The following is a 236,389-nucleotide window of genomic DNA, read 5'->3' on the forward strand; positions in this document are numbered from 1 at the left end:
AGGAAACATTCCACGTGGGAAAAATTATATATAAATACAAAGATGAGGTGACTTACCGAACAAAAACGCTGGCAGGTCGATAGACACACAAACAAACACAAACATACACACAAAATTCAAGCTTTCGCAACAAATTGTTGCCTCATCAGGAAAGAGGGAAGGAGAGGGGAAGACGAAAGGAAGTGGGTTTTAAAGGAGAGGGTAAGGAGTCATTCCAATCCCGGGAGCGGAAAGACTTACCTTAGGGGGAAAAAAGGACAGGTATACACTCGCACACACGCACATATCCATCCACACATACAGACACAAGCAGACATATTTAAAGACAAAGAGTTTGAAACTCTTTGTCTTTAAATATGTCTGCTTGTGTCTGTATGGGTGGATGGATATGTGCGTGTGTGCGAGTGTATACCTGTCCTTTTTTCCCCCTAAGGTAAGTCTTTCCGCTCCCGGGATTGGAATGACTCCTTACCCTCTCCTTTAAAACCCACTTCCTTTCGTCTTCCCCTCTCCTTCCCTCTTTCCTGATGAGGCAACAATTTGTTGCGAAAGCTTGAATTTTGTGTGTATGTTTGTGTTTGTTTGTGTGTCTATCGACCTGCCAGCGTTTTTGTTCGGTAAGTCACCTCATCTTTGTATTTATATATAAAAAGGAATAATAGGTTCCATTTAACTAAAGCAATAGATCCAGGATAGATCTGGCTTGTTGTTCAGGGCTCTGAGACAGAGCCATCTCCAAAAATGAAGTAAAAAATACACACATAAAAAAAAGTTTTGCATCACCTCAGTCCCAAGAGTTCTGGAACATGTACGGAAAATTGGAATAGAGATAAACATAAACATTTCCACCCTTTTTATTACTCATGAAAACCACACATTGCATGTTGTACCACCATACAGCAAGACCTTCAGAGGTGGTGATCCAGATTGCTGTACACACCAGTAGCTCTGATACCCAGTAGCACGTGCTGATGCATTGATGCATGCCTGTATTCGTCATGGCATACTATCCACAAGTTCATCAAGGCACTGTTGTTCCAGATTGTCCCACTCCCCAACAGCGATTCGGCATAGATCTCTCAGAGGGGCTGGTGGGTCATGTTGCTCATAAACAGCTCTTTTCAATCTATCCCAGGCATTTTTGATAGGGTTCATGTCTGGAAAACATGCTGGCCACACTAGTCAAGCAATGTCGTTATCCTGAAGGAAGTCATTCACAACATGTGCACGATAGGTGCATGACCTGTCTTCCATGAAGATGAATGCCTCGCCAATATGCTAGCAATAGGGTTGCACTATCAGTCGGAGGATGGCATTCGTATATCGTACAGCCATTATGGTGCTTTCCATGACCACCAGCAGCATAAGTTGCCCCCACATAATGCCACACCAAAACAGCAGGGAACGTCCACCTTCTTGCACTTGCTGGACAGTGTGTCTAAGACGTTCAGCCTGACCGGGTTGCCTCCAAACACGTCTTCAATGATTGTCTGGTTGAAGACACATGCAACACTCATTGGTGAAGAGAACATGATCCCAATCCTGAGGGGTCCATTTGACATGTTGTTGGGCCCATCTGTACTATGCTCCATGGTGTCATGGTTGCAAAGAAGAACCTTGCTTGGACGTCAGGAGTGAAGATTCACATCATGCAACCTACTGCAGACAGTTTGAGTTGTAACACGACGTCCTGTGGCTGCACAAAAAGCATTATTCAACATGGTGGCATTGCTGTCAGGGTTCCTCCAACCCATAGTCCATAGGTAGTGGTCATCCACTGCAGTAGTAGCCCTTGGGCAGCCTGAGCGAGGCATGTCATCGACATTTCCTGTCTCTCTGTATCTCCTATATGTCCAAACAACATCGCTTTGGTTCACTCCAAGATGCCTTGTTGAGAGCCCTTCCTGGCACAAAGTAATAATGCAGACATGATCGAACCAAGGTATTGGCCGTCTAGGCATGGTTGAACTACAGACAATGCAAGCTGTGTACCTCCTTCCTGGTGGAATAACTGGAACCGATTGGCTGTCTCACCCCCTCCGTCTAATAGGTGCTGCTGATGCATGGTTGTTTACACCTTTGGGTGAGTTTAGTGACATCTCAGAACAGTCAAAGGGACTGTGTCTGTGATACAGTATGCACAGTCAAAGTTTGTCTTCAGGAGTTCTGCGAACTGGGATGATGCAAAACTTTTTCTGATGTTTGTATGTTTCACTAATGCATTACAGAATTTAAATAATCAGGAAGCATTTAGAATACTTTTCACTCAGATTTAAATAATAATGGTGCATGATATAAAAACTGTTGATACTGAGTGATGGCTTTCAAATAGGTAGAAGACTTTAGGCTGTGCCTTGGAGGGCTGGTTAGCTCCATGTAACAGTGATGGAGTATAGCTCTTCATGGCTCTAGAAGGCTCAAAAAGCAGAGATTAAGGATGTTATTGTTGTTGTGGTCTTCTGTCCTGAGACTGGTTTGATGCAGCTCTCCATGCTACTCCATCCTGTGCAAGCTTCTTCATCTCCCAGTACCTACTGCAGCCTACATCCGTCTGAATCTGTTTATTGTATTCATTTCTTGGTCTCCCTCTACGATTTTTACCCCCCACGCTGCCCTCCAGTACTAAATTGGTGATCCCTTGATGCCTCAGAACATGTCCTACCAACCAATCCCTTCTTCTAGTCGAGCTGTACCACAAACTCCTCTTCTCCCCAATTCTATTCAATACTTCCTCATTAGTTATATGATCTACCCATCTAATCTTCAGCATTCTTCTGCAGCACCACATTTCGAAAGCTTCTGTTCTCTTCTTGTCCAAACTATTTATCGTCCATGTTTCACTTCCATACATGGCTACACTCCATACAAATACTTTCAGAAACGACTTCCTGACACTTAAATCAATACTCGATGTTAACAAATTTCTCTTCTTCATAAACGGTTTCCTTGCCATTGCCAGTCTACATTTTATATCCTCTCTACTCTGACCATCATCAGTTATTTTGCTCCCCAAATAGCAAAACTCCTTTACTACTTTAAGTGCCTCATTTCCTAATCTAATTCCCTCAGCACCACCCGACTTAATTCGACTACATTCCATTATCCTCGTTTTGCTTTTGTTGATGTTCATCTTATATCCTCCTTTCAAGACACTGTCCATTTGGTTCAACTGCTCTTGCAAGTCCTTTAGGGTAGCACATGATCTCTGAGGTGCATATAGTTTTACAAAGTGGGTATGTTATAAAGAAGGGGCTTCATCTTGTGTATTACATTGGAGCTCCCATCTACCAATAATCCCACTCTCTGTGAATGCACAGACTGAGATGCTTCCCCTGAAACTGGGAAAGAGACTGCACCTGGCTCATGATCTTTATCAGCCATAGACAGCACCTGAACCTGTTTGTCAGACAAACTGCAAAGGCCTTTTGATTTGTATCCCAGAATATCTTTCATTGCCTGCAACAACCTGTCACTTGATCACAAGTGAGGTGTCAATCTCAATGTGGGCTGTAACCAGAATGACCAAAGTAGTGGACCATTTGGGGGCAGGTGGGATGTGGTGGACATCCCTTATACCCCTGAGTGTTTGGAGACAGATGAGGTGTGCTTGCATCTCTTAAACCCCTATTTCTTGCCCTCACAGTGATTCGCACTGGCAACAGGCTCGTGCTCTTTCACCAAAGCAGCACCATCTGGAGCTCTTAGCAAAAGATCACCAATTCAGCTCACACCCAAAAACGGCATTCACAGTCCCTATCCATGATAAAGGTGGTGGAAACCTACACTACACAAATGTACAATAAGCAAAAGCATACATGGCAGACTAAATAAGTAACTCAGTTCTAGCTAGAAGCTCATAATATAATAAACAAACAAACGATGTACTCTCCTGGTGCTGCTGGAGTGAAGGCTGATGCCTGTCTATTCTCAGCATATGGTTCTGTTTTCCTCAGTTACTTAATTCTGATACACATTGTAAGACTGTTATTAACAATATACACACTACCAAGGCAATAAAAAATATTTGTTTATTGTTTTAGGCATGCCATAAGACCATTCCTGGCATGATAAATGTGCACATGATACCACATTCGCATGATGATGTTGGTTGGCTGAAAACAGTGGATCAGTATTATTATGGAAGTAAGTAATGTTAAAAGTATGAAATTTTATTGTAGTTGAATACTGGAAAAGAGTTTTTACATAATTGTAACTGACATCAATGAATGCTGAATTTATATAAGAATAGGTTTAAAAAGCTATTCCAAATTATATGGAAAAATAACAGTAAGGAAACAAATATAGAAAATAGTTAACCTTGCTAGGAAATAATGTAACATTCTTGTGTGCCTGCAACCAAATTAAGAGTTATTTAAATCTCTATTCATTCAAGCACAGATTTTAAATGCATTAAAATAACAGTTTGTTGAATGCTATCAAGCTAGTAAATGAACAGTAGAAACTTCCTGCTGGATTAATATTGTGTGCTAGACAGGGACTCAAACCTAGGACCTTTACCTTCGATGGGTAAGTATTCTAGCAATTAAGCTATCCAAGCACTACTCACAACCAATCATCACAGCCCCACATCAGCCAGTCCCAGTCTAGTGCACAGATTCAAATCAGTACACACTCCATTGCAGAGTGAAAACTCATTCTAGAAACAATTACTTAGCCTCCCATGTCTTTGCAATTTCATTTCTTTCACAAGGTACAGAACTTCTGTGAAATTTGGAAGAAGAAGATGAGGTACTAGTGGAAGTGACACTGTGAAAATGGACCGTGAATCATGATTGGGTAGCTCAGTCAATAGTGCACTTGCCTGAAAAAGTCAAAAGTCCTACATTGGAGTTCTGATCCTGAACAAAAATTAAGGCACACACCTTTAATCAGGTAGAAAATTTGAAAGAAACAAACACTCTGCTGTATCCTGGAAATGAATAGTTTCTTGTGACTGTGAAACAATGCAAAAAAGTTCAGTGTCAAACAAATGATTTTTTTCTCTTCACAAGAATATTTCATGTTGTCAGAAAAGCTAAAAAGTAACTGTGGTGCATTTTTTTTTTTTTTTTTTTTTTTTTTTTTTCATCAGTCTACTGACTGGTTTGATGTGGCCCGCCACGACAGTATTTTCCACATATTCCTTTCCTCTCCAATTCTGGATAGAACCTCCTCATTCCTTACCTTATCAGTCCACCTAATTTTCAACATTCGTCTACAGCACCACATCTCAAATGCTTCGATTCTCTTCTGTTTTTGGTTTTCCCACAGTCCATGTTTCACTACCGTACAATGCTGTACTCCAGACGTACATCCTCAGAAATTTCTTCCTCAAATTAAGGCCGGTATTTGATATTAGTAGACTTCTCTTGGCCAGAAATGCCTTTTTTGCCATAGCGCGTCTGCTTTTGATGTCCTCCTTGCTCCGTCTGTCATTGGTTATTTTACTGCCTAGGTAGCAGAATTCCTTAACTTTATTGACTTCGTGACCATCAATCCTGATGTTAAGTTTCTCACTGTTCTCATTTCTGCTACTTCTCATTACCTTTGTCTTTCTCCGATTTACTCTCAAACCATACTGTGTACTCATTAGACTGTTCATTCCGTTCAGCAGATCATTTAATTCTTCTTCACTTTCACTCAGGATAGCAATGTAATCAGCGAATCGTATCATTGATATCATTTCACCTTGTATTTTAATTCCACTCCTGAACCTTTCTTTTATTTCCATCATTGCTTCCTTGATGTACAGATTGAAGAGTAGGGGCGAAAGGCTACAGCCTTGTCTTACACCCTTCTTAATACGAGCACTTTGTTCTTGATCGTCCACTCTTATTACTCCCTCTTGGTTGTTGTACATATTGTATATGACCCGTCTCTCCCTATAACTTACCCCTACTTTTTTCAGAATCTCGAACAGCTTGCACCATTTTCTGTAGTCGAACGCTTTTTCCAGGTCGACAAATCCTATGAAAGTCTCTTGACTTTTCTTTATCCTTGCTTCCATTATTAGCCGTAATGTCAGAATTGCCTCTCTCATCCCTTTACTTTTCCTAAAGCCAAACTGATCGTCACCTAGCGCATTCTCAATTTTCTTTTCCATTCTTCTGTATATTATTCTTGTAAGCAGCTTCAATGCATGAGCTGTTAAGCTGATTGTGCGATAATTCTTGCACTTGTCAGCTCTTGCCATCTTAGGAATTGTGTGGATGATGCTCTTCCGAAAGTCAGATGGTATGTCGCCAGACTCATATATTCTACACACCAACGTGAATAGTTGTTTTGTTGCCACTTCCCCCAATGGTTTTAGAAATTCTGATGGAATGTTATCTATCCCTTCTGCCTTATTTGACCGTAAGTCCTCCAAAGCTCTTTTAAATTCCGATTCTGATACTGGATTCCCTATCTCTTCTAAATCAATTCCTGTTTCTTCTTCTATCACATCAGACAAATCTTCACCCTCATAGAGGCTTTCAATGTATTCTTTCCACCTATCTGCTCTCTCCTCTGCATTTAACAGTGGAATTCCCGTTGCACTCTTAATGTTACCACCATTGCTTTTAATGTCACGAAATGTTGTTTTGACTTTCCTGTGTGCTGAGTCTGTCCTTCCGACAATCATATCTTTTTCGATGTCTTCACATTTTTCCTGCAGCCATTTCGTCTTAGCTTCCCTGCACTTCCTATTTATTTCATTCCTCAGTGACTTGTATTTCTGTATTCCTGATTTTCCCGGAACAGAACATGTTTGTACTTCCTCCTTTCATCAATCAACTGAAGTATTTCTTCTGTTACCCATGGTTTCTTCGCAGCTATCTTCTTTGTACCTATGTTTTCCTTTCCAACTTCTGTGATGGCCCTTTCTAGAGATGTCCATTCCTCTTCAACTGTACTGCCTACTGCGCTATTCCTTCTTGCTGTATCTATAGCATTAGAGAACTTCAAACGTATCTCGTCATTCCTTAGTACTTCCGTATCCCACTTCTTTGCGTATTGATTCTTCCTGACTAATGTCTTGAACTCCAGCCTACTCTTCATCACTACTATATTGTGATCTGAGTCTATACTGCTCCTGGGTACGCCTTACAGTCCAGTATCTGATTTCGGAATCTCTGTCTGACCATGATGTAATCTAATTGAAATCTTCCCGTATCTCCCGGCCTATTCCAAGTATACCTCCTCCTCTTGTGATTCTTGAACAGGGTATTCGCTATTACTAGCTGAAACTTGTTACAGAACTCAATTAGTCTTTCTCCTCTTTCATTCCTCGTCCCAAGCCCATATTCTCCTGTAACCTTTTCTTCCACTCCTTCCCCTACAACTGCATTCCAGTCACCCATGACTATTAGATTTTCGTCCGCCTTTACATACTGCATTACCCTTTCAATATCCTTCAGCTTGGGACGTCGGCATGTATACCTGAACTATCGTTGTCAGTGTTGGTCTGCTGTCGATTCTGATTAGAACAACCCGGTCACTGAACTGTTCACAGTAACACACCCTCTGCCCTACCTTCCTATTCATAACGAATCCTACACCTGTTATACCATTTTCTGCTGCTGTTGATATTACCCGATACTCATCTGACCAGAAATCCTTGTCTTCCTTCCACTTCACTTCACTGACCCCTGCTATATCTAGATTGAGCCTTTGCATTTCCCTTTTCAGATTTTCTAGTTTCCCTACCACATTCAAGCTTCTGACATTCCATGCCCCGACTTGTAGAATTTTATCCTTTCGTTGATTGTTCAATCTTTCTCTCATGGTAACCTCCCCCTTGGCAGTCCCCTCCCAGAGATCCGAATGGGGGACTATTCTGGAATCTTTTGCCAATGGAGAGATCATCATGACACTTCTTCAATTACAGGCCACATGTCCTGTGGATACACGTTACGTGTCTTTAATGCAGTGGTTTCCATTGCCTTCTGCATCCTCATGTCGTTGATCATTGCTGATTCTTCCGCCTTTAGGGTCAATTTCCCACCCCTAGGACAAGAGAGTGCCCTGAACCTCTATCCGCTCCTCCGCCCTCTTTGACAAGGCCGTTGGCAGAATGAGGCTGACTTCTTATGCCGGAAGTCTTCGGCCGCCAATGCTGATTATTTATCAAAATTTAGGCAGTGGCGGGGATCGAACCCGGGACAGAAGACGTTTTAATTATGAATCAAAGACGCTACCCCTAGACCATGGGGACTTGCTTGTTTTATTAATGACCATTAATATTATATTCAGATATACAGGTAAAGGATTTTGATAATTGAATTCTATAATTTTTCAGGTAAACAGTCTGTGCAAAGAGCTGGTGTGCAGTACATTATAGATACTGTGTTAAGAGAGCTTCAAGAAAATCCAGATAGAAGGTGAGTCATAACATCACACTGAAACAAACTTGTGATAATTACAACAAAATTCATGCCTGTATTCACATACAACATTAAAATTACTTAATAAGATGGCTTCCCCCCATGAACCATGGGCCTTGCCGTTGGTGGGGAGGCTTGTGTGCCTCAACAATACAGATAGCCGTACCATAGGTGCAACCACAATGGAGGGGTATCTGTTGAGAGGCCAGACAAATGTTTGGTTCCTGAAGAGGGGCAGCAGCCTTTTCAGTAGTTGCAGGGGCAACAGTCTGGATGATTGACTGATCTGGCCCTGTAACACTAACCAAAATGGCATTGCTGTTGTGGTACTGTGAACAGCTGACAGCAAGGGGAAACTACAGCCGTAATTTTTCCCGAGGGCATGCAGCTTTACTGTATGATTAAATGATGATGGCATCCTCTTGGGTAAAATAGTCCCCCATTCGGATCTCCGGGTCGGGGACTACTCAAGAGGACGTCATTATCAGGAGAAACAAAACTGGCGTTCTACTGATCGGAGCATGGAATGTCAGATCCCTCAATCGGGCATGAAGGTTAGAAAATTTAAAGAGGGAAATGGATAGGTTAAAGTTAGATATAGTGGGAATTAGTGAAGTTTGGTGGCAGGAGGGACAAGACTTTTGGTCAGGTGAATACAGGGTTATAAATATAAAATCAAATAGGGGTAATGCAGATGTAGGTTTAATAATGAATAAAAAAATAGGAGTGCAGGTAAGCTACTACAAACAGCATAGTGAATGCATTATTGTGGCCAAGATAGACACGAAGCCCAAGCCTACTACAGTAGTACAGGTTTATGTGCCAACTAGCTCTGCAGCTGATGAAGAAATAGATGAAATGTATGATGAGATAAAAGAAATTATTCAGGTAGTGAAGGGTGACGAATATTTAATAGTCATGCGTGACTGGAATTCAACAGTAGGAAAAGGAAGAGAATGAAACGTAATAGGAGAATATGGATTAAGGCTAAGAAATGAAAGGGGAAGCCGCCTGGTAGAATTTTGCACAGAGCATAACTTAATGTTAGCTAACACTTGGATCAAGAATCATGAAAGAACGTGTATACATGGAAGAACCCTGGAGATACTAGAAGGTTTCAGATAGATTATATAATGGTAAGAAAGAGATTTAGGAACCACGTTTCAAATTGTAAGACATTTCCAGGGGCATATGTGGACTCTGACCACAATCTATTGGTTATGAACTGTAGATTTAAACTGAAGAAACTGCAAAAAGGTGGGAATTTAAGGAGATGGGACCTGGATAAACTGAAAGAACCAGAGGTTGCAAAGAGTTTCAGGGAGAGTATAACGGAACAATTGACAGGAATGGGGGAAAGAAATACAGTAGAAGAAGAATGGGTAGCTTTGAGGGATGAGATAATGAAGGCAGCAGAGGATCATGTAGGTAAAAAGACGAGGCCTAGTAGAAATCCTTGGGTAACAGAAGAGATACTGAATTTAATTGATGAAAGGAGAAAATACAAAAATGCAGTACATGAAGCAGACAAAAAGGAATACAAACATCTCAAAAATAAGATCAACAGGAAGTGCAAAATGGTTAAGCAGGGATGGCTAGAGGACAAATGTAAGGATGTAGAGGCTTATCTCTAGAGGGATATGATAGATACTGCCCACAGGAAAATTAAAGAGACCTTTGGAGAAAAGAGCACCACTTGTATGAATATCAAGAGCTCAGATGGAAACCCAGTTATAAGCAAAGAAGGGAAAGCAGAAAGGTGGAAGGAGTATATAGAGGGTCTATACAGGGGTGATGTTCTTGAGGACAATATTATGGAAATGGAAGAGGATGTAGATGAAGATGAAATGTGAGATACAATACTGCGTGAAGAGTTTGACAGAGCACGGAAAGACCTAAGATGAAACAAGGCCCCGGGAGTAGACAACATTCCATTAGAACTACTGACAGCCTTGGGAAAGCCAGTCCTGACAAAACTCCACCATCTGGTGAGCAAGCTGTATGAGACAGGCAAAATTCCCTCAGACTTCAAGAAGAATATAATCATTCCAATCCCAAAGAAAGCAGGTGTTGACAGATGTGAAAATTACCGAACTATCAGTTTAATAAGTCACAGCTACAAAATACTAACACGAATTCTTTACAGGCGAATGGAAAAACTGGTGGAAGCTGACCTCGGGGAAGATCAGTTTGGATTCTGTAGAAATGTTGGAACACGTGAGGCAATACTGACCCTACGACTTATTTTAGAAGAAAGATTAAGGAAAGGCAAATCTACATTTTTAGCATCTGTAGACTTATAGAAAGCTTTTGACAATGTTGACTGGAATACTCTCTTTCAAATTCTGAAGGTGGCAGGGGTAAAATACTGGGAGCGAAAGGCTATTTATGATTTGTACAGAAAGCATATGGCAATTTGTATTTGTATTTGTATTTATTTATTTATCCTGTGGATCACATATTGTACAAAGTACACACGATATAGGACAAGTCCTTTTTCTTAACAAATATGTAGTTTGGAGAAAAAAATAGGCAATGGACTGGCATTTGAAAAAATGTACACAAAATTGTTCATTGATGAATATAGTAACTTCACATACAGAGAATACAAACAGTTTACATGGGGAACTAAGAAACATGTAGGCAATGTAGTGCTACTTTAAATTTACACAAATAATCACTGAGATTACAGAATAGTGAAAATGTCAACCGGAAACACAACAGAAACATGTAGGCAATGTAGTGTTACTTTAACTTTACACAAATAATCACTGAGATTACAGAATAGTGAAAATGTCAACTGGAAACACAACAGAAGGACAATGTCATTTAAAAACTACATTAAACATGAAATTAACATTGAGATTTCACAGACAATTAAGTTTTAATACTAATAGAATGTGTACTTGTACATTCAAAAAGCGAGTTAAAAAATTTGGGGAAGTGAAACTGAAACATAGTTGTGTATAGTAGAAATTAGGTTATCATTTTGCCTACAGAATGTTTTACTCTAATCACAATATTTACAAAGGAACTTTATAATTTTTCATTTCCAGGAATTCTTGTACTGAATAGAAATAGTGCTTTGTCAGAAATGCTTTTAGTTTATTTTTAAATATTGGATCTGGAGCAGTTTTTATTTGTTCTGGAATTTTATTGTGTAATACGATGCCCAGATGAGTTATATATTTTTAGTATGATGATGTCCTTGAAAAAAATTGATGGATATTAGATTGCCCTCTGGTATAATGAGCGTGTATATCATTGTTTTGGATTAATTTACCTGTTCTTGAGAGGTATTCGCTGGTGAATAGGATTGTTTCTTGAATGAATAGGGATGGGATGCTTAGAACATTAAGTTTTATAAATTGACATTTACAGGATTCCAGCTTTTTGAGGCCACAGATTATCCTCAGTGCTCTTTTTTGTAGTTTAAATATATTTGTGCTGTGAGTTGAATTTCCCCAAAAGATGATTCCATAGCGGAGCAATGAGTGGAACTGCGTATGGTATGCTTGTAGTAGATTTTAGTATTCTTAGTCCATAGCACAATGATGAGAGTTTCTTTGATAAGTTGTTTATATGTGTGTCCCATTTTAAATTTTGTTGGACCCATAGACCCAAAAATTTTGTTGCATTTACATTTTCAATTTTATCATTATTTAACTTTACTTGGATAGTTTTTTGATTGGATGTGGGAATTAGATGGAAGTTGATACATACAGTTTTCCCACTATTAACAATTAGACCATTTTTGTTAAATCACTCAGAAAGTTTTTTCATAGAGTTATCAGATATTGTCTGCAGGGATTCAGGGCTAGATCCAGTCAACACTATGCTTGTATCATCAGCAAACAGGATAGTTTTTTGTGGGCTCATACGTTCAACAAGATCATCTATGTAAATGAGGAAAAGTAATGGCCCTAGAAAGAACCCTGGGGAACACCATATCTTATTGTTCTTTCCTCAGAGAGGAAAACTGTGTTATTTATTTTATTCTGTACATTAATATCGTATTGAAGTGATACCTTCTGTTTGCAGTTTTGTAGGTAAGAGCATAGCCAGTTGTGAGCCACACCTCTTATTCCTCTTCTTTCCAATTTAGCAAGCAGTATTTTATGATCTAGTATGTCAAAGGCTTTAGAGAGATCTAAGAAGATACCTGCAGCTATATTATGTTGGTCAATTGATTTCTGTATGTGGGCCAACAGTTCAAAAATTGCTGTCTGTGTGGATAAAGATTTACTAAAACCATGTTGTTGAATGCTGATTGGTGCGTGGTTTCTTATGAAATTTATAAGCTTGTCATAAAAAAGTTTTTCCAGGATTTTTGAAAAGATGCTTAATATGGATAATGGTCTATAATTGGATACTAAACCAGGGGAACCTTTCTTTAGTAATGGTGAGACTTTAGCTATTTTGAGAGCATCTGGAAAAATGCCAGTTTTTAATGATTGGTTGTAGATGGTTGATAATGGCTTTATTATATGGGGAGCACACACCTTTAATATGAGGTCAGGTACTTCATCATAGCCACTAGAGATTTTATTGGCTAACAATTTTATTATGTTCCTAATTTCATCAGGGTTTGTTTCATAAACAAACATTGTAGTGAGGGAATATGGTATAGTTGTAGGTAAACAACTAGAATTCTCTCATATACAGATTTATTCACACTTAGCGTCTACACAGATACAAGTCCGGAGGCTAACTGCCATTAGCGTCCAACATGCTCTCCAAAGCCCTCTCCTCGAAGATAGCACACTTCACTTACACACAGAACAAATATCGATTTTTATGGCGCTCTATGCCACATAGCCCCCCCCCCCCCCCCCCGCACAGTATGGAGTACGTCCCTGTGAATGGGGGGGGGGGGGTGAGAAGTTAGGAAGGTAACGCACAGCTCTTCTGGATCAGGCGGAAGCGGTTGACTGGTAAGAGACCGGGGGGTGAAGCCCGGTACGTCGACGGTGAAGTCAGCAAGCGACGCCGGCGGCTGAAGACGACGTCGCGTCCTGGAGTGAAGGTGTAGCACTTCGTCAGCCGGCAGGTGGAGAATCACCTCGCCAGAAGGCCTAACAAAGGCATGCAAATTGCCACACGCAGCACTTCCGCTCAATTTAAAGTGGCGCACCACACGAGATTCTGCACTTCCTCCCTCAATATTGTCACATGCGAGTACCACACACACTGTATCGCCATCTATGACAACAGATAATTTATGTATGTCATCAGGGTGCACATGTGTTGTGAATTCTAGGATGGCACCTGTACGACCAATGGTAGGGAGGCAGGGAGGTGTGGGAAAGCCATGGCAGGGGGAAGAATCTGCTAAGAGGGGGGTGGCAGGTGCACTAGACTGTGCAGGAGACAACCTCGGGCGATCAGCTGACAGACGAGGGAGCGTGACCGAAGGCAACGAGGAGCCAGCATGGGTTGAACGGCGTGACAAAGAGCTGTCACACGAAGATGGTAACACAATGGTAGAATCCGAGTGGTTGGCAGTTCGACTGCGAGGGCTGTGAGGAGTGAAGCCCCGAAAAGATTGGCCACTTGAATTAGATGAACGCGGAGAAGGAGCAGTGCTCGGCAGAGAAACACGCTGTGAAAAATCAATACCCAAATGCATGGTGTGTGAAGATGGATGGCCGCTCGAAGCAGGAGTGGGAGAAATAGGAGCAGAATCAGGGAGGTTCACCTGAGGCTCAATGAAAGCTGGTTTCACTTGGTTGAGTGAGACCGTGGTTACAGAGTCTTTTATGAGGAGATCCATGTTATTCTCAGTGCGTTTGACGACCTTATAAGGACCTGTGTAGGGTGACTGAAGCGGGGCTTTGACTGAGTCATCTCTGAGAAACACGTACTCACAAGGGTCTAGCGTGCGCGGTACGTACACGCGCGGAGGTGTATGAACAGCCGGAGGTGGCGGCTGAATTTTGCTGCAGTGCAAGTGCACCCGCTCGAGAAGTGAAGGGAGTTCAGAGGGTCGTGGAAGTGGGGTCGGAGTGACTAATTCTCCAGGCAAAACCAGAGGTTGGCCATATACAAACTCGGCTACGGACCCCTTGAGGTCTTCCTTGAAAGTCGCACGAAGGCCAAGAAGCACGAAGGGCAGTGCCTCTGTCCATAGTGAGTCATGGCAACGCAGGGCAGACTTCAGGGTGTGATGCCATCACTTGACAAGCCCATTGCTTTGGGGGTGGTATGCAGAAGTATGAATTTTGACAATACCACACAGTTTACATAAGTCAGAGAAAACTGAAGACTCGAATTGTCGCCCCTGGTCAGTGGTGAGGTAAACAGGTGAGCCAAATCTAGAGATCCACGAATCTAAGAATGCTCAACTTACTGTCTCAGAGGTAATGTTCGGAATAGGCACAGCCTCAGCCCACCAAGTCATCCTGTCAATAGCTGTAAACAAGTAACGGAAACCCTCGGAGGGGGGCAAAGGGCCTACGAGATCGACATGAACATGGTGAAACCGGCCTGGAGGTTGGGCAAAACAGCCAAGGGGTGGAGAAGTGTGCCTGGAAACTATGTTCTGTTGACACACCATGCATGCCCTTGCCCAAGACTGACAGTCACGGCGCATGTTTCTCCAGACAAACCATTCAGCTACCAGACGGGTGGAGGCTTTGACACCGGGGTGTGCTAATGTGTGTAGTTTGTCAAAGACCTGGCGTTGAGGGGGCTTAGGAATGAATGGCGCAACGTACCAGTCGATTCATCACACCACACTAAGTCAGAAATGCCAGGGAAAGTAGAGCGTACCGGTTGGAGAGAGGAGCTGTGGTCTGAAATTAACTGCATGGTATCGGGGTCTGCTGATTGCAACCGAGGTAGGTCCGTTAAGTCAATTAAGGTTGTGACAGCACCAACACGCGAGAGAAAATCAGCAACCACATTGTCCGATCCTTGGATGTAGCGAATGTCATTTGTAAATTGCAAGATGTAATCGATGTGACGAAAGCGTCGTGGGGGCGGATCAGCCGCAGGATTCTTTATGGCAGGAACCAACGGCTTGTGATCAGTGAGCACATAGAAATCTCGTCCCTCAACATCAGTTCTGAAGTGTCTTATGGCCTCGTAAACTGCAAGTAGTTCTCTGTCGAATGCTGAGTATTTCTTCTGCGCGTTGTTTAGCTTTTTTGAGAAAAACTGCAGGGGGGTCGTAACATGGTTGTATGTTTGACTCAGTACTGCACCGATAGCATTGTCACTAGCGTCAGTAGTGATAAACATTGTGGCGTCCGCCCGTGGGTGAGCAATAGTGACAGCGGAGGCTAACAGCTGATTGAGTTCATTAAATGCCTTGTCCATGTCTGGTGTCCATGGTACCTGGCGGGTGCCAGAAGTTTGTGGGCCAGTGAGAGCATCTGTGAGAGGAGCCTGCACCGCAGAAGCGGCTGGCAAATGTTTCCGGTAATAATTAACTGTTCCGATGAACCTGCGTAATTCCCTGTAGGTCTGATGGCATAGCATTTCGAGAACAGGCTTGATCTTGTCCTGTGGTGGTGTCAGACCGTCCGATGACACAACATAACTTAGGAATGTGACGGATGACTGGTGCAATTGAGTCTTTTTATTGTTCAGTTCAATACCAGCGGCTGCTAAAATATCTGTCACAACTTGAACACGCTCCTCACGCTGTTCTAAAGTAGAAGCAAAAACCAATATGTCGTCCATATATACGAAACAAAAGTCTAGGTGGGATAAAGTTTGATTGATGAAACGCTGCCACGTTTGGGGTGCATTTTTCAACCCAAACGGCATAAATTTGTATTGGAACAGCCCAAAGGGAGTGGTTATGGCAGTCTTTTCAATGTCCTCCGGAGCCATAGGAATCTGATGAAATGCGTGCTTACAGTCCAAAACAGAGAAGTACTTTGCACCTGCGAGCGCATGATTGAAGTCTGCGATGTGTGGGACCGGATATTTATCAATAATGGTGAGGGCATTTAAACGCCTATAGTCTCCGACCATACGCCAAGTACCATCTTTCTTTTGGTCAAACAGGGTAGGACTAGCCCAGCAACCGGAAGAAGGTTCAATTATTCCCTTTTGTAACAGATCGTCCAATTGTTCTTTTGCAATTTTCATAAATTCCGGCTTGAGGCGGCGTGGACGTTGCGATATGGGCGGCCCATCGGTTAGACGTAACCGATGAACTGTGCCGTTAGTGACTACTGCAATACGTGGTGCGGCACGATAGTCAGATGTCCGTGAAGCGGAGCAGGCAGTGGCGGCCGGGCCAAGCTGTGGTGCTGAGGGCATGGAAGTACAGGTGTGCCACCCACTCGTAGGCTGCGTAAAGGCCGTACACATGTTAACATGGGCGAGGTTGGTACACTGATTCTTGGTAGCGGGCCGTGCCGCTACGAGCGCTGTAGGCACGAGTGGGCGTGGCCGGACAGCAGATGGCCGTAGTTCATTGCCATGAGCTTGGCAAGTTAATTGTCCATTCAGAACGCAAGGAGCATGAGCACTCGGGCACACCCTACCATTACAAAAGGGGGTGCTGACACAGTTTACAGAGTTCACTACGTTGTCATTAACATACGCGGGCACGGGAACACCAGATTGGCATGGACTGACCTTGTCTGTAGCCGACGAGTCGTCTGCTTGTAGTGCTGCGAGGCGTTGTTGTGTGGAGGCCAACTCGTGGTGTATGTCGCGGAGATGCAGCAACATTTCCCTACGTTCCATCCGCAACTTCGAAGACTTGGCGCACTCCACTAGCCATTTGTTTGTCCAAGATTGCAGCTCCAAGGATAGGTTTACACACTTCTTAGCACAGCACACATGTTTGGTGTTAGCCGAACTGTCACTTGGCGAAGCGAAAGGAATATATTTGTTAAGGGGGGGGCGGGGGGGGGGGGGGAGGGGTAAAACACAGTATTTTGGCACAAAATCTAGTGACAACTGATAGTGCTTGAGGAAATCAATTCCGAGAATAGGTTCTTCAATTGTGGACACTAGAAACGTCGACTCCAGCTTGCACTCGGGTGAAAATTTCACTGTATACAAAGTGGAACCCGAACACTGTAGGGTAGACACGTTCACTGCATGAAGTACTGTTTTGTGTGGTTGCACTTTATTGGTTGCTGGGCGAACTGGCAGCAAAGAGACGTCTGCGCCAGTGTCTACCAGAAAACATACACCTGATCGTAAATCGCGAACATAGACTCGACCACACTTACTGTTATTGTCCGAAACGGAGTGCAACGTGGGATGGTGCCCGTTGTTTACATCGCAGGAGGTGGCACCGTAGCCTACCTGCGGTTGGAGTTTGGGTAAGAACACGGTGACTGGCATTTGCGAGCTTGCTCCCCGAATCTCGCGTGGAAGAAACAGTAAGGTTGGGCGGGCCTGTGCCCTTGTGGGTAGTTGCTAGGTGACGGAGTGTGTGCCCCAGAGTCTTCCACAGAGGCCGATGCACTGTCGTTGCGAGGAGTTGAAGGTGCAGGCAGGGCGGCTAGTTTAAAAAACTTGTTATCAGCAGCACCAGACAAGGGCGTGGCGTCAGAAAGCGTCTTAGTGCGGTCACGTCCAGAATGCAGTTCACGGAGCTCACGTTGCCTGGCGGAGTATGCTCTGTCGGCGGCGCGTAAACATTCATTTACTGGCCTATCTTCATACGCAGAAATTGCAGTCTGGACAGGCAAAGGCAGCTTTTCAGTCCAGATTTCTGCGAGCGTGTCATCAGGCATAACTTGCTCATCGACGAGAAGACGGATGCACTGCCACAGCTGGGAAGGAGACCTGTCGCCGAGACGCTCTACATAGATGAGCTGTCGCACATTTTCTCTCCTGGTTTTAGAGACGCACTCCAGTATCGTTTGTTTCGCCACAGCATACTTCCCTGCTAGGGGGGGTGCTTTGACCAGATCATAAATTAAATCGACGCGGTCGAGAAGATGGTTCATGAGGCAGGCGAAGCGTGCATCATCGTCCAAAGCACAGACATTGAATGTTTGCTCAACCAGGTTAAACCAGAACTCCGGGTGAGCGGGTTTGAAGTCTGGTAATTTCGGCAGATTCAGCACTGCAGTCACTGCGGAGGTGCGCCTATTACTTCAGACGGAAGTAGAGCATGCAGAAGATTGCGAGTCCGGATTATTGGCATCCCGTAATACGGGAATCGCGAAATTCACTTGACGCCGGGGGGGCGGCTGAGAAGCGACGGACGCTCAAACGGTGTGAGGATCGTAGTCAAAATGTACATTCTCATTGACGTGGTAGCTCGGAGAGAAGCCACAAGTGCTTAAGTATGCCGGTGAATGTCCGTTATGCACACAGTATTCACTCGACCGTGAGTGGTGGGGCTGGTTGTAGATGTCGGAGTAATTACTATCCAGCACAGAACTGTATCATCTTCAGAATAGCCTTAAAGAGTATCTGATGCTTTCTACTAGGTCATTTTTATATATATATATATATATATAAAAAACAAAGATGAGGTGACTTACCGAACGAAAGCGCTGGCAGGTCGATAGACACACAAACATACACACAAAATTCAAGCTTTTGCAACAAACTGTTGCCTCATCAGGAAAAAGGGAAGGAGAGGGAAAGACGAAAGGAAGTGGGTTTTAAGGGAGAGGGTAAGGAGTCACTCCAATCCCGGGAGCGGAAAGACTTACCTTAGGGGGAAAAAAGGACAGGTATACACTCGCACACACACACATATCCATCCACACATACAGACACAAACAGGCATATATATATATATATATATATATATATATATATATATATATATATATATATATATATATATAGTAAACAGCAATGGTCCTATCACACTTCCCTGCAGCCTGCAGTACTCTGGATATTACCTTTACATTTGTTGATTTTGTTCCATTAGGAGTGACCTGTTGAGTTCTGTCTGCGAGGAAGTATTGAATCTAATCACAAGTCTGCTATGATACTCCATAAGCTAATTTTTTTCAGTAAATGGCAATGTGGGATGGTGTCAAATGCCTTACCAAAATCAAGGAACACAGCATCAACCTGAGCACCATTGTCCACTGTACTGTGGATCTCATGGAGGAACAGAACGAGATGAGTTTCACAGGATCTCTGTTTGCAAAATCCATGTTGATTTTTATAGAGGAGATGTTCATTTTCCAAAAATGTCATAATTCTTGAGCATAAAACATAATTCTACAACAGATTGATATCAATGATATAGGTCTATAACTGTGTGGATCTATCTTGCAACCTTTCTTGGAAAAGGGAATGACCTGTACTTTTCTCCAGTCAATAGGTACGTTTTGTTGCTCAAGTGATCTACGATAAATTACTGATAGGAGGGGAGCAAGTTCTTTCACATAATCTTTATAGAATCTTATAGGTACCTCATATGGTCCTGACGCATTTCCACTACTAAGTGATTGTAGTTGCTTTTCAATTGCACACTTGGTTATCTCAGTATTTGCCATTTTGGAACTCACAGTTAAAGTTCACCCAGGATTGTGCACAGGTTCTTGAATTACTTTCAAATTTCTTGCAACTATTCTCTGCAATCAATTTTTCCAACTATCAATCAATTTCCATTTTCCAATATCTTCTCACATATACCTATCCAATAAGGCATGGGAGATATGTTTTTGTACAAGGTTGGGAGTTTAATTATGGTCTGTGAAGGCTTCAGTGAGACCCTCAGTATATTTCGAGAGGGACCACTCATCACTGCGGATGTGATAACCACGTGTGGCTAGGCTGTATGGAAGGGACTTCACAGTATGGAATGGATGGCAGCTGTCGAAGTGGAGGTATTGCTGGTGGTCAGTAGATTTGATATGGACAGAGGTTCTATGTAGCCATCTTTGAGGTGCAGGTCAACATCTAGGAAAATAGCTTATTGGGATGAGTAGGACCAGGTAAATGGGGGAGAAGCTGTTGAGGTTCTGGAGGAATGTGGATAGGGCGTCCTCACTCTCAATCCAAATCGCAAAGATGTCATCAGTCAAGGTGAACCAGGTGAGGGGTTTAGGATTCTGAGTGATTAGGAAGGATTCCTCTAGAAGGCCCACGAATAGTTTGGCATAGGATGGTGCTATATGGGTGCCCATAGCTGTACCTTGGATTTGTTTGTAGGTAATGCCTTCAAAGGAGAAGGAATTGTGGGTGAGGATATAGTTGGTCATGGCAACTAGGAAGGAGGTTGTTGATTTGGAATCCATTGGGTGTTGGGAAAGGTAGTGTTCAATGGCTGCGAGCCCATGGGCATTAGTGATGTTAGTGTAAAGAGAGGTGGCATCAATAGTGATGAGCAGGGCACCATTTGATAAAGAGACAGGAACTGTGGAGAGTTGACGGAGGAAATGGTTGTTGTCTTTTATATATGAGGGTAGGTTCAGGGTAATAGGTTGAAGATGTTGGTCTATAAAAGTAGAGGTTCTCACAGCGGGGACACAGTTACCGGTCACTGTGGGGCATACTGGGTGGTTGGGTTTATGGACTCTGGGAAGCATGTAGAAGGTAGGAGTGCGAGGAATGGTAGCGGTGAGCAAATAGATGGACTCAGGGGAGAGGGTTTAGAATGGGCCTAAGGATTTGAGTAGTGACTGGAGATCCTGCTGGATTTCTTGAATGAGGTCACTGTGGCAAGTTTTTAGGTGGATTTATCTGACACCTGTCAGAGTCTTTCTGCCAGGTAATCCTTGCAGTTCGCAGGCAGGATTATAAGTTTGGGATCAGTTTTTAGATGGTTGACTGTGGTTATTTCTGCATCCTTGCTCCTTCCATTTGAGTCAATACAGAAAAGTTTCCTTATCCACAGCCAGAACCAAGTCCTACAAACTTTTCCTGCATTTTTGCTTGGCTCAATGAATCCCACCAAATGGCCTTACCATCAAATTACCCATCTCTTGCAGCCACTCCCACTTCCACAATGACCTACACCTGCACAGATTCCACCAATCAGTAGCCCTTACCAACTTAGTCCTGTAAAACCATATCAACCAAGTCCAAACCTCCTTGCAGTACCTTCTCTCCCTCCACAAAATTCTCCTAGTATGCAATCCCAAATTCCTGGAACCTGTAATGCACATTGAAACTCTTGCCCCCCAGGAAATATGGCAACATGTACAACACAGTCATGGACCCTTGCTCCAGAAGCCTTAGCCCCACAGAAATATCAGTCCTTTCCAAAGGCCTCGCCTTTTGCCCCATTCCCAAATTCAATCATGCATATCTTTCTCCCAATCCCTACAATGAAAACACTTTTTTGCCCCAACCCTACCAATAAGACTCAACCAAAGACCAATGTTGAGTCCTGCCTAACATAGTCCACTCCTCTATCCATCTGTGATCCACACCCTCTGCCCCCAAATCACCCTGTGTTAACTTTCCAGAATTTCTTAACCTTAAACCTTGCCTCACCATCATTCCTCAGATCCCTCAACATGCAAACTAACTTTATATCTGCAGAAAGAATAGCAGTCAACCCACTAAAAACTGATCTGGATCTTATACTCTTACCTATGGACAAAGGCTCCACCACTGTTGTTTTGAACCACAAGTATTACCTGGCAGAAGGACTCGGCCAGCTGTCAGATACATCCATCAACAAACCTTGCCACAGTGACCTCATTCAAGAAATCCAGCAGAATCTCCAGTCACTACTCAAATCCTTAGGCCCATCTGAGAACTTCTCCTCTGAGTCCATCTCTCTGCTCACCCCTACCACTCCCCGCAAACCTACCTTCTACATGCTTCCTAAAGACCATAAAACCAACCACCCATGATGCCCCATTGTGGTCAGTTACTATGCCCCTACTGAGAGAATCTGTGCTCTTGTAGACAAACACCATCAACCTATTACCCAGAACCTACCCTCATATACACTACTGGCCGTTAAAACTGCTACACCATGAAGATGACGTGCTACAGATGCAAAATTTAACCGACAGGAAGAAGATGCTGTGATATGCAAATGATTAGCTTTTTGGAGCATTCACACAAGGTTGGCACCGGTGGCGACACCTACAACGTGCTGAGATGAGGAAAATTTCCAACCGATTTCTCATACATCTACATCTACATCCATACTCCTCAAGCCATCTGACGATGTGTGGTGGAGGGTACCCTTAGTACCTCTATCGGTTCTCCCTTCTATTCTAGTCTTGTATTGTTCGTGGAAAGAAGGATTGTCGGTATGCCTCTGTGTGGGCTCTATTGTCGGTATGCCTCTGTGTGGGCTCTATCTCTCTGATTTTATCGTCGTAGTCTCTTTGAGAGATTTACGTAGGAGGGAGCAATATACTGCTTGACTCCTTGGTGAAGGTATGTTCTCCAAACTTCAACAAAAGCCCGTACCAAGCTACTGACCATCTCTCCTGCAGAGTCTTCCACTGGAGTTTATCTATCATCTCCGTAATGCTTTCGTGATTACAAAATGATCCTGTAACAAAGTGCGCTGCTATCCTTTGGATCTTCTCTATCTCTTCTATCAACCCTATCTGGTATGGATCCCACACTGGGGAGCAGTACTCAAGCAGTGGGCGAATAAGTGTACTGTAACCTGCTTCCTTTGTTTTCGGATTGCATATCCTTAGGATTCTTCCAATGAATCTCAGTCTGGCATCTGCTTTAACGACGATCAACTTTATATGATCATTCCACAAACAGCAGTTGACCAGCGTTGCCTAGTGAAACATTGTTGTGATGCCTCATGTAAAGAGGAGAAATGTGTACCATCACGTTTCCGACTTTGATAAAGGTCAGATTGTAGCCTATAGCATTTGCGGTTTATCGTATCGTGACACTGCTGCTCGTGTTGGTCGAGATCCAATGACTGTTAGCAGAATATGGAATTGATGGGTTCAGGAGGGTAATACGGAACGCCATTCTGGATCCCTAGCAGTCGAGATGACAGGCATCTTATCCGCATGGCTGTAACATCTCGATCCCCGAGTCAACAGTTGGGAACGTTTGCAAGACAACAACCATCTGCACGAACACTTCGATGACATTTGCAGCAGCATGGACTACCAGCTCGGAGACCATGGATGCGGTTGCCATTGACGCTGCATCACAGACAGAAGCACCTGCGACGGTGTACTCAATGATGAACCTGGGTGCACGAATGGCAAAATGTCATTTTTTCAGATGAATCCAAGTTCTGTTTCCAGCATCATGATGGTTGCATCCATATTTGGTGACATCGTGGTGAACGCACATTGGAAGTGTGTATTCATCATCACCATACTGGCGTATCACCCGGCGTGATGGTATGGGGTGCCATTGGTTACATGTCTTGGTCACCTCTTGTTCACAATGACAGCACTTCGATCAGAGGACGTTACATTTCAGATGTGTTACGGCCCGTGGCTCTAACCTTCATTCAATCCCTGCAAACCCTACATTTCAGCAGGATAATGCACGACTGCATGCTGCAGGTCCTGTACGGGCCTTTCTGGATACAGAAAACGTTTGACTGCTGCCCTGGCCAGCACATTCTCCAGATCTCTCACCAACTGAAAATGTCTGGTCAATGGTGGCTGAGCAACTGGCTCGTCACAATACGCCAGTCACTACTCTTGATGAACTGTGGTATCATGTTGAAACTGCATGGGCAGCTGCACATGTACACTCCATCCAAGCTCTATTTGACTCAATGCCCAGGTGTATCAAGGCCGTTATTATGGCCAGAGGTGGTTGTTCTGGGTACTGATTTCTCAGGATCTATGCACCCAAATTGTGTGAAAATGTAATCACATGTCAGTTCTAGTATAATATATTTGACCAATGAATACCTGTTTATCATCTGCATTTCTTCTTGGTGTAGCAGTTTTAATGGCCAGTAGCGTATAAAAAATATCAACAGTTTCCTCCATCAACTCTCCAAAGTCCCTGTTCCTTTATCACACGGTGCCCTGCCCATCTTTATTGATACCACCTCCCTTTACACCCACATCACTAATGCCCATGACTTCACAGCAGTTGAATTCTACCTTCCCCAACACCCAACAGATTCCAAACTAAACAACCTCCTTCCTAGTTGCCATGACCAATTACATCCTCACCCACAATTCATTCTCCTTTGAAGGCATTACCTAAAAACAAATCCAAGCAAGGTACGGCTATGGGCACCTGCACGATACTGTCCTATGCCAACCTATTGATCGGCCATCTAGAGAAATCCTTCCTAAACACTTAGAATCCTAAACCCCTCACCTGGTTCATATTGATTGATGACAGCTGTGTGATTTGGATTGAGGGTGAGGACACCCTATCTACATTTCTCCACAACGTCAACAACTTCTCCCCCATTATCTTCACCTGGTCCTACTCAACCCAACAAGCCACCTTCCTAGATGTTGACCACCTCATGATTACATCGGTACCTCCATCAATATCTAACATACTAACCACCAGCAATAACTCCATTTCGACACCTGTCACCCATTGCTTACCAGAAAGTCCCTTCCATACAGCCTAGCCACACATCATCATTGCGTCTGCTGTGATGAATTGTCCCGCTCGAAGTATACCGAGTGTCTCATCGAAGTCTTCACAGACTGTAACTAAACTCCCAACCTTGTATAAAAACAAATCTCCCGTGCCTTATCTTTCCAGTCTCCCACCACCTCCCAAAGTCCCACAGTCCGGCCACAGAGGAGCATTCCCTTCGTAACTCAGTACCATCCAGGACCGGAGTAACTGAACTACATTCTCCACCAGAGATTTGAGTACGCCTCGTCATGCCCTGAAATGAGAAACGTCCTGCCCACTATTCTTCTGACCCCAGCCACAGTAGTATTCCATCATCCACTGAACCTACACAATATATTCCTCCATCCCTACACAACCTATGCTCTCAACCTCGTACCCCTGTAATAGACCTATACGTCCTCCCAGCACCACTAGCTGCAATCCAGTCACAAACATCACCTATCCCATCAAAGACAGGGCTACCTGTGATAAGTCATGTGATCTACTAACTAAGCTGCAAGTACTGCACTGCATTCTACATGGGCATGACAACCAACAAGCTGTCTGCCCGCACGAATGGCCACCAACAAACCGTGGCCAAGAAAGAAGTGGAACGCTCTGTTGCTGAGCATGCTGCCAAACATGACATCCTTTGTTTCAATTACTGTTTCACAGCCTGTGCCATGTGGATCCTTCCCACCAACACCAGATTTTTTGAATTGCACAGGTAGGAACTTTCCCTGTAATATATCCTACGTCCCCATAACACTCCTGGCCTCAATCTTCATTAGTCATTGTGCTCACCCATCCAGCCCCTAACCTGTTCCTATTCCAACACTACACATCCCTCATTCCAACATCACAATCAGTCTTTTTACTTCTCTCCTTTTCTGCTCGCCCCCCTCCCCCCCCCCTGCCCCACCCCTCCCTCCCTCTCACCTGCCCACCATCTAACCACCCAACTGAACACAGATGCCCCACCGTCTCCCCACCTCATCACCATGCATCCTCCAGCAACACTCCACTGTCCACAACCCCTACCCTACTAACCCTCCCCTCCCCACCCCAGCCGCCTCCTTACCCCCACCCAGTCGCCACTCCCATCAGGCACTGGTGTTGCTGCTTGCATTGCGGCTTCAGTTGCCTGAGACTGCAGTCATGTGAGCGAGTTGCGTTTGCATGCGCATGCGCGCATGCGTTTGTGCGCGTGTGTGTGTGTGTGTGTGTGTGTGTGTGTGTGTGTGTGTGTGTGTGTGTATGTGTGTGTGTGTGTGTGTGTGTCTGTGTCTGTCTTCTATTTTTGATGAAGGCCTTACTGGCCCAAATGTTTATTTGTGACAGTGTTTTCGTTGTGCCTATCTGCAACTCAGCATCTCCACTGTATGGTGAGTAGCAACTTCCCTTTTCATAATTTTGTTAAAAAGGCCAAATAGGTCTTGATGGTTGTGGGAGGAGCTGGATAACAGAATGGATGTGTGAAAAATATATAATGGGATGCAAAAACATGCACAGATATGCAAAAATACATACAGACGTGGAAAAATATACACAAACACATTAAAAACGTGTATAAACTTGGGAGAAAAGGAACATATAAGGTATGGGAGTATGTTTGTATTGTGATAAGGGGAGAGAGGGTGAATGGGGATGGGTTAGGTCTATGGCCCAACTTCATGTGGCATGAGCAAGTCTGGAAAATAAAATGCTACAGTACATCCAAATGAGGGATGAAATGGGATCAGCAGGAATAAATACAATGACAACTATCAGAGTAAAGAATTTGAGCATAGGATAATGCATCAACAAGCCACGTGGTCACAAAGCCTGTGGCTCAGAAGTAGATGCAGTTTGGAGGGCAGTGAAAAAATGTTGGAAAGAAGGGAAAGAACAGACACAAAAACCAGCTGTGCTATAGAGAATTGTAACAAAGGAAAATGTCATAGGTTTATAGGATGTAAGAAAAGCCATTTGCCAAAATCAAACAATGAAAACTCAAGTTACGAATATCAACAATGCGGGAAAAGATAGATTGCTACTTACCATAAAGATAACATGTTAAGCTGTATACAGGCACAACTAAAAGACTTTCTTACACATAAGCTTTCAGTCACAGAATTCAGGGGAAAAGAGAAACACACATCTTTCATTCATAAAAGAAAGCACACCTCACACACACATGACCACCAACTCTGGCAACTTGGGCCATAAAGTAACTATCACATGGGATGGCAGCAGCAATCTGGAGGAAGTGGGGAAAGGGAAGGGGAAGCGAAAGTGGAAGCGATAGTGGTGTACAGGTCAGGGAAGAGATGAGCACCATCTGGCAGAGTGTACAGGGACTAGAATGTCAACAGGTGCAGTGTCAGATTGTGGAGCAGGGAGATGCGGAAATGCAGGAAAGGAGAGCAGCAGGGAAAGATGGGTAGGTGCATTGGCAGAGGGTAGCAAACAAAAGGTGTAGGAAACAGGAATGGAGAGGTGGTGATGGGCAATAGGAGGTGGGAACTGCTGGGTGGAGGGTGTGAGGACAATATGTTACCATAGGTTGATGCCAGGATAATTAAGGGAGCAGTGAATGTGTTGTAAGAATAACTCCCATCTGTTCATTTCTGAAAAGCTGATGGTGGAGGGAAGGATCCATATGGCTCTGTTAATAAAACGGCCATTGAAATCAAGGATGTTTTGTTCAGCTGTATGTCATGCCACAGGATGGCCTACTTTGCTCTTGTCCTGTTTAGTGGTGGCTGCTGCACCTGTTGGCATTTTAATCTCTGCACACTATGCCAGATAGCACTCCTCCCTACCCCCATATGTACAGTGCTATCCTTTCCCCTTACTCTTCCCCCCCACCACCCCCAGACAGTGGTGGATACATACGGGGGGCCATGCGGGGTGCACCCCCCAACTGAGGGGTCACCCGCATTGCCACACGTGCCACCCCCGCCAGTCAGCCTGGACACTATTTGTTCATTTCTTTCGTCAGTCAACTTGACTGAATTGAGAAATTGAGTAGTTGTACTTTCCTATGTAGCACACCCATCCGCGTCATTGTATTTTATACGCTTCTGTCTGGCACACGCTATACAAAGTATTTGCTTGTCTACCTGCATCTATTGCTACAGTAGAAAGAAGTTTTTCAGCAAAGACATGGCTCAAGTTGACAACGAAGAAGGATCGACTTAATGGTTTAGTTGTGTTGAACACTAAGCCTGACATTGATTATCCTATTGACGATGTGACTAAGCAATTTGCCGGTAAGAATAGGTGCATAGAATTCATCATTTAAGGAAGGGAGCCACAATTGTAACTTTTTTATATCAATAAATATATAAATAAGATGGCAGTGTTTTGAGTATGTGTATAATCAGTTTGAATAAAACTTTCTGAAACTTTGCAAGTGACTTGATTATTTTTTATTACGGTGAAAGCAAAGGTAGCTCAAGATATCTTTAGAACGCCCTCCTTGAGGTTTTTTTGTATCTGCCACTACCTCCAGATTGCTGCTATTGTCCCACGTAATAGTTGTGTAATGGCCCAAGTCGCTGGAGTTCACGGTAATGTGTGTGTGCGATGTGCTTGCTTGTATGAATGAGTGGTGTGTGTTTCTATTTTACAGATGAAGGCTGTGGATGAAAGCTTATTGTAAGTGTATTTTAATTGTGCCTGTCTGAAACGTAACGTGGTCTCTTTGTGGTAACTAGCAATCTATCTCTTCCTGTATTGCTGATATTCCTACTTGGAGTTTCCATTGTTTGATTTTATCAAATGTCATTTCTTCCATCCTAGAACCCTGTTATGTTTTCTTTTGTTGTTGTTTGCTAGAGCATTACTCTTCTCAGTGTCTGTTCTTTCTCTTTTTCCTGTATTTTTTCACAGCCCTCCAAAGAGCATCTACTTCCCAGCCACACTCTATCAAGATCATCCACACAACACAGCATCTGATGCCTCAGATTCTTTCCCTGATAGTTGTAATTATATTTGATATTACAGATCCCTCACGATGATATACTTTAGTGTTTTATTTTCCACACCCACTCACTCCCTCTCTTCCACTATCGAAACACACACATACTCCCACAACCTCTCTGTTCATTTTCTCTCATGTTCATGTACACTTTCAATGTATTTATGCATGTTTTTACATAGTTTCACTCACTTTCAAGCATTTTTTCATATTTTTATGTATTTGTGTGTATTTTTTGTTTTTCTACATTTTTTGTGTATCTGTAGTTTTTTTGCGTGTTGTTACATATCCTTTTCACGTCTTGTCTCTTGTCCAGATCCTCTTACAACCATCAGGACCTATTTTGCCCACTTCCGTGTCATTACCATTTCCTTTACATCATTCCTGCCATAATGGGCCCCTGCTCCATCTTTCTGCACCAGTTCAGAAAAGCATCCCTTCCCCTGGCAAAACACGAGTCCCACATCCTGTATTTTTTAAATATTGCCTAAACCATAGACTCCTCCCAAATGACCTAACCATAAAAATTTCTTTCCATGGATGCCACCCCTCCTTTCACAATGATGTACACCTTTACATATTTCACCAGACTCCTGGCCCCTCACAAACCTGGTACTGCAAAAATACATCTCCATGGTACCGGCATCCCAGAATCACCTCTGCTCTCTCCACAAGATACTACTACTGTGCAATCCCTGCTTCATACATCACATCCTTGATACTGAATCCCTTGCTCTCCAACATTTGGAGGAGCAGTCCAGACACCACCTGTATAAGTTATCCAACCTGCTGGCACCCTACTGTTGCCTTGGGACACCACTTTCCAACCACTATCCTACCCACAGTCTTCCTCCTTATCCTCCCTGTGGTAAATGGATTATCTGACCATGATGCACAACTGATTAACTTACAAAACATGACAGGGAGTACACTTCAGAAACCATTAAGTAGAAGTGTGAGGGTGCTCAACCTGGTATCTATAGACCACTTCAGAGAAAGTTTAGGAAATGTAAACTGGGAAGATGTACATAATGAGCCAAATGCTAATGATAAATGCATCATATTTCTTGATAAATTCATATCCCTTCTTGAACATTGTTTTCCAAAGAAAATTACTAGATGTAACACCACAAACATTTCAAAGAAATCTTGGATTACTACAGGTATTAAAGTGTCCTCAGAAAGAAAAAGAAAACTGTATGAGACAGCAAGAACTAGTAAAGATCCAGAAGTACTTTTACACTATAAAAATTATTATAACATACTGAGAAAAGAAAAAATATGTGTGTTAGAGAAGAAATTAACAACTCCAGCAATAAAATCAAATCAATATGGAATGTTGTTAGAAGGGAGACAGGAAAAGTAACCACTGGGGTAGGTAGCATTACTGTTAAAGAGAATGAGACCATCTTAACCAACAATACACAGGCAGCCAATGTATTTAACAATCACTTCTTAAGTGTAGGAGAAAAAATTGGTGAAAATAGTTCAAAAGAAAAAGTGAGGCAGTACTTGGAAGAGTCAGTTTTGAAAAATTTTAGTTAGATTAAGTTTCATCTAACAGCCTCTTGTGAAATTATTAAATCTTTGAAAAATAAATGTTCTGTTGGTGTAGATGACATCTCTAACAAGTTATTAAAACAATGTGGATCAATTACAGCTGATGTTTTGAGTCACATATGTAATGCATCACTGACTCAGGGTATTTTTCCAGACTGGTTAAAATATGCCATTGTCGGGCCCCTCTACAAAAAGGGGGAAACCACAGATGTCAATAATTACTGACCAGTATCCTTGCTTACAGCATTTTCAAAAATCTTTGAGAAAGTAATGAACTCAGAGTGGTTAGCCATCTCAACAGTAATGGGATACTTAGCAAATCACAGTTTGGATTTCAGAAATGCTGTTCCACTGAGACAGCAATATACAATTTCATGTCCACATAATAGTCTTTAAATAGTAAAATGTCACCAGTAGGAATATTCTGTGACATCCAAAGCATTTGATTGTGTGAACCATGACGTTATGTTATATGAGTGGTTTAAGTCATATCTACACAATAGTGAGCAAAAAGTCTCTTTATTTGATTCAAGTGATGCAAAGGAGTTTGCCACTTCATCTAACTGGGGTGAAATTACATTAGGTGTTCCACAAGGTTCAATCATGGGTCACCTCCTGTTCTTGATATATGTGAATGACATCCCTTATGTGAAACAAGATGCTGAACTGATGCTGTTTGGTGGTGATACAAGCATAATTATTAATCCAGTAAAAGAAAGTCTGATAGAAAGTGATACAAATAAGGTCTTTGGAAAAGTTATTAATTGGTTTTATGTGAATCGGCTAGCTCTGAACATTGAAAAAACACAGTACATCCAATTTTCTGCTGCAAAAAGTGTAATTCCTTCAATAAACATAACACATCAAAAGAAGTCAGCAGCCAGAGTAGAGCATACTAAATTTTTGGGTGTACGTATAGATGAGAATCTTAATTGGAAAATTCATATTTTGGATCTCCTAAAGCGACTAGGTTCAGCAACTTTTGCAATCAGAATAATTGCCAATTTTGAGGATGTAGAAATTAGTAAGCTAACATACGTTGCATACTTCCACTCTCTGATGTCATACAGAATAATATTCTAGGGCAAGTCAACACTTAGGCAAAAGATATTCACTGCTCAAGAGAAAATAGTGAGAAAAATGTGTGGGGTTCGTAGTCGCACATCTGGTAGGCATCTGTTTAAAAGATTAGGAATTCTTACAACTGCTTCACAGTACATTTACTCAGTAACGAAATTTTTTCTCAACAACATGGACTCCTCTAACTATCCTGGTCACAACCTATTGTAAAATTCTGTCCACCACCCACAACCAGCAGTTTACACCCACTCTGTCCTACCACCTCCTCCCCATTCCCTTCTCCTTCACACTTCGCTTTCCACCCTGTGCCAATGCACCCGTCTATCTTTCCCTGCTTCTCTCCATTTTTGCTCTTTTTCCCTAGCTCCCTGTCTCACAACCTGACACTGCACTTGTTGGCATTCTAGTCACTGTAAACTCCGCCAAACAGTGCTCCTCTGTTCCCCAACTAGTACATTGCTCTCTCTTCCCCTTTCCTTTCTCTTCCCTTTCCCCACCCCCTCCGGATTGCTCCTGCGATAATATGTGATGGGTGTTTTCTGGCCTAAACTGCTGGCATTGGCAGTCAGGTGTGCATCAAGTGTGTTTAATTGTATGAATGGGTGGTATTTGTCTCTCTATTTCTGAAGAAGGCTATGGCCAAAAGCTTATATGTAAGTGTCTTTTAATTGTGCCTGTCTGCAACTTAGTCTATTATCTATATAGTAAGTAATGTATAGTTTCCTATGCAGTATTTAATGGATGACACATAGTGAATCAGTATCATTAGCCACTTCTTTCTGTCACATAATTCATGTGTGAATGGTGCAAGGGCAGAGTGTGATATTTGTGAATATGTGTCATGTTACTGTCTTTGCTATTTTGTGAAATCAGAGATGACATATATTTATTAACTCCTTGCAGAATTTCAAGAATAATCCTTTTTCCTGGTATATCATTATATATCTTTATTTTAGTGCCTCTCTCTGGGGTAATTGAGCATATCATTCACCTAGATTGTCACTAAAGATATAGCCTCTACCAACCATAGTTGGAAATCATGTCATCCTTATATGATGTACTACTAATATATTAGTTATTGTCATTATATGTAAGTCTGTCCTTACTGTTCAATTTTTTCAGGTTTATTTATGTTGAAACTGCTTTTTTATGGAAGTGGTGGCTGGATCATGATGAAGTTAAGCAACAGCAACTGATAGATCTTATCAACTCTGGGCAGTTGGAGATTGTTGGTGGGGCTTGGAGCATGAATGATGAAGCAGCTACACACTATCAGTCAATAATAGATCAGTTTACATGGGGTTTGAGGTAAGTGTATCCATTTAGTTCTTTTGCTCAACAAGACAATTTCTATTTTGCATTTAATTACCAGAACTATTTTTACATCCAAAAACTATTTATTATTTACTCTGTCAGGATTTTTCTGCTTCCATCATTTTACTGTTCTCAAGTTCTACATTTTATCATTTTCCTGGGCATATTTTCAGTCATATCCAATTAAGTCTCTTATAGTCTTACTGAATGTTAAAAATGAGATTCATAGGCACTAGAGGACCAAGCAAATTTATAAAGTTTATCTTAATGTGAGGTGTCCATATAATTTTACACCAGAGACCTAAGAGATGTAGCATACATGTTGTGTGATACTGTAACATATTCAAAAGAAAACATGCATAGGTAATTAAACAGAATATGATTCTAATCCTTTACTTCAAGGTATAGGCAAAATACCTGTTACAGTTTTGTCCAGAGAGCTACTCTCATCTTTCCTGAGGTCTTCCAGTGTCATTTATGTCATTGCTCATGTATTAGCTTAAGAAGTATATTCTCATTCTGTCTGTTGGTTCATATTTCCACTTATTCTGAAATCCATTATGCAGTACAAAATTGTCTTACTTCTAGCGCTGATCTCCAGGGTTTAGCCTAGTTTCATCTCCTTCCAAAGAGAGAAAAATTTCTCATTGTTGTTTGATGAAAATGTCATTGCATTCTGTTTAGTTTAGATATTTACTTCAGTGTTACTCATAGTGTTTCTGGTAAGTAAGAAAGATTAAAGTTTACATCCTATCAATAACCAGGTCACTACAGGTGCAGCATAAGTTTGGTTTGGATGAAGATGAGGAAGGAAATTAGCTATGTTCTTTTCCAAAGGAACCACCTTAGGATTTGTCTTAAACAGTTTAGGAGAGTCATAGAAGCCTGGAAATGTGCATGGCTACCCATCTTGAATATGAATCCAGTGAATTAACCACAGTGTCACATTGCTCATACGCTAATCAGTTTGGAGGGAAGAAAGTAATAGTTTACTGTATCTGATTCTTTATAGAGAACATAACAATTCCAAATACACAGTTTATTGCTTAGGTACTACCTTAATTTTGCGAACAATATCAATGTAGATGACCTACTGGAAATAAGTAACTGAACCGAACAAATATTAGGTAAGATGATTTGTATTTGTTCACAAAATATGACTGATGTCACAGTGGTGAATATGACTTTTTTCATGACATATTCACATTATGTACCTACCTAGTATTATTATACAATAATTTAATAAAAAACTAAATTTTGTGTAATGTCCATATCTATGCTGTTTTGTCACTTTTGGACCAGGTACTTAAATTTAGTGATGCAATCTGATGCAGGGCTTAGCTTATCCCCTGGTAAATTGTTCAGCTCCTTTACTCCACTGCTAACATAACAGTATTTACCTACATTTTTTAAAACAAGGAAACTACACAATAGTTGCTTAATCCTCAATCTTTTATTGTAGGCATGACCACTTTTGGAACACTCTGAGTTCCACCATATGGTGGCCTCACCCTTAAGTCATTATGGAACAAAAATTCTGTGTTGAAAGGATAAAAGGGGAATTAGAAAAATCTGAAAACATCTCACTGCACATCTGAGCGACTGTTGGTAGAGCTGACACATTCATCCACAAGTTGGAGTGTGCCCACTAGGATCCATCCTACAGCATAACCCAGCTCAGCCAAGATCTCACACTTTTATACTTCTATCTTTTTGACCCAATGAAGGATGGACTGATTTATTGATTTTGATATATTGATCCATTTTCATCTACAGCTGCACAATGTGCAAGAGATATTTGGATTTTTATGTTAATATTAACAGTTTTACATATAATATACTTTTGTACATAATAAACGAAAGCATTGGTATGTTGATAGACACACAAACAAACACAAACACACACAGAAAATTCAAGCTTTCGCAACCCATGGTTTCTTCATCAGGAAAGAGGGAAGGAGAGGGAAAGACGAAAGGATGTGGGTTTTAAGGGAGAGGGTAAGGAGTCATTCCAATCCCGGGAGCGGAAAGTCTTACCTTTGGGGGAAAAAAGGACAGGTATACACTCGCACACACACACACACACACACACACACACACACACACACACACACACACACACACACACACATATCCATCTGCACATACACAGACACAAGCAGACATTTGTAAAGGCCTCCTTACCCTCTCCCTTAAAACCCACATCCTTTCGCCTTTCCCTCTCCTTCCCTCTTTCCTGATGAAGCAACCATGGGTTGCGAAAGCTTGAATTTTGTGTGTGTGTTTGTGTTTGTTTGTGTGACTATCAACATATGAACACTTTCGTTTGGTAGGTTACATCATCTTTGTTTTTAGATATATTTTTTCCCACGTGGAATGTTTCCCTCTATTATATTTGTACATAATAGCACACATTAATATATCAATTAATGATGAATACTTAAAATAAATGTTGTTACACTATATACAGAGAGTTAAAATACAAATGTTCTTCTGAATGAGACTACTTTGGGTTAACACAGAAAAATTTTTACTGTGTAAAAGCAGTGATCAACCAAGTACGACTTCAGTTTAGATTTGAAGTGACCAATATTTTGTATGTGTTTAATGGTATCTGGTAAGGCATTGTATTGTTTGATACTAGGATGGATAAGGCCATTTTGAAATAATTTTGTGTTGGCACTTTGAACATGTACGTACAATTTATGTCTTGTATCATAGCTGTGTATTGTGTGATTTTGAGTGATGAGTGGTCTTTTTGAAGTAGTAAATCTTGAACTAAAAATTAATATTCTATTTGTAACTGAACACTGGTTAGACAAAGACCAGATTATGTCAACTGTGATTCCGGGTAACAAGTTTGCCAGTTATTATTGTAGAAGCAACAGTAAATGTGGTGGAGCAGCTAGTTTTGTAAAAGATTATTTAAAATTTACTGCAGTAGAAAATTTTCAAAGCTTGGCAAGAGACAAGCCTTTGAGCTGTGTGTTGTTGATTTGACAGATGTTAATATTTTGGTTGTAACACTATATAGGTCTGGGGACTGGAAAATTTTCATTAAAAATTTTGAAAGGCTGCTAAATTTTATAAAGTGTGAGAGAAAGAAAGTGGTTATTTGTGGAGAAGTAAATGTAGATTTTTTACAAGATTCAAATCATAGAATTGAAATGTTAAATACAGTCAATAGTTTTGGTTTCAAACACACAGTCAGTTCTCCAACTAGAATTAGTGCCGATAGTAAAACTGCAGTTGACCAAGTTTTTATAAGACTATGTGATCTAAATTATAGCACTAATGTTATAAATATGGGTTACAGTGACCATGAAGCTCAGCTCCTGTCTATTGAACTGAAATCAGACACTAAGTGTGGACCAAAAGCTAAAATAGTTGAACAAAGAGACTTCAGTAATGACAATATTAGAGTGCTTAATTTTATGCTGTCAAGGGAAACACGGGGTGATGTCTTTATTAAAACTGAAGTAAATAGCATGTTTGACAGTTTCCACAATGTATACCTTCACTACTTTCATATAGCATTTCCAATGAAAGAAAGGAGGATTAAGATAGTAAAAAATATATGTTGGGTAATGAAAGGCATTATAACTTCCAGCAGAAAGAAAAAAATTCTTCACTGTCTTATTAAGCACAGAAATACTACTCCAGAATTCAGAAATTATGTGAAAAAATACAACAAAATATTCAGCAAGGTAATAAAAGAAGCCAAAAAACAAAAAAAATGATGAGTACATCTCAAATGCAAACAATAAAATGAAAACTGTATGGAAGGTTATTAGAGCAGAAACTGGTACAGAACAGACAACTTCACAAAATATCTCTCTTCAAATTGAAAATAACAGACAATCAGATCCAAAAGAGGTAGATGAAAAGTTTAACATGTACTTTACTAATATAGCGAAGCAGTTATTCGAAAATCAGTATGACGATGGACCTACATGCCTACCAAATTATTTAAATGCTAGTGTGAAGTCTATGTTCCTTCAAACAGTCATGGAAACAGAGTTGAAACAAATAACAAGGTCACTCAAAAACAAATATTCATGTGGAGTGGAAGGTGTGCCAGACTATGTCTTTAAAAAAGTCATCTGATAATGTATTAAAACCTGTAATATATATATTAAACAACTCCTTATCAACTGGCATCTTTCCCAATAGCCTAAAAACAGCTAAAGTAACTCCACTGTTCAAAAAAAGGGGACTCTGAAAATGTACATAATTATTGTCCACTATCCCAACTCATTGTTTTCTCCAAAATATTTGAGAAAATTTTCTACAATAGACTACTAAGCTACATTACAAAAAATTCATTACTCTCAGCAAATCAACATGGATTCAGTAAATCAAAGTCTACAACAACAGCAATGTATGAGTACATAGAAGCTGTGCTTAAAGCACTGGATGACAGAAAAGATGCTACTGGTATCTTTCTGGACCTTTCAAAAGCTTTCAACATAATTGACCATGACTTCCTCATTCACAAATTAGATCAAAATGGTGTCCGAGGAATCCCAAATCAGTGGATAAGATCTTACCTAGAAAACAGGCAGCAAGTGGTGGTTATAAGGTATGGTGACATTTCAGTACAAGGAAATGTTATCACAACAACACATGTCTCCAATAAATCAAAAATAAAGTACGGAGTGCCACAAAATTCTGTCCTAGGACCTCTACTGTTCCTCCTTTATATTGATGATATAAATGACTTTATTAAATTGGGAAAACTAATCTTATTTGCTGATGACACCAGCATATTGATAACAGCTGCTGACAAAATCTCATTGGAAGTAGCAATAGATATTGTAATGTCCCAAATTACTAGCTGGTTTCAAAAAAATAAAATAATAATAAATAAAGAAAAAACTGTCTTTATGAATTTCCACTCTTCTCCCCATGTGCAAAACTTTGTTACAGTACCATACCTTGAAAATACGTTACTGAACTTGGTTACTGTCACTAAGGTTCTAGGCCTATGGGTACAAGATAATTTAAAATGGGACTGTCATGTAAAAGAACTTGAGAAAAAACTTTCAAAACCATGTTATGCTCTGCGTGTGTCAAATAAAAGTGCAAGCAAGTCAACAGTTATTGAGGTGTATTATGCATACTTCCATGCACTACTTCGATATGGGCTAATCTTCTGGAGAAATTCAGCCACCAGCATAAAGATCTTTAGGATCAGAAAAGAGCAATCAGGGCTATCTGCAACCTAAGAAAACTGGAAACATGTAGACCACATTTCATCCAGATGAAAATAACGAGCCTATTGAGCCTTTACATATATGAGTGTTTCCTGTTTGCAAATGAGTATCTTTTAATCCAAACTGGACATCTTCAACAAAATAAGCATATACACAGTCACAACACAAGAAACACAAATAATATCCACATGTCACAGTGTAGAACAGCACTGTACCAAAAAAGTGTATCACAGATAACAGTTCAGCTATATAAAAGCCTACGTAGTGATTTAAAATCGCAGAAACTTAAATTTTTTTTAAACATAATCTTAAGTCATTTCTAGTGGAAAAATGTTTTTACTCTGTAAAAGAATTTTTAAATTACAAAAAATAGCCTTGTAAACAATGATTATGTAATAATGGTTAAATTCAAATTGCTGTATTTGTCACTTGTAATTTATGATTGTTATCTGTAATTAATTTTTTCATGCTCTCTCTCTCTCTCTCTCTCTCTTTGTGTGTGTGTGTGTGTGTGTGTGTGTGTGTGTGTGTATGTGTTTCTGCTCCTTTCACAATTTTGACTTGTCCTATATTCAATGTACTGTTTAAGTATGTAATGAATCAAATGGACCAATGAATGAATGAATGAATGAATGTAAGTTTTGATTTAAATACATTATATTTTCAAGTATATATATGCAAGAAAGTGGCAGGATCATCCTTTTTTGAAACAATGGAATTTTCAATTATCTACCCTTTTCATTATTCTTATATATATTTTTTTAAATTTTGAATGTTTTGATGGCATCTCCAGAATTTCCCCAGCACATAATGGAGGTGAGAGCATACAACTGCATAATATACACACTGAAGGGTGTTGTAGCTGGTACAATTTTTTAACGTATGTAACACAAAACAAGAAGTACTTAATTTTTTGTTCATTTGCTCAATATGTGCTTTCCATTTCAAGTTGCCTTGTAGATGAAGTCCAAGAAATTTGGTACAGGCTGTTTTGGCAATTGTCTGTCCATATAGCTCTAGATTGGGTGATTTCAGAGTTTTTGTTTGTGCTGTGTGAATATCCATACCTACAGTTTTTCAGTGTTTATTATTAAGTCATTGTCATCAAAGTAACATGTTAGCCTGTCAGTGGCTTCTTTTATGTTTTTTACAAGAGTTTCTTCTGAGTTCCCTGTAAATAGAACACTTGTATCATCAGCAAATTGAAATATTTTACTGCTGTCATTGCTTATGTTTAGGTCATTTACATAAAGTAAGAACAGAACAGGACCAATTACTGATCCTTGTGGCACTCCATATTAACAGTCAGTAGCTTGGAATTATATTTTCTAATGAAATTGTCCCTTTCTTGATCTGTTTCCACATATTGTTCCCTGTTCTTAAGATAACAGCTGAGCCAGTTGTTAGCTGTTCCCCTAATGCCAAGATTTTCTAGCTTGTGTACTCCACCCAGTGAAGGACATACTCCATGGGAAGCAGTATGTGGATGGTGGGGCAGCAAAGCATTGGCTCTGCCATTGACCAGTAGGGTGGTACGTTGCAGACATTCAAGCCCTCCCAGTAAGTGCCAGGCCATTTGCATTGCATTTAATAAACATTATGTTAAAAAATAGGGGTCTGTGGCCAAAAGAGTCGGGAATAATATGGTATATTGGAATCCTGAATAAAACCTATCTGCTTTTAGAAAAAAAATATGTTGCATTGCTTTTTAAATACATCTCATATTTAACAAATGGCATACAAGGGGCAAACCCTAGGGACAGTTTATATCACCAGATGCCAGGAGGGGTCATCAAAGCCAATCTAAGATGGACTGCAGTCCAAAAAATAGACAAATAGCAGAAGAACAGAGAGGAGAGGTGTGTACTGTGAGGTTGCAGGCTGGGAGCAGAGTATGTGAAGCCTCTTCAGTTCACACTCTGCTTACGTCTCATGGCACCACTTTTAATATTTCTCCCATGTGTCTTACTGACTGCCACAAACACGCCAAAGTATGGCCTGTCAGAAACTCTAACTGAAACTCACAACATCTAGCCTGAAATAGAGGCCCATTCTGGCTTGTAGGCCATAGGAAATTATACCGAGTACAGATGATAGCCCTGAATGTAGAAGAAAATTTTAAGTTGGTAAGAACTTGTCAATAAATTACTCCTGTTAACACTCCAACTGCATGGTGTCCTGTACAACCCTTCCCTCTTCCATGGAAGCAACAATTGCACTTGAGCATGTGGTGAGGGGTGGGGGAGGGTGGGAGGGGATGCAGTGGCAAATACTGAGTTACATTTCAAAGTAATTATGAGGGGGCTTACTGATTGGGGTTACAAATACTTAAAACCTTTGAATTGATATTTATATTAGGTGTCACAAAAATTTTGCTTTATATTTCACATGACTGAATTATCACCCCTGAGGTGACAAACTTATAGATGAATAGATGGATGGTGTGTATGGGTCACAGAGCTCCATGGCAGAGGGACTAGAGTGTTGAAGCAGTGTTTCTAGCATCCGTTGGATACCATAAATGATGGTTAGGATCATTTGTCTGCATCACTGGCTGACAGGTGTTACAATATGCATTGGAGGCATTACCTTATTTGTTGAGCTAACAATACACCTGTCTTAACAACGTTTCAACTTTTAACAGAAAACACAGGTCATTCAAAATATCTTTAGTAAAGTAATGGCATGAAACTAATTAGTCTGGAGAGTAATGCCCATTCTTATTACAAAACTACTGAACTTCCAACATAAATTTGAAAACTAATTGCAAGGGTTTAATTCTGGAAATTGAAGTTATGTTACTTTATACTACAATTAATGCTTCTTGCTTCCAATAGGTTACACAGTATAAGAATTCCATCAATTGTTAGAGAGGATTAAAATGACACACTTCATATTTTTACACAGTCTTAAAGTAATGGATAAAATAAAGTGTAACTTTAGATCTTGTCACACAATTTCCCAATAATAGACATTTTGATTATATGTGGTCTAGGAACAGTAGCAAAAATGTTGTTCACAGTGCTGAATTTTCTGTATCTGCTAACATTATGAGCACCTAAATCTCAGGTAGTGACCAGGTACTGTTAGGGTTTAAACTGAACAAGAGAAGTCAAGAATAAAATGAAACAACTGTTCCATATCATTGAGCTGGAGCTATGACAGGGTCAATGTCTCTTTACTTTTAACAAGTAATTCCCTATGGTGAGTGTCCATGGAACATGTCATGTAACTAACACTTAAAGCACAAAAATGAAAATATCCTCCCCAGATCATGGATTTGTCTGAAATTTACATACCACTTCTGGTTGAAAATTCACTTAAAAATAGATAGAACTGGAAAATGTCTACTTAGGTAATACACAAAATTATATAGTGTACACAGATGATTTTTAGGATGGTGGAAGGTATATAGGCTGTGGTAAAATGCGCTGCACTTAACAATAATTTTATCCGTACCAAGTGTCTTTTATGTAGTGAAAAAGTGATAAAAGGACTCCGAATATGCTCAACATTTCGGAAATGGTACCACTCTGAATGTTTCACACAAGCCAATAATAAGGAAATAACGTGTGACTGTGTTACATGGCAATTCAAGTGTGCATTGAATGTGTGGAACTTTCTGTGTCAGAATCACTGCTCAGTGAATTAAAAGATGCCAGAAATTACGTCAAGATGCTTGAAGATTCATTAAGCTATATTACACAAAACTCTGTGAAATCGAGAAGTAATGACCTGTCTCAAGACCATTTTTGTCCTATGCTTAAACTGATGAACTATCATGTACCACCACTAATAGTGACAAAATTTTGATACCTAGTATAAGTAATTCAAAGCTTATAAAGAACAGAAAGAATGGCAAAGCAACACTATGTGAAGAGCTGCGGAATAAACATGAAATCAGTATATATTACGACAGTCATGGCAGAGGAACCACAAACATTTTATGAAATGATCACAGTGTAAACGCCACCAGCGTCATCAAACCAGGAGCTCCTATGTTTGAAGTCGTTAAGAATTGCTCCAATAAAGAGTGATGCACGGCAATAATAGCAGGTGCTAACATGTACAAAAATGAACTCAAAGAAGCCACTAGATGCTTAATGAAAACACTGAGATCATGGGACAAGCAAACAATGATTGCTATGGGAATTCCACAAAGGCATGACCTTCCAGATTTCTCCTGTGTGATCAAAGAGATCCAGAAAGCCAACAGATTGTATTACAAAATCTGCCAAGTCTTTCAGAAAGTGTTGTTTCTCCCTACAGGGGACAAGGACCATGAATTCTTTACCAAACATGGCATGCACTTCAATAGGAGGGGAAAATCATTTCTCAGTAACAAAATCATGGAAATTTTGAGAATTGTTCATTGCACACCTGATTTAACAACCATTGCTCTACCTCAGACAGTACTAACAGTTTCACAGAATGCTAATCATAGTCAATAAAAGTGCAGTGAAGCATCCCATACCACAGGTACAGCATCAGAAGATTGCTCCCATGCTGACAGTAGCCCTACACAATCAGTGTCAACATCTCAACATCAGATACCTCTCAAGGAAGATACCCAGGAAAAAGTTATGCTAGCATTGTGAATACATGCGCAGAAGTCCCAGCTTCTTTTATAAATACAGAAGAAACAACACCAGCAGCGGTGTCCATTGAGCAGGGCAGAAGGAAAAGAGTACTGCCTTCCCACCTGAATGATTTTGTGGTAGAAAACCGAGCAAAGAAGAACAACACAAGATAAATAGGGTTGGGATATTATTTGAGGTGAGTGGTTCATCAGGAATGACAAAAAGCAGTAGCTGCAGTAATCAAATTAAATTCAACCTTTTGCCATTTAATATAATGTATCATAAAGTTCAGTCTCTGACTAACGAATTGCAAGAACTAGAAATAATACTGTGTCTGACCTAAATGTTGATGTTATCTGCATAACAGAACATTGGCTAGAAGAACTGCAAATAGAAACAGTAAAGATCCCTAGTTTTTCCCTAGTCAGTTCATTTTGCAGGTCTTATTGTAAACATGGAGGGATAGCTACCTTTGCACAGCAGGATTTAAGATACAAAGCAATCCAAACATATTCTGCACTGAATAAAGAAAAAGTCTTTGAAATGGTGGCTATTGAACTTACTGACATTCAGCTAGTTATTATAACTATATACAGATCCCCTGACATAGAAGAGTTCCTGTGTAAATTTGAAATGATGTTAAATATTGTAGAACTGAAAAAAAAGAAAATCATATGTGGAGACTTCAACATAGATTTTTTGAAACCCTCAAATTACAAAGATGGATTACTATATATGACAGAGAGTTTCAACTTAATCCCCACAGTAAATACTACTACTACTACTACTACTACTACTACTACGTGATCAGGCCCAGTGGACCGCACGCATCTACAAGTTTCCTCCTCCACTGTATTCTGTCCATTGCTGCTATCTGCCATGCATTCACATCTATTGACACTTGGTTTAAATCTTCATGGAGCCCATCCCTCCAACACTTCTTGGGTCTCCCTGGTGGTCTCTTTCCTGTAGGTGTGAAATCCAGGAGCTTCCGAGGCCATCTGTGATCCCCCATCCGGGCCACATGACTGGCCCACTGCATTCGTTTGGCTTTGACAGTTCATGCTATGTTGGGCTGCTGGTATAATTCCTCAAGCTCTTGGTTGTATCTGATCCTCCAGTCCCCTGTATCTGCATCCAGAACTGGACCGAAGATCTTCCAAAGCACTTTTCTCTCGAAAACAAGGAGCTTATGGAAGTCCTGTTTCCGGATACTCCATGTCTCACAGCCATATAGAACAACAGGCTGGATCAGGGTTTTGTACAGTCGAATCTTGAACTGTCTGGAGAGATATCTGAACAGAAGCAGTTGAGCTAGGCTGTGGTAAGATCGGTTTCCTGCTTGTATTCTGGCACTGATCTCTGCTTCACATGATGAGTTCTCAGTGAAAAGGTATTTGAATTCTTGCACTCTCTTGTAGGACTGGTCCCCAATCTGCAGTAAATACACCAACTAGAATCACTAGGCATAGTAAAACTGCACCAGACGAAATTTTTATTCAAGAAAACTTTTCTCCATACAGTGGTGAAGCAGTTAAGATGGGATACAGTGAACATGGAGCTGTCTTGTTATCAGTGGAAGTATGTTCAGAGAAAATATATCCCATTAAAATAACTGAGTGCAGGGATTTCAGTGATATAGCAAACTTTTGAAACATATTAAACCAAGAAACTTGGGATGAAGTGTTCATTGAAACAGATGTAAATAGAATGTTTGATAACTTTCATGGATCATATAAGTACTATTTTGACATAGTCTTCCCATTAAAGCAATGTAAATTAAAACCAACCAGAAACAAAAGTTGGATTACTAAAGGCATAAAAATCTCCAGTGCAAGGAAAAGGTTTCTACATTCATATAAAAAACAAAATAATATATCATTAGAAATGCAAAATTATATCAAAGAATACAGTAAGATCTATTACAGAGTTATTAAAAAGGCAAAGAAAAAGGGAAATGATGTATGTATCTGCAAATCAAAAAACAAAACACAGGCCCCATGGAACATCATCAGATCTGAAACACACACAAAACCAGTGGCAAAAAATATTAACTTAAAGCTGGAAAACAAACAAGTATCTGATGCTACCTCTGTAGCTAATATCTTGAATGAGTACTTTGGCAAATCTGCAAATGATCTTATCCAAAGGAACTTTCAGAATACTAATGTGCACTACATTGAGAACTGTAAACCTCCCATGGGGTCTATGTTTCTCAAGCAGGCCATACAGAGTGAGCTCATACTGGCAATGAGCTCATTAAAGACACTTTCATGTGGTTTTGATGAGATTCCAAATTGTATTATAAACCAAACAAGGTATCATATTGTAGAACCTCTGAAGCATATTGTTAATCACTCCTTTTCCACAGGTACCTTTCGAAATCTTCTATAGATTGCAAAGATCTTTGAGAAGCTCTTTTATAATAGGTTGCTAGAGTTTGTTAACAAAAACTCATTGCTGTCAAATCATCACATGGCTTCAGTCAATCTAGATCCACAACCACAACAGTCTATGAATATTTGCACTTCATTCTAAAATCTGTAGATGGAAAGGAAATGACTACTGGAATATTCTTCAATGTATCCAGAGCATTTGACATTTCAGATCATGGTATCCTATTAAGTAAGTTGGAAAGAAAGGGAATTAGAGGTATTCCAAATGAAGGGATTAGATCATATCTTACTAGCCGGCAACAAAAAGTTGTTCTCAAACAAGACACAATAACTGAAAACATTTCCAGAACAACAATAGACACATCAGAAAAAACTACCATCAAATATGGTGTGCCACAAGGATCAACATTAGGTCCTATCCTCTTTCTTTTGTATATTTATGACCTGAATGACACTGTCCATGCCAAACAGAAACCTTTATTTGCAGATGATGCCAGTATTTTGATTACAAGTTCAGACCAAAAAGAGCTTCAGTTAACTACAGATGCATCATTGCTGGAGCTAACACACTGGTTTGAAAAAAATAAGCTTGTAATTAACACTGGGAAAATGATGGCCATGAACTTTCATATATCCCACTATAAACAACAAAATGAACACACATTGAAAATAAACAACAAAATTGTAAAATTAGTTGATGATGTTAAGTTCCTAGGAATATATATGCAGAGTGAACTCAAGTGGAATACACACATTAAAGCTCTTACAACCAAGCTATCATCAATCTGTTACATGCTATGGATACTAAGCACTTGCTGTAATAGAGAAATAGTAATACAGATATATTACACACATTTCCAGTCAGCAATCTGATATGGAATAATAATTTGGGGAATGCACCTTATAGTCAATCTGTTTTCAAAACCCAGAAACGAGCTATCAGAATCATCTGCAACATAAAGAGGTTCATGTGGCTCTCTTTTTCCTAATCTAAAGATACTGAACCTCCCATGCCTATATATATTTCAAACAATAGTCTTTGTAAGAGAATATTTAAGAACCTCCAATGCCTAGCAGCTGAACAGCTTTGTGCACAATTACACAACAAGAAATGGCAATAACATTCATGTCTCATATGACAGAACCTCAGCCTACCTGGAGAGTGTCCTTCATAGAGGCACACAATTATATAACCACCTTCCTAACAATATCAATTTGGTAAAGCACGACAGTTGTTCAAAAAAAAGCTGAAGTCATTTCTGATGGACCACAGTTTCTACTCTGTAAATGAATACCTCTCAGAATGAAACAGAATTTTATAATGTTAAATTAATAAACAATTTATGTCAATTATTTGTTTATTCAAGTGTACTAGTTGTACATATAATGTTGTATTAATGTAGATATTTGTAGTCCACAGCACTGTATATATCAAAAACAAAGATTCTGTAACTTACCAAACGAAAGCGTTGGTATGTTGATAGGAGAAAATAAAAAACACATAAACACACACACAACAATTTATGTCAATTACTTGTTTATTCAAGTGTACTAGTTGTACATGTAATGTTGTATTAATGTAGATAATTGTAGTCCACAGCATTGTATATATCTAAAAACAAAGATGCTGTAACTTACCAAACGAAAGCATTGATATGTTGGTATGAGACAATAAAAAACACACAAACACACACACAAATTTCAAGCTATCGCAAAACAAGGCTGCTTCATCAGGAAAGAGGAAAGGAGGGGGGAAGGCGAAAGGATGTGGGTTTTAAGAGAGGGGGTAAGTAGTCATTCCAATCCCGGGAATGGACAGGTATACAATTGCACACACACATATCCATCCGCACATACACACAGAAGAACCCCAAAAGTGCCCCACTTGTGACAGGTTACTTTCTGGGACTGGATCAGACTCTGAATGTGGCTCTCCAGCAGGGATCGACTTCCTAAAATCCTGCCCTGAAATGAGATCCATCATTCATGAAATCCTCCCCACCCCACCAAGAGTGTCTTTCCACCGTCCACCTAACCTTCGTAACCTCTTAGTTCATCCTTATGAAATCCCCAAACCACCTTCCCTACCCTCTGGCTCCTACCCTTGTAACTACCTGTCCCATGCACCCTCCCACCACCACCTACGCCAGTCCTGTAACCCAGAAGGTGTACACGATCAATGGCAGAGCCACGTGTGAAAGCACCCATGTGATTTACCAACTGACCTGCCTACACTGTGAAGCTTTCTATGTGGGAATGACCAGCAACAAACTGTCCATTCGCATGAATGGACACAGGCAAACAGTGTTTGTAGGTAATGAGGATCACCCTGTGGCTAAACATGCCTTGTTGCACGGCCAGCACATCTTGGCACAGTGTTACACCGTCCGGGTTATCTGGATACTTCCCACTAACACCAACCTGTCAGAACTCCGGAGACGGGAAGTTGCCCTTCAGTATATCCTTTCTTCTCATTATCCGCCGGGCCTCAATCTCCGCTAATTTCAATTTGCCGCCGCTCATACCTCACCTGTCATTCAACAACATCTTGCCTCTGTACTTCCACCTCGGCTGACATCTCTGCTTGTGTCTGTGTATGTGTGGATGGATATGTGTGTGTGTGCGAGTGTATACCTGTCCTTTTTTCCCCCGAAGGTAAGTCTTTCCGCTCCCGGGATTGGAATGACTCCTTACCCACTCCCTTAAAACTCACATCCTTTTGTCTTTCCCTCTCCTTCCCTCTTTCCTGATGAAGCAACTGTTTGTTGCGAAAGATTGAATTTTGTGTGTATGTTTGTGTGACTATTGACCTGCCAGCACTTTTGTTTGGTAAGTCACATCATCTTTGTTTTTAGATATATTTTCACTCTGTTATATTCATATCATTAATTTGAACCCAACAATTACGTCTGTTAGTGTCACTGTTGCATTTCGAAATCTTTCCTGTCATCTCATTTTCTCTTTCTATTTTTGTAAGTAGTTTCACTTTGTATTCGCCTTCTCCTCTTTACCGAATCTACCATACAATTTTATCCCGCCCATATATACTCAAAAATAACGTAACCCACTTCCAAACCATAACAAAAAAAAAATTTTTCCGCTTTCAACACTACCGCTGCTATAACATCCACCATTTCCAGTTCACAAACAGTTCCTTTCAGCTATTAAACAGCCATTTCGGCTAGTTCTAATAACTTTCGCTTTTTCTCCATTTCCGTTTTTCCCACATCACTGATTTTTTTAGCCGCTTCCCACAGGTTTTAACTTCATTATTTCTTCGTCAGACAATCGTTAGCCTCATTTTCACAATCTGCCACCACAGAACCACTCCTTTTAATACATTTACACGCAGTTTTTTCGAAAGTTTCCCGAATGGCTCCACCCTTTAACGTGTTTTGGCGGCAACACAACCACCTAACCTTTTTGCACATCGTTGTCTACCAACCCAAGTTCACCACAGGATCAACATAGCCCAGCTATAACCAACACTTTTTCGCCTTTTTCACACCAGATCTCCAGTTGCTTTCTAGTTCACCTTTATCTCTCCCCATATATTTTTATTTTCATTTTTATTTCAGCCTCATGTTACACTTTCCGCCTTCTAATACCATGTCACCCTCACAACATCCCCACAACGACCCCATTAAGTTTTATTTACATTCCCTCCGCAAACATGCCTTTGCCCTAGCCAGATTACACTCCCATATTTTATTTTCTCAGGCTTGTCTGACATTTGGCATTACCCCCAAAGGTCTCACACTTAAAGTTCCCATCTCTGGCTGCAACCCATCTTTCCATCAGTCCCTATACCAGTTCCAAACTGAACAATCCATTGTCCTCACCCACCTAATCCTTCACCTACGCATCAACTCAGCCAATGAACACACCCGTCAACTCCTATCTTTAATAAAAACCCTCAATCTTTCCTCTCCCACATCCACACCGGCTGTTCAGAGCATCCTCCTACAGGTCAACCGCAAATTAGAACAGCATGCCGCCCTCCACCTCAAAAAACTATCCAATCTCCTGGTTTCCCACCTCCTGAAAGGGAACTCACTCACCCTTCACAACCTTTCCAGCAAACCTCAACCTCCTCTCATTGCACACAGACCCAGTCTCTCCCATCTACTCAATCTCCCACTTCCAGCTCCACTCCCCCCAAAACCTCAAAATTCCAATCAACACAAACTGGAACCACAACACCCTAATTCAGTAGTTAACCTTTCCTTCAAATCTCTCTCCCAATCTGAAACCTCTGTCCTATCCAAAGGCCTCACCTTCAGCCCTACTCCCAGATTCAACCAAACAGCCCTTGTCAAAGATTTACTGTCCTACACTCGTACTCTCTGCTGGAAATATCACTTTGCCACGAAGAAAAATGATCCTAATCCTACTCCTAATGAACCAACTCCCCAAGACACTATCCTAATTGAACCCTGCCTGGAACAGTTCTGTCCTCCATCACAGCGGGACCCACCTCCTCTTCCTCAAAATCACCCTCTCCAAACCTTCCAGGAATTTCTGACCTCCAGCCTTGCTTCTCAATCCTTCTTAAAAAACCTTATTCCTACTCCCAACATCACCACTGCTGAAGCCCAAGCTATCCGTGATCTGAAGGCTGACCAATCCACCGTCATTCTTCCGGCGGACAAGGATTCCATAACTGTCGTACTTGATCGTCGGGAGTATGTGGCTGAGGGACTGCGTCAGCTTTCGGACAACACTACATACAAAGTTTGGCAAGGTAATCTCATTCCTGGTGTCCAGGCAGAGCTTCAAGGAATCCTCAGAACCTTAGGCCCCCTACAAAATCTTTCACCTGACTCCATCAACCTCCTGACCCCACCAACTCCCTGCACCCCTACCTTCTACCTTCTTCCTGAAATTCACGTACCCAATCATCGCGGCCACCACATTGTAGCTGATTACCAAGCCCCCACAGAATGTATCTCTGCCTACATAGATCAACACCTCCAACCAATTACATGCAGTCTCCCATCCTTCATCAAAGACACCAACCACTTTCTCAAACGCCTGGAATCCTTACCCAGTCTATTACCCCCGGAAACCATCCTTGTAACCATTGATGCCACTTCCTTATACACAAATATTCCACACGTCCAGGGCCTCACTGGGATGGAGCACTTCCTTTCACGCCGATCACCTGCCGCCCTACCTAAAACCTCTTTCCTCATTACCTTAGACAGCTTCATCCTGACCCACAACTTCTTCACTTTCAAAGGCCAGTCCTACCAACAATTAAAGGGAACAGCTATGGGTACCAGGATGGCCCTCTCGTATGCCAACCTATCCATGGGTTGCTTAGAGGAAGCCTTCTTGGTTACCCAGGCCATCCAACCCAAAGTTTGGTACAGATTTATTGATGACATCTTCATGATCTGGACTCACAGTGAAGAAGAACTCCATAATTTCCTCTCCAACCTCAACTCCTTTGGTTCCATCAGATTCACCTGGTCCTACTCCAAATCCCATGCCACATTCCTTGACGTTGACCTCCACCTGTCAAATGGCCAGCTTCACACGTCCGTCTACATCAAACCCACCAACAAGCAACAGTACCTCCATTATGACAGCTGCCACCCATTCCACATCAAACGGTCCCTTCCCTACAGCCTAGGTCTTCGTGGCAAATGAATCTGCTCCAGTCTGGAATCCCTGAACCATTACACCAACAACCTGATAGCAGCTTTCGCATCCCGCAACTACCCTCCCAACCTGGTACAGAAGCAAATAACCAGAGCCCCTTCCTCATCTCCTCAAAGCCAGAACCTCGCACAGAAGAACCTCAAAAGTGCCCCACTTGTGACAGGATACTTTCCGGGACTGGATCAGACTCTGAATGTGGCTCTCCAGCAGGGATACGACTCCGTCAAATCCTGCACTGAAATGAGATCCATCCTTCATGAAATCCTCCCCACTCCATCAAGAGTGTCTTTCTGCCGTCCACCAAACCTTCGTAACCTCTTAGTTCATCCCTTTGGAAATCCCCAAACCACCTTCCCTACCCTCTGGCTCCTACCCTTGTAACTGCCCCCAGTGTAAAACCTGTCCCATGCACCCTCCCACCACCACCACCTACTCCAGTCCTGCACCCGGAAGTTGTACACGATCAAAGGCAGAGCCACATGTGAAAGCACCCACGTGATTTACCATCTGACCTGCCTACACTGTGAAGATTTCTATGTGGGAATGACCAGCAACAAACTGTACATTCGCATGAAAGGGCACAGGCAGACAGTGTTTGTTGGTAATGAGGATCACCCTGTGGCTAAACATGCCTTGGTGCATGGCCAGTACATCTTGGCACAGTGTTACACCGTCCAGGTTATCTGGATACTTCCCACTAACACCAACCTGTCAGAACTCCGGAAATGGAACTTGCCCTTCAGTATATCCTCTCTTCTCGTTTTCCGCCAGGCCTCAATCTCCCCTAATTTCAATTTGCCGCCGCTCATACCTCACCTGTCATTCAACAACATCTTTGCCTCTGTACTTCCGCCTCGACTGATATCTCTGCCCAAACTCTTTGTCTTTGAATATGTCTGCTTGTGTCTGTATATGTTCGGATGGATATGTATGTGTGTGTGTGTGTGTGTGTGTGTGTGTGTGTGTGTGTGTGTGTGTGAGTGTATACCTGTCCTTTTTTTCCCTAAGGTAAGTCTTTCTGCTCCCGGGATAGGAATGACTCCTTACCCTCTCCCTTAAAACACACATCCTTTTGTCTTTCCCTCTCCGTCCCTCTTTCCTGATGAAGCAACCGTTGGTTGTGAAAACTTGTGTGTGTGTTTGTGTTTGTTTGTGTGTCTATCAACATGCCAATGCTTTCGTTTGGTAAGTTACATCATTTAAGATCATGTGACTTACCAAACAAAAGTGCTGGAGGGTTGATAGACATACAAACAAACATAAACATACACACAAAATTCAAGCTTGCGCAACCAACTGTTGCTTCATCAGGGAAGAGGGAAGGAGAGGCAAAGACGAAAGGATGTGGGTTTTAAGGGACAGGGTAAGGAGTCATTCCAATCCCAGGAGTGGAGGGACTTACCTTAGGGGGAAAAAAGGACAGATGTACACTCGCACACACACACACACACACACACACACACATATCCATCTGAACATACACAGACACAAGCAGACATTTTTAAAGGCAATGTGTTTGGGCAGAGACGTCAGTGGACGCGGAAGTACAGAGGCAAAGATGTTGTTTAAAGACAGGTGAGGTACGAGCGGCGGCAACTTGAAATTAGCGGAGGTTGAGGCCTGGCAGATAACAAGAAGAGAAGATGTACTGACGGGCAAGTTCCCATGTCTGGAGTTCTGACAGGTTGGTGTTAGTGGGACGTATCCAGATAACCCGGACGGTGTAACACTGTGCCAAGATGTGCTGTCCATGCACCAAGGCATGTTCAGCCACAGGGTGATCTTCATTATCAACAAACACTGTCTGCCTGTGTCCATTCATGCAAATGGACAGTTTGTTGCTGGTCATTCCCACATAGAAAGCTTCACAGTGTAGGCAGGTCAGTTGGTAAATCACGCGGGTGCTTTCACATGTGGCTCTGCCTTTGATCGTGTACACTTTCCAGGTTACAGGACTGGAGTAGGTGGTGGTGGGAGGGTGCATGGGACAGGTTTTACACCGAGGGCAGTTACAAGGGTAGGAGCCAGAGGGTAGGTAATGTGGTTTGGGGATTTCATAGGGATGAACTAAGAGGTTATGAAAGTTAGGTGGACGGCAGAAAGACACCCTTGATGGAGTGGGGAGGATTTCATGAAGGATGGATCTCATTTCAGGGCAGGATTTGAGGAAGTCATATCCCTGCTGGAGAGCCACATTCAGAGTCTAATCCAGTCCCAGAAAGTATCCTCACAAGTGGGGCACTTTTGTTGTTCCTCTGTGGGAGGTTCTGGGTTTTAGGGGATGAGGAAGGGGCTCTGGTCATTTGCTTCTGTACCAGGTCGGGAGGGTAGTTGCAGGATGCGAAAGCTGTTTCCAGGTTGTTGGTGTAATGGTTCAGGGATTCCGAACTGGAGCAGATTCGTTTGCCACGAAGACCTAGGCTGTAGGGAAGGGACCGTTTGATGCGGAATGGGTGGCAGCTGTCATAATGGAGGTACTGTTGCTTGTTGGTGGGTTTGATGTGGACGGACGTGTGAAGCTGGCCATTGGACAGATGGAGGTTAGTGTCAAGGGAAGTGGCATGGGATTTGGAGTAGTACCAGGTGAATCTGATGGAAACAAAGGAGTTGAGGTTGGACAGGAAATTCTGGAGTTCTTCTTCACTGTGAGTCCAGATCATGGAGATGTCATCAATAAATCTAGACCAAACTTTGGGTTGGCAGGCCTGGGTGACCAAGAAGGCTTCCTCTAAGCAACCCCTGAATAGGTTGGCGTATGAGGGGGCCATCCTGGTACCCATGGCTGTTCCCTTTAATTGTTGGTATGCCTGGCCTTCGAAAGTGAAGAAGTTGTGGGTCAGGATGAAGCTGGCTAAGGTAATGAGGAAAGAGGTTTTAGGTAGGGTGGCAGGTGATCGGTGTGAAAGGAAGTGCTCCATCGCAGCGAGGCCCCCGGCCGCCCCATTGTAGCTGGTTACCAAGCCCCCACAGAATGTATCTCTGCCTACATAGATCAACACCTTCAACCCATTACATGCAGTCTGCCATCCTTCATCAAAGGCACCAACCACTTTCTCAAACGCCTGGAATCCTTACCCAATCTGTTACCCCCAGAAACCATCCTTGTAACCATTGATGCCACTTCCTTATACACAAATATTCCGCACATCCAGGGCCTTGCTGCGATGGAGCAGTTCCTTTCACACCAATCACCTGCCACCCTACCTAAAACCTCTTTCCTCATTACCTTAGCCGGCTTCATCCTGACCCACAACTTCTTCACTTTCAAAGGCCAGGCATACCAACAACTAAAGGGAACAGCCATGGGTACCAGGATGGCCCCCTCATACGCCAACCTATTCAGGGGTCGCTTAGAGGAAGCCTTCTTGGTCACCCAGCCTGCCAACGCAAAGTTTGGTCCAGATTTATTGATGACATCTTCATGATCTGGACTCACAGTGAAGAAGAATTTCCTCTCCAACCTCAACTCCTTTGTTTCCATCAGACTCACCTGGTACTACTCCAAATCCCATGCCACATTCCTTGACACTAACCTCCATCTGTCCAATGGCCAGCTTCACACGTCCGTCCACATCAAACCCACCAACAAGCAACAGTACCTCCATTATGACAGCTGCCACCCATTCCGCATCAAACGGTCCCTTCCCTACAGCCTAGGTCTTCGTGGCAAACGAATCTGCTCCAGTCCGGAATACCTGAACCATTACACCAACAACCTGGAAACAGCTTTCGCATCCTGCAACTACCCTCCTGACCTGGTACAGAAGCAAATAACCAGAGCCACTTCCTCATTCCCTCAAACCCAGAACCTCCCACAGAAGAACCACAAAAGTGCCCCACTTGTGACAGGATACTTTCCGGGTCTGGATCAGACACTGAATGTGGCTCTCCAGCAGGGATAGGACTTCCTCAAATCCTTCTCTGAAATGAGATCCATCCTTCATGAAATCCTCCCCACTCTACCAAGAGTGTCTTTCCGCCGTCCACCAAACCTTCGTAACCTCTTAGTTCATCCCTATGAAATCCCCAAACCACCTTCCCTACCCTCTGCCTCCTACCCTTGTAACCGCCCCCGGTGTAAAAACTGTCCCATGCACCCTCCCACCACCACCTACTCCAGTCCCATAACCCGGAAGGTGTACCCAATCAAAGGCAGAGCCACGTGTGAAAGCACCCACGTGATTTACCAACTGACCTGCCTACACTGTGAAGCTTTCTATGTGGGAATGACCAGCAACAAACTGTCCATTCGCATGAATGGACACAGGCAGACAGTGTTTGTTGGTAATGAGGATCACCCTGTGGCTAAACATGCCTTGGTGCACGGCCAGCACATCTTGGTACAGTGTTACACCTTCCGGTTTATCTGGATACTTCCCACTAAAACCAACCTGTCAGAACTCCAGAGATGGGAACTTGCCCTTCAGTATATCCTCTCTTCTTGTTATCCACCAGGCCTCAATATCCACTAATTTCTATTTGCCGTCGCTCATACCTCACCTGTCATTCAACATCTTTGCCTCTGTACTTTGACCTTGACTGACATCTCTGCCCAAACTCTTTGCCTTTACATATGTCTGCTTATGTCTGTGTATGTGCGGATGGATATGTGTGTGTGTGTGTGTGTGTGTGTGTGTGTGTGTGTGTGCGAGTGTATACCTGTCCTTTTTTTCCCCCTTAGGTAAGTCTTTCCACTCTCGGGATTGGAATGACTCCTTACCCTGTCCCTTAAAACCCACATCCTTTCGTCTTTGCCTCTCCTTCCCTCTTTCCTGACGAAGCAGCCGTTGGTTGCGAAAGCTTGAATTTAGTGTGTATGTTTGTGTTTGTTTGTGTGTCTATCGACCTGCCAGAGCTTTCGTATGGTAAGTCACATCATCTTTGTTTTTATATATATATATATATATATATATATATATATATATATATATATATATATATATATATATATATATGTGTGTGTGTGTGTGTGTGTGTGTGTGTGTGTGTGTGTGTGTGTGTGTGTGTGTGTGTGTGTGTGTGATTTTTAACTTTCTGTATTATTTAATGATCTGTCCTATATCTGTAATTTCTCTTGTGCCCAGTGGCAGAACTGTACACGATGTTCAAAGTCATTGCCATGCAATTCCTGGTGCATAGAAATATGCTACGCGTGCAACCGATGTTGATGTAGCATTCTCAAAACTGAAGTTTTTGTGATTCCCAATTCTCATGCAATTTGTCTGTTACTGATGTGCAGATTAGCCACAACAGCAGCTAAAACACCTACTTGGGCATCATCAGTTGTTGCAGGTCGTGACTGATGTTTCACATGTGGCTGAACATTTCCTGTTTCTTTGAATAATGTAACTATCCGACGAAAGGTCCAGACACTTGGATGATGTTATCCAGGATACCGAGCAGCATACATTGCACATGCCCATTGGGCATTTTGATCACACGATATCGACCAGTGGCACCGGTGAGGTCGACACCAGTATCGATCTGAGTATCATCTTTCAACTAAGCTAAACAATATCTTTGTGCAGTTCCGCCACCAGTTCTGTGTAAGCCTTATTGGTGTAAAGAGGTGAATAAATGAACCACTGTAAAATGGGAGTGTTGTTTGGTGAAACTGACCCAAACATCCTCCTCACTGGTGAACCCAAGTTGTAACGTCTTCCGTTTTCGCCATTTTACTGTGTCTGCTGCCTCCACGTCGGTTATTTTCACATGTATTACATCAACACAACATTCGAACAATGACTTCGGCCCAACACCTAATGCCAGATTTTGTGATCGACATGCATCGTGTTGCAGGTGATGTACACCTGCCAGGACTGCAACACGATGCCCCTCACTCGACATTTACGCTGATTGCGCCGGACGTTTTCGAGCCTGCAACAATAAGTGAGGTTAGGAATGGGCATGACTGTGGCTATAAAACGCTTTTGTTCCCTCCACATGAGCCCTCCCTCATCGACTGTGCAGTTACCTCTTATGGATCTCTGTGCAGTGTGGGACCAATGCCGATTTCTGCAAATGCTTCGTTGGACAACCTACCACCGCCAGGACAATGATTTGCTACAATCCATGGCGTACCATGTGGATACCTGCCAGATGGCTGGAACTGCTTCGTTCACAGGTCTACCTCCTCAGCATCTGACCACACCCGCACCTGCCTCGGTTCAGCATCAGCACATGCCTTCCTACTTCAATACCTCGGACTGCAACAGGAACAATAGCTTGTTATCTGTGCCTGACCTCCACCTCCATCCCACTGCTATGCCTCGGTGTTTTGTGCCATGACATTCACCTTATCTGCACACCATTTTGAGTGGAGTGACTACGAACAGTGAACATTCGCACATTCCGTCCTATGTTTGACATCATTTTCCACACTGTGCTTCTGGACAGCCAGCATCTCTGCAGCCTCCCTGCATCTGAGGTTGCCCTGGCTCTGATCAAATGTCAAGCCTTCCGCGAACTAAAACTTTGAACTTTCTCTCAACTGTCGTCCATGCACCAGCTCCAGTCGAGCTTCCACTCCTGTTCCTGGCACATATCGGTGCCTCATCCGCTTCGGTCTTTCGCGATGCGTCAATTCGAGCACACCCACAACGTGTTGAGCTTCCGCAACTGCAATCAACACATTACGGTGTCTCACCTGCGTCGGCCTTCCGCGTCACGACAGATCACACTCAACCACAATGTGTCACCTTCATGCTACCACCCGAACAGCCATCGTTGCCACATCCCCTGGAGGCACACTCTCCTGGAATACTATAGTAACAACAGCCCGATTCAGGCACTATCCCGATGAACTCAACTCAATCTGTTCTACCGAACATTCTACAACGCTTACAAACGCTACCGACATTTAATCCTGACAGAGCAACAACCTGCTTCAAAATTGTGGACAAAATGTTTGACCATTACAAACTCGAAGAGGCAACCAGGTTTCTGTGCCTCATCACCCACCTGCACGACCAGGAGGACTTGATTGCTGACCTGGTCGATGCCTGGGACTCATCTAGCCGGTACACTCTAGCCAAAGAGACAGTTCTATGTCGGCTTGCACACTCAACTGAGGCAGCAATACGGCAAGTGCTCCGTGTCAAGCAACTAGGCAACGACAAACGTTCCCAGCTCTGGAGGTGGCTACGTGCCCTGGTCATCGCCGATCTATTCTCTGACACAGCTCTCCTCACCATCTGGTCAGATAAACTATCTCCTCACATCCGCTTTGCTCTGGCTCAAAGGCCTCCTGAACCTGTCGAGCAAAGAATGACGATTGCTGACAAGCTACACGATGCATCACTGCTCCACTTTGACAGCCACTACCTACCTGACAAGTCTCAGGTTCAGGCTCCTCATCCCATGGCCAGATGCGATCAGGGCCGTAATGTGCCGACTGTTCCGCTCGCCCCGGGAAGCAGTAAAGAAGCAACTGTGATGTCACCGGCTCCACCACAGTCACGGCCCCTCCTGCAACCGAACATGCTGCGGCCATCAAACCTCAGCCACCGCCTCTGGCAACGAACTTTCTGCAGGAAATGTGACCGCACTACCCATACTGTTACTTCCACACACAGTTTGGTGAGGCGGCACAAAACTGCAGACCACCCTGCTACTTCCCAAACGCCGGTCGCAGGTAGGTTCGGTTGCCACCTCCTGCGCACAACATGACAGGCACCCCCCCTCCCTCCCTCCCCTCTCCCCCCCCCCCCCCCCCAGTGCTCCATTTTGTCCGGAAACGACCAGATAATTGCGGACGACTTTACATTAAAGACATTTCGTCGGGACACCTTTTCCTAGTGGACACAGGTGCCGATGTTTCGCTGCTGCCTACATCCTTAGCACTGTCAAAAATCCACCCTCACCATACTTCACTGCAAGCTGTGAATTCCACTACACTACGATGCTCAGGTTCAACCTCACATGTCGTCTCACTCTCTGCAAACTGCAAACTCGAGTGGAGTTTTTTAATGTGCGAAATCGATGAACCTATACTAGGCATTGACACTGACAACACAAACAATGCACTCGTGCCAAGTGTTTTGCCTGCGACCGTGCTGCCACAGGTCGCACCCTCGGACAATGGACTCACTAACAGCTCACAAACTCTACCGAGCTCACCCGATCACAGTGCCACTGCTTCGGGTTGGCGGCCATATTGTCACATTGACTGCTAGGATACTTTGCTGCCTCAGCTCCCGTCAGATCCGCCGAATGGCTCCGAACCCCACGACCACGCCTCGCCTGCCCTGCCCACCTCACATTGTAAACAAACCACCTCCCGTGCCACCAGCAAAATTTCTGTCATCACCAATAGCACGGTTCACAAACTTCACCTCACGCCAGGCCGCCTGATCTCCAGTAAACCACGTCGACTTTTTCCCAAGTGCAGATTTCTGAAGTTCTAGCTCTGGTGTCATTGAACCCTCTGCCACTAGCTGGTCTATGTCCATTCAGATGACACCCAAGAAAGACGGGTCCTGGTGCATGTGCGGGGACTACCATCGACTTAACGCACAAACAATTATGGACACCTACCCCATATCCAACAGTGCTGACTTTACCAGTTCCCTCACAGGTGCGACCACGTTCTCTGTCATTGATTGCAAACAGGCCTACCACCAGATCCCCATGGCTCCTGAACACATCGAGAAGACAGCAATCACCACCCCAATCAGGTTATTTCAGTTTTGATTCATGCCCTTCAGTCTGAAAAATGCAAACCAGACCTGGCAACGCTTCATCAGCGAAGTGCTTTTCACCTAAAATTCTGCCTTGCATGTCTTGATGTCGAACTAAGCTAAACATTATCTTTGTGCAGTTCTGCCATCCAGTTCTGTCTAAGCCTTGTTTGTGTAAAGAGATGAATAAATGAACCACTGTAAAATGGGAATGTTGTTTGGTGAAACCGACCCGAACATCCTCCTCAAACCTTTTCTGCAACTGATAAATGGTCCATTTTAACATGGGTAGTGTTTCACGAACCAAATACCATCTGCACTGGCAGAATGTTACGTGATACCACGCACTTATACATTTGTGACTATTACAGCACCATCTATCACAAAGCGAACAAAGTGGTCCAACTAAAACATTCATATTTATTTAAATACTACATGAATATGTGATAAAAAATAGGGGTTCCTATTTTAAAAAATGCAGTTGTTATCCTTTTGACCTATGGCAGCACCATCTAGCGGGCCAACCATAGTGCCATCTGGTATCCAGCTTCAAGCTAGACGAATTTCATTCTTTGTAGTTTTTTTTGTTTGATGCTTATTTCGTGAGATATTTGGCTTGGTCACTATCAATGGACCACTCTGTAGAAAATACTGTAACAACTTAGGTTAAAGACTGACGAGTCACCAATGTTCTCAATCAAATGATTGTATAAAAACATATTATGTGACAATAAAGTATCTTATCTTATCTTATCCCACATGCTTCCTCAAAATTTATCAAAAATTGTGTTTACTCCATGTACTAATCTCATTACTCCTGAAATTATGTAACCTTTTACATGCACATGTTTACTAGTTACTCAGGGTATTCAACATAATTTGATATACTAATATAATAGAGGGAAACATTCCACGTGGGAAAAATATATCTAAGAACAAAGATGGTGTGACTTACCAAACGAAAGCGCTGGCATGTTGATAGACACACAAACAAACACGAACATACACACAAAATTCAAGCATTCGCAACCAACAGTTGCTTCATCAGGAAAGAGGGAAGGAGAGGGAAAGATGAAATGATGTGGGTTTTAAGGGAGAGGGTAAGGAGTCATTCCAATCCTGGGAGCGGAAAGACTTACCTTAGGGGGAAACAAGGACAGGTATACACTTGCACACACATACATATCCATCCGCACATACACAGACACAATGATGAAGCAACTGTTGGTTGCGAAAGCTTGAATTTTGTGTGGATGTTTGTGTTTGTTTGTGTGTCTATCAACATGCCAGCGCTTTCATTTGGTAAGTCACATCATCTTTGTTTTTAGATTAATTTGATATACTTTTACATATTGTAAAATTACATTACCTTACCACTTTGGAATAATTGAAAAACTTTTTTATTTTATTTTATTTTTTTACTAAAATCAGAAAAACATCCTCCTGTATTACTTTTGTACTCATAAAAACAATCAGATAAGTATTAACTCTCTGAATTTTACATAATAAGTGTTTTATAGGTTTTATGTTTCTGTTTACTGCCCAAAATGAATGTTCACCATTTTTTCCGACAACCGAGAGGGTTTCAGTTTAACCTGTCACCTCTACTGTCATTAACTCTCACATGTGGGGGGGGACTGCTTATTATTAGTCCACTGTCCACCTGTTTTCCAAATTCCTATCACCGTTCCTGTTCCCAGAATTTCTCTTCTCATTTTTATGAGAAAAGAAATTCTAGGAACAGAAATGATGATAGGAATAGGAATTGATGGTCCCTATGGTTTGGTCCTACATACTGATTATTTCTGAAATTATTTGGATTCTTGTCATTCCTCCCCAACATGTTGTTGTTATGTTCTTAGTTAAAACTGTCATTGCTATTAGTATTTCTATTATGATTGTGGTTACTCCAGTTTGGCCTCCTGAAATCAGTACTATGTTGGCCAAGCCTGTTATATGCCCTGTCCAACTTTTCTACATATTTTAGGAATTGGTCTACGGAATCATCTGGCCTGTAAGCTAACTCCATTTGAATTCTTTCTGGTAGCCTTCTCTTAAGTGCATGTATTTGAGTTACTTCACCAAAAGGTTGGTCTAAGTGTGCAAGTTTCATGATCTGGTCTTTGCAAAACTCTTTCATACCCCCTCTCTGCTTCCAGTTATCAGACCATTTAAAAAGTCACTCTTTATCTTTGCCTGTTCAGTGTCAGACCAAAACTTCTTCAAGGAACACTTTTCAAGTTCATCCATGGATAAATTGCTACAGTCGAGTCGGTTGGGCCATGGCAAGGCTTCCCCTTCTATTGATCTTTTAATGAACTTAATTTTTAATTCATCACTCATACCAGGGGGAAAGCTATCACAGAAATGTTGTATAAAATCAACTCGATGAAAATGTTTGTCACCAGGGAAGTGGCATAGTAGGATAGCTTGGGTGTCCTACATTACAGACTGCTTTTAGATAAGCCCCATCTTGTAACTGTTGTCCTTGTTTTTTGATAATAGTGACATCACTATGTAAGTCTAACACATTTGAGTCTGTTATCTCGGCTATATTCTGAACTTTTTCATCTACATCTGAGGCAACACTGTCTATTTTTTCATGTAGCTTATTTATAAAGGTTGTGGCTTGTTTACTAGTGTCTCCAACAGCATCTTTACCTCTAACTTCAACATTTCACATTCACATTTAACAGCACCTATCTCACATCTGAGATCCTTGTCCACTTCCCCTATTTTTGTCTCTAAAAATTGTATTTTGGACTCTGAAGCCTCTACTCACCCCTCTCCTTTTTTCACATGTTCATCTGTAGCTTTCACTTGAGAAAACACACCAATTAAGACTTTTTTAACACTAGAAACTTGTGCATTAAGCTCTGCTCTAATGAGATTACATTCTGAAACTATTGACGTTTCAAGTTTTTTCACAAATTTTTTCCATTGATGACAGATTTTTTTCAAGTTTTTCGCTATTTTTTTCCGTTGACTACATTAATGCAGTAAACATGTCTTGTACATTTAACTGTTTGCATTTTTCACCCAGCGTTGTTTCACTTACATGCAACTGTACTTGTTTCTCATGGTCTGGACTCGAATCTAACATGCTACTGTTAAAAAATCCTGAGTCTGCACTGATTTCATTTAACTGTTTAGATTGACTGTTATCTAATACATTCTGAAACATCACTAGTTAAAGCTGGTAGGTTCGGCATATTTATTTCATTGTTCTGATCACAATCCATTTTTTGTAAATTTGTTCATAAATTATCAATGCAAGAAAAAACTGGTCAAAATGTTCACACAACACTGCACTGAAAAAATACAAAAATATATGTTTTAATCGGTATGTTACTTAACTTATTATTGTTCTGGATTGGGTAGGTAGTGTCAACTTTGGTAATAGCTCTTCAACCTTTTACAACCATGTATGTCCATAGTGTTGCATCATTCCAAAACTCCTCCACATGTAGTATGTAAAATTGTATTTGGTTTAAAATCATTTCACTTTGCAACACAATTCTATACTTTTTGGGCACCTGAAACGTAAACTCTGTCAAAAATCCAAATGTACAAGTATTCTGGTCACAATGTCACCACTTTAATGACCTCCTTTGTTACGTACAATTGGAAGACCATTAATTGTAATAAATGTTTATGGAGATAAAATATTGTTGGCCAGCTCTAGTGATAGTTTTAACAAAAAAATGCTCATCTTGTTTTTTAATGATCCCCTTTAATCTGTTGTTTGAATTTCTTCTGTCTGCAAACCAGGTTCTCTTTTAGGTCTGGAAAACCCTGTGGGTTGACATTTTGCTTGAAATAACATAGACGAAAAACAGATTCACACATAATTTTCATATTTAATAGTTCTAGATGCTTTGCTACCATAAATTTACAATGTTCACTCAGTGAAATACATTCCGTTTGAATGCAGCTCGAGAAAACTTTACAGTTCTCCTTCGTTCCTTCCCCTCACACACATGCAAGACAACTGCACTCAGTTAACATTGTTCCAATGTACATCAGTAAATATACAGTCATACTAAGATCAAAACATAGAAAATTAAATCAAAAATAATTTACAAAAAATGACATTTACTCAACAGCACAACAGAACAAATTATGATAACATGTATTCACATAAACAAAAAATATATATCTTTTTGTAGTATAGTAATTTTATGAATCCCCCCCCCCCCCTAATATTTTGCTCATTTGACAAAGATGGACTAATCTTAACCTAAAATAAGCTTATCAGGTAGTTTTAAATGACATGTTGTAGATTTCAGCCCTAAGACTGGTTTGATGCAGCTCTCCACAAGAGTATAATGTGTGCAGGCTCCTTTGACTCTGCATTAGCTGTTGCAGCCTCCATCCCTTTGAACCTGCTTCCTGTGTTCAAGCATTGGTCTCCCTCTACAATTTTTTCCTTCCATGTCTTCTTCCAATATCAACTTGATGATTCCTTGATGCTCCAGGATGTGTCCCATCAACCAATCTCGTCTTTTGATCATTATTTATTCAGTCTACTCATCTAATTTTCAGAATTCTTCTGCAGCACCACATTAATTGAAAAGCTTCTATTCTGTTTTTGTCTCAACTGTTTATGTCCATGTTTCACTTCAGTACAAGGCTACTCTCCATATAGATATCTTAAGACTTCCTAAAAATTAAAGTTATATTTGATGTTAACAAATTTCTCTTTATTAGAAATTCTTTTCTAACTAAGAACTACTCATGCATTGATTTTGTGTTGATAACCCTCCACTAACCTGACTAGAAGTCCAGTGCTTCCAGCCACCGCCCTTAACTAATTCCCACCACATCTAGTTTCAATCTATCCAGCCCTCTTTTTCAATTTGCTAAACTATCTGTACAGTACGTGAAACCAGTAGACTGCTAATTTTATTTCTCCTGATGACAACATCCCCCTAAGTAGTCCGTTTCTGGATATTCAAGTGGGGGACTATTTTACCCCTGTAATATTTTACTTAAAAGGCTGCTATCATCATTAAGCCATACAGTAGAGCTACACAGTTTTGGGAAACATAAATGCTGTAGTTTGTCCTTGCTTTCAACCATTTATAATACCAACATCAGAGAGCCATGTTGGATAATGTTACAAGGAGAGATTGGTAAGTCATCATGCTGTTGCCTCTGCAGCTGCTCAAAAGGATGCTGCCAATTTTCAGGAACCCTATATTTGCGTCATGTCTTTACGGATACCCATCCAATTTGGTTGCACCTATGGTGTGGCTGTCTGTGTAGTAATGACATGCAAGCCATCTCACCTTGGCAATGTTCAGTGTTCATGACAGGATAATGAAACAAAAATACTGTGTAACAACATTATCACTAATGAATAAGTCACAGTGTTTAGAATGAAGTGCACCCAGAAAGGATGGATATATTTTATTTTAACACAGGAATAGGAGTGGTTTTTATGTAATCCATGTCATTTATGGGCAACTGTCTCTGATTGATCTATGCCATTCCTCAAGACTTTGTAAACTTGTGTTAACATATTAAGAGGATCTTAATTAATATAACCATTTCTCAGGAAACTGAATGACACATTTGGAGCCTGTGGTCGTCCTCATGTAGGATGGCAGATTGACCCATTTGGACATTCTCGGGAAATGGCATCCCTGTTCAGCCAGTTTGGATATGATGGCTTGTTCTTTGCAAGAGCTGATTACCAAGACCTCAATAATCGCTTTGCTACAAAAACCACACAAATGATTTGGCAAGGGAGTGTTAACTTAGGTAAGTTCATACACCTACATCTTTGCCCGTATTATAGAAATATGCTGTACTGATCACACATGCATTCACTGTATCACACTATTACTGTTCTGTTCACAAGTGGAGTGGGCATAAATAGTAAGTAAGGATGCTTATTTTATATGTGGACAACACCAATACTTAAGAGGAAGATTAACTGCATTGTATTTATATTTATTTAGCATCAATGTCACCAAATAATTGGTTAATACTCTTTATAAGAAAGTTTAAAATTAAGCCTTAAATAATTATCACCCAGCTTACTTTCAAAAATGCTGAAAAAAGCAGTGTGCTGAATAATAATCTCACATTTAAATGGAAACAATTTACTTAGCCCATAACAGTTTGGCTCCAGATGAGCTGCAAACACATTTATTGGGTTTGCCACCAGATAATATTGCACAAGTCCCACAGCATTTTATCGAAACAACTGTTCCATATCTTCAGCTAGTGGTAGGTGCTGTTGTCACTGCTGTAAGATGCGACTGGTGATAATCATGTGATGGCATCAAAATTTTTGTCAGATCAGGACCAGGAACGATGCATGTTCTAAGATACGCTCACAGTTGGATGGAAGCAGTGCTCAAATCCCACACCTCCTGGTAGCCTTCCACTTATCTTTAATGGACAATGACAGTGCTGCCAGATGCTCCTGTGGCTAGAAGCTGAACTAACTGTCTGCAGTGTACTGTGCTTGGTCATAAATTTGAGGATTTTGTCTCTCCTGTTTTAATTTAATGGCAACCAATGCTGGATTACAAGCCAAGCTCAGTTGAAAACTGACATCCCAGTTGATAAGATGTTGCATTGTGAGAATGTGTGTCCTCCTTAAAAACACAATCCCAGAATAATTATTCTCATAAAACATGTGATATCTCATGTTCTGGCAATGTTCCACTACCGCTGATTTATCAGGTTTGGCCATATGTGTAGACTGATGGTGTTCAACACAGCATACTTGCACAGTGTAACATGTCTACCCAATAAAAAATTCCCAACGCTGGCATGGGATCTTGTATACATCACAATTTTCTTGGGCCAAGATCTGTTTCACTAAATATGACAAATTACACAGTGGACTCTGTAGTGACCTTTCAATAGAATAGTCTCCAACTAGTCTTATGTGATATTTGTCTTATCAGTATGTATTAAGAGGGACTTTAAAACATGAAAAATAAATTATAATCCAGCAGCGATAGCACTGCCTGGCCTGGCCTGACTCTTACTACCATGTGGCAGTGTTGCTGAGTCACTGACGGAGTACTGATTATTCTTTGTGTTTTACTGTCCCCATTAATGCACACTGATAATTGCAATAACTAATCTGAGACCACTCTATATCATGTGCATATAAAATTCCACTTTAAAAATCATTTTGTTTTTAATGGGAAACAAACTCTTGCTTCACATTTATGCTGGGGCCATGGGAAAAATAAAACAAGCAGTATTTGTTTGGACTGAGTCCAGCTACACATTGAAAAATGAAATTGCAAATATTTTCCAAAATGCCATAGAAAACATGTGATAACTTTTAGGAGTGACACCTTGTATATGTGAATGATCTCCACTTACCATTCATCAAGCAGAATTGGTACATTTTATAAATGGTTTTCAAAGAAGCTCTGATTATGGATTCTCCTTAAATTTGGAGAAAATACATTATATTCAATTCTATATGACAGAGTCACAGCAACAAATGATATACTACATGAACAGGGGTCAATAAACAGAGTAGAATGCTTCAGATTTTTAGGTGTACATATTGCTGAAAAAACTGGAAGAATCATATTAGTAAGCTCTTCAAACAATTAACTGCAGCTGCTTTTGCCCTTTGTATCCTTGTTAGTCTTGGAAGCAAATGAATCAATGTCTCAATATATTTGGCATGTTTGAAAAGTCTGTGCAAAGTCCAAGAGATGGCACCACCAGCGTGTATCGAGGTCATGTTTAGTTAGTAGCATCTTTGGATAGAATGCACACTAAGTTTCAGTCATATTGGTATATTTCTTTGTGTTTGGCATTGGTGTGAATCAAGGAAGTCGAGTGATTGTCAAAAACTGGACAAAAAAAAAAATTTCGTGTGGTGATTAAACATTACTTTACGAAAGGCAAAACGCCTCAGGAGACTAAAGAGAGGCTTGATAAACATTAAGGTGACTCTACACCTTTGATTATAACAGTTTATAAGTGGTTTCAAAATTTTCAGAGTGGCCATATGGCACAAGTGATGCTGAACGTTCTGGACTCCCTGCAGAGGTTACGACTCCAGAAATCGTTGATGAAATCCATGATATGGTGATGGATGACAGAAGAGTTAAGGTGCATGAGCTTGCTAGTGCTGTTGGCACCTCGAATGAATGGTTACATAATATTTTGCATACACATTTCGACTTGAGAAAGCTATCCGCAAGATGGGTTCCTCGATTGCTCACATTTGACCAAAAACGGAATCGTGTGAAGTGTTGCAAGGATGGTTTGTAGCTGTTCAGGAATAATCCACAGGAATTTAAGTATTGTTGCATCACTGTGGGTGAAACAGGGATACATTACTATACTCTGAGACTAAACAACAATCTAAACAATGGGTTACCAATGGAGAATCTGCACAAAAAAAGGCAAAGACCATTCCTTCGTCCGGAAAGATTATGGCGACTGTCTTTTGGGATTCGCAAGGGATAATCCTCATTGACTATCTGGAAAAGGGTAAAACTATTACAGTTGCATATTATTCATCATAATTGGACAGTTTGAAAACCGAGCTGCAAGAAAAACGACGGCGATTGATCGCAAAAAAGTCATTTTCCATCACGACAATGCACCAGCACACACCTCAGCAGTTGTGGTCACAAAATTAATCGAAATAGGATTCCAACTCGTTTCACATCCCCCCTATTCTCCAGACTTGGCTCCTTAGGAGTACTATTTGTTCCCCAATTTGAAAAAATGGCTGGCGGGACAAAGCTTTTATTCAAACGGGGAGGTGATTGCAGCAACTAATAGCTATTTTGCAGACTTGGACAATTCCTATTATTCAGAAGGGATCTACAAATTAGAACAGTGTTGGACAAAATGTATAAGTCTAAAAGGAGACTAATTTGAAAAATAAAAATGGATTACCCCAAACACGTAAGTAGTTTTTATCTTTGCACGGGCTTTTCAAACACCCCTTGTATTTTCACTCATTAATATCTCATGGAATAATTTTCCGGGGTAACTACTTGCTTAGAAAAAAGATGCTGATTACACAAAACTGAGCAATAAGAAAGGTATTAGTATTCACCATCAGTCATCTTGTAGGTACGTCTCCAAGGAGTGAGGCATTTCAACTGCTCCATCACAATATACATACACATACAGTAGAAGCCTGATATAATGTGGTCTGATATACAGCAGCCTTTGATATAAAATGGTATTAAGTACATCCCCCAAACTAAAATATCATTTATGAATGATTTCTCTACCTCTCAGTATATTTTATGAACTTGAAAAAAATCTTATTGTAGTCTGCATGTAACATTTCTGAAGTAAAATCTACTGCTGCAACCTCCAAGCTCTCTAAACAATAACCAAAATAGATGAATCAAGTTAAACTTAGCCATTGACTTGTCTTATCAACATACCAGGATTGTTATTGGACAGAAGCTTGGAATACACATCACAGCTACCGTTCAGATGCAGTCAACAAAATGACTATGCAACAGTGCTTGGCAATAATTAAAATGAACACAATCATCATGTTGATCATGAATTATTCATTCATTTTATAGATTGCTATATGCTTGTATCAATGTCACAGAAATGGAAAGAGTGGTCTGCAAGTGATAAAATAAAAATTATTGATTGTGTTAAGAATGGTGAAAAGAAAACAAGTTTATCAACATGTGATTATGGTGTACCTGAAGGAACAATCAGGGGATAGGTGAAAGAAGAGAATAAACGTAGAAGCTTTGTAAACACAGTCGAAAGTGATGTGGGAATGAACAGAAAAAATGACTAAATGAGGAAAAGACAGTAAACTTGGCAAATGCATTTACAGGTGGTTTATAATGCAGAAAAGTAACGGTCTGCCACTTTCAGGGCCAATTATTAAAGCTCAAGCTGAAAAATGTCACATTGATGTACATGGCAGCAAAGATTCTATTCCATCTGATGAATGGTTTTCAAGATGGAAATGTAACTGTGAAATTCTCCAAATGGCCATGAGGTGACCGACGCAGCAATAGACCCTTGGAGACATTTCGGCTGGAGGACGATGTATTGAATCTCGACGCAATTTGTGTGTTCCACCGTCATTAAGAAGCAAGATCTTGATAGTGAATTTGCTTCATAGTTTCCTGAAATTTTATGCAAAGTAGCAGTAGGTAAAAATTTAAATGATCATCAAGCATATAACTGTGATGAAATGGTGCTTTGTTGTTAATTGCTTCCAACCTGGACTTAGAATGACCAACCTTTTTAAAAGAAAATAAGGGAGATAATATTATCCTTGACAAAAAATAAGGTAGATTAAGAGCACAGTATAAGAGGGTCTAGTTTGTGTTGTATCCCTGGATGATAATTAAAAGAAATATTTTGTCAGGATTTGTAAGTGGTGAATTCTTGAGGTACGGCAATATGCAAACATGAGAAGTAAGTTTAAACAATTTTATTAACAAAGGCGGACTATAAAACATGCACACTACACGTACCCATCATCACTGTGTTTGACATCCTAACAGTGGCTAATTACAGTCGTCTCAAAGGCTCCATGGTGAGCTAAGAAAAGAGACATTTGCACCCAAGGCCACGCTAGTTAATACTGCACACTGTGGACGGTGGCCAGTGGAGTACTCTCCATCTCAGTGCTGCCGGATGTGCGTCTACTGACCAAGCAAATTGTCAGCATTCCAGACAGGATGGCTGGCGAGTGCGTCTTACGTACCGTACAGCTGCATGCAACCTGTAGAACCTTACATCAGTGAAATTCCACCAAAAATCAAAGCAGTATTTGTAAAAGAAAACTATTTAATTACACATTCCAAATACACATATTTTACAACAGATTTTGCCTCAGTCAGTAGTTTTATATCATTTTTAGCAAATTAACTGCATGAATAAGGAAAATTCATGGCAATTTGCAGTTCAGACTTGATTAGGTTTGTACTACTTCTGTTTCTTATATCTATCCACTTATTATTCATGTGAGAAAATATTCTCCTGGCACGAACATTACTTCCTGGTATATTCATAACATAACCTACTAGCTTACCCAACTTTTCAGAATTCACGTTATTTGATTTCAAATTTGTTACAACTTTTATCCATTTCTGGCTAATGCTACCCTCTAAAGAGACAACACATTTAATCACATAATTGGAACTACAAAATTCCTTATATAATTCATCTTCATTCATACAATCCAGCTTGATATATTCCATAACTTCATGCATGTCATTGAATGTTAATTCCCTTTTACGACATAGTGGGATTAGACACTTTAAACTATCAACAGATTTGTTAATTAAGTAAGAATTTAAAGGATCATAGAATTCAATGACATTGTTCTCACTAGCAGATTTCAGATTTGAATCAAGAACCGTCTAACTTTACTAATTACCAGCAGTTTGCATCATGAGATTCCATAATACTAAGATTGGAATTCACCATATACTTTGCTTTTTGAATGAAAATATTTCCAATATTTACAAAGAAACTACTATAAGCCTGAACAATTGACTCTACTTCTGTATTTTCATCACAAAAATACTTTTTCAAAACTTTAGGACAATCTGAATCATCTATGCTTTTAAAATAGCTTTTTATAGGCTCCCAGTTTTTTAAAAGCATTTCTACAGCAGGTGTGAGAGATAACCATCTAGTATTTACATCTCACAGGATTTCAGCCCATTCAATATCAACAAACTCAAAAAATTATCTTAATGTTTCCCTTCGTTTGGCAGAACAGGAAAAGTGACTATATGTTTTCAACACTAACACTTCAACAACTACATATTGTAAACAATGGCATTCACATTTCATGGAATTATGAAGTACATAGTTAAAACAACTGGCTTTGAGGATTTTTTCATTCTAATTACTTAATTGTTTCATGACTGAATGGTGCTTGCCACAATTTATATTGGCACCATCAGCACAGTATTATGATATATTACTGACATTCAAATAATTTGACTTCACTAAGTTTTTTAACAACCTATGAACTTGCATTGCAGTTTTATCCACCTGTTCTATGAAATCCAACAATTTGTTTTGAACTCTGCTAAAAATTCCTAATACAACTGGAAACATTTTCCTGTTAGGTGACTGGAGACATCTGTTGCTAGGGAAAAGAACATGCTACACTTTTTGTGGTCATTTAAAACTTCCAAAAGATCATTCACACTTCTTGGGGCCAATATGTTCATTATGATCATTTCAGCTTTAGTTTGCCCACAAATTATTTTCTTTGACATGTTAGATGCACTGAACAGGTTTTTTGAAAGTTTTATCACACAGTCCAAACTCATATGGCTTAGTTTGTGTTGTACTGTATGGTAGACTAACGAAAGTTTACCAGCAATGGCTTTCATGTCACCATTTGCTAGGTTGCTCACATGAGGAGAGCTGAAGAAAGCAGTTGTCTTGGATTAAGTAATGACATCATTTGCTTTGCTTTTGTGACCTATAAGAAAATACAAGAACTCAACTCAGAAAATTGCCAATTACCAATTACTATGTGCTGAACAGAAAGATACATCTTTTTTTTTTTTTAGAATACATAGTAATAATTTATTACCTTAAGTATTCATGCACTGTACACAATAGTTCTTGCCACCATGCTAAAGTCACGTTTCTATATTGAGCAGTTTGCTTTATGAGTATTTGAATGTGCTGGTCCAGTCCAGGAATAAAAGGCTTTGCACTTCGTAAGATATGTGGACATAAATTTTATTTTAGTTTTTGGTGGTGTTTTATCTTCATCCTCACTGCCCATCATAAAATCTTAAGCAATGATTCACAGTAAGTACTAGCACTGGAATGAACTCATGTCTAACCACCAAGCCAAGATTTCTAAGATAATCGATAGACACTGTGTCAATATAGAATCAGTTGTCTCTATTGCCCAATGTTTAAATGAATTCTGACCGTGTATGCAAAATTAAAAAAAAGAAATTTAAGAACTGGAGAGAAACACCCAATGAGCCTGAAGATATGGGAGCTGTGAGATTATGAAAAAATGTGTTTAAATGAGGGAGATCAAGGCAAATATGGGACATGGCTACCCTACCAGAACTCTTGATACAAAAAATCAGGAAATAAGATGGATATGAAAACGAATGAAGACAGAATAGCCCTCCTCTTCGCCACAAATAAATTAAGCAGCTGTAAACTGAAACCTCTAAGTGGAGGTAAAAATAAAAGCCCAAGATGCTTCAAACATGTAAACGTGTCATCATTACAATTCACTTTCAGGCATTCAAAGAATGCCTGGATGGCATATAACATTTTCACCAGTTGTTTTAAGAAGAGTGTGTTCCATCAGTGAGAAAATATTTATGGTCACTCAAGCTGAGAGAAGAAGCTCTACTAATGTTTGAACACTGTCCAGATCATTCACCTGCTGACGTGTTCCACACAGAAGATGAAAAATATAAAACTTTACTTTTGCCAAAAAAACACAATGGCATTAATTCAGCAACTGGATCAGGGCATCATACAAGCATTTAAGGCTCATTTTAACTGTGAATTGCTCATTTAAATAATAAAATCAGATGTGGAAATAGAAATGTTCTTGAAATCTGTAAACCTTAAGAGTTTTACATATTCAGTAGGCCTGGTGAGGTAAAACATCAGTCTGACCACCTTGCTGGAACAAGTGTTCCACTGAACAAAATGTAAAAGATGAATACTGTAGTAACAGATTTCAACAGCAGTGACATCCAGTCAGCATGTGATGTTATATAGTGCAACACTGATCTCTAAAACTCAAACTGTTGGGTAGCCATGAACAATGATGAACAAATTTTGCAGATCATACAGTAGATGACAAGGACACTATTGATGCTGTTCTAAATGAGATTAGTGAAGCAGTTGAGGATGAAGATGATGAAACTGAAGGAGAAAGTATAGATAATGTTCCCAGTAAATCTTAAATATTGACTTATATAAATAAAGTGAACAAAACCAAATTGAATTGTTGCACCTGATGAGCATGAAACAATATGCACTAAAGAAACTGTGTGAAATGACCCGTCAAAGAAAGCTAACTGATTCCCATAAAGCAGCAGAATAACAATGTACTGTAGCTTGCAGTCTTCATTTAGTAAGCCATTCAGTGAGGCCACAGCTCTTGGTTGATATACATTTACAGAGCAGCATGTTACACAATTATCTTTTTCTGTCTTTTCCTCTTAGTATATTTATTACATTTCATGGATGTGAGGTTTAATGTGATGTTTTTGTAAGGGTAAATTCTTTCAGTCTATAGCACAGTAGTTGCTCACTGAACTGCCAGCTACATAGCTCATTAATGCATCAGCATCCTCTGGCAAAACATCAGGAGGGTAGGAAATTGTATATCTGGGATTCTGTCTGCTTTTGTAGTTTACTTCCTGTGTTAGTTTTGCAAGGATGGTTAGGATGTGTGCATGCTTTGTGTGACACAGGAGGAGCTGTCCCCAGTTCACAAAGAGCTAAATGCACTTTTTGCTATGGTCAGTCACCTTTGGATTGCTCCCTCAGGGTGCAGAATCTGGCATATCACATGGGACACCTTAGGTGTCGCTTGTTTTTCCCCACTTAAGGCCAATGTGGAGAATGGCCATCTGGCTTCATCCATTCACCCTGTGAAATGACATGTGGCTGCTGCTTCAGCAGGGCCCAAGCAGCAGACACACAGGGGGAGAGATTTACTAGTCATTGGGAGCTCCAATGTTGGGCATGTTCTGGAGCCGCTTATACAGATAGCATTCAGGGCTGGAAAAAAGCCAATGTGCACTTGGTATGTCTGCCCGGGGGGGCACATCTGAGGTGTGGAGGCATCCCTGCCTGTTGCAGATTTCTAGTCCAGTGCTATTGGGGGGGAGGGGGGGGGGGATTTGTAGGACTCCCCTTGCTAGGTCAGGGGTGCGTTACATGAAGGAAGCAGCTAATTGGGTATCAGAGTACTTGTGGAGTGCACATGAGGGTTTTTCAGGATTGACAGTAGTTTGAGGAACTCTAGTGAACACATGCCAGTTGACAGACAGAATGGGAAGTCCGATACATTCAGAGTATAGTCACTTTGACTGTCAAAATTTTATTGGTAAACTGTCAAAATATTCATAACAAAGTTTTTGAATTTACTGTCCTTCAGGAAGGCTCTTGTGCTGAGATTAATCATAGGACTGAGAGCTGGCTGAAACACAAAGTGGAAAGCTCTGAGATATTTAGCAACCCATGAAATGCTTATCATAAATACAGATTAGAGGCAACAGGATGAGTAGTGCTCATTGCAGTTGACAAAAATATTGTCTCCATCTCGGTCAATGTGGAATGTGACAGTGAAGTTCTCCAGTCATGTGTAGGTGAAACCAGGTTAATTATTGGATGTTTTTACTGGCCACTCAACTCCACTGTGATAATTATAGAGTCATTCAAAGAGAGCCTGTGGTCAGCAGTGGATAAATACTCAGACCATACAAAACTAGTTGGAGGCAGCTTTAACCTGCGATGTATAGACTGGGAAGTCTATGGATTCATTGCAGGGGGTACAGACAGATTGTTATGTGAAAAAGTTTCTGAAAACTGTCTTGAGCAGTTAGCTCAGCAGCCCACAAGCTGTGGAAACATCTTAGAGCTTGTAGCTACAAAGAGGCCAGATTTTATTGACCATGTCAATATAGAAACGGGGGCTAGCAATTGTGATGTCATTATAGGGACTATGGTTATGAAAGTTTATAAATCAGTCAAGAAGGCTAGGAGGGAATTTCTGCTAGACAGAGTGGATGAGCAGTTGTTAGCATCTCATTTAGAGGGTGAACTGATGTCACTCGGTCTCGGTGAGATGGGCGTAGAGGGATTATGGGCAAAGTTTAAGCAGATTGTAAATCTTGGTCAGGAGAGTTATGTGTCTAATAAGTGATTAAAGGATGGAAAAGACCAACCACGATTTAATAAAGAAATTAGAAGATGCTGAGGAAGTATGGCTGTTGCACTCTCTCAAAAGAGAATGCACAAGCAAAGGTTAGTAGAGATTCGTGTGACTGTGAAAATGTCTGTGCCTCAAGCATGCAACAACTACTGCTGTCATATCATAAAAAAAGATCTGGCAGAGAACGTGAGAAAATTCTGCTCCTATATAAAGTTGCTAAGTGAGCCTACTGCTTCCATTCATGCTCTCGTTCATTGTCTGGAGTGGCAGTTGAAGATAGCAAAATGAAAGCATTCAAGAAATCATTCATGCAGGAGAATCATACAAACATACTGTCATTTGACAATTGGACAGAATCCCATATGGACAACATAGTAACAAGCATCCCTCACATAGAGAAACAACTGAGAGATTTGAAAGCAAATAAGCCACAAGGTTGGGATGTAATCCCTATCTGGTTTTACAAAGAGTACTGTACAGCATTGGCCCTTTAATTAGCTTGCATTTGACGTGAATCTCTCCCCAGCACAAAGTCCCAAGTGATTGGAAAAAAGCACAGCTGACTCCTGTATAGGGGAAGCGTAAAATAACAGACCTGCAAAGTTTGGTACCTATATTCCTATCTGTGGTTTGCAGCAGAATCCTTGAACATATTCTGTTTGGATACAATAAACTTTCTTGAGACTGAGAAGCTTATGTTCACAAATCAGCAAGGTTTTAGGAAGCTATAATCTACCCCCTCCTTCCTAATTGCCACTATTGTTCAACAACAAACTTTTTAATTTACTTATCTTCTCTTGTAGAGTTGGCTGCAATTGTTCTTGTCTAGGTGTCTGATTCTTGAAGCTGAAATTATCATATTTTAGGTTCTCATGGTTCAATTGATCTAGATAATTTTGAAGATTGTTGTTGCAGAATCTTTGTTTTTATATTAATTTATTTTGTTACATTTTTGTACATTACACAGTCTTTTGAATTTTCACATTAACAAAGCTGAAATTTCAATGTTCTCCTGAAATACAGAAATACGTCTGATCACATCAGAGACATGCTTACTACTGCTCTTCACTCTGCGGTATTCCAAAGGGTTTACAATTTTTCTTGACAAATGAATTTCTATTAAGTTCAATTATTATTTCATAAATGAATTCAGAAATAAACGTAATAAACAGTACTAGATTGCATAATTCATAACAGAAATTTTAAGTGCGCCAAATATTTCATAATTTCAAATGTTTCTAAAAAAGACAGTTTTAACTGTATGTTCAGAATTAGTACCTATCAATTGTCATGTTGAAAATAAAGTAATTCCTATTCTTAAATTTTATCTTGACATATAACATATTGTGTATGAAAATATATGAAATTTTTCGGAGAAACAGCTGAGATATACTGACCTGTCCAAAATTTGAAAAATAATACTTGTACTGTTAACTACTGTTGAGGAGAAGTAATGCTAGGGGAGGATGTCGCTTTACGATATCCCCCTCACATAATATGGAAACAATGTGTTTACAATATTTTGTGACCTACTATAAGGTTTACCAAGTGGTGTACAAAACAATGTCGAAAGATAGAATACATGTGTATAGAAGTATCTGATACACAACATATTACAGTAAACATAAGAAAAATATCTACTATTCAAGTCAAAATCTACACATATAAGAGGACATGGGATTCAGATTTTCAGATATATGGAACATTCTGTCACAAGACAAATCATAGAAAGTCAAAACTACAATATTACAGCACTTAACTATAGAATTTAACCAAAGAGCTTTTCATCATAAGCTGTTGATATGATATGCCGATGATATAGCTGTCCTGGCTGAAAGTGAAGAAGATCTTGTAGTCTTACTGAATAGAATGGATAAAGTTATGGGTGAAGAATATAATATGAGAATTAATAAAGTAAAAACAAAATTAATGGCATGCGACAAAGAAGATCAAGTGAAAGTCCAAGTTCATGTAGGCAATGAACTGCATGAACAAGTTGATAAATTTACTTATCTGGGCAGTAATATTACCAGGGATGGAAGGAGCAAGGCAGAAGTGAGAAGTAGAATAGCTCAAGCAAAGGCTGCTTTTAACAAGAAGAAAAACATATTAACATCTAAGAGCATCAGCCTTGAAATCAGGAAAAGATTTTTGAAATCATATGTGTGGAGTGTGGCATGCTATGGGTGTGAAACATGGACTCTTGGGACAGAGGAACACCAGAAGCTAAATTCTTTTGAAATGTGGTGCTATAGACGCAAGCTCAAAAATAAAATGTATCGACAAGGTCACAAACAAAGTGGTTCTGGAAAGAGCAGGTGAGAAGAGAAGCTTCTGGAGTTTCATTGTTAAAAGAAGAGTGCAATTTACAGGCCATCTATTAAGACATAAAGGACTTCTGAACACAATCATAGAGGGATATGTCGAGGGAAAAAGACCAAGAGGAAGACCGCGACTGAGGTACATGGATCAAATCGTGAAAGATGTGGGATGTGACACCTATAAAGAAATGAAGAGAAAAGCTGAAAGATGCACAGAATGGAGACAAGCTGCCATTGTAGCTGTTGCAAACCAATCCTTGAATTGACCACTACAGAAGAAGAAGAAGAAGAAGAAACTATACAAATAAGTGCAGAGACAATGTAAATTACTAGAATTACAAATTGCAAGTTTGCATCTATAAAGTCACACCTTTGAAATCATCAATAGAGAAAAAAAAAAAAAAAATCAGAGCCTAAGTATACAACGAGTGAGCCAACTTGAAAAACTCACAATGACAGGTACAGACCAGAAGAATATACTCAATCACAACTAGGAGTATAGCACAAGTCAATCAGCCACATAAACCAGAGCATGCAAGGATATGTTGACTCATGAAAGGAGAAAATAATTGAAAAATATTAGGGCCTAAGCTTACAATGTGGGGACCGATACATGAATCCAAACCACACCGAGTACACACCAGCAGAAATGTTTCAACACAACACAATGAATAAAGTTCTTAATCAAATATCAATAAGTTCAGTCATATGTAAAGAATAATTAGAGGAAGCATCTAGCCTCAGTCAATAGTTGCACAGTCTCCTTGAGGACACACACACACAGTCACGATGACCAGTGGTACCCAAAACAGAGTTAAGCATGGGTTTGCACACAACTCAGGATCCAATGAGATGCATTAACGCAATATTCAGGAGAAATACAGGTAATCAGAGTCATAAATAGCTTCAAATGAAGACATAATCGAGAAGCTTGAGGACCAAAATCAGTGTGTGAAATCAGAAATGTATACATCTTGTTACACAGTCTATACTCGACGTGGTTCATATAATGTGATCTTGAACTTCTTTAGTTTTCACGTAATAAATCATCAGCCATAGAACATCAACCTTCCATAGAACTGTTTAAAGTTACTTAATGTATTAGGAAGTTATTCCCTGTATTTGAAAAAAAACATACATTTATGTGGAATAACAATACCCATAGCAGTGACTACTTTTCTAAACAAATAGTTCCACAAATTCTTCATACAGGATAAATTCTCAGCTAACAATTTACAAATTTCAGTCACAACACTGATGTAGTTGACAGATGCTTGAGTTCATTACCCAGTGCCTATGATCTCTTGTGAGTCGACTGGACCAGCAAGGGTGAAGCCACACAGGAGTGTGGGAGTGGATCCACCCACATCTTTCAGTTTCTTCCCTAGATTTCTCATCACACGCTCCAACAGATAGGTGACTTCCTGTCTAGCTTTCACATTGAATTCTGAAACATTGTTTTGTGTACGAAGTATGCTGTTCAATACTTCCCTCACATCACATGGCTTATGTTTTTCCTATCTATATTGGAAAAAAAAACATATATACAGTGTTTGTATCAGAATGGATTCAAAAGTGTTCACATATGAAATTTAAGATAATACTCCTAATATTTACAGTATTTATGAATAAAACGAGTCATCACTCAATTTACCACAACACCCATGACTTTACCCAAAAGAGTATAAGGCAGATAAATTTACTTATTTTCTGCATAGTAAAGACTGATAATAATAATATTTAACACTAATAGCATTCTAAGATAAGAAATTTGTTACTAGATATTTAATGGCATTGTCCCGTATCAAAATTGTAAAAGTTTCTACTCATTTAGTTACATTGCATATATGTATCAGAGTCTAAGGCACAGATCTATTACAAAACAGATTTATATACTTGTATGAAGCTGCAAATTAGTGTGACATAGATTTAAACTCAGTCAATAGATAAGACAGAACTTTAGAAACCACATCATCTTACATACTACATTCCTGACAATGGAGAAAGAAAAGGAAACAAAAAATTAGATACTTATGGATCATCTGTATAAACTTTCAGTTCAGTGATATTGTGTAATCCAAACAACTTCTTAGGTTTAGGATACACAAGTCTGTATGCATGTAGGATGTGGATTTTCAAGAATTTCGAGTGGTCATATATAAATATCGAAAAATTTCTTTATCTCAGATGTCAACACATTAGATTTCTCTTTGGCTTTCACCAACACAAGATCTCCTACCTCAGACTTCGAAAATCTGTGTTTACCATCATGTCCTGCTTTTTCATCATCTCCCAGAGACATTCTTCACTCTCTTGTGGTGACAGAATTTTACATGGAGGAAACGCAACAATCTTAGAAATAAAGTTAGCTTGTCCACAATTAAACATGATTTCAAATGGTGAAAAACCTGTTGAAAACTGTTGTAAGCTGTTTAAATTATCATCAAAATCACTGACATAATCTATCCAAGTGGTATGATTTTTACTACAATGTGTTTGTTCTAGACAGTCTTCCAATTTCTCTCATATATATTTCTGCAGGAGTACTTGACGGATGGTACACAGAGGTTAGAATAGGCCTTATTTCTGCATGATCAACAAAATCTTTGCAAACTTATGATGTAAACTGAGAACCACTGTCAGGTAAAATTGTTTTAGGAATACCCACCTGATGAAAATATGTGTTTTCAAACTTACACATGATTTGCTTACTGGTAGCTTTATTAAGAGAAAGCAGCTTCATGAACTTTGAAAATACATCAGTCACCACATAAACATACCAAAATTCATTCTTAGACTTAGACAAAGGTCCATAAAACTCCACAGACACAAGATCTAGGTTGTGAATGTATACTTTCCCAGTGTACACAGCTGGTGAAGAGTTCTCAGGCTTCCAGCCAGTTGGCGGTGTCTTCAAACTGCTACGTTTTGACGAGTGACATACTCATCATCTTCTGGTGAAGTGCTGAGACTTTGCGGATGCTGGTCCCTTTATATCTGTGGCGTATACCTAAGAGAAGTATTTCGGAAAAATGGGTATAGTGAAACACAGATTGGTAGGGCCTTCAAGAGGAGACAGGGTGACAAATTTCAGGAAGAGCAAGAAGAAGAAGAAGAAGAAGAGGAAGATAACAAGAGACTCACCTTTCTGCCACATTTAGGGTCCCTGCGAGCCAAAATCGGGAGGCTACTGAGAAAATCAAACATAAATACAGTCTTCCGACCACCGCCGAAGATGAAAGAGCTGCTGGGCTCAGTTAAAGACCCACTCAAACTCAACACACCTAGTATATATGGCATCACCTGTGAATGTGGTGTACAGTACATTGGACAAACCCAACACTGCATATCAAAAAGGTGTGATGAACACATTAGACGCATCCGAATTGTACAGGCAAAGAAATCTGCTATAGCTGAACATTGTATCAATGAAAACCACACATTTGATTTCAAGAGCACCAGGGTGCTGCGCTGACCTGGGAGCTATACATGACAAATATTTACAACTAAAACAAATAAGCTAATGTACCATTCCACAGGTCCCAAGTGGAATGATTGTCATTTTTAATGAACACTATATGAAAGAGTCATTTTACATATACTAATGCACTGAATTTAAAATAAAAAAGTTTTTTATTTATATATAAGGTAATAAACATGTAATACATCTACTATAATACTTATTTACAATGAACACCTTACTGCACTGAAATGGTGCAGAAGTTAGATTTTACTTACACACACACACACACACACACACACACACACACACACACACACACACACAGACACATACATTTACATTCATTGGTTGTTAAGCTTTTTATGGCTGCTGGCAAGTTATTGAAAATGTGTGTTCCTGAATAATGCACACCTTTTTGTACAAGACTAAGTGACTTTAAATCCTTGTGAAGATTATTCTTATTTCTAGTATTGGTTCTATGAATTGAGCTGTAGGTTTGAAAAAGTGATATATTTTTAATGACAAATTTCATTAAGGAAGTATCAATACATTGTTCCATCCAACATAGTTTCCAATCATCTGAGTCAGTCTTATGTCTCCTGAAAAAAAAAATATGTACCCTTGTATACCTTATAATATTGTTCCATCTTTTCTTCTCCTTTCATACCCAACATGCTGTTAACCAATTTCGAATTTTGATCATGATTTTGATACCTGCAGATGTCTCTGCAAATTTTTGAGATCTCTTTTTCCTCTTTCACACCTCTCGAGCACATAATTTTAAACCCTTTCTCTCCTTCTCCAAAATTGTTACCTGATTCACTCCCTAAAGGTAGCCTAGATAAAGCATCAGCAACTACATTGTCTGTGCCCTTAATTTATCTTGGTTCATAATTGAACTGCTGTAAAAACAAGGCCCAATGAGTAATTCTGTTATGGTACAGTTTACACACCTGGAGATAACATAATGCTTTGTGATCAGTATATTAATGACTTTTTGACCTAGTAAACAATTTTTAAATTTTTTGAATGCCCTGTGTACTGCCAAAAGTTCTTTCTCAGTTACAGTACATGTCCTTTCATGCCTCTGCAATACTATACTAGCAAATGCAAGATATCTATGTTAAATAACATATTCAACTATAACCTCCTGAAATAAATGAGCATGCAAACCAACATAACTAGTCTCTGTCATGATACAAAAAGCAAGAGACACATCCGGTCTCAACAGTACCTGACTTTGACACAACTGTCCTTTGATATCATCGAAAGGATCCTGACATCCTGATTCCAATCCCAAACAGTATTCTTCTTCAATAGTTCACACAGTCATGAAGCATTCAAAGCTTGGCTGCCACAAAATTAGCTATAGACTCCAGTTAACCCAAAAATGACTTAAGATGTTTTTTGTTGCAAGGAGTGAGAAAATTAGCAACAGCATCAAGTTTATCTTTATCAGGTGCAATTCCTTTTTCAGATATAACATGTCCTAAGAAGTTAACTTCATGCACAACAAATTTGCATCTACCTGTTTTCAAAGTCATACCTCCTGATTTCAGTTTTGAAAACACACCTCTTAACAGATCCAAATGTTGTTCCCAAGTCTTTTCAGTGACCAAAATGTCATCAAAACATACAAAGTCAATTTTGCTTATTTCACTTCCCAAGACAGAATCCAGAGCTCTTATGAATTCAGCTACAGATACGTTTAGACCAAATGGTACTACACAGTATTGAAAACACTTACCTCCATATAAAAATGCTGTATACTTTCTAGAATAATTTCAAGTGGGATCTGATGAAATCCAGAGGTCAATTCCAAACTATTAATGATTTTAAATCCCACTTCTGGTCCCAATGTTAATGTATATTCTCAGGGAAGGGGGGAGAACGTTGTTACTTATGTCTCGTGATGACAGTGTGCAGGAGGTCGAGTGGTCAGGATTTGAGAGTGGGCATCCAGGGCTGCTGTTAAATGACAAAACAGGAAATTAGGTACAATAAAGAGGATATATTTCAATGTACAGTGTACAAGGGGCGTGCCTAGGGTTGGAAGTTACCAGCTTTAGGCCAGTCTAGGAGATCAAACAATTAATTGAAAGGGCAACGGAAGGGGAAGTGCTTCATGTTAACTTACATGGGTGGCCAGTCATGAAAAGAAGAGCCAGACGCCTTGCCTTCTGAAAAAGATGTCTATTCTGGTTGAGGTCTGGATTACAAGAGTGAGAGGCAACTGTGTTCTGCACCGCAGAAAACTCCAGCGTCCACACGTGTGACCTCTATCCCACGCACGTTATTGGCTAAAACCAATGGCATGAATTTGCTAGCAGTTTCAGCAGAGGTCTCCAGGCATCTTTTGTCAGCAGCTTTAACTGGACAGAACTGCCTCAGTTTTGTGAGACAGGTAACTTGTGTCATGTAGGCATAACGTAAGTTACTCTGGGAGAAAACTTGTAAAGATTTCACTTGGCCTCAATCTGGTACTCACCTTGGTTCACAGTGTTTTGCAAATAATTACAACTTTTCCCACAGTTTAAAATACATAAATTAGTTTTCACATAAGTATTACTTTTGGGATACAAAAAAATTCTTTAGCATTCCATCCAAAACAAGCCTCAACTTTCGCTATCCAATCCATACTGAGAATTACATTTTATTCCAGACTAGGGATCACTAAACATCCATGTTCAAAGGTCTTGTCTTCTATACTACAAGTTGAATTGAATTGAATTTTATTTGATCCTGTAAGATTACATTGTGTACAGTAAATGTGAGTGTAATATAGGACATGTCAAAGTATTAACATTCTTTATCACTTAAAAGTACCTGAGATTTTACTGATTTGCTTTGCTTGCCTGCAGCTCCTCTTACCTTTACACCTACCAAGACCACTTCCACAAAATTCATTGCTATACTTGATCTTGTCTCTAAATTGTTCAGATATACCACAAATGGGGCTACCTGTATCAATCAAACAGTTCCCTTCCCACTGATCAATCTTAACTTTAATGTAAGGACACCCAAAATCTGAATCATCCTCTCTGTTGTCAGACACTTCATGCAAAAGATAATGTTCAATTTCATCAAATGTTACATCCACACTGTCTTCACAAGGTTTTATCAACTATATAGATATTATAGCTTTACTTTGGTTGCACATGTTGTCAGGTATAGGTTGAACACAATGAATAGATTCCATGGCACAACCAGTGGCGGATACATATGGGGGGGGGGGGGGGGGGGGCATGTGGGGCACTGCCCCCCTTCATCAGTTGACTTGACTGAATCGAGTTACCGAGTAGTTGTGCGTAACTATGTATCATGCGCATCCATGTCATTGTATTTTATATGTTTTTGTTTGCCACATAGACAGCTAACACATCTCTACAAGAAAAGTTGTGGTCATTCTAGTGATCTTGATATGTTATTCTTTCTGGCATTTGTTCGACAAATCATAAAAATTGATCAAGACAATTGTCAGGTCAGTTTACTAAATCCCACCGCAATCTTTCTGGTAATCTCCTTTTAAGTGCATCAGTCAAGGTCATTTCATCAAATGGTTTGTCAAGATGTGCTAATTTTTTAAGTTAGTTCTTACAAAACTCTTTCAACGTCCAGTCCCTATTCTTATAATTAGGATAATTCAAAAATTAACTCCTGATTCTTCCCTTTCAGCTTCCTACCAAAATTTATTTAAAAATCTTTTCTCAGAACTCTGATATGTTTTCTCTTAATTTAAATTTAAATTTACCTATGGCAGAGCTTTGCCTTCTACAAATCTTTTAACAAATTTAATGTTTTGATTGTCATTCTTACCAGGCACAACACTATCTCTGCAGTGGTGCAGAAAATCCACTGGATGTAAATTATCTGATGGAAAACTTTTGACAGGAGTGTTGGACCACGCAATACCATTGTATACACAGTGACTTTGGTCCAGACAAATTTCCCGAACTGCTGAATTTTTTTGATCTGAAACAGTTACATTACTTTGCATATGGTAACCTACATTTCAAATTTTTTGGTTTAAACTGGCGATATTTTGTTGGTTTTTATCTGCTATGGCCTTCTGTTCAACTCCAATGTCATTAACATACTTTGATTGTTTCACTGACTCTGCTACATACTCATTTTCCAAAACATTAAATTTATTTTCTGAAACATCAATTTTTTCATTCACACTTCTTAACCCATCTGACAATTCATGTTTTAACTCTGAAACTTGACTACTAAGTTTACCTATCTGATCTTGTACTATGTCCATTTAACTATTGTTTTCATTTCTTGTTTCAGTTAACCGATCATTAACTGCACTAAATTTGTTGTTGCTGTCTGTCTTCATTTCCTCTAGTTTTGCCAAAATTAACTGAAAAACATCACTTTTTACTGTTTCTTTACTGACTATGATTTCACTTGGCTCAGGCATGTCCTGACTGGATCCTATAGCTTTCATTTCTATCTCATTTTTGCTTTTGTCCCTATTCATTTTGTTAAAAAGCCCATGAGTCCCAAACAAATTAACTTCACAAGTAGTTTATACTTATCTTTCCTTTTTGATGTCCCTGTTGTAGCTGTAGAATCCTCTTCACTTTCATTATTTGGTATTATATTAGGATTTGCTTTGTTGGACAGCCTTTGGGTTTTTTGCTTCAAGTGATCAAAAATTTATTCACACATAAATTGTACACAAAATAAAGCACTGTCTTTTCTGCAACAGACAAACCTTCATTATTAGTCACTTAATCATCGATGACACCCACACTTTTAATCTAGCACCTCCTTCCTAGTTGCTGCTATTGTTCATCAATGTGCAAAGTCTTTTCTGAACATTTGACAGACGTAAGATTACAACAAACTTTTTAGTTTAATTATATTCTGTTGTAGAGTTGGCTGCAGTTGTTCTTGTCTAGGTGTCTGATTCTTGAAGCTGAAATTCTTGCATTTTAGGTTCTCATGATTCAACTGATCTAAATAATTTTGTTTTTCATTAATTTATTTTGTTACATTTCTGTATATCACAGTCTTTTGAATTTTCACACAGATAAAGCTGAAATTACATTGTTCTCCCAAAATACAGATATATGTCTGACCACATCAGAGACATGCTTTACTACTACTCTTCACTCTGTGGTAATAACATTATTTCAAAGGGTTTACAACTTTCCTTGTCAAATGAGTTTCTATTAAATTTGATTACTATTTCAGAAATAAATTCAGAACAAAATATGATAAACAGGACTAGATTGCATAATTCATAACAGAAATTTTAAGTGTGCCTAATATTTCGTAATCTGAAATGTTTCCTAAAAAGACAATTTTAACTGTACAGTCAGAATTAATACCTATCAATTGTCACATTGATAATAAAATAATTCCTGTTCATAAAATTTAGCTTGAAATGTAACATATTGTGTATAAAATTATATGAAATTTTTCACAGAAACAGCTGAGATAATACTGAACTGTCCAAAATTCGAAAAATATTACTGGTACTGAATACTACTGTTGAGGAGAAGTAATGCTAGAGGAGGATGTCCCTTTACAAATCATCACTCATACAAAACTCAGCTTGCCCTTTTCTCACATGACATACTGCAAACTTTGGATGAAGAGCAGTAGGCAGTTTTAGATTTCTACAAGCATGTGGAATAAGTTCACAGATATTTGAATGGCTCAAAGGCTTGTTAGGTAATAGAACCCAATATGTTGATCCCGGTGGTGGATGTTCATCAGAGACAAGGGTATCAGCAAGGGAATTGTCAGGAGTGCCCCAGTGAAGTGTGATAGGACTTCTGTTGTCTTCTATATACATAAATGATTTGACGGACAGGGTGGACAGCAATCTGTGTTTGTTTACTGATGATGCCATGTGTACAGTAAGGTGCAAAAGTTGAGTTACTTTAGGAAGATACAGGACAACTCAGACAAAATTTCCAGTTGGTGTGATAGATGGCAGCAAGTTTTAAATGTGGAAAAATGTAAGTTAATGCAGACAAGTAGGAAGATAAAACTTGTGATGTTCGGACAGAGACAACTCATTTAAGTATTTGGGATCAATGGTGCAAAGAGGTATGAAATGGAGCGAGCATGTCAGAATTGTGGTAGGGAAGGGGAATGGTTGACTTCGGTTTATTGGGACAATTGTATGAAAGGGTGGTCCGCCTGCAAAGGAGACAGCATATAGGATGTTAGTGCAACAATTCCTGTATTCTGCTCTGGTGTTTGGGATCCATACCAGATCTGGACTGAAGGTCATCAAAGCAGTTGCCAACTGCAGTTTCAAACAGCATATATTACGGGGGTGCTTCAGGAACTCAAGTAGCAATCCCTGGTGGGAAGGCAATGTTCTTTTCAAGGAACACTACTGAGAAAATTTAGATAACCGGCATGAGTCGGTGACACTTTGCTCTCAACTTCAGGCTGTGATGGCTTCAGTTACACAGCTTGAGGCTGCAGTGGATGTGCACCACTGTTTTGGGCTGGCCGTGGGGATCCAACAGACGTCCAGCACATCAGAGTCCTCAGATTGGTCCTCACTGGTGGCCAACCCAGTTATGCTCGCACTGAGACCGACCCCTCACCTGTCGTCAAGTGGGAGGTCAGCCTGGGGTGAAGCAGGTGGTGAAAGACTTCCCAGGCAGCTGCACATAAGACCTCCCCGGTTTGTCTGACAAACAGGTTCCAGGTGCTGTCTGTAGCTGACACGGTTGCTGAGCCAGAAGCTGTTGCCTGTCCTGTTTGAGAGGAAACCACTCAGCCTGCAAGATCCGGGCAATCGCAGAGGGTGGGATTATTGGTAGTTGGGAGCTCCAACATTAGGCACATTATGGGGCCCCTTAGAGACTTGGCTGACAAGAAGGGTAAGAAAACCAATGTGCACTCTGTATGCGTACCGGGAGGAGTCATTCCAGATGTGGAAAGGGTCCTCCCGGATGCCATGAAGAGCACAGGGTGCAGCCAACTACACCGTCAGTACCAATGATGTGTGTCACTTTGGACCAGAAGAGATTCTCTATGGTTTCAAGTGGCTAATAGAAGTAGTAAAGGCTGCTGGTATTCCTTGCAAAATGAAAGCAGAGCTGACCATTTGCAGCATAGTCGACAGGACCGGTTGCGGACCTCTGGTACAGAGCTGAGTGGAGGGTCTGAATCAGAGTCTCAGACGGTTCTGCAACTGTATAGGCTGCAGATTCCTCAACTTGCACCAAAGGGTGGTTTGGTTTTGGGTTCCGCTGAATAGGTCAGGTGTCCACTATATGCAGGAGGCAGCTACACGGGTAGCAGGGGCTGTGTGGCATGGACTGGGGGTTTTTTTAGGTTAGAGGGTCTCGGGAAAACACAAGAAGGGCTTCAGTCACAAAGGGTGCAGGCTGAAAACGGGAATAACTTAGATACAGGAACCATTGGTATAACAGTTGTAAATTGTCGTAACTCTGTTGGGAAAGTAGTAGAGCTCCAAGCACTAGTAGAAAGCACTGATGCTCAAATTGTTATAGGCACTTAAAGCTGGCTAAAGCCAGATATAAGCTCAGCTGAACTTTTTGCAAAGAACCTAATGGAGTTCCGAAAGGATAGGCTAAACACAGTTGGCCGTGGCATGTTTGTTGCTGTGAGAAGTAGTTTAACTTGTCGTAAAATTGAATTAGATACTTCCTGTGAATTAGTATGGGCAGAGGTCATTGTTGGCAACCAGAATAAAACAATAATTGGATACTTTTACTGTCCTCCCAATCCAGATGATACATTTGCTTTCAGGTTCAAAGAAAACTTGAGTTCGATTTCAAACACGTACCCAACTCATACGATACTAGTTGGTGGTGACTTAAATTTACCCTCTATATGTTGGTGAATATATATGTTTAATTCCAGTGGTATGCATAAAATATCATCTGAAATTGTGCTAAATGCATTCTCTGAAAATTATTTTCAGCAGTTAGTTCATGAGCCCACATGAATAGTAAATGGTTGTGAAAACACACTTAACCTCTTAGGAACAAATAATTCTGAGTTAACAATGAACATCAAAACCAATTCATGGATTAGTGAACACAGGGTTGATCTACTGAGATTGAATATTGTAATCCCCAAATCCTTCAAAAATAAGCAAAAAATATACCTATTCAAAAAAGCAGATAAAAATTCACTTGACACCTTCCTGAGAGATAATCTCCACTCATTTCAAATTAATAATATAAGTGTAGACCAGATGTGGCTTAAATTCAAAGAAATAGTATTGGCAGCAATTGAGAGATTTATACCAATAAATTAACAAACAATGGACCTGATCCTCCTTGGTAAACAAAACGGGTTAGAACAGTGTTGCAGAAACAACAAAACAACATACCAAATTTAAACAGATGCAAAATCCTGAAGATTGGCGATCTTTTATAGAAGCTCGAAATTTAGTGTGGACTTTAGTGCGAGATGCCTATAACAGTTTCCACAACAAAACTTTGTCTCGAAACCTGGCAGAAAATCCTAAGAGATTTTGGTTGTATGTGCATGATAACAATGGAGATACTATCAAAGACAGTGTGGCCAAAGCAGAGTTACTAAACACATCCTTCCAAAATGCCTTCACAAAAGAAGATGAAGTAAATATTCCAGAATTCAAATCGAGAACACCTGCCAACATGAGTAACGTAGAAGTAAATATCCTCAGAGTAGCGAAGCAACTTAAATCACTTAATAAAAGCAAGTCTTCTGGTCCAGACTGTATACCAGTTAGGTTCCTTTCAGAGTATGCTGATGCATTAGCTCCATACTTAAAAATCATATGCAACCATTTGCTCAATGAAAGATCCATACCAAAAGACTGGAAAGTTGCACAGCTCACACCAATATTCAAGAAAGGTAGTAGGAGTAAGCCACTAAATTACAGGCCCATATTGTTAACGTCGATGTGCAGCAGGATTTTAGATCATATATTGCGTTCAAACATTATGAATTACCTCAAAGAAAACGGTCCATTGACACATACTCAACATGGGTTCAGAATACATCGTTCTTGCAGAACACAACTAGCTCTCTATTCACATGAAGTGTTGAGTGCTATTGACAAGGGATTTCAGATTGATTCTGGATTTCTGGACGGTTTTAGACACTGTACCACACAAGCGACTCGCAGTGAAATTGATTGCTTATGGAATATCATCTCAGTTATGTGACTGGATTTGTGATTTCCTGTCAGAGAGGTCACAGTTCATAGTGATTGACAGAAAGTCATCGAGCAAAACAGAAGTGATTTCTGGCGTTCCCCGAGGTAGTGTTATGGGCCCTTTGCTATTCCTTATCTATATAAACTATTTGGGAAGACAATCTGAGCAGCCAGCTTCAGTTGACACTGTCATTTATCGACTATAAAGTCATCAGAAGATCAAAACAAACTGCAAAACGATTTAAAAGAAATATCAGAATGGTGAAAGACGTGGCAGTTGACCCTAAATAACGAAAAGTGTGAGTTCATCCACATGAGTGCTAAAAGGAACTTATTAAACTTTGGTTACATGGTAAATCAGTCTAATCTAAAAGCTGTAAATTCAACTAAATACCTAGATTTTACAATTATGAACAAATTAAATTGGAAGGAACACATAGAAAATGTTGTGGGGTAGGCTAAACAAAGACTGCGTTTTATTGGCAGGACACCCTCTTTTAGAATACTGCTGTGTGGTGTGGGATCCTTACCAGATAGGACTGACAGAGTACATTAAAAAGTTCAAAGAAAGGCAGCATGTTTTATATTATCACGGAGTATAAGAGAGAGTGTTACAGAAATGATACAGGATTTGGGCTGGAAATCATTACAAGAAAGGCGTTTTTCGTTTTGACGGAATCTTCTCATGAAACTCCAATCACCAACTTTCTCCTCCAAATGTGAAATTATTTTGTTGACACCGATCTACATAGGGAGGAATGATCACCATGATAAAATAAGGGAAATCAGAGCTAATACAGAAAGATACAGGTGTTCGTTCTTTCCGCGCGCTATATGAGATTGGAATAATATAGAATTGTGAAGATGGTTCGATGAAACCTCTGCCAGGCACTTAAATGTGATTTGCAGAGTATACATGTAGATGTAGATGCAGATCCATGTAGATTTGAAGCTGACTGCTGAATGATTCTACTATCAACGACATACATTGTGCTTAAGGACCACAGAGAGAAGATATGAGAAATTAGGGCTCATATGGATGCATATAGTTAGTCATTTTTCCCTGACTCTATTTGCGAGTGGAACAGGAAAGGAAATGACTAGTAGTGGTCCAGGGAACCCTCCGCCAAGAGCCATATGGTGGCTTGAAGAGTAGTCTATGCAGATGTAGTAATTATCATACTGATTCCAGAGAAGGAAAGTTGCTACTCACCATATAGCGGAGATGCTGAGTCGCAATAGGCACAATAAAAAGATTCACACACTCATAGATTTCGGCCATTAAGTCTTTGTCAACAGTAGACACACGTACCCACACATACACACACACACTCACACAAATGCAACTTGCACACACATCGGCAGTTTCAGAGAGCTGAAACAACACTGTGAGCAGCAGCACCAGTGCATGATGGGAGTGGTGACTGGGTAGGGGTAAGGAGGTTGCTTGGGCAGGGAGCAGGAGAGATAGTATGGTGGGAGTGGCGGACAGTGAAGTGTTGCAGTTTAGGCAGAGGGCAGGAGAGAAGGTCTGGAGGGGGGAGGGAGTAAGTCGCGGAAAGGAGAAAAATAAAAATAAAAATAAATTAAAAGACTGGGTGTCGTGGTGAAATGACAGCTGTGTAGTGCTGGAATGGGAACAGGGAGGGGGCTGGATGGGTGAGGACAGTGACTAACGAAGGTTGAGGCCAGGAGGGTTACAGGATGTATTGCAGGGAAAGTTCCCACATGCGCAATTCAGGAAAGCTGGTGTTGGTGGGAAGGATACATATGGCACAGGCTGTGAATCAGTCATTGAGATGTGGGGTGTCATGTTTGGCAGTGTGTTCAGCAACAGGGTGGTCCACTTGTTTTTTGGCTACAGTTTGTCGGTGGCCATTCATGTGGACAGACATCTTGTTGGTTGTCATGTCTACATAGAATGCAGCACAGTGGTCACAGCTTAGCTTGTAAATCACATGACTGGTTTCACAGGTAACCCTGCCTTTGATGGGATAAGTGATGTTACTGAATGGACTGGAGTAGGTGGTGGTAGGAGGATGTATGGGACGGGTCTCACATCTAGGTCTATTACAGGGATAAGGGCCATGAAGTAAGGGATTGGGAGACGAGTATATTGTGTAGGTTTGGTGGACGGTGGAATACCACGGTAGGAGGGGTGGGAAGGATAGTGGACAGGACATTTCTCATTTCAGGGCACAACGAGAGGTAATCGAAACCCTGGCGGAGAATGTAATTCAGTTGCCTCAGTCCCAGATGGTACTGAGTTACGAGGGGAATGCTCCTCTGTAGCTGGACTGTGGGACTTTGGGAGGTGGTGGGAGACTGGATAGACAAGGCATGGGAGATTTGTTTTTGTACAAGGATGGGAGGATAATTACAGTCAGTGAAGGCTTCAGTGAGACCCTCGGTATATTTAAAGAAGGACTGCTCATCACCGCAGATGTGACAACCACGAGTGTCTAGGCTGTACGGAAGGGACTTCTTGGTATGGAATGGGTGGTAGCTGTCGAAGTGGAGGTATTGCTGATTGTTAGTAGGTTAGATATGGACAGAGGTACTGATGTAGCCATCTCTGAGGTGGAGGTCAACATCTAGGAATGTAGCTTGTTGGGTTGAGTAGGACCAAGTGAAGCAAATGGGAGAGAAGTTGTTGAGGTTCTGGAGGAATGTGAATAACGTGTCCTCACCTACAATCCAGATAGCAAAGATATCATCAATGAATCTGAACCAGGTGAGGGGTTTAGGATTCTAGGTTTTTAGGAAGGATTCCTCTAGATGGCCCATGAATAGATTAGCATAGGGCGGTGTCATGTGGGTGCCCATAGCCATACTGTGGATTTGTTTGTAGGTAATGTCTTCAAAGGAGAAGTAATTGTGGGTGAGGATATAGCTGATCATGAAGACTAGGAAGGAGGTTGTTGGTTTGGAATCCATAGGGCATCTGGAAAGGTAGAGTTTGACAGCAGTAAGGCCATGGGCATTAGGAATGTTAGTGTACAGGGAGGTGGCATCAATAGTGATGAGCAGGGCACCGTGTGGTAAAGGGGAAAGAACAGTGGAGAGCTGGTGGAGGAAATGGTTGGTATCTTTTATGTAGGAGGATAGGTTCCGGGTAACAGGTTGAGGGTGTTGGTCTACGAGAGCAGAGGTTCTTTCAGTGGGGGCACAGTAACCGGCCACAATGGGGTATCCTGGGTGGTTGGCTTTATGGACATTAGGAAGCATGTAACTCAGTTTATGGACTTTATGAAGCATGTAACTCAGTACCATCCGGTACTGGAGCAACTGAATTACATTCTCCGTCAGGGTTTTGATTACCTCACGTCGTGCCCTGAACTGAGAAATGTCCTACCCACTATCCTTCCCACCCCTCCTACTGTGGTATTCCACCGTCCACCTAACCTACACAATATACTGGTCCATCCTTACACAACCCCTGCTCCCAATCCCTTTCCTCATGGCTCGTACCCTTGTAATAGACCTAGATGCGAGACCTATCCCATACATCCTCCTACCACCACCTACTCCAGTCCGTTCACTAACATCACCTATCCCATCAAAGGCAGGGCTACCTGTGAAACCTTGTAACACCGGAAATGCATATCCTCCTATTTCCATCTATTGTACTATAATTTGTTTTCCTTATTTTTGTTACCTGAATATATGACATTTCTGTGTCTTTACATATTGTAATTGTTTTACTATTTGTATATATATATTTATGCATTTATGTCGATGTATAATTGGTTTGTTTCATAAATATTATTTGTATTTTTACGCTGGGTCTTGCCTAGGGAAAACTGCTATCGAACGATTACATCAATAGGTCGTGTGAAGACTCAAAGTGTGTAGGATCTTTGGTAGTGTTAACTCTGCCGCGTGGAGCGCGGGCAGAGCAGAGGGAGTGTGGCTGGAGTAGCGAGTGGAGCAGGTGTGTTGCGTGATGCTCCCATGAGTTGCCGCGCTTTTGGGGTTTGGCAGCATGTAATTGCGCTCGACTCGCGATGATAGTTTCTGACATGGTATCGCGGACGGGAAGCATTAGCTGGCGCACATCAAGAGCCTGTTTCGCCTGGTGACCGTGTCGAGAAGAAGGCGCGCCAACATCCAGCTTCTGCAACAGCGACGGCCGACAATGAGTGACTGTCGCCACCTCCTCGATCGACGGCTTCAAACCTTCAATCAACCAACAAGGAAGACTAAAAGCACGTTAAGTTTCAGAACTGTATGGCAGACCTCAGCTTTTCAAATTGTTCCATTTGCCTCGCAAAATTACAGCAACTTAGCATGAACCTTTGTTGCTCATTGTCCCAATTGCATTGCCAAGCAGGGTCCCTTCCTTTTCCGAAATGAACCCGAGTGTCGTTGAAATTCAAACGCCAGCATAATTCCATTTCACTGCTTTAATTTCAAAGTTCAATTTAAGTATTCATAGCTGGCTACAATAGTTAGATTACACAAGCACAAATTAAGAGTGCGAGTTTTGTTACCGTATTTTAGCTTACCTGTGACTGCAGCTCAGCTTGGTACGTACTAAATTTTACTATTGTTAATTGTTCAGAATCGTTTAAGTCAAGTTCAAAGTTAAATCTCTTCTTTCTAAATTGCGTAGATTCAAGTAGCTTTAGAAATGATTGTTGAGGTAGTCCAAGACTAACTGTATTTCGATGTGCTTCAGAAAGAAAGCTCACTATTAACTTCAGTCACTAAATTAACTTTCGATTTTCCGGTTTCATTAATTCTTTTGCTAAATTAAGTGTAGCGAAATTTATTACTTCTGACAAACTTTCAGTTTTCACACTACACGTGTCAACCTTCAGTTGCCACGCTTCTAGTGCTAATTATATGTGTAATAACCTTTCTTTTTCAGTTATTATAGTAATTGTCCATAGGACTGGCGACCGTAATTTCCCCAAATCTCAAATATCTAATTACCGCTAGTTGATTGTTAACGTAATGGCTGCACATTTACTTTCTTTATTAACTTTATCCCTATTTCAAAATTAATTTCCACCAGTTTCACTTGCATTTTTCCTTTCATTTAGATGCAACCCTTTCCTCCCTCTTTACCGACAGGTTAACTTCGGTGACGATTGCTTTTCCAAAATTCCCATTATGTACACGCGGTTTCATTTTTCACTGTCATTAAGATCGATAAGTGAGGGGGAGGTTACAACCTGTCATGTGATTTAAAAGCTAAGCTGCAACCACTGTGCTGCATTTTATGAAGGCACGACAACCAACAACTTGTCTGTCCGCATGAACGACCACCCACAAACTGTGGCCAATAAACAAGTGGACCACCCTGTAGCTGAACACGCTGCCAAACACGATACCCCTCATCTCAATGACTGCTTTACAGCCTGTGCCATTTGGATCGTTCCCACCAACACCAGCTTTTCTGAGTTGTGCAGGGGGGAACTTTCCCCGCATTGTATTGTTTAATTATCAGACTGAATTAGATAGTGTACTTTATATAATGTATTAAAACTCTTGTTATTGTTTGGCCAATGTTTGAGTAAAATTTGTCTAATCGCTTTACCCTATTTGGTTGTTGTTGTTGTTGTGGTCTTCAGTCCTGAGACTGGTTTGATGCAGCTCTCCTGGTAAGTTACTGAAATGTTTCACTTCCATATTAAAACTCTTGTTATTGTTTGGTCAATTTTTGAGTGAAGTTTGTCTAATCGCTGTACCCTATTTGGTAAGTTACTGAAATGTTTTACTTCTAATGTTCTTTAAATCTGGGTGTAGTGTAGTACAGTATGTATAATATTGCCTATTTTCCCTAGTGAAATTCATCACAAATCGTCATAACAATTTGAGATGAATAATGATGTCAATATCTATAACACTAGAGAGAATGCTGACCTTTATTTCCCATTATCAAAGCTGTCAGTTGTCGAAAAAAGAATTCAGAACATAACAACAAAATTTTTTTAACCATTTACCCAGTAACATAAAATGTCTGCAGGTAGCAAAGCAACTGACATTTTGTATCTGACAAGTCACAAAGCATCTAACCTATAATCATTTCTTTTGGACAATTTAACCTGTTCCACAAATGAATTTTTGTTGAAAAATTGGTAAGTTGTAAAAAAATTACTTCTTAAGAGTAACAGTTGCTGTACAAATAGTAATGAAAAATAATATGTTCATAAATGTAAACATTAATCATGTATACATACCCTGTAAACTAACTTGTTCCTTATCATTTTGATAAAGGAATCATTTAGTTGATCTGTGGAATTAACTGTACATGTACTCTTCGTGACTTGCACTCCAAAAGATGTTCTTTTCTTTTGGGATTTTAAGGAGACCAGGTTCATATATGTATGCATGCTATTATTTGATTATCTCATACCATGGATTCATGAAGTAACAAGTTCGTGGAAAAAGCTAGAAGTGCAGTGGCAATAAAACATACAAACACTAGCAGTATGAATTTTAATACAGAATTGAATCTGAATACTTTGGGATAAATGCTGTCATGCTTCTCCCTTCATCCACTTGTTTTTCACCTTCCATCTGTCTCTCTCTCTCTCTCTCTCTCTCTCTCTCTCTCTCTCTCTCTATCTCTCACTCACTATCTTCATCTCTCACCCTCTCCTTCTCTTTATTCCTCCCTCTTTCTTTCCCTCTCTCCATCGCTCCATCTATCTCCTTCTCCCCCTCTCCTTCTACCTGTCCCTTCCTCTCTGTCTCCTTCTTTCCCCTCTCCATCTCCCTTTCCCTCACTCCCCCTCCCTCCAGTGGTGGAGCTGCTAAATGCACTTTGTCAGTTTATCATAGTGAAATTCAGTAGAATACTCTTTGTAACATGTGATTCTCATTAAACAAAAGGTTCCCTGTGCTCACAGTTAGAAAGTTTTGAATATATTCATGAATCTGTACCAGTGAGTAGTGGGCCCAATTAAGTATCTTAGTATCATCCTGTTTTCTTTAGGAGTTTTCACCTGAATTTGCGATTTAGTTTTTGAAGTGCATTGTAATTTAACAATGATGTGAGACTAAAACAGTTACCCAGCTTTCCTTTTTCCTAATATTTACAAGATTATATTTCTTTTCGGAAATGGGATCAAGGCTAATAGAGGTAAAATATATTTCAGGTACAGCATCCCGCCTGTTTACTGTGGCTTTCAATGGCTCATATTCTCCACCATCTGGTTTCTGTTTTGATATTAACTGCAATGATGAACCAATTATTGATGACATTAACAGCCCTGATTATAATGTGGATTCAAGGGTAAGGGATGAATAGTCTTTATAAAAAAAAATCATGTAAGTTCCTTGTAAAGGTACAACAAAAAAGTTTCGGGCTAGCACTGAGATGACATTGATATCAACAAAATTTTGTTTTCACATGATGGTATATGTTGTGTAGCAAGTTAAATAGACATTAACTATATCCACCAATGAATTTCTTTGTATTGATTATAAAGTCACTGGTTCTAACAGAACTTCAAACTCTATAAAATTTTCTAATCAAACAAGGAATTAAATGAAATAGGTTATAAAAGTTTTGAACTACAGTGGGAGCATGAATTTAATTAGAAACCCTCACCATACATTTAAATGACCTAGTTCAACCACATTTGAAAATGCATGATTTCCATTTTAGGATGATTTAAAAATGAAGAAACTAGTTTATTTTTCATACTTTCATTCACTACAGAGTTACTGAATCATGTTTTGGGGAAACTCAACCTACAAGAATAGTACTTTCACAATACATTTATTCATTCATGTCCTTTGTCATTACCAATATATCTCTTTTCTTGAAAAATAATTCCAAGTAGGGCTATAAATACCATGACCAAAAGCAACCTCTACAAAGACTTTCAAGGGCTTACCATTAGTATTCTACACAGAGTACATGAAAGAACTTGCCCCCTTCTAACAGCCATGTACCGCAAGTCTCTAGAGGAACAGAAAGTTCTGAATGATTGGAAAAGAGCACAGATAGTTCCAGTTTTCATGAAGGGTCATTGAGCAGATGCGCAAAACTATAGGCCTATATCTCTGACATCGATCTCTTGTAGAATTTTAGAACATGTTTTTTGCTCACGTATCATGACATTTCTGGAAACCCAGAATCTACTCTGTAGGAATCAATATGTATTCCAGAAACTGCAATCAGGTGAGACCCAACTCACTTTATTTGTTCATGAGACCCAGAAAATATTAGATACAGGCTCCCAAGTAGATGCCATTTTCCTTGACTTCTGGGAGGTGTTCAATACAGTTCCGCACTGTCGCCTGATAAACAAAGTAAGAGCCTACGGAAAATCAGACCAGCTGTGTGGCTGGATTGAAGAGTTCCTAGCAAACAGAACACAGCATGTTGTTCTCAATCTAGAGACATCTACAGATGTTAAAGTAACCTCTGGCATGCCACAGGGGAGTGTTATGGGACCATTGCTTTTCACAATATATATAAATGACCTAGTAGATAGTGTCGGAAGTTCCATACGGCTTTTCGCGGATGATGCTGTAGTATACAGAGAAGTTGCAGCATTAGAAAATTGCACAAAATGCAGGAAGATCTGCAGGGGATAGGCACTTGGTGCAGGGAGTGGCGAATGACCCTTAACGTAGACAAATGTAATGTATTGTGAATACATAGAAAGAAGGATCCTTTATTATACGATAGCTGAACAAACACTGGTAGCAGTTACTTCTGTAAAATATCTGGGAGTATGTGTATGGAATGAACTGAAGTGGAATGATGATATAAAATTAATTGTTGGTAAGGCGGGTGCCAGATTGAGATTCACTGGGAGAGTCCTTAGAGAATGTAGTCCATCAACAAGGAGGTGGCTTACAAAACACTCGTTCGACCTATACTTGAGTATTGCTCATAAGTGTGGGATCTGTACCAGGTTGGGTTGACGGAGGAGACAGAGAAGATCCAAAGAAGAGTGGCGTGATAGCGTTATGCCATTAAGGAAAAGGCCATGAGGGAGGAGGTACTGGACCACTAGTCACTCAACAGTTGAATCAAAATTTTTATTTCACTGAACACGTTTTTCTGGCCATAAATCATTAATGCACATTTGACTTTCCCTTATCATATACTTAGCACTCTTGCTACTCTTAACTTGCAATAACTACATCATCTTACTCACACTAGCCTTGACACAACTCTATACATAATCTAACAAACAGAGATACAAATAGCTTATGGGTTTTGTGTTGTAGCATTTCCGGATCCAATGATTTACACTATACCTCATGTAATAAGCACTATTTTATGGACCGAAGCACCCATATTTATATACATACATTTTGTTGATTCTCGCACACATGTGTTTACCATATCACATGTGATCACAGACTGCTCACAAAGATGTTATATGTGACTTGGTTGATAGTCACCACATTAGCCCCCCCCCCCCCCTCAAGTGTGGAGCACAAACACAAATATTAGGGCATACATTTAAAGGAAGCACCCAGGGTAACATCACACTTGTGGGGACGGTCATCACTCACCCGCAGACCGTCGGCAGATACCTCATGCGAGGCAGGTGTAGCAGGAGGTGGGGACTGACTGAGTGGGGTATCGAACAGTTCTCCTAGTGACCACGTTGGTTTGAGGCAGCAGACGGATACAGTTTGAGGTGTGTCATTAATGAGCACTTTGAACTTGTTGCTGCACCACGAGATGACTCCATGCGGGCCCGAGTACGGAGGGCTGGGTGGCGGTCGGACAGTGTCATTGCCACCACGATGTGAGTGCATGACACCAAGTCCTTATGCAGGAATACGGGGAGAAGTGAGTGCGGCCAAGGAGGGGCATGCAAATGTTAGTGATAAGCTGCTTAACATGCTCGATGAGTGTCGAGTCACAGATTTGATCTGGGGGAGTGAAGGCTCGACTACCTCTGCTGGGAGGGTGAGGGGTTCTCCATATAGTACTTCCTTCAGGGATGCGCCAAGGTCCTCTTTGTATGCAGCGTGAATGCTTGACATTACCCATGGTAGGGTGTCGGCCTGCCCACTTGCCTCCGTGGCACACCAGTGAAGCTTTAAGTGTTTGGTGCCAGCGTTCGACAAGTCCGTTGATCTGGGGATGGTATGCTGTTGTCCTAAATCGTTTCACCCTGCACAGTTCACAAAGCTGTCTGAAGAGGGTGGGTTTGAACTGGCACCCCTGTCAGTGGTGATAGAAGCTGGGCAGCCGAAGCACGAGATCAACATTAATAAAAGGGCTTGGGCCCCCATGTCGGTTGTGATAGTAGTTAGGAGAATTACCTCTTCCCAGCAGGTAAATCTATCAATGGCAGACAGCATGCAATGAAAAGGGCCTGATGGGGGTAAGGACCTGACGATATCAATGGGTATATGTTGAAATCTTCATTTTGCCACATTGAACGTACCTGTGGGGGACTGTGCATGACGTCCTAATTTTGCGCACGACAAGCCACACGTGCTTGCGCCCGACTGTGGCATTGTTTTATCACCCCGGGCCAAACAAAACGTTCAGATACCAGACGTGTGGTGGTGCGTATGACAGGGTGTGCCAAGTCATGAATACTATTAGAAATGTCCCAGCAGAGAGGTACAGGAATCACCAGATGTATGCGTCCTATTGAAATGTAGCACCAGATGGTGTTGAGAACCCAGGAAGTGTCCCTAACTCTAGATTGAATCCTGTTTTAGCATCAGAGCGCAATGTGGCGCGTTCAGTATCATCTGTTTGCAATTTAGGGAGTTCACTGAGGTCCAGTTGTGAAGATAATATCAACACGAGATAAAAATCATTGACAGCGTTGTCTGCCCTTCTGACATAACATATGTCATTTGTACTGCCCCCACTGCTGTACCACTCATGTCTGTAGTAAGCTAAGTGAGATGGGAGCATTAGGGATGGGACGAGCGAGCATAACGGCCATCTGTAAGGCAGACTTGAGGTTGTCAAATGTACATTCCATATCTGGAGTCCACATGACAGCCCGAGATCCTGAAGTATTTTTGCCTGCGAGAACATCTGTCAGTGGGACTTCTATGTCGGCATGGGGAATGTGTTCATGGTGGTAATTTACAGTCCCTAGGAAAATCTTGGTTCACTTGGACACAAGTTCCCCAAACATACTGTAATCATCAGTGGAGACTTTAATCATCCAATAATTAATTGGGATGATTACAGTTTTTTTAGTAGTGGGTATAAGACATGCTGTGAAGCACTATTAAATGCCTTCTCTGAAAACTATCAAGAACAGATAGTTAAGAACCCCACTCATGATGAGAATATCGTGGATCTGATGACACAAACAGAGCTGACCTCTTTGAGGATGTTCATGTCAAAACTGGTACCAGTGACCATGGCATGGTTATGGCAACAGTGATTACCAAGGGATAGAAGACAACTAAAACAAGCAAGAAGATATATGTGTTCAGTAAACTAGATAAAAAATCAGCAGTGCCATATGTCAATGATGTACTTGTAACTTTCAACATGGGACAGGAGCACTTAGACGACTATGACTCAAGTTTAAAAGAATAGTTGACCATGCACTTAGATATGAGCCGTTGATAACCAAAGTGGTCCAAGTCAAAATAATTTAGTTTTTGAGCTATACTACTCAGTTTATTCACAATCCAAGGAAATTTCTTGTGGAGAAGTGATATGATGATAACTGCATTACGTTACTATATTAATAATATACACATACATTAGTGTTTCACATAACTTTAGCGACTTTTGTGATCTATAGTTAATAGCATATTACTGTTATTGCCAAGATAAATTTTGTAAAAAATATTGTAAACAACTGTGAGCAAGAAGTGTTTGAGTTGCCATATGAAAGTCAGTTCTGGGGCTCTGTGCAGCTGTTGTGGCAAATGGTTACATTGGGGTGAATGTAGTGGCATGGAAATTGGTGAAGTAAATGGGTCTCTTCCATGGCACTGCAGATTATGTTCAAGGGATAGGAAAATAGTAGAACAGAAAGGGAATATTAGAGCCCCTCAGGCTGAACTGGATAGTGCAAGGGAGATACTGATGAGATTAATGGGGGAGGAGGGTGAAGACAGGTGGGAAATGGTAGCAAGGAACAGGGGCCACAGAAAGAGAATAGCATCAGCCAGTTTCATCATTGGCACAAACAATAGATTTGCCTTGCTACCTCAGTCAGCTAAGGAAGAGGCTCAAGTAGATGTAAGTGTAGTCAGCACTCAACAGACTTTTACTAGGAAACCAACTGTTGCAAAAAAATTAGAAAGTAGGAGGAAAGTTCTGTTGTTAGGTAGTAGCCATGGAAGACATGTGGGCCAGTTCTTGCAGTAAAAATTAGGTGACATGTACTAGGTCACAAGTATTTTCAAGCCCAGTGCACGTCTTAGCCAAGTGATAGAGGATGTAGGATCATTGTGCAAGGGTTTAACAAAGCAGGATCATGTTGTGGTAGTGGGTGGAGCAGGAAACAGTATTGATAGGGATCAGGGCTACAATATTGAGTGTGACCTGGTAAAAATAGCATCTGCAACGAATCATAGGAATGTTGGCTTGGTTCCTGCTTTCAAGTGGTTTTTACCGGCCCCAATTGAACAGCTCTGTCAGGAGGCTCAATATGTGGATAGATCAGCTGCTTTGGACGGTTACTTTGTCATGCATAGGTTTGGTTCCTGTTGATGGTATAGGTAAATGGGACTTCACAAGACATGGCCTGCATCTCAATAGGAAAGGGAAGGGTAAAGTGGCTGGATTGACAGCAGAATCTTTAGTACAGTGAAACATAATGTTAGCATGTCACTAGATTCACATAAATGCACAATTAATATATTGCATCAGAATATCAGGGGATTAAAAAACAAAGGAGATGAGCTTCTTGTTTGTTTAGAAGATTTAGAAACTGAGGGTGGAATAGAAGTACTGTCTGAACATCACATAGTCACAGGTATGGAAATGGTAAATGCAGTTGGAAATAAGCTTTTGGCACATGTAAGTAGAAACACTATGGAGAGAGGAGGAGTTGCCATAATATGTTAAAATCAGTCGTAGTGTGAAAAATTTGGAAACTAAAATTTGGAACTCCCACTGGAGCCACTTGAAGAGTTCCAAAAGCATTATTCCTCTCCCACCACAGTGAAGTGCATTTTCAGAAATAGTGATATAAGTAAAATGGCCAGACCATGTGGTCTTGTTGTACTGTGTTGGTTTGTGTGTTTATTTATACTCTAAAATCAAAAAGGCATTATAACAGTGCTAGTAAGTATTAGCATTGGTTTCTTTCTTTAAATTTGTAATATCCAGATGTTATTAAAGCAGGAATTGTCTTTATAAGGGAAGTTTATGATCCATGTTGAAGTCTACATGAATCAAGCAGTGCTGTCTCACATGAAATACATAAGTCATAAAACTCATCCCTCTCAACAAAGCTGTGTGATCTGCCACTGAGGCATAACAGAAAGACACAATGAACTCTTCCCTTACATCCCTCCAGTGCACCACCATCTGGACCTGGACATGTTGACTCTTTGGCAGAGGAAGACGATGTGGATGGTGAAACTGAGTAAATAGACATGCTCGTTTATAAAGCCTCTTGAAAAAGCAGCGTAGCAAGAATTACATTTTATGAAATTTTGACATTTAGAAACAACAATTTATTTATAACCCATAGCTGAGTAAACTGCCAAACTATTAGACAGACTCAGTAGGTAGCAGTTTAGTAATAGACAACAATAATGCAATTATTTTAACTCAATTTGTGAGAGAAAACTGCAAAATGTGAGCAATAAGTGAATGTCACATTTACTGTATCCCATTAAATTTATGTTTTATAAATAAATTGCAATTATGGAGATTAAATGAGAGTGTATTCCTTCTCAGGTACTCAACTTCATCAAAACATTTGTATGAAGAGTGGTAAAGTACCAATTTACCTTTCACTATCAGTAAATTTCTGAGAGTAAAAGTGGTACTCCAACTATTAGGGACTATAAAAAGGAATTTAAGGTACATATAACTAAAATGTCTGTAGTAAACCTAATAATAATACTTCATTTGTGCAGTTCATCAAATGAATCATGAATCATCATAAAGAATGAATTTATCTCAGACAAAACACAAAACCTTTCATTTCTCAGAAATGGGAAAGATTTGAATTTACCACTTAGGCTCTCAGCAGCTCATATGTACCCAGTAGAACAGTTCATAATGGGAGGGCTCTGCATGTTATACAGTCACTGTAAAGAAACTTCTCACAAAACAGAGAATAATAGGTGTACGACAAAACATAGCACTATAGATAGAGGGATAATGAATGAATGAATGAATCAATCAATCGCTTTATTCATCCATTAACAATATACATTGTACAGATGTAGTCAATTACAATATAGTTTCTTATATTTAAATTGTTTCAAAAACTTGGATGATAAATAAAAATATTTTATATCAGTATATATAAATAATATTACTTTTCCATATTCAGATATTCTTCAATGTTATAAAGACTATGTGTTATTAAAAATTGTTTAAGATCTACCTTGAATTTATGAAATTCTTTAATTTTCTTTATTGTAGAAGGCAATGCACTAAAAAGTATTTTGGGCTGGTAGTTTACACTTTTTTGGTAGAGTGCTCCTTTGTGGGTGTCTCTGTGGAAATCATCCCCGTTCCTTGTTTCATAGTTATGAACCTGGTTATTTAATGTTGAAAATTCCTGGTGAGTTTTCTGAAAGCATACACATTCATAGATGTATAACCTAGAAAGAGTCATTATTTTAAATTCTTTAATTATTTCCCTGCATGCACTCTGCGGGGAACCCCTTTCATTATTCTAATAGCCTTTTTTGAAGTTTAGAAGTTTGTTTTGCCATACCTGTATTTCCCCAGAAGATCACACCATATCTAAGCAAACTGTTCATGTAAGCATAATAGGCACACAGCAATGATTCAGTTTTGCAAAGTGTTTAGAAGAGATACTGAGGGAACTGTACTACCAGACTCCTGAAGACAGATGTAACCTAAGAACTGGCTTTAAATTGTGGCTCTATGAATATACTACAATCCCCAATGTGTCAGTCACACAGGGATCATGAGGATAAGATTAGAACAATTACTGCACACACAGAGGCATTCAAACAATCATTCTTCCCGCTCTCCATACATGAATTAAATGGGCAGAAACCTCAAAACCTCAATAACTGGCACACTGGGGCGACCCTCTGCCACGCACCTCACTGTGGTTTGCAGAGTCTAGATGTAGATGTAGATATCAACTTTCCTAACACACACATTTCTCTACTAGCTATTCATGTGAAATCCATGTCTGGTGAAACATGCTCTACCAAGTGAGCTGACATCTATTAATTTGACAATACTGAAATCTTACACGTGTTTTTTAGTTTTTCATTTATTCTATGAATTTCATTGCTCACAGGTAAGCATTCCAGCAGGTCATGTCTATGGCTGAAGTTTATGAGTATGATATTTGTATTAGTTAGAAGTAACAGAAGTCTCAAGAGCTGTTTAAACATGACCATGACCCTATTTTTGTAAATGTCATTTGCTCCAGCACAAACCATTATGCTTTTCTGTTCTGTGTAGTCATTTTTCAAGATATTTCTTGCCACTTCTTTGAAATCAGCACCTGGCTTAATCATAACTGCTGTGGACTGTCAATGAATTACTAATGTTTCTAAGTCCTCTAATGTGGTTGTCTCCATATGGGGGAAAGCGATCCAGAATTATGTGCTAGAAAGTTAATTGTTTGTCACAGGTCAGGTACATCAATTAAAATTATATAAACGGAAGTTTACATTACACTAAGTTTTCTAGAGTATGATATCCATAATGAGTTTGATATGGAATAATTATAAATAAAAACAAAGATTCTGTAATTTACCAAATGAGAAAGCATTGGTTGTTGATAGACACATTAAAAAACACATAAACAGACACACAAATTTCAAACTTTCACAACCCAAGGTTGTTTCATCAGGAAAGAGGGAAGGAGAGAGAAAGACAAAAGGAAGTGGGTTTTGAGGGAGAGGGTAAGGAGTCATTCCAATCCTGGGAGCGGAAAGACTTACCTTAGGGGGAAAAAAGGACAGGTATACACTCACGCACACACACACACACACACACACACATAATGTTGTTTCCTTCTGTCGGGCGACATTAAGAATGTAGCGCTGATGAGGTCAACACCAGCATCGATCTGAGTATCGTCTTATCGTTTTTGAACTAAGCTAAGCATTATCTTTGAGCAGTTCCGCCATGTCAGTTCTTTGTGAGCCTTTGATGTGTTTAGTTGAATAAATGAACTACTGTCAAATTGCTGTTGTTTAGTGTAACCAACCCAAAAATCTACCTCCCTGGTGACCCCGAGTTGTAACATCTTCCGTTTTTGCCATTTTACTGTGTCCGTGACCTCCAGGTTGGTTATTTTCAGGTGTATTACATCGACACAGCAATCAAACAATGACTTTGGACCAGTGCCTACGCCAGATTTTGTGATTGACATGCATTGTGTTGCGGGTGATGTACACCCGCCAGGACTGCAACACGATGCCTCTCATTTGATGATTCCACCAATTTCGCTTTCGAGCCTGCAACAATAAGTGAGGTTACGAGTGCACATGACTCTGGCTATCAAACGCCTTTCTTCCCGCCACATGTGCCCGCCCTCATCGACTCTGCAGTTACCTCTTACAGATCTCCGTGCAGTGCAGGACCAATGTAGATTTCTGCAAAAGCTTCATCGGACAACATACTACTGCCAGGACAACTATTTGCCATGCTGCAATCCATGCAGTACCACGCGGATACCTGCCACATGGCTGGAACTGCTTCGTTCACAGGTCTACATCCTCAGCATCCGACCACACCCACGCCTGCTTCAGTCCAACATCAGCACATGCCTTCCTACTTCAATACCTCAGCCAGCAACAGAAACAATAACTTATTATCTGTGCCTGACCTTCACCTCCATCCCACTGATATGCCTCAGGGTTTTGTCCCATGACATTCACATTATCCGCACACCATTTTGAGTGGAGTGACTAAGAACAGTGAACATTCCCACATTCCATCCTACATTTGACATCATTTTCCACACTGTTTGCCTGGACAGCCCATACCTCCGCAGCCTCCCTGTGACTCAGGAGGCCCTGGCTCTGATCAAATGCCGAGCTTTCTGCAAACTAAAACTTTGAACTTTCTCTCACCTGTCGCCCACGCACCGGCTCCAGTTGAGCTTCTGCTACCATTCTTGGCACATCTCGGTGCCTCATCCACGTCGGTCTTTCATGACACGTCAATCGGAACACACCTGCAATGTGTTGAGCTTCCGAAATCGCAATCAACACATTATGGTGTCTCACCCGCGTCGTGACGGATCGCGCTCAACCACAATGTGACACCTTCATGCTACTACCCGAACAGCCATCGTTGCCACATCCCCTGGAGGCACACTGTCCTGGAATACTACAGCAACAACAGCTCGATTCAGGCAGTGCCCCGACGAACTCAACTCAACCTGTTCTACCGAACATTCTACAACACTTACGAATGCTGCCGCCGTTTAATCCCGACAGAGCGACAACCTGGTTCAAAATTGTGGACAAACTGTTTGACCATTACAAACTCGATGAGTCAACCAGGTTTCTATGCCTCATTGACCATCTGCATGACCAGGAGGACTCGATTGCTGACCTGGTCGACACCCCAGACTCATCTACCCGGTACACTCTAGCCAAAGAGACAGTTCTACGTCAGCTTGCACGCTCAACTGAGGCAGCAATACGGCAAGTGCTCCACGTCGAACAACTAGGCAATGACAAACCTTCCTAGCTCTGGAGATGGCTACGTGACCTGGTCAGTGCCGATCCATTCTCAGACACTGCTCTCCTTGCCATCTGTTCAGATAAAGTATCTCCTCATATCCGCTTTGCTCTGGCTCAAAGGTCTCCTGAACCTATCGAGCAAAGACTGACGATTGCTGACAAGCTACACGATGCATCACTGCTGTATTCTGCCAGCCACTGCCTACCTGACAAGTCTCAGGTTCAGGCTCATCACCCTGCAGCCGGACGTGGCCGGGGCCGTACTGTGCCGACTGTTCCGCTCGCTCCGGGAAGCAGTAAACAAGCTACTGGGATGTCACCAGCTCCACCCATGGTCAGGCTCTCTCCTGCAACCGAACCTGCCGCAGCCACTGAACCTCGGCCATCACCTCTGGCAACAAACTTTCCTCAGGAAATGCAACCGCACCACCCGTATTGTTACTTCCACACACGGTTTTGTCAGGTGGCACAGAATTGCAGACCACCCTGCCACTTCCCAAACGCCAATTTCAGGTAGGACTGGGTACCGCCTCCTGCACACAACATGACAAGCAACCCCCAGTGCTCCATTCTGTCTGGGAATGACCAGATAATTGTGGACAACTTTACATTAAAGACATTTCATCGGGATACCTTTCCCTAGTGGACACAGGCGCTCAGGTTTCGCTGCTGCCTTCATCCTTAGTGTCGTTGAACATCCGCCCTCATCATACTTCACTGCAAGATATGAATTCAACTAAACTACAACAAACTGCAAACTCGATTGGACTTTTTTAGTGTGCGAAATTGACAAACCTATACCTGGCATTGACTTCTTGCGGCACCAGAAACTGTCACCAGACCTAGTGCGAAACACCACGTTTCATCATCCGTCCAAGACTCACTTCCCCTGTGCTCCATCAAGCAACCCCCTCCCCCCAACCCCGTGACACATTGGTCCGGGCTCATCTCATCCGTACATGCTCGTCTCTGTTGACGAAGTTACAAGAAACAATGCTCGCCTACGCAAGGCAAACCTTGAGCTTTCCCTCCGGCTAGACGAAACACAACCTCTGATGCACCAAAGTAATTACAGACACTACAGCAAGGACAGAGCAAGGTCAGTAAGTGCGCCGAATCTGCTTTCAATCCCAGCAATAGAGCTTCCATGTGTTTACCTCCTGCTACCCCTCACAACTGTGCTATCAAGACTGCCATAACGTGTACTGACAGTTCCGCAGGGCCACACCCTCCTAACACGGCAGTGACTGATACTCGGCCGAACACAAGTGCGCATGCGCAACGAGCGTCACGTGTTCCTGAACTGATAGCTCCTACCCCTCCCCTCGTGGACAGCACCTCAAATTATGCAACTTCAGCTCCTGCGCGCTGCCGTGCGAACGTCACTGACAATACAAACAGTGCACTCATGCCCAGCACTTCGCCCGCGACCGTGCTGCCATAGGCCGCGCCCTCAGAGAATGGACTCACTAACGGCTCACAAGCTCTATCGAGCTCACCTGACCATGGTGCCACTGCTTCGGGCCGGCGGCCATTTTGGCACGTTGACTCCTGGGATACTTTGCCACCTCAGCTCCCGTCAGATCCGTCGAGTGGTCCCGAACACCACGACCACACTCCGCCCCGCCACACATTGTAAACAAACCACCTCCCGCGCCGCCGGCAATATTTCCGCCGTCACCAATAGCATGGTTCACAAACTTCGCCTCACACCAGGTCCCTCGATCTCCAGTAAACCACGTCGACTTTGTCCCGAGTGCCTCTATGACCTTAAACACCAGATTTCTGAACTACGTTCCAAGATGGCCGCCGAGTAAGTGACGCCAGAAACCATTTGCAGAAAGTTAAGTGATTTAGACAGGAATATAATTTAGTTTAAGGCCGACAACAAATTAAATACGTGCATTAGTGTATCGTTTAGTCTTGCCATTAAAGGTTTGACTTTTCTTTGCGTATTTTTTCAGAAAACACGAAAAGATCGTAACTTCGCAAAGTCGCGCTTAGGCTTAAATTTTGTAAACGTGTTTGTTTCTTGTTTCACGGTAATTTAACTAGTTTCTCGGTAACAAATAAGTAAACTACCGTAAATAGCGTATAACTTCATTGTTGTAATACAGATTTGAGAAAAACAGCGTAACTTTATATCAGAGACTTGCCTATATACATTTGTTTATAGGCCTAATTCTCGTAACGTTTTTGGAGAATCAAAGTTAAAGTATCTCGTTTAATTGTCCTTTTTTTCATTCCATCGAGTGAAATATATAATAAATAGAGTATACCTTCATTGTTTTAATGCAGATCTCAGAAAAACAGCGGAATTTTAAATCAGAAACTTGCTTATATACATTTGTGAATAGGCTTAATTCTTGTAACGTCTTTTTTGATTTTCGGTAATTTAATTGATTTATTCTAGCTAAAGTATTATTTTTGCCATGAGTGAGAAGTGCCTGACCTGCCGTAGAATTGTTAGTTCCGGGGTTTGGTGTGATGGATGCAGTAGTTTTTTTCACTGGGGGGACTGCAGTGGCGTGGGTGTTGGGAAAGTGGATCAGGCTCATCAGTGGTTATGTAGGATTTGCAGCAGAGATAGGAAGATAGTGGAACAGGAGGGGAAAATTGCTGCCCTTCAGGCTGAGCTAGATCAGGCTAGGGAAGATCTGGACAGGTTAAGGAGGGAGAAGGGCAAAGAGAGGTGGGAAGTGGCAACAGGTAGCAGCAGGAACAGGCCTAGAACTAAGTCTGACAGTTTTGTGGTGAATGTCAAAAATAAGTTTGACCTGTTGCTTCAGTTAGAAACTGATGAGCCTCAAGCAGAGGTAGGTGTAGACAGGACACAACAAACTTTCAATAGGAAATTGAAAAAGAATGTAGGAAAGTCATCGAAAAGGAAGAAAGTTTTGTTGTTAGGCAGTTCTCATGCCAGAGGTGTAGGCCAACTTCTGCAGGAGGAATTAGGACCAGAATACCAGGTCACAAATTTTTTCAAACCAAGTGCTAGTCTGGATCAGGTGACAGAGGATTTAGGTTCACTCTGTAAAGGATTTACCAGGGAAGACACCGTGGTTATTGTGGGAGGGCCAGGGAACAGCATTGACAGAGATCCTGGGTACAGTATAGAGTGTGACCTGGTAAAGATTGCGTCGGCATCGAGACACACCAATGTTGAATTTGTATCTGTCCTGAGACGCCATGACCGGCCTCATTTGAACTCTTCTGTTGGGAGAGTTAATTTGGAGTTGGAATGGCTGCTTGGGTCGGGTGCGGGGGCTCATATTGGTGTGGTTCCTGTTGATTATCTCAGTAGGTGGGACTATACCAGGCACGGCCTACATCTCAACAGGAAAGGGAAGGGGAAACTGGCTGGGGTAATAGCAGGAAATTTAAGGGGGGGAGGCACTGCCATGAATGGTAAAATACCAGTGGTTACAGGTGTTGGAGCAGCACCTTTTTTTAGGATAGGTAAGACAGAAAGATGTCAAGTTCTACGAGAGGTCAGGATTGAAACAAATCTTCAGTTTAGGAAATAAATTAAACAGCACAATTCTAGCACATTGGATCACCAATCACAGCTATCAATTATAAATTTTCACCAATCACCAGAAATTTTATCTCCACCAAGTTGTATCTCAGTCCTAGGTAATTGCATTGATGAATTAAAGTCACCTAACCCAGTTGACATAATCTGCCTCTCTGAACACCATGTGACCACTGGTATAGGAACTAGGCCTAAGCACAATGAGAAACTCAGACAGGAGAGTACTGCAAATGTTAGAATAAGGAAAGGTTCTCATAAAAGTATAATTAAAAATAATGTAAGTATATTTCATCAAAATATTGGGAGTTTAAAGAATAAAGTAGATGAGCTTCTGGTTTGTTTAGAAGATTTAGAAGCTGAGAATGAAATAGATATACTATGCCTGTCTGAGCATCACATTGTTGCTGATATGGATAAGGTAAATGTAAGTGGTTATAAGCTCTCCGCACATGTAATGATAGAAAATATGGAGAAAGGAGGAGTTGCCATATATGTCAAAAGTTATCATTGTGCAAAAAGTATAGAAACAAAAAAGTTTTGTGTAGAGAAACATATAGAAGCATGTGCCTGTGAGCTTAAATTAAATAAAGGTACATTTATAATTGTAACTGTATATAGGTCCCCATCAGGAAATTTTCATCTATTTCTGAAAAATTTGGACTCCTTGTTGTGCTATCTGTCAGACAGGGGGAAGCAAATTATTATTTGTGGGGACTTCAATGTAGATTCTCTGAAAGAGGGTAATAGGAAAAATTACCTTGAAGTATTACTCGGTTCTTTCAATTTGACACCCGTTATTGATTTTCCTACTCGGGTGGTAAAGGATAGCAGCTAACTGATAGATAACTTCTTTATAGACCAAGATAAGTTTAACCAGATAAATGCTCAGCCTGTTGAGAATGGTCTTTCTGATCATGGTGCACAGCTAGTTACAATATATGACATAGCTCCATTCAGCAATACTAAACAGTCCTCCAAAGTAGTACGTTCAGTCAACGATTTAACAATTGCAAATTTCAGGGAAAGCCTACAGCAGTTAGACTGGGATGAGGTGTACCGTGAACCTGATGCCAATTTAAAATATAATTTATTTCATGACATTTTTGTAAATGCATTTGAAAACTGCTTCCCCAAGAAAATAGTTAAATATACTCGTAAGAAACCTTGTAACAAACCATGGCTTACTAAGGGTACAAAAATATCTTGTAACCGGAAAAGGGAAATGTATCTGACAGCAAGAAAGAGTAGTGACCCAGAAACTATCAAAAATTATAAAAACTACTGTGTTATATTAAGAAAAGTTATTAAAAAATCCAGGAGTATGTGTATCACGTCTGAAATCAGCAACTCTGATAATAAAATTAAAACAATGTGGAATATTATTAAAAGAGAAACAGGTCAGCCAAGAGCAGAGGAAGACAGTATTACCATCAAATTGAATGAAAACTTTACGAACAAAAAGTCAGAAGTTGAAAATATTTTTAATAATCATTTTCTAAATGTTGTGGATATTGTAGGATCCAGGTGTTCATTAGAAGATGCTAGGCTGTTAATGGAAGAGGCCATACCTATGCAATTTGATACAATTGAAATCTCACCCACTTCTCCCTCTGAAATTAGGAAAATAATAAACTTGCTTAAAAGCAAAAACTCACATGGAATTGATGGCATTTCCAGCAAAATACTAAAAGCTTGTTCTCAACAGATAAGTAAGATTCTCAGCCACCTGTGTAATAGCTCTCTGGAACAGGGCATTTTCCCTGATAGACTGAAATATGCTATTGTTATACCTTTGCATAAAAAGGGGGATAGATCTGATGTCAACAATTACCGTCCAATCTCCCTTCTAACAGCTTTATCCAAAATTTTTGAGAAAGTAATGTATTCAAGAGTAGCTTCACATATCTGTAAAAATGAAGTACTAACAAAATGTCAGTTTGGTTTCCAGAAAGGTTTTTCAACGGAAAATGCCATATATGCTTTCACCAGTCAAATTTTGAATGATCTGAATAACCGAACACCACCCATTGGGATTTTTTGTGATCTCTCAAAGGCTTTTGATTGTGTAAATCATGAAATTCTGCTAGACAAGCTCAAGTATTGTGGCATGAGTGGGACAGTGCACAAATGGTTTAATTCATACCTAACTGGAAGAGTGCAGAAAGTTGAAATAAGTAGTTCTTGTAACATGCAAAAATCAGCACATTCCTCAAACTGGGGAACTATCAAGAATGGGGTTCCACAAGGGTCAGTCCTGGGTCCTTTGTTGTTCTTAACATATATTAATGACTTGCCATTCTATATTCATGAAGAGGCAAAGTTAGTTCTCTTTGCTGATGATACAAGTATAGTAATCACACCTGACAAACAAGAATTAACTGATGAAATTGTCAATACTGTCTTTCAGAAAATTACTAAGTGGTTCCTTGTAAATGGACTCTCACTGAATTTTGATAAGACACAGTACATACAGTTCCGTACAGTGAATGGTATGACGCCATTAATAAATATAGAACTTAATCAGAAGCATATAGCTAAGGTAGAATATTCCAAATTTTTAGGTATGTCCATTGATGAGAGATTAAATTGGAAGAAACACATTGATGATCTGCTGAAACGTTTGAGTTCAGCTACTTATGCAATAAGGGTCATTGCAAATTTTGTTGATAAACATCTTAGTAAATTAGCTTACTACGCCTATTTTCACTCATTGGTTTCATATGGCATCATATTTTGGTGTAATTCATCACTGAGGAATAAAGCATTTATTGCACAAAAGCGTGTAATCAGAATAATAGCTGGAGTCCACCCAAGATCATCCTGCAGACATTTATTTAAGGATCTAGGGATATTCACAGTAGCTTCTCAGTATATATACTCTCTTATGAAATTTGTTATTAACAACCAAACCCAATTCAAAAGTAATAGCAGTGTGCATAACTACAATACTAGGAGAAAGGACGATTTTCACTATTCAAGATTAAATCTAACTTTGGCACAGAAAGGGGTGAATTATACTGGCACTAAAGTCTTTGATCACTTACCAAATAGTATCAAAAGTCTGACAGATAACCAACAAGTATTTAAGAAGAAATTAAAAGAATTTCTGAATGACAACTCCTTCTACTCCATAGAGGAATTTTTAGATATAAATTAAGAAAAAAAAAGAAAAAAAATATTTAAAAAATAAAAAAAATAAAAATAAAAAATAAAGAAAAACAAAAAACACAAAAAAATAAAGTTGTTATATTAACTTAAGTATGCTGTTAAATTAACCTAATTATGTCATGTATTGGAAAATTCGACTCGTTCCACATCATTACAAAATATCGTATTCATGATCCATGGAACTAGTATTAATCTAATCTAATCTAATCTAAGCTCCGGCGTCATTGAATCCTCTGCCAGTAGTTGGTCTACACCCATACATATGACACCAAAGAAAGACGGGTTCTGGCGCATGTGCGGAGACTACCGTCGACTAAATGTACGAACAATTATGGACACCTACCCCATACCCAACAGTGCTGACTTTACCAGTTCCCTCACAGATGCGACCACGTTCTGTGTCATTGATTGCAAACGGGCAACCGCCAGATCCCCATGGCTCCAGAAGACATCGAGAAGACAGCAATCACCACCCCAAGAGGGTTATTTCAGTTTCGATTCATGCCCTTTGGTCTGAAAAACGCAACCCAGACCTGGCAATGCTTCGTCAACAAAGTGCTATTCGACCTAAAATTCTGTTTTACATATCTCGATGACTTTCTTGTGTTCAGCTCCTCTGCCGAGGACAACATTCGACATGTGCAAACTGTTAGGAACACTCTCGCAGCAGCAGGCATCGAGACCAACCAGGACAAATTGCAGCCACATCAACCTGCTGTCACTTTTCTTGGTTTACAGGTCTCTGCCGACGGCATTTCACCGCCCCCTGAGAAAGTACAAACAATACTAAACCTACCCAGATCTGCATCATTTAAAGAGCTCCAGCACTTTCTGGGGACGGTTAATTATTATCGCCGACATCTACTTCGGTTGCAGAGATTCAGGCTCCACTGACGGACGCACTGACTCTTTCACTGCCTCAAAAATCTTCTTGCCGTGGCCTGCACCATCGCGCATCCTCATCCCAATGCACAGCTCTTCATTACCACAGACATGAGCGATACTGCCATCAGCACTGTCCTTAGCCAGACAATCGACGGCCAGACTTCGCCTCTGCAATTCTTCTCACACAAGCTCACCAATGCTCAACGGAAATATAACGCGTTTGGCAGGGAGTTGCTTGCGGTCTGCTAAGCGATCAAACATTTTACGACTGACGTTGTGATGTTGAGGGTTGCCCTTTCTATGTTTTAACAGACCAGAAACCCCTGGCTGCGGCCATTACAAACCCCCCCAGCTGACCCGCCTCCTCGCCGCTTCAGATACATGGACTTCATATCTCAGTTCACCGTCAATGTGAGACACATAAAGGGTGCTGGCAATATAGTTGCTGATTTCCTTTCACGAGTCAACGCCGTCCATTCGCTGTTAGACCTCTCTGATCTGCCTAACCTCCAACCCGCCGATGAGGACACACAAAATCTGATTTCAGACTCTACCTCTTCACTAGACTTCATCCGCACCACCTTCCCAGGCATTTCTGGTGAGATCTGGTGCGACGACAGCATGGGCACGTTATGATCTCTCATCCCAACCATGCTCCGTCGAGCTGTCTTCAACGCACTGCATAATTTAGCCCACCCCGGTGTTCATGCGTCCGCCCACCACATTGCGGAGCGCTTTGTATGGAGAAATGTCAACAAGGTCTGCCAGCAATGGGCACGTTCCTGCATCGTGTGCCAACACTGCAAAGTACACAAGCCCACTTCACCACCCCTTGGAGCCTTTTTGATCCCTCCTGGGCATTTCCAGCATATTCATACTGACATTGTCGCCCCCCCCCCCCTTTCATCGAGTCATGGGTATCACGTTTTGGATGTCCAACTATCATCACAACTGACCAGGGCAGACAATTTGAGTCAGCCCTGTTCAACGAGATTTGTAACATCTGCGGCATCCGGCGCATCCATACCACAGCATATGACCCACAATGAAACGGGCTAGTTGAGTGCTGGCACCACTATTTCAAGGCGGCACTTCAATGCCACAACTCTCTATGGATGGAGGCCCTTCCCATTGTGCTTCTCGGCATTCGTGCGATCTATAAGGAAGGCCTCAAAGGCACAATAGCCGAGTTTGTATAAGGCCAGAACATTGTTCTCCCTGGCGAACTTGTGAACCCTTCCGCTTCTCTCCCTCAGTCTGATTTACCTTCCTACGTGGACCGCGTCAGACAACACTTCATAAACCTCCATATCCCTCTGCCTGCCAGCCACTCCCTCCCTAAGGTTCACGTCCCGAAATCTCTGGACAATTGCGAATACTTCATACTCTGAGATGACACTGTCTGTGCTCCCCTCCATCCTCCATATACTGGCTCGTACCGCGTTCTCTGGTGCTCAGCCAACACCTACGACATACAGATAAAATTTTCAGCTGTTACAGTCTCTCTCAACAGACTTAAGCCTGCTCATGTCGAGCCCGCTTCTACCCCCCTTCAGGCCACGACCATGCCACTCACTGTTGTGGCTCATGACGCTCCGACCACTCCCTCCAAGTCGGACTCACACACTCGATCGAGTGACTTCCAGCTCCAATCGTCGAGCTCTTCTCCGACCTCGCCCTCTACTCCGGTCTCACGACACTCTGTCGAGTGACCCCATGCTCCCCACGTCGAGCTTACCTACGATCATGCCCTTGCCACCGTGCCCTTCGCTGGTCCCTTCAACCTCTCCTTCATTGCCTACCTCGCCCTGCCGAGGTTTCTCATAACGTCCCCCCCCCCCCCCCCATCCCATCTTGAATGTGCCCTAGCTTGAGGTGTTTGAGCCTGTTCCCCTGGACATAATCCACGACATCTCTATAATACTATGCGGTGATACACTGTTCATCTTGTGTTTCTCTTCATCCAGTGCTCATGACATAACCTCCACCATTCTCTGCCACCTGGTGAAATGTGTACCCCTCTTGCCCGACGTTGACCTGGACATGCTTCGTGTGTTCGCCACGCCCACCGGAGACATCGTTGTCATCGCTCCGTCCTACTCGCAAACCGCTGGGCTACCTGTTGCTGCACGACCAGCACGCCCATTACGATGCCCGACGTGCTTCAACGACTTCCAGGTTCGGTGGCCGAACCTTCCTTCTCGTTATCTACCTTTGCAGCTCCCCGACGATGCCGTCGAGCTGACCGTGGTCCGACTCCCTCGCTCCCTCAGACCACCCTTGCCAACGTGTTGGTCACTCCCCCCTCCTGCCCTCTCAAGAGTACTCCGTACTGTGGGGGGGGGGGGGAAGGGGGGGGGCTATGTGGTGCTGATGAGGTCAACACAGCATCGATATACGTTTGTCTCTAGACTCCGAGCATCATCTTTGGATGCTAAGCTAAGATTATCTTTGCTCTTTTCCACCATGACCAGTTCCTTGTAAGCCTTGCTTGTGTTAAGAGGTGAATAAACAAACTACTGCAAAATCGGAGTGTTGTTTGGTGTAACCGACCAGAACTTCCTCCTCAAACTTACCCCCTGTTCAAGGCCTTCAGAGTGAGTGATAGTCTTTATACATTCCAGAGGACAGCTGAATTTTTATTTCCAATCTAAGGAAACAAGAAAAGAATAGTCTATATCTTATTGTAATAGAAAATTATCCATCTGACCCTAGAAGATTTAATTCAACAATATTCAACAATATATTCACCATTAAGCCTAATCTACTTTGTCGTGGAATGATTCATTACATAATCTACAGAAAACTTATAATAAAATTTAAAAATAAATAAATTACTACAAAAGTTAAATACACACAAACACATTTCCCGTATTATGTATAAAAAAAAAAATAATACACTACAGTACAATCTGTCCTAATCTACTAAGAGGAATTCCAGTGGAGAATGAAGGGACATCATTCAGCCTGGTTTTTTAAACTCTATGCTTGTGTTTGCATAAAAGATGGTTATCAGGTTTTACCTTCTAGCAAAATCATGTTTTTATACCTTTCTGTACAATGCTTTAAGAAACATTATCCAAGAGCAATCACTTTTTCTGTTTTGTGTTCACTGAATTAATGTGACAGTTCCTTTTTAAATAGTTCATAGCATCATCCAAAAAAACATGGAGTATATGTACATGGATGACAAACTTAAAATGCCAAGACACTTCAACAATGGTTTGCACCTTGGGAAGTGACACTGCATACTGTTCTGAATGTCCTTTCTACATACCTCTCTAAAAAAAACCTTCAAAACGCTGGTAGCAAACATATTGGTCTGCAGTTGTCTGCATTACCTCTTTTTAAAGAATGGTTTTATGTTAACAAGGAACAGTGTGGCACACACATATGGTACACCAATCTTCAAAAATGTACTTGATATTTCATAATCCCAATGTGATTATTTATCTTTCACTGACTCAGTTTCCTCCATACATCTCTCCTCTTGAAGTAATGACATAAATGTCTTTCAACATCAGGCGTTAAGTATACTGAATACTTGTTTGTACGAACAACATTTTGATTTACCTTACCGATTATTGACAGGAAATGGTTATTAAATATTTTGAACAGTTCTCGTTACACATAAAACTGAGACTCTTTATGGCCATGTTTTTATATCCAGATCATGATAAAACCAACTGTAGTCTTTTTTTTGCTTGTTTACTAAATCTGTATGCTAAATTAATGAAATTAAATTATAAATTCTAATGAGACTTGTGTGGTTAACAGGTTGCTGAATTTACAGCCTACATTGAGAATTTAGCATCTCATCTCCAAACTGAGCATGTGTTGGTTACAATGGGTGATGACTTCAATTACCAAGATGCAGCCCAGTGGTTTGTTAATCTGGATAAATTGAAAAAGTAAGCTTTGTGTTTTTATGAGTAACATGTTGTTTTGAATTATGTCTAAATCTGTAACAGGCACATATATAAATGTACATTGTGAATTACTACACTATTGACCATCCACAATGCAACACAAATAAGGGCTAGAGATATCACAGCCAAACTGATTTTCGAGATAACATATTGTGTGAAGATCACATAACTGAAAATACAGCTGAATGTGAAGTGAGGAAGATGATGAAATCAGTATTGAGAGTTTCTGGTTATAACCAGTGCTACATGCCTCCGCATTGAATCAAAGAGGCTTTGGATGTATTGCTGGGGTATAGCAGTCCATTCTGCTTCCACATATTGCCAAAGTTAATCTGGTATAGCAGCAGGTTGTGTATCGCAGGCAGTCATCCTGCAATCACGCAGTCATTCTGCAATCATTGACCAGATGATTTCAATAGGTGAGAGACTGGGGGAACATGGAGGCCAAGGCAGCGATGCAATCCAATGAGCAGCAATGAGAATACTGCATGCCACATGTGATAACACAATATCCTGTCACAATTAGGCAGTCGGAAAGCTCTGAAGGTATGGGAGGACAACAGGCTCCACACTTCAGAGGTGTAACACTGATTGGCCAGTGTACCAGCAATGTGTACTAGGGGGGTGCGAGAGTGGAGTACAATACCACACCAAAACATAATACCAGTATGGCGAGGCATAAGGCAATAGTTCAACTGTCTCTCACCATGGAGTCTCCAGACTCTAATCCTACCATCACAGTGGTGGAAGCAGAATCAGGATTCCTCAGTAAAAATGTGGTATTGACTGTGGTAAACACACCAATAGATGTCTTGTAGACAATCTACTCTGCTGCAAGTGATGTAAAATGATATGTGCAGACACTGCATATTGCACAACAAACCGAATGTGTTGTGATATGGTTTGTGATGTGGCAGAGTGATCCGTCACTGCCAAGTGCACAATACCCCTGTCGTCACTGGTGCAACGAAGGGGATGCAATCAGTCCCATCAATCCATCATTCCCTCCTGCTTCCAGGGATTACAGATCCGTATCACAGTTGCTTGGTTCAATCTGACACTATCACCAGTTTCTCTGAAGAATAATCCACTATGCATATAGGCAACTATTTTTCATTGGTCAAACTCTGAAATGTGTTCGTAAGATACTTGCTGTGTTCTACAAGGCATACTGAAGCTGCTCACACAAAACAACTGCACAAAAGAACAATTCCAGCAGGTCCACACTGCCGTCTGTTCCCCCTTTACATAGTGCTTCCAGGTGGCACTACCATTGCCCATGATGTGCACCTGCACTGAAATGCTAATCACATGCACCTCTCATTGCCACAAATGCATGCTGCAAATTTCACCTGATTTGGATGCTTCCTTCATGGTGTTACATTTTGGGTGGCCACCAATGTATGTAAAGTGTGGTCCAGTTTCTGGCTTAAGGTATTAAGAAATTAAAAATCAAAGAATATGAGATTTGACAATGAATTCATTCCAAAAAGAGTCCACTTGGCATGATATTTTTACACTTCCTTATAGAGCTCCTCATTTTGGAATGGAGGGGAGAACCGATAGTGGTACTCAAGGTACCCTCCACCACACACCGTCAGGTGGCTTGCGGAGTATGGATGTAGATGTAGATACATTGCATATCATTAATTCTTTAATTTCTTTGTGGCCTTAATAAGGCATAATTTATTTTACCAGGTTCTACAGAACGATATAATCTGAAACTTACTTGTCCAGGGAATGAGTCACTACAAATTCACAGAAAGCTGCTTAGAAAGTTTTAAACAAGAGAAGACCTCAAAAAAAAAATTGAGGATTGTCAGTCACAACCTCCTGATCTCTCCAGCTGAAATAAATCTGCTGTTTCAGTTTTGAGAAAAGTAAATAGCCTGGAATTAACAAATCTGGTAAATAATTTGAGTAGTGCAGTATTGAGACTTGCCCTTCAGTGAGCAACTGGTGATTCATTGCTGCCAAAAGGGCCAGAGCAGGAAAAACCATAACAGACAAGCAGGTCACATTTTTACACTTCCTTATAGAGCTCCTCATTTACTATGATACAAGGAGGCACAAATTCTTTATGTATGGCACCACTTCCATTAAGAAATACAAGCAACATCATCTTCACTCTAGATATTATAAAATGCAGGTTTTGTAGTCACAGAAATATTTCACTAACTCCTTGACAACTCTGACACTTTATTTTAGAATTGTAGACAAAATACAAAGTCTCATTGCAAAGAATAATCATCTTCAAAAAGTTCAGATTTTAGTCAGTTATGGATAACAAGTCTTGACACAACATAACATATTTGTCCATTTGATTCTGTGCAGACTATGTGGAACAAACACTACACTTAGCTTCAATTACTCAAATCTTCATGCACAATCTGCACAGCTACATTTTATGGGAATGTTTAGCATTACTTCACCTATTTTGTCTTCTTTAATCATTTCAGTGAAAGTGGTAGTGTTTTTATTGGTCTGAATTGTTATTACAGTGTTTGTCATCCTTCAGTATCTGTCAGCTTCAGAAAAACTATTGTACCATTCACAACCAGTGCCCAACCCTTTGGAGTCAGTTCGGTGCTCCAACTGCTCCTTCTTTTTGTCCATCTCCTGAAGCTGACACACACTCACATAACATCAGGTTGTATAAGATGAGCAAACACTTCAACAGCAGTGACTATATTTATGCCTCTCAATTCAGATATTGTAAATGTTTCACACAACATTGTTTAACAGCTGTGCAATACATGCAGTTCATGAAAAGGTTAGACAACACTGACTAAAGTGAATGTTAAGGAGTAGTTTTCATTTTACCATACATTACAAGTTCTTCTCACTCAATTCATGGATGCACTGTAAGAAGAATGACTGCTTGCTGTTATTGGCCTAATTTTTTTACACAGTCTCTACAGATATAATACATTGAACAATGGAAATGTGTTCTTGAAATACTTAAAGTAGATTCCCACAAGATATTCAGTGTCATAGTTTGAATGTTTGAAAGTTAAGATTTTTCATCATATTTATTACATCGTCCCGTCAGTAAGATAAGGTAATAACAATTTTTGTTGCACTTTGTTTTATATGCTTGTTGTCCACTGTTTAAATGAATTCCACTCATTTGAAAACTATTCTGCTACAGGTAAATCAAATGTTTTATAAGTTGCATTGTTCATAGAGAAGTCACAGTTTACCGATATTCTATCAATAAATCAGAGCTTGTCACTAACAATACTTACAACTAAGCCAAAATGATTATCCCACTTTATATTCTCATAATTTTCATGGCCAGATATTTGTATGACATGACTGACTCTAGTTGTGACATGACACTCCTTTAATGAGTTTTAGAGCCATACTTATGCATTCTACAAATTTTGACAGCAATATCTGGATTGGAAAATTGTTTTCTTTGATTGTAATGTAGGTACTTAAATAATTAGTGTAATACCTCCATTTTTTCTATTTTTCAACTAATTTGTTCACAGGAAGTATTTGAAACTTGATGATTGCCGTGTATAATAGCTCTTATGAAGTCAACTGCTGTAGCATACAGTTATTTTATAGCTGTAATATCTTCTTCCACGTTGTTTCCCATTAAAGCAACTGTGTGTACTGTCTACATTCAATTCAATTCAATTCAATTTATTAGCGTCCTTGTAGTACATCATCAAAATGACATAGGACTTGTCAATAAACATTACAATTTAAAATACATGTACATGAAAATTTGTAATTGAATTTACTTGTCACTTAGACATTACAATTTTAATAGAACTATAAGAACATCAACATAAAAATATACAAGTAGGATAACAACGTACAAAAAAAAAAAAAAAAAAGCTAGTAATTCTCACATCAATGATTATTTCCATTCTTACATTAACACTGTTTCACACTTTCATAGAAACAGCAAGTATTTAAATGATGTAAACATATGCTATATTTGAGTTTTTTAATGCAAGTTTGAAAGTGTCCAGAACCTCAATAAAACAAGAGTACAACACTTGCATTACAATCAATAACTCAAGCAAAACATTTTTGTATAACTATTCAACAGATATCACATCTTTATAGTCACACAGCTGACATATCAGACGCAAAATGCACTAATGTAGCATCAAATCAAAAGGTGTGTACAAAGGTACCACTGTTGCAAAGAATAAAAGGTATTTAAGAATCTGCTATGTTACAACTTCATTTAATTTGTAAGACTGTTTTATAGATTCAGCTTTTTTGTGACAATTTATGCTACATCTTGTTAATGTAAATTTAGCTTCAGTTAAAAAAATAATATTTTCTATTTTTAGAATATTTTTTTTTTTTTTTTTTTTTTTTTTTTTTTTAAGAAAATTGAGATGAGTACTTTTTGCAGGTATGTTAATGCCAAACAGGAAGAGGGAGGAAGATTGAATCTGTTGTATTCAACTCCTGGTTGTTATCTAAAAGCCTTAAATGAAGCCAACATAACGTGGACAGTTAAAGAGGATGACTTCTTTCCTTATGCAAGTGATGAACACTCATATTGGACTGGCTATTTTGTTTCTAGAACTACAAGTAAATACTTTGAAAGACAGGCAAACAATTTCCTTCAGGTACTGTTTGTACTTAGGCATTACATCATATAGCTGTAGAAATTTGAAAAGCAATGAGCAATGGTTATAATAATAAGGTACAGCTTGAAAGATAATTTAAACTTAAATGTATATAGCTAATATGGTGTAGAGATCGAGCACGTAGCACAATATGAACTATGAGCAGATAAGGATATAAGGTATAATGTGTGAACACTTACTTAATGGCAGCATATTGAAAGCAAACACAAAACGTAAAACAATGACAAGCATCATCTGCCTAGAAGAGAAATAAAAAGAAAATACAGCACAGTAAGTGTGACTTTTTGAGTGCATATGAGAGACACAGTGACATTTTCTAAAAGAATGAGACAGTACACTCACATGATGACAAGTAACATACAATGTACAACATGGAAAAAGAAGACAGTGATCATTAAATGGATCTCCATCCCAGCATTGATCGTAATACAACAGTACATGGTACAGTAGATGATGATGATCTTCACATCACTGTAATCAATCTTATTAAAATATTTTGCTGAGTGCTTTTTACATCAACACATTTGAGATCAGAGATTTGAAGATAACTCTCAGCAACTGAAACTGGTCGTAATTTATCATAATAAGCAATAAAAAACTTGACTATCTTAGGATGCTGGATCAACAAAGTACCAAAGTGATTGCAAAAGTGTGCAGATCAGTCATTCTTTCAAAAGGTTCATCAAACAGACACATACAACTGCAAGCCTTTACAGCTAACATGTTCTTTGTTCATGTATTATGATCTTTCTGGAGACTGAAAATCTCCTCTATAGGAATCAACATACATTTTGCAAACAACAATCTTGTGAAACCCAGTTCATTCTGATCATCCATGAGATTCAGAAGGCTATGTATACCATTGTCCTAGTCGATGCCCTGTTGTCTGATTTGGAAGGCATTTGACACAGTTCCACGTTTTTCACCTACTGATAAAAAAGTGAGTGCACTACATATTGGAGTAATTTTATGATGGGACTGAAAAGTTCCTAACAAATAGAACATAGCGTCTCATTCTTAATGTGCAGAAATTTTCTGACATAAAAGCATCTTTGTACATACAGTACAGCAAGAAAGTGTCATAGGGTCATTAATGTTCAAATATACATAAATGATCTAGATGATAATGTTAGATGCTTCATGAGGCTGTTCCCCCTAGATGCTGTAGTATGTGAAGAAGTCACAATGCTAGAACGTTGTAGCAAAACATAGGAAGATCTGCTGAGAATTGATTCTTGGTGCATGGATTGGTGCTTGATCTTCAACACAAACAAGTGTAATGTATTGCTCATAAACAGGTAGAAAGACGAGTTTGATTAAACCATTGCTAAACAATCATTGGAAATAGTGACAACCATTATATATATCTAAGTATGTTTACAAAAGTTGTGTAAGTGAAATAACCATATAAAACTAATTGTAAGAAAGACCAGACTGAGATTTATTGGAACAATATTCATGACATGTACATCAGCCACAAAGAAGAGAGCTTACAAAAGCCTTGTTCGTGTGATACCTCGGCATTGTGCATCAGTCTGACACACTTATGAGAAAATGATGTTAGAGGAAATAGTGTAGATACAATGAAAAACAATGCATTTTCTTGTGGGCTCATTCAGTAAGCAAGAAAGCCCCATAGACATGCTCTTGGAACCTCAGAGACACACACTACAGGACAGATGTTGAGTGCATCATGGTGTGGTTTACTGTTGAAATTCCAAGAATGTATTTGTAGAAGGGTGGAACAATGTTTTGTTTTACCCTAAATATATCTCACAAAAATTATGCTGGTAAAATTAGAGAGATTAGAACTCACTGAAGCTTACCAACAGTCATTACTCCTGCACAACATTTGTGACTGGGATAGGGAAGGGCGAAATGACAGTGCTACACACATCACAAGATTGCTTGTGGAATGTATATGTGGTTGCTTGTAGAGTGTATATGTGGGTGCAAAGTGAAGCATCTTGGTATAACTCTGAACTGTTGTTACCCTCCATTATCTCACAATTTATTAATGTCTATATTTGATTGGTGTCTGCTCTGTCAAACTCCAATGAGAATCAATAATTTACAAGTATAAGGTTAAATGGTTAAGAACGCTGCATTGCAGCATGTGATGAGTTGAGAATGTGGGGTCGGATGGAAAGCATGTCTGGACAGCTGAGGCAGTTAAGACAATTGGTCTAGAGAAGTGGAACATCCAGGTTTGAGTGCCAGTCTGGCACAAATTTTCTATTTTGCCTCTGCATTACCACAATGTCCTCTGCAACTGGAAGTCATGAGTTTCCCACCCATACTTTCCATTTCATTCCCCATCCCCTATTTCAAAGAATTTATTAAAATAGGGTAATTAGTTTCTGTCTTGCCAAGTCATATATGGATAGAGCAGGCTTTAAGAAATGTAAACGTCCTGTTTGCTATTTCAAAGATACTTCCAAAGAAACAGTGACTACTGCCATAACATATAAAATGTTAAAACCAAAGTGTAGGGCTATAGATTTAGAAATGCTAAATGAAATGCCTTTGGCTTGTGTATGAAACCTTCAACAACTACCATAGAAGGATCTTATCAAATGACCTCTCATGAATCCCACAGAAAGTCTGGTTATGTGTGAAGGCAACCAGTGACACTACAATTAGTGTCCAGATGCTCACAGATGGTACATGAAGTGAAATTGAGGATGGTGAAACAAAATCAGAAATGATGAAATCCATTTTCAAGAGTTTTTTTACATGGGAAAACCTAGGAGCACTCCCCCACATTAATTATCACACCACTGCAAAGATGAGTGAAATATAATTAATGTCAGTGGCATTGTGAAACAGCAAAAACTGTTAACGTCAAGAAAAGTCAAGGGCTTGTTGGAGCCTCTGTCAGATTCTACACAGGATTTTTTGATGAGTTAGGCCCTCATTTGACCATAATATATGATATACCTGATCAAGGGTCCAAATTCAGCCATAGCAGACACAGCTCATGTGACAGCTGAACATGCTTACAAGTGCTACACAACTAACAGTTTAAATTAATCCCTCATGGATTCATATTGTGTAATTCCAAATATAAAAAAATTATATGCGTGCACTATAAATACATATTAATAATCCTACATTGAATGAAACATCATGTATAAAATTCCTCATGTTCCAATTGTGAAATAAGTTGAAATGGAGTCAACATATATTTCAACTAATCAACAAGTTCAGTTCAGCATTCCTTGTGCTTAGAAGCATTTATCATTGTGCTGACCCAAAGAGAATAATGTTGGCTTGCTTTCCATGTTTTCACTCCTATTTGTTTTTGGAGTTTTCTTCTAGGCCACTGAACCAAATTAAATCAATTTTCCTTCAGAAAAAGAGATCATTAAAAATATTATGTAAAGTAATAAAATCTTCTCTGGCTTCCAGCTGCATAAAGTGGTCAAAATCCGATGAGCTTTTGACTAAGCTCTCCTCAGTCATTATCAGGTGATAAATGACTGCCGTGCTGCTGTAGCCTCACCATTCTATAGCTGCCCTGCTGGCTACAACATCACTGGTCCTCTCTTCCACACCAACTGCGATAATGTTGATGTCCCATGTCCACCACATACACTTCAGCCTCATGATGGTCCAGTCCCAGGCTGTGCAAAGCTGCAAACTGTCATCTTTGTTAATGTGTTTTTAGATACTTTTATATCTACCAATTTTTTTATGATGCTATCCCAAACTTTTTTCATCCTAATAAAGACAGATGTTTCATCAAATAGAATTCTATTTCAATTTTCTAAAGTGTGTTCTGCCATTGCTGTTTTTCAGGATAGCATAGGCATAAACACCTCTGCTGCTCCATCCGGTATTGCCCCTTAATGAGTACTGTTTCACCAATGTGGTAGTAGCCACACTGACACGGTATTTTATACATTGCAGGTGTTCTAAGGATAGATCATCCTTCACAGGTCTCATGAGCTGTTGCCAAGAATCAACTGAAGTTTAGCATAGTAGTCAGCTATATTTGGAATGATAGGTGCGTTGCCCTTGTCAGCTGGCAGCACCACAGTGAAGGCGTCGTTGCAGAGGGTGTGAAGTCTGTTATGTTCACCCTGGTCAAGTCAGATGGTGGTGGTTTAGATTTTGAAATAATCCCGCCAGTTTCATGATGAATATTGTCTGGAATACAACTGTGGGATTGTTTAAGCATGCATTGATATCATCATATTTCCTATGTGGTGGCCAGTATTTCAACCAGTTGGATGGCGTGGCAACGGTAAGTCCATTAGCTCCATCCATAGCCAACCTGTATATGGAGAAATTTGAAGATGTTGCTTTGAACATGGCTCCAGATAAGCCGAGTTACTTTTATCATTATGACAATGACACTTTTATCATCTGCCCCGATGGACACTGAAAATAGGAGAATTCTTAGAACATGTGAATGGCATTTTGACCACATTAGGTTTATGATGTAAATAGAGACAGATGGTGCATTGCCCTTCCTTGACATCCTCTTTTGCTAAAAGACCATTGGACATCTCCACCACAGTGTGTACAGGAAACCTACACACATGGAATACTATATGCACACTTTTAGCCACCACAATAGGGCACAAAAACATGGCTTTCAGAACTCCCTCATCCAACGTCCCAAAGACATCTCAGATACTGATAATCTGCCACTAGAACTGACCTATCACTGAAAAGCCTTCCTGGAAAATGGTTACAGTCATAGCCAGGTATCACAGGTTATTTCTGGTGAGACATGCAGAGGAAACACCACTGAAGGAGAGAACAAGAAACGTGGGTTTTTGCCTTTCTGTGGAACAGTGTCAGAAAAAATTAGCTGGCTCTGGAAGAGAGAGAACATCTCATTTGTGTTCAGCCCCAGCAAAAATAAAACAGGTCACGAAGCCTGTGAAGGACAATCTAGGGCTTAGAACGCTTGGAGTGTGGAAAGTACCATGTCAGTGCAGCTGCTACCACATTAGCCAGACAGTGCGCACTATGGAGCAATGCTGGACAGAACATGAGAGGTGCTTATGCCTATGGTATCCTGAAAAATCACCCATGTCAGAACACAATTCAGAAAATTGACACTGAATTCTATTTGATGAAAGATCTGCCATGAGACTGAAGGAATTTTGGGACAGCATCATAAAAGAAGTGGCAGAAATAAAAATATCTGAAAACATCATCAACGAAGATGGCAGTTTGCAGCTCAGCACAGCCTGAGACCCGGCCATCGTGAGGCTGAAGTTGTTGTTGTTGTGGTCTTCAGTCCTGAGACTGGTTTGATGCAGCTCTCCATGCTACTCTATCCTGTGCAAGCTTCTTCATCTCCCAGTACCTACTGCAACCTACATCCTTCTGAATCTGCTTAGTGTATTGATCTCTTGGTCTCCCTCTACGATTTTTACCCTCCACGCTGCCCTCCAATGCTAAATTTGTGATCCCTTGATGCCTCAAAACATGTCCTACCAACAGATCCCTTCTTCTAGTCAAATTGTGCCACAAACTTCTCTTCTCCCCAGTCCTATTCAATACCTCCTCATTAGTTACGTGATCTACCCACCTTATCTTCAGCATTCTTCTGTAGCACCACATTTCATAAGCTTCTATTTTCTTCTTGTCCAAACTGGTTAGCGTCCATGTTTCACTTCCATACATGGCTACACTCCATACAAATACTTTCAGAAACGACTTCCTGACACTTAAATCTATACTACATGTTAACAAATTTCTCTTCTTCAGAAACGATTTCCTTGCCATTGCCAGTCGACATTTTATACCCTCTCTACTTCGACCATCATCAGTTATTTTACTCCCTAAATAGCAAAACTCCTTTACTACTTTAAGTGTCTCATTTCCTAATCTAATCCCCTCAGCATCACCCGATTTAATTTGACTATATTCCATTTTCCTCGTTTTGCTTTTGTTGATGTTCATCTTATATCCTCCTTTCAAGACACTGTCCATTCCGTTCAACTGCTCTTCCAAGTCCTTTGCTGTCTCTGACAGAATTACAATGTCATCGGCGAACCTCAAAGTTTTTACTTCTTCTCCATGAATTTTAATACCTACTCCAAATTTTTCTTTCATTTCCTTTACTGCTTGCTCAATATACAGATTGAATAACATCAGGGAGAGGCTACAACCCTGTCTCACTCCTTTCCCAACCACTGCTTCCCTTTCATGCCCCTCGACTCTTATGACTGCCATCTGGTTTCTGTACAAATTGTAAATAGCCTTTCGCTCCTTGTATTTTACCCCTGCCACCTTCAGAATTTGAAAGAGAGTATTCCAGTTAACGTTGTCAAAAGCTTTCTCTAAGTCTACAAATGCTATAAATGTAGGTTTGCCTTTTCTTAATCTTTCTTCTAAGATAAGTCGTAAGGTTAGTATTGCGTCACGTGTTCCAACATTTCTACGGAATCCAAACTGATCTTTCCTGAGGTCGGCTTCTACCAGTTTTTCCATTTGTCTGTAAAGAATTTGTGTTAGTATTTTGCAGCTGTGACTTATTAAACTGATAGTTCGGTAATTTTCACATCTGTCAACACCTTCTTTCTTTGGGATTGGAATTATTATATTCTTCTTGAAGTCTGTGGGTATTTCACCTGTCTCATACACCTTGCTCACCAGATGGTAGAGTTTTGTCATGACTGGCTCTCCCAAGGCCATCAGTAGTTCTAATGGAATGTTGTCTACTCCCGGGGCCTTGTTTCAACTCAGGTCTTTCAGCGCTCTGTCAAACTCTTAACGCTGTATCTTATCTCCCATTTCATCTTCATCTACATCCTCTTCCATTTCCATAATATTGTCCTCAAGTACATCGCCCTTGTATAAACCCTCTATATACTCCTTCCACCTTTCTGCCTTCCCTTCTTTGCTTAGAACTGGGTTGCCATCTGAGCTCTTGATATTCATACAAGTGGTTCTCTTCTCTCCAAAAGTCTCTTTAATTTTCCTGTAGGCAGTATCTATCTTACCCCTAGTGAGACAAGCCTCTACATCCTTACATTTGTCCTCTAGCCATCCCTGCTTAGACATTTTGCACTTCCTGTCGATCTCATTTTTGAGACGTTTGTATTCCTTTTTGCCTGCTTCATTTACTGCATTTTTATATTTTCGCCTTTCATCAATTAAATTCAATATTTCTTCTGTTACCCAAGGATTTCTATTAGCCCTCGTCTTTTTACGTACTTGATCCTCTGCTGCCTTCGCTACTTCATCCCTCAGAGCTACCCATTCTTCTTCTACTGTATTTCTTTCCCTGATTCCTGTCAATTGTTCCCTTAGCTCTCCATGAAACTCCGTACAACCTCTGGTTTAGTCAGTTTATCCAGGTTCCATGTCCTTAAATTCCCACCTTTTTGCAGTTTCTTCAGTTTTAATCTACAGTTCATAACCAATAGATTGTGGTCAGAATCCACATCTGCCCCTGGAAATGTCTTACAATTTAAAACCTGGTTCCTAAATCTCTGTCTTACCATTATATAATCTATCTGATACCTTTTAGTATCTCCAGGATTCTTCCAGGTATACAACGTTCTTTTATGATTCTTGAACCAAGTGTTAGCTATGATTAAGTTATGCTCTGTGCAAAATTCTACAAGGTGGCTTCCTCTTTCATTTCTTCCCCCCAATCCATATTCACCTATTATGTTTCCTTCTCTCCCTTTTCCTACTGACGAATTCCAGTCACCCATGACTATTAAATTTTCGTCTCCCTTCACTACCTCAATAATTTATTTTATCTCGTCATACATTTCATCAATTTCTTCATCTGCAGAGCTAGTTGGCATATAAACTTGTACTACTGTAGTAGGCATGGGCTTTGTGTCTATCTTGGCCACAATAATGCATTCACTACACTGTTTGTAGTAGCTAACCTGCATTCCTATTTTTTTATTCATTATTAAACCTACTCCTGCATTACCCCTATTTGATTTTGTGTTTATAACCCTGTAGTCACCTGACCAGAAGTCTTGTTCCTCCTGCCACCGAACTTCACTAATTCCCACTATATCTAACTTCAACCTATCCATTTCCCTTTTTAAATTTTCTAACCTACCTGCCCGATTAAGGGATCTGACATTCCACGCTCCGATCCGTAGAATGCCAGTTTTCTTTCTCCTGATAACGACGTCCTCTTGAGTAGTCCCCGCCCGAAGATCCGAATGGGGGACTATTTTACCTCCGGAATATTTTACCCAAGAGGACGCCATCATCATTTAATCATACAGTAAAGCTGCATGTCCTCGGGAAAAATTACGGCTGTAGTTTCCCCTTGCATTCAGCCGTTCCCAGTACCAGCACAGCAAGGCCGTTTTGGTTAATGTTACAAGGCCAGATCAGTCAATCATCCAGACTGTTGCCCCTGCAACTACTGAAAAGGCAGCTGCCCCTCTTCAGGAACCACACGTTTGTCTGGCCTCTCTACAGATACCCCTCCGTTGTGGTTGCACCTACAGTACGGCCATCTGTATCGCTGAGGCACGCAAGCCACCCCACCAGCGGCAAGGTCCATGGTTCATGGGGGAAGGATTGGGTGTGACAAATGCAAGAAGTAAGCATTACCATACTTTGAGAGGAAGAGAGCACCAGTGATGTCACACTTGACAATGGCTGAGGAGAGCTCAGTCAAAAGCTCATGGAATTTCAACCATTTGATGTGGCTGAAAGCCCAAGAAGATTTTATTAATTCACATCACTGCAAGACCACGCACTCATACATTATGTAAAGTACATAACTATACGTCTTACACAAGCCTTTCTAAGAATCTTGGAATGCTTACACTCACCCCTTAATGTTTTTTGTAGCTAACAATAAAATCAGGGTCAGCTGAACTGTGATCTACACAATCACAATACAAGACATAAAAACAAGATTTCTGATGCTGACCAAAGTAACTCTCTCTGGGGCCTCCTCCTGCCTTCATAAATGGGTCCCTTTCATCCTGGGACTGATGACCTGCTCTTCTTGTTTAACCTAATAAAAACTGCCCCTCTCCCCTACCGAAGTAAGGCACTGCTAGTTTCTAAAGTTAAAATGGTTCAAATGGCTTTAAGCACTATGGGACTTAACATCTGAGGTCATCATTCCCCTAGAACTTAGAACTACTTAAACCTAACCGAAGGACATCACACATATCCATGCCTGAGGCAGCATTCGAACCTGCGACACTAGCGGTCGCGCGGTTCCAGATTGAAGCACCTAGAACAGTTGGCCACCACGGCCGGCCTTCTAAAGTTAGAATAGTGTAGTTCACTTTTACATGTGAGTAATAAATTTTTCATCTTCTATACGTAAGTCTATCTATCTGTCTATATCCGGATCCCGCTCCAGCTACTGCCGGGTCTGGATGCTGCCGAGTCCTCTCCATTTGGCTCGGTCCTCCCACCACTTTTCTTCCTCCACTTGCTGCCAGGTCGCACCTCTCCTTTCCACAGGTATTTTCACTCCCATTTTCCACCGTGTTCTTGGGTGCCCTCTAGGTCTTTTTCCATCCATCTTTAGTTTTTCCATAATTTTGGGGAGGCTCTGCCCACGCATCCTCTCAACATTTCCGTGACATCTTACTCTCTTTTTTTCCAATTTCTTCTCCCATACTTTCTTGTTTAAGGTCCTGTCTAATATCTACACTCCTTACTCTGTCCATTCTTGTTTTTCCCTTAACTGCTCTGAGATATTTCATTTCCCCTGCTTGCAGTCTGCTCCAGTCCCTTTGTGTCATTGTCCATGTTTCTCCTCCATAGGTGACAATAGGGAAGTAATAACTCTTATACATAAGGAGTTTTGCTTTTTCTGAACTTCCTTATTTGAAATTAGGTGTTTTATTATTTGGTAGAAATTGCTTCCCTACTGTAACATCCTATTAATTTCGTCGGTTATTCTTCCATCACTAGATATTTCACTCCCTAAATAAGTGAAATTGTCTACCACTTTGAGGGGTTCTCCATTCAAAGTAACATTTCTGTTGATTCCTTTGTCTCTTCCATATATCTTTATTTCACTCTTATCTTTATTTAATTTTAATTGATACCTTTTCATTATTTCTTTCCACACATCAAGTTGTAACTGTACCTATACCTCTTCATTGCCCAATATTACCATATCATCTGCAAAAATCATCTTTTTGTCTTTTCCTTTTACTATATCTTTAACTGCCCTATTCATTCCCTCCATCACAACATAAAAAAGCACAGGAGATAGAATACTTCCTTGTTTAAGTCCTTGTCATATTTTGAAGTATTCAGAGTTCCCCAATGATGTTCTAATTCTGCAATTGTGTCCTCTGTACATTGTCTTTATTACATTAATGCATCCATCTTCTATATCTGTCTTCTTCATTTTTTCCCAGAATCTTTCCCTATTAACTGAGTCATATGCCTTTACTATGTATATAAACACCATTATCACCCTTTTGTTATACTCCCAACTTTTTTCCATCAGTTGACAGTTAGAAAATATCAGGTCACTCATGTTTCTTTCTTTCCTAAACCCATGCTGTTCTTCACTCAGCTCCTTTTCTATCTTTTCACTTATTTGATTTTGTAAAATTCTTTCAAAAATCTTGGCTGTATGACTCATAAGGGTTATACCTCTGTAGTTTTTACAGTCTTTTATTGCCTTTTTTGAAGATGGAAACAATGTCTCCTCTTCCCCAATCGTCAGGTATTGTACTATTTCTCCACACACTTGATAGTACTATATACAGCCACTGCATTCCCACTGGACCTGCTGCTCTTACCATGTCCACTGATACTTCATCAGGTCCTGGGGTTTCCCCCCATTCATCTTCTTCACAGCTATTTCCATTTCGTCCCGTGTAATTTGTCCTAATTTTGCTTCCCAACTTCTGTCAATTTCTCCATTATTTGTTGTTACTTCATGCACCTGCTCCTCAGCATTTAACAGTTTCTTAAAATGTTCTCTCCAGAGATCTTTTATATTCCCTGGATCTTCAATCACAGCACCATCCTCTTGTTTCCATCTTTACTGGTACTTCAGAGGCCTCCCTTTTATTTTTCATCATTTTATAGAACATTTTCTTATTGCTCTTCACATCTTCTTCAAGTATTTTTTTTAAACTCTTCCCATGCCTTTTTCTTTGCTGTTTCCACTATTTCTTTGCACTTCTTCCTTTCCCCTATATATCTTTTATGGTCCTCATCATTTTTAGTTTTCTACCAGTTTCTCCATGCTCCATTTTTTTTCTTGTAACTGCTTGGATTGTGGTATCATTGTACCAACTTGTCTGTCTTACTTTTTCCTTTCCAGATGTTCTACCACAACTTTTTGTGCTGCTTTGACTAAAGTGTCTTTGAATAAACTCCATTCTTTTTCTATGTCACAGAAAACTTTGTTTCGAAATTTTTGTCTGATTAATTCTCTGTACTTCTCAGCGCTTTCACACTCCTTGAGTTTTCAATCCTGTATCCTCATCACTTTCTTCTGTTTTCTATTTTTCACACAATGGTTCATTTTCCATTGTCCCAACAGTAATCTATGGTCTCCATCTGCACTCACACATGGAATTATCTTCACATTTGTTACTTTCTCTTCCCATTCCCTATCTACTAGAATATAATCAATTACACTCTTGGTTCTTCCATCCCAACTGTACCTGGTGATAACATAACGAAATCCATATCCAAAACATCCCAACACTTGCTCAAATCCCTTTCTGTCTTTGCCGACCTGTGGATTAAAATCTCCCATCACTATATTAGCACTCTCTATACGGTCATCTAATTCATTTTCAAAGTCCATCTTCTCTTCTTCACTACATCCCACTTGAGGTGCATAAATCTGGGTAACTTTTAGTTCAAATGTTCAAATGTGTGTCACTTCCTAAGGGACCAAACTGCTGATGTCATTGGTCCCTAGGCTTACACACTACCTAAACTAACTTATGGTAGGAGCAACATACCCACCCATGCCCGAGGGAGGACTCGAACATCCAACAGGAGGGGTCGCGCTCACTTTTAGTGTTTCTTTTTGGAATCTCAAGTTTAAGATTATGATCCTGTCTGATACATATCTCACACTTTCAATACAGCTTTGTGCACTATTATTCACCATCACTGCCACACCATTTCTTCCAAACCTGTTATTCCCTTTCCAGTACAGTTTTCCTCCTCCTCTCAAATTCTTCTCACTTTTTCCCTTCTACTTCATTTCACTTAATCCCAAAATATCTAGCTTTCTCTCTGTTAGTACATCTTTCATTTCTTCCATTTTTCCATGGAGGGTTAATACATTAAGGGTGCCAATATTTAGGTCTTTTTTTAGTCCATTTGGTTTCATCTTCTTGTACTGATGAATATCATCAGCTCTCCCACCATTCGTACCAGTACTTGAAGAAGCAAAGGAGTCAAATCCTGAGTGGTTGCGTTTTAAAAGTTGCGTTTCCTACTGGCTAGCTAGGCTTAATGCAAGAAAGGATTTTCTGTTGGGGCTGTCTCCCTTAGCCTTTGGAGTTTCTCCTCCACCACAAGGCAGTGGTTCCCTTCTCATTTAATCCCCAGAAAGGAGGGTTGCCTCATCTGTAAGCTACGCTGTTCCGAAGTCTTTCTTCTCCGCCGTCACTGACATTCAGGTCTTCACCCGTAACCCTGGGCATGGATTCTGTGCTCTACCTCACGGGATTGAGTCCCTGCCGGATCTCAGCCATCCTATTACTCTGGCCTACTGAAGTGTAGGATGCCCACCCCTGCGACGTGGACGCGCCAAATAGGAATTACCCCAGTGGAGGAATAGGGAAGGGGACCCTACCTCCCTGTAGCCGGGTTAATGATTGTGTATGGTGCCACAATCAAAGGCTTTATTGATAAGTACTGTGCTGTACTTCTGTCTCATAATATTTTAGTTTTCTAAAGTGAACTTTCTGTTTGATAATTTTCATTTAGACTTTTTCTCCTTGTAGTTACAGTAGAAAAGAAACTCACATTTTACATAAAGCAAGAAACTGTAAATCCCCACCAGTTCCAAATAAAGTTTATAACATATTCGTTAGCCACTTTTCCAGTAAATTATCTGAATATCTGGATTCAAGGGCTGAAAGTTCTGTTAGCTACATGGCAAGCAGTAGTGTTTGCTACAAAGTTGCATGGCAAGTTGTGATGTACAGTAAACAGTAAATAGTCACAGTGGTAGGTAACTATTTTCTTTGAAAAGTATTGAAGTAATCAAGGATTGAGCTGTCATTAGGAGATAAGTAGCAGTTATTCAATATAATTGAAGGGGCAGATTTTTTCCCAAAGTAACAGCTTTCTTTCTTATTCACTTGTTTACTTTTAGTACAGATATCACTATGTGATGTAGTACTACTTTATTTTTAACTCAGGTCTACAATTTACTTGTCTTTTCATAATGTCTAGTTATTCCACTTGTCTGATAGTTGTCCTCCTTGATGGTATGGATGCAACATGATGAATGAATAAAAATCAGTTCTCAGAAAAATCTCTTGTTAACAGTGAATGTCTCAACAACATCCAGTACACTTATGATACTGCCATATTCACAGATTCGTTGGAGGGTGTTCAATAACTATTACACAAAATTGTTGAATTAAATGAACCATGGACCTCCCCCACCCCCATGAACCATGGACCTTTGGTGGGGTGGCTTGCATGCCTCAGCAATACAGAAAGCTGTACCGTATGTACCACCACAACTGAAGGGGCAACAGCCTTCTCAGTACTTGCAGGGGCAACAATCTGGATGATAAGACTGATCTGGCCTTGCTGTGCTGGGACTGCAAACAGCCAAAAGCATGGGAAACTAGAGCCATAACTTTTCCTGAGCACATGTACCTCTACTATATGGTTAAATGATTCTGGCATCCTATTGGGTAAAATATTCTGGTGTAAAATAGTCCCCCACTCTGATACCCAGGTGGGGACTACTCATCATTGGGAGAAACGAAACTGGTGTTCTCTGTATCGGAGTTTGGAATGTCAGATCACTTAATTGGGCAGATAGGTTAAAAAAAGTAAATAGAGAAATGGATAGTTTGAAGTTAGGCATATTGGGAATTAGTGAAAATCAATGGTAGAGGGAAAGGACTTCTTGTCAGCTGAATACTGTGTTTTAAATACAAGATCAAATAGGGATAATGCAGGAGTAGGTTTAATAGAGAACAAGAGAACAGGAATGCTGGACAGCTACTATGAACAGCATAGTGAAAGCATTATCGTATCCAAGATAGACCAGAAGTGCACACCCACGACAGTGGAACAAGTTTATATGTCAAGCAGCTCTGCAGCTGATGAAGAGATTGAAGAAATGTATGATGAGATGAAATAAATTATTCAGACAGTAAAGGGATACAAAAATTTAACTGTGAAGGGGGACTGTAATTTGATAGTAAGAAAAAGAAGGAAAAATTGTGGTAAATGTGGGCTAGGGAAAAGGAATGAAAGACAAAGCTGAAGCATATATCACTAGGGGAAAAATAGATACTACCAACAGAAAAATTAAAGAGATCTTTGGAGATAAGAGGAGCAGCTAGTTGTATGAATATCAAGAGCTCAGATGGAAAACCAGTCTTCAACAAAGAAGGAAAAGTTGAAAGGTGGGTGTATGTAGAGGGTTTATACAAGAGAGATGGACTTGAAAGCAACATCATAGAACTGGAAAAGGATGTAGATCAAGATAAGATGGGAGATATGATACTGCAAGAAATTGATAGAGTGGAGAAAGACTTGAGGTGAAACAACTACATTCTGTCAAAACTACTGATCTCCTTGGGAGAGCCAGACATGACAAACCTCTTCCATGTGGAGTGCAAGATGTATGAGAGAGGTGAAATCCCCTCAGACTTCAAGAAGAATACAATAATCCCAATTCCAAAGAAAGTAGGTACTGACAGATGTGAATCTAACTGAACTAAGCCAAAATACTTACAAAAATTATTCACAGAATATGGAAAAACTGGTAGAAACAAACCTGGGGAAGATCTTAGCAGTAATCCACGCACTTTCAAATCAAAACTGAAAAGTTTCCTCATGGGTCACTCCTTCTATTCTGTCAAGGAGTTCCTTGAAAAATTAAGCTGGTTCATGTGTTATATTGTTGATTCAGTTTACATAAACTTATTGCTTGTCTTTTTTTGGGTTCATAAACATTTCATCTGTTATTACTATTATGTTGTAATTTCATGTACTGACACATTCCATGACCTCGGAGATATGCTCCTCAATTTGGTCCTATGGAACTAGAGAGGCAAAACAAATATAATAAATCAGTCTACATTCTGGAGACATGTAGGAACACATGAGGCATTATTGATCCTACAACTTATCTCAGAAGACAGGAAAGGCAAGTCTACATTTGTAGCATTCATAGACTTTGAGAAAACTTTTGTCAATGTTGACTGGAACACACACTTTGAAACTCTGAAGGTGGCAGGAGTAAAATACAGGGAATGAAAGGCTGTTTACAACTTGGACAGAAACCAGATAAAAACCTGGAAAGAATTAAAGTTCAGGGAGAAGAAATAGAAACTTTGAGGTTTGCTGATGATGATGTAATTCTGTCAGAGACAGCAAAGGACTTGGAAGAGCAGTTGAACAGAATGGACAGTATCTTGAAAGGATGATATAAGATGAATATCAACAAGAACAAAACAAGGATAATGGAATATAACTGAATTAAATCATGTGATGCTGAGGGAATTAGATTACGAAATGAGAAACTTAAAGTATTGGAGAGTTTTGTCATTTTGGCAACAAATAACAGATGATGGCGAAATTAGAGAGGATATAGAATGAAGAGTGGCAACGGCAAGAAAAGCATTTCTAAAGACGAGAAATTTGTTAACACTATTACAGATTTAAGTGTTTTCTTAAAGTATTTGTGTGGGTGTAGCCATGTATGGAAGTGAAATACGGACAATAAACTGTTGAGACAAGCTTATGGAAAAGAAATATTACCATGGTACAGAAATGAAGGTTGATTTCACACTTCTTTTTATGGCTTTTTCTAATGGCAATTGAAAAAGTTAAAATTTCTATATAGGCTGAAAAAATTTATAATGACTGGCACTTGGAGGGCAAAAAGTGCCTGGTAGCAGATAAATAGGAACCAGAAGAAGCCACTGTTCTACATTTAAGAATAAGTGCTGAAATGACAATGAATCTAGGATTATAAATAAAAATAATAATCTGACTCTTCAGACTTTCCTGGCAGATTTATTCAAGTTATGGCTCTTGGGTCTGTCCTTGACCATTTGCTGAGATCACCTTTGACAGTGCCCAACAACAAATATCACAGTTCTGCAGGGGGGGGGGGGGGGGGTGAAAGACACAGCTAATGTTGTGTCTGTTGTTGTTGGAGACTCATCTAATTCTTGAGGAAATATTGCAAATGTACAGCAAAAGATCTGTTTTCATAGTTGACTGCATCTGTATTTTGTTCCCTATGATGGAGGTATTTCAATTGCAGTGGTGATGAATTTGTTATTCAGAATAGCCATTCTCTAATAAAACTATTCTGAGAGAAACTTCCTGGCAGATTAAAACTGTATGCCACACCAGGACTCAAGCCTGAGACCTTTGCCTTTTGCAGGCAAGTGCTCTACCATCCCAGCCATTCAAGCACAACTCACAACCTACCCTCACAGCTTTACTTGCTCCAGTACCTCATCTCCTACCTTCCCAATGTCAAACTTTACAGATGTTCTCCTGCTTTCCTTGCAGGACTAGCACTCCTGGAAGAAAGGATACTGCAGAGACATGGCTTAGACAGAGCCTGGGACTGTTTGCAGGATGAATTTTCACTCTACAACAGTGTGTGTACTGATCTGAAACTTCCTGGCGGAATAAAACAGTATGTTTGACTCCCACTTGAACCTATAATCTTCACCTTTTGCAGGAAGAGCACTGCTCACTGGTGGAAATAAAGTTGTGATGGTAGGTTGTGCTTGAATCATTCAGTTTGTAGAGCACTTACCCATGAAAAGCAAAGGTCTGAGGTTCAAGCCCCGACCAGGCACACAGTCTTAATCTGCAAGGAAGTTTCAGATCAGCACACACTCGACTCCAGAGTGAATATACATTCTGTTCCAAGATGCTGAAGCACACCCAACCATCTATCAGGACCAGACGCAAAAGCAAAAATTATATCCTCAACATTGCCCTCCTAAGACTGTGTGGTAAAAGAGGTAATACATACTTGCATGGTGGATAACCATACAAATAGAGACTCAGGATTTCCAGTAAGTGGAGACTGGAATACAGGATTCGATAAAGAGGAAAATCAGAATTTCCAATGACAATTACATTGGAGCATAGTGAAAGATTCACCTAGGTGTCCTTTACAGGGAAGACGGGAGGACTCAGGATGCTATACCAATCTCTAAGAAACATGTTCAACGTGTTGTCTTTCACCAAAACTGAAACTGAGCCAGTGGGACTCAGTTCACTTTTTTTGGTGAAATATGCTTTGTCCTGCAAAGAGGAGACAGACAAAAAAGGTTATGGGTCTATTAATTGTCAGGTATGTATGGTGAATAATGGTGCCCTTTATGGAAATTGCTACCAGGAATGGGAAGCAACACTAACTGCACTCAGTGTGTATGTTTGAGGCCTCATGCGTAACCAACTGCACATTGTGGCACTTGTTGGAACAAGCGATGTGTGTCATCTGGGCTCTGTGGTCATACTTGGATCATTCCAGTGACTAGCAGAAAGGATTAGGAATACCAGCCTTGCTCATGGAAATTCAATAAAGCTCGTACTCTGGAGCATTGTTCTCAGAACAGATCATAGCCCCATGGTTCCTAGTCAAGTGGAAAGCTTGAACCAGAGACACCAAGGGTTCTGTGACAAGCAAGGCTGCGACTTCCTAGACCTGCACCATAGTGTTGAAAGTTGTAGGGACCTCCTAAATAGGTCAGGTGTGCACTACACATCATAGGCAACTACCTAATTAGCTGACTCTGTGTGGAGTGCACACAAGTTTTTTTTAAAATTACATGAGTGACTCTCTGTCCAATCCAGATAACGATAATGATAGCTGTAGGAAACAGAGAAGTATCAGTGTAAGATCGAAAGAAATGCTCCCACAAGTGAGAGTATCAAAATCCTAGTGGTTAACTGCTGAGGCATTTGCAGCAAAGTGTCAGAGCTCAAAGCAATCCTAAAAAACCCTGAAGCTCACATAATACTAGGCACAGGAAGCTGGTTAAAACCTAAAGTTGACAGTAGTGAAATCTTTGAGGAAAATTTAAGAGTATATCAAAAGGATAGGGAAACAGAGGTGGTGTCTTTGTTGCAGTAGACAAAAAACTCAAATTCAATAGATAGAAGTTGAAGCTGCATGTGAGATTATTTGGGCCATACTCAATATCACTGGTGGGCAAAAAATTGTAATAGGGTGCTCCTATCAACCACCAGATTCTCTCTTCCTGGCACAACCGAAAACTTTATGGAAAACCTCAGTCACTTGTACATAAGTTCTCTAATAATACTCTAATAACTGGAGGAGATTTTAATAATCTGACAGTCTACTGGAATGATTATAGTTTTGTTAGTGATGTTCATAACAAGACATCCTGTGAAACACTACTAAATGTCTTCTCTGAAAATGATGGAAGAATGTTAGATTGAATGGCAACAAAAAGACCTGATCTCTTTGAGAAGATGCACATTGAAACTGGTATCAGAGATCATGAGGCAGTTATAGCAACAATGACTAACAAAACACAAAAGGCAGCTAAAAGAAAAACAATGTCAAATCTTGATGAATAATTTGAAACTTTTAACTCAGGACATGAACATGTAGAGGAACTATTGCTTAAGTTTAAAAGAATAGTTGCCAATGCACTAGATAGATATGTACCCATTGGGACAGTTGATAATGGGAGAGATGAATACAGTATCTATAAAGATACTTCTAAAGAAACAGAAATACTGAAAAAATGAGGGTAAGTCAATTATTATCCGCAATTTAGTTATATTTTTGTTTATTTTGGTAGTACTGTCATTTTACGTTTATGATGCATGCTTTGTTTATTTGTTGTTATATGTTTGCAATTTTCAAGCTGCTAGGTTAGTTTTGTTATTGCTTCCCTGCTGTTAATCATGGCTGCTCCACTGTATATTTGCACCAAAGAAGAGCAACATTCAGTGATCCATTTTTTGTGGTTGGAAGGCATATCAGGGGCTGAAATTCACTGAAGACTTTTAGTACAGTATGGGAACAGTGGTTTGCCATAATGGAGTGTCTACGAATGGGTTGAAAAATTCCAAAATTGTCACACAAGTGTTATGCACGATGAAGGAGCCGGACGAGCAATTACTGCCACAATGAAGAAACCACTGAGCGTTCACGTGAAATGATTCTCTTAGACAGACGATTGACTATTGATGTATGGCACATTGTCTGCAAATTAGTCATGGTTCTGCCTATGAAATCATCCACAACAGACTTGGGTTTCATAAAGTTTGTGCAAGATGGATCCCAAAACAACTCACACAGTTGCATAAACAAACATGCTTGGACATCTGCAAAATACATTTGTATTGCTCTGGTAACAAAGGGGACAACTTCTTGGACAGAATCATTACTGGTGGCAAAACATGGATTCATTATTATGAGCTGGAGAGTAAATGGCAGAGTATGGAATGGAAACATCCAAATTTACCATGCAAGAAAAAGTTCAAGACCCAACCATCCACAGGAAAACTGATGCTTACGGTTTTTTGGGATGCACAAGGTCCAGTACTGGAACATTGTAGGGAAAGGGGCACAACAATAAACAGTGTAGGTTACAATGTGACACTTACTACCAGGCTAAAGCCTGCAGTTCGAAGCAAATGCCGGGGATTGCTGTCAGTAGGTGTAGTGTTGTTGCACGACAGTGCTCGTCTGCATACTGCTGCCCATACTGCTGAAACGCTACAGAAACTCAAATCTGAAGTACTGGGTCACCCTCCATATAGTCATTATCTTGCCTCTTCTGACTATCACTTGTTTGGTCCATTCGAACATGCATTAAGGGACCATCAATTTGCCTCGGATGAAGCAGTGAAAGAAGTGTTGCATTCCTGGCTCACACCTCAACCGAGAACCTTCTTTTATGTGGGCATCAGGAAGCTGTACAGTGATGGACCAAGTGTGTTGAAACACAAGGAGACTATGTCTAAAAATGATGTTCTTGTAAGTTTCTTATCTGATTACAATAAAATTTTATAACTACTTTGCAGATAAAAATTGATTTCTCCTTGTAGGTATAAAACAAAGCATAGGGCTATAGATACAGAGATACTGAATGAAACACATCTGGCAATCAAGGGACAAATGTGTGAAGCCTTCAATGAATGAATATCCATTCAGTATAAAAATAACATTGCTGGCAGAATTGTCAACAAGCAGATGTAACCATACAGTATTATTGATCATCAGACATAATTGCTGTCATGAAATTTCAGCTGGAAATTAAGTTTATTTCTGACCATTATTAATAAAACATCAGAATATAAGACACAACTGACTATGACTAGAATAACAAAGAAAGAATATAATCAGTAAACAATTAGACATAAGCAGAATTAACAAAACTGCTAATCATCTGTCAAACTTCTATCACTTAATGTCAACTGCATACTAAGATTTACTTCTGCCACTACTAAAAAAAAGTCAGAACTTACAACAAAACTGATTATTATTACTATATTAACATAAAATATAATCAGTAACAAACAGACCTCTACAGAAATAATTATATTGCATGGAAATCAGGACTTGGCAACATATTATTCATAAGTAACTTACAAGTAATACAACAAATGTACCAAAAGTTATAAGACATTCTATTACAGATAATCTGATGATGATTGCATAGCCAAAGCAGGCCTATAGGTCAGATAAAAATAATATTCATACCAACATAATTGGCTATATGAATGTATTATAACCTTGAAATACATTTATTATGCAGCAGGCCTAGAAGGTTACAAAATATCTTGAGAAAGTCTACCAACAAAGTTTCAAGAACTGGCTTTAAATGACAACTCTAGGAAATACTACAACCCCCTATATACTGCTCACACAGGAATCATGAGGAAAATATTATATTAATTACAGCATGCACAGAGGCATTTAAACAATCATTTTTCCTGCATTCTATATATGAGTGGAACAGGAAAAATCCCTAATGACTGGTTTGGCTTGATGTATCCTCTGCTGTGCACTTCGCAGTGGTTCGCAGGGTATGAATTTAAATTCAGATGTAGAGGTAGTGCTGCCAATTCAATGTCTGCCATGCACCTACATAACACTGAAGTGTACCTACATCAGCTTGAAAGGGCCTACAAAAGCGAAAAACTTTATAATAAAGGTGTAATGATAAATATCACCATATGATTGTCTAACAATTCCTATACACAAATCTTAAGCACCTACAGCAGTATTGCTGAGAAAAATACTCTGTAACAAGTAAGTAAAGAATAAGTAAAATATGCACTGCTCATCACATACCATAGTCTTTTCAATCTTGATGTTATGATTAAGTTCCATTTACACATGGAAAGATTTATGAAATCCTTCCACTGCCACTCCCTCACCTTTGGATATTACTCTTCTTCTTGCAATGCTCTTGCAAATTAATTTTTTCTGCTTTGTCTGTAATTTCTTTTAAGTTTTCCCTCATTGCCTTTTCTTTCTCAAAGTTGAAATCACAATCAGTAGATAATGATATTAAGATCATACAGAAAAAAAACATCAAATCTTATTTTGGAGCTGAAGCAACTAAACTGCACTGTATGAACTGTTTATTCAGTTTCATCTTATTTAACACAATTTGCTTTCCAACAACTTTATTTAGAAGCTAACTATTACTTTTTGTCACAACAAATAAAAGTGTTTTCAAAACTGCTTGTTTTGAGCCATAAATTGCGGCCATGGCACATTGGAAAGCACACTTACACTATATCTGACGGTAGCTGTTTTTCTTTTATGTACTATGGACACACTAAATAGGTACTGGTGATTTATACACTTTTTTATGGCAAATAAAGTATTTATATGTAAGTCACCAGCTATCATTATTAACTTCCACTTTGTACAGCAGAAGCATCATTGATATCACCAACAATGCTGTAATCAACTGTGCTGCCTGGTATAGAACTTGTGCTGCATGCTCCTATCTGCTCTGAGAACATGGAAAAGTGAACGGATTATACCCATACAGTGTGTCCCAGGAAGAATAACCAGTAGATTAGATTAGATTTACTTTCATTCGAATTGATCCGTAGTGAGGAGGTCCTCCAGGATGTGGAACATATCAGAAAAACAACAATACATGGCAAATATTTACAACTAAAACAAATAAGCTAATGTACCATTCCACAGGTCCCAAGTAGAATGATCATCATTTTTTAATGAACACTATCTGAAAGAGTCATTTTACAAATACTAATGCACTGAACTTAAAATTAAAAAGTTTATTTAATTATTTATAAGGTAATAAACATGTAATAAAACTACTATAAATATTCAGGTATATGAGAGAAACAATCAGTCAAAGCAAAAACACTACTAAACAAGGCCTCTAAAATGCATACCGCAAGAGCTATGAGCACTCGTTTGGTAGGAGAGAAATGTTTCACAGTAGCAAATATGAAAAAAGGCTCATAGTTATTGATTGCACACCACAGTAGCTGCAGTGTCAGCATGGCTCAATGCCAAACAAAGTGAAAAAGGTTCAATTTCTGGCAGGGTCAGGGATTTTCTTTGCTCAGGGACTGGGTGTTATGTTGTCATCATCACCAACACACAAGCTGCCTAAATGGCATCAACTAAAAACACTTCCATCTGGCAGCGAAGTTGTCACACAATGGAGAGATAGAAAGAGATGTGCACTTTACAGCCCAAACTCACTCGGTAATTTTTTCTAGCTTTGGCAATACTATCATCTTGCAATAATAAGGAAAGCAGAGACCTTGCAGTGGAAGAGATTCGTTTCACAATATCGTAGGTATGGGTTTTAGAGCCCATGTTTACTAGATATTTTTTGCTAGTCATATCCCTGGATATTGAGCATTGCTCCTGGAACACCCTGTATACTCTAAGAGTGACATAATTTTGGTTGACATAATTAATTTTGGAGTTATAGCTCAAAATGTACTACTCCACAAAATGTTTTACTTCTGTTTCAGTGACTGGTGTCCCATTCCTGGTTCTGAAAGGTTGATTGCGTGTGAAAATGAAAGGAGGTTCACTAGAAATTTTCACATGGGCATCAAAATCCCTGGACCTGGGCCTGGGATCCACACATATCTCTACTACATTAAAGAAAACACCTCTGTTTCTGAAAGATGGATGCTGTGTTTATTACGAGGGTCACTCCAAAAGAAATGCACACTATTTTTGTGAAAATACAGTTTTCATTCTGCATGTGTGAAAGTTTTACAGTGTGCAGATACATCCTGCCCACTTGTTTTCAAACTTAGTTCAACCTGTTCCCGAGAGGGGCGCCGTCACAGCATGTCTTCAAGATGGCTGCTACTTTTGACGTTCATCAGAAGCAATGTGCTGTCATAGAATTCCTGTGCTGTGAAAACGAGACAGTGAGAAACATCCACAAGAGGTTGAAAAAGATGTGTGGAGATGCTGCTGTCGATCGCAGTACAGTTAGTTGGTAGGCAGGTAAGTTATGTGATGAAAGTGGGCATGGCAATATCGAGGATTGCCCTCACAGTGGCAGGCCTCGTACTGCACACACTCCAGACAATGAGCAGAGAATTAACAAATCGGTGACTGCTGACAGATGCATCACAGTGAATGAATTGTCATGCTACATTGGGATAGGGGAAGGAAGTGTTTGCAGAATACTGAAAGTGTTGTCGTTAAAAAAGGTTTGTGCCAGGTGGTTCCCAGGATGTTGACAGTGGCTCACAAAGAAACAAGAAAAACAGTATGCAGCGAACTTTTTGAACAGTACAAGAATGGTGGAGATGAAATTCTTGGAAGAATTGTGACAGGTGATGAAACATGCTCCATCATTTTTCACCAGAGATGAAGAGGCAATCAATGGAGTGGCAACATGCAAATTCACCCAAGGAAAAAAAAATTCAAAACCACACCTTCTGCTGGAAAATTTATGGCTATGGTGTTTTTCGATTCCAAAGGACTCTTGCTTGTGGACATCATGCCAAGTGGAACCACCATAAATTCTGATGCATATGTGACGACACTGAAGAAACTTCAAGCTCAACTGAGTCGTGTTCTACCATATCAGCAAAAGCAGGATGTTCTGCTGTTGCACGACATTGTATGGCCACATGTCAGTCAAAAAACCATGGAAGTGATAACAAAACTCGGATGGACAACACTGAAACAACCGCCAAACAGTCCTGACCTGGCTCCATGTGACTATCATCTCTTTGGGAAACTGAAAGACTCTCTTCATGGAACAAGGTTTGAAGATGATGAATCCCTTCTGCATGCTGCCAAACAATGGCTCCAACACGTTGGTCCAGAATTTTACTGTGCGGGTATACAGACGCTGGTTCCAAGATGGTGTAAGGCAGTTGAGAGTGATGGAAATTATGTGGAGAAATGAAAATATTGTTCCTAAAGGATGTATCTACACACTGTAAAACTTTCAAGCATGTACAAAAAACATGGATTTAAAAAAAATTGTGTGCATTTCTTTTGGAGTGACCCTCATATCATATCTGACATTCCAATAGTTTCCTTAAACTGATCCTCTGAATCACTCCTATCAGAGCCAAAACCACATAGGAAATGACCTAACGCATTACACAGTTTCATTTTATATTTTGAGCTGTCACAACCAGCACTTAGCAAAAACCATTTATCAGATGGCTGACAATAATATCTGTCTTTTTGTTCACTACTTCAGTATCAGTTTTATTGGCAGTCACAGCAAGGAAAGTAGTTTGTCCAATGCTTTAACAATCCTACTGTCATTCTTTACAGACAACATTTGTTGCAATTTACAGATCTGCAAGCAACTTTTTGTTCTGGCAAATGTGGAAGAGGCGTATGAGAATCATTTGAATAATCTCCGTGAAGCAATGGGTGTTATGCAACATCATGATGCCATTACGGGCACAGCAAAACAGAATGTGTTTGAAGATTACAGTCGTCTCATATATGAAGGTATTCAACACTGTGGAAACATTACTGAAAGAGCTCTCAGGTAATTATCTCGTTTAGAGCACATGTGAGGTAAACATGTGGTTGTTGTTGTTGTGGTCTTCAGTCCTGAGACTGGTTTGATGCAGCTCTCCATGCTAATCTACCCTGTGCAAGCTCCTTCATCTCCCAGTACCTACTGCAACCAACATCCTTCTGAATCTGGTTAGTGTATTCATCTCTTGGTCTCCCTCTACGATTTTTACCCTCCACAATCCCCTACAATGCTGAATTTGTGATCCCTTGATGCCTCAGGACATGTCCTACCAACCGGTCCCTTCTTCTAGTCAAGTGGTAAAAAAAGAAATCAACCAAAACCTTTTCTTTATAAACATATGATGTAGATTCTCATTTACAAATTGCTGAAGCATTCAAGTAACTGCTCATCCACAGTGGAGAGTGGTAAAAGATATTTTCTGGATACTTTTACACACACTTTTTGCCAGATTCCAACATGTAGAGAAACTTCCATGGTATGAAACCAGACAAGAAATATACTGGGTATCACAAAACATTACCATATTAAGTATCAGCATTTGTAATAATTCTAATTATGCTCTGTCTGTTGAGAAATTTACTTTACTTTATTTGTTCTTAAACTGACAGCAAATTAATACATTACTCAGCCCCTCTAAGTAAGGTTACCTTTAAAAAGTTTAAAACTATATATGGCATATGAATGCAGACGAACATACAGAGCTTTCAGAGCCACTGGCTCCAAAAGCTTGCAATTTTCAATACCTTTGTATGTCTGTTCACCTGCTGCTGCTTGTTGAGTAGATTATTTATTTATCCAATTGCATTAGATTTTCAAAATTGATTATTTTCACTTATATACACATAACTGGTGCTTGAGCTTTTCTGTAAATGGCAGCCAGTGTCCATTTCTTAGCTGAAGAACCACACTGAAAATGTGCCACCAATAACAAATGTAGGAGAGAAAGCAGTAGTTCCTCTATCCTCGCTGTCTGCCTTCAAGCTGTTGAGTGCAGCCAACACTTGGTAGGTGATTGGTGGGGAGAAAGGCTGGTGGGGCCCGGTGACACATTGCTGATCAATAGAAATGTTTCATTCAACTTAAATTAACATCAAGTCATTAGTAATGGGAAGGAGACCCACCCCACTTCAACAACTCTGGCTGGCATCAGGTTGCAGGCAGCTGCTTCCATCCTAGTAAAGAGATGCGCACTTGGGTGCCCTGCAGTGCTGATAACTTCAAATGCTTTGGTGTTCTTCTGTGGAATGGTGACTCAGCCCCCAATTGCCTTCACTACAGAGCTGATTGGTGACTGTTGTGTACAGCACATGACCTGCTGCCCCCTGGCAGGGATCTGGTCTTTGTAGGCACAGACAGCAGTTCAGTGGTGCTGTGACACCAAGTCCCACAAAAAGACTCGGCCCAGGTGGCAACTGGCTCGACCTGCTCTCGAACCCGTGGCTGCAACTGATGGTGCCCAGCTGTCTTGTCATCTAGCATGGATCTAGTATTGTGATGATGCTGCTAGACTCCAAATTAATCTGTCTCAAAATTCACATCTATTTATATGGCTATGAGATGCATTGTTGAACTATTATCCAGTCCCCTGCCACAAAGCTCACAATGTGGGTCCTGCCCTGATGTGGTAACGTTGTCCTGCCTGCCCCAGTTATTACTGCTGCACAGTACAGGTTTTGCCAAGCACGGTGGGCCCATCTTGCTATCCTTTTGCATATATGTCATTCTAACCCACATGTTAATGATTAATGGAAAATCTCATATAAAGATGTGAAACAAAGAGATAGAGGGGCTGGCCAGTACTTACCTCAGCTCAGTACAGCCGATAGATACACAAAACAGAACAGAAAATTTACATTCCTAGCTTTCAGAACTTTGTTCCTTCATCAGGGAGGAGAGGGGAAAAAAGGGAAGAAGGGAAAGTGGATTCAGTTACTCACAACCCAGGTTATGAAGCAACAGGGAAAGGTAAACAGGGAGGGTAGCAAGGATGGAGGTATGGTTGTCAGAGAGAAGCCAAAGATATTCTACTGTTAAGTACTGTGCCAGCTTCAAACCAAAGAGGATGCATACAGAAGTAAAGAGGTATATAGTATAAAGATAAACACAACTATGTAGGATGAAAAGATGTGTGAATTGCTAAAGAGGAGAGGGGAAAAGGAGAAGACTGAAGAGTAAATGGGAGTGAGGTTGGTTAACGTAGGTTCAGTCCAGGGAGATGGCGGGATGAAAGGATGTGTTGGAGTGCAAGTTCCCATCTCCGCAGTTCCGAGGGACTGATGTTGGGTGGGAGAAACCAAATGGCACGTATGTTGTAGCAGGTTCCTAGGTCCCTAGAATTATGCTGGACGGCGTGCTCCGCTACTGGGTATTGGACATCTCCTAGGCGGACAGTTCGATTGTGCCTGTTCATGTGCTCAGCCAGCTTAGTTGTCATCATAACAATGTAAAAGGCTGTGCAGTGCAGGCATGACAGCTGATAAATGACATGTGTTGTTTCACATGTGGCCCTGCCTTGAATTGTGTATGTTTTACCAGTAGCTGGGCTGGAGTAGGTGGTTGTGGGGGGGGGGGGGGGGGGGATGCATGGGGTGGGTTTTGCAACGGGGTTGGTTACAGGGTTGGGAACCGCTGGGTAGAGAAGGTGGTCTGGGAACATTGTAGGGTTTGACAAGGATGTTATGGAGGTTAGCGCGGCGACGAAAGGCAACTCTGGGTGGTGTGGGGAGAATATTGTCAAGGGATGATCTCATTTCAGGGCTTGACTTGAGAAAGTCATATCCTTGGCAGAGTATTTTGTTGATGTATTCGAGGCCAGGATAACTGGATAATATTGGGTGACAAGAGGGATGCTTCTGTGTGGTCTGGGGGTAGGAACATTGTTGTTGGACGGGGAGGAATGTATTGCTCGGGAGATCTGTTTGTGGACAAGGTCTGCAGGATAGCTGCGGGTGAGGAAAGCATTGGTCAGGTTATTGGTGTAATTGTTGTTGTTGTTGTTTTCACTGTACTTACTTGCCTGCAGTTGCCACTTCCTGCAGTTGCCACTCTGTGGTAGCTTCCTTACAGTTTTCACTAAAAACTGAGTAATGATGTTACAGAGCATTTTCACTATTTTTTCAATTGACTTTTTAGCACCATATGATTTTTACAGTGATTTTTTCTTTTCCATTTTTCAGTAAACTTTCATCATCAGATCTACCATTTGTATCTTGTTTGTTAAGAAATGTTAGTCAGTGTGAGCCTTCTGAAAATTCCAAAACATTTATGGTTACTGTGTACAATCCATTGAGTCACGAAGTATCTTATTATGTCAGACTTCCAGTTCTTGGGACTGCATATTCTGTAAGAGATGCTTCAGGTAAGCTATAAGTCATTCATAAAGATTGGCAATGTAATTTAGGAGGTTTTTGTTTCACAAATAACTTTGTGTAGGAAATGAGCTGAAAGTACAAATGGCGACCATACCGGACCCAGTTCGCAACTTGCCTGAAAGAAATAGTAATGCAACTACTGAAATTGTCTTTCTGGCAAATAGTATTCAACCCCTTGGCTTCCATTCATACTACATTACTGAAGTGAACAATACAGATGATACAAGGTGGAATGAGCTAGAAAGCTCAGATACATCAATAGGAAATGATGTAAGTACATAAAACATCCTGAAATTATTTTTGATGTGTTCTCAGAGTCATTTGCAGTGGCATTATCTCAATTTCCAAGCCACATCAATAAAAATAGCAATTTTTGAGTTTTTGGCAACTATCATCACTACCATATTCAAGTGTTCAAACTACTGACTGTCATGAATGACAATTCTAATATGCACAATGCAGTTAGGTCCAGAATCTTCCAGAAGTGGGATGAATTTCACGTACACAGTAAACCAAGTCACACAGCACATGGCAGATCTAGTCTGCTGTCAGGCTGTGTGATGCCACAAATGCAAGAGTCTGGTGCCTCTTTCCAAATTAATCCAACATCCTATACCCACTGAGTATCATTTGTTGTTTTTGATCAATATCAACAGCATGCTCCCACATCGTATTAGGTACCTACTCTTGATTTCTGTTGTAATTATTTTACCACAATAGAATCTTGGCTGTCATTTCTATATGAATATCAATCAGTTATCACCTGAGCAAAGAATTTCAACAACATCCATCACTCATCTGAAATAATTTAAAACACTTGTTAAAGGAAAACAGCTTCAGCAAGGAATATATTGCAGGTCCTTTCAGATACAATAGACAAAGCAAATTTCTTGAATTAGCAGAAAATGCTAAGGCACTGGTTTCCTTCCACACCGCAGTGTAACAAATAGCAGAAGAGGGTGCTTCCCTAAGTGTTCCATACTGCTCTGAAGATTTGGCATGTATTGTATACAGTTAAAGATGACACAGCCATTATAAATATTGGGTGCATACAGTATTCCCTGTGAATGAGGCATCATTTGCATGTGACAAATCCTTCACACTCTTGCTGAGTGATGTGCTGAACACATGCACAACATATAAAGCAAAGCTATCTAAGAAAAATATGCCATAAGATAACATGACCTAAAGAATTACCCAAAATTATGTTGGAAAAGAGGAAACTGTTGACCAATGTGACAACTTCATGAACTTATATTAGAAAAGAGGCAATCTAGTTCAACCACAGTACAACAATTTCATAAGAGATCAGAATAAACACTTAGCACAGTATGAAAGTAGGCTCTGGAAACAGAGCTAAAACAAAGAGTATGGAATGATGATTTATGATTGTAGGATGGCAAGAATGGAAGCTCTGAAGGTGGCATTGCTCCTTGTTCCCCCAGAATGAATAAATTAATTAAGTCATGCCATCACATGACTTCACAACATGCCACACCCACCACACACAGCTTCACTTGGATTCCCAAACATGCATAAATTCACACCACTTCTGGAAGGTTCTAAGACTAAGCTGATTCCTGCATATAAGGAGCACATCTTGCAATTCCTGATAGCCAGTAGTTTTAACTTCTGAAGATAATTGTGGTGAACACTATCAGAAACCTACTGACATCACTTGAAAAGAGATAGTATTTCATTTTGGGCCCACATTCATAACTAGTTTGTCAGATGTAACTTATCTTCACAGGTTCTCCAAGCAATGTTCAATGAAAGTACTGGTTTACTCCAGTCTGTTATGTTCAATAATGAAGAAATAACTCTGCACCAGAATTTCCGTTATTATGAAGGATGGGCTGGAAATAATTCTCAGCCATCACTAAGGGCTTCTGGTGCATACATATTCCGTCCTTATGGAACCTCAGTGGAGGTGTCACCTGTTGTGGAAACAAAATTTTACAAAGGTTGGTGAAGAAAGAAATTTATAACACATTCACAAACAAAAATACTAATAATTATAACAGACAGTGTTTGTGGTTCTTCTTCCACTAGGATATCACTATGTAAAATGCACCAACTAAGATGGAAGATATTGTCACTGTTGTAATTACATGTACTATTTTCGTATAATAATTTTTGTTGTGGTTCATAACAAGGTCAAGCATATCTACACTTACACCTACATAGATACTCTGCAAGGCAGCATACAGTGCATGGTGGAGGGTGCCCTGACCCACCACTTGTCGTTTCCCCTCCTGTTCCACTCGCGAATAGAGCAAGGGAAAGAAGACTACCTGTACGCCTCCGTATGAGCCCTAATTTCTCATATCTTATCTTCGTGGTTCTTATGTGCAATGTATGTCAGTGGCAGTACAATCGTTCGGCAGTTAGCTTCAAATGCCAGTTCACTAAATTTCCTCAATACTGTTTCTCATAAAGAAAGTCATCTTCCCTCCAGGGATTCCCATTTGAGTTGCTGAAGCATTTCCGTAACACTTATGTGTTGTCCAAACCTATGAGTAACAAATCTAGCTGCCCATCTCTGAATTGCTTCGATATCTTCCTTCATTCCGATCTGGTATGGATCCCAAACACTCAAGCAGTACTCAAGAATAGGGCACACCGGCGTCCTATTTGTGGTATTCTTTACAGGTGAACCACTCTTTTCTAAAATCCTCACAGTAAACCAAAGTCTACCATTTGCCTTCTTTACCACAGTTTTCACGTGCTCATTCCACCTCATATTGTTTTGCGATGTAGCACCCAGGTATTTATACAACTTAACTGTGTCAACCATGACACTAGTAACACTGTATCTGATCATTACAGGTTTTTTCCTCGTTTTTCCACGTTTCGGGCTACCTGTCATGGATTTCACTAATTGGAAATTTTGTCTAAGTCATCTTGTATCTTCCTACTGTCACTCAACTTTGACACCCTATTGTACATTACATATGAATGTAGAAAACAACAGTGGTCTTATCACATTTCACTGGGGCGCTCCTAACATACCCTCGTCTTTGATGAACACTCGCTATCGAGGACAGTATACTAGGTGCTATTATTTATGAAATCTTCAAGCCACTCATATATCTGTGAACTTATTCCATATGCTTGTACCTTTGCTAACAGCCTGCAATGGGGCACTGTGTCAAATGCTTTCCGGAAATCTATAAATATGCAAGCTGCCTGTTGCCCTTCATCCATAGTTCTCAGTATATCATGTGATAAAAGGGCAAGCTGAGTTTAGCATGAGCGATGCTTTCTAGAACCATGCTGATTCGTGGACATAATCTTCTTAGTCTCAAGAAAGTTTATTATATACAAACTAAGAATATGTTCAAGGATAACGGTCCATAATTCCATGGGTGCATTCTTTTACCTTTCGTATATACTAGAATTAATTGCGCCTTTTTCCAGTCACTTGGGACTTTGTGCTGGTGAGGGATTCATGATAAATACAAGCTAGGTAAAGAGCTAATGCCATACAGTACTCTTTGTAAAATTGAACTGGATTCCACCCGGAACTGGTGATTTATTTGTTTTCGAATCTTTTAGTTGTTTCTCTATGACAGGTATGCTTATTTCTACGTCATCCATGCAGGAATCTGCCTGATGGTCAAATGATGGTATATTTGTACAGTTCTCCTGTGTGAACAATGGCTTTTGTTTAGCTATTTTCAACTACCACACCAGATTCGTCAACAAGGAACTGAATGGAAGTGTTAGATCCACTTAGCAATTTGACATATGACCAGAATTTTCTCAGGTTCTCTGCCAGATCTTTTGCTAAGGTGTGACAGTAGTATTTGATGTATTCTTCACACATAGATCTTTTCGAAGATGCAAAAATCTTGACTGATCTTCGCTTGTCATCATTTTTGCATCCCCTTTTGAACCTTTTAGTGCAACAGCCTCTGCTTCCTCAGCATTCACCAAATTTCGTTATTAAACCATGGTGTGTCTTTTCCATCCTTTATCCAATTACTAGGCATGTAACTCTCCAGACCACAATTTACAATCTGCTTAAACTATGCCCATAATTATTCAACATCCATCTTACTGGAAATAAGTGACATGAATTCACTGCCTTACTGCTTACCTGCTCTATCTAGCAGAAACACTCTTCTAGCTCTCTTGAGTGATTTATTAAGTTTATAATCATAGTTGTTATAAGACAACGTGTTTCTGTAGTTACATTGTCTGTAAGGTCTGCAGTCTTCAAAATCAAATGAAATAGAAGTCCAAAACTCTCTATATACTAGAGAGCAGTTGAGACAGACACAAATCATAATACACAGGTTGGAGGGAAAATAATTCTTAAAATATTACTCAGGAAATTCAGACACTCCCCCTCTCAGTGTAACATTGTGTATGATTTCAATACTGCAGTTCAGTAGTCAATAAAAATTATAATAATAATAATAATGATATGATTAAATATGAGTCACACTGTAACTTCCTTGATTAGCATCTTCTAACAGTCCCATCTCCACAGTCCAATCAAAGATTAGGTGAAATGGTTTACTTTTAACATTTCTTCATCTGTACTATTATACACATAAATGTAAATTTATATCACTGTGTGGTGGGAAACAGCACTATAGAATAGAAGTTCCAACATTGGTTGTTGCATAAAATAGAAAACAATAATTAAACTCATCTGGATATTTTGAAGAAATCAGTGACTCAGCTCATTATCCAGTACATTTGGGGTATGATTCTTCAGAAGGCCTAGGTTTCAAGTGTTTTAGTGAAGATAATAATTTTTAAATTATTCTCAAGTTCAATCAAATAAATTGTACCTTGTTACAGTATATCACTTTCAAATAATCACTGATTTTGTAAGAGATAATACACCATTCCTTTTAATTATTGCTGAATTATAAAAATTGATGTTTTTTGTGTAAATAAGCCCAACACATGACTCTTTATGACTGTCCTTTCTCAATTACTCCCAAAGACTGAAACTCAGAGAATAAACAAAGATACCGCAACTGGCTGGTGCAAAGCATCAAAGACACATTCTTACAATATCAACATTATGAACATGTGGGAACAAGAGACTGACTAGTGAAGTGATTTTGTTTATTCTTTGGAAGAGTAACAGGTTTTGAGAGTTGGATGTTTATTCTTAATTTTTTTTAGAGCTGTTACTTCAGACTGTAAGGTAACTAAATAATGTCTTGAAGTGTTTGTGGGTTTGGTTTTTGACCTACATAACTGGTGACACTGAAAACAAGAATGGGTTCCATCACAGTAAAATATTTTGGATTACATCCGTTAAGCATGGAAGGCACAAATAATTTATTACAAACCATTGGTGATGAGATCTGGCAGCTGCAGCAAGAGATTGAATTTTTTGAACTGTCAATACTGAGAAGCGACAGCAAGAGGGGAAATGACGAGATCACAAACTCCAGTGATAATGTCCACACCGCGTGCACACACCTGCACTGAAAATTTTCCACATGCTGGTTTGTTCATGTTGACTGCACAGCGGTTACAGTTGTGGGCACCTCCATTTACACCCACACAACCAGACATATGGTTTGTGATCTTGGAAAGCATTTTCACACAACACAGATCACAGAAGATCATGAACAATTTAAGCTGGCAATTAACGATTTGAACCAGAGAGTAAAGACAATTGTCTCCTATAAAATTCTACACCAACATCATCACTTTGCTAATCACTTGTTGCATGAAGTTACCTGAGCAGAGGCTTTCACAAGCATTTTACCAGAAGAAACATGGGGACAGAAACCCATCACAGTGTTGGAGACATTTGTGAGTAATAGTGGACTGTAGCATGATATCTAATGAGCTGCTGCTACATATCTGGTGACACAGCTTCCATCTCAAGAACAGTTGACGTTAATAGTGTATGAAGGACAACAATTGAATAAATTACTGCAAGTAGCTGATGGAGCATATGCCATTTTGCAGTCAACCGCTGTGACAAACACATATTGGAAAAGGAGCCAATGCCAAATTGTGTCACTGCATCTTATCGACAATCACCGGACATCAGTGGGAAACTCTGAGAGTTATGAACCACAAAGGGAAGAGTTGTCACGCAGTTACATAACTTGGAGGTACGAATGGGCTCTGATGAGACGACACAGTCACGTCGTTCATCGAACCTACAGCTTCACTCAAGGTGAAGCTACTGCCGATGATATCTGCTGGTACCACAAACAGTTTGGCGTCCTTGCTACAAAGTGGACGGAGCCATGTGAGTACTCAAATGGCAAGGGCAGTCCAAGTAAGGTGCTACAGACTGCGGCAATGACAAATGGCACTGCCAATGTAAGAAGCATCATATTGCAGCATCACACAAATGGACACATGGAAAAGGTAAAGCCCATGATGGCATGCTTACTACGTTTCTGATGAGTCACAGCACAACATTGCATCTGTTGCATATGACTAATAAGATTTCAGGCTTAAGATTTTTAATAGACACTGGTTGAGAGGTCAGCACCCTTCCAGTCATGGGCATAGTTAAGAAGACGATGCAGGACACCTTACAATTGTTAGCCATGAACAACTCCAGCATTAAAAAGTATGGGCACAAAGGTACGCCGATAGACATTGGTTTTCCTACTCTGCACAGTTGGAGTTAGGTTGTGGCGGACTTTAGGCAATCCATATTAGGTGCTGATTTTCTATCCCTGTTTGCAATGGCTGTTGACTTGGCAAATGCCTGCTTATAAGCAGGATACAATGTGGCAGAGTAAAGGTAATTCAGAGGGGTTCTGAGGGTAATGTAATTGGAGCAATTAATGATGCAAGTAAACAGTCCACCCCTATATACATTGTTGCACCCAAGCAGTGTTAAGCACAATACAGTGCATTATATACACACGTTTGCAGTCCACTGGCTTCAAGATGCGACTGTAGAATAGCTCCATAACTATTGGTTGAGGCTAAAGCAATATTTGAGGATATGCTCTGTGCTGGTGTTATAAGGAGGTTGACAGCCCATGGTAATCCCCGACACACATAGTGTGCAAAAAGGATGGCACACCTGTGGTGATTACCATTGGCTGAATGCAAGAATAGTCCCAGATAGGTACCTAGTACCTAACACCTAAGAAATTACCTATTCTCTGGTGGGTGCAAAAGTTTTCTCAGTGTTGGATTGCGGTAAAGATGACAACCAGATCCCAGTGGCACAGACCAATGATGCACAGACAGCATTTATTACATCTTTTGGCCTGTTTCAGTTTTTGTTTATGACATTTGGTCTTAAAAATGCAGCCCAAACCAGGAAGAGATTTCGTGACAAAGTGTTAACAAGGCTTGCTATTTTGCTTTCCATATTTAGATCACATATTAATACATTCAGATGATGCATATATTCATAACAAGTCTGTACATGAAGTGTGGTAGAGGTTGTATAGCTACGGAATGGTACAAAATGAAGGCAAGTGCATCATGTGCAAAAGTGAGGTGACTCTCCTAGGCCACAAAGCCTCTGCCAATGGGATATGATCTTTGCCTGAAAAGATTGCCAACAGAATATATGCAACTCAGATGATTTTTAGGCTTGGTAAATTTTTACTGCCATCATCTGCCAGTAACAGCACCCATGTCGCTTCAACAGCATGAGACCCTCCTTTTCAGTCTATTGAGAACTTCCAAGTAGAAAGCTGAGTTCACTGTAGTCCCGGTAGATATGAATTCATGGTGGACAATGCCTCTGACGTCAAAGAGGACAACGAGCATGGTTTTGATCCTGGACTTGCTCATGTGTGCCTTCTTGGGATGGGGCAACGATGGGGTGTGCCACTCTGAACTCTGCTTTTTTATCTCAGGGTCATACTCAAAAATCCATGACTCATCACCAGTGATAACTGAGTTTAAAAATTGAGGATCATTTTCACACATTTCCAACATTTCTCGGCACCGAAGCACTTGCATGTGCTTGTGTTCATCGATCAATAATTTTGGGACGAGTTTGGCACACACATTTCTCATGTTCAAATCTTTGGTCACAATGCAGAAAATGTTTGTTTTTGACATGTTTAGAGTTTGTGCTATCAATTGAAGGCTCAGCCCTCTGTCAGAGTTCAAACAATCATGCACACACGTCACATTTTCATCAACTCGTGTGGTTGATGGTTGCAAGGTTCATCAGTGATTCCTCTTGGCCCTCCATGAATGACTTGTGCCATCAGAAAACTTGTGATTTGGACAAGCAATCAATCCCAAAGGCATGCTGAAGTAATGGAAACGTTTTGGTGGCAGACTTCCCAAGTTTAACACAAAATTGATAGCGTACCATTAGTCTACAGAATGATCCATTGTGACATGTACATAAACTCAAACTGGGGTGACGGAAATGCATGTCCTGACTCTCTGGCAGCTCACAGCTAAATGAGACAAAGAGCGTTTTGAAGCTAACACTCTTTTCCACTTAGCCCAGATTGGTACAACACGCTGTGGTGTACCACTGCGTCAGAAAAAAATTGGTCGCATTACTTATGGAATGCACTCTGTACAAACAATGATAACAAAGTCTGAAATTACTATTATTTGTAAATAGAATAGCTTTTTAGATAAACTAGTCACATCAACAGATTCTCACATTCTAATTACCCAAATGAATTTAATGGATAATAAAGTGAAGCAGCCTAAGCCTTGACTTAATATTTAAGATTTCTGGTACTGTGCACAAGTTGTAAATGATTGCATCGATGATATCTGCAAGGAAAAAAATGTGTGTGTGTGTGTGTGTGGGGGAGAGGGGGGGGGGAGAGATAACATAAAGGCTGGATGGAATCCACCTGCTTTGTTATAAAACCACTGAATAATTAGTATAAAAAGTTTCGCAAGTTGCTTATCATTCATCATACACAAAAACCCTTAAAAAGTTAAAATCCTCAGTTTAACATTTATCATGACAAATACTTTATCAATGCAGCTAAAATGCCACCCAAACCAACACAAGCACCTTGCACAAATGCATCTGGAACAGTAGATGCCCCTGCCCCTCCACATTTGTGTCTCAGAATCTATATGCTTTACTCCATCTGACACTGTCTTGATTCACCAAACTATAAAAGTTCATATCTTTTGAAGAAGTTTGGATATTCATAAAATACATGTACTCTGATAAAAATGCTTAATTTCTGAACAAATTGAAGCTAAACACTACATTTCTAATTTAAATATCCAATTGAGTTACTGAGATTTGTAGCATTTACATCAAGTACAAATCTTTGACCAGTCAAAATATATCAAAATTTCATGCTGATGCAATAAGCAGGGCATCTTTCCAATTGGAAAAATCCCCCTCTTTCCAAGTATCAACTCAGAGTTGACATAGCACTTCTGGCTCTTCCATTATTGACAATGTTGTTGTTGTTGTTGTTGTGGTCTTCAGTCCTGAGACTGGTTTGAGCAGCTCTCCATGCTACACTATCCTGTGCAAGCTTCTTCATCTCCCAGTACCTACTGCGACCTACATCCTTCTGAATCTGTTTAGTGTATTCATGTCTAGGTCTCCGTCTACAATTTTTACCCTCCATACTGCCTTCCAATACTAAATTGGTGGTCCCTTGATGCCTCAGAACGTGTCCTACCAACCGATCTCTTCTTCTAGTCAAGTTGTGCCACAAATTTCTCTTTTCCCCAATTCCATTCAATACCTCCTCATTAGTTATGTGATCTATGCATCTAATCTTCAGCATTCTTCTGTAGCACCAAATTTTGAAAGCTTCTATTCTCTTATTGTCTAAACTATTCATCATCCATATTTCACTTCCATACATGGCTACACTCCATACAAATACTTTCAGAAGTGACTTCCTGACACTTAAATCTATACTCAATGTTAACAGATTTCTGTTCTTCAGACATACTTTCCTTGCCATTGCTAGTGTACATTTTATATCCTCTCTACTTTGACCATCATCAGTTATTTTGCTCCCCAAATAGCAAAACTCCTTTACTACTTTTAAGTGTCTCATTTCCTAATCTAATTCCCTCAGCATCGCCTGACTTAATTCGACTACATTCCATTATCCTCATTATGCTTTTGTTGATGTTCATCTTATATCCTCCTTTCAAGACACTGTCCATTCCATTCAGCTGCTCTTCCAGGCCTTTGCTGTCTCTGACAGAATTACAATGTCATCAGTGAACCTAGAAGTTTTTATTTCTTCTCCATGGATTTTAATTCCTACTCCAAATTTTTCTTTTGTTTCCTTTACTGTTTGCTCAATATACAGATTGAATAACATCGGAGATAGGCTAAAACCCTGTCTTCTCCCTTGCCAACCACTGCTTCCCTTTCATGCTCCTCGACTCTTATAACTGCCATCTGGTCTCTGTACAAATTGTAAATAGCCTTTTGCTCCCTGTATTTTACCCCTGCCACCTTCAGAATTTGAAAGAGAGTATTCCAGTCAACATTGTCAAAAACTTTCTCTAAGTATATAAATGCTAGAAACATAGGTTTGCCTTCCCTTAATCTATTTTCTAAGGTAAGTCATAGGGTCAGTATTGCCTCACATGTTCCAACATTTCTACGGGATCCAAACTGATATTCCCCAACATTGGCTTCTACCATTCTTCCATTCATCTGTAAAGAATTCATGTGAGTAATTTGCAGCTGTGGCTTATTAAGCGAAAGTTCAGTAATTTTCACATCTGTCAACACCTGCTTTCTTTGGGATTGGAATTATTATATCCTCCTTTAAGTCTGAGGGTATTTTGCCTGTATCATACATCTTGCTCAAGAGATGGTAGAGTTTTGTCAGGGCTGGTTCTCCCAAGGCTATCAGTGAATGTTGTCTACTCCCGGGGCCTTGTCTTGAATTAGGTCTCTCAGTGCTCTGTCAAACTGTTCATGCAGTATCATATCGCTCATTTCATCTTCATCTACATTCTCTTCCATTTACACAATATTGTCCTCAAGAACTTCACCCTTGTATAGCCCCTCTATATACTCTTTCCACCTTTCTGCTTTCCCTTCTTTGCTTAGAACTGGGTTTCCATCTGAGCTCTTGATATTCATGCAAGTGGTTCTCTTTTCTCCAAAGGTCTTTTTAATTTTCCTGTAGGCAGTATCTATCTTACCCCTAGTGATATACGCCTCTACATCCTTACATTTGTCCTCTATCCATCCCTGCTTAGCCATTTTGCACTTCCTGTCGATCTCATTTTTGAGACGTTTGTATTGCTTTTTGCCTGCTTCATTTACTCCATTTTTGTATTTTCTCTTTTTATTAATTAAATTCAATATCTCTTCTGTTACTCAAGGATTTCTATTGGCCCTCGTCTTTTTACCTACTTGATCATCTGCTGCCTTCACTATTTCATCTCTCAAAGCTACACATTCTTCTTCTACTGTATTTCTTTCCCCCATTCTTGTCAATCATTCCCTAATGCTCTCCCTGAAACTCTGTACAACCTCATGTTCTGTCAGTTTATCCAGATCCCACCTTCTAAAATTCCTACCTTTTTGCAGTTTCTTCAGTTTAATCTACAGTTCATAACCAATGGATTGTGGTCAGAGTCCACATCAGCCCCTGGAAATGTCTTACAGTTTAAAACCTGGTTCCTGAATCTCGGTCTTACCATTATATAATCTGGCTGCGACCTTCCAGGCTTCTTCCATGTCCACAACCTTCTTTCATGATTCTTGAACCAAGTGTTAGCTATGATTAAGTTATGCTCTGTGCAAAATTCTACCAGGCAGCTTCCATTTTCATTCCTTACCCCCATTCCATATTCACCTACAATATCAACAAGAAACAATTAGTGTCGTCTAATTTTGATCTTAATTTACATAAAAACATGGACATTAACATTTATTCCAATAGCTAGGTCTTAATACTAGGTATCCTGCTGTGTGTATGCTTTTCAAAAGTAATCAAATATGGCAATTAGGAGCAGTCTCCCACTGCTTAAGAAACATGTAAATAACGTAAGTGAATACATTTACAGATAGCGCTCACCAAGGTCTATCTGTTGATACTTTTCTGAATGTTGTATCAATTTGATTAACAGAGTTAATCAGTTTTGAAGTAGCCTTCCCACTTCTCCTAAAGTACGAGGTGCATTCAAGTTCTAAGGCCTCCGATTTTTTTTCTAATTAACTACTCGATGAAACTGGTGTTCTTCTCGACTTAATCGCCCTGCAGACATACACATTTTTCACAACGCTGATGCCATGATTCCATGGCAGCAGCGAAGGCTTCTTTAGGAGTCTGTTTTGACCACTGGAAAATCACTGAGGCAATAGCAGCACGGCTGGTGAATGTGCGGCCATGGAGAGTGTCTTTCATTGTTGGAAAAAGCCAAAAGTCACTAGGAGCCAGGTCAGGTGAGTAGGGAGCATGAGGAATCACTTCAAAGTTGTTATCATGAAGAAACTGTTGCGTAACGTTAGCTCGATGTGCCGGTGCATTGTCTCGGTGAAACAGCACACATGCAGCCCTTCCCGGACGTTTTTGTTGCAGTGCAGGAAGGAATTTATTCTTCAAAACATTTTCGTAGGATGCACCTGTTGCCGTAGTGCCCTTTGGAATGCAATGGTTAAGGATTAAGCCCTCGCTGTCCCAGAACATGGACACCATCATTTTTTCAGCACTGGCGGTTACCCGAAATTTTTTTGGTGGCGGTGAATCTGTGTGCTTCCATTGAGCTGACTGGCGCTTTGTTTCTGGATTGAAAAATGGCATCCACGTCTCATCCATTGTCACAATCGACGAAAAGGAAGTCCCATTCATGCTGCCGTTGCGCGTCAACATTGCTCAGCAACATGCCACACAGGCAGCCGTGTGGTCGTCCGTCAGCATTCGTGGCACCCACCTGGATGACACTTTTCGCATTTTCAGGTCGTCATGGAGGAATGTGTGCACAGAATCCACAGAAATGCCAACTCTGGAGGCGATCTGTTCAACAGTCATTCGGCGATCCCCCAAAACAATTCTCTCCACTTTCTCGATCATGTCGTCAGACCGGCTTGTGCGAGCCCGAGGTTGTTTCGGTTTGTTGTCACACGATGTTCTGCATTCATTAAACTGTCGCACCCACGAATGCACTTTCGACACATCCATAACTCCATCACCACATGTCTCCTTCAACTGTCGATGAATTTCAATTGGTTGCACACCACGCAAATTCAGAAAACGAATGATTGCACACTGTTCAAGTAAGGAAAACGTCCCCATTTTAAGTATTTAAAACAGTTCTCATTCTCGCTGCTGGCAGTAAAATTCCATCTGCTGTACGGTGCTGCTATCTCTGGGACGTATTGACAATGAACACGGCCTCATTTTAAAAAAATGCGCATGTTTCTATCTCTTTCCAGTCCGGAGAAAGAAAATCGGAGGCCTTAGAACTTGAATGCACCTCGTAGTATTCCACCACCCACCCAACCTTCCCAAAATCCAAGTGAATCCCTGCATCATTCACAACCCAACCCCTTGCCACAGTGGTACCATCCCTATGGGAGACCACGGTGCAAGACCCGCCAAATCCACCCGACAAGGACCTCGTACTCCAGGCTTAATCTACCCCATCAAAGGCCTTGCCATCTGTGAAAGCAACCATTGTTATACTAATCTTGCTGCAAAACACTGCACAGCTTTTTATGTTGGTATGACTACCAACCAACTGTCCACAAGGATGAATTGGCACTGCCATACTTTTGCCAAGAACATAGTTGACAAATGGGTGGCACAACATGCAGCCGAGCACAACATGCCCAGTTTCAGTGGCTGTTTTGCAACCCAGGCCATCTGAGTCCTTTCCTCCTCCACCAGTTTCTCTGAACTATGCAGATGGGAGTTATCCTACAACACATCCTTTGCTCCTATAATCAGCCTGGCCTCAGTCTAAGGTAACCCACTGTCCCCACACCCTCCACCCAATGGCTTTCCCTTCCTCCATCACGTCACCTCCTCCCAATTCATGGCCCTCATGTGATCTTCAGAGTATGCCACTCCCCACCAGCCCCTACAATCATGCATTACATGCCTAGCCCATGTACCTGCACACTCTTCCCTCCCACAGTCCTAGCTAGCAAACTGACTGCCTCCCTCTGAGCCACTAGTCACCCACCCCCAGTCCCTCCCACTACCTCCTGCTTCCCTCTCCCTCTACCCACACCACCTGACACTACCATCACCACAAACACTCCCTCTGCTGAGAAACAAAGCATTGGCACTGTTAGCCCAGCTGACACCGTGTTGGGGCAGAGGCATGTGTATGCACGTGCAAGTGCTTTCTATGTGTATTTTAGTCCAACTCATCAAAGGATAACTCTGAAAGCTAACAAGTCTCATTCGTTTGTGTGTGCCTAAGTCTTTGTTCTTTTGTGTGTGCCTGTTGACAATTCCATGCTTCTGCTTATAAGTGATTGGTTGCCTTTAGTCCAAAAGTATCTGGTGCATTACATTCATTCATGAGCTGACTTTTTTTGTAAATATTACATATTTACTGGACAAGAAAAATAATTAGAAAGAAAGATAATATACAAGAGTATTTGACCACTTATCCTATACATGCTTGCAATTACGTAACATGAATCACTGAGGAGGAATAGGAAATGTATAGTCACAGAGCAATATAAAATACCAAGCATAAAACATTTTTATTTACCAGGGTACAAAATTTTCAGTGAATCTTTTGTTTTTACAGGAGAGCTTGTGGAAGAGGTTCATCAGGAGTTCGCTGATTGGATAAGTCAAGTTATTAGAGTGTATAAAGATACAAATCACATTGAATTTGAGTGGCTGGTGGGCCCCATACCAGTTGAGTATGTATTTGATGTTCTCTTTGTGCAGAGTTTATTACATATTTCTACGAGTGTTACCATAGTATTCATTCACTTTTTTTTTTCATTTTCAGTGATGATATTGGAAAGGAAATTATTACCCACATAACAACAGACTTGGTCAACAATGAAACATTTTACACTGACTCCAATGGCAGAGAAATGTTGAAAAGGGTAATCAACTTCCGGCCCACTTGGGATTTAGAAGTTAATGAACCTATTTCAGGAAATTACTATCCTATAACTTCAAAAATAGTTATAGAGGATGCTTCTAAAGATTTAAGATTGGCTATTTTAAATGACAGAGCACAAGGAGGATCCAGCCTGAGAAATGGAGAAATTGAAATAATGGTACTTTTTTTTGCCAATTTCATGTTAAAATAAAACTGTGCATTTGCAATTGCCAGAACTTATTTGTATGTTCAGTAGTAAATCATAAAAGAATTCTTATTAAGTTAGGTGCATAAAACTCAAAGAATCTTGAAATTAACAATTTTTGAAATGTTATATAACATGTATTAGACATAAATAGTGTAAGGGAAATAGAGACAGATCCAAAAGAGAACTACTCTGTTGCTGTTGTCTCAATAAAATGTCACAAATGAAAATTACAGTGGACTGAAAGTGGTCATTTTTGTTATAAAGGTGCACCGTCGTCTGTTGAATGATGATGCAAAAGGTGTTGGTGAAGCACTTGATGATGAAGCATTTGGTAAGGGCCGAATTGCTAGGGGGAAGCATTATTTGGTTGTTGGTCCAACTACAGGATCTGGAAACCTAAGTCTTGCGGCCCAAGAGAGACTATTGGCACAGGAGAAGTTGCTGAGCCCATGGGTCTTTGTTACTCCACTAAATATATCATTTGATGAATGGACTTCTTACACAACAGAGGTAATAAAATATTTATCATGAAATATAAGTTTTATAACCAAAAAAAAAACAACATTTACATGTTCTGAGCTGTCTTGAAATGGAATCTGACAAATATTTTATTATTAGATCACTGTCTGTAGAGGCCACCTTCAAAGATCACCAGGAATTTGCTGAATTACTAACACACACTATATGCATTGACTGTACATTGAAGCCACAAACTTGACCCTCAGCCCCCCTCTTGGACACTTTCCCTAAAGGTTTTGATTCCAAAGTAACTGAAATAAAACGAGATATTTTTAAGAGAACACATAAGACGACAGCAGAATAGTATAGAAATTTTAACCATTTTAACAATATTCAGTTCCTGAATAATGGACACTTTTCTAGGTTGGAGTAACAAATCATCCTGGCTATCGCACTCACTGTCTCAGATCTGGATGAAACTTACCCTGTTTGATCTCTCTATAGAGATCAAATTTTAGAACATTAACTTTTTCCATTTCAATTTTGTTGTACTTCAGACTTTGAAAGTCATGTTTTTTTTCACAGTCTGATGGCACAAAACAACACTTGCTAATATTTACAAAATGAATTACCATTCTTTTATTTAAAATCAGAATGTGGGAAATTTGGAAGTTACGTACCCTGTGGCATAAGGACTGTAGAAGAAGAATCTCATACCTTTAAGGAACACCATCAAGACAATCAAGATAGGAAAAAACGTATACTTCCATTTTTGTATTTTATTTGGCAAAGAAACATAATTCACAATCACATCTAAAATGACATTAAAGGAAAAGAATAATCCCTAAAAGTTTTGCAGTATAAACCTCAAAGTACAAGCTATGAATTGAGATTATAAGTTAATGGCTCTTTTGTTCCTTTGTTATCTCTTGTTTTTGTAACAAATAAGAAGTTTTAATTTTTTTCTTGAGAACCTAAAAGAGAACACTGAAATTTCAAGGGTCCTGGATAATTTATATTTGATCACCAGCATTGCTTTAAAAAATGCTCAAGTTCGTTAATTTTTTAAATAGAACTACATACTGTAGATTTAATTCATAACAGTAACTTTTTTCCTGAAAAGAGCACATACACTTCCAGTTGATATTTTAGGCTGTTCAACAATAGCAAGTACATGAGGAATAGGAACTGCACAAATATCCTCTCATTTAGCCCAATGGAATAGAGACAAAGATCATCAAGGCTGTGGAAATTGTCCAGTGACATTATTTCCAATAGTATTTTGTTCAGTGATTGTCCCAAAGAACCACAGATGGAAAATAGATAGTTGGAAGTTTAAAATATAATGACTGTGCAAGCTGAGTTTCATTTTGCAATGGGAACAATTTTGGAAACTGGAAATTTCAAATGTAAGTTATGCCACATTAATTTCTTTGTTAGGGCTCCCTGCAGAAGAATACAGAGAAATGGGAAGTTTCTAGATAGTGACACGGAAAGGAACAAACTGAGAAACATTCAAAAATCTCACAAAACATGATAAACAGTGTCATTAAAAAATAATAGAACACATTACAGACAGCCACCTGGAATATGTTAAATTCTGAAGCAGTACGTCCTGAATGTGGAAAAACTTGTGGTACACATTTGAAAGAAGAATTACTAGACAGTTACATCTATGAAATTGAAGTTTAATCCAACCAAAAGTACAATGAGTATTTCTTATAATTTTACAAGTTGATATGTGATCTCTGTCAGGTGCAACAGTCGATGAAACTGATTGTGTGTGTCATTTTTTGTTAACAATACCACAAGAATATGATAACATTGTAACTGCATTAGAGACATTCTCTACATAAAATCTAAAATTAAGCTTCATGAAAATAGGCTCATGGATCTTAAAAGTAAACATGCTAACTCTAAGAAGAAATGTGGGGATAACCAGGGGCACAATACATGCAGAAATGGTTCCAGTCATGGGAAAACTCAATGGAAAAAAATTCTTGAATTTTGTTGAAGGTGACAGGCACAGTTCAGGTGGATCAAAACAGTTTAATTCTAAACATTACAACTGTGGTGAATTGAGACACAAGGAAGCTGACTGTAATAAAACAAACAAATACAAGAGAGGCTTTGTAAATTCAGTAAATTGTCATTCCCAAGAGGTTTCTGCAAGGTCGGATTTAATGAATCAGTTTCCTGGTATTTGGACTCTGGTGTGAGTGAATATTTTGTGAACATCATAAAAGACGTACATAAAGTGTAAAAGCTCGGAAGACAGGTAGTCATTAATGCTGCAAAAATTGGAACACATTTTACACATTTTATTAACTCAATACGTATCAAAATAGCTAGATAACTTTTTTTGTAATTGGTGTTCAACTTGGCAAAAAATAAATCAACTTCAGTTTTATTGAAACATAGGACTCAGTTGATACTTGTTTAATGATTTTGTTAAGCTTATTTTAAGATTTCTTTTTTAAAAACCAGAAACTCAGTCTTCTTCATATATTGTGGTAATTTTATTGAAATTGTGCTTGAGGCCCAGTTCCTGGGAAAGGCCATAGGCAATTCACTGTATCTCACCTAAGAAGATGCTACAGGATAATTGTGCCATTTTAGTCACATGGTTGACTAATTCTTGTTCTTGTGCAGGAGTAAGAACAGATCTTCTTGCCAAGTGGGATGTCCTGTGAAAATTTGATTTTAATCAACCATAAAGGGTAATTTTTTGTATGCTCAGCTCTTTTGATGTGCAGGTCAGTGACCTACCTAACTTCACTAAACTTAATGCCTTTCTCACATTTCTTCAGTCCATTTAGTCCTCTGTGATATTTTTTTCTTGTCCTTGCCATCTGAAATTAGATATGACACCTTATTTAAGCATATCTAATGACACCTTATTTAAACATACCCCCCCCCCCCCCCCCCATGAACCATGGACCTTGCCGTTGGTGGGGAGGCTTGCGTGCCTCAGCGATACAGATAGCCGTACCGTACCGTAGGTGCAACCACAACGGAGGGGTATCTGTTGAGAGACCAGACAAACGTGTGGTTCCTGAAGAGGAGCAGCAGCCTTTTCAGTAGTTGCAAGGGCAACAGTCTGGATGATTGACTGATCTGGCCTTGTAACAATAACCAAAACGGCCTTGCTGTGCTGGTACTGCGAACGGCTGAAAGCAAGGGGAAACTACAGCCGTAATTTTTCCCGAGGGCATGCAGCTTCACTGTATGATTAAATGATGATGGCATCCTCTTGGGTAAAATATTCCGGAGGTAAAATAGTCCCCCATTTGGATCTCCGGGTGGGGACTACTCAAGAGGATGTCGTTATCAGCAGAAAGAAAACTGGCGTTCTACGGATCGGAGTGTGGAATGTCAGATCCCTTAATCGGGCAGGTAGGTTAGAAAATTTAAAAAGGGAAATGGATAGGTTAAAGTTAGATATAGTGGGAATTAGTGAAGTTCGGTGGCAGGAGGAACAAGACTTCTGGTCAGGTGACTACAGGGTTATAAACACAAAATCAAATAGGGGTAATGCAGGAGTAGGTTTAATAATGAATAGGAAAATAGGAATGTGGGTAAGCTACTACAAACAGCATAGTGAACGCATTATTCTGGCCAAGATAGATACGAAGCCCACACCTACTACAGTAGTACAAGTTTATATGCCAACTAGCTCTGCAGATGACGAAGAAATTGAAGAAATGTACGATGAGATAAAAGAAATTATTCAGGTAGTGAAGGGAGACGAAAATTTAATAGGCATGGGTGACTGGAATTCGAGGGTAGGAAAAGGGAGAGAAGGAAACATAGTAGGTGAATATGGATTGGGGCTAAGAAATGAAAGACTTATCTTAGAAGAAAGATTAAGGAAAGGCAAACCTTCGTTTCTGGCATTTGTAGACTTAGAGAAAGCTTTTGACAATGTTGAGTGGAATACTCTCTTTCAAATTCTAAATGTGGCAGGGGTAAAATACAGGGAGCTAAAGGATATTTACAATTTGTACAGAAACCAGATGGCAGTTATAAGAGTCGAGGGACATGAAAGGGAAGCAGTGGTTGGGAAGTGAGTGAGACAGGGTTGTAACCTCTCCCCGATGTTGTTCAATCTTTATATAGAGCAAGCAGTAAAGGAAACAAAAGAAAAATTCGGAGTAGGTATTAAAATTCATGGAGAAGAAATAAAAACTTTGAGATTCGCCGATGACATTGTAATTCTGTCAGAGACAGCAAAGGACTTGGAAGAGCAGTTGAATGGAATGGACAGTGTCTTGAAAGGAGGATATAAGATGAACATCAACAAAAGCAAAACGAGGATAATGGAATGTAGTCTGATTAAGTCGGGTGATGCTGAGGGAATTAGATTAGGAAATGAGACACTTAAAGTAGTAAAGGAGTTTTGCTATTTGGGGAGCAAAATAACTGATGATGGTCGAAGTAGAGAGGATATAAAATGTAGGCTGGCAATAGCAAGGAAAGCGTTTCTGAAGAAGAGAAATTTGTTAACATCCAGTATTGATTTAAGTGTCAGGAAGTCATTTCTGAAAGTATTCTTATGGAGTGTAGCCATGTATGGAAGTGAAACATGGACGATAAATAGTTTGGACAAGAAGAGAATAGAAGCTTTCGAAATGTGATGCTACAGAAGAATGCTGAAGATTAGATGGGTAGATCACATAACTAATGAGGAAGTATTGAATAGGATTGGGGAGAAGAGAAGTTTGTGGCACAACTTGACCAGAAGAAGGGATCGGTTGGTAGGACATGTTCTGAGGCATCAAGGGATCACCAATTTAGTATTGGAGGGCAGCGTGGAGGGTAAAAATTGTAGAGGGAGACCAAGAGATGAATACACTAAGCAGATTCAGAAGGATGTAGGTTGCAGTAGGTACTGGGAGATGAAAAAGATTGCACAGGATAGAGTAGCATGGAGAGCTGCATCAAACCAGTCTCAGGACTGAAGACCCGTGTTTGGGGCGATCGATTTCTTCTCTGCTCCGATTCTCTTAGTGCCTTACAATCACTGCAGAACCTATATCCGACTGAGGAGATGGTCCAGCTGATATATGACCAACTGTACTTGCTCCAACGGCGGGGTAAAGAGGTATCCTTCTGCTGGGTGCCTGGTCATGTCGGCATATGGGGCAATGAACAGGCCGATCGGGCTGCCAAGGAGGCCTGCAGAGAGCAGGATGTGGTCCAGTGTCCTATCCCCTTGCAGTCGGTCATTGCTGCACTCCACAGGAAGTGCATGGAGTTGTGGGAGGACGAATGGCTGGCGGTGATGGCCAATAAACTGCGGTTGGTAAAGTCAACCACTCGGCCGTGGCATTAATCCTGCCGGTTGCTCAGGCGGGAAGAGGTGGCCCTCAGACGTCTTCGGATCGGGCACTGTCCTCTCACACATAGCTTTTTATTACAGCGGGAGGATCCTCCATTTAGTGATGTTTGTGGTGTGCACATCTCTGTCCGGCACATTTTAACAGACTGCATTTTATACCGTGATGCACGGGCAGAAGCACAAGTTGATGGGAATCTGCCTTCTGTTTTAGCTAATGATGAGTCGTGTGTGTCTAGGGTTTTTAATTTTTGTGACATGTCTGGACTCTGGCCTCAACTTTTAGGCTGGAGGTTTTAGTGTATTGCAGAGTGGCTGCTCCTCCCCTTTTTTCTTTGTGGTCAGCCAGCCACTTCCATCTGCTACATTGTTTTAGCTCCCTCTATCATTTTCTTCCTGTGTTGTCCATGTTTTACTGTTGACACCCTGCTTCATCCCACGCTTCAGTGTGTATGAGCACATATTTTTCAACGATTGTTACCAGTGTTTTATGTTCCGTTTTATATTCCTGTTCTGGAATTTTTCTTGACACCCGTCTCCCTATGTTACTGAATGGGCGCTGAAGACCTTGCTGTCGTGCGCCCAAAAAACCCCTCTACTACTACTACTACTCTACAACAACAACATATTACCCCTCTCGGACATTGTAGTAGAGACAATACTTTAATGTCATTGCTAATGGCCAAAATGTTACAAAACTCGTGCTGAAAGACTCACTAGAAAACATTCTGTCTGCTTACATTATAGTTATCACTGTTAAAAAAAATATTGAAATACTTACCTTAATTTCATCATAAGCCAAAACTAACAAAAATCAATAAAAATTAATTTTTAGTGCCTCAATAGGACTGTCTTTTACAAGGACTCATTGTACCTGCACCCTACTTCTGACATCATCCACTATACTGCAGCACTATCTCCCAATGAATACAGTCCCACTCAGCTGACAAAATGATGTTGTCAGTATTCCTCAGGTCTCCCCTATAGCAATCCAAAATCTAAAAGTGCTTCTGAAATCTATGGAAGGAAATAACGTTGAAGATACAAATACAGTAGAATTGTGCACTATCTGTATGGGAGGCAGGCAAACAATACTTCCACACAAACAGAAGAGAACAAGAGCAAAACATCCACAGGAGTTAGTACACAATGATGTCATGGTTCCCATTACTACAATGTCTTATGACATAAAAGGTGCATCATTGCATTTGTAGATGACTACACCCATCTTACAGACTTATGTCTGATGCAATAATAAATCAGAAGTACTGGAATATGTCAAACTGTATGAAACTATAGCTAATGTGCTTTCCAATTTGGGGATTAGCAGCTTCCACTATAATGGCAGTGAATATTTGTCAAATAATAAATCAGAAATACTGGAATATGATAAACAGTATGAAGCTATGGATACTATGCTTTTCAATTTGAGGATTAGCAGTTGGCAGTGAATACTTGTCAAACAACATGAAAGCTTCTTTAAACAGAAGGGATTCCAGTATGAACTAATGATGAGATACACCTCAACAAAACTGAGTGAAAGAGTTCTTATTCAGTGTGCTGACAATGCAAAATACACCTGTCAGCACTTCTGAAAAGTGAAGTTCAGACATCTCTCAGCTGTAACAGAGTTGACATAACAGCTGACTAGATGAAAAAAATGGGGCAAGTGAAGTCACTGTTACATGATAGTGGTGAGTGAGTATGCTAACTTGTTTTGATTTCCACTCTAAAATATTGGTGGAAGGAAAACACTAACTGACCTGGTTCATATAAGTACTTAATCAGACTCTGTCTCACTGTGTTTCCATGTCCTCAGGAAGTACCAAGATACACTACTGGCCATTAAAATCGATACACCATGAAGATGACGTGCTACAGACGTGAAATTTAACCGACAGGAAGAAGATGCTGTGATACGCAAATGATTAGCTTTTCAGAGCATTCACACAAGGTTGGCGCCGATGGCGACACCTACAACGTGCTGACATGGTTTCCAATGGATTTCTCATACGCAAACAGCAGTTGACCAGTGTTGCCTGGTGAAACGTTGTTGTGATGTCTCGAGTAAGGAGGAGAAATGCGTACCATCACGTTTCCGACTTTGATAAAGGTCGGATTGTAGCGTATTGCGATTGCAGTTTATCGTATCAAGGCATTGCTGCTCTCATTGGTCGAGATTCAATGACTGTTAGCAGAATATGGAATCGGCGGGTTCAGGAGGGTAATACGGAACGCCATGCTGGATCCCAATGGCCTTGGATCACTAGCAGTCGAGATGACAGGCATCTTATCCACATGGCTGTAACGGATCATGCAGCCACATCTTGATCGCTGACTCAAAAAATGGAGACGTTTCCAAGACAACAACCATCTGCACGAACAGTTCGATGATGTTTGCAGCGTGGGCTATCAGCTCGGAGACCATGGCTGCGGTTACCCTTGATGCTGCATCACAGACAGGAGCACCTGTGATGGTGTACTCAGCGACGAACCTGGCTGCGCGAATGGCAAAACGTCATTTTTTCGGATGAATCCAGGTTCTGTTTACAGCATCATGATGGTCACATCCGTGTTTGGTGACATCGCGGTGAATGCACATTGGAAGCGTGTATTCGTCATCGCCTTACTGACGTATCACTTGGCATGACGGTATGGGGTGCCACTGGTTACACATTTCAGTCACCTCTTGTTCGCATTGATGGCACTTTGAACAGTGGACGTTACATTTCAGATGTGTTATGACCCGTGGCTCTACCCTTCATTCGATCCCTGTGGAACCCTACATTTCAACAGGATAATTGACGACTGCATGTTGCAGGTCCTGTATGGGCCTTTCTGAGTACAGAAAATGTTCGAATGCTGCCCTGGCCAGCACATTCTCCAGATCTCTCACCAACTGAAAAGTCTGGTCAATGGTGGCTGAGCGACTGGCTTGTCACAATACACCAGTCACTACTGTTTATGAACTGTGGTATCGTGTTGAAGCTGCATGGGCAGCTGTACCTGCACACGCCATCCAAGCTCTGTTTGACTCAATGCCCAGGCGTATCAAGGCCGTTATTACGGCCAGAGGTGGTTGTTCTGGGTACTGACTTCTCAGGATCTATGCACCCAAATTGCGTGAAAATGTAATCACATGTCAGTTCTAGTATAATATATTTGTCCAATGAGTACCCTTTTATCATCTGAATTTCTTCTTGGTGTAGCAATTTTAATGGCCAGTAGTGTATAACATGACACTGAGCTATGCTGCCAGAGCGAGCCTCTAACTTCAAGATGAAGACCATTTGTAGTACACGGAGATGCAGCCTGTCACCTATTCTACATTTAGGCTCCAAAAGCTGCAAGCATCTGCTTGAGCATAAGATTATATACTGACTTTCTGTGATCTTCATGGCATGGAGTCACCTCCTGAGTGCACCTACCTCCCTGGTGAGATGTGTGTTTGAATCCAAACAGGTAGCTGCCTGGCTACCCTGTTGCTGCACTCAGTTCCTCATTGAATTCGCTGTCACTCATCCCTGCTCAGGGCAGGAAGATACCTTTGACATCAACCATGTTGGGGACTACAGTGTGTTGACCATCCCTGTGCTGTATTCCATGGCTCAAAGCAGGCCAGAAGCCTTGGCAGGGCTGCCACCCATCAGCTGCGGTGTGCAGTCTCTGCCAGTTACTCTGTCCCGCTGACGTCACCGGGTGATGCTGCATACGCAAGCCGCTGTCCTGACGTATGTGCTGATGGTGGCAACTCATCAAATCATCTTGTGGTTAATGGCTGCCCCTCCAATGGAGACTGTACCTCTGTACAAACCTGAATAAAAGTCTGATTCAGTCAAGGTTACCTTACCCACTGCTTGCTTCCAGTCAGCACCAACACACTCAATTCATGTCCACACAAAGGAAGCAGTGCCTCATCCTGAATTTTGCTCATCCATTTCTTTCACCATCGTTAGGGTAATCATGTGGTTCCAACTGTAGAAACACTAAAAAGAAAGCTAGCTGCATGTTGTTGAACAATAAAATCTTTTTGGTCAGAAACAGTACAGACTTCAGTTTACTTAATAAACAGAACACCAACGTGTGCATTAAAAATGATGGTTCCTGCTACTATGTGGCATGGTGCAATACCAGAGTTGCAGAAGCTGAAAGTGTCTGATTGTGTAAAATGTTTATGACTTTCTGGAAAAGTGATTGCCAGAATACATAAATGATGGAGTTAACATTGATGAAGAAAATGTCAATGACAACAGAAATGACTCCATATCAAGTGATAATGGTGCTGAAGACATGAAATCTCATGAAATCTGCACAAGTGTAAGAAAAATAAAATGACCAGCATTGATGGAAGATGGTACTATATTTGCACTACATGCAGAATTGCACATTGAGACATTGCACACTGCAGACACTTTCAGGGACATCTTCAGCAGAGCATTCACCCTGTAGTAGAAGAGATGTGAACAATAAATAACCACATGACGTGGACACTATGTGAATGAACTAAAAACAAGAAGGTGCTGACACTAAGTGGGTTTTTAAAGTGAAATGTGATGATGTATGCAACATGCGGATGAGTAGGAAGAACAAACCTGTAATCTTTGGTTATAGCGTTTAAATATCTGGGCATAACATTTCAAAGTGATATGAAGTGGAACAAGCAGCTGAATGGTCAACTTTGGTTTATTGGGAGAATGATAGGAAAGAGCGGTTCACCTGTACAGGGGACCACATACAGGACACAGGTGGGACTTATTCTTGATTACTGCTTGAGAATTTGGGATCTGTACAGGTCAGATTGAAGGAAGGCAATGAAGCAATTCATGGGCGGGCATCTAGATTTGTTACCGGTAGGTTTGAGCAACACTTTAAGTGTTATGGAGATGTTTTGGTAACTCAAATGGGAATCCCTGTAGCGAAGACAACATTCTTTTAGAGAAACACTACTGAGAAAATTTAGGGAACCGGCATTTTAAGCTGACCATCAAATAGTTCTACTGCTGCCAATGTCCATTGCATGTAAGGACCATGAACATAAGATCTGAGATATAGGGCTCATATGGAGGCATATAGATAGTCGTTTTTCCCTCGCTCTATTTGCAAATGATACAGAAAAGGAAAAGACTAGTAGTGGTACAGGGTACGCACTGCCTCACACTATACAGTGGCTTTCATAGTATCAATGTAGAGGTAGATGTAGATTAGTAGTTATAAAGCTAGGTTAGTTACTCGTGGTTGTTCTCACAGGAAAAGTTTTCACTAAAATGAGACATATGCTCCTGCTGCAATGTTAACAGCTCTGAGAACATTACTTACTGTCACTATGATTTTATTGGTCCTATAAATTAGCTTTTATATAGATATGTAATTGTAACATAGGACACATCATTAAGTCTACAGTCTAGAAGATACATACATATAATGGTTTATACAGTAAATACATATAATAGTTTGCACCTTGTGTACATAATGTTACATAACACACAATGATTTACAATACATCATCTTTTGCAATACACAGTGTTACACAATACACAGTGATTTTAAACAAATCATCTTTTACAATACATGAAGTTAATCAGTAAATAGTAATTTACAGTACCAGAGTATAAAAACTAAAATTTTGTGACCTAATATGGGGTGTGATTAAAAACTAATGGGAATTCAGAATGTGTTGTGCAATGCATGCCTTCAATGCAGTTATTTCTGCAAACAGAACACTGAACACATCATCTTTCAGATGGCCCCACAGCCAGAAGTCACATGGATTAAGATCAGGTGATAGGGATGGCCATGCTGTAGGTAAATGGCCACTGCTAACTGTAGCATTTCCAAAATGGTGCTTCAGCAGCTGCTTAACCGGATTTGCAGTGTGCAGAGGTGCACCATCTTGCATAAAAATGATCCCATCCACACATCCACACTGTTGGAGAGATGATGTGGTTTCACAAAAGACACTCATAGCACTTGGCAGTGACGGTACAGGTAACAAGACCAGAAGCACCTGTCTCTTTGAAAAAATATGGTCCTATGATAAATGATGCCATAAGCCCACACCACACACAGGCATTTTGAAGATGAAGTGGTACTGGTTGATTTGCGTGTGGCTTTTCTGTTGCCCATATTCAACAATTCTGTGTATTGACATATCCTGTCACATGAAAGAGGGCTTCATCTGACTGAAAAATCTTCCACGGCCAATCATCGCCCACTTCCATGCAAGCACGAAATTCTAAAGCAAAAGTCTCTCTTGCTGGCACGTCAACAGGAAGCAACTTGAGAACATGGGTAACTTTGAATGGATAGTAAAGAGGGATGTTTCATAGGATTTTACACACTGTGCTCGTGGGTACGTCCAATGTTCGGGCAATTCTCTGTACACTACACGTTTGCACACCACCACTCATCTCCTCCTGCATTGCTGTGACCACTGCTTCAACTGACATTGAATCAATTTGTATTCTCCCAATAGCATGTTGCACACCAAAAGGACCCATCTTTTCAAATTTACAAATCATTTTCTCCAGACCCACGGCAATCATCGAACCGATGCCATTTTTCAAACCCTTCAGTGTCCAGAACCTCTGCAGAGTGACGTGTACACAGTCATCATTCTTGTAATGCAGCTTTACTAGCAGAGCGTGATCCTGCATTGAGACAGTCATGGAGAACGTCACAGATGCAACAGGAGGAAAAGCCGTGTACCCGGTGTTTTCTGCATATTCTGACACATACAGTGCAATCTATTGATCAATTTTCACACTATTTTTTTTTTCATTTGCCACATGTTTTCCCCCTTCCCGATAATATTCCATCGCAATTTGACATCATTCTGACCAGTGGTGTTATTTCTACAGCGTTTTGAAAGTTTAACTTTAATTATAATCACTATGTATATTTGTTTGTTTATAATTCAGTACCACTGCAGTAGAGTAAGCATTTAATCTGAATGTCAATTATTTCATTTTGTTTGAATCATTTCTGAAAGAACTACTTTCTGGTAACTCTACTTAATTTTCATCACAATTCTTGATTGTTTATTGTTTGGTGGTATTCTCAAGTATTTTAGCTTTATTCTCGTATTGCTGTATTTTGTGATCATATTTCATGTGCTTTTGCTTTCTGCACAATAGATTGAAGCATTTTACAATACTGATAGCATTGAAGTTTTAACTCTTATGACCACTGCTTTTTCTCTGAGTTGGATCAGCTATTTTTGAAAAGAGTAAACTTACATAAATGCTTAGTACATAGTATTAGATAAATACTGTAGTTGGAATGTTCAAGAGGAATATCAGTGGCTTTTTCCTAAGAGTGGTTTTACTCCTAATATATGTATACAAAGCAATCTGTTAGTAATTCTTCGTTATGTATACAAAACAAAGTGTATATATTAAAAAATGCTGTGACTTGCTAACGGGAAAGTGCTGGTAGATAGACACAATAAAAAATACACAAACACACACACAAATATCAAGATTTCGTAACCCACAGTTGCTTCATCAGGAGAGATGGAAGGAGAGGGAAAGACAAAAGGATGTGGGTTTTTAGGGAGAGGGTAAGGAGTCATTCCAATCCCGGGAGCGGAAAGACTTACCTTAGGGGGAAAAAGCAACAGGTATACACTCGCACACACACACACATATCCACCCGCACATATACAGACACAAGCAAACAAAGTGTATGTGTGTATGTCCAGGAGCTCCTCCCAAACCCCTCGATTGATTTCAACCAATATGGCACAGAAACAGCAGGTCTCATGATTATCAGCACATTGGGTATACAACCTCATAGCTCCAGTAGAAGGGGAGATACAGGCAAAAAGGTGTTTTTCCAGCCCCTAATGTATAGGCTGTCCTGCACTAAGGGGATGTTGTGTGGGAACAGTATCGGTCTTCCAAATCAAATGCCAGCCCCTGACATGTAGCAGCCCTGCATGACAGGTGTGATCTGTTGAAATAGTATTGGCCCGCTTTATTGACTTGTTTTGCATGGCGACCTCTACGTCAGGGGCAAATAAATGATTTTTAAGTCACTGATGTCTAGCCTGCCCTGCATGACAGGTGTGTTATGGGAAGGTATCAATCTGATTTGATGAATTGTACTGCAGGGGCTACATGGCTGATGAGAGTGGGTGGGGACAGGTTGAGATGGATATAGGAGGGGACAGAGAGAGTGAGGGGAGGATAAAATGGAGAGAGAGGGGGGGAGTGAGGATAAAATGGAGAGAGAGAAGGAGGATGAGGGGGAGATGCTTGAAGCAGGTGGGAGCTGTTGAGAGATAGTGAACAGCTGGAAAGGGAAGAGGGGGAGGCAGAGCTGGAAAGGGAGAGGGGGTAGAGGAAATGGTCAGAGGGAGATTGGTTAGAGAGAGGGGTGGAGGAAATGGACAAAGAGAGGGGGGCGAGGTGATGAAGAGATAGACAGAGTGGGAAGGAGTAGATTGACAGGATGAAGTGGGAGGATGTGGTGGACAGACAGAGGGAGGAAGAGGGGGGGACAAAGAGGAGGGAGGAGGAAAGAGGAGGGAGGAGGAATAGTATAAATTATACCTATTAAAAGCATATGTGGGCAGAGATAGCAGCCATTTGTGTGTGTGCTGGCTTGCTTGTGTGATTGTGTGTGTGTGTGTGTGTGTGTGTGTGTGTGTGTGTGTGTGAATTTTTTCCTTTCTGAAAAAGGCTTTTGCTGAAAGCTCAAGTGCATAACAGTCTTTTTGTTGTGCCTGTTTGCAGCTCAACATGTCATCTCTAAAATAAGTAGAAATCTATCCTTTTCATAATATTGTTTGTTTATGAGACCCTTTTCTTGAATTACTGACTGTTTGCATACTGTCTGTAGTTTTTTGAATCATTAAATATCATTACAAGTGAATGTTTAGAATGCCTTGTAACAGGATACCTATGATCTGCTTCAATCAGTATCATGTATTATTTTTCTGGGAAAAGAGGCCCCAAAAGTTAGAAAAGGAATAGTAGCAGAAATTGAGAAAAAGAACAGTTAAATGCTGTGGTCATTGTTGGTTTGGCTACATGTCAGTGACCTCTGTGAAGAAAAACCTTAAATGAGTGTCTTATAACCCTGAATCAGTTGTAGTCTCTGATAATTTGATTTAAATTATATCTAATTATTACATGAGACTCTGCTATGTAGGAAATTTAAAGCCAGTTGTAAATATTACCTGGCAACAGAGATTTTTGCTTTATAACTACTTACTTCCAACAGACAAAGTACCATGTGTACTGAAGTTCATCACATTCACAAAGTTCCTCTTTACATGGCAAGTTGTGGTTGGCATCGCATTTCCCTTTGACATTCTTGTATTGATCCCTAGCTACCATTCTTTACAAAAATTGTGTTTGATGATATTCATGAGGTCCAACAATGTCCACAGCATTTAACTGTTGGAAGCTCTGTGTGACTCCTGTGCTATGTATGATCCTCCAAGCTTATAAAACAGCTATTCAGACTGTAGGTTCTTTGGTTCTATTATCAACTCAATACATTACATTAATTTATTATGTTTTTCCTCGTGTGTAACTACAGTGTGTAATTTTGTAATGTTGTGTCCGAGGAAAGATGATAATGATGATAATAATAATAATAATAATAATAATAATAATAGTAATAGTGATATGTAAACAATGTGTGAAACTTGAATTTAAATTATATATAAAACTGGCACATATTTAGTTATGGCTCATTTGAGATGTTCCATTCCAGTTCTCAGGAGTCTTCCAAAATGTACCAGAAAACATTCACATTCTAACTTTGGAACCATGGAAAAATAATACAGTACTATTGCGGCTAGAACATATACTTGAAAATAATGAAGATCCTATCCTTTCAAATGCCACTGTAGTAAATTTGGAGGTATGTATCTACAAAGTACAGAGTCAGTATTTTCAATACATATGAATATCCTCCTGTCAAACATGTGCAAAAGTAAATGTATTTGTTTGTATAGTAAATGTAGTTGTTTGTGTTTGTTGTCACAAGTGGAAGGCAATTTATAGCATGAATGCTAGTCCCATATTTCCAATCCCTCAGCCATTTGCTATTCTTAACATGCAACCATTTAATAGTACTTTTCTCTATTGCTGTCTTATAACCCTGAATAAGTTGTAGTCTCTGATAATTTAATTTTAATTATTTCTAATTATTACATGAGACTCTGCTATTTAGGAAATTTAAAGCCAGTTGTAAATATTACCTAGCAACAGAGATTTTACTAATTCTACCATCTTGGTCTACTTCACTTGATAACTACACATTTGTGTGTTGCTATTGAGCTACCCTTCCCTTCGGGCATGGATCCAGACTGACTATTCCTAATTCTCTACTATCGAACATTCAATCTAAACTTTTCATTTATATACATTATTACAGAAGAATATTAACTAAAAATTAAGGAAACAATAACTTCCTAACTAATTATGATAATAACATATATGCACATGTGGTAAATGAACATCCTGAAGCGACCTTGAATCTTGCCTGTATTATATAATTGCTAATGTTGCAGAAAAAAGAAGCATAAATGCAGTAAACTCTGTTAATGAAGCCATGTGCTCAGCGTCCATTTCGTTACAAGATCGAACATGTCCAACTAAGGAACTGATAGAAATTAACTACTGCTATTGCAATATACGTGTGTTTAAAGGTGTTTCGTGCATTAAATGCAGGACTGTTTATCATTACAGCTGTACAAATGTTAGCGAAAAGCAAAAAATCTGGCTATGTCAAAGATGCTTAGACAAAGAAAAGGTCAAACGTTTAACAGTAAAGACGAAGTTATCTCGATGATATTCGACGAGTTTCAACTTCTCCAACATCAATATGATGCATTACTGGAAAAATACGTACAGAGTAAACCTGGAATACGTAACACTCACACTCTTCTTTCTAATTCAAAACAAAATACAGTAACTAATATTCCTAGAGTGCACAATTTGAAACCAGCAACCATTAGTGTCAATATTCCGCCAAAAAACAATACTGCTGCAAAAAAAGGCACAACAGAATGGAGTGGAACGTCCTTCAACTGCACAAAAACAGTTACTGGTAGTCAAATGATTCAGATCAAGCATAAAAACAATATACTGCTGTTATCTGATAGTCATGGGCGTGGGTGTGCGTCACTCTTAAATGCATCTTTCAATTACGGCACGTCAGGGGTAGTAAAACCAAATGCATGCTTTGGAAATGTTGTAAGGGAAGCAGTCGAACTCTCCAGGGGCTTCACTTTGGATGACTTAGTGGTAATTATTGCAGGTTTTAATGACAGTAACAGAAGCACAGCTGTTTTTAAAATGAGTGTACAAAGATTGATTTCAAGAAAGTGTCATACTAGGCTGCTACTGTGTACAATCCCATACAGATATGATAAGCCAGAAAACAACTATATGGTGTACAATCTTAACTGTATTATAATGGACCTGGCATCTCCATGTACAAACATCACTGTAATCGACTTGAACCAACTTCTACATAGAGAAGACTACACAAAACATGGGATGCATCTCAACGCAGAAGGAAAACAGAAAGTATGCAAAACTATCACTACTTCTGCTAGGTGCACATGGAGGGCAACATTGACAAAGGTAGCTACCTCCTCAGTAAACTGCAGTCGTATGATGACACCAGTTTTGGGACAGGGTGTTCATATGATAAACAGAAGTGACACTGTTATCCAGTCCACTTCTCAGCAGAGAAGAAAGTCACCAGAAGCTGTCAGAGCACCAACTACACATATAAACAGAAGTGAAACCATAATCCGGTCCACTTCCCAGCAAAGAAAAAAGTATCCAGGAACTGTCAGCACATCATCTACACATATAAATGTCATGTTGTCATCGCCAGGTCAAATGGGCCAGTTAAAAGGAAGTTTTCAGTCAGTGTATAAGAACATTCAAAGAGCAGATGATTTAAATGTAAGTGTTCAGCCAGTGAGTGTAAGCAATCAAGCTGTAAAAGTGAGAAAAGCAAGTACGCAAGACATGAGTGAAAACAAACAAGCTACTGTACACGCATCTTCTAGAGTGAGGAAAGTTCCACAGAGGAGCAGTGATTTTTTATGGATGGCACCAGGGAAATCATCTCGTCATCATCTGGATCCAACACGATCAAGAAACTAGCCAGAGATGTAAGAACACAATCAACAAGTGACAGAAGAACGTACAAGCAAAGTGAACAAACTGATATACTGCTACAGAGGAATCCAGACCTACCCCTTTGTGAGGATGACTCTATTGTTTGTACATATAAATATCAGGTCATTAAGAAACAAAACTGATGACTTGAGTTTTTTGTTAGGAGTGAACAAGAATATGATATTATGTATCAATAAACACTGGTTAAGTGAAGACCAACTGCAGTTATATGTACCCCCAAGCTTTGATTTACTAACAGGTTATTGTAGACCAGCACACAACTATGGGGGAGCCTCTATATATGTCAGTAGTCTTGGATTACAGCACCCTTAGCATTAATGATTACTGTATAGAAAATGTACTGGAAACAGCAGCAATGTTACTGCCCATGTTAAAAATCATAATTGTGTCTGTATACCGTACACCTGATAATGATGTTGAAGTATTTGCACAGGCCTTACAGAAACTGTTACTATACCTCGATAAGTGGCCTCAATATAGGATTTTAATTTTTGGTGACATAAATATTGATATAAGGCAGAACACACCTAAAGAACTTAATCTTCTGGATATGCTAAGATCACATGCCCTGCACTGCATTAATGAAAGCCCAAAAAGACAGTCTGCCTGCCATGATAATGTAATCACAAATGTTGAGACAAATCGGTATGAACTAGGGCTACTCAATACTCATTTTTTATCAGACCATAAAGGCATTTTGTTAAAATTGATAACAAAAGAGCCAGCATCTGTCTCCAATAAAATTAAGTACATTAGGAATGAGAAATCTGCCAGAAAGTTAAGTACATTAGGCTTGTGAATGAAGAGAACGTTGATAACTACAGAACACAAATAAAGATGACATTCTGCTGGAAAGTAATCATATTGAAAAAGCATTTACATTATTCATTAGTGCATTGTCAGATACATTTAAAACTTGTTGCCCTAAAGTAATGAGAAAAAATAACGGAACTTTGAGGAAACATGGTCTCACATCAGTGCATAACTGGTTCACACCTGACCTACACAGGCTCAGAACTCTATTAATGATTTCCTATGACAAATCAAAAAATAGTGAAGCCAAAAAAGCAAACTACATAAGTTTGATGAACAAATACAAGGCAGAAATTAGGTTAACCAAGTGCAAGGCAAATGATGATTATATTAATAAGTCCCAAACTAAATGCAAAGCAGCCTGGACTGTTATCAAGACTCATCTGGGTAGAAATAAGGATGTTAACAAAAATAACTCATGTGATGTTTGTATCAGACCGGATGATTTCAACACCTTCTTCATTAATGCTGCCAGTATGAATAACAGTGCTGCAAATGAACATATCCATAAATGTGACAACAACCATACCTCAAATAATATAAATTCATTTCTACAAAATTTTGGGGATATGGTTCCTGTGTTTAAATGGAAAGAAGTAAAAGTAACAGATATTAAAACTGCAATAGCAAAATTAAGTTACTCAAAATCAGAAGACATTTATGGTCTCTCTAATTTTGTAATTAAAAAAATAGCAGATGTAATAGCACATCCAATCTGTTCTCTTATGAACCAGATGTTTGTCAGTGGCTGTTTCCCTTCATCCTTAAAAATGGCAGTTGTTACTCCACTGCACAAGAAAGGTGACAAGTCTTGTCCTAATAATTACCGTCCAATCTCCCTTGTACCCATCATATCAAAAGTAGTGGAATACTGCATATAGCTCAAAATCAGTCAACATCTGTCTGTGATTTTTATTCTCAGTGACTCTCAGTATGGCTTCAGGTCTGGTCTGTCAATGGCAAAAGCAGTTGAAGATGTTGTTTCATATATACTGTCATCATTCGAATCAGAATTATCAGTTAATGCCCCCCTTGTGGACCTCAGCAAGGCATTTGACTGTCAGTCACAGGATACTACTAGAAAAACTGCACTACTAAGGTATTAGAGGCTCAGAACTATCTCTGATCAGATCCTACCAGAGCAACAGAAAATAAATTGTGCATTTTAACAATATGAGGTCAAATGTCTTGGATCTCATGCAGGGTGTACCACAAGGCTCTGTGTTTGGACCTTTACTTTTTAAAATATATGTAAATGACTTGCCCAGCACCATATTATGTAAATCCACACTCTATGCAGATGACACAACTTTTGCTACAGCAGGGAAAGATTTAGGAAAATTAAATGAGGAAAGTGAGGCTCATCTCAGAGCATCCATTAAGTGGTTCCAACTCAATGACTTGCATATAAATTATGATATAACTGTAAATATTCTTTTTAGCCTTTTTGTTAAGAGTGATAAGATTGATTGTGTTTCAGCTAAACTACTTGGGCTCTATCTTGACTCAAAATTAACATGGAAGAGTCATAACGATTATATTTGTACTAAGTTAGCACGTGTGACATATTTGTTAGGTAAACTAAGGCCATGTGTTAGTGGTAAGTTATTACTCAATGCGTACTATGCCTTTTTCCAGACCCATTTAACATATGCCACTTTGTTTGGCAAAAGAAGGCAGTCAGATGCATCCATGGAGTCAGAAATAATGAGTCTTGTAGACCATATTTCAAAAATCTAAAAATACTAACAGTTGCAGCTCTCTTTATACTAAGTTGTCTGATACACACAAAAGAAAACCAACACAGTCACAAACTATGACAATCTATCCATCACCATGACACACATATAAAACAGTAAATTGACATCCCAGTTGCTAGGCTAAAGAAAACACAAGATAGTTACAGGTACATTGGAGTAAAACTATTTAACATGTTGCCAATAGAGGAACATAATGTGTCACTCAATGAGTTTAAAAGTGTCACAAAGAAATGGCTTACAGAAAAAGTTTTTTTATACAATAGAAGAGTTTACAATGTGCACTAAAGATGATCTTAAGTACCGGTACTAATATAGTTTCACTTAGATTAAACTTATACATGTAAATATAATGCAAATACCTTGTGCAGCATCAAGGACAAATTTTTGTATCTTATTAGACAATAATGATCTACAATATATTACACCATTTCTGTTAGTTATGTAAACTGTATATGTACACAAAAGACGACATCAATTGCAATTTTTAATGCCTAAAGATGGATAATAAAATAAATAAATAAACTTGGTATAACTATCTACAGTGATGCTACTATGCTAGCCTTTCTTGTGTGATTGGGAGTATTCAGATCAATACAATTCCAGATGAAACTATTTTAATTAATCATGGATCTTCATATTATCTCTATTACTGAACCAATTTTCTGTGAGTAGGCAAGACTCAGAATCAGTTAAATTTCTTGTTTACACAAAACATTAAATGATTTAATCCCTGTCATTTACATTACTTTGAGAAACATTCACTTACCAAGTACTGATTCAAGAACCAACTGGAGCAGGACAGACCAATATGCTGTCATTAAATAGCCAAGATGGCCGCCGAGTAAGTGACGGCAGAAAGAATTTCCAGAAAGTACAGTGATTTAGACAGGAATATAATTTAGTTTAAGGCCGACAACAAATTAAATACGTGCATTAGTGTATCGTTTAGTCTTGCCATTAAAGGTTTGACTTTTCTTTGCGTATTTTTTCAGAAAACACGAAAAGATCGTAACTTCGCGAAGTCGCGCTTAGGCTTAAATTTTGTAAACGTGTTTGTTTCTTGTTTCACGGTAATTTAACTAGTTTCTCGGTAACAAATAAGTAAACTACCGTAAATAGCGTATAACTTCATTGTTGTAATACAGATTTGAGAAAAACAGCGTAACTTTATATCAGAGACTTGCCTATATACATTTGTTTATAGGCCTAATTCTCGTAACGTTTTTGGAGAATCAAAGTTAAAGTATCTCGTTTAATTGTCCTTTTTTTCATTCCATCGAGTGAAATATATAATAAACAGCGTATACCTTCATTGTTTTAATACAGATCTCAGAAAAACAGCCGAATTTTAAATCAGAAACTTGCTTATATACATTTGTGAATAGGCTTAATTCTTGTAACGTCTTTTTTGATTTTCGGTAATTTAATTGATTTATTCTAGCTAAAGTATTATTTTTGCCATGAGTAAGAAGTGCCTGACTTGCCGTAGAATTGTTAGTTCCGGGGTTTGGTGTGATGGATGTAGTAGTTTTTTTCACTGGGGGGACTGCAGTGGCGTGGGTGTTGGGAAAGTGGATCAGGCTCATCAGTGGTTATGTAGGATTTGCAGCAGAGATAGGAAGATAGTGGAACAGGAGGGGAAAATTGCTGCCCTTCAGGCTGAGCTAGATCAGGCTAGGGAAGATCTGGACAGGTTAAGGAGGGAGAAGGGCAAAGAGAGGTGGGAAGTGGCAACAGGTAGCAGAAGGAACAGGCCTAGAACTAAGTCTGACAGTTTTGTGGTGAATGTCAAAAATAAGTTTGACCTGTTGCTTCAGTTAGAAACTGATGAGCCTCAAGCAGAGGTAGGTGTAGACAGGACACAACAAACTTTCAATAGGAAATTGAAAAAGAATGTAGGAAAGTCATCGAAAAGGAAGAAAGTTTTGTTGTTAGGCAGTTCTCATGCCAGAGGTGTAGGCCAACTTCTGCAGGAGGAATTAGGACCAGAATACCAGGTCACAAATTTTTTCAAACCAAGTGCTAGTCTGGATCAGGTGACAGAGGATTTAGGTTCACTCTGTAAAGGATTTACCAGGGAAGACACCGTGGTTATTGTGGGAGGGCCAGGGAACAGCATTGACAGAGATCCTGGGTACAGTATAGAGTGTGACCTGGTAAAGATTGCGTCGGCATCGAGACACACCAATGTTGAATTTGTATCTGTCCTGAGACGCCATGACCGGCCTCATTTGAACTCTTCTGTTGGGAGAGTTAATTTGGAGTTGGAATGGCTGCTTGGGTCGGGTGCGGGGGCTCATATTGGTGTGGTTCCTGTTGATTATCTCAGTAGGTGGGACTATACCAGGCACGGCCTACATCTCAACAGGAAAGGGAAGGGGAAACTGGCTGGGGTAATAGCAGGAAATTTAAGGGGGGGAGGCACTGCCATGAATGGTAAAATACCAGTGGTTACAGGTGTTGGAGCAGCACCTTTTTTTAGGATAGGTAAGACAGAAAGATGTCAAGTTCTACGAGAGGTCAGGATTGAAACAAATCTTCAGTTTAGGAAATAAATTAAACAGCACAATTCTAGCACATTGGATCACCAATCACAGCTATCAATTATAAATTTTCACCAATCACCAGAAATTTTATCTCCACCAAGTTGTATCTCAGTCCTAGGTAATTGCATTGATGAATTAAAGTCACCCAACCCAGTTGACATAATCTGCCTCTCTGAACACCATGTGACCACTGGTATAGGAACTAGGCCTAAGCACAATGAGAAATTCAGACAGGAGAGTACTGCAAATGTTAGAATAAGGAAAGGTTCTCATAAAAGTATAATTAAAAATAATGTAAGTATATTTCATCAAAATATTGGGAGTTTAAAGAATAAAGTAGATGAGCTTCTGGTTTGTTTAGAAGATTTAGAAGCTGAGAATGAAATAGATATACTATGCCTGTCTGAGCATCACATTGTTACTGATATGGATAAGGTAAATGTAAGTGGATATAAGCTCTCTGCACATGTAATGAGAGAAAATATGGAGAAAGGAGGAGTTGAGTTGCCATATATGTCAAAAGTTATCATTGTGCAAAAAGTATAGAAACAAAAAAGTTTTGTGTAGAGAAACATATAGAAGCATGTGCCTGTGAGCTTAAATTAAATAAAGGCACTTTTATAATTGTAATGTATATAGGTCCCCATCAGGAAATTTTCATCTATTTCTGAAAAATTTGGACTCCTTGTTGTGCTATCTGTCAGACAGGGGGAAGCAAATTATTATTTGTGGGGACTTCAATGTAGATTCTCTGAAAGAGGGTAATAGGAAAAATGACCTTGAAGTATTACTCGGTTCTTTCAATTTGACACCCGTTATTGATTTTCCTACTCGGGTGGTAAAGGATAGCAGCTCACTGATAGATAACTTCTTTATAGACCAAGATAAGTGTAACCACATAAATACTCAGCCTGTTGAGAATGGTCTTTCTGATCATGGTGCACAGCTAGTTACAATATATGACATAGCTCCATTCAGCAATACTAAACAGTCCTCCAAAGTAGTACGTTCAGTCAATGATTTAACAATTGCAAATTTCAGGGAAAGCCTACAGCAGTTAGACTGGGATGAGGTGTACCGTGAACCAGATGCCAATTTAAAATATAATTTATTTCATGACATTTTTGTAAATGCATTTGAAGACTGCTTCCCCAAGAAAATAGTTAAATATACTCGTAAGAAACCTTGTAACAAACCATGGCTTACTAAGGGTATAAAAATATCTTAACCGGAAAAGGGAAATGTATCTGACAGCAAGAAAGAGTAGTGACCCAGAAACTATCAAAAATTATAAAAACTACTGTGTTATATTAAGAAAAGTTATTAAAAAATCCAGGAGTATGTGTATCATGTCTGAAATCAGCAACTCTGATAATAAAATTAAAACAATTTGGAATATTATTAAAAGAGAAACAGGTCAACCAAGAGCAGAGGAAGACAGTATTACCATCAAATTGAATGAAAACTTTACAAACAAAAAGTCAGAAGTTGAAAATATTTTTAATAATCATTTTCTAAATGTTGTGGATATTGTAGGATCCAGGTGTTCATTAGAAGATGCTAGGCTGTTAATGGAAGAGGCCATACCTACGCAATTTGATACAATTGAAATCTCACCCACTTCTCCCTCTGAAATTAGGAAAATAATAAACTTGCTTAAAAGCAAAATCTCACATGGAATTGATGGCATTTCCAGCAAAATACTAAAAGCTTGTTCTCAACAGATAAGTAAGATTCTCAGCCACCTGTGTAATAGCTCTCTGGAACAGGGCATTTTCCCTGATAGACTGAAATATGCTATTGTTATACCTTTGCATAAAAAGGGGGATTGATCTGATGTCAACAATTACCGTCCAATCTCCCTTCTAACAGCTTTATCCAAAATTTTTGAGAAAGTAATGTATTCAAGAGTAGCTTCACATATCTGTAAAAATGAAGTACTAACAAAATGTCAGTTTGGTTTCCAGAAAGGTTTTTCAACAGAAAATGCCATATATGCTTTCACCAGTCAAATTTTGAATGATCTGAATAACCGAACACCACCCATTGGGATTTTTTGTGATCTCTCAAAGGCTTTTGATTGTGTAAATCATGAAATTCTGCTAGACAAGCTCAAGTATTGTGGCGTGAGTGGGACAGTGCACAAATGGGTCAGTCTTGGGTCCTTTGTTGTTCTTATTATATATTAATGACTTGCCATTCTATATTCATGAAGAGGCAAAGTTAGTTCACTTTGCTGATGATACAAGTATAGTAATCACACCTGACAAACAAGAATCAACTGATGAAATTGTCAATACTGTCTTTCAGAAAATTACTAAGTGGTTCCTTGTAAACGGACTCTCACTGAATTTTGATAAGACACAGTACATACAGTTCCGTACAGGGAATGGTATGACGCCATTAATAAATATAGACCTTAATCAGAAGCATATAGCTAAGGTAGAATATTCCAAATTTTTAGATTTGTCCATTGATGAGAGATTAAATTGGAAGAAACACATTGATGATCTGCTGAAACGTTTGAGTTCAGCTACTTATGCAATAAGGGTCATTGCAAATTTTGGTGATAAACATCTTAGTAAATTAGCTTACTACGCCTATTTTCACTCATTGCTTTCATATGGCATCATATTTTGGGGGAATTCATCACTGAGGAATAAAGTATTTATTGCACAAAAGTGTGTAATCAGAATAATAGCTAGAGTCCACCCAAGATCATCCTGCAGACATTTATTTAAGGATCTAGGGATATTCACAGTAGCTTCTCAGTATATATACTCTCTTATGAAATTTGTTATTAACAACCAAACCCAATTCAAAAGTAATAGCAGTGTGCATAACTACAATACTAGGACAAAGGATGATCTTCACTATTCAAGATTAAATCTAACTTTGGCACAGAAAGGGGTGAATTATACTGGCACTAAAGTCTTTGGTCACTTACCAAATAGTATCAAAAGTCTGACAGATAACCAACAAGTATTTAAGAAGAAATTAAAAGAATTTCTGATTGACAACTCCTTCTACTCCATAGAAGAATTTTTAGATATAAATTAAGAAAAAAAAATATTTAAAAAAAAAATAAAAAAGAAAAGCAAAAAACACAAAAAAATAAAGTTGTTATATTAACTTAAGTATGTTGTTAAATTAACCTAATTATGTCATGTATTAGAAAATTCGACTCATTCCACATCATTACGAAATATTGTATTCATGATCCATGGAACTAGTATTAATCTAATCAAATCTAATCTGAACAAATTTTTTTGGAGTTCTTGTGTATGTCTTGAGATACCGGTTTCAATTAAAATGTGAAATTGGATCCTGTTTATAGATTCAGTTAATCCCCATTATGGTCTTTTATTTCCAGAAACACTATGTGCACTGACACGAGATATCGGAGGACATGAAAAAAAACTCTTAACTACAGAATTACTTGCTTTACATGAATAATAATTCATAATTTCTTTCTTTTACTTTTCATTATTTGTGACAGAACTCATAATTAAACTAAACTTCAAAAGTTTTACACATAGTTCAGTTTATTTCAAAGTGTGGTAAAAGGTAGTTCTAATAAGGGTTAACAAGGGAGTCCTTAATTACATTTTTGCAAGTATTAAAATGATAATTGAGGATTTTAATGCAAAAAATAGGAAAAGTAAGAATTAATTAATTTAGCCACTAACCTGGTGATTAAACACAGTGGTCATGGATTAAATTATTTGGGGGAATACAGCAACCAATCACTTTTTAAATGTGTTTATTCATGCCAAGATTTTCACCCACTTCAATCTATGTAATTATAACTTCATTATATATAAAAACAAAGATGAGGTGACTTACCGAATGAAAGCGCTGGCAGGTCGATAGACACACAAACAATGTTTGTGTTTGTTTGTGTGTCTATCGACCTGCCAGCGCTTTCGTTCGGTAAGTCACCTCATCTTTGTTTTTATATATAATTTTTCCCACGTGGAATGTTTCCTTCTATTATACTAATTATAACTTCATCATTAATATGTTTATCCAAATACATTTTGAATGCTGCAATCTGTTCACTCTGATGATATTGTGATGATGAACAATGAATGACAATAGTTGATCTACATCTGTACTCTGCAAACCTCTAAGTAAGTGGTAGAGGATATTACCCATTGTACAACATTGTAGTAGTGATTTTTCCTGTTCCACTCCTGCATGAAGTCTGAGCAGCATTGCTGCTGAAATGCATCTATTTGCATTTTCATTAGCCTGAACTTCTCTTTGCAGTGCCTATGGGAGATACTACTAACAGCAGCAATGTAGTATAAGTTGGGATTCTTGATTTAATACCAGCTATTTAAATTCTATACACTATATTCCTAGATCCATTACTTAATAATGGTGCACAAACGTTTGGAGGTTTTTATGGAACAGCTGACGTCTCTTTTTAAGCACACACCAGAAAAGGATTTTCAATATTTCTGTGATGCACTGCCACATACGAAACGAGCTTGTGACCATTTATTATTTCTCCTTGGGCTTAAGTGATAGTGAATACTTTGGTCATTTGCAAAGTGCATACAGACTTCAGTGTTTTACAGTCTTCTTGCCGTAGTAGCTCCTTAACTTTTTCTGCTCAATGAGTGTCCCTCCTTCTAAAAATTGCTTTAGTGACTGTATTTTGAAGTGCATCTGTTTGCATGCATCATTCACTCCTTATTAAAGCTGGAGGCAAAGTAATTCAGAAGGAAGTTGCAAAATTATTTTGAGACTGTCTTTGGAGGAAAACACTTCCCCAAACTGGAACAATGCTATAATTTATGTAGTTGACAAGAAAGATAACACACAAGACATGAAAAACTACAGACTTATCTGCGTCCCCCTCCACTCCTCACCCCAAAAGACATCATGCTAATACTGTGTATGTCTACCTCTAGCCTTGATAACAGCCTCAATTACACAAAGTTCTTCAGCAGAAACCACTCATTGATGATTATGTCCTGCAGAGTGGAACTGCAGGGATACTCACTGCTTTGCTTCAGCTCCTGTTCCAAACAGCCAAGGACATTGTTGATGGGATTACGACTGGGCAATTTAGTGGGCCACTCAAAATGCAGGAGCATGTCCAAGTGTTCACCAAACTAGGGATAATGTGTGCAGCCCTTTGAACACAGCTGTTGTGATCTTAGAAGATGAGAATGCCCACAGGTACTCAACATTAATACGTAAAAAATGGCTATGCACCATTACTTGTAGTCGTGTTGGACAGTCTGCATTACTGCTTCAACAAATTGGGCAATTTCATTCATGGTGTGGTCATATCCAAACATGATACATCCTTTCTGCCATGACTTCACATCATCCCATTTTACTATGCTGATTCCATACAAGTGCCTGCCAGAAATACACTTCACTGCCGTCACCTACATCAGTGCTGTACAGTCATACAAGTATGTGGTACCATCTGTCCACAACCTACAGTGCTCAAAAGTGACCAACTTACATGTTTGAGGATTTATTAACATTCTGTTCAACAAGCTTATATGGATTTGCACTCTGTAACAGAGTGTGCACTGATATGAAACTTCCTGGAAGATTAAAACAATGTGCAAGAACAGGAGATGAACAGAGAACCTATGCCTTTATCGACACATTCTCTACCACCTGAGCATTTGCCACCAAAAGCCAAAGATCCTGGGTTTGTTTCCTGGTCCGGCACACAGTTTTAATCTGACTTACACAGTTATATGATATTCTGCATGTACAGCTATACTCTGCAAACCACCGTGAGATGCTTAGCAGAGCGTATGTCCCATTGTATCAGTTATTAGGGTTTCTCCCATTCCATTCACATATGGAGCATAGGAAGAATAATTCTTTGAATGTCTCTGTGTGTGCAGTAATTATTCATCTTATCCTCACAATCTCTATGTGAGCAATATGTAGAGTGTTGTAGTACATTCCTAGAGTCATCATTTAAAGCTGGTTCCTGAAACTTTATTTATAGACTTTCTCAGGATAGTTTACATCTATCTTCAAGAGTCTTCCAGTTCAGTTCCTTTAGTATCTCTATGACTCTCTCCCATGGATCAAACAAACCTTCCATTTGTGTTGCCCTTCTCTGTATACATTTTGTACGCCCTGTGGTCCTATCTGGTTTGGGTTCCACACACCTGAGCAATATTTTAGAACCAGTTGCACAAGCGATTTGCAATCTCCTTTGTTGAGTGCACTTCCCCTGTATTTTACCTTTAAATTGAGGTCTACTACCTGCTTTACTCACAACTGAGCCTGTGTCCCAAGCATTTCTATGAACTGGCCAGTTCCATATTATAGTTATATGATACTAGTTTTTTTTTTTTTTTTTTTTTTTTTTTGTTGCATTTTGTGAAGTGCACAGGTTTACATTCCTGAACATTTAAAGCAAGTTGCCAATCTTTGCATAACTTTGAAATCTTATCAAGATCTGACTGAGTATTTATGCAGCTTCCTTCAAAAGTACATCATTATAGATAACTGCATCATCTGCAAAAAGCCTGATTTTACCATTAATATTGTGTGCAAGGTCAATAATATCCAACATGAATAGCACAAGTCCCAACACACCTCCCAAGGGTGTATCCAAGTTACTCTTACATCCAAATATGACTCTCCCTCCATGATAACATGCTGTGTCTTCACTACCAAAAAGTCCTCAAGCCAGTCACAAATTTCACTTCATGCCCCAATGATCATACTTTTGACAATAAGTGTAGGTGTGATATTGAGTCAAATGCTTTTTGGAAATCAAGAAATACTGCACCTACCCGGCTGCCTTGATCCAAAGCTTTCAGTATGTCACGTAAGAAAAGTGTGAGTTGGGTTTCACATGATCGATGTTTTTGCAAATCATGCTGTTTGGCATGGAGGAGGTCATTCTGTTCAAGTTACCTCTTTATGTTTGAGCTCAGAAAACATTCTCTTTTTAGAATAGAATAGAATATTTTTATTAGCCTTTCAGTATTTTTCATACAATTGACTTTGTCAAAGTTTACAGAGGGTTTTAGTTTCAGTACGATATTCAAATAGTTACAGAAAGGGGAGAAAAGGAACTAAAGACCTTTTCTTCAGCATTATGTAAAACAATGTTTTATACAATAATTAAATACACATATAAGAAAAGAATCACAGTAAGTAACTAGCTTATACCATTTTCTTCATAACTTAGGTAAAACATATATTTTGATTATTAGTTTCTAAGTATTCTTCAGTTGTATAGAATTCGTTGTTTTTAGCCAGGTTTGCAATGAATTCTTATATTTATTTAGTGGTACTGTACGAGCTGAGCATGGTAACTTATTGAAAAATTTTATGCTTAAGTAGTTATAGTTATTATGGACTACAGCAAGTATGTTCTTACACAGTATGTAATTCGAGAAGTCATTAACATAGACAATGAACAGAAAAGGTCCAAGAACAGAGCCTTGGGGTATTCCTCTTTCTATACGGAGTATTTCTGACCTCTGCTTATTTGCATATACAAGTTGTAACCTATTGCTTGGATAAGATTTCAATAGATGGAGTGTTGTTGTTGTTGTTGTGATCTTCAGTCCTGAGACTGGTTTGATGCAGCTCTCCATGCTACCCTATCCTGTGCAACCTTCTTCATCTCCCAGTACCTACTGCAACCTACATCCTTCTGAATCTGCTTAGTGTATTCATCTCTTGGTCTCCCCCTACGATTTTTACCCTCCACGCTGCCCTCCAATACTAAATTGGTGGTCCCTTGATGCCTCAGAACATGTCCTACCCACCGATCCCTTCTTCTGGTCAAGTTGTGCCACAAACATCTCGTCTCCCCAAACCTATTCAGTACTTCCTCATTAGTTATGTGATCTACCCATCTAATCTTCAGCATTCTTCTGTAGCACCACATTTTGAAAGCTTCTATTCTCTTCTTGTCCAAACTATTTACCATCCATGTTTCACTTCCATACATGGCTACACTCCATACAAATACTTTTAGAAATGACTTCCTGACACTTAAATCTATACTCGATGTTAACAAATTTCTCTTCTTCAGAAACGCTTTCCTTGCCATTGCCAGTCTACATTTTATATCCTCTCTACTTTGACCATCATCAGTTATTTTGCTGCCCAAATAGCAAAACTCCTTTACTACTTTAAGTGTCTCATTTCCTAATCTAATACTCTCAACATCACCCGACTTAATTCGACTACATTCCATTATCCTCGTTTTGCTTTTGTTGATGTTCATCTTATATCCTCCCTTCAAGACACCATCCATTCCGTTCAACTGCTCTTCCAAGTCCTTTGCTGTCTCTGACAGAATTACAATGTCATCGGCAAACCTCAAAGTTTTTATTTCTTCTCCATGGATTTTAATACTTACTCCGAATTTTTCTTTTGTTTCCTTTACTGCTTGCTCAATATACAGATTGAATAACATCGGGGAGAGGCTACAACCCTGTCTCACTCCCTTCCCGACCACTGCCTCCCTTTCATGCCCTTCGACTCTTATAACTGCCATCTGGTTTCTGTACAAATTGTAAATAGCCTTTCGCTCCCTGTGTTTTACCCCTGCCACCTTTAGAATTTGAAAGAGAGTATTCCAGTCAACATTGTCAAAAGCTTTCTCTAAGTCTACAAATGCTAGAAACGTAGGTTTGCCTTTCCTTAATCTTTCTTCTAAGATAAGTCATAAGGTCAGTATTGCCTCACGCATTCCAGTATTTCTATGAAATCCAAACTGATCTTCCCCGAGGTTGGCTTCTACAAGTTTTTCCATTCGTCTGTAAAGAATTCGTGTTACTATTTTCCAGTTGTGGCTTATTAAACTGATTGTTCGGTAATTTTCACATCTGTCAACAGCTGCTTTCTTTGGGATTGGAATTATTATATTCTTCTTGAAGTCTGAGGGTATTTCGCCTGTTTCATACATCTTGCTCACCAGATGGTAGAGTTTTGTCAGGACAGGCTCTCCCAAGGCCGTCAGTAGTTCTAATGGAATGTTGTCTACTCCCGGGGCCTTGTTTTGACTCAGGTCTTTCAGTGCTCTGTCAAACTCTTCATGCAGTATCGTATCTCCCATTTCATCTTCATCTACATCCTCTTCCATTTCCATAATATTGTCCTCAAGTACATCACCCTTGTATAGACCCTCTATATACTCCTTCCACCTTTCTGCTTTCCCTTCTTTGCTTAGAACTGGGTTTCCATCTGAGCTCTTGATGTTCATACAAGAGGTTCTCTTATCTCCAAAGGTCTCTTTAATTTTCCTGTAGGCAGTATTTATCTTACCTCTAGTGAGATAAGCCTCTACATCTGTACAATTGTCCTCTAGCCATGCCTGCTTAGCCGTTTTGCACTTCCTGTCGATCTCATTTTTGAGACGTTCGTATTCCTTTTTGCCTGCTTCATTTACTGCATTTTTATATTTTCTCCTTTCATCAATTAAATCCAATATTTCTTTTGTTACCCAAGGATTTCTACTAGCCCTCGTCTTTTTACCTACTTGATCCTCTGCTGCCTTCACTACTTCATCCCTCAAAGCTACCCATTCTTCTTCTACTATATTTCTTTCCCCCATTCCTGTCAATTGTTCCCTTATGCTCTCCCTGAAACTCTGTACAACTTCTGGTTCTTTCAGTTTATCCAGGTCCCATCTCCTTAAATTCCCACCTTTTTGCAGTTTCTTCAGTTTTAATCTACAGGTCATAACCAATAGATAGTGGTCAGAGTCCACATCTGCCCCTGGAAATGTCTTACAATTTAAAACCTGGTTCCTAAATCTCTGTCTTACCATTATATAATCTATCTTATACCTTTTAGTATCTCCTGGGTTCTTCCATGTATACAACCTTCTGTCATGATTCTTAAACCAAGTGTTAGCTATGATTATGTTCTGCTCTGTGAAAAATTCTACCAGGCGGCTTCCTCTTTCATTTCTTAGCTCCAATCCATATTAACCTACTATGTTTCCTTCTCTCCCTATTCCTACACTCGAATTCCAGTCACCCACAACTATTAAATTTTCATCTCCCTTCACTATCTGAATAATTTCTTTTATTTCATCATACATTTCTTTAATTTCTTCGTCATCTGCAGAGCTAGTTGGCATATAAACTTGTACTACTGTAGTAGGTGTGGGCTTTGTATCTATCTTGGCCACAATAATGCATTCACTATGCTGTTTGTAGTAGCTTACCCGCATTCCTATTTTCCTATTCATTATTAAACCTACTCCTGCATTACCCCTATTTGACTTTATGTTTATAACCCTGTAGTCACCTGACTAGAAGTCTTGTTCCTCCTGCCACTGAACTTCACTAATTCCCACTATATCTAACTTTAACCTATCCATTTCCCTTTTTAAATTTTCTAACTTACCTGCCCGATTAAGGGATCTGACATTCCACGCTCCGATCCGTAGAACGCCAGTTTTCTTTCCCCTGATAACAACATCTTCTTGAGTAGTCCCCGCCCGGAGATCCAAATGGGGGACTATTTTACCTCCGGAATATTTTACCCAAGAGGACGCCATCATCATTTAATCATACAGTAAAGCTGCATGCCCTCGGGAAGAATTACGGCTGTAGTTTCCCCTTGCTTTCAGCCGTTCGCAGTACCAGCACAGCAAGGCCGTTTTGGTTATTGTTTCAAGGTCAGATCAGTCAATCATCCAGACTGTTGCCCTTGCAACTACTGAAAAGGCAGCTGCCCCTCTTCAGGAACCACACATTTGTCTGGCCTCTCAACAGATACCCCTCCATTGTGGTTGCACCTACGGTACGGCTATCTGTATTGCTGAGGCATGCAAGCCTCCCCACCAACGGCAAGGTCCATGGTTCATGGGGGGGAGATGGAGTGTATCATCTTCAATGCCATAGTATTTTAACTTTTTGATGAGTATGTCATGTGACACCAAGTCAAATGCTTTACTTAGGTCAATAAGTGTTCCAGACATTGATACCCTTTTTTCATACCCTTCATAAACATTGCTCATCAAAGCTTCTACTGCTTTTACAGTTGATAGGTGTGACGTGAAGCGAAACTGTTGTTCATTTAAAATTTTGTTGGTTTCAAAATACCTGTATATCTGCTTATGCACACAATTTTCTACTAACTTGGATATGATTGGTACTATTGAAATGGGTCTGTAGTTATTTGGGAGGTATCTTTCACCTTTTTTATACACAGGCAATGTAGCTGTGAGCTTAAGACAGTCGGGGAATATTCCTTCATCAAGTACTCCGTTTGATAGTGAGAGAAGTGGCACTTTAATTTCTTTTGCTATGCATTTTATGATGAGATTACTGAGTCCATAATAGTCTTCTGTTTTGGAATTACTTAATTTGTTTATTGACTTATGAATATCATTTAGTGTGATTCAGGTCCAAGTCAACTTCTCACTTCTTGTCCGTTTTGCACTAATGAGTAATGCTTCTGCATCAGAGGCAGAATTGATGGGTGGGGTGGTGACACTATTTACAAAATATTCATTGAGAATATTGCAGTCAATAGGGATACTCATTCCTTTATTGGTATTATTAATTTCCCTTTTAATGACAGTCCAGGCAGCTTTACATTTATTTTTAGAATTTAAAATATATTCATCATTTGCACAGCACTTAGCATTTTTTTGTTTCTAATCTGTAAAGTTTTCTCATTTTAGTGTAATTTTCCTTGTCCCTATCACTGTTACGAGATTTGTCTTTCATAATCATCAGTAGTATTCTGAGTTTGTTAAGTTGTGGGGTGTACCACTTGTTAGTATTTCGTTGTTTATGAATAATATTACTCTGGTACCTTTTGGTTGCCAAGGGGCATGTCATGTCTACTATATGCTTGATCTCTGTCAGGAAAATGGAGAAACATTTATTAATCGTTTTCTTGGTATCCATTATATGAGTCCAATCCATTTCTTTTAACTGGTTTATCATTTTGTTTACATTGGATTCGCCTAGAATTCTATATGTCACTTCTCTCTCTGTGGAACTGAAGGCTAACTTTTCTATTTGAAGCTATAGCCCTGCGTGATCTGGTATTCCTAATTCTATTACATCACATTGTATGGAATTTATTTGTACATTGCTAATTATGCATTCAGTCTAGTGGGTTTTTCATTGAGACAGTAATAGTTTGATGACTTCAGAGTGTTAATCATATGAATTACATTTTTTCTCTGTGCCCTTATATCTATGATAATATCACCTACAATTACAATTCTATGCTGTTCATATTTTGACAACAGCAATATTAAAGTATTAATTTTTTCTATAAATACTATCTCATCAGAGCCTGGGATTCGATAGCTTGAGACAATTACAGTTTTCTGTTTGTGCATTATCACACCAGCTACTTCTATTGTAGCTTCAAGGCATATTCTACTTAGGTCTATAACTGAGTAATGCAGTTCAAGGTTACTTTTGACATATATTGAGACCCCATCATGTGTAATACTTTTTCTGCAGTAGCTTGTAACTAACAAATATCCAGGAGGAACACACAAGTCTATTTCAGTGTCTTTCATCCAGTGTTCATTGATGCATTGAACACGGTAGTTGATTTTATCAAGCCAGTATTGTAATTCATTGATTTTACACCTAAGAGATAGTACATTTATATGAAGGAGGAGGAAACTGTCACTGCTACATAATGGTATTCTACTTTCACAGAACCTTCTGTATTCATTTATTTTTGCTACATGATCTATGGTTGCACAAAGAATGAATGAGACTGCTGCAGTTTCCACTTAATGTGGTTTCTAACTTTCCTTCGTCTGTAATGTCGTTTCCTCCCTTTTTTTTTAAAAAAAAAAAAAAAAAAAAAAAAAACAACGAAAAAAGGTGTACAGTCATGCTCCGGGGGACTGTCTTTTAAGACAAGGCTGCTACCTGCTCGTATTTCATTTACAACTTTGTTTATCTCCTGGCACAAAATGTTTTCCCATGGTAATTTAGATGCTCACCATGTTCAGTGTGCAAAAATCTCTTTGTTAACACATGAATTAAAGATCAAGTTATGTCTATGAGGTATCGTCACAACAATAGTGTTTTCCATCTTACTTACATCTAAAAAAAATTTCAAACCTGTTATACACTTTTTGGCTTCATTGTGTGCTACATCATTTGCACCAGTCACACAAACAACAAAGTCACTGTTCCTTGTTGTATTCTTGTGTTCTGAGGTGTCTTCAACAATATTTTCTGTCCTTGCACCAGGTTTCACAATGCCAGTTGCACGAAGATCCATATTCACATCCTGTAGAATATTTGCTAGCTTTCTTCCGTGGCTGTCCGCTAGAAAAAGCACATTGTGTTTCTTTGTTCGCTGTTTCTGGCTGTTGGCGATGCTTTTGCAGCTTCTTACAATGTTTGTATCTTCATGTTGGGTGGCTTGTTCACTTTCAATGTTAATGGAGTTGCTGCTGCTTTCTGATGACACACTGAACTTGTTTGTGCACACGAGATTAGGTTTATTCCATTATTTCGTTGTAAGCAAGGCACTTTTTTAGTCACTTTGTTTGGCATTACATGAGAAATAGTTTTTGAATTGGCCACTGTTTTCACTTTGAAGAGCATTTGAGTTAGTCCTATTTACGTAGTTTTGACCGTTACTTTCACTGGCATTTGAGTTCGGCCTATTTACGCAATTTTGACCATTACTTTCACTGGAATGTGTGTTTAAGTTGTTTATGCTCTCTTGGCGTTTACTGCTTGCAACGAATGGTTTTAACTCACGGTTTTCGTTCTCAGGTTTAGTGATATCTCGTCTCAGTATATCAGCAACTAGCTGAAGACTTTTTAATCGTTCATTTAACTTTCCGATTTCGCCTTTACCTTTTATTACAAACACACTTTTTTACAACGTAGCTGTACCTTTTTGTCTCGTTAATATTACTCACTTCTGCACTTGACACGCTTTCCCTTAAAGATTCTACAACAAATCGATGTGAAGGATATTGGACAGCAGTTTTGTGGATCACTTCTACTACCCTTCTTGCAGGCCAGTGTGACCTGTGCTTTTTTACAATAAATGGCCAAGGTTTTTTGTTTGATGGATCAACAATAGATTTTATCCAGAAGCTGCAAATTCAGTATAGAATCTGACAGGGATTCCATTGGGCCCTGAAGCTTTGTTCGATTTTAATGATTTCAGCTGTTTCTCAATACCACTGACACTAATATTTATTTCGTTTATCTTTCCAGTGGTGTGAGGATTACATTGGGGCAATTCTCCTGGATTTTCCTTTGTAAAGCAACATTTAAAACTGGAGTTAAGCATTTCAGCTTTTGCCTTGCTACCCACAGTTTCAGTTTCTGTCTCATTAATTAGGCACTGGACACTAACTTTGGTACCAGTAACATCCTTTACATATGATCAGAATTTCTTTGGGTCTTGTGAAATATCATTTGACAATATTCTGCTATGGTGCTCATTGAAGGCATCACACACTTTTCTCATGACAGCAAACCGTGCTTCATTTACCATCTCTCTATCTATAGCCCTACATTTTCTATCTATAGCCCTACCTATTATTCAATCATCTCCATTTATTTAGAAGTTTCTTTACAGTGATTGTATAGCATGGAGGTTACCTCCCTTTATGAATCCATCTATTGGATACATATGTATCCAGTGCATGGTCAACTATTCTTTTGAGCTTGAGCCATAATTCCTCTACATGTGCTGAAAGTGTCAAGTCCCTCATTGAGATACGATACTACTGATGTTTTATCTTGTTTACTGAACATATATATCTTTCTGCTTGTTTTAGCTGTCCTTTGTGCTTTGGTAATCATTGCTGCCATAACAGCACAGTGGTCACTGACAGCAGTTTCGTTGTGGACAGCCTCAAAGAAGTCAGGTCTACTTGTTGCCAATATATCCAATATATTTTCATCACGAGTGGTGTTCCTAACTATTCTAGGTAGTTTTCAGAGAAAGCATTTAGTATTGTTTCACAGGATGTTGTATCATGCCCACCACTGACAAAACTGTAGTTTTCCCAGTTAATTGTTGGATGATCAAAGTGTCCACCGATGATTACAGTATTATTGGGTAACTTACATACAGCTGAACTGATGTTTTCTCTAAAGTTTTCAGTTACATCAGGGGATGAGTCTGGTAGGTGACAGAAGGATCCAATTATCATTTTATGCCCACCCCTGCTACTGACACTTCCCCAAATAATCTCACATGCAGCTTCAATTTCTATCTCGCTGTATTTGAGTTTCTTGTCTATTGTGGCTAATACACTGCCTCCATTTCCCATTTGCCTATCCTTTCGACATACACTCAAATTTTCCATAAAAATCTCACTTTTATCAGTTTCAGGTTTCAATCAGTTTTCTCTGCCTAATATTACATGTGCTTCATTGCTTTTCAGTAGCACTGCAAACTCTGGGATTTTGTTGTGAATGCTTCAGAAGTTAACCATTATGATTTTAATACTCTCACATCTGTGGAATGAATATTTTTGACCTTACACTGATACTTCTGGGTTTCCTACAGCTACCATTATCTGGATTGGATGGAGTGTCGTCTAATCTAAAAATCTCTTGTGTGCACCTCACACTCAGTGAGTTACGTGAGCAGCAGCCTCTAATGTGCAGTGCATGCCTGCCCCTTTAGGGGGACCCTACAGTTCTCGATCTCATGGTGTGAGTCCAGGAAGTTGCAGCCTAGTTTGTCACAGAACCTTCGAAGTTTCAGGGTCAGTTCTTCCACTCAACTCAGAACCGAGGGACACGATCAGTTCTGGGGACAATGCTGCAGATTGTGAGATTCACTGAAACGTCATGCACAAGGCTGGTCTTCTCGACCTTCTCTGGCAGTCACTGGAAAAACCCAAGTATGACTTCGGAGCCCAGATGCCAGCATCATTTGTTGCAATGTGTGACACAATCTGCACCCTGTTCTCTCAATGGGCTCCTGAAATACACAGTGAGTGTACCTAGTGTTGCTTCCTATCCCTTGCAGCAATTCCCCTAAGGGGTACCATCATTCACTGTATGTCGTCTGAACTGCTGATGATTAATGGACCCCTACCCTTTTACATATGCCTCCTCTTGGCACCAGACAAAACAAGTTTCCCCAAAGCAGATGTGGTGAGTCCCACTGGATCCGTTTCTGTTTCAGTGAAAGACAGCACCTCAGACTTGTTGGTTACGGGGATTGGTACAACACCCTGAATCCTCCCTGGTCCCCATCCCCATTGTACAGGACGCCTAGATCTGCCATTGACATGTCACCCACAGCCAAGTAGATGAGTAATGACAGGTCCAGCACTTTCCACAGGGGAGACAGGATCCACAGGAGAGGACAGTACTTTTGGTACCTCTGGTACCAGTACCACAGGCACACGACTCTCGGGAACTTTTCCAACACACTGATCCACAGCAGCTGCCGACCATTTGACAGCCATAAGGGTGATTTCCACGTGCTTACTGATATCAACCAACTCATCCCATGTTCGAGAAAGGCATTCAAAGTGCACTATATTTTGGCTGGTGCAATGTATTACAGGACAGTGAACAAATAACTTTAAATTAAGACTGCTCATTATCTCTTAACTTGTTGAGCTAAAAAGTTGCTAATTCCCTGTAAGAACTGAAGCAAATACACAAAACGAGATTTCTAATAAAGCAGCACAAAAACCTATGGTTAAAATTACGAGTTTCCTAAAATGTTTTAAGGTTAATTATAAGTGATACACAGGGCTAATCCTCTTTAAGGGTAAAGTAGATGTAATATAATGTGTCAGTTGGAATATCTGCTACAGTAATTAAATCACAACCGCCGATTTACTACAAATTGCTTGTAGGTTATGCAAAGGGCAATGGTAGCTTCCAAAACCTCCAAAACCGCACTTTATTTGTGATGATATTCAATGAAATTCAAGGGTGGTATATTATTTGGCAACTGTGACCCACAATACTGCTTTGCTATGAAAAAGGCTACGTTACGGACCCAAAACGCTGAAACCATTAACTTAACAGAAATATAGTTTTGTGAGCAACTGAAAATTATCCAAAATAACCTATTTCACACGTATTTATAGAATGAATACATTTAGATCATATAATTTCGTCTGTCTCAACAGTAAACCCACAAAACAAAATGCATGCCTAGAAATGTTATCTCAAGTGTCTGCAGAAATAATGACGTCTTGGATGTTATGAAACACATGCTGTCTGACCATGATGGCATATTTCTAAAATTAACTGGGCTTGGCAAAGGTCAAGAGCAAACAAAAGAACCTAGAGCAGTGAGACAGCTAAATCATACAAACATCCAGAATGAGATTTTCACTCAGCAGCGGAGTGTGTGCTGATATGAAACGTCCTGGCAGATTAAAACTGTGTGCCGGACCGAGACTCGATCTCGGGACCTTTGCCTTTCGCGGGCAAGTGCTCTACCAACTGAGCTATCCAAGCATGACTCACGCCCCGTCCTCACAGCTTTACTTCTGCCAGTACCTCGTCTCCCACCTTCCAAACTTTACAGAAGCTCTCCTGCGAGCTTTTCCTTAGTATTAAGGAACTACCACACAATAAATTTAAAATGGTGATGGAATCACAACTAAAAAGAAAGGTTTTCTATAATGTTCAGGAATTTTTATGTAATACTATAAATGATTTAACTGCAATTTGAACTAAATTGTGTGTATTATAAACTGGGTAATATAAAAGTGTAAACTGAAATTTATGTATGTTTAATATGTAACATTGTATTCTGTTGCCCACAAAGAAATAACTTATACAAGCATAAATTAAAATTTATATAAGTTATATGTAACATTAGAATAGAATAGAATAAATTTATTGTCATTAGGCCATTAAGGCAATAGACAAAGTAATACATATAATACAATGTAATTCATGTTGCAATAGAACAATAGGTTTGTTATTACAGTGTAATATTACAACTGATGAAATCCTACAAAGTCATATTTATAACACAATATAATTTATATATAAAAACAAAGATGAGGTGACTTACCGAATGAAAGCGCTGGCAGGTCGATAGACACACAAACAAACACAAACATACACACAAAATTCAAGCTTTTGCAACAAACTGTTGCCTCATCAGGAAAGAGGGAAGGAGAGAGAAAGACGAAAGGAAGTGGGTTTTAAGGGAGAGGGTAAGGAGTCATTCCAATCCCGGGAGCGGAAAGACTTACCTTAGGGGGAAAAAAGGACAGGTATACACTCGCACACACACACACACACACACACACACATATCCATCCACACATACAGACACAAGCAGACATATTTAAATATATATATGTCTGCTTGTGTCTGTATGTGTGGATGGATATGTGTGTGTGTGTGTGTGTGCGAGTGTATACCTGTCCTTTTTTCCCCCTAAGGTAAGTCTTTCCGCTCCCGGGATTGGAATGACTCCTTACCCTCTCCCTTAAAACCCACTTCCTTTCGTCTTTCCCTCTCCTTCCCTCTTTCCTGATGAGGCAACAGTTTGTTGCGAAAGCTTGAATTTTGTGTGTATGTTTGTGTTTGTTTGTGTGTCTATCGACCTGCCAGCGCTTTCGTTCGGTAAGTCACCTCATCTTTGTTTTTATATATAATTTTTTCCACGTGGAATGTTTCCCTCTATTATAACAATATAATTTATGTTGCAAAAGAGCAATAGATTTGTTATTACAGTATAATATTACAATTGACAAGGTCATAATATAATACAATATAGTTCATGTTGCAAAACAACAATAGATTTGTTATTATAACGTAATATTACGATTGGTGAAATCCTACAGAGTCACACTTGTAATGTATATAATTTCTGTTGCAAAAGAATAATCGGTTTGTTATTACAGTACAATATTACAATTGATGAAATCCTTTACATTGTAGAATGGGTGGGCAACTAACCAGTCATACAGTGCTTGTTTGAATGGTTGCTCTGGTAAATCTTGGATAACTAGTCGAAGTTTATTAAATAATTTATGCCCCATTAGTTCATAACTGTTTAGTGATTTTGAGAGTCTGTGAAATGGAGTATAAATACATCTATTCGTCCTAGTGTTGTAGCAATGTGTATTTTCTCTGCGTTTAGCTTTGGGCAGCTTCTTTTTCGTATAGATTAAGACATAGTATATATATAGGTTTATTACTGTCATAATGTTTTGCTCAGAAAACAAAAGGTTTACAGTGTGCCTTATATGATGAACCTGTAATTACCCTAATAGCTTTCTTCTACAGTAGAAGAATGTCATGCACACAACTGAAGTTTCCCAATAAAATGATACCATAGGTTATTATGCTTTGGAAGAATGAGAGATAGGATATTCTAACATAATTTTTAGGTACAAAATCCATTAGTTGCCTTAACAGATAGATTACCCTAGGCAACTTATCACTAAGACACTTGACCCCAAGGTAATTTGTCGTCCAAATATACTCCTATAAACTTAACATAACTAGGATAGTCAGATGGTAGCTTGTCTTTTAGACTAAATACTATCTGCTGAGTGTTATTTTCACCAATCAAAAATCCATTTGCTTTAAACCACTATGATGCTTGGGCAATTGTCTCTGTAACACAAGTTTTAAGGCTATTGAGGTCATTACTGCTGTTCAGAAAAGTTGTATCATCTGCATATAGTACAGTTTTGATGTAATACATGACAGCAGGTCGTTAATCATTATTAGGAACAGGAAAGAACCCAGTACAGATCCCTGTGGGACACCTACCTTAACTAGTTTTACACTGGACAATTCTTTGCCAACACAGACAGCTTGCTTATGGTTCTGTAAAAATGATCTTAATAGTTTAAGGCTATTACCTCTAATACCATAGAAGTTAAAGTGTATGTTCTACACAGTCAAAGGCTTTGCTTAGGTCACAAAAAGTGACTTGAGCGAAGTCTTTATCCTCAAATACTTGATGGATGTATTTTAACACAGCATCTATCACATCATTTGTTAACATGTTTTTCCTAAATCCATACTGAGATCCACTAATAATTCCTATATTATCAAAGTAATCAGATAATTGTTTGTAAACTGTGTATTCCAGAACTTTAGAAAAAGATGAGACTATGGAAATTGAGCACTAACTTAAGGCAGAGTCTTTATCCCCTTTTTTATAAACTGGAACTACTCTAGACAGTTTAAGCTCATCAGGAAAATATCCTTCAGCTAGACATTTGTTTATACAATGTGTTAAGGGGTACACTATACTGCGTATGACTTTCTTTAGTGTGTTACAGGATAAGTCATATATGTCTACACTGCCTGATGATTTTAACTGTTTCGCTATTCTAAATACAAAATCTGGTGAGACCTCAGAGAAACTGAAGATACGCGTATTTATCGATGATCTACAACTATTTTTTGAGAGTAACTGTGATGAGCTGATTTCGGGTTTAGCAATACCACTTCCTACTTCTTCAACTGATTTAACAAATAATCATTGAATTTTTGGGGAGAGATATTAATTGTAACATTTCTTTCATCTTTAGCAACACTATTTATTAGCTTCCAAGCCCCTTTGCACTTGTTGGTGGATTTCTCAATACTTCTGAGATTGTGTGCTTTTTTGGCTTCTATGATCGCTTTTTTCTATTAATTCCTACATGTAACATAGGCTGGATTAGCTTGATTAGTCTTCAATCTTATATTCTGTTGTCCACAAAGAAATAACTTGTACTTGACGATGTCTTATGCAACAGCAATGTTGTCTTCAGACAAATAAAAGGAATTGATTGATTGATTGACATTAGAGAACGACTGCTGAACGAGGATAGGCCTACTGTTCTCAAAAGTTTTAAAAGAGCACAATTAATTCAAGGCCTACAACTGAAGATAACAGTGTGAGGTTATTGCTATACAGTACTCATGGATGTACAAATTTTCACAATATATCACAGTACTAATGGTTATGGGTACAATCAATGAAAGATTAAGCCGGAGCCACGCGAACAGTAAAATATGCGAATCTAGAAATTGAAATCAACACACGTATCTTGTACATGCGGTCTCACACAAAGAAAATTCCGAAGTCGGCTTTTATATATAAATAAACGTGCGTATTGTAAAGATTTTTCACTTAGCTGTCTCTGCTGCACTGGTGTGCAGAAAAACACTGGTGGGTCAACATCGCTGCAATGTGCAGCACCAACAAAGCACGCTTTCTGCCTGTAGCAGCTAACAGTGTTGTCTATATTCACTAACATTATTAGCAGCTACAGAGAAAAAACATTGGCTTTTAATTAAACAAAAAACAAGTACGCTTTATAAATGGATGTATTATAGTGGACTACTTATAAATCATGTATAAAATTATAGATTGGAGCAACGAGTATGATCCACCAGTTGCCTGGGATTCATAGAATTTGAGAAAAGCTTTCACCTCAGTTGAAGTAAATCTGAGCTCACAGCCATTAAGAAACATGGCAATGATACAGCCTATGTTATTATACTAATGAATACATACTTTGATGCTAAACTGTCCATCAAGCTATCAGGATTGTGGGACATTAATGTGAACTGAAAGATTACAGTAAGACCAAATGAAGTAAAAAATGAAAAAGAAAAAACATACAACTTAACAAAAAATTCATACAGCCAGATGCACAGAAACTTCCTGGCAGATTAAAACTTTGTGCCAAATACAGAATTGAATTCAGGAGCTTTGAATTTTGTGAGCAAGTCCTCTATCATCTGAACTATGCAAGCATGACTCACAACACACCCTCACAGCTTCCACCAGTAACTCATCTTCCACATTCTGAGTTATTGGCAGAAGTAAAGCTGCGAGGCTGGGTTTGTAAGTCATGCTGGTGTAGCTCAGTCCGTAGAGCACTTGTCCCCAAAAGACGAAGATTCCAAGTTGGAGTCTTTGTCCAGCACACAGTTTTAATCTCCCCAGAGGTTTCATAACAGCACACACTTCTCTGCAGAGTGAAAATTAAATTCCAATGTACGACAGCTGAATAGAAAGACTGGATGAACACCAAAAGAAATGCACAGTGTACTTATGCTTAACAGAGTTGATTTTGTTGCATTAACACCCGTGTTTTCAATTAGTAATTTGTCTGTTATTGCTGGTGGGAACACATATTTTTAGCTCTCTGAACAATGAGAACTTTGATTGTAAATCTCGACCAATAAAACTTCTTATCACATTTTTGTAAACACTCACGTAATGATATACTTGTCTCTCTTGTTTTTTCTGAATGTCAAAATAATGATGTTTTGTCCCCTATTAGGAGCTGTTTACAACGTTTGTCATTAAATCAGTACGTGAGTCAACACTAGCAGCAAACCAGTGGCTTGGGGAATACGGCAGACTCAACTGGATAGACACATCAGGTGTCGGTATGGACAGCTGGGAGGTACCCAATGATATCCCCAATATCACTCTCAAACCCATGCAAATCAGGACATTTATTGTTGAAGTAACTCGGTGAAGCACTGGCAGACAGATGCAGACAGGTATACCTCTTCTGTTCATGTCATAAAATGTACGAGACATATTTACTGAATAAATAATGGTTGCATAAGTATTTGGTATTCTGCGATTTTTATTATTTCCCTTCCATCATATCATATTTGTTTATATATGCGAATATTTACATTAGAAAATCAGTATCCTGAAGTCCTCTGATCCAGTTAATATGATGCTCCTCTCTGTTTTTCGATTATAAACTATGACACTAAGTATATGATTAGAAAAAGTTATTTTGTATTTTTTATTGCTTTCCATAGATCCCCCAAGAAGGAGAACATACAGAGATGCACGCAAGTTGGGTACGCATTAGCAAAAGACAACCAAATCACAGAAACTTAGGACGTACCCGCAATAACAATAAAGTAGCACCACACTGCTTATTGGTATTTGTGGTTATGGCAGCTAAAATTAACTTAATAAATTAAAAAGGAAGCTATTACTTTGCATAAAGCAGACGTTCTTTTAGTTATATTAAATAATTTACTTTTTAAATCTTCCAGGCAGATTAAAACTGTGTGCTGGGTCAAGTCTCAAACCCAGGACCTTTGCCTTCTGTGGGCAACTGTTCTACTGACTGAGCTACCCAAGAGTGGCTCATGACTCATCCTCACAGCTTTTCTTCCGCCATTAACTCATTTCACAAAATTTCTCCTGTGAAACTTGCAGGACTAACACTCCTGCAACAATAATGTGAAGATATGCTTAGCCACAGCCTGGTGGCTGTTTCCAGAATGAAATTTTTCACTCTGCAGTTCAGTGTGCACTGGCAAAAGTTCCTGGCAGATGAAAATTGTGTGTCAGACTGGGACATGAATCCAAGATCTTTGCCTTACACGGGCAAATGCTCTACCAAATGAGGTATCCAAGTACAACTCAAAAGCTACACACACAGCTTTACTTCCACCTTTACCTTATCTCCTGCCTTTCAATCTTCACACAAGTTGTGAAGGATGGGCTGTGAGTCATACTTGTGTAGCACAGTTGGTAGGGCACTTGCCAATGAAAGGCAAAGGTCCTCGGTTTGAGTCCCAGTCTGGCACACAGTTGTAATCTGCCAGACAGTTTCATATCAAAGCCCACTGCATTGAAGAGTGAAAAGTTTCATCCTTATACGCTCTTTATCTCCTTTGTAATGTAGCATCCAATTGATCAGATTGGTATCTTTCAAAGAAAATAATCACCTATATCTGTCAATGCAGATTGTTCATGGACAATTACCTGTCATGAATATATACAATGAGCACTTCTACTTGTCATGTAGCGACTGTTGCTTTTTGATCATTGAATCTAGCTGTTTAAACAATATGTCTTGCCTAATGAGGTATCTTTTTAATTTTGTTTTGAATAGGCTGTAATCCCTAATTTATTGCTTTATCTTGCATTGAAGCTCTGTAAATATGTTTGCATTGAGCTCCAAGCAAGGAGATAAAGTCTAAATTAAAATTATTTGTCATCGTCCAAATCATAGTTCACCTGAAAATGACTTTTATTATCAGCAACAAATACCATTAAGGATTAACTGTACTGGTGAATGAGAATTATGATGTATGAGGTGTGATCCAAAACTAATGAGAATTTTTAATTTTGCAGGCTTTATACAACCAATTTTAAAATTTGTTTTTATCTTATAGGTACAAATTAGGTACATATTAGTTGAGGACCAATTGGATGAAAATCATTGTGGGTTTAGGCCTATTAGAGGTTGTCAGGATCAGATCTTTAGCTTACGGCAAATAATGGAGAAGTGTTATGAGTGGAACAGGGAATTGTATCTATGCTTTATAGATCTAGAAAAGGCGTATGACCGGTTTCCTAGGAGGAAGTCACTGTCTGTTCTACAAGATTATGGAATAGGAGGCAAACTTTTGCAAGCAATTAAAGGTCTTTACATGGATAGTCAGGCAGCAGTTAGAGTTGACGGTAAATTGAGTTCATGGTTCAGAGTAGTTTCAGGGGTAAGACAAGGCTGCAACCTGTCTCCACTGTTGTTCATATTATTTATGGATCATATGTTGAAAATAATAGACTGGTTGGGTGAGATTAAGATATGTGAACACAAAATAAGCAGTCTTGCATATGCGGATGACTTAGTTGTGATGGCAGATTCGATTGAAGGTTTGCAAAGTAATATTTCAGAGCTAGATCAGAAATGTAAGGACTATGGTATGAAGATTAGCATCTCCAAAACGAAAGTAATGTCAGTGGGAAAGAAATATAAACGGATTGAGTGCCAAATAGGAGGAACAAAGTTAGAGCAGGTGGACGGTTTCAAGTACTTAGGATGCATATTCTCACAGGATGGCAAGATAGTGAAAGAACTGGAAGTGAGGTGTAGCAAAGCTAATGCAGTGAGCGCTCAGCTACAATCTACTCTCTTCTGCAAGAAGGAAGTCAGTACCAAGACTAAGTTATCTGTGCACCGTTCAATCTTTCGACCAGCTTTGTTGTATGGGAACGAAAGCTGGGTGGATTCAGGTTACCTTATCAACAAGGTTGAGGTTACGGATATGAAAGTAGCTAGGATGATTGCAGGTACTAGTAGATGGGAACAATGGCAGGAGGGTGTCCACAATAAGGAAATCAAAGAAAAACTGGGAATGAACTCTATAGATGTAGCAGTCAGGGGGAACAGGCTTAGATGGTGGGGTCATGTTACACGCATGGGAGAAGCAAGGTCACCCAAGAGACTCATGGGTTCAGCAGTAGAGGGTAGGAGGAGTCGGGGCAGACTAAGGGGAAGGTACCTGCATTCGGTTAAAAATGATGTTGAAGTAATAGGTTTAACATCAAAGGAGGCACCAATGTTAGCACTGAGTAGGGGATCATGGAGGAATTTTATAAGGGGGCTATGCTCCAGACTGAATGCTGACAGGCATAATCAGTCTTAAATGATGATGATGATGATGGTACAAATGTTTTTATGTATGTTTGCATTTTAAGTTATTTTGAATATTTCATTTATTGTGGTGTAGTCGACTCAGTATGAGTCAAGCACCAGTTCTGTGAGGACTAATTTCTTTGATTTACTCTCAGTGTGTGTGCTCTTGTGAACCATGTTGTGTGTCATTCTTGTATCTGATGCAATATTTATGTAAAGAGATTCCTTTACTAAAGTATTTATTATTTTATGGGGATCGAGAAGTTATGTACGGTAATATCAAACCCAACATTAAGTATTCGCTCGTTTATAATGAATTAACTTCATTTTGATCATGTCAGTACAAACACATCCGCTCGAATACACAGTTTGGAACACACAGAGATCAACAGTTTTCAAAGAAGTTCGTTCTCAAAGATGAGGTGGTCGACTCTTGCAGTCGATAACCGCCACAGAGCCCCCGCCGGTAGTGCGGAGCACAGTAAGGATGATGAGAGGCTTGTGTGCACCCGGCCGGCTGATAGCGCAGGTGCGCGTGACCGATCGTGTCGTGGCAGGCGTTAGTGCGAGGCGCGATCGGACCGTTTCTCGATGTCTCGGTAGGCACGACCAGCGGAGGGAAGGAGGCATGGAAGGCGTCCACAGGTTGACCGTGCCATGCTTAGGCTGTATATGTGGGCAAGGAAAAAAAATTATTGGATTTTTCCCAGATTTCCCGGTTAAAAATACACTTTCTCCCGGGTGAAAAATACTTTTTCCATGTTAAGTGACATATTTTCCCTGCGAAACTTATCAATCCTTTGAATGGTTATGATTTTATACACAGGTGTTGAATTTCCCGGCACTTTAGAAAACAAAACTCAGGGAAAAAGATGCATTTTGGAAATATCTTTCATGTGCAACAACATGTACGCTGCGTATTTTCGTATTACGAAAGTGTACATTGGAATTCCACCAAACACCGCATGTTACTTTCCGAATCATTGAAATCGAGATTGAGATGCGCTTCTGTAAGCCATTTATAGCACATGTCATGTGATCTCGCCAGCCGATGACAGTGGATATTCAGAGCATGGGACACGTTATGTAGTCAGCCAACAGCAACATCACTGTTACAAAGCACAAACAGGGAAAGTTAATAGTTTAAATTAGTATAGTGTTGCTACAAGAAAAATAAAGTGTTAACATATAATATTGGTCTCTAAGGTTAATAAGCTGCAAGGGAAGCTAAGCTTTTGCATATAATCTTTACCTTTTTTGCCCGTGTTACATTTTAAGATATATCACACAAATGTGCCAGTAAAATTTTTAATAGTGACATAAATGACTTATCTTCAGGGTTTGAAATTCTTTTAAATGGCTCGTCATCAAAGAGTTCATTTTTAAATGAGTGTCAAATGCTCTGTGATTTAAGAAATTCACGCTACATGCTTGCACATAGTGCAACTTACATAAAAGGATATTTACTTTGAAAGTGATGCCTTTCAAACCACCATTCACAATATTTTCCCACGACTTGTTAGAAATAGGTTCGTTTCAGCAGTTGCCTGAGAGTGCAGAAAACAGGCGACATTGTGCTTACGCAGCTACCATGACGCAGGAAGCCCGAATGTACGTACATATAAAACACTGAAAAATAAAACATTATGTCATAAAAGAAACAAGACATCAGAGGATACTCCAAGAGCATCGAAATTTTGTCAACCATATTTAAATGTGCACATTTAAAGTGCATACTTAAAGTGCACATTCGTATGTCCAGATTCCCAATGAAGTAGACCTCGACCTGATGTGAAGTTTTTCAGTGTGGTTTTCGGGATTTAAATTTTTTTGGAGCACCAGTACTGTATTACATCATGTTTGGTTCTTTATTATGACATAATGCCATACGTGCTAGAAGATGAAAACATGCACTTGAAATGCAGTGAACAGTTGAAACTAGCCAGTAACAGTACTGTGGAATTAAAAATTTCGTTTCAAATACATTGGCTGCCTCTGCGGAAAAGGTTAATAAAAGCCAAATTTCCTTAGTAAACAGGCAAAAATAACTTCACTGTCAGGAAAGGTGGAAATAAAATAAAATGTGAAACTAATTACATTTTTTAGCCTTCTGCAATTATGTAAATGTATTTTAATTCACTTGATAGCTCCCGGCCAGAGACATCCGTTTTGTTTTCATTTGACGTGAGAGTAAACGAAGGAGAAACAGCAAAATCACTAAATGTAAACACTGGTTACGTGGAGACTACCCAATATATCTCAGACTGCTCTGCGCATCAGCCCCGGATCTACGATATTTGCTAACCAGGTCAATACCAAAAAAAAAAAAAAAATCGAATTCTCAAAAATAGGTTCATTTTCTAGTGCACATCTTTCTGAAAAGTCTGAAACATAAAACATATGTGTTCGAGGAAATATAAGACATGTTGTTTGGTCGTAACTGTGCCAAAGTGCATTGCCACGTCTCTTCAGACAGCATTCTTCTATCGCACGTCACTGTATTTCGCTCTGTGGAATTGAAACGTGTATATTTTGTAATGGATGCCATCAAACTATATTCAGGACACTGGAAATTGAAATGCCTGTGATGCCTCTTCTACTCCCAGTCAGCCGGTTTGACAGCCTGCCCCTCTAAAAAAAAAGAAGTCTCGCAATTAATAGTGAATGAGATTATTTGTAGTCGGGAGAAGAAGAACTCTTCAGAAAATTTGCACTCTTTATTGCCTATTAACTAACAACTTGCTGTTTTGTGTGACGTAAAATTAAATATAGGATACATAAAAGCAATAAAGACAAGAGCCAAGCAATAAAGTACACATTTCTTCAATTAGCTCCTAGCGTTTTTTTCTATCAAATCTTGTTACAGCTTTACATGGCGTGCTTTCCTTTCTGCGAAAGAATCTATTACCTCATTAAAGTTCATCAAACATTTTGCTACATGAAAAATCGAAATGTCGTTATCTAAAACTGAAAAAACTGTTAATATGAATAATACCCATGACTGGTGTGGTTTCTCGATCTGATTACGTCTATTTTGTCACTGTTTGCTAGATAAAAGAAAATAAGCCTTTCTAATATTGCAGCAATTTTGTAACACACATCTAATAAACGAGACTGTTTTGGCACAAATGGTCATTTTTATAACACAACAGAATATAATTCACAAAGTACCAATATCAAATGCGTATAGGGCCTACTACAAGCAAAAAACTTTATGTTAGGAAATAGTTTCACATTTCATTCATACGCACCAGCATGAGATCGAAGAGTACTATTAAGAAATTTTTATATAAATTTGGAATTGTCTTATTCTTCTATAATTTGTGTGATGTCCCAATTTCTTCTCCTTCCTCATTCTAACAAACAATCTTGTCTTCACCAATTCTGCAGCTATTCCTGCCATTGTCAAAATTTGATCACCGATTAACTTCACTAACCCTGGCAGAATCACAGGTTTAGTTATTCTGCGATTATTCTCTGGTTAGGCGTTGTTACATGTTCGTACAACACGTTTTCCGCGTTACTTCCAGAATATAACTTAAGCGGCTGACAACTGGTCCTTACTAGTGTAGCGATCTGGCCAAAAATGTTCTGTCAAAATTTCATTTTCTTGGATACACCGAGTAGATAATACGTAATCTTTCTCACCTGTTATTTCTGTTAGTCGTTTATTTCCATTCTGGTGGTCTGAATCTATGGATTTCGCTAGTAATTATAACAACGCTGATCATTTGTAAACCAAATCAACCACACAATGAGACAGCGATTGGCATTCGTCAGTTCGGCTTTACTCCGCTCAACTCATACAGCCCCGTCACCTTTTGCCTGTGGAATGTTTATTTCGAGATGCGACGAAGATTCTCCTGACAGAGACATCACGTACACTATGCATGCATTCAAAAATCAACTTATGATTCTTTCAGAAATTAACTTAAAATGTGTTCAAAAATGTTCAAAAACCAACAGGGATCTGTTTCAAAATCATATGAATAATTGATAGACCAATGTGCGCTGGATGCTAGGCGCTTTGTGAAGCAAGTTTTTTTTCCCCCTCAAGAATATGAATTTGGCGCCCCCTTTTCCTGGTAGCATCTAGCTGCTTGCTGCGACTCCTTGCACAGCCACATTCCTGTAGCCAGAAGTGGGAGAATCTACTACTCAAACGCGACTTAACTGCGCATGCACATGAGCCCGCTCATAACTGCTAAAACGAATCTAATGTAAACAAGTGTGACTTCACGCTCACCGGTGGTAATTTGTTGTTATGAAGCATTGCATAGTCTTCCTAAACCCTTTGACACATTTTGCTGTTGGCACACGCTTGCATGAGCACTGTGTGTCGTCGTCGTACAGGCGCATTTCCTCTGCAATTACGTTATTTTAGTTTTTTTCTCTCATTTATATTTTATTGTTGAAGTGTTATTCTGCAGTAGCGGGATACAGTAATATCCATTGTTAGAGTATCGGTTCTTACCAGTCAAAATTACAAAAATTTAACAGAAAACTAAAACAATGAAAAATTCCCAGAATTCTAAAAAATTCCCGGGTTTTTCCCAATTTTCTCCCGGATGAAAAAATTCCCGGTTTTTTCCCGGATCTTCCGATTGTTCCGGGTCGTACACACGCTGCATGCTGCTGATGGTAGGGTTTTGATCCGATCAAAGGCGCGGAGTGCATCGAAGAGGCAATGCGACGTATTGGCAAAGTATTTGCCGGCGAGCGCCATGGTAAGTGCAACGTGTCTGGTAACAGTTTGGTATTGGCCGTATGGCATAAAGGAGCAAGCATGCTGTGGCTTAACGGGTTGCTTAAGAGATTCCGGATGAGCAACACTCGCGGTAATGGCGGAATTACAGAGGTGCTCAATTTCGCAGCCTGGGAGAAAACAGCAACCTGCACATGACTGACCTTGGCGGCGCATGACTTCGGTATAGACGGAAGCGTCACCTCAGAGTCCGTAGACGGTGAGCGTGTTACAGCAGTAGATGGCAGGATGTCGACAGTGTCAGTGTTTTGACGTGCGAAACAGCCGAGATCGAAGGTTGGAGGGCGTGGCCGGGGGCCTGTGCACGAGGCATGGCGACGGCGAGAGGTGGTGGAAGGCGGACGTGGTCAGCGAAACCGTGGTCGGAACAGGAAGGCAATGAGACATAATGTGAAGGTGAAGAAGTCGAATCGGCGGATGAACTACTGGTCCGTGGTGGAGAGGCGACACAGTTCGACGGAACTGGAGCTGCGTGTGTGCTGTCGCTGTCGGCGCTGCGGTCGAGTCGTAAGGCTGCAAGCTGCTAACACGAAACTGCTGCGCGGTCGTCTGTCGGAACGGAAAGATGCTCACTCGTCGAAGTAGAAACGGCAGATGTGTCGGTCGTACATTGCGCCGGTAGTGAACAGGGCGGCAAAGAAAGCGGCACTGGAATGCGGCTGATTACGCCATGGTACAGAAACGAAGTGTCTGGAACTACTGAGGATGGCTGACATCGAAATAAGTCTCCAAGGAATAGAAAAGCAACTAGAATCACTCAACAGAGGAAAGTCCACTGGACCTGACGGGATACCAATTCGATTCTACAGAGAGTATGCGAAAGAACTTGCTCCCCTTCTAACAGCCGTGTACCGCAAGTCTCTAGAGGAACGGAAGGTTCCAAATGATTTGAAAAGAGCACAGGTAGTCCCAGTCTTCAAGAAGGTTCGTCGAGCAGATGCGCAAAACCATAGACCTATATCTCTGACGTCGATCTGTTGTAGAATTTTAGAACATGTTTTTTGCTCGAGTATCATGTCGTTTTTGGAAACCCAGAATCTACTATGTAGGAATCAACATGGATTCCGGAAACAGCGATCGTGTGAGACCCAACTCGCTTTATTTGTTCATGAGACCCAGAAAATATTAGATACAGGCTCCCAGGGAGATGCTATTTTTCTTGACTTCCGGAAGGCGTTCGATACAGTTCCGCACTGTCACCTGATAAACAAAGTAAGAGCCTACGGAATATCAGACCAGCTGTGTGGCTGGATTGAAGAGTTTTTAGCAAACAGAACACAGCATGTTGTTATCAATGGAGAGACGTCTACAGACGTTAAAGTAACCTCTGGCGTGCCACAGAGGAGTGTTATGGGACCATTGCTTTTCACAATATATATAAATGACCTAGTAGATAGTGTCGGAAGTTCCATGCGGCTTTTCGCGGATGATGCTGTATTATACAGAGAAGTTGCAGCATTAGAAAATTGTAGCAAAATGCAGGAAGATCTGCAGCGGATAGGCACTTGGTGCAGGGAGTGGCAACTGACCCTTAACATAGACAAATGTAATGTATTGCGAATACATAGAAAGAAGGATCCTTTATTGTACGATTATATGATAGCGGAACAAACACTGGTAGCAGTTACTTCTGTAAAATATCTGGGAGTATGCGTGCGGAACAATTTGAAGTGGAATGATCATATAAAATTAATTGTTGGTAAGGCGGGTATCAGGTTGAGATTCATTGGGAGAGTCCTTAGAAAATGTAGTCCATCAACAAACGAGGTGGCTTACAAAACACTCGTTCGACCTATACTTGAGTATTGCTCATCAGTGTGGGATCCGTACCAGATCGGGTTGACGGAGGAGATAGAGAAGATCCAAAGAAGAGCGGCGCATTTCGTCGCAGGGTTATTTGGTAACCGTGATAGCGTTACGGAGATGTTTAACAAACTCAAGTGACAGACTCTGCAAAAGAGGCGCTCTGCATTGCGGTGTAGCTTGCTCGCCAGGTTTCGAGAGGGTGCGTTTCTGGGTGAGGTATCGAATATATTGCTTCCCCCTACTTCTACCTCCCGAGGAGATTACAAATGTAAAATTAGAGAGATTAGAGTGCGCACGGAGGCTTTCAGACAGTCGTTCTTCCCGCGAACCATACGCGACTGGAACAGGAAAGGGAGGTAATGACAGTGGCACGTAAAGTGCCCTCTGCCACACACCGTTGGGTTGCTTGCGGAGTATAAATGTAGATGTAGATGTAGGAAAGGTGGCAGTGGCGTAAATAAGTTGCTTGTATCACATCAGTTCGTAGAATTTCCACTTGAGGCGGTGTGATGATGACAGTTGTGACATCTGGGACAGATACATGTAGCGTGATCGTCAGGGTATTAGTTGTAGCTGGTAGTAACAGCAAAGGATCGTCAGCAGTCGGAGGCAGAACAATGACAGGAGCATCTTGTTGCATGTCATGCTCGGTCGGTGTCGGCTGCAGCATGTGTAACTGATCTTGTACCAACAAGTTGTATTTCGCAATTTGCTCATGTAGCTGTCGCAGTTGTTCAGGCGGAAATGTATGTCGTGAAGCAGTCTGCTGCGTATCACTGAGTAAGATGGGGGTGAAATCAGAATCTGTATCTATCAAAGGGTAACCTGCTGTACAAGACAAGGTCGGCGGCACAGTATTGACGTAACAGTTCGAGTAGAAGAGATCGTGCATGCGATCGCGAATGTGAAACTCAGTACTCGGCAGCGGTGGAGTGAGAACACGTTCACTGCTGTATGAAGCATTGATATCACTGAAATCATCTTCTCGGGTGTGTGAACAAGTTGCGGGCGCGATCGAGTAGTGAACGTCCGGGCGGTAAGCGTGCGTAGTGTCGGCGAGTTGTTGACAAGATGCGGGTGCCGTAGCCGTGGCGGGCTCGCATGTCGCGCAGCTGCTTGTTTTGACTGGGTCGAGGGTCAGTGAGCCAGCAGGCGGCGGCTACGCCACCTAGAGAGGTGGCGTTGGCGGTGGCCACGACGTCGCTGTCAGGTAGCGGTCGAGCAGACTCGGTGCGGCTCGGGTGCTGCGTAGAGGGAGGCGTGGCACGTCCAGTGTTGCACTGAGAAACAGGCGGCACTGTAGTCAGTGTAATTGGTGCATTGTCGTTGATCGGTAGGAAGCCCTTGATGAAATTGTTCCTGTGATGTTGGTGACAGGCGCTGAATTATAGCGGCTTTCACTCTGGTGTACTTGTCACTCAAATTGTCACAGATAATGTCCGTAATTATGTAATGATAGTCCTTTAGGTGCCTGAAGAGTACGAGGTATTTTTCACTTTCGTTGGAGATGCCATAAGAGGAGAATATATACTCCACGGCCATGAACCACACTGGAAGTTGGTCCGAGAGAAATGTTGGTAGTTGAATGCTGCAAATGAGGGACAAATGCGGAGAAGCGGCGGAAAAGTTGGCGCGAACATTCGAACTCTGGAAGACGGGCTGTGTGGAAACCGGATCGAACGAATTTGCACGCGGTGCGGAAGGCGCGGTAGCCGTGATGGGCGTTCGTGAATTCGACCAGGCATGTGATTTAGCTGTAGTTTGGAGTTCGTCCGAACTGGAATTTACAACATAGTCCACGTTTGTTGCAGTACATTGTTTGGCATGATTGTCCAATGTCGAAGCACTGCACAAAGTTAATTCATTACACAAAAGCAAGTCAAAATTGTTCAAATTAATCGGCGAAGGAGAACTGCACTGACCCGGAAGTGAAATTACTGACGCGTTGAGCGGGTTTCGAAGGACGGCGTGTGCTCTTCGGTCGCATTGTCTATGTATGAGAAGGTGACGAAAGTTACCAAAAAGTTCGATTCACACAAGAGTCGGCAATTTACACACTAATTACACTTCCTGTACACTGCATCCAGATGCGGCGCGTGCGAAGTCGATGGACGTAGAAATCCGACAAAGGGTTGCTGCATTGTTTGTCCATGGCGATGCTCCAGTACACATTTCTGGCGTCATAAGCGGCGTTCGTGAGCATCGGGGTCACCAGTATGGAGGTCGAGATGTTACGTACGGTAATATCAAACCCAATATTAAGTATTCGCTCGTTTACAATGAATTAACTTCATTTTGATCATGTCAGTACAAACACATCCGCTCGAATACACAGTTCGGAACACTCAGAGATCAACAGTTTTCAGAGAAGTTCGTTCTCAAAGATGAGGCGGTTGACTCTTGCAGTCGATAACCGCCACAATTTAATAGTGTGTCTCTAATGCTTCTGACTATGGCATATATTGGATAACCGAGAGAGGTGAACCTATTATTGTGCATTTCCGTGTCACGTTGATTTTCTACAGTGATCATCACCACTTATTGTAAATAATATTACCTATGATCAGAACTCCCCCATTTGTAGGGTGTATAATAACTATATATTTATGGTTGTTCAAAGCAGAAGAATACATAGGGACTTATTACAGGTTAAGCCACAATATTCAGAAGCGGAATCAGTCAGACAAGGAAAGCCAGCACGTGTATCGACATTGGTCACATTTCTGCCCAACGTGAAAAGGCTACTGACCAGTGAAGTTTGCACAACAGCAGTCAGCACTTTGACAGATCAACGACCGAGCAGATGGGCAATGCTTCCAAGGAAAACAACAACCAGTGCAGTTTGCAAATCAGTGGTCATACTGAACTCACATGTGTGACGAATTTGGCGATGCAGTGGAGGATGAAAGGGCAATGCCCGACCACGCCAGCATAGAGGTATAAATCAATGGAAAGCCAGTACGTGTGTCAAAATTGGTCATGTTTCTGCCCAATGTGAGAAGTAGAGATCAATGACCGAAGAGTCAGTCGCCACCCTAGAAATTTCGCATTATTGGCGAAAACACTGAATAAATACCTCAGTAAACGGGCATGCGAATGTCCTTCGAGGGGAGAAAGAAGACATGAAGAACAGTCGCCTGGGCAGATGGACTGATGGTTTGTCAGCGGACGCCATAGTTTGCTACAGTGACTTAGCCGCTACGCTGATCGACAGAAGACGACGTCGGTATCGCGCCAATAGGTCAACGCAAAACATGCCATCCCAAATGTTACCAGAAACAAGTTCATGTGGTAATTACCCTGGTGGCTGGTGAGCACAAAGGGACTGCGGCCTCACCAAATGGGTCACCTGTGAACCTAGATTTTCAGGAAAAAGAGAGGACACTGAGCAAGATGGGGCCATAGCATTTATTTTGTTCTGTGGTGCGTCATCGGGAAAGGTAGGTCGAATTCTTCAAAAACATCAAGTGAAGACTGTCTTCCGCCCACCAGTTAAGACACAGGCACTGCTTGGTTATGTCAAGTACGATCAAGGGCTACGGGAATCCGGAGTCTGCCAGACAACCTACAAATATGGCTTGACTTACATAGATCAAACGGTGTGTACTATCGAACACTGTTGCCAAGAACATCGAGAGCACACCAGACTGCAGCAGCCTAACAAGTTGGTGGTTGCTGAACATTGGCTCTCAGAATTACATAGGTTCTGACATAGATGTCCACATACTAAGACTGTGTCATTAAATAATCTAGCGGGATTCGAGCACAGGAGCCGCTGATCAATCAAGAAAGCAGTTGCATCCTTAGGAAGGCCTGTGAACCCACTTTGATTCTGATTAAATGGAGAAATAAGACATACCCCCACCACAAACTGACTTTCAAAACAGGCAGAGATACTAAGAAGACGTCGCCAGCACGCGCATCTGGGCTCAGACCACAAACGGAATGGATGCCGGTAGGAACACTTGGAGGGGGCAAAAAGATAAAACCTCGGCACCGGCGCCTCTGCGGTCAGTTCGCCAGTGCACATGGTGATGGTAACGTGGTCACCCATTAACTCTTTCTTCATCCTAGAGGTTGCTGAACTCCGCAAGAAGACGCTGCAACACGTGTTGTCATCTATCACTGGTCACTGGAATCTACAGGCTATGACTCTGCCGCTCATTTGTATGGAGTGTAGCCATGTATGGAAGTGAAACATGGACAATAAATAGTTTGGACAAGAAGAGAATAGAAGCTTTCGAAATGTGGTGCTACAGAAGAATGTTGAAGATTAGGTGGGTAGATCATGTAACTAATGAGGAGGTGTTGAATAGGATTGGGGAGAAGAGAAGTTTGTGGCACAACTTGACTAGAAGAAGGGATCGGTTGGTAGATCATGTCCTGAGGCATCAAGGGATCACAAATTTAGCCTTGGAGGGCAGCGTGGAGGGTAAAAATCGTAGAGGGAGACCAAGAGATGAATACACTAAACAGATTCAGAAGGATGTAGGTTGCAGTAGGTACTGGGAGACGAAGGAGCTTGCACAGGATAGATTAGCGTGGAGAGTTGCATCAAACCAGTCTCAGGACTGAAGACCACAACAACAACAACAACAATGTCTCAATAAGTGATTGTTAGTGGAACCACCAATGTTTCTCTCACACCTCATCCACTGAGCCAAGTAAAGAACCCATTCCAACCCCCAACAAAGTGTAGCTTTCCCTCCCGCCATCACTGACAAAATAAAGACCTATGCTCCCCCCTGTCACTGACAAAATCTAGTGCCACTAAACCCTGACCTGATACATTTGGTGTCGGATAACCTTGGCTCTATTTCGAGGTACATATGGTAAGGAATTTGTGGTACAAGAAATTCATGACGCCATCACCAGTGATGAGCTGCGACCAACCCACAGACAGCAGACGACAAACTGCAGCTAGCGGACAGTATTTCAGTGTATTGGTGAGTGCAAATTGGTTGCAGATGTTTTTCCTTTTTAAATAATGTTTTCTCAGTGTAAAAAACAAACTATGTAAAGCTCTCATTCTTTCAAAGAAATTTGGCACTAGAAAACCTCTTTTCAGAAGGTCTTGTTATTTTGATCGAAATTGTAATCAAATTTCTAATGTTACTAGCTATATAACTGAGTCTATGTTCTTGTGGCCATAGGCAGTATATTTGTGGGAATGACCATTTGTTAAAAAGGAAAGCATTACAATGACAGTCAGTAAGTCACATGCAGTTTCCGCCCACGAGGCTATTCAGTGCCTAATTAATCAGGTAGCCCAATTGAGGTCTGACAATAATGAATTGTGGAATCGATTATCCAAATGTAGGTCGACATCTAGTGACACCCTTCCCATACTAGACTCATCAGCAGCCACCCTTGTGACTCCCTTCTTTTGGTAAGCCAAACGAGGATATTGAAGCACTTTTTGCTGATCTGTTAGCAGTCGCTAAACTTGGTTCCTGCTCAGATGAACAGATGTTCCAAATAACAAAATTACAGTTAATTGGGGAAGCCAAGGGGCACATATTACATCACTCATGAGGAGTTACAAAATGGATTAACTTTTGATGAATTGAAACAAGGTTTGCTCAAAAGGTTTAAAAAGCAGAACAGTTGCTATTTCTTTAGGGAGCAATTGAACACCATGTCCCAAAGGTACAAAGAAACAATAGAATTCTTGTGGATAGAATACAACAAGTTAATAGTAACACTTACTAAGTGATCACCAGTGATGAACCCAATAAGTGTATGCTACAACAAGCAGATAATACGGCCTTAGATAATTTTTTCCAAGAATTGCTATCTGAAACATCGCGCTGTGTTAGGCCAGAATTTTCTGAAGAATTTACCTGATACAGTGAACATTGCTACAACTTTAGTGGAAATAGACGCCACGACAAGGTACAAGGAAATTAAAAAAGTACTTTCTACAGCGTTTCGTTGTTTCACATGTGATCAGGCAGGGACTCATCGCGAAAAATTGTCGTCAGCCACAGTGTACAAATTGTCGAAGTGTGCGCAATATGCATAGTGTGTGTAGTACAGGGAAATATGCAAACAGAGGTCCGTTAAACAGGAACGGGAACCTAGGAACCGGCGTCAGGCGTTCCCATTAAAATTCCATGCTATTAGAGTGCATGCAAAGGCGGCATGCTGGTTACCACGCACTATTAATGATAAAACATGCAGACATTGCGGCTCACGTGTCAGCCATAAGTGAACAGTGCACTGAGGTCAGGAGATATGACCATCCAAGATATATGTTAAGTGGTACAGGCGGAGGTGACGTACATTCAGTAGGGTGTACATCACTGATCTTTCACATTGAAGGAGTAGGATTCCAGGAGGTTATGGAAGTCCTATCAAGAGTAAGCGACGACTAAGATACTATCCTAGGATTTGATTGCTTGAATAAACATCGAGCCATTATCAGCCTCGGGCAGGAAACAGTGGATCTTAGTGGAACATTGTTTCTATTAGGTGACACAGCTGTAAAGGCCGCTCTGTCGCAAGATCCCTCTCCCCAGAAAGAGGAATCAACTAAATTGCGAGCAATGTCCTTGTGGATAGATTCACGTGATAAAATACTATTCGGTACAAGAAAGCTACTTTGGGTGGAACTGTCAGAAGAAAATGATGAACTAGACACACGACATTGTTTTGTGCACAGGAGTATAATTGGTGTCACAACAATTGGGAGAGTACAGAAGATACTGGTGCATACAAGTAATTTTGAGGCAGAAGACAAGGAGTTACGAAAGGGAATGTCAATAGCTAACATAAGTGCCTTAGAGGAAAAAGATTTTGATTCGTCACATGTAGACAATGCAACAAACCAGCCACCTACAGGACTGCAGAACATATCACACTTAAGGATACAGGGTACGTTTCCAGCTCAATATTATGTAAAATTAACACCTATTCCTATCAGGCACTGTTTATAGCGTATATGTTTTACAGATTTTTTGTTGATATCAGGTAATGCAGCGCACTTTCTAAACAAATTAGAAGTATTTTGAATATTTTTGAATCTGCTGAGGGGTATTAAGAAAATTAAAAAGAAATCGATGCAATTTTTTTCCAAAATGCTTCCTCAAATTGGCATACCATTTAATCCAATGTTATACCCTTGAAGGAGACCAAATTGCATTACATGATGGTTGAGGTACTAGACCTATTTAATACCTTCTATTATGTATATTACAAGGATAAAATGTATTGCATCTTACATTTTAATTTTTATAATTTTTTTCCTAATAAAAATGGTTCTTGTTCAATAATTTTGGTCATTCTGCAATAAAGCGTAGGTCTACTACATAAGTGTGGACTATTGCAAGTTACAGAAAAAAATTAGAGCAATGCTTTATAGACTTCGGGAAATATTTGTACCTGAATTCTGAAAAATACAACTTGCGGGAAATTGCGAATGAAGACATGAGTGGAATTAAACTGTGACTCAGAACATTCCTGAAGCATAGTCTTCATCCTGCAGCATTTCTTCATCTTCAAGCCTCCACTTGGTGTTCCTTTTAACACTTCTTGCTTCTATGATAACTTGAAGAGTTAATCTTCCATCTTCGTGCACCCATTGTCTATCACACTCAAGTAATTGATCTTCCATATTAGAGATACATTTTATGCCTAAATTCTCAGGACTTTCAACCTTCCTATCACTTCATCATTGAAACATATCACTGCATCTAGTACACCAACTTTTAATGTATTTATTCCTCCAAAAACATTCTTGGGTAACCTTTCCCATATGCAGTGGTTGAAACTTTAATTTGTATATGGAGTGCCCCCAATGAAGACATTTACTAAGCAAAACAGAGTCACTCAGTTCTCTAAAAATTGATTTCGTTTCGTTAATAACAGGATCAGGAAGAGAATGCTTATGATGGTATATTTGACCACTTTCTTTTGCTTTTTGGTAACCACAGAAAGAGTCTGCTCCTTTAGAGTAAAGTCCATGAACAATGTGGTCTTCTGTAGACAAATTATGGAAGTATGTGGTCCACACAGCTTTTCTCACTGCTGGAACGTCATCTAATGGCCAGTCCATAATAACTCTGAAGAAGGTCTATTTCAGTTTCTGTCAATCTGCCTCAGGTAACAACTTTCCTTTCATTTCTCTTCATAGCTTCCTCAATATAGCACCCATACTCTTTAGCAAATGCCCACAACACTCCAATTTTGTTACCAAGGTATCACCATAAACATTGAACTCATTCATTTTATTAGCTTTAGAGTCCCCACTTCCTAGGTACTTCATATATCTAACGTTATAAATGGGCACCGACCTCTGAAATATTTGTAGAGCTCCATCAAACTCCATACCTCCACTGTAACCATCATAATTCTTAGAAGACTGATCTTCAATATGTCCTTCAGTGTTACCATGACAGGTGTGGCAGTACTTAGATAAGCACTCAACATCAACTACTTTTCCATTCTCCAGAGAAGTAGCACTTACATTACCATTCGGGGAATTATGTCCTTGACATTGCCGTGTCCCATCAAGTGCAATAGCAATGTCCCTGGTTTCATAATACTTACAGTTTCTTCTACTGCACGTTTCATAGATGCTTTAAACACAATTGTCAAAGCACCTAAAAATATTTTTATATACTTGCTGAACCTACTGGAGGAGGAGTAGGAAGGACCACCAAACCAAAAAGTTTGAGCAGCCTTTTTTTCCTTTTCCTCTTGCATGCATTGCATACACTAACTTCAGATTCACATCATAAGAATTATGTGCAATGTTCGAAGTCATTTTTGATGTAGATTTATTGCAGGATCTACACAGAACAACTAATTTTGACGCTAAACCCTTCCTGCTACTTTGTTATTCAGTTATTTCCAGACAGCCTACACCATCACATTGTCTACATTTCGCTGCTGCCTTTATCAAACAAGATAAGACGCCTTCATCAACAACAACAAATCCACTACAAACAGCGTCATTGATAACACAAAAATTTGAATCACCAGGAGATGTGCCATGTGGGAGTTTCTTCCATGAAGAACTGATACATAGGTTACTTTCAACAGTGTGGCTTGCTTTGTTTGTGAACTGGTTGTCACGGAATTTCCTTTTTTGAATTTCTTGATGTGTGGCATAGTTCGTATTTGTAGCACACACATTGCACTTCCACAAACATGTGTAGCACTTGGGCAACAAACATTCACTAACACATGAAAAAACTGGTTCAGCGAAACAAAAGTAAACACTAGCAATGATAATCATTTACAGACACTAGAAACCTGTACTGTTACCAACATATACATTGTATCATACGTATAATGCTGAAGATTAGATGTGTAGATCACATAACTAATGAGGAGGTATTGAATAGAATTGGGGAGAAGAGGAGTTTGTGGCACAACTTGACAAGAAGAAGGGACTGGTTAGTGGGACATGTTCTGAGGCATCAAGGGATCACAAATTTAGCATTGGAGGGCAGTGTGGAGGGTAAAAATCATAGAGGGAGACCAAGAGATGAATACACTAAGCAGATCCATTAGGATGTAGGTTGCAGTAAGTACTGGGAGATCAAGAAGCTTGCAGCGTTATTCGACAGAGAAGTCAAGAGGATTTTCAGCAGCCGGCTATCCAGTAAAGAAGAGTTGCTGCAAGTTCCAACTAAGTCACATCGCAGAGAAATGGAAGGTGGTTTGGGGGAATAAACTGAAGTAACCCAGATTCACACTCACACTTTGAGTCGGAAACATTAGAACGTGTAGTCTAATATAATTCACTTATTTCCATCTCACTAGTTTTTTAAACGAACTATAACTGCTGGCTTTGTTGAGCTTCTTGAGTAGAGCCTCAATTTATACAGATAAAATATTTATTAAGCTCAAAAAATATTAATCTTATAAATATGACTAATATGTGGGATGAATTTAAATCTGACATTTTTGTTGAGAGAAATAATAAACAAAGAGAGAAACATCTCAATCTGATATTTGCAAAGAATATTTTAAACTGTCTTCAGCTACAGAACATGTGAGAAGTATGAATCATATTAAGTATGGATGATATTGTAGGTATTAATGTATTAAAAGGAATTCATAGAGAACAAGAATCCGAAAGGAGATTTTCCAGTTATGAGGAAACAAATATAGAAATGCGGGAAGAGATATAAAACTCAAATTCTCCCTTCTTTACGACAGTAAAAAAAACGAATTATCAACTTGATGATTATAATTTACCAATAAATAATTAACCAAAAATATTAAAAAATTATATTGAAGCTTATACATTATTACTAGAAGTTTCTCACTCAATAACCAAATAATCTAAATCTAGAGATTTAGAAAAGAGAGAATACAATAAAAGGCAACTAACAAATTTATTCCATAGTTATAATGAATTTCATATAAATTTTTTATTTATGTTGGGAGAGATAGAAAACCTATTTTAATTTTAATTTATTAAATTAATTTAATATGCTTAAGGCAATGTATTATAACTTTCTAGTACTACTCCTTTATCATGTTGGAATTAGAATGCTACCTTAACTTGTTTGTTGATTAAATTATTAGTATCAACATCTCTGCTTATTCGATTGTACTCTGATCGTATCTCTTCCTTCACTAGGCTTTCAGTTAACCTTATCATAGATTCGCTTTTGAATATGTTTTGTAGTTTAAAGTGAAAAACTTTACCTTCACCACTTTGCTCTTATCATTTTTCTCAAAATAATAACTTTTAGGTCAAGTAGAAGGCAAATTTGTAATCCATTTCTTATCTCCTAATTCATTTGGCCACTCACCTATCTTATGCTCTTTTTCTACATAGATTTCACATCATCAATGTATGTTACACCATGTGTATCAAAATATATAACGTTTTTCCTAGCCTTAAATTTGATGCAATGAATGCTTCTATAAAATGCTGGTAGCTGTAATATTTTATACATAATAATCCTTGAAATTGTACAACATCTGTACCATACTCTAATTTATAAAATTTATATCTGTATTATGTAAACAGTCGTCCAATAGCATGTCATAAACTTGTTGTAAATCTATCACACACCCAGGTTAACACAAATTTAGTCATTATCCACATTTCCCATGATGAATTGAGACATGTCATAGCAACAGCTCGTTTTCCTAGATTTTCTCTTCTCTTATCAAGATCTAAGTCAGTATTCAATTGTACTTTCAGTTCTTTGATGTACATATTATTAGTTTCAAAATTATGTTTACTAATTTCTAATTTTTTCCCTGAAATCTTTCACATCACTTTATCACCCATTTTATGTTTTGTGTCACTTAAAGCAAACTTTGGTCTGACACTGGATTTATCATTAGATACAATGTCAGTATGTTTATGATTTTTATCATTAACTTCTGTTGGCTTCATTGTTACTGTTGAATGTTTTCTGTTATTGTATTCAACAACTACATTCTTAAAAAAAATCAACCTGTTTACAATTGCCTTCTAAGTCAAATTTTTCTTCACATTTCTTCTTTAAGTGCTTTATTAAATCTTTCATCAACAGATGCTTTTATTTCCGAAAAAGTTGAGCAATGAGTGAACTTATTTATTTACAAGGTTCTTTCAAATCTTTATTGTGGAATTCTTTTCCATTATTTGGTTGCAGTTTTCTTGGTGTTCTTACTTTAATTATTCTTTCTACATCTTCATCTACATCTACATATAGATATAAAACCCACTTCCTTTCGTCTTCCCCTCTCCTTCCCTCTTTCCTGATGAGGCAACAATTTGTTGCGAAAGCTTGAATTTTGTGTGTATGTTTGTGTTTGTTTGTGGTCTATCGACCTGCCAGCGTTTTTGTTCGGTAAGTCACCTCATCTTTGTATTTATACATATAGATATACATACACATTTACGTGGATACTCTGCAAATCACATTTAAATGTGTGACTGTGACTGACTGACGAGTGAACAACTGGGAACTAACATGCATCGAGATTGGAAAATGTTCCATTGATAATGGCAAGGCCCTAGTCGCAATTTGAATTTGCGTAATAAAACCTACAAGAAAAAGGACGACTGATAGATGCGCTCTAAAATTTACACTCCTGGAAATGGAGAAAAGAACACATTGACACATTGACACCGGTGTGTCAGACCCACCATACTTGCTCCGGACACTGCGAGAGGGCTGTACAAGCAATGATCACACGCACGGCACACCGGACACACCAGGAACCGCGGTGTTGGCCGTCGAATGGCGCTAGCTGCGCAGCATTTGTGCACCGCCACCGTCAGTGTCAGCCAGTTTGCCGTGGCATACGGAGCTCCATCGCAGTCTTTAACACTGGTAGCATGCCGCGACAGCGTGGACGTGAACCGTATGTGCAGTTGACGGACTTTGAGCGAGGGCGTATAGTGGGCATGTGGGAGGCCGGGTGGACATACCGCCGAATTGCTCAACACGTGGGGCGTGAGGTCTCCACAGTACATCGATGTTGTCGCCAGTGGTCGGCGGAAGGTGCACGTGCCCGTCGACCTGGGATTGGACCGCAGCGACGCACAGATGCACGCCAAGACCGTAGGATCCTACACAGTGCCGTAGGGGACCACACCGCCACTTCCCAGCAAATTAGGGACACTGTTGCTCCTGGGGTATCGGCGAGGACCATTCGCAACCGTCTCCATGAAGCTGGGCTACGGTCCTGCACACCGTTAGGCCGTCTTCCGCTCACGCCCCAACATCGTGCAGCCCGCCTCCAGTGGTGTCGCGACAGGCGTGAATGGAGGGACGAATGGAGACGTGTCGTCTTCAGCGATGAGAGTCGCTTCTGCCTTGGTGCCAATGATGGTCGTATGCGTGTTTGGCGCCGTGCAGGTGAGCGCCACAATCAGGACTGCATACGACCGAGGCACACAGGGCCAACACCCGGCATCATGGTGTGGGGAGCGATCTCCTACACTGGCCGTACACCACTGGTGATCGTCGAGGGGACACTGAATAGTGCACGGTACATCCAAACCGTCATCGAACCCATCGTTCTACCATTCCTAGACCGGCAAGGGAACTTGCTGTTCCAACAGGACAATGCACGTCCGCATGTATCCCGTGCCACCCAACGTGCTCTAGAAGGTGTAAGTCAACTACCCTGGCCAGCAAGATCTCCGGATCTGTCCCCCATTGAGCATGTTTGGGACTGGATGAAGCGTCGTCTCACGCGGTCTGCACGTCCAGCACGAACGCTGGTCTAACTGAGGCGCCAGGTGGAAATGGCATGGCAAGCCGTTCCACAGGACTACATCCAGCATCTCTACGATCGTCTCCATGGGCGAATAGCAGCCTGCATTGCTGCGAAAGGTGGATATACACTGTACTAGTGCCGACATTGTGCATGCTCTGTTGCCTGTGTCTATGTGCCTGTGGTTCTGTCAGTGTGATCATGTGATGTATCTGACCCCAGGAATGTGTCAATAAAGTTTCCCCTTCCTGGGACAATGAATTCACGGTGTTCTTATTTCAATTTCCAGGAGTGTATAAATCTTTTTAATCTTGGGAAGTTTGCAAAGACCTTCAATCCTCTGTCTACCGTTTTTGTCGTTACTCTGTGAGGATGACACTTTTCAGTAACTTTTCCACACTTCAAGCACCAGATGTTATTGTAATTGGCATTTATACAGGTTAAAAATACAGTGAGATTTAAAATTA

At 39.9% G+C, this 236,389-nt stretch overlaps 1 protein-coding gene across 1 annotated transcript; it reads left to right on the forward strand.

Moving 5' to 3' along the window:
• The first annotated feature begins 4,064 nt into the window (after positions 1-4,064).
• LOC124779336 (lysosomal alpha-mannosidase-like) lies at positions 4,065-213,303 on the forward strand. Its single transcript, XM_047253705.1, has 16 exons — positions 4,065-4,143; positions 8,279-8,360; positions 32,533-32,718; positions 64,822-65,027; positions 97,207-97,343; positions 119,256-119,389; positions 123,792-124,011; positions 148,990-149,189; positions 152,360-152,541; positions 152,616-152,824; positions 154,305-154,518; positions 167,216-167,333; positions 167,426-167,702; positions 167,997-168,242; positions 183,253-183,402; positions 213,050-213,303. The coding sequence occupies exons 1-16, from the start codon at positions 4,065-4,067 to the stop codon at positions 213,248-213,250; spliced, it is 2,841 nt and encodes a 946-aa protein (XP_047109661.1). The 3' UTR covers positions 213,251-213,303.
• Positions 213,304-236,389: the final 23,086 nt, after the last annotated feature.

Source organism: Schistocerca piceifrons, chromosome 1, assembly GCF_021461385.2.
Source record: "Schistocerca piceifrons isolate TAMUIC-IGC-003096 chromosome 1, iqSchPice1.1, whole genome shotgun sequence".
Taxonomy (NCBI): Eukaryota; Metazoa; Arthropoda; class Insecta; order Orthoptera; family Acrididae; genus Schistocerca; species Schistocerca piceifrons.

What these genes read in the sequence shown, in the direction of transcription:
- LOC124779336 (XM_047253705.1), top strand. Translation starts at nt 4,065, where the DNA reads ATGATAAATGTGCACATGATACCACATTCGCATGATGATGTTGGTTGG. An exon ending in GGATCAGTATTATTATGGAA is followed by an intron (nt 4,144 to 8,278) that starts GTAAGTAATGTT and finishes ATAATTTTTCAG; the next exon opens with GTAAACAGTCTGTGCAAAGA. An exon ending in CAAGAAAATCCAGATAGAAG is followed by an intron (nt 8,361 to 32,532) that starts GTGAGTCATAAC and finishes CAATTTTTTCAG; the next exon opens with GTTTATTTATGTTGAAACTG.